This window comes from Podarcis bocagei (genome assembly GCF_964188305.1).
Source record: "Podarcis bocagei genome assembly, chromosome: 2".
Taxonomy (NCBI): Eukaryota; Metazoa; Chordata; class Lepidosauria; order Squamata; family Lacertidae; genus Podarcis; species Podarcis bocagei.
Genome location: NC_138126.1, coordinates 42,107,551 through 42,354,625, shown reverse-complemented (window position 1 = coordinate 42,354,625; position 247,075 = coordinate 42,107,551). Strand labels below are relative to the sequence as shown.

Sequence of the window (247,075 nt, the reverse complement as noted above, 5' to 3'; positions counted from 1 at the left end):
CTTCCCTCCAAATGGTTAATGAATATCCAGTGTGAGAATAGTTCCGTTGGGGGTGGATGACAGGCAGCTAGCTTGTTTTCACTCATTCTGTAAATCCAGTGGCCCATTATTTTTGTTTGCTATATCTTCTCATAGATATATGAATGTAAGGCTGTCATCACACAGAAGAAGGAGAGTTTGGATTTGATATCCCGTTTTATCACTACTCGAAGGAGTCTCAAACCAGCTAACTTTCTCCTTTCCCTTCCTCCCCCACAACAAACACTCTGTGAAGTGAGTGGGGCTGAGAGACTTCAGAGAAGTGTGACTAGCCCAAGGTCACCCAGCAGCTGCATGTGGAGGAGCGGGGAATCGAACCCAGGTCACCAGATTACGAGTCCACCACTCTTAACCACTACACCACAAAAAACCCACACCTCTCCACTCTGGCTCGGAGTGGCTACGTCCATGAGCTCTCCAGGCCACTACTCTGGGCGGCCAGGTGAGACACACAGGCTTATCTTGGTGCCTTGGTGGAGGAATGCAAGGAACATGTTTGTGTGTGCCAGTACAGCTCCTTGCCAAGGGCGCAAGGGAGCCTAGGTATGTCTCTGGTTGAAAATGACTGCGGGCATGAAGAATAGGAGGGGATGGTGGCTTCATAATGAGGCAGAGGGTGAAAAGGGTGCTTGGTATTTGGAATGTATGGGAGGAAAAAGATGCAGGAGGTTAGCAGGAGTTGGTTTGTGTGCAGGGGGTGCCCAAAATGAAGGGATGAAAGTGAATACCTGGGTGCATAGCAGAGCTGCAAAACAGAAGAGAGAAGACATTTCAGAAGTGGGGTTGGGGTGGTGAAAAGCAAGCTTAGTAGCTGCATGGGGTGGGAAGGGGAAACTCTAGGGGGTTAATGTGGTTGGAATGGCAGTGGAGTGTGGGGGCGCAGTCCCTAGCGTATTTATAAAAATGAAAGATAAACATTCATGTGCTGTCACATAAAATTAAATACAACTTGCATTCTGCAGACATATTGTTCCTAGATGGCACTTGGAATGGAATGGGGGAAGTTCTATAAACAAACCACGCACATGCAGACATAAAACGTTTGTACCAAATTTGTATTAATTGAAAACCAGTGTGGATTCTCCCACCTCTCCCACCCCATTCTGGCAGTGTCAGAAAGCTAGATGTTGCCAAAACAATACAAAACAAATTTGAATGAACCATCTGTTATGATTGCTCATATGTCTTTTGTGGTTTGGGGTGGAGAAGGGAGACCAAATTGGGACAGCTTTTTATAGGAATCGAAACAGACACAATGAGCACAAAAAGTCCCTGCTATTGATATACAATGTAGTCTGATTTTATGCAAAGACTTTTAAACAACACTGAAGGATTTGCATCATTTCCCCTAAGTCAAAATGGAGAATGTATTCTCAAATAATGCTCACAATCTGGCTAAGAATGTTTGTGACTAATGTAACTTTTGGCACTCTTATGACCACTGGGCCACGTGGAACGTGACTCATGATTTTTTTAAAAATATGATTTTTATTCAGTACACAAATGTATTTTTCTGGTCAAAAGGCTGACTGATGTCCCTGTTGATTAGTTTTTTGCATTTTAATGTTACCACAAATCTGGGAAAGAAGGATATGAAATTGAGGTTTAGGCCTGGTTTTGGCACTGAAACTGCTTTGGTCGCCCTGCTTTTGGTCTCCTTTGTTGGGAGAGAGATAGGGGAAATATATCCATGTTCATTCTCCTTGACCTATCAGTGGCTTTCAATACCATCAACCACAGTATCCTTCTGGAGTGGCTGTCTGAGTTGGGAGTAGGTGGCACTGCTTTGCAGTTGTTCTGGTCCTAGTTGGATGGTTGTTCCCAGAGGTGATGCTTGGGGAGTTCATTTCAGCCCCATCAAGCCTTCTCTGTGCAGTTCCTCAGGGCTCAATTTTATTTCCTATGCTATTTTAACATCTACATGAAACTGCTGAGTGGGGTCATCAGGAGTTTTGGAGTATGGTGTCAGCAATGTGCTGATGACAAACAACTCTACTTTCCCTTTACATCTGCAGGTGAGGCGGTGGATGTGCTGGACTGTTGTTTTGCTTCAGTAATAGAGTGGATGAGAGCCAACAAACTGAAGCTCAATCCAGATAAGACCGAAGCATTGTTAGTGGGTGGTTATCCAGATAAATGGGAGGTTGCCTGCTCTTGATGGAAGCTGGTATGTAGCTTGTCTGGATCCTTTGTTATCGCTTGAGGCTCAATGCACCTGCTGTGACGTGCACACAGTTTTATCTACGAAACCTCTGTTGCTGTTGAAATCTCTGTACACTTGGATCTTTGTCCTGTTTGCAGAGCAGGACCTTTGGGCACTGCTAAGGAGTCTGTATTACATTTGTTGTTATAGGATGATTATAGCATTGTATACACACTGCTCTTTTGAGTTTATTTCTTTCTTTGTTTTTTCTGCAAAACCACTGTTAGGGCCTATCCACACTTTTGTTCAATGATTTCAAGTGATTTTAAGTCACATCACCTGAGATGGGGTTGTTGTTGTTTTGTCCCATCACTTTCCCCAAGAAAACCCACTGTTTACTGCTGTATACGGCAGGTTTTCCAAGGGAAAGCACTGAGAGAGAGAGAAGAAACACTCCCAGACAACTAACTTGAAATTACAGAAAAAACAAAAGTGTGGATGGCCCATGCTTTTGAGCCATTTTGTGTTTTAATTATTATTTAGAAGTTGTTGTATTGTATGGTTTTATTCTGTAAACTGCTCTGTGATATTTCATGAAGAGCAGTGTATAAATGAAACCACCACCACAACAATATGGAAGTAATAAAAGCTTCCCCTTCATAAGTATTTTATTTATATGCAAATGCATGGATATTTAGCCTATTAAAGCTCACACAATTAGTTAGCTGAAATTTCTTTAATCAGGTAACAGATGTGCATTTATTAAATTATTTCAAGTTCTTTCCTCAGTTCCGTCAGTCTATAATTTAGCTCACATCTCTGCCATGTTAAAGCAACGATGGGGAACTTGTGGCTCTCTAGACGTTTCTGAACTATGCTCTCATCTTCCCTCACTATTGGCCATTATGACTGGGGCTGATAGGAGGTGAAGTATTAATACAACTTTGGGACTTTGGTTCTTGAGAACAATGCCATTTTAAAATATCTTGTTCCTCTGTCGGTCAGAGCAGAAACCAACTTATTTTATATTTATAACCCTTTCTTCCTCTTGCAAATTTCTAGTGGCTTTTCTGGGACCTTTGGCCTTGTTTCTGTGGACTTAATGGGTTAATTGCAGCTCAAAGCCATAACACTAATGTGCTGTTTCTTTTTTCCAGTTGCTACATTAAATATGGATGCTGCAGGAGCTCTTCAGAATTATATGACTATAAGAATGGGAACATTCATTCTATTTGCTTTCTTCCTTGAAACGACAGATTAGATTTCAAGGTCTGGGAGAAAATGTCTCTGTTTATAACGAGATCTTTTCTGTGGTCCTGTTTCTACAGACTTGGCTGTTCTCACCCACTTTTTAGGGGTCATTTTCTACAGTGGGTTGAGTAAGATAGAGCTTTCATGATGATTAGTTCTACGGTTATATTGCATATTATACAGTAGATAAATATATGCATTAGCTTTTATCACGAATCACTGCATTAGCTCTAAACATATCCATGCAAATGGCTGGGGGGACCTTTTTTTGCTGAAGGGCTGCATACCCTTCAGAGGTCCTCTGTGGGCAAGGCCTGAGCCTGTGGTTGGTAGGGCTAGAGCAAAAGTTGGCAAAACACTTCCTTTTCTTCCTTTCTGCCTACCCACCCTCCCAAATCTTTGCCTCTCTTCTCTCTTTCTGCCACTGTGGAGACACCTGGAGATCTTCAAACAGCTCGTTTATTCACATGCTAGAACAGAACTGAACTGAAGGGTTCAGCCAGCCTGCTTATATAGCACTCCACTAGAACGCAACAGTAACCATTTTCTGTAACTATCCAATCACTGAACGTCACTTTCAATCCCTTATTTGCATATGTGGACCTGAACTATCTAAGGTATCCCCCTGCTGGCCCAGGATGAGAACTTCAGTATATAACACCACAGGTGTTCCTCATCCCTGCCGAAGCCCGCTTACCTCATAATAGGTGCAGTGGCAATGCAAGCTGGCTGCCTCCTTCCCTGGTGCTGATCCGACACAGCCTTGACATGGTGGAGGATTTCCAGCAGGCAGAAGGCCAAACGAGCCTCCTCAGCTGCTGGGAAGTTTGACTCCAAGCCAGCTGCCAAATTGGCCAGTGGTGAGCAGGCTTAGGGGCAGGCACTCATCCGGAGGGCTGGCCCAACTGAGCAGCAGGCTTCATTTGGGTCCACTCCTAGAGTATAAAAGGTGGCCTGCCTCTTCCAGTACACATAGTTCCTGATCTCCATTAGTTAGTTAGTTATAATTGCATTTGTCACTTTTTTCACAAAAGCGACTCAAAGCATCTCACAAAATAACAGCAGGTATTAAAATCAGGTGTAAAAATGAAAATAGAATAAGAACTTAAACTGCTCATCCACAATGCACTCTACTCCAGTCTCTGAGAGGTATGGGATTCCAGGGTTATCAGGCACGCTAACCAGAGTACGTGTTTCACTTTGCAACACTGAGGCACAGCAGAGTCTGTGGTGTCTTTATGATATATGGTTTATTTATACATACCTACAACCTGAGCCAGAATGGAGAGAGTGCAGAGCATTCACATCCCCGGAGGGTCCTGTTCCTTCCGTTGCTGCAGCCTCAGATTCCAAGAGACCCCAAATATTGGGTCTGACCCTCTTTACAGCATAAAACAGATAGCCTGGCTTGTACTCTGGTCCTCTGGCTTGCAAAGCTAACACTTTTCCTCTGTTACATCAGGCAAACTGCAGTCCTAAACAGAAACTACTGGTCTTTTGTCTTACTAAATACCCCTCATTTACATCTGGTGCAGCAATGGAATGGTCTCCCTCGGGCGATAATGGACTCTCCTTCCTTGGAGGTTTTTAAGCAGGGGTTAGATGGTGATCTGTCATGGATGCTTTAGCTGAGATTCCTGCATTGCAGGGGGTTGGACTAGATGACCCTTGGGTCTCTTCCAATCTTGATGGGTCATGACTCTGTTTTTGTTTCATAATGGCTTATTTCCAGGTAATTCCCTGGTCAGGAAAATACAAGTTTAGCCTGTATTTTTGCACTGCTAAATTCAATGTCTGGCACATTCTCTTACTACTCCAAGCATTGCTTATATTCTTCTAACATTTACTAAATGTAGGCAGAAGGGTCCATTGCACCCACAAACTCAGGCACTCAAAACCTATAGCAATATATAAAATGGAAGATCCAACTCAAGCCACCCCACTGAAAAGACAAGCAGAAAAAGAGGCCTAAAATACCTAAGTACCTTTCAAATTAAGGGCCAAAAGCCTGGGTGAACTAAAAGGTTTTTTCCAGGTGCTCCAGGGTCTTTAATTCTCATTCTTTTGATTTAAAAAAATCACATTGGAGTAGTTCTGTGAGGGATAAACCTTAGAACCTCTGACAACACTGTCTGGTTGTAAGATACCGCATCTTATCCTATGGTCTTCTCCTTCAATAACAGTTTCCACAATTTTGAATATGATCATTTTTAACAAATTCTGTTGAGCCCAATTTCTCCTAAAGGAATTGTTCCTAACATCATAAACACAACAGCAAGGCTCCACTTGACGCCAACCAAGAGAAGTGTTTCCCAGCAGCCTTTGAATAATATTTTTTTTAATGTGATGCATATATATTGCTGTGCTTTGCTGTAACACCGAGTAGAGGCCGTCCTTTTTAATTTTAGTTTTCTCTTGATATTATGCTAGCTGTAGGTTATTAAGTGAAGACAATACAGCTGGGTTATAAACATACTTTTCATATTATGGATCTTGTTAGGTGCATCATAATAGCCTCTTATTGCATTATGCACTTCAAATGTGATAGTCTTATACACATGATACAACCTGACAGCATGTGGAGAGGGCCAGCTGCTGTTCCCTCTGGTGAAGAAGTGCAGTGGAAAGCAAGACAGGCACTCTCTGTGGGGATCCTAACTGTGAAACACAGAGCACCATTAAAAATGGCTTAGAATAACGCCGAGAGGGTTTTGTTTTGTTTATTTTATTTTATGGTTCTGAGAACCTGATTTACCTGTGACTCAGCACAGTGGGAAAGTTCTCACATCATTGCTATTTGCTAGTTGGCTTTGTGTCGATTCATACGGCTAAGTTTTCTTGCAATCCAGAGCTGGCTCGGATTAAAGATGCATTAATATAAAAAGTAACCTAAATTTGGCCAGCTTAATTTTTGAGATGTGTTGAACTCAGGGTGGCTAACAATCTCAGTGTATTTGGGTTTGCCTCATACTTCAGGCCCACTTGCATTATTTATTTGTCTATCTGTTTATTAATCTCTGATATTTATATCCCACTTTTCCTCCCAGGAGCTCAAGGCGGCCTACACACATCCATTTTCTCCTCACAAAACCTTGTGAGGTAGATCAGGCTGCAAGATAGTGGCTGGCCGAAGGATCACCCAGTGAGTTTAATGGGTGAGTGAGGAACCCTGGGCTCTAAGGTCCTATTTAAACACTCTGACCACGACACCACACTGGTTCATGTCATCACTGCAATGAGACAACTACTACTAAAAGGACTCCACCAAGTTGGATGAGATGAAAAGGCCCAATGCCCCAAATCTTTGCCCACTAGCCCCTTGCAAATCAGCTGATTCATTTCAGGCTCCAATTTGCCATTATTTATTTATTCAAGCCATTTACACAGCACCTTTCCTTGACAGAGCTCAAGGCGGCAGAATTCAAACAATGATAGTACAACTCTAAAAACAGGAGGGAGGGGAGAAGGCAAGCAGCTATTGCAAAGAAGGAAGGTGTCTGTCGGCCATTGATTTAGATGGGGCACTTCTAGGGGAGCCAAGTCCCTTCCTTATGATTATCCTTCAGACATATCCCGCTTTTCTTCTCCATTGATCTGTTGGGTAAGCACAAGAAGAAACAGTTTCCACAGATGCCCCTGGATCCTCAGAGATTTATTCTCTGGGGAGCTAGTCCATCTGCTCTTCCTTTTCAAGGGCTCTGACTTCACTGTTTTAGTTCTTAGTCTTTTATCTAGGCTCCAGGCATTCCACAACACTGGCCTGGCATCGTGATTGCTGACTGTTTTATCAGGAAATCGTGAATGCACCTCTCAGCCAAGGACAACACTTGGATAATGTAATCTTTCCAAGCCAAAGCCGTGTGTCAGCTCACTTCCCTCGGCTTAAATAAATGACAAGAGGAAGCTGCCAAAGGGAGCCTAAAGAATCTGGAGAGGCATCAAGGATTTGTCAGGTACACAAGTAATATCAGGACAACATGGCCTGAGGGTTAACCAGCAAGTTCCAAAGTGCTTCAGATCACAGTGAGCGAGCAGCTCATGCAAAACATGCCTGTGAATTCATGGGTCTACACCAAAGGCTAACCATTTTCAGCTGTCTTTCTGGCCAACAAAATATCTATCTCCTTCCCCCATAACCCCATTCCTCTAAGAGGCAGGTTCTTGACTCTGTGCAGTACCTCTGAAATGTAGCACAAGGTTAGGGGGAAATTGTGGAGATGAGATGGGATGCCTGTACAAAAAAGCAAGCAGCCACCCCACTACATTTCAGAGCTACGCTTTATCACTACCCAAAGGAGTCTCAAAGCGGCTCCTTTCCCTTCCTCCTCCACAACAAACACTCTGTGAGGTGAGTGGGGCTGAGAGACTTCAGAGAAGTGTGACCAGCCCAAGGTCACCCAGCAGCTGCATGCGGAGGAGCGGAGACACAAACCCGGTTCACCAGATTACTAGTCCACCGCTCTTAACCACTACACCACTCTGGCTGAACCTTTTGCATGGAAATAAATGCACATGCTGAAGTCCAAATGTAAGATGTATGGAACAGGCAGGACTTGCCATCAGGGATAGAGAGCCTTCCTCCATTAATAATAATAATAATAATAATAATAATAATAATAATAATAATAATAATAATAAATTACTTATACCCCACCCATCTGGCTGGGTTTCCCCAGTCACTCTGGTAGGCTTCCAACAGGAGATTAAAAATACATTAAAACATCAGTCATTAAAAAGTTCCCTAAGCAGGGCTGCTTTCAGATGTCTTCTAAACGTCAGTTGTTTATTTCTTTGACATCTGATGGGAGGGCGTTCCACAGGGTGGCCGCCACTACCGAGAAGGCCCTCTGCCTGGTTCCCTGTAACTTCGCTTCTTGCAGGGAGGGAACTGCCAGAAGGCCCTCGGAGCTGGACCTCAGTGTCCGAGCAGAATATTGGGGGTGGAGACGCTCCTTCAGGTACACTCCTTCAGGTATGAATAGCTAGAAGCACACTGAATGTCTACAAAGGGCTTTTGTTGCTGTACCAAGTATAGACTAAAAAATTAAGATGATCTGTTGTGGGGCTGAGTGGATAGAAACTGAACTTCAGCAATGACAAATGTAAAGGGAGGGTCATTGTGATGGCCTGGGAATCCAATTCAGAGGATGAACCGGAGGAATCCCAGCCTGCACAGGAGTCGCCGGCTGAACTGGGTCAGGGCCTTGATTCTGAGGCGCCTACACCTGTGCCGGATCCTCAGGAGCAGGCACCAGGTGAATCCATTCTGGCTCCAGAGGTGGTTGAGGACTCAGTGCCTACAGGTGAGTCTCCCCCTGGGCCCAGTAACCCTTCAGCCTCTCCTGAACTGCAGAGGCTCAGGGCAGAGAGGCGAAGGGAACTGGTTTCTCCCAGGAGGAGTGCTCGCCTTAAGGCCAGGAGAGGCGGGTCTTCTGGGGGCTGGGACCGCCCCTGGCCTCAGAGAAGATAAAGGCCAGTCAGCCTGGTCCCAGGTTGCGGAAGCATCGTCGTCGTTGAGTACCTGCTCCTACCTGGACCCAGACCTGACCTTTCAGTGTTCCTGTCCCCGCCCAGCTTCCTGCTTCGGACCTCGCCTTGCTCCTTGTGAACGGTTTCCAGGCTAGTGACTCAGGACTGGACTTTGACTACGACAACGGTAACCTTCCCCCCGGGACTAGCACAGTCATAGTTCAGTGACAGAGCACTTCCCTTGCATGCAGCACGCCCCAGAGTTCAATACTTGACACCTCCACCAGGTTTGAATTATACATGGAAGTGAATGGACCCAATTTGGTTCAATTTCCATTATTATAAAAGAATGCCATGGGTAACATTATCTCTTTTGTCAGTCCTTTAGGGCTGCTGGGGTTTAACTCTTTTAAGAGGCCCCAGTCATGTTTCCCTCCCCCCGAATTTCCCACATAGCATATACTTCTGAGGCATTCTGGGAAAATAATGATGGGCACCAGTAAGGACTACCATTTTTTTCTGTAGAATGTCCCAGAATGATGCAATATCCTGGTCATGACAGGAAAATCAACTTTTGCCTCCTAAAATCCTGATGTCACTGTTACCAGGGGCAGCAAAAAACCCAAACAAATAAAAATATGAATGAAAACTAATGTGATATGAATTAATAACAAAATGAATGAAGTCTTTAAGAAGCAAAATTAAATGAATTACAAAATGAAAACGTTTATTTTGCAGACCCCTGCTTCAATCCAACAAATAAAAGAATGGGTAGACACTTAAGCTTTAGAAAGCAAATAAGGTGTTTAGGGGAATGCAAGCAAGTTTGCTCTCAAAGCAAGACTTGCTTCAGTTTGGCAGTGTAGTGAATAATCTATACCCAGTCTTGCATTCTTCATTTGCAAAAGACTGTCTATGGCTCAAGATGGAATTGTGATTATGGCATACTATTTCACATCTGACTGAATGGGGGGGGGGGGGAGGAATTCAACAGAGCGATGCCTGGCAAATTAAATGCTGAAGCCAAGAACCCCTGGGTGAAACTCAATACTGGCAGTGTCTCTAGTTTGGAGAGAAATCTAATCACATTCTAATCCACAGCATGAAACATTAATGAATAATTCGGCCATTTCAGTTCTTCCAGCTTACCCCCAACTATGAAGCTCTAGGCAGACAACAGTAGTACAGCCACAACTAATTTACAATAATTAAAGCTTTCTATTATTACTAAGTGCAATGCTTTAATTTCAAACATCAGAGATGTGCCGGCCTGATTCTCTACTGATGTATATTTTATGTCAATCACCTAGACTAGGATAGTCAACCAGGTGCCCTCCAGATAGTGTTGGACCACAAGTCCCATAACCCCCAACCATTGGCCATACTGGCCAAGGCCAGTACTCCCCCCCCAAAAAAAAAATGTTTAGGGGTACTCTCATTTTGACTCAAGAAAACCACCATTTTATAGTTCAAATCGGGAAAAATAAATTCAGTAAATGAACAAAAGTACAAAGATTCGCAAAATGTTTAGGGGTATGCATACCCCTGCATCCCCCCAGAAAAAAACACTGGCTGAGGCTGATGGGAGCTGTAGTCCGACAACGTCTGGAGGGTGCCGCATTGGACCCCCCTGACCTAGACTATTCATTTTCATGCTTCTTATCCTCAGGGAACCCTTTCACATTGATTTGTCAGCCAAGAAACCCCCATGTTTTACCAAAAGAATTGGGACATGTTCCAGAATGACGCTTATATCCCTTTGTGAGAAGCTAGAAGTGGAAACTGATGCACAGCTGACTGTTGTGGCAAGCCACCAGAGCTATAGTTTGGAGTATTTCTCCTAGACAGTAGATGGCTCCCAATTACCAGAGTGATTCCACCCACCTAGGTTGAGAGTGGATTTGGGCTACAATAATATTTACTGGGTTTAGCTTCTTCTTGGGTTCTGATCATCTGACTCTCTCTTCAGCTTCTTTCTTTTGACTTATAACTGGTTCCCATTCCACCATGCGGAGAGAGGAAAGAGGAAAGAGGAGGATGTTCCCTTGTAGAAGTGGAACTCATACTAATGGAACAAGTTAGGGCTTATCTGTTAGAAAAAACACTGGGGCCTAATTTGATTAGTAGAATGTCTGGCATCTGGTGGGTGGGGCTTTTGCGTTGTGCTCCAGAATCAGCCCCTCCCCTTGGGTGTTCACTTAAGTTCAGTTAGAGAGGCCAACTGTCATTCTTGCCTCATGATGTTATTTTAGTTTCTCTCAGGCAGTATGTTATTATGTTTCAATTTTCTTTATCATTAAAACTTTGCTTGATATATACGTGAGCCGCTTACTTTGCTGAAAGAAAAGAAACTCTGCTAAAGACTGGTGGAGTATCCTCAACTTGGTTGAGTGAGGGGCTATTCCCAGTCTGACAGGAAAATTGATCTTTTAAAAAATCACTCCTACACTCCACAACATTATCCACACTTACATTTTGTCTTAACCTTTCAGGCATGGTTTGTGATTTAAAGCTCTGTGTCCAAGCACCCTTTTTTGCTCTGGAGTTCTCCCTGTGAAAACCTGCTCTTTAAAGCTTAAACCTGGATTGGTGCGTGATCCATACCAACAAAGCACAAGCAGTGGCTTGACCCACAGAAGTGAATAGACATGACAGACTTAGGTCCATTAATTTCAGTGGTTCTGCTTTGAGTAGGACTTGGTTAAATACAACCCATTATAATTTTCAGAATATTTTTTTTCTATAATGTTTATGGTTTCTCCTCTGCTTATTGACTTTTGCCAGCTCCTCATAACCTGGCAAAATGAAAGAGTTCAACTTATAGCTCCATTACTAACAAAAAATAATAATTATTTTTGTAATTATTGACTGACTAAATTATATTTTTAATATACCAGATGTTAGCATTTCACTCCTCCGTTGCTGGATGTGTGATTGTTACATCACATGTCAGTGTTTACTTTCTAGGCTTGGAAAGTGTGAGAACGGAAGTCAGTCTGTACTGTACTTTTGTACTTTTCTTTACTCTCTCTCTCTCGGAGAAGAACAGAGAGGTTGCCATTATTGCTTTGTCCTATATACAGTGGTGCCTTGCAAGTCGAAATTAATCTGTTCCGCGAGTCTCTTCGTCTAGCGGTTTTTTTGTCTTGCAAAGCAACCCTATTAGTGGCTTAGCGGATTAGCGCTATTAGCGGTTTAGCGGCTATTAAAGGCTTAGCGGCTATTAAAGGATTAGCGGCTAAAAGGCTATTAGCGGCTTAGCGGCTTAGTAAAAGGGGGGGGAGCGAAAAAAAATCGGAACACTTGCAAAGCAAGCCCATAGGGAAAATCGTCTTGCGAAGCAGCTCAAAAACGAAAAACCCTTTCGTCTAGCGGGTTTTCCGTCTTGCGAGGCATTCGTCTTGCGGGGCACCACTGTATATTGCTTAATAAATACTTAGAATGCTACACTCACGTTCCATGATCGTTTCTGCTATACTCTGCTGAATGAGCATGCACATAGTCTTCTGATATGTGTTGCTGGTGCATGCTGGGACTGAAGATTTATGGACGTCCCGGGCTGTGCTGCATCAGGAAGACGCCCAGAGAGGTTTGTTTCATACCAGGGGTTGCGTGTGCCCCCCCCCCCAGGCATGTTCCAGCACCAAGTACAATAATTTAATGGCAAACTAAGTTATACATAATACATTTTTTGTATGGAATAAGGAACTGAAGTGGGACAGGGGAGGCAAGAGAATCCACAGCTCAGTGGCACTGGCTCGTATTAAATCATCCACTATGGATTTAATGTAAGAATAGTTCAGTAGAAGTTTATATTAGTTTCCAGTGGAACATTTTAATAAAGGATGATTTCCTGTGGAGACAGGCAACCTGGATATTATATGGGTTATTAACATAGTTTTGCCATGGATGAGATCTCAGCCAGGTTTTAGGGCAGTCCACAATGAAAGCCATGATTAGAGCAATCTGATAGGAAATCCATTGCAAAAGAAAGGGCCAAGGAGAGATTGGGATTGGGGAAAATAAGCACATAAAATCAAATTACAGGCTTTCTTGCATCACTATTCATTCATTCATTCATTCATTCATTTATTCAATTTATATAGCGCCCTTTTTCTGAAGTTCGCAAGGTGGTGTACAACATTAAAAATTTAACTTACATAGCATGATAATAAAGAACAATAAAAAAGATCACAGAAAAATTTCAGTAACAGTCTGCCCACTTTTAAAAGGCTATTGATTGTTTAATGACCAAAGGCCTGGTTAAAGAGGAATATTTTCACCTGGTACCTAAAGTCATATAATGATGACACCAGGTGAGCCTCTCTGGGGAAAGCATTCCACAAATGGGGAGCGACCACAGAAAAGGCCAATTCTCTTGTCGCTCTCCAAACCTCTCAAGGAGCAGGGCCATAGAGAAGGCCTTTGGATGACAAGTGTTGGTTCGTATGGGGAAAGGCAGTCCTGAGCTGTGTGTGGCTTTATAGGTTAGCACCAGCACTTTGAATTGGGCCCAGAAACGGTCACCAGTGCAGTTGGGCCAGGATCGGCATCATATGCCAATCATCAGCAGAAACCAGCAGTCAAGTAAATGTTTAAGGCAATGGGATAGTGTTTAGGTTACCCAGCGCAGAAAATAGTCTAGTACCATTTTGGAATACAAAGGAGGAAGAGTTCTGACAGCAACAGCTTCTTCCATTGTTAGGCAAATGGGAATTCCTAAGAACATGTAGTCACAAGAACCTCTTCTTGGGTGTGCTATAAGTTATCTGGTAGGTAGAAACACAGCTGCCCCTGCAATATTTTTAATGTGCTTGTTCCACCTTTCTTTTGCAGGCAGATTGTGAAGGTGACACCGCTTGGAAGAGACAAATTGTCAGATTGTAGCAGGCAATCATCTGGAAGTGGCATGTGGCTCATGGCAGAGGAGGTGAAAGTGCAAGTTCACTAGCGAAAGCCAGTGGAATTGCATATAGGAGTGGTGAGTTTGAGGCTGAAACTAGCAGAAATGCACAGCTGGAATCTGACTGATACTGGGTGATGGATTTGGGAGAAGCTGGTGGATGTTAGTGGACAGAAGCTGATGGAGTGTGCATTTGGAAGTTGAAAGATGTCACAAGGTTGAAGCTGGCTGATATTTGTGTATTTAAGGAAGTGGAAGTTTGCCTTTGGAACTGAGCTGATGGAAGCTCATTGAATCTTCATGGATTGAGGTTGGAACACATATGTCAATGGATAGGAGAGTGGCTGATGGAGTGGTTGGTTGCTGCTGAATGTTCTCAGGTGTGTTTGTGTTAATATACGGGAGGCAACATAAGTAGTCAAAGTGAATGTTGGTGTATGTGTGCTTTCAGAGACTGGCAGAGGTGAGCCTCCAGATGCCGAGGGAATGTGGTAGATGGAAGGAAACCAGTGAATATTAGTGAGCAGAAGCCAGTGGAAGTTGGCAGGCAGGAGCTAGAGGATGATATTGCTGGATGGAAGCCAGTGGATATGGTTCGGCAATGCTGGAGGGTGGCAGCAGATGAGCTGTCCCAGTCACCATGTGTGTTTGTGTGTGCCTTCCAGAGTTATCTGAAGCCAGCAATGAAAAGAACCACAACAAGGCTTATTAGGCAATGCGAGGACAGCTCCCTTTCTCCTTGAGGTTGCTAGGCCTTCTTTCTATTCCTTTGCTCTTCCCTAAAAGAACACCGTGGGCAATGGATGTGCTGATCAGCATCGCTTGGTCTTCTTCCTAGTCAAGGATTTCCAAGAATGCTTAAACCATGGGAACCTCTTCTCCATAGGTATGCTGTCTGTTATCCAGATGGCAAAGATAGAGCTACCCCTGCCTTCCTTGATAAGCGTATTATGAGCCACATTGAAATACCCATTCTGCCTATCTCTCTCAGGCAGACTACAGGGATGCTGTAATATGGAGGAGATGATCTGGCACATGTAAGCAGATGATCATTCAACAGGGTGGTGTGTCTCATGCACTGGAGGGGGTGAACAGGCAAGTTTGGTAATGAAAGCTGCTGGAATGTGCATAGGGTAGTGGTCAGCCAATTTGCAGACTGCAGGAAGCAGATATCCATGACTGGAATCTGGCTGACGGACAATGGATCGGGTGGAAGCTGATGGATGTTGGTGGGTGGAAGCCAGTGGAATGTGCATTTGGAAGCTGCCATGTGTTGTGAGATGAAATGGGCTTGTGTCCATACTCTTTTAAGTATCTAGGAACTGCCTTGCATCTCAGCAACTGACCCACCTCACACTCTCTGCAACTCTACCCTCAAACACATACAGTGGTGGACATACATTTTGGGGGCCCTGAAGCTTGAACTGTTAGGGAGGACTCTTCACAACCAGCAACGAAGTCTGGGTAACCACTATTAGCTTCTTCAATTGAGTTGTTCCATGGCAAATATCAGAAACCCACCAAAAGATTGTGGTGATTTGTCATGGAGCAACCCCACTGAAGAAGAGAACAGTGTCTACCCAGAACTTATTGCTGATTTTGAAGGGCCCCCCATAACAGTTCAAACTCCAAGGCCCCCAAAATGTAGTCTACCACTGGGAGTAACTGTTTTGGTTGTACAGTGGTACCTCGGGTTACATACGCTTCAGGTTACATACGCTTCAGGTTACAGACTCCGCTAACCCAGAAATAGTGCTTCAGATTAAGAACTTTCCTTCAGGATAAGAACAGAAATCGTGCTCCAGCGGCGCGGCGGCAGCAGGAGGCCCCATTAGCTAAAGTGGTGCTTCAGGTTAAGAACAGTTTCAGGTTAAGAACGGACCTCCGGAACGAATTAAGTACTTAACCCTAGGTACCACTGTATATTACTGGCCATAGCTCAGTGGTGGAGCAAGTACTTGCATCTAGAAGGTTCAGGTAGGACTGGGAAAGATCTCTTATCTGAAGCCTGTTTAACCATTCTAGAACCACAACATCAGAAATTTGAAGTTACTGAGGTCTGGATGCATTAATGTCAGACATCACAGAATATAGTAATGCAAGAAATAGGATACACAGATTCATTATACTAGTACAGTTGTACCTTGGAAGTCGAATGGAATCCTTTCCGGAAGTCCGTTTGACTTCTAAAGCAGGAAGCTCCTGCGGCCAATCGGAAGCTGTGGAAGCCCTGTCGGATGTTCGGGTTCCAAAGAATGTTCACCAAAACACTCACTTCCGGGTTTGCGGCATTCGGGAGCCAAAACATCCAAGTACCAAGGCGTTCAGGATCCAAGATATGACTGTACAGTATGGAGAACAGGCTATCAAATTTTCAAAAATTTATCTTTATGCTGTTCAGACTCTAACAAAATTAGTTAGCTTAACATTTTTGTGATCTGCCAGGCCAAACCTTTTTCGAACAGTCATCAATTGTGGGTACTTCATTCTATTTCCATTTGGCTGCTTGTAGCTCATATAAAAAATGTGACAAATTTCAGATTGCACTGTTCAATCCTATACTTTAAATAATTTAATGATGACACAATTGGGTTCCTTGTTAATTCATCTCCTAATACTTCTTTAATAAATTCTGTAACTGTCTCTCAATACTGCAGTTATCTTGTTTGTTTTTTGCTATTGCACCTCACACATTGTGCATAGTCTAAGAAAGTAATTCTAACCCTGCTGTAAAGTAGGGATACAAGAAGGCCTCTCATGTCTCAGAGGTACAATTTTCAGAGTGGTTTAACAATCAATTCATCTTCAAGTGCATAAAAAGCTGTCTGTAATACACAGGTAAATGACTTAGTGAATTGGTCATCTACCTTGGCGCTTGCTTCTGCTCTTGCCCATCTCCCACTCACCTGATACAATAGCTAGAAACTTTGTCATTTGTGACAATCCACTTCAAAGCAGGGATATATTTAGGAGACCTCCAAACCTGTCTCCCTTGCAAGGACTTTTGAGGAGTGAAAAGGCTCGGCTATGTCTATGGTTTGGGGGCATTGGAGTCTGACAGGGAACTGAGTGGAGCTTGCAAGGAAGAGCCCCAGTTTGGTTTCGTAATTTGTAGGCTGCTAGAAAGAGAGATGGAACAAAACCAGCTGGAGTTAGCCCTAGCAGCAGGTGTCTTGCAGTATCCCTGTTTCAACTGATGCCAAATGCAGCAGAGATGCACTATCAATACTGGAAAAGGAAAGTGGCAAAACTTTACCCATTTTGATTCTGTATGAACTCTGTGTGGAGGGTGTTAAAGCGAAGGTCTTCTTAATAAAACAGGCATGTTTTACTGGGCGGCTGGGGGGGGGGAGTTTGCATTTTTTGTGTTTCAGGAAATGACATTATCGTGCTTGAATTCACAATGAAGTTGTGAATAGAGTGACTGAAGCTTCTGGGTTTTGCCATGGGAAGGCCCCTTTCACCAGTTTAATTCAGGTCTAATGAGAGTGCAAAATTCTTACTCAATAGCACGTCTTCCATTCAGCCCCCTTTTCATTTTTCAATTGCTGTCACTTTAACAGAAGACCCCTGCATGTAGCTTCCTTTCGTTTTGTGTGCGCCCCATTGGCTGGAGTGAGCAAAGGGTACACTGTGGCCTACTAAAATGAATTGCTGAAGCCCCTGAACAATAGAGCTTTGTAGGATAAAAACAGTGAAGTCACAGTTTCCCAGGCTCCCTTCGTCCCACTCGCTCTCTCTCTCTCTTTCGCCCCGAGATGCCTAGTAATGAGGGGAACCGAGGGAGTGTATTGCAGTGATTTACTGTTAGACAAAAGAGAGAGGCCTTCCAAGAGTTTGAGAGGGCATCCTGAGGTCTTCAGCCAGATTGTAGAATGCTCACCCTCCCACAGCTGCTGGCTTTTGTTGCAGGTTCTTAGAGGCAACAGTTCAGAATCCACCAAAGGTTTATTTTACCATCAAAACAAAACCAGGTTTCCTACAACAAGTTAGAAAATTTTACATTCGCACGTGGCTATTGTTAACCTGGAGACGGTGGCTAGAGCACTGTCGAAATTAATCTGTGCAATTGCAAATAGCTGAGTTTTGAAAGAGATTAACAGTGCAATTCACACACACACACACACACACACACACACACACACACACACACACACGTATGTTCAGAAGTTAAGTAGGGTTTGCTCCCTGGTAATAGGGCATTGGTAAAAGGGACACAGTAAAAGGGACTGGTAAAAGGCACTGGTAAAAGGGACGCAGGTGGCGCTGTGGGTTAAACCACAGAGCCTAGGGCTTGCCAATCAGAAGGTCGGCAGTTCGAATCCCCGTGATGGGGTGAGCTCCTGTTGCTCGGTCCCTGCTCCTGCCAACCTAGCAGTTTGAAAGGGCATCAGAGTGTAAGTAGATAAATAGGTACCGCTCTGGCGGGAAGGTAAATGGTATTTCCGTGTGCTGCTCTGGTTCTCCAGAAGCAGCTTAGCCATGCTGGCCACATGACCCGGAAGCTGTAGGCCGGCTCCCTCGGCCAATAAAGCGGGATGAGCTCCGCAACCCCAGAGTCAGTCATGACTGGACCTAATGGTCAGGGGTCCCTTTACCTTTACCTAATAGGGCATAGGGTTGTAGCCTAAAAGTTAAGACTCTACAGATGTTGGGTGTTTTGACTTGAGTGACTTGTGTTTCAGAAATTTCTGCAGTAAATATCAGTGACAATGTCAAGATTCAAATTTAGAAATATTACATAAAGTTGTTTTAAGGGCAAAATGTTTGAAAAGCTCGCTACATTGAACTCTCTGAGTCTAAAGATTGTGTAGCAAAAGATTTCTGTATAGGAAAATTTATGCAAACCATTTGCAGATGATCACACACACACACACACACACACACACACACACACACAAATGTTAAGTGTGCATTTATGTTTCACGTTGTGTACATAAACTGGTAAACCATAACTGGCTTCTGGGACAGGGGTGTGGTGGCTGTGTTAGTCTGTTGTAGCAAAAATGGCAAAATGTCTTGTAGGATCTTAATGTCTAATAAATTGTGTCTAATAAATTTGAAGAAGTGGGCTGTAGCTCATGAAAACTTATGCAACCATACATTTGTTATGATGCAACAAAGCTCTCTGTAGTTTCAAGAAAGGGTTGTTAATCTCAAAAGAGCAACCCTAGAGGCAGTCCTGACACCACAGATTTCTTTCTGTTATCCTACATTTTGCGTAGGTGAGCTTTTCCTCTGCCAATATTTTCAAGGATATGAAAGAACAAAACAGTAATTCTGTTATTGTTATATGCTTCCATTTTTTCTGACTCTCATGAAGGCTGAAAGGTTCAGTATTTAGTTATTTAATCCGGTTTTGTTTTCCTCACATTTCTTTTTAAAGTTGCTGTGACATTTTATCAAGAGCTCTATCACTGAAAACTTCAGCACTTTGCCTTTCTCTTTCTAACTAGTAGTTTAAAATTTCCTCCTACAAAGGAATATTTTCTTTCGCAGTGCTGATAATGATATAGCACTTTTCAGTACACATTGTAATTTACCCCAGAACAACCCTATAATGTAGGTAATGCAATTGCCCCATTTTGCAGATGTTGAAGAAAGACTGAGAGCTAATGATTTTATCAAAGCAAGAAAGTCCATAGCAATTCAGGGACTTGAAGCTGAAGACTTCCAGTTTTATGGACAATGCTGTAGCCACTTAACATAGTCAGATGCACTTGTTTGGAAACACACACATACAAATCCTTACCAAATCAGGCTGTCTGTGCATCCTAGAAGTCCAATAATATTTTCTGAATTTTTTACAACCTTCATTAAGTCTGGTATGCCTGTATCATACTAAGCCTTAAAGGGAAAAAAAGCATGTAGCTATCTTCTACTCCTAATTGCTCCCTTCCTCCCTCTCAACCTCCAGGACCATCTAGCCAATACCATCTTCCATCATACAATTCTGCCCATCCTTTAAGATAAACTCTTATACTGCTCTTGTATGTGCCATTGCCTTCTGAAGCACAGTCAGTGGCAAACTCTACAGGGTTTTTCCTGCAGTGACTCCCTTGTATTTGGAACCCCCCCCCCCGAAGTTAGGTGAGCTTCCTCTTCATTTGTCTTCCACCAGCAGTTGAAAACATTCCTTTTAAAACTTAATTTTTATTATGTTGCTGTTTCATCTAGTGGGCTGTGAGTGCTGCTCTTTTGTGTTCTTGATAATTTGAGTTTTAACAATCGGATCATTCTTTTAATTTTTGCTTTTATATTTGTAAGCTGCTTTGAACTCGCGTGGAGGGAAAAAGCATGTGTGTAGTCATCTAAAATGTGGCTCTTCCAACATGGACAATTCCAAGTATTCAGTAGCAGTGGGGGCAGAGGTAATGCCAGTTGTTGAGCATGGGAGCTCTCAGGAAACGCACCCTCAATGGACACCCTTAACATGGGTGGAAATTGGCAGAATGGATCCTTTCTTATGCTTTCTGGCCTTCTTGTATGGCTTTTGCACACTGAGAATGGAAGCGGTGTTGGCAGGCCCTTTGTTAGTCCTGACTGATTCCTCAAAAACACTAAAGAGTCTATGGGTTGTATCCAACTAAGTGCTTCTCAGCGGAACCTAAGTTCATCTGGTCCACCAACTTAAATGGGTCCACTCTAAGTAGGACTAGCACTGGATACAAACCCGATAATATCTAGTTTCATTATTCTGCACTTTTAACAGTTTCATTAACACAGACTAAAGTGCATGAAAACACGATTTGTTTCTAATATTGGGTATCAAGACTGGTTGGACAGAACCCCCAAGATATTTGAAGCCGGTGGAGGATTCTGAACAAGGCTCATCTGGTCTAACTGGATTCTAAAGGGAAGAAGGGGAAAGCAGTGCAGGGAATTTGTGCCTCATATTTTCCATTTGCAATCTGTAACGTGATTAGTTGAGTAGGATTCTCTCCTAGGAAGGAAAAAGAAAACCCTCCAGAGAAAATTAAATTGCTACAAAATTTAATAACTTTCTGTCATCTTTTTTTCTTGGTGCATAGTTGCTGTAGCAACAACATACCAAAAAAAGGAACTAGCACTGGAGCAGGAGAAGAAGAGCTCTTGTACTTCACACACCATGCTATTTTAATCATTTCTGAACGACTCTTTATAGGCAATTGATCACCTGCAGGATGATCACTGCCTGCAGATGTTAAGAGGGGTGCTGCTCTCAACCAAGCATATCCTCAAAAGAGATAGATGGTTTTGTCTCTCGCTATGAAAGTACTGTTGCCTGTGGGGTCTCTGCTGTGATCCCATTGGAGGGGTGAATAAGCCTCCCCTCCCATTTGCTGCCATCACAGTGAAAATCAGATGCCTATGTGTGTGCTATTAGTTAAGGTGAAACAGAACATGTAGCTTCATGCTATGTGCTAAGCCTGCATGTAGTTTTCCCCTCAAGAAAGTCCCACTGGGTACCTTACTGTTCAGTCCTAAGTGTGTTTACTCAGAAGTTCAATGGGCTTATTCCTTCTAAGTAAAAATAGGCTTTTGCTTCTAGATTATTTTCTGTTCAAAGTCCCATCTCTAGCTGCTTTTCACAGCTGGGGAAAAGATCCAGGGGCTTGTATCCCTTCCTACGTGGAGCGAAAAGCAATTTGGGAATGTGTACGTGATTTTGATTGGAAAATCAGAAGGGAAAGACTTAAGCAACCACCCCTCTCTACTGCTAAAGTATTGAAGGCCGCTATGGTTCGAAAGCACGCCAAAGTGCAAGTAGATAAATAGGTACCGCTCCGGCGGGAAAGTAAATGGCGTTTCCGTGCGCTGCTCTGGTTCGCCAGAAGCGACTTAGGCATGCTGGCCACATGACCCAGAAGCTGTACACCGGCTCCCTCAGCCAATAAAGCAAGATGAGTGCCACAACCCCAGAGTCATCCACGACTGGACCTAATGGTCCCTTTACCTTTAACTTTTTATGGTTAAAACAAGAAAATGTTAAAAGAAACCTATATGGAGCCTCATGAAACAAGTATTTTGGACAAAGGTTTGCTAGGTTGTACCTAGAATATTCTATCACTTAAGGTGGGATGACATGTTACATGGCATATAGAGGAGACACTTGTCACATCTTCCTAGTAATATGTGGTGTAATTCGGCACATAGGGCTGTATTCAACATTTCTGTTCCACTAGTGCAAGTGTCTTTCACCTGTGGAACAGAACTTTCCCTTCCTCTCCCCTGCAGCCCCCCAGCCCCATGCTCTCAAAATTGGCTCTGAAGGGTTGAAGGACTCTCTGGAGCAGATATTGGGGAATTGGGAGGAGAGTACAAATCTGTTTGTGGAACACTGGATACAGCCTATGGCATTTCCTCACTAGTGCATCAGATAATAGACTGTTGTCTTATTCTGAAGTGGGAAGAAAGAGCTGAGAAAATAGGCAGCATGATATTATGGGGCAGCAATAGTTCTGTTATTTGAAGTGCCTAATTCAGTCTACTGTGATTTCACAGGAAAATGAATGCAGACAGCAGGGGCAGGTTGTTCTCTTCATGCCCTGGCCTTTGTTTTCTGGAACCAACTTGGCTGGACAATGTGGAAGACACAGGTTATTTTTATTTTGTTTAAGAATTTATAAACAACCCCACATTAAAAAAAAATGCCGCAGTGGGTTACAGAAATACTACAAAAATAGAGTTCTGAACTAGATTGACTCTGAATTCTATACAGAGGGTTCTTCTTACAGTTCTGTTGTTGTTTAGTCGAATCCGACTCTTTGTGACCCCATGGACCAGAGCACACCAGGCACTCCTGTCTATCACTGCCTCCTGCAGTTTGGTCAAACTCATGCTGGTAGCTTCGAGAACACTATCCAACCATCTCGTCCTCTATCATCCCCTTCTCCTTGTACCCTCCATCTTTCCCAACATCAGGGTCTTTTCCAGGGAGTCTTCTCTTCTCTTGAGGTGGCCAGAGTACAGGAGCCTCAGCTTCCAATGAACACTCAGGGCTGATTTCCTTCAGAATGGATAGGTTTGATCTTCTTGCAGTTCATGGGACTCTCAAGTGACTCCTCCAGCACCATAATTCAAAAGCATCAATTCTTCGGCGATCAGCCTTCTTTATGGTCCAGCTTTCACTTACAGTTCTACTGCACAATAAAAAAATATGAGATTGATTAGCTTTCAGACCTATCCTGTCAAAAGATTGGCCTTAGAGCAGACTATGGGATTTTTTGAGCCTTCCAGATGGCCAGTGGTCAGGGATGATGGGATGTGTAGTCCAACTTCCAGAGGTTCCCCATCCCTGCATCAGAGGAACAAAATGATGAGGATTTGGGAATATCAGATAGGTGTTCTGTCTAAAATAATAGTTCTGATACACCTGTCTATGGTTTGCTTGCTAATTTTAAATACCTAAATTTAATTTAAAACACCACACTGGTAGATTGCTCAGATTGAGGCAAGAGACACCAAAGTTGTGTGATTAGAAACTAATTTTGAATATTGCTTCTTGGAGATTAAAAGCTATTCCCAGCCTTATAGCGAGATTGTGATTATGACAAAATTTAATATTTCAGGATCAACAAAGAAATATACTTTTCCTGTAGCGGCATAATTGGTCTAGTGAGACATCATATGCAGCTTGCAAGCCGTACAGTGCTTGTCTCTCAATGGAAGCAGAGTTAAAGGCAGCTGAAAATCTCCCTGCCACAAAACTGGGAAAAATACTGAAGGTTGACCTTAGATGCCGACAGCTTCTGTTGTTCCTGAGATCCAATAGCAATGAAATGAACAGACATGACATGCCTGCAGTCTAATAAACAGTTTTTCAACTGGCATGTGGAGCTCAGCATATCTCTCTGAGGAATAAGGTGGAAGCCTTCCAAACACAGACTCAACAGTGAGAAAGATTTTGATACTGACTCACAGTAATTATCTTTGCTAATATTAATGGCACCTCCATCTCTCAGTTCTGGATTAGTTTTCACATAACCATGGTAATTAGTCTTCTGCAATCCTGCCTGTGCAAATTCCTTATGGATTTTTGTCCATTCGATTAATTCATTTCTACAGCACTCTTCAAAGAAAAGAAAAAATACAGTTAGGCAATCACAGAACATTTTGCAAAATCAGATAAACTCAAAAGTTTGTGCCAGGACTGACTGAAGTTTAGCTGGAACCTCTTCCAATGTCAAGTTTTAGCTACCATATTTAGAAGTACAGTGGTACCTCGGGTTAAGTACTTAATTCGTTCCAGAGGTCCATACTTAACCTGAAACTGTTCTTAACCTGAAGCACCACTTTAGCTAATGGGGCCTTCTGCTGCTGCCGCGCCGCCAGAGCACAATTTCTGTTCTCATCCTAAAGCAAACCTGAAGCACTATTTCTGGGTTAACGGAGTCTGTAACCTGAAGCGTATGTAACTTGAAGCATATGTAACCCGAGGTACCACTGTAATAAATAAGAGAGAGATTTTAAATATATTTAGGATAGGTAAAGGTAAAGGGACCCCTAACCATTAGGTCCAGTCGTGGCTGACTTTGGGGTTGCAGCGCTCATCTCGCTTTATTGGCCGAGGGAGCCGGTATACAGCTTATGGGTCATGTGGCCAGCATGACTAAGCCGCTTCTGCTGAACCAGAGCAGCGCATGGAAACACCGTTTACCTTCCCGCCAGAGCGGTACCTATTTATCTACTTGCACTTTGACGTGCTTTCAAACTGCTAGGGTCGCAGGAGCAGGGACCGAGCAACAGGAGCTCACCCTGTCGCGGGGATTCAAACTGCCAACCTTCTGATCGGCAAGTCCTAGGCTCTGTGGTTTAACCCACAGCGCTGCCCGTGTCCCTATATTTAGGATACTTTAGCCTAGCTAATGTGGTACCTGTATACTTTGCCCCATAGAGCAAATAGCGCATTGGATGGTGGTATTGTTTTAATCAGAAAAACATGGGGAAAATGGTTTGCTCCTTTTCAGTGTCACAGCGCCAATCAAATTTCACCCTTGGCCTGCATGATTCCTTATGACTTCTATTGTTTTTAAAAAGCAATATCAGAGATCTTCTAATGTTTTATCCACTTTGGCTTTGAAGAACTGTAATCAGCAAGACAACTTTAGAGAATTGGAGGCTTCCAAAGCAGAGGGTGTGCTTTGCAGAGCTTTTAGAACCCCAGCATCTTATCATTTTAGAAGGTAAGCAGTGGAGTACCTCACAAATGATGCCAGCTCTCCCTTCATGATCTGAAGACATCATCCCTTATTCCATAACATCATAGCCCTGCAAACCACTGTGGATATTATGTTTTCGAGGAGCTTCCCATTTTCCTAAAATTGTATACGTGTGACCTCAGAGTTTTGGAAAGTTCCCTGTTTTGCATTATTGTGTCCACCAGCCAGTTGTCAAACACAAGTAAGTAACCTCTAACTTCTGAATATTAGCAGACTCTCATGAGTAGATGGGACAACTGCAGAGAGTGGGGAGGAATTAAAAAATCAAGCGACTGAGAAGACACAGAGCATAGAACAGACTGCAAACATGATGGGAGAACAATCAAAATAGTGGTCTCTTCTCCAAAGGGGGTAGCATGTTAAGCAGATGCACTTCAGCAGGAAAGGTTTTTAATCACAGAAGTATGCTACAAAACAGAGTATTATTCATTAAATGCCTTTTTATTTGGAGATTGCTGTGCAGTGATTGCAGGGCCTATGGCTAGATGCTTGAATAACTTGAAGTGAACAAGGGGGAGGGAGGAGCACTGGACTTGTTCCTCTTTTCTCCAAGATGATTGAAAGTGGAGAAACGGCAAACTAGCCCTCCATGAATATTGATTGTAATGACTCTGCTGTAGAACAGGGTGGATTCATACGTGCATATTCATATAGGTAGGTTGACTGCTAAGTGATGACTTGTGTGCAGTTGTCTCAAGTAGGAATGGTCAAACCTGTTGTTTTCCGTTTTTCTTGGATTTTTATTTTTCCAGTCTTGTTTGCTTCATCATATTTCTGCATCAGTTGTTTTTTATTTTTTAAAAAGGTCCTCAGAAAGGTCCAGCATAATTTCAATATGCATTTCACTTAACAGACACATTTTATTTGTAGTTTTGCCTAATGCACACATTTTTGCAAGCATTTCCCCACTAATATATGTATGTTATTTTCACAAATATATATGCATTTTAAATATACTGTCCCCTTATATAGGCATTTTATTGACATCATTTGGCAGGAGACCTGCATTGCAAAATTCAGAAAAGTGTGAATTTTAAAATTTCTAAAATTTCACTTTGCATATTGATTCAAAATGTTCATATTAGGTAGGTTCACATTAAAATCCTACGCCCTTGTAAAATATGGGTTTTTTTGCGGGGGGTTAGTGGGTTATTTTTATTTCGTTTATATATTTTGTGGTTTTGTACTTTGATTTTGTTCTGTGAACCACCCTGAGACCTCTGGGTATAGGGTGGTATATAAATTCTAATAATAATAATAATAGTAGTAGTAGTAGTAGTAGTAATAATAATAATAATAATAATAATAATAATAATAATAATATACTGTATGTGAAGCGAATGTCTTCCCCCATCCCTAGTCACAGCTATATATTCCATGTACAGGAACTTTTATATCACCTCAAACATGGTGTGCATTCCCACTGAGTCATTTGGTGCATATATATTCAGTTGCCAGACCAAAAGTGTGCAGTAATCATCCAGGGCAATCAACTGAGATACACACACACACACACACACACACACACATACATATATATATATATATATCAGCCCGTGGAGATGGCAAATCACAATTTGGAGTTAACTCTTTGCAAGACACTGTGAAACATGGTCACACTGGGGGTTTGTGCACTGCCTGAATATTTATGCATGTGAAAGACTGGCCACTTACCTGATTCCAGGTGAGTGGCAGTTGCGGCCCCTTGTGGGGCAGTCACCATCCCCAGCAGCCAGGATGCACGAGCATGGCCTGTTGAGACTCTATCCAGCCAACTGCATTGCAGGACAGAATTCCCCGCCAAAAGTATTAATTTGAAATGGCCAATCAGGGGTCCTCTAGTGGGCAGACTGGTGGGCTGTGGATCGGATGTTTCCACTCTGGTCCACCATTGATGCTTGAAATCCAACTGCAGTGCACCTTCAGCACATTCTAGCCACTGCACAGGGAGGTGGGCGCTGTGACTGGAAACGCAAATCAGGAAAAATCAAGGTTCTTCTGTCCCAGCTTATCATCTTCCGTCAAGTGGGAGCAATAATAATGTCGTCATTAATGCTTGCATTAGAACCTGAATGGATTGATCAAAGATATGTGTCTTTGTCATCTGTTTTATGACGGGGTTCTCCTGTGCGCTTCAGTCTTAGCATACTTTCCTAAGAGAGCCAGTGTGGTGTAGTGGTTAAGAGCGGTGGACTCGTAATCTGGTGAACCAGGTTCGCGTCTCCGCTCCTCCACATGCAGCTGCCGGGTGACCTTGGACTAGTCACACGTCTCTGAAGTCTCTCAGCCCCACTCACCTCACAGAGTGTTTGTTGGAAGGGAAAGGAGAATGTTAGCCGCTTTGAGACACCTTCGGGTAGTGATAAAGCGGGATATCAAATCCAAACTCTTCTCTCTTCTAGTGTCAGGAGATGGAGCGCTTCAGGCATGTGTGGTTATCCACGCAAGTAACTCAAGTAACCTTTGCCTCGTTCTCTAAAGTGTGCATGATCTGTATATCATGAATATTTACTTTCTGAGTACAATCCTTGCCAGCCAGAGCTTCAGGAATTCTCCTTCATTTAGGACTCACTTGGAGCTAGCATTACCTCTGCTTCTTGAGCATAATCAAGGCTACTGCCCTGGAAGTAATCTGTATTAGCCTTACTGGAGTGACCATGTTGCTATAGCTACCATTGGCTTCCTTATACCTTGAAGCTGTAAAGTATTTATTTTTACAACGAGATGCTTTTCTCTCCTCCCACACTCCTTTATTTGAAAATTGTCTGCTTGGTAAGTGATGCAAAGTGTCCCTTTCTTTCCCTTTTCTTTTCAAATACTAATATATTTAGTCAAGACCACTGATTCATGGAGTAACAAGTTTTCCAGATGCTGCTGCTTTATTTTTAGTGATGTCTGAAGAGCAGCCAGGCTCGCCGAGATTATATAACTGCAATGTTATTGCCTTCGTATTGATTTTGCGTTCCTGGTAAAATAGTCACAAATCTTTGAGGAAGTGGATGGGCCTTGGATATTATGCTTCAGATGGGGTGGGGGCGGGGGAGACATGGACTGAGTCTGGCGTCTGGACTGCCAGAAGAAATCAAATTCAGGACGGCAGTAGAGCTTGCTTGTTAGCTGGAGAATCTGATGCAGGTGTCCTCACCTCAGCAAATGCCTTTACAGTGGTACCTCGGGTTAAGTACTTAATTTGTTCCGGAGGTCCGTTCTTAACCTGAAACTGTTCTTAACCTGAAGCACCACTTTAGCTAATGGGGCCTCCTCCTGCTGCTGCGCCGCCGGAGCACGATTTCTGTTCTCATCCTGAAGCAAAGTTCTTAACCTGAGGTAATATTTCTGGGTTAGCGGAGTCTGTAACCTGAAGCGTATGTAACCGGAAGCACCACTGTACATCTTTTTTAGATAGTCAGGCAGAGCAATTCTAAACTCTAAATATGCTGGGGCCGGAAAATGAGATATGCATTTGCTGTGCCTGTGGAACTTGGATATAGGACTCTTCTGTAAAAAGTGTATCGCTATCTCAAAACTCAACAAATGCCTTCAGAGAGAAGAAATTCTTTTGTCTTTTCCAAAACAAAATATAAGATAATTTGATCGACATAACAAACTTCCTTTATATTTTTCTAATTTACTAGGAGCATAGCTCAGTGAAAAACTAATGTACTTGGTACTGCTTCAGTCTGTTTAAGGCAGGGATGGAGAATCTGTGGACCAACTGATGTTGGACTTCAGCTCCCATCAGCCCTAGCCAACATAGCCAATGGTCAGGAATTGTGGGAGTTGTATTCCAACAGCATCTGGAGGACTGAAGTTCCCCATCCCTGGTGTAGAGCCTGTAAGTCAGGATAGCTGGTGCTATCCTAGATGGAAGACTGGTCTGATTTTATATAATAAGCATTCCTTATGTTTATGTTTTGCTTTAAAAAGGGGCTTAAAAACTTCCCTTTGTCCTGTGGCTTTCCACTAAGGGAAATTGCTCTTTAGGGCTCGATTGGAGCAAACAGCAACTCAGGTATTCTGTAGATTGCCATTTGTTCCAACTTATCGCTAAAGAGTGGGTTTTCCCTGGGAAAGGAGCGGGGTAAAAGGAAAACCGTTCAGACCCATGCTTTCTAGGCACAGGACAAGTGGAAGTGTGAACAAGCCCTACTTAAAAGTACTTAATGCACTGCATTTTAGTAATAAATAATAATAAATAAAATTATTACTATTGTTATTATTTATACCACGCCCCTCTGGCTGGGTTTCTCCAGCCACAGTTTAGGCCCCCAAAGGCAATTAAAACCATAAAACAAGTTCTAAAATACAAATATTTTCCATGTAACTAAAGTAAACAAAATAACTAGCTTCATATATTACTTCCACAAAGAACACTTCCTGCCATATGAGTCTATATGCTGTACTCCGTACATTAGAAGAATATTATCTGAAGAAATAGTTTGAAACACTTCCTAAATAATCTTTTTTTCCTTTTTTTCTTGGCAGCCTCTCTGGTTGAAGTCACAGGCTGGCTGTATGAACAGTTAATATGGCCAGCTATCTGGATTGGCCACCTTTTATGGTTGTAGGATCTGGAGGCTCCAGAATGGAGTGTAAAAAGCGCTATAAAGACACACAGAAAGGAAGGTGTCTTCACTGGCCACTTCTGGCCTTAAAAGAGTAGCCAGTCCAATGAGGGAAACAGTTACACAACTTTCAAGAACAGCACTTGTAGAGATTAAATAAAACCACTGTTTTTATGACTCCTATATCTCTCCCCAGAGTCGTCCGCGACTGGACCTAACGGTCAGGGGTCCCTTTACTTTTACCTTTTATACCTCTCTTCTGAGGATGATTCTAGCGTCTTCCAGTGTCCATGGGGAACACTCCAACCACCACTTTTCCTTATTGCTGTATGATAGGTCCATCATGTTGGAGCTTTGATTGATGGACACTGAGAAGGTGATTAAAAAGAAAGTATTCAGTCTCAAAAACAAATGTTGAAAGTTTTAAACTCCCAGTACATTTCTGAGCACAACTCAAAGTGTTGCTGCTGACCTTTAAAGCAGTAAATGGCCGTGACCCAGTATACCTGAAAGAGCGTCTCCACCCCATCGTTCAGCCTGGACACTGAGATCCAGCGCTGAGGGCCTTCTGGCGGTTCCCTTGCTGTGAGAAGTGAAGTTACAGGGCCCCAGGCAGAGGGCCTTCTCGGTAGTGGCGCCCGCCCTGTGGAACTCCCTCCCATCAGATGTCAAGGAAATAAACAAATATGTGACTTATAGAAGACATCTGAAGGTAGCCCTGTTTAGGGATGTTTTGTTTGATATTTTATATTATTATTATTATTATTATTATTATTATTATTATTATTATTATTATTTATTTTGTTGGGAGCCGCCCAGATGGGTGGGGTATAAATAATATATTATTATTATTATTATTATTATTATTATTATTATTATTATTATTATTATTATTATTATTACTGAGCAATTAAGCCAGGGCTAAGTAGTCACACGGGCTTTATTCACTCAACTGAAGACTGCAGTCCTGTGAATTAAATGTCTTAACAGGGCCAATTGACGGTATGTATGTATGTATGTATGGATGGATGGATGTTGTTGTTATTTGTTAGTTTCTATATTAATCACTTTACCCACATATCTCAAGATGATACACAAAATGTAATAAAAGCAACACAGAAAATAGCAACAGATAAATTTAAAAATGATACCGAGTAGACCTGCATGACACAGACCTATTCATACAGCTGGGGAAGCTTGTATATTCCTGAATTTAAAGGATGGCTGCTGGCGAATGGAGGTTTAAGAATCCCACCTAAAGGAGAAGACATAGGGCAGTACCTGTTCCCAGGTACTGTGCTGGGCGATGCTCATTGAGAAGGCAGGGAGGCCAACAATGGGTAGAACCAGAGCCAATTACAAGCAGAGCTAACTAATTCTAGTTTTGTCCCCATTCTCCTCCCTGCTATGTTGTACAAGGACAACGCCAAGACTGAGAAGGAGGCTGGCTCCTGGGACGCACAGACTTTGCTCTGATCTAGTGGGATTCTTTCTATATTCTTACTATCATACTTATTGCCTTTGAATCAAGGTGCTTAGTGCTGTTGTAGAAGCGTGAAGATACAGTTGGGCTACCCATCGACTGACTTAAATCTTATGACGATTCACAATTAAAAGCAATGGAAAAATGAAAGGCTTTAATGCTAGTGTTAGGTGTTCCTGAGTACTCAGACACAATTCTCCTGTTATTTGCATAACTAACCAGCGTTATAGTGGAAGCCCTAACTAAGCCTTCAGCAAGCCTTGACCTAGAAATGACTTGTCAGGCAACATAGCCTTGTGTAGGTGGAAAGAACACAAGGAGCTCCCTTATATGGAGACAGAAAAATGATCTGTTTAACCCAGCATTGTCTACGTGGAGTGGTAGCTTCTCTCTAATGTCTTTGAAAAGATGTCTGCTCTAGTGCTTGTAGTTGAGATCCTTTCATAGAGATTATTTTTTTTTCTTGCAAAGCAGAGCAGGGCTATCCTACAATAGCCTGATCCTTGAGGTCTGATCTGATGAAGGAATGGACAAACAAAACTGGTGAAATAACCAATCTTCATCACAGGACCCAACTTCCTTCCTTTCTGCTATTACTATAGTGTTTTGCAATATCACCGTTGTTCTTTGATTTCCCTATTATATCGCAGAGGCAAAGATTAAGCAAAAATACTATTGAGAATTTACAGACTTAGAGAAGGAGAGAATCAAGTCCATTGCCATCAATGGGATGCATGAGAAGTTGCATCTTAATATCAGTGCTGGAGAGCTAAGGCATTGCAAAAGCATTTATCTTGGATAGGGTCTCCCACATTTTTAACCTGTCCCATCCTGTGCTAATATATTAATTCTGTCTCCCATCCAGTACTGCCTTAGTTGTCACAGTCTGCTGTTCTCTCCATTTCTAAAATTGCTATTTGGCAATGTGAATATGGTGCAGGTAATCTTTACCATATCATAGTTGAGACCCACATAGTGAAGAGTGGGATATAAATTTCTATCCAAAAAATTAAACAAACAAACAAACAAACAAACAAACAAAACTGAATCGGGTTTGTGATCCATTCAGGCCAAGCTATTAACTCTGATTCTCCAGCTCTATAGGGTCTTGCACACAAATATTTCTCATGCCTTAAACCTGGAGTCAGTACATGTGAAATAATCAGGTTGCCAGAGTTCGTCATTCTCTAATTCAGAAAAAGAATTTGTTCAGCTTGTAATGCTTTGTTATATATATTTTGTATTGAGCTATTTCCTCTCAAAGTTATGTTTCATTTTGGTTACATCTGCGCATATGCAGTCAGCATTCATCACATCACTTGCCTAGCCAGTTGATCTGTAGATGTATGTGCAACATTTTATTAAATGGAAACTCCCTTGCTCTTACTGAGGCTATGTACACATCAGTGACTTAAAATGCTGCAAGGTTCTTTCCTCCTGCTACATTTCAAACTGCATTTTTTACATTGCTATACACACCAGCAATGGAACAGGGATGTCTTCACTCAATACGTACTACCTAATTTGTTTCCGTGTGTCTGCAACCTCTTGAAGGCTCAGTGAAGCTGTCATCTACACATGTGCGATGGCTGTCTCAAATGTACACACTTCATCTTAACCATGGGTGAATCTAGGCACAGGTTAAAAACGCTATAAGTAAGTCAGAAATTAAATCGTTACCCCCCCAAAAAAGCCTATGTAAAAATATAATATAAATTCCTTTTTGCTCTCTGACGCCACCTGACATTGCATGTTTTATAATGCGTTCAAAACATATTATTGTGATGAATGTAGCTGAGTCACACGGCTTGTTTTCACATTGGATGAAAGCTGGTTAGTGGGCAAATGCATCAAACAGGAGTATTTCTCAAGAAACTGCAGGCTACAAATGGATTGTAGCTAATGTCATGTGTGTTTTGGCTTCAAATGCCACTGATGGGAGCAGAGTGGAGCCATAGTAAACAGTAAACTGTACACAGCCTCTTTGCTGTGAAACTATGTGAACGTCAAAGTCAGCTGTATTGTAAGAGCATGGACAAAAGTTATTTAATGCTAAACCCCTTGTTCTCACTGAAACTATCTTTGATTGCTATGAAACTATATGAATGAACTACAAAGCCAGCTCCTTTGTAGAACTACAAAGTTCCTTCATGTTTACCATTCTCGATGAAACTCTTATTTATTGTTGTGAACTACGTGACCAGACCACTCAACTAAACAGCCTTTTTGTCTGGTGCGTATGTTCACTGTTGTGGTTAGTTCTTTCAGTTCTTTCTTATACACATTTTTTGTTTCCTATCTACATGTTAAACCCTCTTCAAGTCCTGCCTATGTTTGTTTTTGTTGGCGGTGTGCTGTGTTTGTGTGGAGCTGATTTTCCAAGCATCTCTCTGCCAAAGCTGGTGCTGAGAACTACAATTCCCAGCGAGCAGTATGATAAGGTGAAATGAATGTACTCATGCCAGAATTGCAAGCTGGACGAGAACCTTTAAAAAACAGAAAAGTTTCTGGGTTTGTTTCCCCCCTCCTCCCTCCCAACCCCCTTCCATCTCATTTTCTTATTCAAAGTCTATGCCTAAATGTGCTGATGGTGCTACTTGTTCTTAATTTGGAAGCTACTCTAATTTTTTAAGCTGCCTGGCTTCGATATATTCCCAAATACAGGAAAGTTTTTTCTCTGCCACACCTTAATGCCTTACCTTCAAAAATTTCAAAAGGGTGCATATAACACAATTCCTGTAAATGACAGATACTGCCCTTGTAATAACTAAGAGGTGGAGTCAGTGTCAATTTTTCTTTTTAAAAGCAGTTTATATCAGGAAACATTGATATACAGTGTGATATAACACTGTTATTACACAGTCCCTTCCAGGGCAATCTCCTGAGTCTCTTGTCTATCATTTCATTGGGTGGAGGAGTACAATTTTTAATTATTAAGCAAGTTGCAAAATTTCTTAACAGTGCAGGTTATTGAGAGGAATTAAAGAACCCAACCCTCACCAGCCACAGGCAGGGATGATCTGGTGAGAGGGATGACTCCTGCCCCTGGAAAGAAGCAAAAGGCTTCAGCAGACCATCATCCTCAAGTAGATTAGATGTGTATTCTGTTGTAAGCTGAGAAAAGCAACTTTTATATATATATATTATTGTACACTGCTCTGGAAGCCTTTTTTTTAAAGAGAAGGGTAAAAATACTTCAAATAAAAGAATATCTTTCCCCCCCTGGACACTCACCATGAAAGCTCATAACTGCTGAGTTGATTTGAAGTTCACCCAACATTAAGGGTGCTTCCACACTAGGTGTTAAATGTGGGATTGCCACACTTCCTTCACTCGATACAGTGCATCCACACAGCACTGTTTTCCTATCACTGTGAACCTGTATGTTCTCTGTGGTCCTTCCATCTTTTCTCAGGCTGCATAAATACTTCTAAGAGAAACAGAAGGGTTGTGCAGTCACCACAGTTGTAGATACCTTCAGCATGTTTTTAAAAGGGTGGGCTTTGGACATGGGCACTACAGTGGTACCTCTGGTTACATACGCCTCAGGTTACAGACTCCGCTAACCCAGAAATAGTGCTTCAGGTTAAGAACTTTGCTTCAGGATAAGAACAGAAATTGTGCTCCAGCGGCGTGGCGGCAGCAGGAGACCCCATTAGCTAAAGTGGTGCTTCAGGTTAAGAACAGTTTCAGGTTAAAAATGGACCTCCGGAACGAATTAAGTACTTAACCTGAGGTACCACTGTAATGGACACACATTAATTATGACGTTTGTGGTGAGTGTTGTTTTATTATCCCCTTTTTGTTATTTTAATTAAGAAATGTAATTAACTTTTCCTATTAAACATATGAAGACACAAAATACATTACTCCAGAGTAGATTGCAATATGTGATCAGACTCTTTCACCTGTACACATTTGGTTATTATATTCAGGGTCTATGATTTTCCATGTCTGGCTTAGTTTTTATGAAGCAACATCACTTTCCTGCTCTTTGTAATAATTAAATATTCAGCATACATTATAGTGAGGATGGAGGTGGAAGGAGGAAGATGGCATTGTAATTCAAAATGACCACAAATGCAAACAAACACAGTAGCAATGGATAGCTTATAAATGCATGTCTGCCTGTCTGCCTTCCTGGAATACATTTCACATGTTGGATACCATCCAAAAGAGTTAAGTGTGCATAAGTTTTCCTTTAAAATCAAATGATCATTCGTATGTGCTTCACTGTTTGCTTAATATTTTTAAATCTTTAATAATTATTCAGAATTTCCATTGCACTTTTGAATTTAAAGTGCCTTAAAATGATTTCACTTATCCTGACAGCATAAATAAGTGTAAATCGTAACAGTGCAGAAATAAATTGCCCTGGGGTAGTTGGAAGAACTAAATAGCTGTACATTTAAGGCACATTTAAAGCACATGACTTCTGCCAAAGAATCCTGGGAACTGTAGTTTTTAAAGAGACCTGGGAATTGTAGCTCTTTGAGGGGTAAACTACAATACAGTGGTACCTCGGGTTATGAACTTAATTCATTCCAGAAGTCTCTGTCCTTAACCTGAAGCGTTCTTAACCCAAGGTGCGCCTTCCCTACATAGGCCTCCCGCGGCCCCAAAAACGGATTGTGATCGTATCCTGGGGCAAAGTTCACAACCCGGGACACCTACTTCCGGGTTTGTGGGGTTCATAACCTGAAGTGTTCGTAAGCAGGACTGTTCGTAAACCGAGGTACCACTGTACCCAGGATCATTTGGAGTGTGAATGCACTTTAAATGTATGGTGTGTACACAAAGGTCCTCATGGCTGCAATCCTATGCAGGGAGTAAATTCCATCAAACACAGTGAGATTCACTTCTGTGTATCACTGTGGAAGCACAAGAGTCGCACATGATTAATTTCTGAAAGCGTGTAGTCCCAGTGGAGAGAGGGTTGCCCTTGTATCTGGGTTCAAATGACACTTCTTCCTTGGACTCATTATATGGCCTACAGTTATTCACTGGGTGCTTCCAGATGACCTGCTTAATGAGCATTCTTCCTGATTTATTTGAGGGGAGACTAGATCACATTGGGTCCGAACAAGTCTTATTTCCCCATTTTCCAGTGTATTTTCCCATCACCTTTGTTAAATAGTGGGTAGACATAGCAGAGGACGCAGCGATTTCTCCAGAGCAGCTCTTTATTTGTAAGCTGGACAAAACTGAACAGCAAACAGCTCAGCCGGCCTGCTTTTATAGGCAGCCGGCTGTCAACATTGTAGCAACAACAACCCAGGGTTTCCCGCCTAAAGTAACTGACGTGGACCTGAGTGAAAACTACATACACAATACTCCTTTTGGCCAGGGTAAGAACTTCAATACATAACAGCTTTATTACCAAAAGCCTGTTGGGGAAGTGGTTTTGCTGTGCAAGACCTCCTAATCCAGTATAATTGCAAAACCTCATTATTTACCAGTATGTGACTGAATCCCACCCCAAAATATCAATAGTCTGGAAGCACCCACTGTTTCTTAACTTCAGTTTTCTGTGTGCAATACAGTGGTACCTCAGGTTACATACGCTTCAGGTTACAGACTCCGCTAACCCAGAAATATTACCTCAGGTTAAGAACTTTGCTTCAGGATGAGAACAGAAATCGTGCTCCGGCAGCGCAGTAGCAGCAGGAGGCCCCATTAGCTAAAGTGGTGCTTCAGGTTAAGAACAGTTTCAGGTTAAGAGCGGACCTCTGTAATTAAGTACTTAACCCGAGGTACCACTGTATAGGTATAGCAAGCAAGGCTGCAATCTTATTCACATGGAGGTAAATGGCACTGTATTCCCTGGTGCTTACTTTGAGGATTATACTGTAAGACAGCAATTCTGCTTGTGGGCTTCCTGTGGAATCAAATGGGTCTTTGGCTAGATCCAGCACGGCCCTTTTTGCATTCTTTAGCCTATTTATCAGGGGTGGTAAACTTGTGGTTCACAGGCCAGATCCATCCAGCTGAGGTACGCCAAAGGCCCAGCAGCCCCTCGCTCCGCAAAATCAGGCATTTCTTCGACACCCTCTGGCACGAGATTGGTCAGGTAACACAGGAAATAAGGAAGTCGCACTAAACTTTGCAGGGCTTACTTCTCGGCAACCATGCCCACGTCCGCACTGTGGATCTGCTGCATTGTCAATAACTTACAGCGCCAATAGTGGGCACCCATTGCCAGAATAGGGAAAAGGGCGGGGAAAGGAGTGATGGCGGGGCTGGACAAAAAATGCCAAGAACCGCCCGCAGCAAGCAGTGTGGAAGCTAACGTGCCAAGCGTGCACCCGGAAAAGCTTGCGATCTCAGCTTCCTACCTGGAACCACCTATAGGGCAAAGCAACACAGAATTTGATTTCGCCCTCCCTCCCCTCGCCCTAAACTTTGCACGAAGCTAACTTGGAAACTGTTACGTTGCTCGGTGCTAAAAAAAATAATCCTGTCAAATAGTGAGATCAAGGCAATTCCTTAAAATGTAAATCATTCTAGACTCAATTTGCCTCGAATTTACCCGTCCCTCCAAATCTTTCATTTCCGCAGGAGAGGAGGCCAGGCGCTGCTGTGAGACAGGACTGCTCCCGCAGATCCCCCCCCCCTTTGCATGTTTTTGTTTGTTTGTTTTGCTTTGCTGGCGGGGCTGCTGCCGATTTCCCTGCCCCTTGCAGTGAGCCGAAGCGCCCTGCAGGCTGCAAAGTGCCCGTTGTTACAAAATGCGGGAGGCGGGGCCTTGCCTGTGCGTGACGTGGAGCGAACTTAATTCAAGCCCGCAGTCAAAAGCAGCTCCGTGCACCGGCGCCGCAGAGCGGAGCCAATGCATTCGCAGCAGCCAAACTAACTTCGGGCGCTCGCTTCCCCCCATCCCCACCCCTCGCCGCCTGTCACCTTCCCCGTTCGGCATCGGGAGCCTCGAGCCTGCTTGGAAAGGGGGGGGGGGGGCGTGTATGTCTGTGGGTCGAGGCGGAGGCGGGGATGCGATCCCCGTTTGCAACCTGACCTTCCCTTGGATTACAGCCAGAGAGCTTTTCACGCCGCTCCTCCTTGCTCTGGGTTTGCCTGCATGCTAAGGAAGGAGGAACCTTTGCGTGTGCTGCTGCTGCTGCTGCTTTTTCTTCTCTGATCTGCCCCTCCCCTCCCCTCAGCTGCTTCCAGAGCTTGGCTGTGTATTTATTTATTCATTGATTTATTGGATCGCCGCCTTCTCTTTCTTTTTTTAAAATCGTCCTCTCCAACACAGCACGTCTCTTTGAAGGCTACTTGGGTGCAGGTGACACACCCTCCTCCTCCTCCCTCTCTCCCCCCACCCGCACCCCCGGCGCTTCATTCACTCCTCTTGTTAGTACAAGGGCAATAGCTGTAGATTATTGGATCTGCCCGGTTCTTCTTCTTCCTCTTCTTCTGTGAAGCTGCTGCTGCTTGATCGCCGGTCGCGGAAGGCAAATGCCGGGGAAGGGAGCGAAGAAGAGAAGCTGTGTTGTCTTTGCAGCAAAGTGAAAAACGGAGAAGGCTGCAAAGCTGATCCGGCGGAGCAGACCAAGCCGAGGGAGAGACTTTCTGCTCCTCCTAAAAGAAAAGAGGAGAGGAGAGGAGGGTGGGGGGAAAAAGAATCCTTGGGATCTTGGTAGATCTTCCCGAAGATGTCATCTCAAGCAAAGTTCAAGAAAGACAAAGAGATCATAGCAGAATATGAAACTCAAGTAAAAGGTGAGTGGAAGCTGTACCTCTCTCTCCCTCTCTCTCACTCACTTTCACCCGGTTCCCTTTCCTCCCCTCCCCCAGCCTCCCTCCCCTCCTCCTTTCTCTCCTGCCGCCCTCCCATTTTCATTGTTATAAATCTTATTATGCACCGCTAATCTTATTGTGAAAGCCCTTGCGTTGTCCGAGCAAGCCCTGGTTGCCGATGGCTCGCTTTTGTGGACGGCAGAGGTCGTGCGGTTGGGGGGATGGGGGTGGGAATCGCGGTGGGGGTAGTAAAAGCTGCATTGCAGTTGTGTGAATGGTGGCTTTTTAGCAGTCTCGGTTCAGAGTAAGAGCCTCACTTTAAAAAAAAGAAAAGTAAGAAATCTTCACCACGGCGAGGTCTGGAGCCTTCTCGCGAAATCGCTTGATAAATGGTGCCTTCCTTCGATTAAAGCCCCATTTCGGTGTAGGCGGGGGCACCCATCTGTATATAATAGATATGTATGTGGCTGGCTAGATATGCATTTGCATAGATGGAGTATGTAGGCGTCGATTTATATATATGTGTGTGTATATCTCCCATATGTAGAATGATGCTTCTTGATGTGGTGCCTTTTACACCACATCAAATAGCATTTAAGAGGAAAGCATCTGCATGTCTTCATATGCCTGTGTCTTAAGCCTATCTTTTATTTATTTTTTAAAACTACACAGAGCACACCCCCCCCTTTCGTTGCCTTCCTTAGCTGTTAGGTTACACAACCCAGGGGAATGGGTAGGGCTGAGGACAAGCAATCTCAGCTGATCGGTGCTGGAGGCTCTGCACAGGGAGGAAGGAAGCTTGGGTATCTCTTCTGCTTCCACACCAGTACCTAGGGATGACACACCCTTGGATGAAGGTTCTTCTCTAATCTGGTGGGATCTGGCCTCTTGTTTCTGCCACAGCCTCATCTCTCTCCTCTTGTCCATTAAGCAACACCCCGAAGTGCAACATAAAACCCACGCACCACATTGCATTCTTGGTTTTTATCAAGCATTTAGAAAAACAGAACTCTCTTCCCTCTCATTCATTGATAAAATCAAAGCCCATTAGCAGTATAAACGTGAAACATGGTGCGGACCTCACCCCACACATTGTAGTGTTTACTATGGGACTGACATGACATGAAGTAGCAGTGTTTATGTCTGTTTTGCTAATCCATGGATTACTGATGGACTGATGCTGAAAGGGCAAGTAGTCTGGTTAGCTCTGCATGTGCATGTTCAGTGCTGAATGGTGAGTAGTGCCAGCAAAAGATTTGGGGTGGGGGTGTTTGATGGCAAAGTTAATGGTGAGCTCTACCATCTGCACCAACCATTGGTGCTCCTCCTGTGATTGTGACATAATGTCATAAGACAATATGTATGCTATTTATCAAGTAGTTAGATTTTGTTTTGCTTTTTTGGAAGCCTACATTACATTGTGTGTGTGTGTGTGTAAGGGCTTAATAAAGTACTAGAAAACAACTTTCAAGGTGGTGCGTGTCTATTACGTTATTCGTTCTAGCCCATCCTTCAGTAAATGGCCATTGGGTGGCCTTTGAAAATATTAGTTTCATGCAGTATATGTTCACATAATAAAATAAAACTAAAATATTTTTTTAAAAAAATCCGTAAATAAAATCATATGACACATATAGGCATGGAAGTACCAAAGTAAAACCAAGAGAAGACTATCTGTGTAAGCACCACAGTCCTTGTAATGAATAGTTTTGGATGTTATCCAGCTAAGTCACACATGAAATAGACCCACCCAATCAAATGACTTAAGCGTATTGATTTCAGTGGCTCTAACAGAGCAGATCCACACTCTGATTAACATTGGGTATCACCCTCTGTGATGGGAAGGTTGGCATTAGACTAAACCATTTTACAGATATTTGAGTCTCTAGGGCTGCAGTTTGATATCCCTTGCCAAAATAGACAGGATGATATCTTGGAACTCTTGCATGTTGGTGGAATTTTTCCCATTAACTTCAATAGAGGCAAGATCTGACAGATTAAAATGAAAGAGAACATATTATCCCATATAATTGTTCTTGGATATCCTGTAGTAGTTCCTACAGGAAACTTCTTAATCTGCTGCTGTTGCCATAATGTTGTGTTTTAGTCAGCGGTTATTTCATTGTTAGTAGTCGAGTAGCTTGCAGTGTTCCTTCCTCTGTGTGTGTGTGTGTGTGTGTGTGTGTGTGAGAGAGAGAGAGAGAGAGAGAGAGAGAGAGAGAGAGAGAGAGTTCTAAAAGGGCTACGGAGCTTTAAGACTAGGGATAGCTATGGGGATGTGGTCTTTCCTCTGTTAAATACAGTTAAATTTTATATTGAGAAGAAACGCTTTCAGATTTATTTCCTCTTCCCAGAGCACACTTGGAAAGCTTCTGAATAAAAATAATCAGAATGTACACACTAAGCACAATATTAATTGTAGCACTGAATTAAAACCTGGGAACCCTTTTGAGCAGCAGAATTAAGACTGGTTGAGTCACCTTCAAGGTGAGTTCCACCCCATCATCTCCCAGATGCTTTTAAGCAGGAGAGGGGAACCTTTTCCACCCCAACTCTCTATGCCAGCCATGGGCGTGGTCAGAGGCAGAAGGAGGCGGGGCAGCAGAGGTGATTATTACCTTTCCAGCTCCCAGCCATGCAACAGTCAGACGTGTCTTTACCCCATGTCTCTACTCAGGCAACCAAAGTGTTATCAGAGTTAAAGGGCACATCCTAGCCTGCCAAAGTACTCAAGGTATGAGGATAGTCAGGAATTATGTTGGAGGGGTATCAGGTTTTGTGGTTTTTTTTTGGGGGGGGGAGAACCTCAGTTACCATATTTTTCTGTGTATAAGATGCTCCCATGTATAAGACATCCCCTATTTTTGGGGACTCCAAATTAAGAAAACACCCCTCAACACTACCCGTGTACAAGACGAACTCCAATTTTAAATCTAAGGTTTTGATGAAAAAAACCTAGTCTTATACACAGAAAAATACGGTAGTTATTTTGTATTGATTTACTTGATGGGGTTGGTAGCTGCCCCTCCCTGTCCCCTCTTGGCTACACCCATGACTTGAGGGCATGGACACAGCCTAGGGAAGGCTGGGGGGCAGTTGGTATGACATGGGTCGAATCCTGAGAGCTGAATGGATTCCTGCGTTGCATGAGGTTGGATTAGAAGATCCTTGGGGTCCCTTCCAACGCTATCATTCTATGAACGGAGAGATCTGGAGGGTCTTGTTTCTCCCCTGGCCCTAAGGCTCCCCATCCCTACTTTAAATAGATCCATGCTGCTTCTTGGATCATTGTCAGACCTTCTGAAAAGGGGTATTTTTGGGACTGGGAATTGATCTTTGGTCTTGTGTATCTGTTTGTTGTATTCGGCATTTTCGGTCTTAAGTGCTTCGCTTTGAACAGTGATGCAACTGTCACAACACATGCTGCTGTATGCTAATTGTCAGCCGTTCGTGTATAATTTGGGCAATTTTCATATTATCGTGCCCTGGATTTAAATAGTTGCAGTACATACTAACTCGGGGCTGGTGCTCTGCCGTAAAGCTGGCTCTTGATCTAAATAGCCACTCCCAGTTGAAGACGAGCCAGTTGGCAACCAAAAGGGAGTGCTTACAGTGGTGTTCCCAGGGTACATGAGGCAGGACTTGCTAACTGTGAAGGCAACTTGCTGCTTGAGTCAGGATCACATGATGTACATGGATGGCGTTTTGCTGGTGGGCCTGATGTGAGGGCTTCAGTTCCTGCAGTAAGTTGTCCTAAATCAGAGGTGGCTAACCAGAAGTTGTTGGGAGTCCCAGCCAGTGGGCTGGGATGATGGGTGCTGTAGTCCAGCAACGTCTACAGTTGAGCTATACCTGTCCTACGTTATACAGCATTTGCTATCACCCATGGCAAGTTTTGGACATCTCCTGCTCTATATACCAGTGGGTCTGTAATATGGTTCACAGAATGTGGCCTCGTCCCTTATCCTTCAACCTTTTATTGCTATGGGCTGCTCCAAAAGTCTTTCTGATGTTCACTCATTTTGATCATCCAAGACTTCTCTTTCCTATTTCCTCTTCCAGATAAAAGAATGCATTTCTGCTGTTGGGTCATTGCACTGGGTCTTTTTATTTACTTAATGTGTCTCTCATCTTTGTATCTGAGCTGGCGTTCAGATGACAAGAAAGCCCAAGCATTTTGCTAAGAGAGCTGACTTGGCAGAGTATTTAATTCTTGAACTGAACATAAGAAGATGCCTGCAAGATTAGATCAATGATCCAGCCGTTTACCACAGTGGTTTCCAACAGTGGTCAACGAGATGTCTCTGGAAAGCCCACGAGCAGGATGTGAAGGTGGGAGGGGCTGTGGAACAGCTGAAGTATTTTGTGGCAGGTCCCAAAGATTGTACATGCTTTTGGAATGTGAGAAAAGGGGGCTTCTGTATCTTCAGTTGCCTGTCTGGAAGGAGAATGTTTCTGACAAGTGTGAGAAAATGCTAACTAGATGCCGTCACCTGTAGCACTTGGATTTCACTATTGTGGCTGCTGTTGTTTTGTGAATAACTTTGCTTTATTTTTGTAGTGTTAGTAGAATCTGCCAAGTCCAACTGTTCATCCTAGGGTAATGGGCAGTACAGGTGATATGCTTTGGGGGGAGGCTTGCTCAGAGGGGCTGAATTCTACATGTGCCTTCTGTTTTGTGGCCTTTGGTTTCATTGTGACTAGTGGCTGGAGGTAGGGGGAAGGCAGGTGATAATTTACTTATTTACAAGCCACTTTTCCAGAGTTAAGCCTCCCAAGTTGACTCACAACATTTTAAGATAACATTTCACTATGAAATATTGTAATCCATAAAACTGCCATCTGAAAATATTATGATAGCAGCAGAAAATTGTTTATATCATTAAATATCAGTTTCAGTATAAACAAGGGCATTTTTTCCCCAAGGCAGCCATTGAATACAGAGCATTAAAATGTCAGTTAAAAGCAGTTGGAGGTGGATTTCAAAGTCCATTTTAAAATTTGTCAGTTTGGGGGCACTGTAAAGCTCCAATAAAGAGTGTGGATCATGGTGACTAGGCTGTGAGTCCTGGAATACCTGCTCTGTGCCTTGCAGGCCATTTTCCCCCTGACTCCAGCTGCAAAAGCTGAGGCTGTTGAACAGAATCTGTTGAACAGAGGTATTGGTTGGGGATTTTTGTTGGGGGAGGTTGTTGCTGTTCATTTTTTGTATATTTATTTCGGATTTTAAGATTTGTGTAGAAGTGGTTCAGTTTGGTTGTTTGCTTTTTGATGTCTTGCTTTTTGTTTATGTCTGCTTTTCTGTGTTTGCAGTAATGTAGTTTTTTATATGTTGTTTGTCCACTTTGTATGCTGCCTTTCCAAAGCCAAAACCATGCTCAATTAAAATGATTGATTGATTGAATCATTTCAAGGAATAGGCACTCCTTGCCACTGAGGGTATAGTGACAAAGTGAAACACAGGCTGGAATTCCAGGCTGATCTTTCAGAAGGAGTGCAATCCTCTCCAGAACAGGATGACTACCTAATTCTGGGACATGAGAACCATCATCCACAGCATCTCTATCTTACTGAGATTCAGCTTCAGATTATTGGCTCTCAGCCAGCCTAGTATTGCTTCCAGACATTCGTCAAGCACCTGCACAGCATTTATGGATAGTTGCCTTGGACTGAATCCTAGGAAAGGTATGCTAGTATTGAACTGACAACTGTCAATTAACTCGTAAATAGATATGTGGCTCATAGCTTGGGGTAAGTACAGGTTGTTTTACATGTTACAAAATGGTCACATGGAAGGCATGTGCAGATATTGGTGTATTACCTACATGTCATTGTGTCTTATGACGCTGCATGGGTGTGTGTGAGCTTACTGCGTGCTGTGGTATGAGCTGGGCAAAGTATATTGTGGTTTGTACTAGGTAAAGACAAATTTCTGCAATGGAGCAATGGTTCCATGGTTCCTTAGTGTCAACATGCTCTCCAGTCTTGTACTTTCGGAAAGTAGTGTCTGTTGCACATACATGTGAGGGAACTTTTAAGCTGTGACGATGGGTGATTTCAGTTCACAGCTGCTGTTACTGTGCGCCCGTCTGATCATTATTTTTGCAGTGGGGATTGGCACCCTGTGGCAATTGTGCATTGTTCTAGCCATGTCATGAAGCAGAACTTGCTGCATGAATTGAGGCCATGAGGATTCAATGGGTTTCTTCAGTCCTGGCTGCTACTGATGTAGATCAAGAGCAGGAAATCCACGTAGCATAGTCTGCTGTTTGAATTCGGTCCTTCACAATACGGTTGGGGTGAGAGGAACTTCCCTTGAAGATGTCAGGGTGCAAGTAGTCTAAACTAGCTATAGTCTAAACTTTGTTAAACTGTACAGGTGCCTCTAGCACAAGGTGCCTTGTTTGCCCACACACCCATTCTTTGTTGTTGTTGTGTGGGTGACATTCAGTTTTGGTTACAGCTATACCATACATTTTAATTATTCTAATGGCACTTTTAACAGTCATAAAAATCCTGGAAACTAGTTCATGTTTGTTTGTTTTTAAAAACAAGTTACAGTGGTGCCTCGCAAGACGAAATTAATTTGTTCTGTGAGTTTTTTCGTCTTGCGAATTTTTTGTCTTGCGAAGCACGGTTTCCCGTAGGAATGGCAACACAGCTCCTACCTTCGCAAACCCAAACCGCGTGCTGTGAGTTGCTCCTCAAAGTCAAGTCACAACTGCACCTCTTCAAGCAATGCACCCTGGGTATTAACGGTTTTAAGAAAAAGGAAACAAACTTGCAAGATGTTTTCATCTTGCGAAGCAAGCCCATAGGGAAATTCGTCTTGCGAAGCAACTAAAAAAATGAAAAACTCTTTCGTCTTGCGAGTTTTTCGTCTTGCGAGGCATTCGTCTTGCGAGGTACCATTGTATTTAAGTTTTTCATGCAAACAAGTCTAACACTAACAATAAAAAATAGTCAAGGTACAAAAATATAGGCTGCATGCATTTTCCATTGCATGATAAGCTTGTGTGTAGAATATGTATATTCACAATTGTTTTTCCATCCTAACAAGTCTTTCCAGATTTCACCATTTGTCTGTGGTGTGTTTGTTGTTGTCATCAGGTCTTGTGTCCATCTTATAAATCCATGCCATTGGATGGCGAAATCATTGTTGTTTAAGGGTGCTGGGAGTTATAGCTCTGTAAGGTCAGCACCCTGAACAAACTACAGTCCCTAAGATTCTTGGTGTGTGTGTGTGCCACAATCATTCAAGTGGTATAAGAGTGCTTTAGATGCATGATGCGGATGTAACCTTTCTTGCATGGAGGTGGATGTAGATTAACGCAGAAGGGAACCAGGCTCAGTACAGTGGACTAGATTAGTAGATGATCAGATTCTCACCTGCAGTGTGATTCTAAGCCTGTAAGCATAAAATAGCTAATTGCTCTGTTCCTAATGCTCACAAAGTGGCTTTTAAGATGAAGTGAAATGTAACGGTGCCTGGAAATTGTCAAAGAAATAGTTTGGGGAGGATTGTTTGTGTAATGGCTTTTGATCATGGTGTTATAAAACTCTGCACCAAATTACAGAGTAGCTGATTATTCCAGGCAGTGAGCAATCCAGCATTGAAAACGAAGACCTGGAAAGGAAAGCTTTTAATTGTTCCTTCCTGAAAAGGGCATGTTTTGTGCTTATTTACCTCTTTGCATCAACACAAGATGATATATGTTGCATTAATGAAATGTATAAGCTAATGATAACTTAATGCTGAGGGCCAGGAATGGGCTGTGCATCTAAAATTGCAAGGTGCTTTAGCAGGTCAGCTACTGGGAGCTCAGAGAACGAAGCTTAATTTGGAGATGGCAGGGTTGAGGTTGCCCTGACAATTGCTGATTGGAGGCGAGCCACTATTAAATTGAAGAAGTTGGGAAAGCACTGGAGTATGAGGCTGGGAACATGAGCCAAACGGGAGCCATGGGTCAAGAACTTGAAGAACCAGAGCCAACAGAGGCTGAAACCTAGGATTAATGGGGGCTGTGTGGTGGTGGCTGAAAGCATAAGTGGCATTGCTTGTTCACTTGCCTTCCCCTGCAAGATCAGGCCACCCCAAAATGGATGTGACATTTGCACTGAGGGTTCCTTCCATCTTCTTAATGTGTAGTTCTTTGTAAAGCCTGGAATTGTCACCTGATTGAAAAAAATGCAGTTGGTTGACCAGCAGAGGCATACCCATAGCGTTAGGCCCATAGGTGGGGGAGCAAAAATCACCTATCAGGCGTTGGAGTCACTATGCACCACCTGGAGTGTCCCCTTGGCTTAACACTAGAACGCCTGCTTTGTCTGCAGAAGGAATCCGCCAGGATCTCCAGCAGGAAAAGGCGTTGGGATGGAAAGCGGTCCTTGAAGCAGCTTCCAGGCAGACAGCAACATCATGGGCACCCCATCCAGCCCTGGTGCGTTCCTCTTGTCCAGGCAACCTCATCTGCTTCTCAGTTGTTGTTTTGTGGGCTTGGTCAATGTAGACAATACTGGGCAAGATGGACCAATGGTCTGACTCAATATAAGGCAGCTTCTTATGTTTTAGATTTACTCCTGAATGTGGCTACGTAACCTGGTTCTGAAGCAAGAAGCATTTTTTTTTTTAGATGACTTACAGATGTAGACCAACATTAGAATGGTCATTTCCTTCTGTATGTGAAAGAAGGTGAGATATCTTTAAAGGCGGCACTTGCAGTTTGTGGTTTTGAAAATAAGTACTTCTGTTAATTGGGAAGCAAATTTTTAAAAGTTTAGTAGAATCTATGGGGAAAGTCCCCCAAATACTGTTTTGCAATCTGTTAGACTCATATTAATTTCAAATGTTTCAGTCCTACTAGTTTTGGCTTCAGCCAACTGGAAACAATGGAATGGAATGAGGCAGGGGCTGTAGGCCGAGGTGTGATAAGACAGAACTAGGCCTAGAATAAAATGAGGTCAGATATTAAATAATGGACATGATATGGGGTGCCAAGTTGGACAGTGTCCTTGGACAGCAGCAGTGTTGTAATGGCAGCAGCTCTCTTTTCTGTGTTTTCTGCATGTTTTCTTTCCTCTGAAGGCCTAAACTGAAAATAATAATTTTGCCAAAACTTGACAGCATTATAATCTCTAGTAAATCCTACAAATGCCAGCTCAAGTCTGGGACTCAAACCATCTGGTTCATAGGTGGCGTTCTGTCCTGCAGTTGAAACAGTTTAGGCCAGTTGTGGTTCTGTATTTCTTCTGTTGGCTGCTGTAGTTCATAACAGATCGATAGGTGGGATATAAATATGAACATATTTTTCAAGGCAGGCAGTATTTGGGGAAAAAGCCTTCTCCTTGCAATCTTGAACATTCAGGAAAGGGCCCCAAAAACCTTTAGTTAAAAGCCCTCTTGCCTTTTGAAGTTCTGACAGCAGTGATGGCAGCCTTCCAACCCCATGGTCTAAAATTGATAACCCCCCCCCCACACCCCCACATTATACTTCCCAGCCCTTGTTTCAAAGTACTGCTTTGGCTAAAAGCTCTTTGAAAGCCAGTGTGAGTGGTGTTATGGTGTCTTTTTGTCTGTACCAGATTGTATCTCTAAACTGGGTGTTTCCCTTAAAAATTTGTCATCTTAAACTCCTCAGGGGCCATAGCTCAGTAGTAGAGCATCTCTTTCATATGCAGAATGTCCCAGGTTCCATCATCAGCATCATAGGGCTGGGATAGAAACATGCCTGAAGAGCTGCTCTTGGTATCAACAATACTGAGCTAGATAGGCCAATGGTTTGACTCGGTATAAAGAAGCTTCCTATGTTCACCTCTATGTTAAAAGATAAAGGGTTGGTTGAAGATTATTCTGAAGATTTATATCTAGCACATTTTTTATGAGAAGTGAGGTGCTGGGGCCCATATCTTGATAAAAGTGCTATGGATACCAGCACAAAATGGTTACCATGGGCAGCAAAAAACATGGAGGTACTGTCACACAAAAAATAACTCTCTATACATATCATGCTTAGGTCTCAGTTACAGACTCTCTAAAAAGAATGACTCCTCCAAAATGAAGTAGGCTAGTAAGGAGGAAGGGAGGGGAGAGAAACCTAATAGAAACAGCATGTTGGCAGTAGAACAGCTCACATATGAAAATGATAATGAGAGAAAATTGAAGAGGCATGTCCCCCTGTACTAGGGATGGGGCTCAACATCTGAGCAGAAGGCTGCAATGTCTTGCAGAATGCTAGATCAAAATGAGAGGTTTGGTAAACAGAAGTTTGCACATTATTTCCAGGAGAGAAATATGCCTGGCTGGCTTGAGATAAAGGCAATGTAGATGGAAGGTACCTGCCCCAAAAGGAGAAATCTAGTACAGAGTAGGTGACAGCCAGCATGCATACATTCAAAAACATGCACGCACTCCATGCATTTTATTACAGTGGAAGGCTCCAAGGCATTCAATAGGCTCTGACAAATATTATAGCTATATTAAATGGCAGTTTTCTGATCCATTGTATCAGGAGCTATAAAGAAGGGAGCTCGAGTGTGAATCTGTGCTCTGTAATCCATTAACCATCAAGTGATAAACTAGACTATAAACAGAAAACCCCCACAGAGCGAGTGAAGGCACACTTAGTGCAGCCAGATCCAAACATGAAAAGATACCATTATGAAACAGATGTGGAACATTCTCTGGGGTATTCTGTGAGAGTCCTTTAGCTTTCTCTCCTCCCCAGTTTTTTCTTTTTAACAAGGACATCTGCAAACCCTCAAGTGTGTTACCTGAATACAGAAAGTACACTGAAAATGTACACACATTCCTGTTTTTCTAGAAAATGGGGTGCTGGAACTCTCCATGAATGCCTCCCTTGTTCTCTGATAATGGCAATGGTGCCCACCTGAGAGGTGCCAGAACAGAATTCTGTTGAGTTCTGGCTGGGGAAAAAGCTACACACACACACAGTCAGTACTTAAAGGAGTTCAACTGTTTCTGTGTAGCACATTGCCTAAATTCAGCTGAGGTTCTCCCACAATAAACAATGGGAAATCCTTACCTTCCAACTGCTGGTATGACAAATTAGAAGTCTTTAGCAAATACTGCTTACCTCCAGTTTCAGGAAACAGCATTTGATTTCTGTAGGTTGGGTACTCCTTCCCCTGATCCCATCTTGAATTCAAGATGGCTAACCACAGTAAGAATATGGAAGAGGAGGCCAAAGGTTGTTAAAATGTTCTCTTAGCAGGGTTGGAAGGGGATGGATAGCAGAAAATGAAAGGACAGTCTCCCCTAACCGCTTCTCAATGATCAAAATCTGCAAGAGAGACTTTGAGAAGAACAAAATTGATTCAACCAAAATTTTGTGAAATTATCCCAGTAATTTGAGGACAGATGCTTTCATGAAAAGCCCCCAGATTCTGTTTCTTTGAATGGTTTCACTCATTCGTCGGCAAATTTACTTGGGCTGGGCAAAACCACTGAGTCTAAACCTTGCCGATCAGAAGGTCGGTGGTTCAAATCCCCGCGACAGGGTGAGCTCCCGTTGCTCTGTCCCAGCTCCTGCCAACCTAGCTGTTCGAAAGCACACCAAAAAGTGCAAGTAGATAACTAGGTACCACTCCAGCGGGAAGGTAAATGGCGTTTCTGTGCACTGCTTTGGTTTCGGTGTTCTGTTACGCCAGAAGTGGCTTAGTCACGCTGGCCACATGACCCGGAAAAACTGTCTGCGGACAAATGCTGGCTCCCTCGGCCTGTAAAGCGAAATGAGCGCCGCAACCCCAGTCGTCTGCGACTGGACTTAACTGTCAGGGGTCCTTTACCTTTACCTTTTTAGGGCTGGGCAAATCTGTCACTTAGGGTTTCTCTCTTTCTCATTTTTCCAATTTTGAGTTGAGTTCTCCACATTTCCGCAACAGTTTATGAATTGTTTTATTGAAGTCCTCATAAAAATTGACCAGCATTTTAGTGTGAGTTTCTGTTAATATACATTTTTATATGCAGTTTTGCCTTATGTACATATTTCTGCAAATCATATTTCTATAATATTTATATTTTCCAAAATGTTTATTTGTGTACATGTTCACTAACATACAGTATGCAGCTGTATATGCATTTACCTTAGTACACATTGCTTGTTCTATCACAGAATCACAGAATAACAGAGTTGGAAGAGACCACAAGGGCCATCGAGTCCTGCCCCCTGCTAAGCAGGAAACACCATCAGAGCACTCCTGACATATGGTTGTCAAGCCTCTGCTTAAAGACCTCCAAAGTAGGAGACTCCACCACACTCCTTGGCAGCAAATTCCACTGTCAAACAGCTCTTACTGTCAGGAAGTTCTTCCTAATGTTTAGGTGGAATCTTCTTTCTTGTAGTTTGGATCCATTGCTCCGTGTCCGCTTCTCTGGAGCAGCAGAAAACAACCTTTCTCCCTCCTCTATGTGACATCCTTATATATATTTGAACATGGCTATCATATCACCCCTTAACCTCCTCTTCTCCAAGCTAAACATGCCCAGCTCCCTTAGCCGTTCCTCATAAGGCATCGTTTCCAGGCCTTTGACCATTTTGGTTGCCCTCCTCTGGACACGTTCCAGTTTGTCAGTGTCCTTCTTGAACTGTGGTGCCCAGAACTGGACACAGTACTCCAGGTGAGGTCTGACCAGAGCAGAATACGGTGGCACTATTACTTCCCTTGATCTAGATGCTATACTCCTATTGATGCAGCCCAGAATTGCATTGGCTTTTTTAGCTGCCGCGTCACACTGTTGGCTCATGTCAAGTTTGTGGTCAACCAAGACTCCTAGATCCTTTTCACATGTACTGCTCTCAAGCCAGGTGTCACCCATCTTGTATTTGTGCCTCTCATTTTTTTGCCCAAGTGCAATACTTTACATTTCTCCCTGTTAAAATTCATCTTGTTTGTTTTGGCCCAGTTCTCTAATTTGTCAAGGTCGTTTTGAAGTGTGATCCTGTCCTCTGGGGTGTTAGCCACCCCTCCCAGTTTGGTGTCATCTGCAAATTTGATCAGGATGCCCTTGAGTCCATCATCCAAGTCGTTGATAAAGACTTGGATGGTATCTGAAGAAGTGTGCATGCACACGAAAGCTCATACCAAGAACTAACTTAGTTGGTCTTTAAGGTGCTACTGGAAGGAATTTTTTTATTTTGACTATGGCAGACCAACACGGCTATCTATCTACTGCTGGAACCATGGAAGGCACCACATTGAGCCGTATGAAATGGAAGTCCATCAACAGGTATCTGAAGAAGTGTGCATGCACACGAAAGCTCATACCAAGAACTAACTTAGTTGGTCTTTAAGGTGCTACTGGAAGGAATTTTGTTGATAAAGATGTTGAATAAGACCGGGCCCAAGACAGAACCCTGTGGCACCCCACTAGTCACTAGTCATTCTAGAGAACTGCATTGCATAATTTGGAGACGTCTGCAGTTTGAAGGGTCACGGTGCTTTGCAAAGAGCGAACTGGGTATTTTTGCCTTTAGATACTATCTGAACCCAATCTTTCGCTCCCATCCCTCTTGGCAGTTAGTCACGTAATGTTGGAACCCGGTGAGACTTGCTTCTGATTAATAACAAACCCATGTATGTCTAATCTCTGTTTCTCCTCTACCTGCCATACCACCAAAAAACATGGGACACCTTTTAAACATTTGGACGTGCATTCAAATAAAACATCTTTGGAATTTTTGTAAGACATGCTCATCAAAAAGGAAGGGAAAAAAGAAAGAAATCCATCTGTGAAAACATATTTCTTAGTAGTTGAGGTTTAAAAATAACTGTACTGCAACTCTTGGAAAAAATGAGCTGCCCTAGGGGTCCTGTGCCCACTCTGGCTGTTCTCATTTGCACCTCTCCTGCAGATATTCATTCAGCTGATGCCCACCCTAGCAGTAGCCCCCAGTGTGTGACGAAGGAGGCAGACATTTTTATGGTGGCAGGCATTTTTAATTTTCTAAAATTAAAAAATTACCTCAGAACAGGCTTTGTTTGTTTGTGGAAAAATGAAATTTTGGGACTTGGATCCCTTCCTCCAAAAGAATTTTGTGTCTCCATCAAAAAGAAGAAGTAGGCAATTTTCAATATAGATGAAACTTCTCAGAAATATCATTGTCTGCATGTACTTTTGTAAACATTTGTCCATTTGTCATAGCCCTGGAGTGAGCTTGCCATTTTGTGTACTCAAGTGCTAACGTTCAAACCCTGACCGATCTCCGACTCTCCTCATTCATTAGAAAAGTCGCAGACAGTGAAACACGGCCTCCTTTCAGAGGTGGACAGTGCAGCCACATCATTACTTCTGATGGCTTTAATGGGATTTATGCAGTTCCACTATTAAACACCCACTAAAGCCATTATCCAGGAACTTCTCCCAGGCCGACTAAAGCATTTCTAAGAGAGCTGATATGTAAGAAAGAAAAGAGCACAACTTCCGTCTATATTATATATATATATATATATATATATATATATATATATATATATATATATATTATTAGGTTTTCAAACATAAAATAGAAAATCACATATCAAACACACAAAATCCCTTCACCAAAGAAATAACAAACAGAAAAACAAATACAATTACACCAACAAACAATATAAAAGAAGAAAAAAGAAAAACACAACTGTTCATAACATTTTTTATATAACTAACTGGACTTCCTCACATCTCCCTTACCCTGCGTTCTCTATAATAAAAATACCAGCAAATTATTACCTTGTTTCATTCCTTATTTTGTACAGTGGTACCCCGCAAGACGAACGCCTCGCAAGACGGAAAACCCGCTAGACGAAAGGGTTTTCCGTTTTGGAGGCGCTTCGCAAAACGAATTTCCCTATGGGCTTGCTTCGCAAGACAACAGCCCATAGGGAAATCTCCGGGACAGCGGGGAAGCGCGACCTCCTCCCGCCGCCCGGCATCGGAACGAAGCTCCGAGGCCGGGCGGGGGGGGGAACGCTTCCTCCCGCCGCCCGGCATCGCAACGAAGCTCCGATGCCGGGCGGGGGAGGGGGGAACGCCTCCTCCCGCCGCCTGGCATCGCAACGAAGCTCCGATGCCGGGCGGGGGGGAACGCCTCCTCCCTCCGCCCGGCATCGCAACGAAGCTCCGATGCCGGGCGGGGGGGGGGACCTCCTCCCTCCGCCCGGCATCGCAACGAAGCTCCGATGCCGGGCGGGGGGGGGGGAACGCCTCCTCCCGCCGCCCGGCATCGCAACGAAGCTCCGATGCCGGGCGGGGGGGGGAACGCCTCCTCCCGCCGCCCGGCATCGCAACGAAGCTCCGATGGGCGGGGGGGGGACGCCTCCTCCCACCGCCCGGCATCGCAACGAAGCTCCGATGCCGGGGGGGGGAACGCCTCCTCCCGCCGCCCGGCATCGCAACGAAGCTCCGATGCCGGGCGCGGGGGGGGGGGAACGCCTCCTCCCGCCGCCCGGCATCGCAACGAAGCTACGATGCCGGGCGGGGGGGGGGGAACGCCTCCTCCCTCCGCCCGGCATCGCAACGAAGCTCCGATGCCGGGCGGGGGGGGGAACGCCTCCTCCCGCCGCCCGGCATCGCAACGAAGCTACGATGCGGGGCGGGGGGGGGAACGCCTCCTCCCTCCGCCCGGCATCGCAACGAAGCTCCGATGCCGGGCGGGGGGGGGAACGCCTCCTCCCGCCGCCCGGCATCGCAACGAAGCTCCGATGCCGGGCGGCGGGGGGGGGGGGAACGCCTCCTCCCGCCGCCCGGCATCGCAACGAAGCTCCGATGCCGGGCGGGGGGGGGGACGCCTCCTCCCGCCGCCCGGCATCGCAACGAAGCTCCGATGCCGGGCGGGGGGGGGACGCCTCCTCCCGCCGCCCGGCATCGCAATGAAGCTCCGATGCCGGACGGGGGGGAACGCCTCCTCCCGCCGCCCGGCATCTGAACGAAGCTCCGATGCCGGGCGGGGGGGAACACCTCCTCCCGCCGCCCAGCATCGGAACGAAGCTCCGATGCCGGGCGGGGGGGGGGCGGGACACCTTCTCCCGCCACCCAGCTTCGGATGGCTTTCCTGAAGACTTGGGGTGGGAGGAGGGTTTTCCTTCCCACCGCCAACATTCAGAATGCTGTTCTGAATGTTGGCGGTGGGGAGGAAAAACCCTCCTCCCACGCAAGCCCCGGGAACAGAGGGAAAGCGCTGCGCGCCTTCCCCTCTGTTCCCGTACCTGTCCTGAAGGCTTGCGGTGCGGAGAAAAGCCCTTCTCCGCACCGCCAGCCTGGCAAGCGGTTTCCCTAGGAACGCATTAATTGATTTTCAATGCATTCCTATGGGAAACCGTGCTTCGCAAGACGAAAAACTCGCAAGAAGAAAAAACTTGCGGAACGAATTAATTTCGTCTTGCGAGGCACCACTGTACTTCTCAAATGTTATATTTTTAGACTTAAAGTGATTTTTGTCAATTAATTGTAACTTAGATTAAACATAATATTTCTTTAAGTTTCGATCTTTTCTTACATACTTCTGTCTATTTTTTTAGATGGACCAGGGTGCTTGTCTTTCGTGGGTTTGTGAAGAATAGTTGTGAAGTTTATTTAGTTGCTTGCACTCTGAATAAGAAGAATGGAGGTTGAGTATCAGGGAGCTCAGTTTTTCATGCCACACTGTGCTAAAAGAACTAGAAAGGAGCAAGAACCGGTGTGTTCATGTGGTCCAAATAAGTCATAGTTTGAGTTACCATTATATGTGAACGAGGCCAGTGTAAGTGAGAACACATTGGTCTATTCGGTATGATTTATGGCAGTTCTTACAAAATCCGGTGGTCTAAATCTTTTAGATTACCGTAGTGATTTTCTTAATTGTGTCCATTCATGAGAGGATAGAGTTTTATGAACAGAGAACCATGTGGCAGCCTCATACACTTTTGGACCATGCTTAGGGAGTATAGTCCAACCCTAGATGTTATAAATTTGCAAAACAGGCTGGAATATAGAATAAATGAAACTGTAATAGCACAAAAGTAGACTAGATGGGACCAGATACTTTGGGGGTTCAGTTTTTGCTGATGCAAAAGTGCTAGGGAGGCATTATGAACTATGTTTTATGAACACTGGGGACGGACGGACAGGGAGGATAAGTATACTAACTCTTCCCCCTTAGTTGTTGCCCCCCTAGCTCATGGAGGGTGACCTTGTGGAGTGTTTCCTGTATCTGCAGAATCTCCCTGTGTCTTATCACCCTAAAATCTAAAATGCCCATGGGGTTTTTATGGATACAACCTGATACAAGTCAGTCTCCACAAGAAGGCCAATGGGCTCCCCATCCCCATCGCTCTCCTTCTTTGCATGTTATCTGAACACTGGATTGTAAAACCTGTAAATAGATGCACTAAAATAAATGCTAATGAGAATAAGTGGGGTGGAACATTTTCACTACTGCATTTTTCTGTGGAAAAGGATCCTTATGTGAAAAAGCATTGCTTTATCACAAAATTAACCCGTAGCGTCATGAATGGATATGGTACCAGATTGCGCAGTTTCAAAGTTATAATTAACTTTGTTTTCAGGTGACCTATTTCCTGGAAGCATATAATTGCATAACTATTTGGGCGTGTTAAAATCAGTATATTAACAATTTAGTGCCATTTTCTCTTGTATTTAATTTATATAAAGGAACTGCATGCTGTTGAATTGTAAATATTTTAGGATCACAATTATGTAAGTAAAAACAAAATTAAACTACATTAAAGCTACCATATATGAATAAATGCTGTTGGTTGAGTAGGCTTGTATAGGACTGGGCATTTCATATGTTCTGCTGATTTTTCCCCATAACTGAATATTTCATTTCATATACTTTGGGCAATTAGAGAAAACTGAGGTGTTTATACAGCTTGTAAAAATAACATTGGATAATTCTTTCAATTTTCTCCACTAAGTTAAATCAACATGCTAAATTGGACCCCAATCAATTTAGGCCAATGAATAATTTTCTACAAAACACACATCATTTCAGTGGTGAAGGGATTGGAACTTATTTGATGTAGGCAAATTAAAGTTCATTCCAAAAGACATGGTAGATTCTTGAATTTCTAGCTCTTAAAAATAAGCTTTCAGACATAATACTTTGGGCTGCCATCCTACAACACTTACATGGGAGTAAGCACCACTGACTTTTATGAGTTTGCCTTGTTTGTGTCATACATATGATTGTGTTGTTTTGTCTTGCCAGAACAATAAGTGTATATTCTCAGATCTCTAAAACTTGGTTGAGTTAATATGCTTTAATGGTAGAAAGGTAATTGTTTTTGATACAGCCTTAATAAATATAGCAGGGAAATATGTTCTCTGGTGGTTAGGTAGTTTTTTTTTGTTTTTTGTTTTTTGCTTTTGGCTAAATCTTTCATTAACTGTTGCAAATTCTAGTTTGGTGTTCATCTTTTGGCAACCTCTATATTAGACTGCAAAATATACCCATAATCATATTTCCTCTTTTGCTTTTTTATCAACAGTAGCTGTAAAAGGCCTTGTCTTCTATTAGTACATTTGAGGGGGCCATGAAAATAGTTGTGAATGGAGCACTAGACCCTTCAAGCTTGAATCTTGTGTGGCATGGAAATTTCTTCATAATTGCTCTATGAAATGGGATAAAATTAAGACAAAGTAGTGAGGATCATATCATGAATGTGACTTCTAGAAAAACACGGCATGTAAAAATTTTTCTTGGAGCATAGCTGCATTCTGAGCATAGATTGCCTCTTATGCACTTTGCTATTCTAGTACAGTATTAAAAATCCCCAGTGATGCTGGAATCTGTTTCTCCATGGAGATAAAAGCACTAGGTTGTGCCTAGGATTAAGGATGCTTTAAAAAACATGGTAAACTGGAGTTGCTGAACTGCAGTCTCAAAAATCCTCCTTCAGTTCTCTTGGTGTGTTCTTCCCCATGTCTGTTGCCTACCTCTTCATCCATGCTTGGTGCTACAGGGCAGAAGATAAATTTTGCTTCCTTTAGCAGCCCAGGAGGGCATCTTGGCCAATAGAAGAACCAGGAGATGTGTGCTGTTAATGACTTGGGATGATCCTCACAAAAGTTGCTTAGTCCAAGCAAGGTCCAACTCCCTGACTTCAGCATTCTAAGGTTATAATGGAGAAACTGCAGTCTTTACTCTCTTAACATGCTCAGAATCTTGGCTTAAGTGTTTGGAAGGCAGATTTGTCATATAGAGGTAATGGTAAATCTTTTCAGTCTTTTTCTTACGGTATGTTCCTAAACAGAGCCCTCCTTATGAAATTCTTCATTTAGGGATTCCATACGTGTTAACTGGTTACATTTATATTCTCCCTTTCCATTTAAAAATGCTCCAGGTGGTTATTTTCATAGCATTTTTGGAATCAGTGGAAACCTCTTCATTCTTGAAAACTTTTGTGCTAGATTGGTAAATGCTTATACAGATGCTGTTTTAAAATTGTTCTATTCTGGGGTGGGTTTATTTTATTTATTTATTTTTGCTTTGAGCGATCTCTCCTGCCCTTCATTTATTACAAGATGCTTTGAGGATTGCTGTGAATTAACAGGAATTTAATACAACTGAACAACACTGCCTTTATTTGTTCATTAGGGCAGATTCTGAGTGAGATAGTTAAGAGAAATGAAATAATAATCAAGGAAAAGGCAGACTTTTCCTCTTGGGTGTTGGTTGATATGTAACTATTATACCTTTTTTCATTGTGACTCTGCGTGAACAGCACTGGCACTTAGCACCTGTTTAGAGAACAGACAGACGTGGATAAAAAGGGACTACAGGTGGAATAATTTTGCCTCCATTGAGAGTAATTGAAGCTGCACAAGGACTTTCAGCTGGTGCGTGTTTGTAAGCATGTTTGTAGTTTCTTCAGTGGTGGCTGACAGACTGCTTGACTCTTTAGTTCAGAGTTCTGAGGTAGTTGCACCTGCCTTCTTCCTGCAAAATATATATGAACTGTGGGCATTGGTTTGGAATTGGCCTTGCCACATGAGATCCTGATTCTTCTCCAGTGCCGAGCTCTGAGTTCTGCACATGATGGGAAAGGCACAAGATTGATGGCCAAACTAGTGTTCAGTTTGCTGGCATGCCCTATTTCTGTTCAAATAGCAAAGCTGGAGGAAACACACTGGTTGAAGAACTGACTGTTGACCCCTTTTTCATAATTTACATCTTGGTGTGAAATCAGAATCCTGAATCTTAAGCACGAATAACTGTGATGGATGTCTCTGGAATTGGTTTATACCCTAGGGGTTTATATGTGATGGCAGTTTTCATCCTTTACTCTTTCTGTAAGCATGCATTATTATGGTGCTTGATTCAAATGCAGTCCACTCTGCATGAGGATATTTCACACACGGATTGAGGAGGCTTAATACAGTATACAGAATGAAGCACTAGCCAGGAGGCCACGAGCAAGAGTTGCACTTTTTGCTATTCATAATAAAGATTAATTGATCCTCCCTAATGGAAACAAATTGAATCTATCATAGGTGCTTCCTGTTAAGCTAACATCCAGAACAATTTCTGCATATAGGCCAGTAGAGTTCAACTAAGTCAGCAGGTTCTTGGAAAACTCTGCCTGTCAGAATCCACTTAATCTTTTGGGTTAGCAGATGACTGGATGGCAATTCTTTCATCCGGCAATTGGAAGGCACTGGATAACATGGTTGGTGTCATACAGAAAGCATCCAAAATTGTACTTGTGCCTGTATGCATGCAAGACTGAACTGCAGGAGCAGTGTGTGTGTGTGTGTGTGTTGAAATGTTTTTATTGCTGAACCATTTGTCTTTAGGTTAAGGTTATCAGAAGGAAGGAAGGCAATTTCATGGGTGCCATGGTCCTTCACAGGCACTACATGGCAGCCAGAGCATTAATTCTAAGGTAAGACCATCCCTTCCTTGTGTCAAAGCCTTTACCCATCACTGCTTATTTTAGCAGTGTGGTTTATGATAGTGACTAGAAACAGTTTCTTAAAATTATTTCTTCATTTGTGTGACTGCATCAGATATAGCACTATAGTGCTTTAAAAATACCAGGAAAAGCGGTTTAATGCTTATGGAGAATATATAATGTTTGTTTGTTTGTTATTGTTTTAAAGCAGGCTTCCTCAACATTGGCCCTCCAGATGTTTTGAGACTACAATTCCCATCATCCCTGACCACTGGTCCTGCTAACAAGGGATCATGGGAGTTGTAGGCCAAAAACATCTGGAGGGCCGAGGTTGAGGAAGCCTGTTTTAAAGGAAGATCTATTCGGTGACCTCTGTAACTGCCATGAGGCCTTATGATGTTACGAGCCTGTTTAGCAGTGGTTGCTAGGTGACAGGTTTTGCAGAGATGGAGATTCACAGTACTAGGAGGTTGTAAAGCCTTGTGAGGGAATTGGTGGCAGCAAAGGAATTAAAAATGTAGTTAAGTGAGGCTGAGGGAGTGGGATCCCTGGCATTGTGGCAACAGAGGTAGGAGCTCTCCACACAGCTAATTAAAAATAAACAAATGGGGTTATAAAATGGTGCCCACAGCCAAAGTTGTAACGACTGTGATAGGTTTTTCTGCCCCATGTATCACTTTCCATGTCAAAACTGACCCTTGGAAACAGATGGAAGAGTGGTGCTAAGAATTTCTGCACCTGTGCTGTTCTTCTGTTTGTTGAGCTTTCTTCCTGATTTGCTTGTACCAAGCTTGTGCATCTTTCTGTCAATTGTTGTCCCACACTTTTCAGTGTAGATCTCCATCACCTTTTTAACTGTTAAAAGTTAGGTACTTGGAGGACTTCCGGGTTAGCGCCTCTGGCAATGACGGATTTCCTCTGATCGGGAGGAATCCGTTCCGTGGAAATCAGGGTCTGAACCACCACGGCGAGGCGGAGACCCACTAAAAACCACAGGCGGGAGAAGCCTGTGGACGTGGGATTCGGCTGGCCCCTTTTGCGCCTCCCCTACTCATGGGGAAACCCGGTTTCGGGGATCCGGAGCGACGTGGGGTGAGTGGCGCGGTGCTTCAAATCGACTGCTTCTTTCACGGAGTGAAGCCGCATTGCTGTTGCTGGAGAGCGCTGACTTTTTCCTGTGGACAATTGGACTCTAAATAACTACCCGTGAGTAGAACGGAAAATTGGATCTCTAAATATCTTAATTTGGCATCGAAACGGGAAGGTTCCAAACAGGAAGTCCGCCTTCCTCTTTTGTAAATAGACTGAAGCAAATACGTTGCAAGCTAAAGCCTGGAAAGTCTCTTTGTAAAGGATTAAATCTCCATCGGCTAAAATTAATAAACCCCCCTTGGAAGCAGGAGAAGAGGGGGGGGAATTTTAGATCGTTCAAGCCTGCAGGAGAAAGAGTGAAGAAAGATAAATTACCACCGTTTCGAACCTGGGAACGGACTGCCAGTAAGATTGACGTTTTGGGAAAGTTCATTGACTTTGAATAAAACGTATGTTGACAGATTGTTAAATAAAAGAAATATATTGTTGCCATTGTTTCCTTTTGCACTTAAAAAGGAGTAAAAAAAATAACTGAAAATTGAAACTAACTTTGTTGCTGGATCTGCGCTTAAAAGGATGGATACAAATAGAAATTGTCTCCTCTAGAGGGAGCTTTTGAAACTGTTGCAGGAGTGGAGCTGGGGAATTTTCTAGCTGTAGAGATTAAAGACCGTGAGAATCAGAGATTGACCTTGGACAAGAATGTTGACAGAAGAAGCCTTGGTGATTGCATTTTGCAAGACAAGTGCCGTATTGGAACAGCTTCATGAGAAGACGGACGTGAGGATTATTAAAATTGACAATTTGGGACAAAAAATGACTGATTTGGGACAAAAAGTGAATACCTATGCGGAAACTACTCAGGATTTGATTCAGGAATCTGTTTTGACATGGCAAGCTGTGGAGAAGACGAAGGAGAAAGATGTTGTTGAACCTCAAGTAATTCAAGTGGAGAGAGCTCCAGCCTCACAGAGGCAATTTGATGAACATAAGCTGCTACCTTTTATGATCGAATCTAGAGAAAGCCAGATTTGGTGGGATGGAGCCCTGCTTGGATTGGAGAAGGAAACTTGGATAGATCCTCTTATGCAGGGATGTTCTGGCCTTTGGGATTTGGATTTGGGTCAGGAGGAGATTGGCGCTCTGAAATATTTTTTGGACTTTAGTTCTGACTATGGAGAATGGGTTGACCTGTCGAGAAGGAATAAAGACATTGTTAGGTTGGAGTTTCCCTGAGATCTACTCCTCAGCGCCAAAGGAAGGAAATTAAGAACAAGATCAGCAGAAGACAAAGTAAAGTGCATGTATAAATATGAAGAAGATCTGCAGAAGGGACATGGAAAAGAGTTAAGAGCCTTGGACAGAAGGTCACCAGGTTGATGGACTATATGGAATTGATAGAAAGGACTGACAGAATCCGAGACCAGGGAGAAGAGACGGTGGAGGAAGATTGGAAAAAAGTTTAAAAAATTTATTTAGAGAAATATTGTAAAATTAATGAGTGTTAGAAAAATGTTGGAATGAAATTATACGGCTTTAGTAGAAATGTTATAAGGAGTTAAGTATAAATAAGTTTTAGGGTTTTAATGGTAAGATAAGGTTAAAATAAATTAAGATAATTAAATGACAGAAAACAGTGAAAGATGGAAAGGATTTGCTGAAATAATTAATAACTAGAACACAAAAAGGGAGGTGTGAGGAGGTCGATGAAACAAGTTAATGAAAGATAAAAATATGGAAATATGGGATGTGTTTTTAATTGTTTTTGTTTTTATTTAGATGTATTGTGTCTTTTGCTTTTTTATATGTACTGTAATGTATTGATTTGTATTGTTTATTTTTTCTCTTTTCTCTTTCTTTCTTACTTCTCTCTTTAATTTTTAAACTTTTAATAAATATAATTTTTTTAAAAAATAAAAGTTAGGTACTTGGAAAGCAGACTTGTTTCTGAGTGCTTGAATTGCACAAACCTAAATTTACAGTATACACTTGAATCCCTCCCACAAAACTGACAGTCTGGAGGCAACTTTCTGTGGACTGATAGGATGGGAAGAGCCACAGAGAACATACGACAGGGAACATGGCAATAGTTGGATAACGATATTCTGTGGATACCCTGTAAACTGAGTGAAGGAAGCATGGTAATTCTACACCAGACACCTAATATGGAAGCACTTTGTATTGCAATTTGTTCATTGTACAGTGGTGCCTCGCAAGACGAAATTAATCCGTTCCGCGAGTCTCTTCGTCTAGCGGTTTTTTCGTCTTGCGAAGCAACCCTATTAGCGGCTTAGCGGCTTAGCGCTATTAGCGGTTTAGCGGCTATTAAAGGCTTAGCGGCTATTAAAGGATTAGCGGATTAGCGGCTAAAAGGCTATTAGCGGCTTAGCGGCTTAGAAAAGGGGGGGGAGCGCAAAAAAATTGGAACACTAGCAAGACGTTTTCGTCTTGCAAAGCAAGCCCATAGGGAAAATCGTCTTGCGAAGCAGCTCAAAAACGGAAAACCCTTTCGTCTAGCGGGTTTTCCGTCTTGCGAGGCATTCGTCTTGCGGGGCACCACTGTATTGAAATTTGTATTCTGTAGAATTCAAATTGCAATACAATAACACGCAATATGAGACAAAAAAAAGTAAAAATTGTATAGCATCTAGCACAGTGCATTGCAGCTGCTTCAACAGCAGAAAAATCATTAAGGGATCCAACAAGATCAGCAACAATTTTAAAATGTTCTGTGGGTGGGGAGAATAGTTTAGGAATCACTACTCTAGCCCCTTTCCTCAATACTGTTGCTTTGCACAGGTGAAGTTTTGTAAACAGTAGCTTCCTACAGCCTGATCTGTATAAGAACTGCATTTGTGAGAACGGCCTTGTGAGGAGCCTCTCAAATCCAGGTCTTTATTGTAAAGAAGCAAAAGGTCGAAGCAAAGGTGGTTTGTGCAATCTGTTCAGTTATACACACTGCAGGGATAAGCCCTTGATAACAGGGGTAGAAGCTCCCATCTCACAATAGTTTATTTTCTGCAGAGAAAATGGAGGAAAGAATGACAGACAAACATGATTAAGCCAGTGTATTTGCCATTATGGCTCCACATACCACAACCATGACTGGCTTGAGGGCCCTTTGAGAGTAAGGAATCAGAACAAAGTGTGGTATATAATGGTTGGGACAGAGGCTTAGATTGGAAGGCTTTTTGACTTGCACTCTTGTTTATTTATGTTCCACCTGTTGTTGAATTTCTGGTGAAACAGAAACCTGCAAAGAACAAGAGGGTGATCAAATAAAGTCTACATTTGAAAAGAGGAATGGATATGTTCCTAAATGTAATGAAAGCCCTTTCAGACATTCTCTGTAGTACACAAAGCGCTGGCTGTGGGAGTGTGTGGTGCTAGATCTACAGTGTTGATGACATCATTTTGTGCTCCCATGTTGGCCTGTGATTGACCGATTCTGAAGTGGATTCAGTTCTTGCATAAAGGGTTTCCACTATGGGAATGGTGATTCTGATAAGTGAGGGTTCTCATTCCTATTCACCTGATGAATGAACCTCTGAAGTGGCTTTGAGTGGTTCAGGGCCTTGTGCCTGGTTAAGTTTTTTGTTACGCAACCTGAACGGGACAGCAGAGTGCCAGCCTTCCCAAGGAAGCAGGAAAAAATTGTGAGGGAGACTGTTGTCTATATGTTTACAGATAAGTGTTATGTGTGTTGACTGTTCCTTTCCACAATAATTATGTTTCCTCACCACTCTCTTGGAACTTTGTGTGTATATTTGGTGGGGTGCAGAGATGGAACCATTCATTGTTATGGCAACAGGTGTCTTCCCCTGCTCTTTTGTTTGCTGACAAACTTAATTACATGGATGAGGGCGTTAGTGGTATCTATCTGGAGCAGAGATGCAGAGAAATGGGACACTGCTCCTTAATTTCTTCTTGGAATGTACATCTGCAGTGAACACACTGGTATGCGTGCCCAGCTGTTATCAAGGCTAAGGGCAAACTTGATGTGATGTATTAAATTTGCATGAATGCAATTTACATGCACACTTGGAAAAAATAGTGTAAATAGCTGTGAGTGAGCAAATTAAACTTTTTGTGTTGAGCTGATATCTTAACTTCTTTCATTCTAATTGATATCCTGACAACTGATATCCCCAGACGCTGTTTACACAGGGAAGGAAGCTCCAGTTAGCTCCAATGGAATCCAGTGAACACAGAAGCTGTGTGTGTACACACGTGTTCATGAGGACCATAGTGTGCATGTAACTCCCTGCCTGTGAAGGGATAGACTTGCAATGCATGTGTGTGTGACTGCATTTGTCTCTGTTACCCTTGCTTCTTCTATTCAAGCTTTCCTGTTTGGTCCCGTGTGTGTGTGTGTGTGTGTGTGTGTGTGTGTGTGTGTGTGTAAGAGAAAAGAAACTATGTTGGCTTACATTAAGAATAACTATCAATCCTAATATAGGTTGTCTATGTGCCCACATAGATTTCCAAACAAGATTGACTATTCTAAGATATATGTTCAAATGTAGAAAGGACAGTAAGATCTTTAGATTGCTGAGTAATGGATGGCAAGTGTTTATCCTTCTATCCTTGGAGTAGAAGTCTCTCTGCAACCCTATGGGCTCACAGGATTTGTTTTAGTTGTCCATCTGTTAGTCCCCTTTAAATTTAAGAGACTAAAACCCCTTGGGATAGGGATTTATTGTTTTTTGTTTGCTAACATTGTACATTGATCATGCTGTATAAAGAAGAAGTAAGCAAAGAATTTGAATGGGTGTTTGTGCTATTTTGAGAAAGTATAGATCAGAATCTCAAAACTGAGGCAGGTTTGAAAATGAGTTCATCTGGCTTGGAAAAGCTAGACCAATTATGAGCTGTGCTTAACTACCCTCAGAAGGTCAAGGTAACTTATAATTAGTTTGGCTCACTGCCAGCTGTTCTCTGCCTTTATTAATGCTAGAAATAGGAAACTCTACAGCAGACCTGAGTTGTTTGGTGCCCCCTTTGCTTGGCAAAGGAGCCGTGCTCCAGGACAACAGGCTAACACTCGTATAAATACTGCTGTCTGTTGGGAAGGGTGGCTGTCAGTAAAGATGCTTGGAAAGTGACACTGCTAATCTCTTAAAATAAAGAAATACCCTCCTGCTTGGTTTTGCTGTAGGCTGTATCTCATTCTGGTTCCAAGTGAATAATTTTTAAAGGGCTAAGTTGAGTCCAGCACCAAATTCTTGTAGTTTGTTTAACTGATATATTTATAGGCTCCTGCAAGGGACAGTATATTAATGTGATGGTTTTCACATTTTTCAACCTCTGTCAAGGGACTAGATTTACACATTTCATTCCACGGGCCCATTGAAGAGAACATAGGAGAGAGAAAACCTCCCATACTGTATTTCCTTTCATCTTTCCCCCCTTTGAATGCTGGCTTTGCATCAGTAGCTGTTAGACTGCCGTGCCATCCATGACAGCGACAGCAAGTTACTGTCTGAAATAGATATACTGAGTTTCAGTGTGTTAGTTGAACAACTCATTGCCACCCAGGGCTGGCCTGAGACATTCTGGCACCTGAGGAGAACCGCAAAATTATGTCCCGCTCCCTGCCAGGGAAGAAGGTGTGAGTGAATATCTACACTGGGGACAGGTGGGGAATAAATATCTACATTGGGATCTGTTTTCCCTTTGGATTCTGCTGCCTCAGGTGGTTGCCTCACCTTGCCTCATGGGTGGGCCGGCCTGGTCCCCATCCCAAAAAGTGTACCATGACTTTGGACCAGAGATAGAAGAAGTTGTTCATTGCTTTAGGACATTTTCACTAGAACCTGGAAGTTTACAACTGCCAGCAATCTCTTTGTCGTCAGTTTGTCAGAATCCCAGATTGTGATATTGTTTTTACCTTCCCATGCGATGTGTTGCAGCTGGTACTTAGCTGGTAACTATAATTGACACCTGGTGGTGGCTGCAGTTTTCTGTGCCCATGGTGGCTATTCTTTGCCATTGGAAATGCTCTTGATGTGCACCACAAACAGAAATGACCATTTTGTAAGCCCCTGTTCAACCTGTGTTGAAGCTTGCATTGTATAAAAGTTTAGGTTTTGTTCCTAGGGTTGTATTCAGCCATGTTTTATGCAGAGCAGAACCATTGAAATGATTTAACTTGGATAAGTTAGGTCCATTAATTTTAATGGGTTTACTCTAAGCAAAACACCATTGAATGTCACTCATAGCATCCATTCAGCTGGAAACTTGCTGAGAAGAGCTGTTGTAGGCACAAAAAAGCAGGATGGCTGCCACAAGTGCACACGACCCCAGTTTTGATTTGCTGATAAATTGTTTATTTTATGCTGCTTTAAAAAGATATTTAAAGAGTGGTATAATGTGCACAGCAGGATGCCCCACTTAGCACCCTAACTACTGCATTTTACATTAGTGGTAGTTTTCAGGGCAGCCCCAAATAAAGTGTATTGTACTTATCTAAACTTGCATTGACCAGTGAATGCACCGCAGTAATTAGTCTAGCCCAGTCTACAAGCAGTTGTAGCTGGTGCAGTAGCCAAAGGTGGCAAAAGGCATTGCTGGTCACTGCATCCTTCTGTGCTGCTGTCAGGGAGAAAGATGTACTCTGAGTAATGCCAACTGTGGATCATGGCCTTGTGTGCAGGGCTTTTCTGTGTGTGTGTGTGTGTGTGTGTGTGTGTGTGTGTGTGTGTGTGTGTTTCACAGCTGGATATATGGCCACTGCCCCCTTTTCACACAATAAGAGGATGGTGGAATAGGTAACACTCTTATCCAGTGTGCTTTCAGGGAATACGAAACCTTATTTTGCCGGATCCATGCTTTTTAACATACTTAGCCTAATGGCTAATGTGAGCTCTGCTTAGGATGATTCAGTAGACTGGCAGTGTTTGCATAGAAGGAAGTCGTTGACTCTGTTGCTATGGTCACCAAATTGCTTTATGCTTTTGGATAGCAGTGAAGCAGTGGGTTGTTAACTATCTTAACTAACTGTTGTTGGTAAACAGTGGAAGCATAATCAGAGTTGTGTGTGCAGTGATGACGATGATTAAAAAACCCTCTAAGCATTCCAAATTCTATACTATGAAAAACTAAAATCTGTGACATGTATAAATTAATACAAATTGAACATATTTGCGTAGCTGCTTTGCGTAGTTCGTTCAAGTCTTAGTCATGGGATGGAGGGAAAGTGGTATGCATACCTGAAGCTCTGCCTATCTGTCCTATTCACCCATCTCTTCAAATGTCTGAGACTTTGACTAACATTTGACTTTTCGAGAATCTTTTCCGTTAAAACTGACAGATGGAATTCTGAAGTAGCTGTGTTTTGCACCTGCTGCTATAGCTTGTGCTTTCTCTGCACAATTCTGGCATAAAAATAGCCACTGAATGTGGTGAATGCAAAACTCTTTTGAAAATGTGTGCAATATTTTAAAAAGAGTGGAAAGGGAACAAGATGGGGAGATTCTAGGTTGGACCCAAAATTTATTTTAAGACCTATTGATTTCAGTGGGGCCACTCTAAGCATGGCCTAGGTTGCTTAGGGCTTACTTCTGAGTAGGTATTAATATGATAGCACTGTAAGTCTGGATCCGAGTTGCAAGTTCCATATGAGAAACTGTAGAATAGCCATGGATTATTTTTTAAAAAGTTAAATATACCATTACATTTTTGGAAATATATTGTACAAACTCTGTAGGTGTCCCCTCTGTGTTTTTTTTTCTCCCCTCACCCCTTGATGTTTGGGCAAAACCCAATAACCTTTGGAACAAGGCTTTCACATTTTAATATCTGATAATATTGGCATGCTTTTCATGATTCTGAAGGAAGGACTACTGTAAGGCATCTGTTGGTCATTGGATTCACCCCCGACCCCCTCTTCTGGTTCCTATCTTTCAAGAAGGGCTTTGTCAAACCGGAAATGTTGTACTTATGAAAGTGCCTTACACTGAGTCAGATTACTTGTTTGTCTTGCTTGGTGTTATGTGTACCTCAAGGTCTCTGGCAGTACCTGAAGAGACTAAGGATTGGATCTGGGATATTTTGCATGCATAGCATGTAGCCTGCTACTGAGTTGTGGCCCTTCCCAAAATGTTTAGCAGCCACCAGGGATGGAGTTTGGTAATCTGATGCCCTGAGGACAAAATTTGTCACCCCCATTAAATATTTCTAATTTTCACAACAATTCCCTTTGGTATAATTGCTTTTTTAATGGATTTTCTCAGTAGGTATCCATATAGGCCAGGGGTCAGCAAACTTTTTCAGCAGGGGGCCGGTCCACTGCCCTTCAGACCTTGTGGGGGTCTGGACTATATATTTTTTTTTTGGGGGGGATGAACGAATTCCTATGCCCCACAAATAACCCAGAGATGCATTTTAAATAAAAGGACACATTCTACTCATGTAAAAACACACTGATTCCCGGACCGTCCGCGGGCTGGATTGAGAAGGCGATTGGGCCGCATTTGGCCCCCGGGCCTTAGGTTGCCTACCACTGATATAGGTGGTTGCTGTTTTATATTGAGCCCCCTTGGCTCAGTGCCCTGTGCAGGAGAACCAACCACGCCACCCTCAGTCTGGTACTGCAGCTATGGTGCACTGCATATGTGTGGAAGAGAAGGCTGAATAAACTGTTTAGCTCAGTGAAAAGGAGATCAGTGGGGGCCTCAGCTTGCAAATACTAAAGGAAAAACCATTCTTCACATTCTTCACTGAACGAAGGTTAACAAGCTGTTGAATTTGATTATTGGGAGATGGACTTGGCGGTTGAATCAGTTGCCAAGGGAGGCTGAGGGATCCTCTGGCTGTGTCTCCCGAGAAATGGTATTCTGTGTGAGTGTAACTCTTGCAGTACACCATGCATTATATTAATTTGCTGTGTTCATTCACTTAACATATTAATGTACATGGGCTTATCTGTTCTATGGCCAATTTCTAGTATGATTTCGTAGCAATACCCAGAAACTACTTCAGGCATCACTGAGCATGTAAACAAACCCTTAAGGAATTGATTTAGAATCTGGAAAATTAAATGTAGGGCATTTACATACATAAGCAGGAAGAGTTCTCTGCTTCCATCAGAAGACTGAGAGGGAGTGCATATTAATTGAACCAACAAGGTATAATTTAAATCCTGTGGTGTAATACTGCATCTCAGAAGGCAAATAAGGATCCCTCCCTCCTTTTAGTGGTCAGTTGTTTGGGTTAGATTTGTAATGACATTAATAACATCATAGCAGCTTGGCCAGTGACAACCAGAGGGGCCAAGACACCTTGATCTCTGATATGACAAATAGGTTTCCAAGCTTAGGACTGAATAGCTGGCTTACAGTTTCACTGTGATGGGAGGCAAATCAGAAAATTGCATCTGAGGTGCATTTGCCTATTCATATATTCACAAGTGAGGAGGTTGGATGGGGAAAATATTCAACCATGCCAACAATACTAACAGCCTGTCAAAGTGGATGGTCCCTTAGATAAAACCATTTCTTTTGTGTTCCTTGAAAGGATGTATATGGACTATGTCCAGATGTGGGCTTTATCTTGCAAATGGGTCATTCAGACCCAACTTTTCTGTGTGTGTGATTGGCACATAAGTGTCAACACTCACATTCATCATATTGATAGCTGTTCCACTGCTTGCTGTCCACACCATTGGGTGGAATTTAGCAGAAGATATCCTGGTTATGCTTTTTGTGCTCCGCCCAGTTACTTAACAAATGGATTCAACTGAAAGTGTTTGCTTGTTTGCCCTAATTCTTTTAAAAAATACTTTTGCACAATTCTGATTTAAACAGAATTATGCCGGATTGGTACCAACAAAAAGAAATTGCGACTGCTTAGTGCTCTGAGTAGTGTGTGTCTGTCTGTGGATGCTGTGAGCCATCTGTAAATTAAGATAATTCACCTCTCCCAGCCTTCTCCAACTGACATTCAACTTCAGCTTTAAAGCACCTTAGGATTGATTGTGTTGCTGAGAGCGAGGAAGGAGATCAAATGAGCTGCCTCTTGCTGCTTCCTCCTTTAAAACAATCTCCAAGAGTCTCCTGCAGTATTGGAAAGTTTTGGGGGGAAATAAACAGCATGAGCTGTCAAGTGGGCTTCCTGTTGCATGGAGACTCTTCCCTCTTTCTCTCTTCCCTCATGCCCTCCAACTTCTCCAATAGCTCAATGGAACAGGACTTTCTCTTGTTTCCGTAAGGGTATGGCAGAAAGAGGCTCAGGACTGACTTGATTTTAAAGATATTTAATATTTTAGAACTACGTTTGCTAAAGAGTGACTTGGTTTCTATAGCTTAGAGTGTAAAGGTAGCCAGCAAGAGCAAAATTTAGGAAACGTGGAGCTTGAAATAAAATTACTCTGTGCCATTTCAAGATGGCTGTTGGGTTGGGTTGGGGCATGGCTAATGACAGTACAGTCTGTCTCTGCCCTGATTTTGCAGTGCTACTTCTGAATTTTAGGCCCTAAAAGTTGTTCTTCATACAATGTATTGCAATTCTCCTCAGTAACAATTTTGAAAACAGCTTCTTATTGGGAGAGGGGTAGTGGAAATTTTGCAGGTCACAAAAGCAAAGAACTTCTAAAGTGTCTCAAATGAAGGTTAGAATTTTCATGGAGCTTTATTAGAGAATGCAAATACTTAGATAAGAACAGTGGTCTACCATTTTTTCCTCTCTAGACCCCAGCAGGCTCCCAGTCATCCTGAAAGATATACTTCAGCTTTTTCTACAGATCTTGGCAGGTGGGACTTCCCTTGTCATCTAGAATTAAGATAAATGTCAGCTTTCCCTTCAGTCTTATTTTCAATGTCCTGTATACTTGGGCATCTTTCTCTACATTAAACAGGAGTTATATGAAATCCTTGGGCCTGACTATAACAGTAATACTGAATCATACGTGTATTCCTTCTTATCTCTCTTACCTTTTTTTTAGTAGCAATTGTTTTTTACATATGAAAATGATTTTATTTGCTGCCATTTTTTAAAATGTAAGAAATAGTGAAATTTTCTAACTGACGTTTTTATTGTGAAATTGCTTTGAGATATTTGATGGGAAGTGATTCAAAAATGGAACTAAATAAATGAAACACTGTTGAGTTTAAGCAGAATGCCCCCAAAAAGAAATGCACAATTTAGCAATTCCTGCTTTAGGCAGTCAGCATAGTAACATTTTTATTTCAGAGTCCAAAATTGCATGGATTACTTCTTACCTTTCGAAAGGAAAAACTTGTTGCGTATCTTTGTTCTTTAAACTGACACATTAATTATGGAAGCAGGTTTTTTAAAACAAAACCAAAACATTTTTGTGTTGGAAATGCTTGTTTGGCTTAGTGACTTTTGCCCTGGGTTCTTGTTTGTTGAAGGTTGGGGGGCATCATCCTTAATTCTACACCCTCATCCTTCTTAGTCAAGAACTTGATGCTGTCTATTATGCATATACATTATGAAAACCCTGTTAGCTTCATGGTGGTTTGTTTGAAACCTTGGGCTCTGCTTCTTCTAAAACCAACTAGACTCTGCCAAAACTGATCTTCCTCATTAGTAAAAATATCCATCTGGCTGTAGACTTCCTGGCACTGGAGATGTACATTGGATGAGCATCCGTAGTTACTGATGAGTTATTGAGCAGTTCCTCAGCTGGCTTGTGTGTATGTTGTTTACTTGCAGTTGTGTGCGTATACATTAGTTAAAATGAGAGAGTGTAGATGTTAGAAAGCTGTCTTGACTTGTTTATGTATTGCTGTCACATATCTTGAAGGAACTGTTAAGGACTGCTACTTATCCGGTTGATATGCACAGTGACATACCACTGTGTCTTGGGTGGTGGAGTAACTCCATTCTGCTATTACGTTGGTGACAATTGCATTTGGTCTCTCCCAATTAAGTTACTGATGGAGTTGGTTGGAAGCTCCTTGAGAGAATGATAAATACTGTGCCATGGAGGTGGTTTGTTGGTGTGCTAATCTGGTGCAACTACACCAGTACAGTTTTATAGGATTAATTGCAACACTAACCTGAGGCTGTACATTGTGTTTTCTTGCTGCTTCCATTTTACCTATTATTGTAAATGCATTATTTACCCGGGCAATAGTTATTGTTTCTATACTGCCCTTCATCCGAAGGTCACAGGGTGGTTTACAATATAAAAACAGAAAAATAGTTGATAGGAAATAATTGGGCTACCCACCCCCTGTGGATGAGGTTGCACCCTCCTCCCCAAGCAGAAGCTGCATAGTTTGGGTGTGACAAGAGAGATATCTTTTGTCACTTGATAGATACAGTGGCTAGGAATGCCTTTTGCCTGCTCTGGCTATTGCACCATCTACAGCTATTCATAGTCTGGGATAGCCTTCTTACTGTGGCTCATCCATTGGTGAACCCAAGTTTGGATAACTGTAATACTTTGATGTGGGACTGTTCTGGAAGGTGCCCCAATGTAAAATGCAGAGTGGGGCATCCTGCTGTGCACTTCTTACACAACTCTTTGAAAAGGGTCTGTAGTGGCTGCTAGCGTCCTGCTGGGCCAGGATTAAGACTTTAGTTTTCACCTTGTTGTTTAGTCGTTTCTGACTCTTCGTGACCCCATGGACCAGAGCACGCCAGGCACTTCTGTCCTCCACTGCCTCCCGCAGTTTGGTCAGACTCATGTTTGTAGCTTCGAGAACACCGTCCAACCATCTTGTCCTCTGTCTTCCCCTTCTCCTTGTGCCCTCAATCTTTCCCAACATCAGGGTCTTTTCCAGGGAGTCTTTTCTTCTCATGAGGTGGCCTCAGCTTCACAATCTGTCCTTCCAGTGAGCACTCAGGGCTGATTTCCTTAAGGATGGATAGGTTTGATCTTCTTGCAGTCCATGGGACTCTCAAGAGTCTCCTCCAGCACCATAATTCAAAAGCCTCAATTCTTCGGCGATCAGCCTATTTTATGGTCTAGCTTTCACTTCCATACATGTATGGAATGTAGGGATACTCCAGTATCCCTGCCAAGAAAACTCCATGGACAAAAAAGACAACAGTTTTCACCTACAAGGCCATAAACATTTTGGGACCAACTTACCTGAAATACAGTGCTTTCCACCATATCAGCCTGCTTGGTTATTAAGATAATTCAATGAGGCCCTCCTGGTTGTACTGTGACCTGCTGAGGCTCATTTAGCCGTGCCCACAGGGAGGGCCTTTGCAGTATTGGTGCCCTCTCTGAGGAGCCACTTCCCCTCTGTACTTCGACAGGCACCTACAATGATGCCATTTCAGTGCTTGCTTTATCCCCATTTATGAGGCCTTTGCTTGCCATTAACACCAGCTGGTTTATTTTAAACATTTTTGCCATTGATCTAATGGTTGCCATTTTGTATTCTGAACTGTGATTTTATTTTACTTCTGTTTTAATGTATGCCACCTTTTACTTCATGTGAAAGGCAATATTTTATTGATTAATAACATCCTTCTGGGCACACATACCCAACACTTATCATACTGGCCAGGTTCACACATAATGTTAAGGCATGGGTTACTAAACCGTGGTATATGCATCATCCAGACCTGGTCCAGCTGCTTGACCATGGTTGTCTAACATGAACAAACCACTTAGCCATAGGTGGTACAATGGCCCCACCCAAAAGGTACAGAGCTATGAGTAAGAGAGGTTGGAAAACTCAACAGCTTACAAGGCTCAGTGGCTGCTGCTGATACTTTTCCAGAAGAAGACCTGGTTTCAAACTCTGAATGGCAACCTGAGCACTTCCCTCCCATCTCTGCACAAACGTTATGTAGCTTGGACTCACTGCTGTTGTACCTCAAAGGAAGCTCAAGGGACTGCTGACCACTTTAGACAGCTTTCCTCTATAAAAGGAGTCACAATGTAGGCAAGCCTGAATAACGGAATCTCCTGATGTGTATAAAAAATGATGTGCCGGTACTCACATTGGTGAAAGTGTTGTGGGTTGGGTGCCAGCACAAAATGGCTGCTTTGGGCACCAAGAAAAAGAGGTGATGGTACTCCATATGAGTACTGTTACAAAAAGATCCCTGACTGAATGCAAATGTCATGAACTCCATGTTTTTGAACTGTAATTCTTGTGGTAGCTCTATGCCCAAATTGAGCTGGTGAAGAAAGTGAGATGCTATTCTTATCCTTCAGGAACTCAGATGAGCTGTTTTAAAAAAGACGTTTTTCTGCCAGCACCTGGTTGATCATGTAATAGCCCTCCAAGATTGATTTCAAGATATTTCTATCCCTCAGAGCTGCATACTATATACACAGAACCTTTATACTGAAAACATACCTTGTATACAGTACACAAAGTTTAAGGGAAAACTAAGGTCAAAAGGGCTTGTTTGGGGAGAAATAACTATGAATGGGTTTTGGAATATTATGTACCCTTCTTCTAAATTGGTAATTGCAACGTTTTCTTTCAAAGCTTAGATAGAAATTTCAAGATTCATACTTGCTATGTACTCCATATAGCCCATGGCAGTAAAGGTAAGTATATGTTATGATTATGAGCTCCCTTCCCTCCTTTAAAAAAAACAGTTAAAAACATTTATACCCCTCTTTCCATAAAATGTCTAGGGCAGTTAAGATCATAACTCATAAAACAAAAATATGAAAAAACAGAGCAGCAGATAAAAATTCAAGTAGCTTCAAAACAAAAATATTTGTGATTGAGGAACCCCAATGCAGAAGAAAATTCAAGCGGAATAAAAACCAGTTTTATGAGGACAAAATATATTTCACAGGCCAATAATTGTGTTGCTTGGCAAGTGTCAACTTTCTGGATAGCTTCCTCCCAGGACATAACAAAATATGAGATGCTTATTCCAACACATGCAGACTATAAACCAGGGATAGCAGAGTATGGATGTTCAGATGTTGATGGACTACAACTCCATCATCCTTGACCAATTACCATGTTGACTGGTGGAAGGCACCACACTAGCTATCCCTGCTGTAGTACATAAAAATTGATGACAAATATATTCAAGTACGCTCAAAGCACACAAAAATAAAAGACAAGATACCCATGATTCCAGTGTATTTCTTGGCTGCAAGCATTGTGCCTTTTTGACAGAGGTTGCAAAGCTTAGATGGTAACCTCCCTTGAACCCAGATCCAAAGAGCATTAGACTTTAGTTTGGTGATTAGAGTAATATTGTTGATCTGTGTAGTCTGATGGCGGCTGATGTTTTCCTACTTGTGCATTATTGGTAACTACATGGTTCTCTCTTCTGTTCCTGGCTGGACAACTGATACATCATAAAGAAGGAAACAAGGAGTGCTCATATTTGTAGATGATTCATAGGTGTCATAAACTATATAATATGAGAGTTATATATAATCTACTATATACACACTTCTGTCATCTATGTAGAGTAGGGAAACAACTTATTTTTGCTATGGTTGTGGGGAAGGGATATGAGTCAAGTGGGAAAAAGTCTGAGGGCAAAAAGGATGTGGGCCACCTCTAACTCATTTGTGGCTATAATTATTCTTGCAGAACATCTTGAAAAAGACTTTACTCCTGATTCCTGCTGGCCAACCGTAGTCTGGGGACTGAAGTCAAAAATTGTATTCAAGAAAGGCAAACTAAAACCTAGTGTCTTAGATAATGAACAGCAAGAATATTTTATGTCACTTGCTTGAATTCTGAGTGGATATTTCGAAACATCCCAAGCATAACAGAACAAATAATATTGCATTAGGCTGGTATTTTGACAGTTCTACAGCTTAAGAGAATGCATTGTGAAGCAAATTAGCAATGAATGTTGCACCATATGATTAAAGGTAAAGGACCCCTGGATGGTTAAGTCCAGTCAAAGGCGACTATGAGGTGCAGTGCTCATCTCGCTTCAGGCAGAGGGAGCCGGCATTTATCCGCAGACAGCTTTCTGGGTCATGTGGTCAGTGTGACTAAACCGCTTCTGGTGCAATGGGACACAGTGATGAGTGCCAGAGCACATGGAAACGCTGTTTACCTTCCCGCCGCAGCAGTACCTATTTATCTACTTGTACTGGTATGCTTTCAAACTGCTAGGTTGGCAGGAGCTGGGACAGAGCAACGGGAGCTCACCCCGTTGCACAGATTCGAACCACCAATCTTCCAATCGGCAAGCCCAAGAGGCTCAGTGGTTTAGACCACAGCGCCACCCGCTCCCATCATGTGATTACACTCTCTAACATAATGCCATGAGTTGTTTGTGTGTCACTGTGTATCAGAGTTTTTAAAAAAGGAGTTTTAAGACTAATAGAAATATAAGAGTAGGAAACTAGTGAAATTGGTAATGACTCTAATATATGGAAAATGAAAAAGCAAGCTGAGGTAAAAAACATTATTTATAAATAATAAATGATAGAACTACTAAAAATGAACAGTGTAGATCCATAAGTGTGGCAACTGAAGGAAAATTCTTTTGAAATTGGAATGTTGTATCTATATTTGCAGAAAAAGCATGAACTAAAACAGCTTTTTTTTTTTTACCAACACCTATCCATGTCTGCAGTTTTCAATCCAAATTACTGAGCACTCTCAGTATTTGCAGTACTTGCTAAAATTGCCTCTTACCCTACAAATGCTCCTTGTAGCTATGGACACAGCTCTTCCTCTATCTGTGTTCATGCTGTAGAAACCCTCTTAGTAGGAAGCATATCAAGAACAAGATCTATTAGCAGTGGTAAGACTTAACATTTTGTCCTATTTGCATTTATTAGCATGCACTAATTATTCATAGCGATAATTACCCTTTACCAATTCACATTAATTTAGATTGCTTTTCAAAAGCAATCAAGGGGTGCATGGAGTGATCATACATCAAAGTGAATAAAGATACAGCACGTAAGAAATAGGGTGCCATTTAATGTAACAAACCATGTCAAATAACTGCCAGGTTTCTCTCTGGAGTTGTAATTATTTGAACTCAATCTGATGGTTTATACCCAAGCGCATAAGTCATATGCGTTCCACCTGAAAGCCCATTCATTGTGGAATAGTGGGGAGAAATGTCGTCTTGCTGGAGTGATAATGATGATGGCAGTGGTGAAATGATGACAACTGAAATACCAGTCAGTGTGCTTTTTAAAAAGAGGACTTTCCCTTCCTGTTTGGAATGTGTGCTCTAAAATAAATAAATGCAAACTTAATGTTCCACAGCACTGAAATAAAAACATAGTAGCACTTTGATCAAACCGTGATATTGTGCTAAGAGTATGAGAGTTTTATTTTAAATTCAGTTAGCAGCTGATTAAGTGTTGGCAACTTTCAATCTGTGCGCGTTAGAGGCATGCGCAACTGCGCATATGTGCACAATGTTCAGCACCAGAATGGGGGCGGGTTGATGCATGTGGTGACCTGGAGCATAATCCCCACATAAATTGGAGGAGGGATTGCCTGTACAACATACTGATTCATGTGTAGCCCCAGAAATGAGACAATCTACCCTCTGTTGGACTTGGAACTTGTTTTCCATGACCTGGCTCCTCTATGGAAGATGTAATGTTAATTGTATAGGGAATATAGCTCCCTCAGCATTGAGTACACACCTGACCTGAGAGCTTTGTTACAGTGCAGAGGATGTGGCTTGCTCCCCAACCCACCATTTTAAAAGTCTGAGTGCAGGATCAGTGGTGCGAACTGTGAGAGGGCTAGGTTGAGATGCTTGAGTTGAAACAAGTGCTTCAAATGTGTTCAGACACGCCTCTTAAACTGAAGCGAAGACGTTCTGGCTTCATAAAGAAGAACAGGAAGTCGTGTTTTGAGTATCTGCTGCGGGGGGCATCCATGTGTATGCCTTGTAAGTGTTCCCTTCCGTATAAAATCTGCTGGATAATCCATGATTCTTAAGACCTTTCTGTATACTAGGTTCTCTGCCGTGAGGATTGAGCTAGGTTTGGAGCAATGCTGAAAACTCTGTTCTGGAATCCAAACTCCGTTGGCTGACTCTTCTCATTTAAAAACAGCAATTGAATTATTGGGATCAAATTGCTGACAAAAAAGAATTCTGTATAAGATTAATGGGGGGCACACTTTGCTGCTGCTGTGCCATAAACTTCAACGTGCCTTTCTTCTAGATCGTGATTAACTTTATCAGGACACACAAGAGAAGTACTTATTCAAACAGCACATGGTTTTAACTATGTTATTCGCTCCCACAGGTGGAAAGGATAGCCACCAACTCGTATGGCTTTAAAAGACGATTAGAGAAATTATTTGAGAATAAGCTTCTAAGTATGACTCTGAATACCAGCTTCTGGGAATACCAGCTTCAGGGAGAGGGCTGTTGCACTAGGTTCCTGCTTACAGACTTCTCATGGGCATCTACTTGGCCACCGTGAGAACAGGATACTGGACTGGTTGGGCCTTTGGCCTGGTCCAACAAGACTTTTCTTTTGCTCCTTTGTGCCACTTCAGTTTAACCATTGGTATGTTTGCTGCTCTGTGTCAAAGATGGCCAGCTTCTGTTTCATAGGCTTGTTTACGACTGGTGGTATGCTCTTTGCCATTTGTGAAAGGCAAAATCCTTTGTTGTGGTTCTTAATGGTTCTGCATGCTGGAGTATATATGTGTAGAAAATATATTACTCTTATCCGCCATACCCTAGAAGGAAAGGGCAGATCCTGGCTACCACAATTTTTTGGTCTCCTTGTTTACTGGATCTGGACAGACACTAAATGTGAATAAAGATTTGACATATAGGTTTGGATTCAAAAATTGTTCTCTCTCTCTCTCTCTCTCTCTCTCTCTCTCTCTCTCTCTCTCTCTCTCTGTGTGTGTGTGTGTGTGTGTGTTTTCACCTGTTTCCTCCAATCATCTGCAGCAAACTTGTGAAGTAGGGAAAATGAGTCTTTCCCCTGCAGAAGATGAAGCATGTTCCATTTGTCTAGTGGGATAATTGAATCCAAGTCAGAGAGCTGTGTGCCCTATCCTTTTGCTATTTTTCCCAGATGAAGATTTTTCTCCTGATGTTGAGCTCTGCAGAGATAATTGCAAGAAAGTTAAATGGAATGAGATGGAAGCAGCAAAACCTCTAAACATAAATGCTGGATGAATAGCCTTAGGAAAAGGGCAAGGATCCAATTGAGCAAGCTTATGATTAAGTTAGAAATGACAGTGTAAGCAATAAAAAGAGTTTCAGAACAATAATATTCGCTGCAGTGGCTGTGATCACATTGAAAAAGGAGAACATCAGCAAGATGTACTTAGGTTAGAAGTAAAATAGCTTGGATTGATTTTGTTCAGCTGCATGCAGATCTTCACATGTATTATTCTAAGTGAATAATTGCCGTCTCTAAGGTTTCTGTCAAAGTTCAGTCAGCTAGGGTTAATATAGAAGAACAATCATGTTTTGGAATATTGACCAGTGTTGGCCATTTACAGACAGTCTTAATTAATTTTTATTGTGGCTATTTCAAAAGATAAATGAACCTCTTGCATCATATAAATGCCGCAGGGTTTTATCGAATCTAGATTTTCTAATTAATTTTGCTGGACTTGATGAGATTGTAGGTAAATTAATATCAGACCCCTTTTTAAAAGATGGCTTGAAAGCTCTAGTAATTGTTTTTATTTTTAAAACATGTAGGGAAGTGTTTGAAGGTCTTTGAATGGGAGCTGGTGAAAGAGCTTGAGCTCCTAATGTACTGAAATATACATGTGAGTGTGTTTTATTCTTGGTATGGTATAAGATCAGTGGCCCATTTAATCCCAAGACAGTCTAATCTAGCTAGTCAATGGCACTTCAGAATCTTGGTCAAAAATATCTTCTAGTTCTGTTGATCTCCTTTAACTGGAGATGCCAGCAACTGAAACAGGGATCTTATGCCAGCAGTTTATCATGAACAGATTCTTGGATATATTGGAATAGGAAATTGGATAGATTGGATATGCAAGACTTTGGAATTCTTAATCATGCGGCGTTTTAGTATTGGGCCATGTATATCAGCAAAAGCTCTGGATAACACGACTTCTAAATACAGCCAATCATCCAAACCATGGTTTAGATTGGGAACAAGTTATGTGTGTGCCTTGCCCTTCCCATTCTGAAGGAATAATTCAAACCCATGTGCTGGTTTGAATGCCATGGAGAATTGTCCTCTCTCAAACTAGGAAATGATCTGCTAAGCAGGGTGCATGAAGTAGGGGAGCACACATCAACTTCTTGTTCCCAGTTTCCCAAGCCATGATTTTGGAAGACTGGATGGAGAATGTGATGTCTGAAAGCATCCTGGAAAATAGATGCTGGAAAATCACATAACTCCTGAGCGAATGGCATAACACTGGCCAAACTTGATATGCATAACCTAAGTCCTAAGCAATAAAAACCTGTCTGCAAATGATGGCTGGTTTCCTTCCCCTCACCCCACTTCTCCAGACACCATAGCATAGCAACTAAATATGCTGGTCAGGAACTGAGATGTCAGCATCTCATTACGTGAAATGCGATAGAGATTGACAGCAGCAATGAAAGTATACTGGGCTCCATCTGGACTTTATTACGATATTTTAAAAGATGTCTCCTTCAAACCATTCTTCATTAACAGCCTGGTGAGAGAATCCCACTTAGTAGTGATTCCAGGAATAATTTTTGAAGTGGATAATGCTCTAGTTAAGTGCAATATAAGACTCTTGCATGGAAAGAACATTAAACAGACAAGAGTTGGGAAAAGTCAGCAAGATTAGAAAGGCAGAAGAAGAATTCTTGCAGTTACTGCAAAGGCTGTGGAAGACTGCTGTGGACTAACCTGACATAGGTTCTGTAGTGCCCCAAATTTGTGAGCTGGAACATCATTGCATTGAGGAGCATTTTGCAGTTAATTCAAATTGGGCATTTCAGGCTTGGATTTGGAACTTCAGTTTATCCTGGAATTAGCTGTTCAAAATTGTATAAAAGCCACAGCCATCCCATATTAAAGTTGAGAGTAAATCTGCTAATTGGTTTGCTGGTGGAAAAGAATGTCTGTTGCACTGGTTTCTAATGCACCTAATTATTTGGTGGTGGTATTTGGCTGAATATCCCTCATACCCAAGGTCTCTGGATGCCAGTGGATGAGGTGCTTGAATCCTCCTGCACATATCAGCAGCATGTGGCCTTTGGAGTTCTGCAGTGCAGCCTGCGATATGCTTCTGTGGCCAAGTTCCTGCTGCTGTGTTTTGTTGACACCTCTTATGAATTTCGTTGTGATTTCAACAGGGAAAAATGTGTACAGGGATGTACCTTCCTTCCCAATACTGTTGTAAGCTGTAGTTTCCCCCTCTTACAGTGCAATAGCTAATTACTATAGTGGCTCAGAGTGTCGGTGGTAAAGAAATGTCTTAGCTGGGGGCTTTCTGCTGAGGTTGGGGAGATGACCTACAAAGTGAGAGGCTAGGAAGAAAGGCTTAGTAAAAAGAGCCAGGGACCTGAGGTGGCAGCACTGATAGTCTAGAATACGAGAATTGTATGAAGGAAGGTGAAGGATAGAGTGAGAAATCTAGGTGAGAAAACGGAGAGGAAATTGTGCTTGTGGAGAGGTGAGAAAGCCTGCAATTTCCACATTGACTTGAAATAAACAAAAACTTTGTGTGCAAGCCCTGAACATCTTGGAAAGGTAGTTTGACAAACTAAACCGGACCACTCGATTTATTTTATGGTTCTAGAATGCAGAGCTGGAAATCCTAATAAAACATAAGAATTTTAAATTAAACAAAAGAGTTTACCTTACTTCCCTTGTTTACTTTTGAATAACTTGGGCTGTTCCCATTTTAACAAATGGAGAACCGAAGGCTAATTTTAAAAGTTGAAACCCCGATATGGAGGCAACTGAAAACACCTCCTACATCTTAGTGATTGACAGCACATTAATTAATTTTTGCAGTTATTTATATCCTGTGATTTAGAATACAGCTCCTTCCAAGGCTGCTTACAAGTAACACTAAACTACATTTTCAAAAGAAACACAATCAGTATCAACCTGTAAACTTAACTGGGATCCTTCCCACAGAACAGTTGATGGTAGATAGCCCTGGGGTGAAGGAAGAGGGAAAGGCCAGCTGGAACCGGCTCTAGGATGGTCTTTGCCTGTGTTCCTCTCTTGAATATCAGCACTAACAGCTGAAAGTCTTTTCCACACCAGTTATTTATAGTCTTGGCAGTTGCTGTAGAAAAGGCACATTATGCAATTAAACCCAATGAAAAGCAAGCTTGCAAATTTAACAGTTATTGTCCTACCACGCTCACATTTTCAGCATCCTCTTTGTGGAAGTAGTGTCTGAGGAACTGAGAGTAGGACAATCGCAATAATCAAACCACAGGTTGATGTGAGTTTTGAATGCCAACTTTTAATAGAGTTGGTCTATTGCTTTATCTGCTGGATCATGTTTATGCTAACCCGACTTGCTCCTGGAGCAAGTAGAACCATAAAGAAGGAGAAGATCCTGACAGGTCAACTTCTGAGGAACTTGTGTAGCGAAACATTTCTGCTTAACATTTCTCCTTAATCAAATTAAAAATTTGCAACCTGTGAGTGGCCAGTAGAACTTGATACATGTTGTTGATGATTTTGTGCAATGTAGGTGATCTAGGAAGTTACGTGGGGTAGTCGATCTGGTTCACAGATCACATTAAGCCATAGTTTAGTCAGGATCCAATGAAATAGTTCCATTAGCTCAAGGATGTTTGTCTGCACAATAGAACTTCCCCTCCCTCTGCTCATCTTTGTAGGGTTGGGAGAAAACCCAGAACAGGTTTAGGGAGCACACTGGGAGAGCCGAGGGAGGGGAAGTTCTGCTTCATAGCCAGAAAGCCTTGTGCTAATGGAGCTACTTTGCTGGATACCACCCATTGTGCTTGACTGTGGCTTAATGTGTTGGTGTAGGCTGCTGAAAAGTCCCTATTTTTGTTCTCAACCACTCCTGACCAAACAAACCACAAGCAGCAAACCAAGTTTTTTTTAGTTCTTGGGTCACTACTTGTGGTTTATTTGGATAGAAACAAACCACAAGTCTAGGTTCAGGTGACACAACAAGCATAGACTTATGGCATGGCCAAGAGTGGCAAAGGAGCAAAGTGAGGACCTTACAGCAGTATGAGCCAGTGTGCTGCTCCTTTGGAGAGAGCCAGTGTGGTGTAGTGGTTAAGAGCGGTAGTCACGTAATCTGGGGAACCGGGTTCGCATCTCCGCTCTTCCACATGCAGCTGCTGGGTGACCTTGGGCCAGTCACACTTCCCTGAAGTCTCTCAGCCCCACTCACCTCACAGAGTGTTTGTTGTGGGGGAGGAAGGGAAAGGAGAATGTTAGCCGCTTTGAGACTCCTGAAGGGGGGTGAAAGGCGGGATATCAAATCCAAACTCTTCTTCTTCTTCTTCTTGTGTTAAACCATAGTTACGGTAAACTATAGTTTAATGTGATATGTGAACTAGGAAAATATCAGATTCTTTGGCAATCCCATCATGACATACGGTACAGCAAAACCAATCCATCTTTATGCATTTCTAGCCTTCTTTAAATATTGGTTATATATAGCTCCTGTTCTGAGAATTTCTGAACAGGTGCCAATTTAGGTGCTACTCCTGTAGAAGTAGTGGAAAAGATGCAAGGATGAACTGAAAAATTCCAGTTACATGCAAGAAGAAAATTCTAGATTGCACAATAAAGCAGCTTAACTAGATTTACCTATCAAAATGATAGATAAGGAAATAAATATGCATAAACCAGGAATAGAATTTAAAATTGGCATGGGACAATACTGATTCAGCAGAGAGAAGAGAATCAAACACTGCAGCTGACGTAGCAGATATAACTTGGATACAGCTAAAGGGCACTGAAGATAGCTATACAATTTTTGGCTATTTCTGGTCTTCCAGCTAAGGAGTGATGTCTAAAGCGATGAATGAGCAACCTTACTTTTCCATAAGCATGTTGTGGAAGAAATTGAAATGCATAAGATTGATGTATTCAACAGTCTTGGGGGGAAATGTTGGGTTATGTTGCCCCCAGTAGTCTCAATACTGATTTCTTTGTCTCCACTTCCTACCTCCCACTTCACAATACCTTGCAAATTCCATTTTCCCATTCCTTCAGCTAACTGTTTCATTAGAACGGAGTACCTAACTGGGCATGAGTAGCACTAGCTTCATTGAGGTGCCAACTTCATATCCTTATACTGAACAGAACTTTTCCCTAGAGTCCTTCTGTTGTCTTTTTAGATGATGATGATGATTCCTTCTGTTGTCTTTTTAGATGATGGTGATGATGATGATGATACTATAAAATAAAAAGTGACATTTTAAAAGCATGGGAGAGTTATGCTATCTCCAAGTTTAGACAGTCATATAGCATTAATCACCTGATTTTTCACAGAGAGGTGGTTTTGACATGTGCACTGATGGACCTATCACCACTTTACAAACTTTCTCTATCCTGCTCAAGTGCTCATCACTTCCTGTTCTGTTGGTAAGGAGAAAAGAAGAACCCACCTCCTTCCTTCAGGAAGGTGCCTCACACATAGTCAGACCATGGGTCTATTTAGCTCATCATTGTCTACAGTGACTGGCAGATGCTGTCCCAGCCCCACTGGGGATTGAATCTGGGACTTTCTGCTTGCAAAGAGCAGACATTCTGCCACTAAAATACATCCCCCGTCTTTGCTTGCTGTGTCTCAGCCAACATCCACTTCCCCCCCTCTTTCTTCCCCCCCACTTTCTTCCCTCCCTCCTTCCACCCCTCCCTTGCCTGCCTCAGCTCCTGCCTGTTTCAAGGGAGCTGTCCGTGTTGCACTTTCTCAGGCAAGGCAGAAAGGGCTCCTATCCTTAGAGGAAGAGTCTGAATGGGCTGGGGTGTTGCCATCTGCTTTCCCTATTTCTTATGCAAACCCAGGCACAGCACAACAACAGGTGCTATATGAAACCCTTTCTTATTCTGTAATGCAAGAATTAAGAAGGGCCATTGTTGATTCTGGTCTCAAATCCTCTTATGTGACAGGAATGCTGGATGGAATAGCAACTGCTTCAACTGCAATTGCCCAGGTCATTTTGCTAAACAATGCAGAGCACCTGGCGGCGGGGCGCACAGGAATGGTGATGCCAATAAGGCTAAACCTTCCAAGAAATGCCCAAAGTGCGGTAAAGGCTATCATTGGGCAAATCAGCGCAGGAGTTCGGGAAACTCCTTAGGGGCCCCACTCCCGGGCCAGGACAAATAGGGAGCCCCCCCCCTCCACCTTTAGTCTCCACTATTAAAACCATCTCAAAGGATACACGCTCTGATTTTACCATCGACTTAATTAATCAAAAAACCAAAGACACTGTTTTTACCTGGTGAAATTGTGCTTATGACCACCCAATTACCTCCTAAAGTCGCAGGCTTAATTTTACCCAAATTTTCTGCGGCCAAAGAAGGAATCCAGGTTATTCCTGGTGTTCTGGATCCTTTATCCCACTCTTGATATCGCCGCTCTGTGAAATTGACTAACGATTGTGATGCTTTTGTCTCCTTTTTCAGTAGGTCTGAATATATCTCTTTAGTTGTTTCTCTCCTAGGAGTCCCTGGATTGGCTGTACAGAATCGTATGAACATTAATTCTTTAGCTTGTTCTGCAGAAAAAGCCCTGAATTTTACTTCACAAGCTTCTCACCTTTTGAATAAAGAACAGAGTGAATTTCACTATGGAAGAAAAAGCCCTGAATTTTACTTCACAAGCTTCTCACCTTTTGAATAAATAACAGAGTGAATTTCACTATGGAAGAAAAAGCCCTGAATTTTACTTCACAAGCTTCTCACCTTTGAATAAAGAACAGAGTGAATTTCACTATGGACTTTTACAAAATCGTTCTGCTATCACTATTTGCTGATGTTTCATCATTATGGATGTGAATCATTATGGATTGCAAAATCTTACACACCACATTACACAAGACGTTGAATTTTCTGGCCTCTGGGACTCTTTCACCCAGTGGCTTGCTACCTAATCTTACCTGGCTTCGTAATCTCTTTCAATACGCCCTTGTCATTATATGCATCTTAATTTTGTTATGTTGCTTCCTTCAATGCATTCCTGGCCTCATAAGCCTTTTCTCTCGGCTTCTCTCTCCCCCTCAACCACCTAATAAACTCCTTGCTGCCTACTTTGCGAAATGGCAACACCAACAGTAAACATAAGGTGAGATGTGGACGGGCTTATTTTGGGCATGCGTTGGCAAACCACGTATCCCGAAGTATTCTTGTCCCATCGATCCTGGACGGACTTATTTTGGGCATGCGTTGGCAAACCACGTATCCCGAAATATTTTTGTCCCATCGACCCTGGCGAACTTATTTTGGGCATTTGTTGGCACACCACTAATCCTGAAATATTTTTGCCTTATTTACCCAGAATGCCTCGCAAACAAGAAAAGAAAGGGGGAGATAAAGGGAAGTCTTCTTTCTGCACATAACTGTTAATCTCTTTCTACACAAAACTGCTCCATTTTGGGGAAGTTTTGCTCCTCTTTTCTCTTGCTTCCTGAGAAGTTCTGCTTGTAGGCTTTTCCCTGCTTTTGCAAACATTGTACGAACCTGCTCTTCACGCCTAGCTGACCACATTCACAGAACTTGATTATTACATTGTCTCATGCTATGATCAATCATTAAGTAACAGACATCCCAAGCTCATGGAAAACAAACTGTACCTGCTCTCCATGCCTAGCTGACCGCATATACAGAACCCGATTGTTATATTGTTTGTGCCAATTAATCCCTAGTTACAATTCAATTAGGAGGCTTCATGCCTGTCTAGTTCTGGCTCCGATTCTCAGCATCAATGATAAATGATCACATGTAATCCCCACCTTTCAGATGTAATTCCCGCCTTAGTACTTATGTTAACCAATCACAAGTTTCTGTGTGTATGTATCAACCAATCAACCACAGGCCCACCTGTGGCAATGCTTGCAATATTCAATAAAATAGGCTCTCAGGGTCCGCCCAGACAGACGCCTAGCTACACCTGCCTCTCTCGTCTCCCGTGATTTTTCATTTCTACACTCCTCTCTAAGGAACCTACCCTGAGGACCCTTGCCCTATTGTAGAGCACAGTTGTGCTTTTGAGTGGGGAATTTAATTTAATTAAATCAAGCCTTTACTTCTAGGATGGAGATGTGTGAAAATGTCCTTCTGCCTTCAGACATCTTTGCCTCCCCCCACCCCCAGCAACTGGTTTTCCCAGGTCAATTCAGAGTTTTGACTCTGGTGCAGCAGCTGCCCAATCTAGAAGTTGTTTTGTTCTTTTTAATTAGTTGCAGTAAATTTAACAACACAAGCTATAAAGAATAGTCATAAGGAGTTGGGAGAACTTCTGTTTGCTTTAGTTCTGTATTTTGATGTGGGTTGTGGTCAGAGCTCGGCAGAAGTCCCTCTGAATCTCTGCTTGTTTTGGTATTTGTGCCCCACTATCTTCTGCTCTTGTTCCTGGTTTTCAGGAGCAAAATTGTTCCTCAGCAGGGAGTGCAGAACGAAGGGCATTGCCCGTTGCCCTGAAAGGGGGAAACAAATGCCACAGGTTCAAGAATGTGTTGTGTGTGGAAAAAGTACTTTTGTCTAAACCATGATAGCACTTCCTTTTTCTAAACTTTAAAAGTCATAAACATTTGCGCAGAAGAAAGGTGCTGTAGCCACCTCATCACTTTGGTTATTTTCTGGGTTCTCCGCATCCCTGTTCTACAGTGTCCTTCTTGAGATGCAGTGATCAGAACTGTACAGAAGGGAGATAAGAATGTGTGTTAGCTAGAAATTGATTTGGAGATGATCATTCTGCAGTAGCATGGTAGCTGTAGTAACTTAGTTTTGGAGTAGGGAAATAAATGTAAGCAGCGTTCAGTGATACAGCAAACATAGTCTTCACTTCCCATCTATGCCGTGATTCTCAGTAGAGCAGCAGAAAATGCACAGTGGGGATAATTAACCAAAAGGACATGAAAGCAAAGTATTTTAGCTGATTAGTATACGCTTCAAATGATAAAGACCTGCACAGGCCATTTTTGGTTTGGAGGCATAATTTTTTTTAAGTGGGTCACTCAGTACCATCTATTAAATTTTCCCTCTGCCTCTTCTCTCCTCCGCTCAGTCTCCCTGTTTCCAACTTTAACCATTTGAAGGCATGCCTTCTTTCTCATCCTCATAATTTGTTTACACTGCAGAGCCTCAGCTCGCAAACAGGGATTTTGTACTGGAGATAACCTAATCCTCTTGCAGCGAAAATACCAACCCTGTAATGTACAGTACCCTCTTTCCACTCTCGAAGATTTTCAGTCAATAATGAGGTCCTATTAAAAGTAACTTCTTCGCAGTTTTTACACAGGATTAAGGAAAGCAATCTCAAGGGCTAAAGGAAAGCTTAAGAATGATCAAAGGCGAACACTTTTACATGGGGCTGCAAAGGTGGAAGCACTACTCTTATTCTCAAAGATGAGTTCTCTCGCTATGTTACATACATTTGTTGTCCCATAAATCCTACCTAGCACAAATAAGGCTATACTACTTTTGCTCATTACAGGGCAATATGGATTTTATTTGGTAATGCTTTATTTGCATGGCCTTTAAGTGCTCCTGTCTTTTGGGGGCTCCAGGAGTGCTTAACTTTGCTAGGCCAGCAGAATCTAAATAGAGATGGCTGCATTCTTGTTTTTTGATATCCACATAGGTGCAGCTACAGGTATTCTGTTGCATTAGCCAGATGTCTGAGAGGTGCATACCTACCTAGTTAGCTCAGTGCTCCTGCTGCGTGGATGCCCAGGTTCTACATTAATAAAAGCTTTGTCTCTCATCTCATATAGTCCTTGAGAGAGAATGTAGGATGCATTCAGTGTTTCTCTCTTGGCCACATCTGCACTATATTTAAAGCAGTATCACACCACTTTAACAGTCATGGCTTTGCCCAAAGAATCCTAGGACCTGTACTTTGATAATGGTGCTGAGAGTTGTTAGGAGACCTCTCTCTCCCCCCCCCCCGAACTAAAATTCCCAGAGTTCCCTGGGAAGGGATATTGACGGTTAAACCAGTCAGTCGGGGAACTGTAACTCTGTGAGGGGAATAGGGGTCTCCTAACACCAGAATAGTGACTCAGGGTATGACTTGTATTTTTAAGCAGCTGGCTTAACTTTGACTCTCCCCGACACCCAACGCCCTGCAAGTTTAAATCCATCCTCTCAATTTTGGGATGTTAATAGCCCCCAAACATACAGTTGAAGCTGCATCGCAGTGAGGAGCATTCAGTGTGTTTAAAAACAAAACCTTGCCACATCCAACTACAAGAGCTGACAGTATGTCTGAATTGAAAAGCTCTGTGCTGCTATAATACTGCAGGGAGTGGGAAGATTGGCCCTTAGTAATTGTTGCATTCTGCTGCAGTATAGACTTCCAGCAGAGTGCTTTTCTCTGTGAGGAGCAAGAGCCATGTGTGCCTTTTTCAGGAAAGCTTTTTTAAAAATAAAATAAAACTTTTTAAAGTGTACAGCAAAGTGTTTTTTTTTTTAAAAAAAAGATTCAGAAGAACATAGCTTTTCTTTTTTACAAAAATCCAAAACTAATTCTTGTGAACTGCATGTTCCTCTTTGGGTATTTGAGGCTGATTTCCTAAGATAAAGGACGGAAGAATTCAAAGCTAAAATTGCTTGTTTTTGTAATTCCCTTAGTTTATTAGGATAAATAAACTGAACCTCCCTAACTGCAACTTATGGCATAATGAGGACAGACAGTTGCACCTGGTGGCTCCACCTTTCCAACCTCCTCCTAAATAGCTTGAAAAACCAGTGTCTTAAGACAACATTCAGCCACACTTCTGAAAAAGTGTGTAATATAGGATACTGCTTGGCACTGTGAGATTGTGGGTGCGTGGGGAAATAGGAATACTTAGTTGTCCCTTCATTTCATTATACCAGTTTCAGTAGATTTCTAGATCAACCATGAAAAGTGTCAAGAGACTTTCACTGGCAGTCAGCATATGATGGAGTCCCTGTGATACCGTGACACAATATAGAAAGAAACATTGCTTTAACACCACCCCCTTTTCTAGAGTGGGTGTTCTTTCTGAAAGGCCCTCTGTTCTTTAGAGTCTGCTTAACTTCTGGACAGAGGCTGGAAAAGCTGCTGGTACAATTGCTTCCTCATGCATCCTCTGGCTTTGGCTTTCTTGCTTTTGCTGAAGCCAAGATGCAGAAGCTTTCTACTTCTTTGTTTGGTTGCTTAGTCATTTGATTTGTGCCAGTACTGTGCTATGCTGCTGCTGCTAATGTTTAAAAAGTTACTTCATGGTTTTTAAGTAATGCTTACCCAGAGTATTTGCTTGCTGCCATTCCCCAAGTTGGCACTTCTCTTAAAACTAAAAAACGGGAGCAAATTAGTTTTGATGGATGCTAACACTCAAGAAACCAACATACCGGTAAAAGCAGCCCATAAGTGTCTGGCCAGCATTAGAGAAAGACTGGGTGCAGGGAGGGGGAGAATGGACCTGGTTTTTCCTTGACCCCAAGGCCCTGTTTACAAGAAGTAGCACTGTCATATACCAATATTTGTTGTAATTGCTGTACACTGGTATTGCAGGTGTATATCTGTGAAGAAAAAATCTTGTTATGGGAAGTTGCACTCAAAGTGTGGAACATATATAATGGTTCCATTTTCTTAAGCTGCAGTCCTGTGCAATGGACGTTAGTCCCATTGAACACAATGAGAGTGAAGTGCTGCCAATCATGCTTAAGAGATTGAGGCAGTGCTACAGGTTCACACACACACTCTTCTTTTCTAAACCATAGTTTGCATTAATATGCATATGAATATTGTATCTGGCAAAAAGCTGGTGGGAGAAATCTCGTATTAATGGACTCCTATGGAAACAGGGTAGCAGGGATCATTTTCAACAAGTATTCTGCCTGCCAGTAAGCTTTCAGGTGCAATATGAGGTGTGGGACAGGTAGAGATGTGACTGGATTAGCTGTGTGACTGAGTTACCATTGAGCAACTTGATCGCACAGCTGGTCCCTGAGGAAAGCAGAGGTGATGGGTAGGAACTTCAGCACTGCTGGATCAGTTGCACTACCAAGTTCCCTGTGGGGAACTTGATTGCATAGTTGATCCCTGTATAAAGCATCTTTGCCAGCCCTATGCTCAGTAAAGGGTTACATATAGGGCCAGCAAAGCCCCTTGTGCTGCAGCTCCCAGGAGCCCGACAACCAGCTGATTGTGGGGTGCTTAGGAAGTGCTGCACAAAGTTTGACAGGTGGGACAACCAAAGTGTCACTTGTCTGGTGACTGACAGGTGGCTTGTCGCACCCACCTGTTAAAGTTAGCTTTGGGGGATAGGGACAGGTGATTATTTGGCCCATTAGGCCAAAAAGGTTCCCTACCCCTGAAGCATGTGTTGCTTTTGACTGTCAAAAACCCTGTTAGAGTGCCTCTCCCACCATATATGCCCCCTGGTACTCAATTAAGACCTACTTGGAATTTCCAACTAAATGGTAAAGAGGCAAAACTGGTTAGGGAATGGAAGAGATCTTCCATGGATATGGCACCAACATAGAGAATGCCTTCCTCAGTAAAATGCATTTGAGCCTGTTTCAGTAGATGTTTGGAAAGTTGGACATTCAAAGAAAGTTTAATGAGCTAAGCTTGAAGAAAATGTAAGGGGGTCTTTGTACATCCACCTATCTTTTAAAGAACATGGTTTATTTCCTTTCAAGTCCTGTCCCCCCGCCCCCCCAGAGAGGTTCTGGCTTAGTATGCATGAGTGCATCCTATTCTATATTTTCAGCAACCTTAAGATAGATACTTTACCAGTGACCTTCTTTGCTTATCTTAATGCAAAATTCATTATTTTATTCTGCAGCAGGCTTTGAATGTCAAAGCAGGACAGACATATTTATAACTCTTGGGACTTGAATCCTCAAGCAATTAAAGACTCCTTTTTGAAGCGTTTCAACTTAAATTAGAATTGTTTGGTTTTGCCCATGTAAGTAAGTAAGTAAGTAAGTAAGTAAGTAAGCTTAAGTAAGTAAGGCAATGAAAGAATATATCATATGTTCCTTTTCAGAGTTATTTCTTGTATTTGGGCTGATGTATATGACTTCGCTCCTTTTCCCGACAACTGTCAGATGTTATAGAATGTGCTGCTTGGACAGAGTGACTGAGGCAACCCAGGGTACAAATAAATTTTATTATTATTACAGTGGTACCTCGGGTTACATACGCTTGAGGTTACATACGCTTCAGGTTACAGACTCCGCTAACCCAGAAATAGTACCTTGGGTTAAGAACTTTGCTTCAGGATGAGAACAGAAATCGTGCTCTGGCAGCGCCGCCGCAGCAGCAGCAGGAGGCCCCATTAGCTAAAGTGGTGCTTCAGGTTAAGAACAGTTTCAGGTTAAGAACGGACCTCCAGAACGAATTAAGTACTTAACCAGAGTACTTAACCCGAGGTACCACTGTATTTATTTATTTATTTACTTGCACACAGTGATATAAACAGTTTTGCAAATGACAGCAATCCAACATAGGGCCAATTTTGATGTAACAATTACCTTTCATTGTGGTATTCCCATGCAGAAATGCCTGTGGAAAACATTTTTCTCAAAATGCAAATACAGTAGATCCTGCAAGCAAAAGACTCAATTTGGTGCCAAACCTACCTCTGGAAATTGACACATAAGATTCCAGTCTAACTTGAATGAGTTCTACTGAGGGGGACATTCTGCGCTGGAATCACAACCAACTCTGTTCCCTAACCAATATTTCATCTTGCAGTGCCTGGAGGGATGCTGTGTAGTGTGTGCCTTGCTGCAATTCATAAAGTTTGTATAGGCCTTGCTTGATATTTTAAAATTCTGGAGTTGCATGTTTCTGAGAGACTCTGTTCTCTACTGACTTTGATCTTGTAAACATGGTCTGAAAGGTTAAGATCCATATATAGATTGAATAGATGCAAAGCGGCTCTTCTGCCAACTGTGTGTTTTTCATTTTGAGTCTTTCTGCCCCCTTTGACTAAGACTGAGCTTCAGCTTTAATTGCTTTTTAGTTTTCCTGCAGACATCTCTGTTTGAGGCTCAGCAATAGAGGCCTTTGAGGTTTCTTTGAGTGGCAGTATGTTGAACTTTAAGCCTTTCTGTTTGTATAGCCTTCCTTTAAAGTTGGTTAATACAGAGCTGAGAACTCTTTTGAAATCTAGGAAATAGAAAATTACTTTGGCTACCCAAAGGGGTACCCGGTCCTGTTTTTTGTTCATTTAGAAATGATGCAGTACTCTGTCATTTGCATTTCGGGCAGGGAGGTTAATGTGATTCTAGAATTTGACTCCTGGCAATTAGTTGTGCAAGGTCCTGTGCTCCTGGATAGAAGGGAAAATGCAAAACTGCTGAATTTGGTTATTTGGTCTCTCTTTCTCACTGACAGATGCACAACGTCCTTCACAAAGTTCCAAATTCTCTCAGGGCTTTGCGATGTGTCAGTCATCTCAACAAGCTAGACTCTGGGCTGACTTAGCTCTGGCATATACATTCAGATTCCAGTGGTGTTGCAATTGTGTAGTGGAAGAGCAGTTCCAGTCTCTTTGCTCCATCATGCAGATAACATCCATGAACCTGGCTGCCCTTTCAGTGTCAACTGCATGCAGGCATGATTCTGCTGTTTTAAAACAGCAGGACTCTGTTTTATGCTGGAGAGTTACTGTACTGTATAGTGAATGGGCTTAGGTTGCTCTCCCACCATTCTAATGTAAAGCTACCTTTCAGTGATAGCTGTTTGCAGTAGGCAGAGAGTGCAGCATCCCCTCGTTTGGCCAGAGGCATTCCAGAGCCTGGCCATTCTCCCTGTCCCTGTGCATATAAGTCACTCGCTGCCTCAATCACTTCTTGCTTGTCCCCTGGAATGTGTCCTCACCAGCACAGAGTGAGACCGAATGTGCTGCACACGCATCCTGTCCCTGTGACCCATCCCTACCCCTGTAACTTGGTCTCTTCTCTCCCCCAAAATAATGTTTTGAGCTTGTTAACACAATTCTCATTGAAAAATAACCTTGAAGAAGAGTGCTGGGACCAGTGAGCCCCTCCAGACATTCCTGTCTGCAAAAAAATAATATGAACCACTGCAGGGTCTATTGCAGAGGTGGTGACCTGGATCTAGAATTGGCCCACCCTTTGTGGACCATTTGGATATGTGAGTGAGACTGATCACCCTTCGTTCCGCTAAAAGTTGTGGAAGTCAGGTGATTCAACTTTAAAGCTGCAGCCACAAAGGAACAGTTGGGAGCACACCTAAGAGTTCTTCCTTTGAATTCAAGCCGGGGCTGTAAAGTAGGAATCAGGAACACTTAAAGTGCAATCTGATGTTCCTGAGTGATCTACAACTTCAACAGTGCAGTGCCTGATGTTGTGTGATGTCAGGGTAATGGACAGGAGGCTGTGTGCCTTTCAAATCCACCCCAGTGGGCCAAATGGGAAGAGCTGGCAAACCTAATTAGCTATCTCTCCTCCCCCACCCCCTGCCCTGGGCTCATCATGAGAGAGTCAAAGACACCGTCATAGGTAATGGGATGCACATTTGAAAGTTTCCCCCCTAAATGGGTAATCTTCCTCTTCCATCACAACCAAGTTTCTTCTTCATCACCGTTCTCAAAAACAGAAATAAAGAATCAACACTGCAGAGAGCAAATTTTATTGTCATCTTCAGAACAAAGTTGTTAATTTTAGTGATAGTGAAATGAAAGGAGTAAAGTAACTTAAGCAGAGACAGCAAGTGATCTTGGGCTCCCTCTGCTCCTGCAAGTAGAGGATGAGCATCTGTTCCATCTGAAGCTTTCTATAGTGGTATATTCTTTTTCTTGGCACACAGCTTCCAAACAAAGTGAAATGCTACATAACAATTCCTCTCTTTTTGTCCTGATTCAGGCCATGTTTGACAGAGAAGGGTAGTGTTAGTTCTCTATAGAATCTGGAACCTATGAACCTTCACATGTGATCAGTAGGGCACACATGCTACAAAAATGGAGGGGAGGGTAACATTACATATTCAGGTGTGGTTTGTTTGCTCTCCTGCTTTTTTAAAAATTAGCCCTCCATTGCCTCTCACTGTCTTTTTCGTAACATCTGGCAAGTACATTTTCAAAAAAAGTAGCAATATGTTAATAAAGCCTTGCACAGTTATTTCTTGCATTTTTACACTCCTCCCCCACCCTTTCTAACACTTCATTTCAAGCCAGTGCCAAACAGCATCAGTGTTAAAAATGAGGTTTTGTTCTTGCTTCCGAACTAGGGGAACAGAAGGGAAAGTAGGAATATCATTTAAATCCACCCAACACTATTTGGGTTTCAAAGGATCTTGTATGTGGGGCACCTCACTTAAATGAATATAAGGAACTTAAGAGATAATGAAAGAAAAATAGTTAATGTGATTAAGAGTTTGGCATTTAATGCAGGCTATATTCAGCACAAGTCAGTTCACTGTATGCATGATATATGTGGAACTGTTAAAACTGTTGATTTGCTTGCAGACCTGTAGAATTGAAAATCCAAACAAAGTCTAGAGTAACACAAGCCTGCGACTCAGATGTAATGGGAGCCCCATGTTCACATAGCAAAATATGTGTATGTAGTAGTTGCACACAGGAATCTGCCTAAGTGCTTGCATATAAATCTGACATGTCCTTTATTGTAGGAATTTTGTAGCCTATCAAATGATTATTGGGACAGGGGCAACAGCTCACTGGTGTAGAGCTCGTGCTTTGCATATGCAGTGTCCCAAGTTAAATCCTTGGCTTGTACATTTAAAGGATCACATATAGTTTGCATGGGGCACCATCCCACACTTTCAACATGTGAATGTATGTTTAAAGGGGCTGCAACAATGGACTTCCATTAATCTCTCAAAACTGGGAGCTTGGGCATTTAAATAACAAATGCAATTCAATGTAAGCAAGAGAAAATGGGGGCAAATATATACCGTATTTTTCCGTGTATAAGACACCCCAATGTATAAGACGATCCCTATTTTTTTAACTCAAAATTAAGAAATTAAGTTATTTAGCTTTTTTGGGGTGGGGGAGGTCACTTCTGCCAATTGCTCACCTGCCTGCCTGCCACTGCCGATCGCTTGCCACAGCCGCTGCCAATTGCACAACTCGTCGCAGCCGCCAATTGTCTGCCTGCTCACCGCCACCAACAGCCCACACACACACTTGCCGCAGCTGCCAATCGCCTGCCTGTCTCGCCACAGCTGCCAATCACCTGCCCAATTGCCGCAGCCGCAGCCAATCGCCAGCAGACCTTGCTGCAGCCACCAATCACCGCTGCAAATCTCCTGCTTGCTGCTGCCGTTAATCGCACGTCCCCCCTCTGCATTCACTATCTGTGTATAAGACGACACCCAATTTTTGCCAATTTTTTTAAAGCAAAAAGCACCATCTTATACATGGAAAAAATATGGTATATTTTAATTTTACATATATGTTAGTCAGATCTGAACTGACAGTGACTGATGAGGAGGAAGACCTTGGGGTCACAGTGGATACCTTGATGAAGACGTTGAGACAGTCTGTGAGAGCTGTGAAAAAAGACAAATTACAGGCTGAGGATAATTAAGAGTGAGATGGCAAATAAAACTACCAATAGTATCATGATGCTGTCTGTGGCCTACTGGCCTAATTGATCTTAAAGGCAGGTTCAAAATGAAGGCCTCCAAATCTGAACTTAAAACAATGGCAGGTTCATATAGATACAGTGGTACCTCGAGTGACAAACGCCTCAGGTTACAAATGCTTCAGGTTACAAACTCCGCTAACCTGGAAGAATTACCTTGAGTTGAGAACTTTGCCCCAGGATGAGAACGAAAATCGTGTGCCGGCGGCGCATTGGCAGCAAGAGGTCCCAACGGTGAAAGCACACCTCTAGTTAAGAACAGTTTCAGGTTAAGAACGGACCTCTGGAACAAATTAAGTTTGTAACTAGAGGTACCACTGTATAGGTGTAGGGATCCTTCTTCAACCTGGTGCCCTCCAAATGTTTTTGACTACAACTCGCATCATGATAAGAACAGCCTGCTAGATCAGGCCAATGGCCCATTTAATCCAGCATTCTGTTCTCCCAGTGGCCAACCAGATACCTATAGGAATCCCAGAAGCAGGACCTGAACACAACATCACTTTCCCCAGTTGTGATCTTCAGCAACTGGTACAGTCGTACCTTGGATCTCGAACGCCTTGGCTCCTGAACAAATCAGCTCCTGAACGATCGAAACATGGAAGTGAGTGTTCTGGTTTTCAAACGATTTTGGGAAGCCAGACGTCCGACAGGGCTCCCGCGGCTTCCGATTGGTTGTAGGAGCTTCCTGCAGCCAATCATAAGCCGTGCTTGGGTTTTCGAATGTTTTGGAAGGCGAACGGACTTCCAGAACAGATTCTGTCATGGAACTTGGAGTGTCAGGCATAGCCCTACTGGCTTTAGCCCAAACGTAGCAGAGTTTTCCTGCACAGCGAAGAAGCTAGTTGCGGCAGTAATGACTAGTCAGCTAGACTCAGAATAACTATTTACAGGATTTATTAAAAGGAAAAATAAAACCAGCAGAGTTTCTGCATACAAATAAAAGCAAAATAAATCCTCTTTCTTTCTCTCTCTTTCTCTCTCATAACCATTCACAGCACTTCTAACTCCTAACACACCTCACACCAAACTGTGCTAGCAATCCCTAGATAACAGAGTTGAGTGCTGCTCGTTAACCAATCAGAGTGAGTAGTTTCTAGGTCAAGCAGACCTGGGCTTTCTGCCAAGAGTAAATTGACACCAGCTGGAGTTAATTGGTGAAGCTAGAATCTGCAAGTTTCCCACGAGAACCAATTAACAGAAACTGAAACCGAAACTGAACACCCCCTCACAGATTCTGCTGAACAATTAACACCAAATACACCTATGTAGGAGATCATTTTTCCAGCAAACCTAAACCCTTGCACATTCGCTTGTTCTTTATCTTTGCCAGTGGTTTAGTTAACACATCTGCTACATTTTCTTCACTTGACACATAAGTACAGGTGATTATATTGTCTTGTACACAGCAACGTACATTTTGGTATTTTACAGAGATATGTTTGGAACGCGATTTGAAACCCTCTGTTTTACTTAATGTTATACAAGCTTGATTATCAATGTAAACTTGTACTGGTTCTCCACAATTTACATTTAAATCTGCCATCAAATGCTTGAAATAAATCACCTCGTTGCACAATTCACTCAATGCGGCATACTCTGATTCCGTTGATGACACACTTACAACGTCTTGCTTGCGTGACCACCAGCTGATTAAAGCTCCACCGACCATTATGACTAGTCCTGTGACAGATTTTCTATCTGGCAAATTTCCCCAGTCACTATCACAGTAGCAACTCAACATTTCATCCTCTGAAGAATTTAATTGTAACATATAGCCAATTGTCTGTTTGAGATACCTCAGAACTTGTTTTACCCCTTTCCAGGCATTTAGTGTGGGTTTTGAGACCAATCTACTTAATATGCCTACTGCATAGCTAATATCAGGTCTGGACCACTGTGCTATATACAATAAACTTCCAATTACAGAGTGATATACATCAGGATGTTCAAATTCAGGACTCTCATCTATGTGAAGTGTTTTTATGAAACCTGGATCCATAGGCACCACTGCCCCTTTGCAATCCTGCATCCTGTACGTAGTCAGTAGTTGTTTAACTTTGTTCTGCTGACTAATTAGGCAGCTGCCATCTTGGGCCCAGCACACTTCCAACCCTAGATATGTCCTAACCGGACCTAAGTCCTTCACTTTGAACTTACTGGACAATTGCTTGGCAAACCTTTTAGTTTGTTTATCTGTTTTACAGGCATACAATACATCATCTACATAAATCAGACAAAACTCTTGATCACTGCCTGTACCACGTACATAAACACAATTGTCAGCTGTACTCTGCTTGAAACCAAATGACACTAAGGCCTCATGGAAACATCTGTTCCAAGATCTTGCAGCCTGTTTGAGACCATATAGAGCTTTGTTTAATTTTAACACTCTATTGGAACCTGTCTCATAACCAGGCGGTTCGGCTAGATACAGGTCTTCTGATATTGGTGCATGTAAATATGCAGTCTGAATGTCAGAATGGTTTAACAGGAGTTTTCTCTTTGCTCCAAGCGTTAAAATCAGCCTTACACTGTCCCCCTTAGCAGTAGGGGAAAAAGTCTCGTCATAATCTTTTCCAGGCCTCTGAGAGTATCCTTGAGCCACTAAACGAGCTTTGTATTTGTACTCTCCTGTCACCAGAGGTTTAAGTTTGTACACCCACCTGCAGCCTACAATCTTTGCCCCCTCAGGCGCTGCTACTGGTGTAAAAACCTTGTGCTCATTCAGAGAGGACATCTCTTCCTCCATTGCCTGTTTCCAGCGCTCTGCCTCCTCTTTTGGTAACTTTAACACCTCCTGAAAACTCTTGGGTTCTGCACTTACACTAAACACATTTGCAGTATCAGGAGAAAAACGCACCGGAGGCACTCCTTTGTTTTGTCTTTTAGATCTTCTGGGAGAAAATTTTTCTTCTGACCCACTTTCCTCCTCAGAACTGCGACCTCTCTTTTGTTGCTTAGCAACTGGTCTTTGGCTAACTCCACTTTCTTGAGAGCTCTTATCTGAACTTTCCTCCCCCTCAGACTCTGATTCTCTGTGTCTACCTTCAGAGTCATGAAGCTCCTGGGAAGGTTCAAACCAAACCTCAGTATTGGCATGTAGTCTCTCCCAGCCACTATGTTCACAAAAACTGGCATTCCTGGAGATCACAATGCCATTTGACCCTTCAGCAAAGCGGAAACCTTTTCCCAGCTCCTGGTAACCCACAAACACTAGCTGTTTGGTCTTAGGATCTCCCTTCTTTCTCATTTGTTTCGGAATTAATACCCAGGCTTTTGATCCAAACACATGCAAATGGTCAATTTTGGGTTTTTTCTGAAACAATTTAAAGTACGGGGTTGTACCTATTGTTTGATGAAAGAGCCTGTTTTGGAGATAACACGCGGTGAGCATGCTCTCCCCCCAATAAGACATGGGCAAATCAGCATCCTCAAGCATGGCAAACATCATATCTTGTAAAGATCTGTTTTTCCTCTCTGCAACGCCATTCTCCTCTGGGGAAAAAGCGTTCGTTTTTCTATGCCCAATGCCACGCTTTTGTAACCAATCTTTAAAGGCATTTGACATAAATTCGCCACCTCTGTCCGTCTGAATCCTTTTGAGTTTAATGGACAGAAATCTTTCCACAGATGCCACCCAGCCTTTAAACTTAGTGAACACGTCACCCTTATTCTTCATGGGAAAAACCCAAGAATAACGCGTGGCGTCATCCACAATTGTTAGTGAAAAACGCGATCCACCCCTGCTTACAGCAAATGGACCAATTACGTCCATGTGAACCAGCTGTAGCGGTGACTCACTAACTCTGTCACTTCTGGGGTAAGAGACTCTGTGGGTTTTAACCTTTTTACACACATTACAATCAAGGTACTTGTTACAACTCTTTACATTACCCCCATCAGCCAATTCAGACATTTTTAGTACACTTTTCCAGCAGGCATGCCCCATTTTCCTATGCAATAAGTGCACACAGTTGTCATGTATAGCTTTGTTATTCACTGCAGGCTGAGATTTACTGACTACTGCTGCAACTTGAGATCCTGCTTTAAGCCAAAACAAGCCTCCCTCTGACTTAGCAGTGCCTAAAATCTCACCAGCCTTCTTAAAAATGCAACTGTCTCCTTCAAAATACACTTTAAACCCGGCTTTCAGCAAACAATCTACAGACATCAGATTGCTCCTTAATGAAGGCACACAAAGTACATTTTGCAGGCACTCACGAAGGCAAGGAACAAAAACTGCACCCCCCGAAATCACTTCGGAAGTACTTCCGTCTGCTAGAGCCACCTGGCTGCGCTGTGCTGAGTTCTTGGAAACAAACAATTCATCTGAATTCACGATGTGGCGAGACGCTCCCGAATCGACCACCCAGACCGCTTGTTTCTCATCAGCAATCTTGACCTCGCCGGTCACCAGCTGAGCCGACTGTTTTCGTTTGAAGAATTTCTTTTTACGCTGCTGCTGCTGCTGATCTCGTCTCTGCTCCTGCACCGGCAACTGAGACTTGACCAACTCCGGACATTGTCGTTTTAGATGCGCTGAAGACCCACATCGGAAACAACGCCTAACAGCAAACGCTGACTCCTCACCAGTACGCTGCTTTTGCTTCACCTCTGGCACGGCATGAGAACTCCTTCCAAACCGCCCACCTGTAGAAGCCTCTGCAGCCAACGACCTTTCTTGCCTCTTCTGCCATTCTTCAATCAAACGCCCAGTAACGTAACTGACTGATAAATCACGCTCCTGTATGCCTTCTAGAGACAAAACTAAATTATCCCAGCTTTCCGGGAGAGAACTCAAAATAATAGCCACCTTCTCCTGCTGGTCTAATGCACAGTCTCTTTCCTGTAGCGCAGAAAACTTTAACTGTAAACTGTGTAGGTGTTCCTGCATTGTAACCCCAGGCTGTAACATTGCCTTGTACAATGCCTTGCGAATGAACAGCTTGGAAACCGCTGTCTCACGCACATGGAGTTCTTTAAGTGCTTGCCACACACCTCTAGCTGTCTTGATTCCCCTCACATACGGCAACTGGGAATCTTCCAGCCCCAAGACAATTGTGGCCCTTGCTCTTTGGTCTTTATCGAGGTCTTCATCATCAGGCTTCGTAGGAAACTTACTCACCACTTGCCAGAGACGATCCCTCTGCAGCACTGCCTGCATGCGTTCCGACCACAGCAAGTAATTGGAGTCATTCAGACGCTCAAAAGCCATCTGAACTGGTTGTGAGGCCATCTTGAGAGCGATGTCCCTGGAACCCGGAACCAGCTACTCACGACCACCGAGAGAGAAAACAGGAACCACAGCACCCAGCACTCACACGCTGCAGCTGTTGTCCTTGTGTCCGCTGCGTCACCAGCTCACCACGGTCAGGAACCAGCCAGAGAACAACAACTTCTGGAACTACTGGAACCAACGCCGTTGATGCTGACACCACCGCAACTCAGGCTGGCAGAACAATGCCCATAACCTCATGGAACTTTGAAGTGTCAGGCATAGCCCTACTGGCTTTAGCCCAAACGTAGCAGAGTTTTCCTGCACAGCGAAGAAGCTAGTTGCGGCAGTAATGACTAGTCAGCTAGACTCAGAATAACTATTTACAGGATTTATTAAAAGGAAAAATAAAACCAGCAGAGTTTCTGCATACAAATAAAAGCAAAATAAATCCTCTTTCTTTCTCTCTCTTTCTCTCTCATAACCATTCACAGCACTTCTAACTCCTAACACACCTCACACCAAACTGTGCTAGCAATCCCTAGATAACAGAGTTGAGTGCTGCTCGTTAACCAATCAGAGTGAGTAGTTTCTAGGTCAAGCAGACCTGGGCTTTCTGCCAAGAGTAAATTGACACCAGCTGGAGTTAATTGGTGAAGCTAGAATCTGCAAGTTTCCCACGAGAACCAATTAACAGAAACTGAAACCGAAACTGAACATTCTGTTTGACTTCCAAGGTACGACTGTATTTGGGGGCATACTGCCTCTGAGTGGCTGGGGAAACCCAGCCAGATGGACGGGGCAGAAATAATTTTTTATTATTATGACAGTGGAGGTAGAACATCACCATTGCGATCATTGGCCCTGCTTGTCAGGGCTAGTGGGAGCTGGAGTCCCAACACCATATGGAGGGCCAAGAGTTTCCCATCTTCTTTAGCGTCATAGTTGATCCTGTGGTGGGTGGGCACATACAAAAGCTGTATGTGCTGATGATAATAATAATAATAATAATAATAATAATAATAATAATAATAATAATAATAATAATAAATTTATTTATATCCCGCCCTCCCCAGCCGAAGCCGGACTCAGGGCGGCTAACAACAATCAAATAATCCAACAATCAAATAATCCAACATTCTAAAAACATTTCATTATAAAAATTAATTAAAATCAAATTAATGGCAACCGTTAAACAAAATTCTGTGCAGGTTGCCAGAGGAGGGAGTCAGGCTGTGCCCTGACCAAAGGCCTGGTGGAACAACTCTGTTTTGCAGGCCCTGCAGAAAGATGTCAGGTCCCGCAGGGCCCTAGTCTCTTGTGACAGAGCGTTCCACCAGATTGGAGCCGCAGCCGAGAAAGCCCTGGCTCTAGTTGAGGCCAGCCTAACCTCTCTGTGGCCTGGGACCTTCAGGATGTTTTTATTTGCAGACCGTAGGTTCCTCTGTGGGGCATACCAGGAGAGCCGGTCCCGTAGGTACGAGGGTCCTAGGCCGTATAGGGCTTTAAAGGTACTGTGGACAACCACTCTGTCTCTCAATTGTGAGTGGGGTGGATGTCATTCCATTTCCATGTGAAGCTGCTCTGTGCTCCCATCCTCCCTTGTCTAGAACACTTTGAATTAAAATTGCATGTAAAGGTTTCCAGCAACAGCTGTGGCAGCTCTAATGCAAGCTTCTGCCCAATATTTTATTTTCAGACATTGAACAAAAAGCTAGTGGTGGTCTGGGTGACTGCCAAATCATGGTGAGTAGTGATGAGAGGCAGGTGGGCAGAGCTGGTGGCCCCTTCCCTCCATGACAGCGCAGACCTTTGTGTATATACTGGTTTGGCCTAAGGTATTTTTACCTTCTGTAATTTGAGGTTGTTTAAAGTGTAGGTTCTGCATTGTAATTATCTAATAAAAATGTGTGCCACCCTTCTCTGGGAAGGAGGAAAGCGTGCAAAAGATGGGAAGATAAAACAATGGAGCTGAAATAAAATGCAGCGGTGAGCATTTGTGTGTGAGACAGAGATGACAGTCACCAAATTATACACACACAATGCCATGGACCTTAATTAAATTGGTTATTAATTAGACTGGTTCTCATTTCTGTATGCAGCTTAATTTAAGTAGTATTGACTACATTGGAATCAACTGCATTCACTGGAGATAATAAGTTATGAACTTTAAGACAAATACGTGTGCATCTTTTCCAAAATCTGTGTATCTATTTTGTGTTTTACACTGGGAATGTTGCAGTCCTGTGGTGCCGGCAGGTGGGAGAAGAGAGGGAGAGGAAGTCCCATTATGCATGCGGAAGTCGTTGTGTTAATGGGACAGTGTCATTTTATGCAACCCATAATAACCATCAACACACTGTAATTGCATGCAACAGATCAGCAAATCCAGCGGAGGTATGCCACCCCAATCCACAGATCACTTACAGAGAAACCCGAGTGAATAAGGGCATTCTACATTTTGTAATAAGGCAACTTTGGAAAACTGAGTCAATTTGTACATTTTATTAATTCGTTTGTTTTTTGAGTGTTTTAGAAACATTTAGAGACATTTGCCATAAAAATGTGAGAAAAGTCTGCTGGATCAGGCTGTGATAGCCAATCTCGTCCAGCATCCATTCCCACAATGGCCAGCCAGATGCTACAGGAAGCCTAGAAGCAGGATCTGAGTACAAAAGCACCTAACCTCTCCTGCTGTTTCCAGCAGCTGATATTCAGCAATATGCTGCCTCTGACACTGGAGAACAGAGCATAGCCATTGTGGCTAGTCGCCATTGATAGTCTTTAACTCCATGATTTTTTAAAATCCTCATTTAATGCCTTCCAAGTTGGTGGCCCTAACATCTGAAGTGATTCACTGTGGTTGGCAGATTTTTTAAATATCTGAGCAGAGTGATGTGCCTTTGCCGCTCAATCGCTCTCCATGAGACTTTTGGTGGGGTTGGGAGCGTTTGTCAAATGTTGTGGCTGTTGTTCTTCCTCCCCCTCAGTTATGACAGCCACATTTGTCAGCTTCATGATGTCCAAAGCAGACACCATCTGGTAGGATCCTTTACTGAAGAGTTTCATTTTGCTGCAGTGTTTTTGTTTGTACAGCTAGGAATAATAATTTTGGTACATAGAAAGCAACAGCAGTGAAGTTGGTTGATACGAAAGAGAACTCCAGAATCCAAAGTTGGGCAATACCTTATTAAGACAAATAAAAATGCTGCAGAACAGTGGTGATTTTTTGAGTTCTTCATCAGGCAAGATGTTGCCTAAATTAGCAGCAAGGGTTTGGAGCAAAGTCACTGAAGGCCCACTCTAATGCAGCCGTACTAGCAGTTGACTCCTCTTCTGTTAAAAAGGAAGCTGACGTTTCCTTTTCATTTTGTGTTTATTGTGGCTTTAATAGCTGCAGCTATAATACAGTGTGTGTCTGCATACTTTTCCAAACTCAAATAAATAAAGCGCATTGCTACTTGCATTTTTCTGTCCTTTAAAACAGCTTTAATTTAGATCTACTGGGAGTGCTGGGAACAGGTGAGTCTAAAATCTGTTCCTTTAGCAAAATCCAGAGGATGCATATTGCTTGGACTGCAAGAGAAGGCATTAAAACCCTCATCCTACCTCGTGGCACATGTCCTTCAGCTGAGAGCTTTGTGTTTTAAGATAAGAAGATGAGGTGGTTTAAATGCAGCATGGCTGTTTCCTCTTTATTATCTTTATTTGGAATCTATCTTAAACTCACATCTTGCCTGTACCCTATTTTCAGGTAGGAGAATGGGCGATTTTAAACCCATCCTCATCGTGTTGCTTACAGTTTGTCTTGCAGCTGATGTCTGGTGCCTGAGATCTATTACAAACCCCCTGAGTCATTTCTGTTAGCCCAGACAGTAATTATAGTGGGAGACCTTCAGCAGAAAAGCATTTCCTTAGGCAAACTTTTTCATCCAGATTGTGCAAGGTTCTGATCTTGGTTTTTAAGTATGAGGGACATGGCCTTTCTCTAAGTCTAAGTGTTCCAAAACATGTAAGCTAAAACAGCTCCCGCCTTCATTAAAATTGCCAGCTCCAATGTTAATTGCTGTTCTCATGGGCTCCTTAGTGCATGGTTTGTGAAAATTTTTAAAGTTAAGGTTTCTGAAGTTGAATTGATTCCATCTATGCACTCGTGGTTGCTTCCTTTTGGGAGGTTTTCTGATTTCTTTGAACTTGGGATGCTTTTACGGTTGCCATGGTAACATTAGAAGCAGAGTTGCCCTAGAGGTGTGTAATCTTTTCAGCGCCTAAAGATTAGCTCAGTGTGGTGCAGATCTGGGCCTAAAAAAAAAAAAGTTAGTTTTTAATGTGTGCTATTAGTAACTTTTAGCTGCATTCCTTGAGGAGAGCTATGTTCCTTGAGGATGGGCCAATTTTTTCAGGATCCTTGGAGTTTGTTTCTTCCTTTTCTACATACATAACTTTTTGATGCAAATTGTGTGATTTCTGAAAGTCAGAGAGCAGTTTTTATGGAATAGAATGTAGCAGCAAAGTGTAAGAGGGGGCCAGAGCAGGAGGAATGGAGAGTAGATGAGGACGGCTGCACAACCACTTCAAAGAGGAGGATGGAGGCAGGGCTCTGGCTCTGGTATTGCATATACAGTGGTACCTTGGTTTACAACCACAATCCGTTCCAGAGGTCCGTTTGTAAACCAAAACAGGTTGTAACCCAAAGCAATGGGGCCCCCTCCCCCACAATAAAAATGTTTGTAACCCCCCCCCCCGATGAGTTGTAATCCAAAAAAAGGTTGCATACCAGGACACGCACTTCGGGTTTGACATGTTTGTAATCCAAAACGTATGCAAACCAAGACGCATGCAAACCAAGGTACCACTGTATGGTGCCTTCCCACAGTGGAGATGCTGAGCATGTTGGTAGTGAGGGGCAGAGCTACTTCCATGTAATCCTGTAATCCCCTCAAATCTTAATTTTGGAATGGGGCGGATCAGATTAGCACTCCCTCCCACTATCTTCTGTGGCATTGCTTCGGCTCCTGCCCTGTGGAGCAACACAAAACCTATTTGCTACATCGTCCATCTGACAGTCCCTTTAAGAAGGCGATTGATCCCTATTAACAGGTGTGCTTGAACTCTGCATGCTTTCAGCTATCACTGGAAACCGAATGAGGAAAATGACAGGGAGATCTTACGGAGCAGATGAGAATATCTTGGGCAGTGAATAGACACTACAGATGGCACTCTTTCTCATCTCCCAGTGTTTTGTATCCAAGTTCTTAAGTTTAATCGCTTTAGTTCAGTAGCCAGATATGCAATCAGTTGGTCCAGATGGAATTAATGGGATTGTGTTGGCTGTTTAGTTGTTTAGTCGTGTCTGACTCTTTGTGACCCCATGGACCAGAGCACGCCAGGCACTCCTGTCTTCAATGGGATTGTAGGGATAGGCAAGCAGTTGAAACAACATCTGCAATTGTCTGGAAATCATGATTATTTCAAATACGGTACTTGGGAGTTAAACAACACAAGATTTGTTGGAAATTTTTGCCTGGAATTTCTAGAGATGCGGGTGAGTCGAAATAGCCCCCTTTCCCAGATATACACCGTAATTTCCTCCTTGAACTCAGTGAGCCCTCCATGCTAACGAGTCATCCCTGTGTGCCTGGTGAATAGAAGCATCAGCTTCCCCACTGCAGGCTTCTGGGCATTTGTGAGTCTTAATGAATGACTTACGTTTTGCCCTTCCCAGTGCTGTGTCCAGGGCTCCTTCTGCGTGACAAAATAGTACTAAAGCTTCAGTGAGCAAATAGGATAGGAAAATATTGTCAGCCATCCCCCATGCTGCCTTAAGGCCAAATGAGACATGACATTCCGTGAAAGCAGTTAATATGTACTTTAAAAAAAATGTAAATAATTGCCACGGGTTGTGGGGTGGGGGAGGAGGAATGAAAGCAGGATCAGGACTGCAGAAGTCAGGAACGGGCGTTAATCCTTTGCCTCTATACGCGCTGCAATCCCCATGGTAATCCCCCCCCAATTACTATTACAGCCAGAAAGTAAATTTCAGTTGTGCCAATGGAGCCTATATCCCAGGAATAGCTTTGAGGAGGAATTTAAAGCAGGATAATGCCTCCCCGTCCATGTACCATGGTTCCAGGCCTGCTTCGTGCTGCCACCCCTCCCCGGTGTCTTCTGTTTACACTGGAATAATTGGACATGCTTACTGTATCCATAAAACTAGTGTTACATCTAGCTTGGTCCATATTTCTTACAAATATGGACCATACTTGGTTTTGGAGGTGTTCTCGTAATTAGTAAAATACAACTTGCTGTGTTGTGGTGGGGCATATGAGTGTAAGGATAATTGCAAATATGACATATTTCATATTTCAATATCATGACATATTTTCCCTCTTTGTTTTCCCTTCCAGAAAACTTGACAGAAGCCAGTGCAGCATAGTTCAACTCCGCCCCCCCAGCAACTGAAATGTGATATTATCCCATAGCCAGTCTCTTTTTAATACTATTGATTGCCTCAGATATATCCCAGACCTTGTTTCTCACAACCTAAGCTTCCCATTGTTATTTGGAATTGAGTTTTGGATAGGATGCAAGGAATTTCAAGGAGCCAGATGTGATGTTCCTTGGAGAACTTGAGGGAGGAAAATGATTATTATTTTCCAGGATCCTGTAACATTGGCAGTCCCTGTTAGAAGTTCAGCCAAACCCTTGTTCATGGAGAAACTCCACGTGACAGAAGGAAGTTGCAAGACACTTGCTACTCTAATAATTCTTGCTCTGTGTCTTTTGGAATGTGTTTCATAAGGAACATACCTGGACATTCAGGGTGCCTTGTCATTCTCTCAGGTAAAAGTGGTGTTGCTATTGGGTTACATAGCCAATGGTTTCAATTGGGAAAAGGAATGATTACTTTCATGCCTTTTCCTCATCCTTTCAGCATTTCCTCATTCTTCTAACAGCACCTTTTCAGACACATTGAAACTTATTTGTTTTCCTGATCATTGTACTGAAGTTTAGAAGATTCTTGAAGGTTTGGAGCCCCTCCCCCTTTCAAAAAGTTTCTTTTTCTATAATTGGCGCAGTTGTTTCCGATTGTTCTATTCTTTTGCCAAGTGTGATTAAAATTAGTCTTGGACGGACTCTGTGCCATTTCACATTGGTTTGTAGTCATTTTTGCTTTCCGTTTCATTTTTTCTAGAATGTTTCCCCCCCCCCTGCTGCGGGGTAGCTAGTTTCAGCAGTTACTCCCAGGAGCCACCATTCTTCATCCCCTTCTCTGGAAATGCCCCAGGCGTCTCATCATTTCAGTGGCAGCCATGACTCCCCCTGCCCCCCGTCTGGAAAGAATTGAATGCCTCAATTTCTGAGGCATTCTGGGGAAAAAAATTGGTGGAATCTAGGCAGTGCCTGGCAAAACCAGTTCTGCTGCTGCCGCCGCATGAGAAAGATATCCTTGAAAAGATACCGTTAGAACGTGTATACAAATGTGAGTACCAGAACACACACTAAATGCCAAATGCAATTCTTTGGGAACAGATGAAAATTGAATTTTTGGGACCCCGTGAGGTTCAGTGTGTCACTGGTTCTGAAATGAAGACACATTCCCTAGCAGTTGATAATGTTGGAGTTAGACCAGTGAGAACCTGGTTTAGATCTGTGCTTGGAATTATCGCACTGCGTGACCTTGGACTAGTTACTTTCTCTCTGACCAACATACCTAATGCAGTGTTTTAAAGAAAACGAGGGCTGGTGGAATGAGATACGACCTCATTACCTTGTTTTTCTTGATAGTTGCTTCCCTTTTGCCTTATGATTTGTAGAGACAAATTGGTTTCATCACATGCCCCTGTGGTGTCTCCTGCTTCAGAAACAATGAAGTCTTGGCTTCAAAGGCAAAATACTTCATTGTAATCCACTTGCGCCCCTGTGCCTGGTATGCCTAACATTTTTTGTTCCTTTCTATATTTATTTCCTGATTTTTATTCTGCCTTTAAGGGTGCAGTTGTCCATTCTATCTGACTAATGACATGCATCTAATGTTCTTAACTAATCAGTCTCTCCAGTTGTGGCATGCTGTTCCTTCTCAGCAACTTACTCAATGGCGCTTCAAAACGTTACATGGAAATTCCTGGCCAACCATTTATAGTTTTAGTAGTTCTGTTGCAAATGAATGAGCTTCCTTTTAAGGGTTAGGGCGAACTCTTCCCTCCTCACCCTGTGGGGGATTTTAGGATTTCTGTCAAGGTGTAGGAGAGGGGGTTCCAAGGATGCTTCTAGGCTGCTGGTGGTTTTGAGTGGGATTCAGTCAAATTCGGTAAATTCAGGTTGTGTAATGATAGTTGATGGGGAGGCTTTGAGCAGCTTCCTCAAAAGACTGGACTCTTTGTGATAAGGCAAGTGGCAGGAATCTGCACTGGGAAGTGTGGGATAGCCCTTGCTTACAGCAACATCATTTAACCTCACCATACCACAAACAAATAAGAAAGAATGCTTATTCAACAGTCAACATAGTCTAATCTTTCTGCAAACAAATCAGGCAGAATGCTGAATAAAATGTCATCTGGAAGCGCCCCAAGTCAGATACATAGAAGTGTAGGAACTGGGCCTTCTTGCAACCTGCTTAAATTTGCACGAACCTTCTTGTGTTCACAAGCAAAAAAAATAATGTTGCAGTCAGCCTCTGTCAAGTTTGGCTGGAGAATGGCATCTTGCAGAGCACAGCTTGACCTTCAGCATGCACCAGGAAATGCCACCCAAAAGACAGAGTGCTTGTGTGGTGTTTCTTTTGGCTTTGAAATTTCTATTCTCCCTGAATTATTTAAAACCTCATATGTTGCAGGAGCCTGTGGGAATAATTGACTTTTTTTCAGGGCTGGAGTGAGCATTGCACTGATATACCTAACTGTATCTCTTGGAGGTTTCCTGGGAAGAGGGCCAATATCATGAAATGCTTGCTATGGTCAGGGTGGAGTGTGAGGTGGAAATATATCATCCACTTTTCATCACTGTGGACTTCATTATTTAATTTGTTAAATGGGCTTGCACATGTTGAACTTGCCATATGCAAATAAATGGAAAATTCCAGTATACATTACATAAATAATGACAAATTATTATTATTATTATTATTATTATTATTATTATTATTATTATTATTATTATTAATTATTAATTATTTTATTACCCCACCCATCTGGCTAGGTTTCCCCAGCTATTCTGGGTGGTTTACAGCACAAAAATGGGAACTGGATTTTGAAATGGCAGAGGTTGTTCAGTGTAATTTGGCCTCTGCTTTAAATGACATGCCTGCTTGAAGGCACCTCTCTCATCTGTACCTTCATGCACATTTTGGTGCAACTAGAGTTGCATCAGGGCTTCAGAGGGAAGATTTGTGTGACCTTACTGATGGCATCACTGGACATTGGCAAATTGGAATTGTCTGGTGATGGTTTAAATATCCAACTCCTGGCTGGCTGGGCTCATGTAATGAGATGGCTGGAAGGTGGAAATGGAGCTAGCCAGCAACATGTTAGGGGAACAGTAGCAGCAGGCAGAACTGAGTGGGGAGAAATGGAAGTCAGGGATTTTCTGGGTACTTCTGCATTCCTCAATCACATTTTGTGTTTTTTTGCATTAAAATGCGCCTGAGTGTAACTTGATGAGGTTCTGAAACAGACAAAAATGTTTTGAGCTTTTACTTCTGTAACGCTCAAAATAAGAGTTCTTGTATAATTTTAAAAGCCTCCTTTTTTTAAAGAGACGCAAGCTAACTTTTTTAAAAAAATAGTTCACTTGGCGCACACTTGCAATGATAAACTAATAGGGATGAGCAGGCAGCGTTTGTGCTGACTGCCTGCCACCCTACACTTCCGCCTACTACCAGTACCATTGCTGAGCCCTGGGAAAGAGATGGTGGTGGGATCCCTGGACCTTGATTTTGCATTGGAAAGATGAACACAAGGATGATACACACAGACTTTGGAGCCATCTAAGAAAAGCAACATTAGAAACTGCTATTCTTACTGTATCAGGATATATCTGTAACCTGGTCCTCATTTTGTCTTAAATGGCAAGTTGCCCTTAAGACACAATGGAGACACATTGGTGACCTGGCCAAACTCCAGAAGACATGCACACACAGGGCTGGGGCTGGTTTCTACCATGTCAGACAGTGTGTTCAGCACTTTTTGCTTAAAAGCCTCGGTAGCCCTTCAAGGCAGAAGAGAGAGACAAGCAGAGACACTTATGCAGATTAACATGGCAGTGTGCTGTTTTGTCATTGTCTGGTTGCCAAGAAGAAGTTGTAACTTGCCACTAGCAAAGGAATTAGCCAAAACCCTCTATTTAAAGCTGAAACGGAGCAAACATCAATTTGGGTTTTCTACAGGTTGCCGTTTGGTCTGATTCAGCTTTAAAGAGTGGGGTTTTGTGGGGAAAGCTCCAGGGGGGTGGGGACGGGGCTGCTTGGACACGGAGCTTTAAAGCGCAGATCCTGCCTGGAAAGCGCAGAGGAAAGTTAAGTGGGGGTAAGGCCAGAGACTCTGTGGGGCAAAATCCCTATGCTAGTTGATGCCTAGTTGTTGAAGTAACTTTTCTAAAGATCCGAGAAGTTTTCCACTTGACCTGCTCCTTTCCAAGGGAAAACGCGCTCTTTAGCGATAGTTTGGAACAGTGGCAATCTGGGGGAAACCCAAATTGCTGTTTGCTCCAAATGAGCAGTTTCCCCCGGAACGCAGCGGGATAAGAGGAAGTATGGATAAGCCCTTTGCCAGCTTTGTTACCATATTACAGAATTAACCTTGTGGAAACCTCATGCTGTCTGTACATAGCCTCGGAATTCTTTAGATACCTGCCTATAAGTCGTGGTGAAGAACAGTATGTAAAATTTTAAAAGAACTAAGTATATAACATCTTTTTTCTTTTTTAAAGTAGACAGTATTTATCCATGGTTGTAAACAACTGTCTGACTTTTAGAAGACATCTGAAGGCAGTCCTGTTTAGGGAAGCTTTTAATGTTTGATGTTTTATCGTGTTTTTAATAATCTGTTGGGAACCGCCCCAAGTCACTGGGGAAACCCAGCCAGATGGGTGGAGTATAAACAATAAATAATTATTATTATTTGTTAAAAAGCCCCATCTTCTAAGCCCAACAACAGTACAAGCTTACATTTTGTGTGGCCTGAAGACCTTTGGATTTTGAAGGTGAATTGGCTTCCACTTCTTCTTCTTCTTCTTCTTCTTCTTCTTATTTTATGCATTAAATTACTATCTTTAAATTATGCATTAAAATAATTTGGTAGTTGGCATTAAAAAGCAAGTTATATAAAATAAAATAGCACCAAACAAATGGACTGAACTGAAGATTAACTGAAGGCCAAAAGATGAAGGTGTTGTGTTTTTTTTAAGCCTCTCTGGAAAGCCAATAGAAAAGGTGAAACCTCAGGACTACAGGTAGAAAATTGCCTTGAAATCGTAAACTAAATAGAGGTAAAGGTCCTGCTTCTTATAACATCAGTTTTTACATTCTATAGAGTTAGTCTTCGGAAGAGCTATATCCTGATATGGAATACCCCAAGCTGTGGCCTATTTAAAGCCTTTCCCCCCCTTGCTAGGTTGGCTCAGAGATTTTAAAGAGGAGTGATAACACAAGAAGCATGTCGTTTAAAAAGGGGAATCTTGGGCACATTCCTCTGTGGTTTAAGTACATGCTACATAGCACTGAAAAGCTAGGCATCTCCCTTGGATAGGACACCTTTGTTGATTATTATTATTGTTATTTTTCTTCCTGTGTTTCGGGTCTGTCTGAATCTTGTAGACAAGAGAGAGGCAAACCTGCTCTTGAAGAGCAAGCAAGGCTTTGCTGGAATGAGCGTGATACTTCACTGGCTTTAAAAAGTACATCCTATAATTGGACAGTTTCCTGTTTACAAAGGATAAAGCATGAAACCACAGTCTGGCGAGTAGAATGGGCGTGTAATGCTGTTATCCCTTTCTGAGTGTTCATTGAAGTGTTGAGTTGTTTGCCAAAATATTTGAAGAGAAAGTAGTATAACTTTGAGAATAAAAATAAATCTAGAGTGACCTTCCTGAATGAGTTTATTTTAAAATACTAGACCCCTGTAGTTGTCCCTCTTAAACAGCTGTTTTTTTATTTTCAGCCATGATCAGGTGCTGGTTGTTTTCCCCCTATGCGAAGAGAAGAATGCCCCCGATTATAATGTATGCACACAAGATCCTAAAGAACAGCAACCATTAATATATTTAATAGAGAAGGTTAGTGTGGGGAAATAGGAATTCTCCACTGCCAGGATGCCTTTATTGAATGTCATGACCTGCATATCTAGCATAGACAAGCTCTTGGGGCCTTCTTCACATACCACAGGAAGAAGAAACCTCAAACCAAGATCATGGTTTTAGGTGACACACTAAGCCAAACTGTGGCTTAGCTGTCACGTTGTGCTAAAAAGAACTGGAGAGGATCAAAACAGGTATGAGTTCTTCTCTAGGAGCAGCACACTTCTGTGGTTCTGGGAAGCCACGTCTTGGTTACAGTGATATGCGAATGTGTGGCGAATACCTAAATCCAGTGCATTCTGCATTGTATGCCTATATGGGTAATATCTTGAAGTCAAGTTAAGTGCTTTATGTTTCTTTTTTGTGCAAGGGAAAAAACTAGGATCAAATTTAAAACATATATGAATTATAGCAAGGTGTGTGTTGCGTGTACATATGAGTGAAATAGCAATTCTAAGTAGTAGTTAGACTATTACAGTTGAGTTGCTGCCAAGGTGAGTTGTGGAAAGCAATAAACTTCTGTCCAGCAGATGAATTATTTGAAAGGCAATAAAAACAGTACAGTGAAGGTTTGAATGGCTCTTGGCCTTCCTGCGGTCACCATTGACACTGCCAGACTTTTCTGGGTGTTAGTTATTTTAGGGAATTTGCCAGTATGCCAGAAAGTTTGTGGATTACTTGGGGTGCCCAATTTTCAGAAACACAGCACTGCTATTTAATTTGACCAAGCTGGAGTAGCTTGTTTACACTGCAAGTCTCATTGTTTAGCTTGGAAGACATCCGAAAGGAAAACTAAAAGTGGCGTCTCCCTTTAAAAAAAAACCTTGCTTGGTGTTAGATGCACAGTGTGAAAATGCCAAATGTTAGCTGAATGGAGAGCTTTGTAAACGAGAGCTAAATTCAACAATAAATTGGAATGCGATCTAAAATATGTAGATGTACTTTAGTGAGTATTAGAGCAGCACTATCACATATTTTGGACTCACTAAAAATACCAGTCTCCACTTGTTCAAGCAGTTCACGCTCACAACTTTGAGGCAAGGCAGCTAACCAAATCCATCTGGACTCTGGCCTGGGACTCAAGCCTCTTTATGCTGAGTTGTGTATTTAGGACTTGATGTAGGATAATAAGAAAATGGGGCAATTTGATTCTTTTCAGAAGGGACGTAGAATAAACAAGGGACTGCGTTTTGGAAAGCTGCTTGGTTGGTTAGCAGCAGAAAGGAGTTGATATTTTCTTGACCCTGGTTCCTCAGAGATACTAGCCTACATTTCCAAACCACACAATTACAAGCTGTTTCTCAGGGAATCCTGTGTGTGTCTTGATCCAGGCCTTGAGTCAATATGCTGTTTTTAAAATGAGGACAACAACAAAAGGAATAGTACAGACTCTTTAGAGTTTAACTACAGGTTAACTTATTGGTTTAGACTTGGTTTGTGATACAGTGGTACCTTGAGTTACAGACGCTTCAGGTGACAGACTCCGCTAACCCAGAAATAGTACCTCGGGTTAAGAAATTTGCTTCAGGATGAGAACAGAAATCGCGCAGCAGCGGCAGCGGGAGGCCCCATTAGCTAAAGTGGTGCTTCAGGTTAAGAACAGTTTCAGGATAAGAACGGACCTCTGGAACGAATTAAGTTCTTAACCCGAGGTGCCACTGTACTTCTTTTCAGGCCAAGGAGTAGTCGCATAGTAAAGCTCTAGAGTCAAAATAGGGAGGAATCCTTTTATGTTTCAGAAAGGTCTCTTTCCCTGGTCCTTCATCCTGGCTTTGTTTGGATGTCCTGCTAAGGCATGTATCTTGGGGCTTATCCACACCTCCATCTGCCCTGCTGCTGTAATCAGATTTTCCATGGGTTAACATTCTGATTTAGTACTAAAGAGTGCGTTTTCTAGGAGAAAGCGATGGGTCAAAGGCAAAACCACGCAGACGGGACAAGCAGAAAACCACTTGGACCTGTGCTTTCCAGGCACGGGACAAGCAGAAGTGTGGACTAGTCCTAAGTATGACAAGAATGCACTGCAACAAGCCCCAGGCTCCTCCTATGCTTCCACTCTGCGCCATCATGAACAGGAGTTCAGAAGCTGTTGCTTCTGGTTTAGTTCGATCACAGCTTTCCATTTCACCCAAATCCTAAACGGTGGGTAATATTAACTATGGTTGCTTGAAACAACTCAGCTTTATAAACTGTGATTTGAGGTGGGCTTATAAAGACCATAAAAGTGCCTCTTATCTGAGTTGAGGGAAGCGTAGGCTATTGTCTCCAGCTTTGTTTTGGGCCCTCAGGGACACCCAGAAGCAGGAAACTGCCCTGTTGCTTTCTGGGTGCCTCAAAAGACCCCACACACCTCTAGGTTTGCTCATCACTGGCTAGTATGTTTGTGGATTCTCATTTATCACTTCACACACTTAAACGGCATGTTCAGTTAGGAAAGTGGATGGGATGAACCACATACTGGAAAATCCAAATGCTATAGCTGATTATTCTGAACTGATCCATTTTAGATGGCTATGATGACCCAGTAGGCAATTGTGCAGCAGATTTTTTTATATTAGCCATAACATGTTGAGTTTAAAAACAACAACAATTGGACTGTTCAAGGAAAGAGGCACAAAGCAATTCATTTGCTCATGATTTGACTTAATGTAGTGAATTTAAATTCCAAGAATGAGTCTTTTCTAATCTGGAATTACTATTCATTCTCTCTTCCTAGCTATCTTAAACTGTTTTATGACTTTCCATTCTTGTTAAGGGAGGAGAGATGACCATCTGGCTGGCTTTAGGGCAGGAGACTGCAAGGTTCCTTACTGAGGTGATGCAAGTTTCAATTAAAGCCTCAGCTGGAAAAGAGAAAATCTTTGTGTGATCACTTTGGGTGGCATTTTTTAAGGGCAGCTTTGATAAATAACTGGATAAACTGCTTTTCAGAAGTACTAAGCATCTGGTACATGGCAGGAGGCAGAAAGGTTGGGGAATGGCTTTTATAACTTTGTACTTCCCATTAAAAAAACCAAACCGATTCCCCTTTTAAAAACACTGTTAGCTTCTATGTGAGAGATGGTGTGTTGGAGAAGCTGAGTGTGATGCTGAGCAAGTTCATTGCACCAAGGCACTAAAAAAATTGCTTTCTGTGGGTTGTCCAGCAATTGAGAGAGAGAATCATTTCCAAGCAATTGTTTTCCTAAGGCTCCACTCAGATTATTTTCTTTCAAGTGCAGTCCTGATTATCACAGTTCATTATCTTCATCAATCATCTCAATGTGATGTCTGATTTTTTTCTAAGGCAAAAAACAGTTAAACACACAAACACATATTTAAAGCAAAACATAAACAATGTAAAATAGACACTCATGGAAGCAATCCATTAATCCATCTGGAAAAGCCTGTCAGAACAAAAAATATACAGTGGTACCACAGGTTACAGACTCCACTAACCCAAAAATAGTACCTCGGGTTAAGAACTTTACTTCAGGATGAGAACAGAAATCGCGTGGCGGCAGCGTGGCAGCAGCAGGAGGCCCCATTAGCTAAAGTGGTGCTTCAGGTTAAGAACATTTTCAGGTTAAGAACAGACCTCCAGAACAAATTAAGTTCTTAACCCGAGGTATTCCATTGTTTCCTTAAAGTGTAGATTGTGGGTGCCTGGTGTATCTCAAAAATTAAGCAAAAGAGAGTTTTCCCCCCACCAATATTCTTGTGCCCTTGTTATATTTCTGAAGCTGTAAAGCTTTAGTTACGGTGTGCTGGAAATCATGTTAGGTGGCCATCCAGCCTCTGCTAAAAAATGTAACACAATCAGAAATAGTGGGGTAGTAGATCAGAAATAGTGGGGTAGTAGCTTTGGGAGGAAAGGGTTGAATTAGATGCCTTTTGAGGGTCCTTCCAGTTCTTTGATTCTCCTTGTCATAAGGAATTAAAGGTTCTATAGAAAGTGAGGGCACTAAGCACGGCATTTAAATTTGTTGGCTGTGGTGAAAGGATGCTGGTTCAAATTTACCATTTGGACTTCAGTTGCTTCCATTGCTCCATTGTCAGAATTGTCTTCTCCTCTGGCAGACAAGGCAGAGAACATTGCAGGTGTGCTCTCTGTAAATCAGTACTGACTGATCTAGAAGTGCTACTAGGAACAGGTTGCCCATTATCCAACTCATAAGTTCCTTTTTCGCATCCAAGTTGTACAAAGATTTTGAGTCCCTGAGCATAAAAATCAACTTTTTAAAACTGCAGAGAACGAGTTCGCTTTCAGATTGTTGTTGTTTGGTGGGTGGGATTCAATCACAAACTGGCAAATTCAGATTATGCAAAGTAGATTTGGTGTTCTTGTGCAACAGACCTTCCAAACAAAAATGGATTTTTTTGCAGTAAGGAAAGTGAGGAGAAAATGCACTGGGGAAACCAAGCCAGATGGGCAGGGTATAAATAAATAATTACTACTACTACTATTACTATTACTATTACTATTACTACTACTACTACTACTACTACTACTGGGAAGTGTGAGATAACAATTGCTTGATGCAACCTTGTATAACCTCCTTGCAAACCAATCTGAGTGTGCAAACATGTTGTATAACCTCTGCATAAACTTTGTGCAAACAAATCAGGATGAATGCTAGATAAATAGTTCACCTAGAAGTACAGACTGTGTCCTGCCTTTCTCCAGGTGAACGTGACCTTTGACTTTTTTCACAAATGACCAACTTTGGTAAGGCTGATGAAGTGTCCCAAATAAAGGAGTGTCTCTAAATTCCCCTGGTTTTGGACTATAACTTATACCAGCTTCAGCCAGCATGGCCAGTGATCAGGGAAGATGGGAACCTCACTCCAAAACAATTGGAAGGCACCATACTGTGGAAGGTTGCTCTAAATTGGATGCTATCACTGCAACTGGTTTGGGCAGTCTGGATGTATCTGAGTTTTTACAGGGCTGGGCTTAAAATAGCAAGTTTTGAATATTCTGTAGTCAAGCACTTGAAGTGATCAGGAAAGATGGGAGAATTTGGGGGAGAATGTCCTTGGCTTTTTGACTTGAACGTCCCCCGACGGATTCCTTTGCTCGGGTTATGAGCAGGGAAATTGGAATAAGAGAATTCTCAGTTCCTGGGCCATCTGCTTCTAAAGCTACTGAAAAGACCAGGAAATTGAAGGAGCACAGTGCACATTCAATTGATTCATCCTCTGTTCACCCTCCAACCAACCACCCCTCCCCCCAAAAAAATTCTTTGGCACTTCTGTGTCTAAGTCTCTGTGGGAGTTGTGTGAACACCACTCTGCTGAAAAGAAACCTGAGAAGGGAGGAGGTTCTGAAAGCTTTCATCTGATCCCCGTTGCTAGAGAAACCCCCTTCTTTTGTCTGTCTATGCCAGAAGCAGCTGTCCTTTTCAGAGGCTGGATCTTCTCAGGAGGGTGCAGGGCAAAAAGAACAAACCAGGAAAAAATATATTAAAACAAGCCTTATTTATGGCCTGTGTTAGGGAAGCATTTGAGACGCTCCTGTGTGTAGAGTGTTAGTTACAGGCCTGGACCTGTGAAAAGGCTTGCAGTAACCTCATGAGAACAGTGCAAGGCCAAACAGAGTTCTGTATGTTTAGGACGTTTGGTTGTTCTTTTTCTCTGTGTGTGGACAGCTGGCACTCTGGCACCTTCTGCTTATGTATTCCTTTACACCATCTCTGTGTTTGTCAACAGAGAAAAGTTATTGGTTTAGGACAATCCGTCTTATATATAGGCCTGTTTTACTGAAACCTTCTTCTTTGATATCATTTGTAGCCAAGTAAGATTGGCTTCCATGAAAGAGGCCTTAATAGTGAGTCCGTAAGTGACTGTTGAGGTCAATTCTGGATCCACACTTCCTTCCACAGTGGGAACATAGGTTTCCAGGTGGGAGTTGATCACAGTGAGGGTTTGCCAAATGTCCCTTCCTCTTAGCTCGTTTCTCCTTTTTTTGCTGTGAGTTCGTGCTTCTTCAAAGTCCATGAGACCTATGGCAAAGGCTGTTCCAATGTTAGAAACTGAGATATGAAAGCTAGGAGCTAAATGGCACCTTAAACCGAGGTTATGGGCGCAACAAAGGTCTGTCTAGGTGCTCTTTTTTATAACAAGAATACAAAGCTGAAAATGAATGAACTGCAGCTAAAAGATTACGCTCTTTTTTCACATGGTCTAGTCCTTCCCCTGCCCACCCCCCTAATATTCTTAAGAAGGTCTTCTCCAGTCTTCAGAGAGTATCTGGAAGTGGAGAGGCAGAAAAAGGTCCTCCTTTCCTTCCACTCTGCAGTTTTAATCTGAAATCTTAGGTGCAGTCCTGCACCCAGAGCTCAGGAACTGCTCGCGCTGATGAAATTCCCTGTTGTTAAAATGCTCCTAGAGCAATGGGAGTTTCGAACACTGCGTTGTTCTCCAATTGGAGTGCTCACAAGCCAGTGCTTCCCAGTTATCAGCTTATATTACAATTATTTTACTTGCTTTGAGAGTGTCTTTAAACCTCTTTTGCTGTCCACCAGTATTTTGGTGATCTAGACAACATTGTCCTGCCCCACCCCCTTACAGTGTAGTTCTCTGTATTGAAAGCTCATTCTTGCTCTCTCCTTTTTGTATTTTGGAGCAATTGGACAATTTTCTTGGGACATCTGCTTTGGTTTCTGTTACCCCCCCCTTTAAATCTCTTATGAGAACAGTGTAATGGAATGTGTGCACTTACTCAGAAAATTGTGGAAAATACCTGGATTCATTTAGTGGATAATACCTTTCTGAAGCAGGCAAAGCAGACACAGAAAGGAGACTGTGTTATATATTCCTAGGCTTTCCAGGTCTGTGTCCGAACACTCCCCGCCCCCCCAAACTCTTGGCTGCTGAATCGGAGCAAGCGTCATTCCACAGAAAACCCAAATTGCCGTTATTGTCAATTCAAAGTGATCGTGATTGTAAACCTGAATTTATCATTTTAAGTAAGCTCATTTGGTCATTTCAAATATTTTGAAACTTTTCAATCCCTATAAAAGGCGAGTTGCAGATTTTTCTTGGTTTCCTGGCTATTTTGTATTAGCCCCTTCTTTTATCTTCTGCTTCAATCCTGTTTTCCTTTTTTTTAAAAAAAAAAAAAACTACGGTCCTGTTATTCTAGGCCGCATGGGTAGGCAGACTAAGGCCCGGGAGCCAGATCCGGCCCAATTGCCTTCTAAATCTGGCCTGCGGATGGTCCGGGAATCAGCGTGTTTTTACATGAGTAGAATGTGTGCTTTTATTTAAAATGCATCTCTGGGTTATTTGTGGGGCATAGGAATTCGTTCACCCCCCTCCCAATACATAGTTTGGCCCCCCACAAGATCTGAGGGACAGTGGACCGACCCCCTGCTGAAAAAGTTTGCTGACCCCTGTATCTAGGGTTTGCCAATTGTATCCATTATTTGTATGTCTGCTCACAGCTGAGTGCCTTTTGGATACCAATTAGCTAGCTGTTTGTGTGTCTGTTAGGTTTGACCTTTGTCTTCTCATAACTCAGATGGTGCAGATGTGGGTGAACCTCCGGCATGAACTTTGAAAATGCCAGAGTGGCACATCATTAGCGTAGTGCCCTGTGTGGGGTTGTGGAGCTGAAGGGCTGTCTGTTGATTACGACAGCAACATGTGTGATTGCTTGTTTGTGTGCTTGGCAACAGTGGCGTAGCGTGGGGGGTGCAGGGGGGCCGGCCGCACCGGGCGCAACATCTGGGGGTTAGGGGGCGCAAATCCACAGGTTAGGGGGCGCAAATCCACGGGTTAGGGGGTGCAAATTACTTGCCTTGCCCCGGGTGCTGACAACCCACGCTACGCCACTGCTTGGCAAAGAGGGACTGTTGCCTAGAGATCCTCAGGCCAGTGTGGCAAAAATAGGGAAAAGACAGAGGACTGATTGTGTCAGCTCCACCCCTCACAGAGCGATCTCTTTCTGTAAGAAGGAATCTGCAGCATTCTTGGCATGCAGCCATGATTATTCTGATGTCCCTTTGCTCTTACTGTTCAATTGGGAAAGCTACAAATACAGGGCAGTTGCCAGAAGACAATGTGAATCTTCAGATTCTTCAGAAAGAAGATGTCATGGCCAATTCTGCTTTTCAAAACAAATGTTAAAGCCAATAAATAAATAAATGTGTGTGTTTTCTTTGTGTGCAGCTGCTTCAGCTTGTAATCGATATCTAGGCAATAAACCACTTTAAAAAAATTAGAGCCCATCCCAATCGTCTTCTCCGCAAAATAGCAAATGAGGGATGCTGTGTGAGTGTGCTTAGTAGTTTCTCAGCATAGACCAGGGAGCTACATATGCTGTTTCCCCTCCTCTTTATTGTGTTTTGCCAGTGCATTTACTATCCTTGTTTGCAGCCAATTAAGAGTAGAATTAGACAACTATGCTTGATATCTGATGAATAATAAATAGCATCTCTCTCTGTGCTTCAGATATGCTCTTTGGGAGAAACCACTTCATGGAAAAGGGGGAAAAAAAGATAGTAATAAATAACCAGTAATGGATTTCTGGGAGAAGGCAATAAGCAACCCAAACCTTGAAATATTGCAGCAGTTTGAAATAACAAATACCAAACTGGGATTTGAATACAATGACTGTGTATTGTGCTTTTAGATCTATCTGGAATACAGTGTTGCCTCAGCTTCCCCCACCATTTTTTGAGAATAGGTGTTGTCCTGTCCTGTGCTTTACCTCGGTGGGCTGAGGAAAAACAGCAGGTATGGGGGTGACGGGGGGGGGCGGGGTAGAATGGCTGCTCCTCATGAATACCCTAAAGGCTTTAATAAGGCTGCCTGGAAATTTTATGCTGGAATCTGAGGAGGTAATTTTTTAAAAGTAAAAAGTGATATAAGCATGAATGTGTACATGACTGCAACCTCTGTTCCCTATGCACCATAGCCTTTTTCAGGTGTTGCCTCTTGCACAATTACACTTGTGCGAGGGTGGAAAGTGGGGTGCCAACTTGAATAAAATATTGTGGGGGCCCAGGTATGCCCTGCCCTACATAATCAATCACATGACACAGCGCACACACCATTTTAATGGGAATGGCCATCAATTTTGTGGGGGCCCGGCCCCCTCAAATATTTTATTGTGGGAACTGAAGCTCCTACGGCCCCTAGGAGTTGGCTTCTATGAAGTGGGGTCACACTTTCTGGCCCCGCACCTCTCTCACATCTCCATCCCCATTCCTGCAGCCTTTCATTTGTTGTAGGCTGCAGTTCTGCAGTGGGGAGCTTTCTCTAGTTGTGTAGAGACGCAGCATGATTTAGAATACAGTGGTACCTCGGGTTACATACGCTTCAGGTTACATGCACTTCAGGTTACAGACTCCGCTTACCCAGAAATAGTACCTCGGGTTAAGAACTTTGCTTCAGGATGAGAACAGAAATTGTGCTCTGACAGCGCGGCGGCAGCAGGAGGCCCCATTAGCTAAAGTGGTGCTTCAGGTTAAGAACACTTTTAGGTTAAGAATGGACCTCTGGAATGAATTAAGTACTTAACCCGAGGTACCACTGTACGTATTTTCCAGGTTGTCTATGGAGCCTACTTGAGTAGATTAGTCTCCCTCCTGCACAATTTATCCTTGCAATGAAAGTTGCAAGTCACCCTTGTGTAAGGGGCATGTGGACTGGGTGATGAGGACGGAACAGAAGTGACAGGGCAGGGAAGTTCAACCTCCCTCTCCCTCCTTGCACAATTGTCATCACACGATGGGAAACGTCTGAATAGGGCTTAACTGACAAACCTTCATTTTTCACATGTAAGCAAGCAAGTAGGAGTAGGAAGACGTTCAGCCAAAATCATTTCTTTTGAAAATCATTTCTTTAGAACGAAGGTTTTACCAACTAGTAAAAAGAAAAGAAAATGTCTGGACTTGAATGGGGTAAACATACCCAATCTGCCATGAAACAGTCAATTTTCTGGTTGCCACCCTCCATACCTCCTTCAGCAGATGTACACAGAGAGTCATAGAATTATAGAACTGTAGAGTTGAATAATTTGATGGTGATGGCAGAGTCTGATTAGATTCAAATGGAATCTTATTTTCATCTGAAAGAAGGGATAGCTACTCCTCATATCCCTTAACCATTCAGAAAAAAAACCACATAAGTATTTTCAATATTCAACAGAAAGAGGGGGTGGCAATGTTTTTGTTTCTGTTTGCTGTATCCACACCCATAAATACAGATGGGGGTATTGTTCCTCTAGCAGCCAGAGGCCACTTTTCAAAATAGAGGCTAAGAGTTAAAACATTGTTCTTTCCCAGTTGTGATTGTTTGTCTTCCAAGGATCAATCCTGTTTAAAGAGATTTGCAGACTCTGCTACATTATCTAAGAGGCTTAAAAAGTGAGTTGTGTTTGGGGAAGCTGTTGGTTTTTTGTGGCAGGAGATAAACGTCAAAAGGAAACAATTCTTTTTCTCTTGATATACAAGGTGATATATCATGTAAGAGAGCCTGATTTACTAAAGGGGGCATATTAATCTGACAGATATTACTGAATACAGCTATAACTTGATAAACATCGGCATGGGAAGCAACCAATTTATCTCTATATATTCCATGTAAAGCTGCTGTTGGGTGCATGTAGTCTATAAACTTATCTCTGAAAGTTGTCGGTTCTAGATGCATCTGAGAGTGTGGCAGGAACAGGCCGAACTACAAATGAAGTGAAAATTGCTTTGCATTCGTTCTCTGCTCTTTGCAGCTAAAGTTCCAGGGCAGGGAAGGCAATGTTTTGGGGAATGTTTTTTCCTGAGCACGATGGAGGTGGGTGGGGTACCACTAATTGGTGGTGAGGGAGCCCAACGCCTGAAGGGTCCTATCCCTCTGTTAGGAAGGGTCCTAACACACATCTTTGCATACAAATGATAGCCCCTCTCCCCCGCTGAGCCTTTTCCCTCCTCCCTTGTCACTTGACACACAAACAGGCTCCTTCACCCACTAGCCAGCTTGCTTCCAGCCTGTTGGCCTCCCTCCAGGCCCCCAGCACCAACCCGCAAGCCCCCACTCGCACCCAGCCTGCTCCACTTCTGACATCCTGAGAAACAGAGAAAACTTTGTACCGCTGCTAATGAGAAACCAAGGAACCAGCAGGAAGGCAGCCAGTGTGCACATGACATAATCTATGGCGCTCTGCCATGCTGTGGTCAGATTGTGCGTGCACTTGGTTGGCTGTGACCCAACAGCAGAGTGCATGCGCTGGAGCAGCATAGCAACTATAGTCCTAGTTGGTTCTCTCCTTCCTGCTGGCTATCCTGTTTCTGCCAGATCTTCTTTTGGTCCTGAGAAGGCTGTTGTGAATGTGGCAGTGGAGGTGAGCACATGCAAGGGAAACAGTGAGGGTCATATAGGGCCCACAACTAGGCCACCATACGATATTGGCTATCCTTTTTGCCTGAGAACAAGTCCTCTGACCACTTCAGTGCATTTATTTTTAAAAAATAAAAATCAAGACTATGCTAGGTAAAGGTAAAGGACCCTTGACAGTTAAGTCCAGTCGCAAATGACTCTGGGGTTGTGGCGCTCATCTCGCTTTATTGGCCGAGGGAGCCGGCATACAGCTTCCGGGTCGTGTGGCCAACATGACTAAGCCACTTCTGGAGAACCAGAGCAGCACATGGAAATGCTGTTTACCTTCCCACCGGAGCGGTACCTATTTATCTACTTGCACTTTGACGTTCTTTCTGACTGCTAGGTTGGCAGGAGCTGGGACTGAGCAACGGGAGCTCACCCCGTCGTGGGGATTCAAACCGCTGACCTTCCGATTGGCAAGCCCTAGGCTCTGTGGTTTAACCCACAGCGCCAAAAAACAGACCTTAGGTATCTTGGATTCAAGGTCCTGAGCTTCTATGGAAGTTTGAATTGTTACGAGTATTTACTCCTTAGCAATTGGACGTGATGTTCTGCGTCTAGGAGATTTTGGACAATATCTCTGTTCAACCATTATCCATTACCACACTATTGTATTGCAAAAGCACTTGCATATGTATATGTGTGTATGTGTGTAGTTTCAGATTGGTGAATCGTAACGTTGCTTAATGTCAGTATTTGTTAGCAGTTACCACACAGCAGTAATTTGTCAAATATTTTAGATATCAGAACTATTGGAGGCCCCGCAAATGCAGATGGCATGGCTGTATGCTAGCTATTTATTTATTTATGTTATAACCTGTTGAATCACAAAGGATCAGAAGAGTGGGTTGTAGTAAATAATCACATAACTTGTATGCTTTTAGATCCTTAAATTCCGAATGTACTGCTTAATTCCAGTCAAATTCTGCTTGATATCAGTAAAATGTAATTTTAGTAAGGGTGCTCATTGCTGGACCCCAAATTGTGCATGGAAAAAAGAGAGAGTAAAAAATCTTAATAAATGAATATATGACTAATCTTCTATATGCAACCATCCCCCACTTTTTTTCCAGTTCTTTGAGACACTGAAAATTATTTCTCAACCTAATCTCACCGCTGACACTTCAATTTCAGTCCAGTTTCTTTCCCCCTTACAAGGGTACATAAGAGAGGATTCCCCTTCCCCCAATATTTAAAGGTTTAAAGTCAATCTGTTTATGTATTTATGTACTTATGTGAAGTTAATCCGTTTATGTAGCCTGTTAATCTGTACTTATCTGGGCATGCTCAATATAGTGCTGTCAATGTGAGAGGTCTTTAGTAGGGCAGCAAAATAAATGAGCGCTTACAGGCTCTGTTACCATTTGTTTATAATGCTGTTTCGCTTTCTGTTTTGTGTGTCCAGAAATTCGTACCCAGTTGGTGGAACAGTTCAAATGCCTAGAACAGCAGTCTGAATCCCGGTTGCAGCTCCTGCAGGACCTCCAGGAGTTCTTCCGCAGAAAGGCTGAGATTGAGCTGGAGTATTCTAGGAACTTAGAAAAACTTGCGGAGAGATTTTCTTCCAAGATTCGCAGCTCCAGGGAACACCACCAGTTCAAGTAAGCATATATGTTTCTATTTCTGAAAGGAGGCACAAGAGACCCAGACTTGTTGAATAAATGCAGTCTTCAATGTGATCTCAAAGTGATGGGCCTTTTCAGATGACTGATGGGAGCAGAGGTGGTTGAGGAAATGAAAAAAACGTTAACAGAGATTCAGTTGGTTTCTTGGGTTTGCTGAGCTACTTATTTACAAACTTGTTAGTGTCTTTCCTACTTCTTTCAAAATAGTCTCTTTAAGGGTTGGCTGCTACTGCCAGTCTTTTGACAACGTGTTGGGCATGCCTGACATTCTGGTGGGTAAAGCTTGCATACATTGATATTGCATATTTATTTATAACCACAAAGTAATTCAGTTTGCATATTTAATGTTCCATATTTCAAGCTGGAGTAATGAACATGACTGATCCTTTTTAGTATGTGCCTTTGACGTTCTGAACTCCAAATGAACTAAGTATGTAGAAAAAAAGGAGGATATTAATACTGTCTAGTTTTGTAGCTTCTCAGTGGAATTTTTTACCTTCTTCTTGCCCCTGGCCATATTGGTTGTTTTTAGTTGGTTCCTTTTAATCTTTTTGACAATCATAGCTGCAAAGTACTTCCTGTGTTGTCATTGCCGTTTGTATGTTGGACACAATCCCTTGTGTCATTCATTTCCTGGTGATCTAAAATTTTTGAATGTGCAAGATGAATGGTGATGGTCTCTCACTCCACTGTACTCCACCTCATTCTGAACTGCTGCTTGTACTGCTGAATTACTAAAATCCTATATACTTCATATTGCTAAATTCCCTATACAGTGGTACCTTGGTTCTCAAATGCATTGGTACTCAAACAACTTGGAATCCAAACACTGCAAACCCGGAGGTAAGTGTTGCGGTTTGCAAACTTTTTTCAGAAGCCGAACGTGCTCCGTTTTGAGTGTTACGCTTTTGATTTGAGTGCCACACTTCCGTTTTGAGTGTTACGCGGAGGTCTGTCTATTTTTGCTATTTATTTTGTGGTTTTGTTTTTGCGGCTGTGTGGAACCCAGTTCAGCTACTGATTGATGGATTGTGTGACTGCAGTACATTGTTTATTGCTTTCATTTTATGGATCGATGGTCTTGTTAGATAGCAAAATTCATGTTAAGTTGCTGTTTTAGGAGTTGTTTTTAAAAGTCTGGAACGGATTAATCCATTTTGCACCTTGGTTTTGGAACGCTTTGATTTTGGAACGGAATTCTGGAACGGATTAAGTTTGAGAACCAAGGTACCACTGTAATCTCTTTACAGTACTCTGATTCTCCTAGTGTACAAATATGTCCATATGTACAAATATGTCCATATGTCATTGTTATTGGACTACAACTCCAGTCATCCCTAGACAGCTTAGCAAATGGTCAGAGAGCTGTTGTTCAATAATATCTGGGGACCCAGGCTTGAAGAACATTGGTCTTCTATTATCGTGATTTGGAATAACACAAAAACTTTATGGAGAAACTTGGCCCCTTGTCTTTCAACTTCCTTTTGACCAGTACCCTCATTCTTGAGAAGTTAAGATCTGTAGCAGAGCCACTACCCCACTTGATAGGCCTCCCAACTCTGTTAGGTGGGTGTTGCCTGGAGGGGGAGCCTTCTCATTGTTTGTGGAATGGCCTTCCTCAATAGGTGTCAGGGATGGCAGGGCTTGGATGTAAGTGTGTTGGACACAAGGGGACTGGAAACTGACTTGGAGAGAGGAGAGGGGGCCAGCAATTTATGGGGGTCAGTGCCCCCCAGGAGAAGGGTCAGAGCTATCAGGGATAGAGAGTGCAACACTGGAGGAGGAGAGGATGATCAGGCAAGTGGGCAGCTGATTGAATCCCCACCATCTCCTGCCCCATCTCCTCCTAGAACCAGAAGAGGATTGAAGAGGGAAGAACAGTGCTGGCTGCTGTGCAGGTATCGTCTCAGGCTGCATGTGCATCCTGTGGGGGGAAAGTACAGTGGTGCCCCGCAAGACGAATGCCTCGCAAGACGGACAACCTGCTAGACGAAAGGGTTTTCCGTTTTTGAGCTGCTTCGCATGACGAATTTCCCTATGGGCTTGCTTCGCAAGACGAAAACGTCTTGTGAGTGTTCCGATTTTTTTCCGCTCCCCCCCCTTTTCTAAGCCGCTAATAGCCTTTTAGCCGCTAAGCCGCTAAGCCTTTAATAGCCGCTAATCCGCTAAACCGCTAATAGCGCTAATCCGCTAAGCCGCTAATAGGGTTGCTTCGCAAGACGAAAAAGCCGCTAGACAAAGAGACTCGCGGAACGGATTATTTTCGTCTTGCGAGGCACCACTGTACATAAGTTGATGAAGAGGGGCATGGTTTTCTATTGCTGCAGCTGCTCCAGAGGACACTGACTGGGAACAGCCACTTGGATGCTAGAAGTTGTGTGCAAGTGTATTCAGAGTCCCATAGAAGCTACTGTAAGTGATTGCTTTTGACAATAAAGAATTAACTCCCCGCTGTATGCATTCATTTGACTCAGGTGTGTCTAGGACAATAGGCAAGGCAGACACAAGCACTTTTATCTCTCAGACGATAACAGGGTACGATCTTTCTTTTTGCTGCATTAGGTAGCTGCATTAAAAACATGACTGGGTGCTTATTTACAAAACAGTAGGTCAAAGCTGATCAACTCATTCACTTCCCCATTAAGTTTTTATTATTATTATTATTTAATTTTAGGAGATAAATGGTATAGAGAAAGATTCCAGACAATGTAACACCAAATAAACAAAAATAACAAGTTGCAGCCTCTTTATTTATTAAATGTATATGCTGCCTTTCCTCACAAAGGAGCCCAGGGTAGCAAACAACAAACATGTTGTTGTCTTCCAATCTAGTAATTACCAAAACACAAATGATTGTGGTTATATCATTCCTTCCTAAGAAAAGATATGGTTGGGAAACCAATAAAACCTGATGGAAAGCACACCTAATCACCTGAGCATTCAGAAGCAGCTGCTCAGGATATGAACCTGTGTGTTAAGGAGTGTAAGCTATCCAGTGCAAACTGGATAATTTTTTTATTTTGTTTCGACTACAGCAGACCAACACGGCTACCTACCTGTATCTATCCAGTGCAGGTTGCTCACCTAACTCTGGATAAAATTATCCCCCAACCAGTAATGCTTCCTCCTTTATTCAGCATACACTTTGGGCTTTCCTTCTTTATGTAAACCATCCATAGCTAGTGGTCTAAATAGTGGAGGTGGCAGAGTGAAATGAAAAGAGGGACCGAAACCTAATGGGCTAGAAATCCTTTCGAGACCCTTTAACTCAGTGGTTGTTGTTGCAGATGAAAAGCAAAGACAGCTCATTGTGGCTCCATTCATTTTGGCAGCCAGATGGAGCTAAGAGTAGCATCTGGCGAATGGATTGAACAGGCCCTGGAACATACTGTGAATGTTGAACTAATTATTACTAAGTCCCCAAGCAAAAGCAGCTGGAGGGTGCTGGCTCTTCTATGCTAATGGAAAAATGGGGGCTGCAAGTGAAGGTGTGTGAGCAGGGCAGGGGGAAGACTCAGAACTATTGTTTAGATGTTGAACTTAATTTTGCATTAAGAAAAATGATTACATGTTAGAGAGAGATGGCTTTTTATGTTTTATGCATGTTGCTTACTACTTTTCTCTGATAGCTACTTTACAAGGTTGTTTATAAGACAGATTCGTTCTGAGGTTTATCTAATGAAAGCCTTGTATGTTGTTCTGGTCCCTTACCCTTTTCACCGATAGCTTATGTAAAGAATGATTATCATTTAGTCTAGGAGAAAATGTTCCAAAAGAAGAGCAGCTTGAATACTATGGGACTAGACAAAGCTCAGTTGATTTGCCACATAAGGCATGAGAGGCCTATTTCATATTTTTAAGTCAATGAAAGAAAATCCTGCTTTCAGTGCTGTAAATTTATTTGTAAAGAACCTCCATGTCTGAAAATGCAAAATATAGTTTGAGTGGTCTGTGAGCTGTATCAAAGTGGTTTTAAGGCTGCTTCAGACAGAAAATCTTAAGTATTGTTGGAGTGAATGGAAGATCAGAACAATTTGTTTTTATACAGTCCTTCATTCCATTTGCCAAACAAAGAGGCCTGAGTTCCACAAATGCTGTGAGAGGCCTTGCCTTTGCAAAGCATAGTGGCCTTTGTTAGGAAAATAGTCGTCTTTTAATGCTCTGCAGTGTTGTGGTTTAAATTGCAGAAGCTTTGGGGTGGAGTGTGTTGTGTGCGTCTGATTTCTCCTGTACGTGATTAAAGCCACGCAGAAGATTAGAACAAGGAAGTGTGGTTGTCATAGCAAACAACTATATTTATTTTATTTCAAGCACTTTTATCCTGCCTTTCCATTCCAAAACATTTTCAAGGCAACTTCTCTTTTCCTTCAAAGAAATTGTTTGTTCATCAGCAACATTATCAGGTACAAAGACCACGATATGAGTTTCAAATTCAAGCTCTGTCCTGGAGAGAAATGTGAAAACACCACTATTCCTGTCCTTGTTTTCCAACCTAGTGACATGACACTCCTGGGTTTGCTTCTTTTAAAAGAGCTGCTTTTCATAAGTCTAAACCTGTTGTGGTGCTTCATTTTCTAACCTTCCTTTAGAGGAAACTATAGAAAGCTATATTGCCCTGCAAAGGCAAAGGTGATTAGTATTTCTTCGGATATTAACTTAGTTCATTGTACCTCATATAGTGTCAGTGAGTGGGCTAGCAAAGGTGTGTTATTAATACTATGTGCTTGTCTTTCTTTTCTACTTAAAGAATGGCACTTTTAAAACCTTTGTTTTTGCACCATTCTTTCAGGATTGTAAGAATGTGGGCAAATGCAACAATATGTGTAAATTGAAAATCTGAAGATGACCAGGAAATCTCTTTACTATGCTGTCTCATAATGGAAAGCATTTGGAGCCCCTGTTCTGAGAGCAGTAGTAGTAATAATCATAATAATTTTTATTTATACCCCGCCCTCCCCAGCCAAAACCGGGCTCAGAGCGGCTAACATCAAATGTATAACACATTAACATAGAATCAGGCAATCAATTAAAATGCTTCCTAAAATCAGATCAGGATCAGAATAAAATCCAATCAGATGGCAACCCGTAGATTACGGTTGGGGACCTTAAATGCTCACCAGGCCCAACTAGTAGGATTGCTGCAAACCTTTCTTGCCCTAATGGGAGCATAGGAGCCTACTCCTAGGGGTCAAGGGGGCTTTGGTTCCCCAATAAATGATTTGAGAGGGCTGGGCCCCCCAAAGTTGATGGGCATTGTCATTCAAATGGTGTACGTGACCATGTCATGTGATTGATTATGTGGGGTGGGGCTTACTTGCTTCCCATATTTTATTCAAGTTGACACCCCTAAATAGGAGAGATGTACCCACCACTGTTTAGACCTGCAAAAATCCTTTGTGTAGAAGGCCTTGCATGCCTTTCCTTTTCTTACTCATTTGCTTCTGTGAGTTGAGTCATTAAGTTATCCAGCACACTTCCGTAACAGACCAGGATGTTTACTAAAATCAAGGCCCAGCATATCTGACTGTTGGACCATGAAGGCTCATCTGACAAACTCATACAAAGTATATTAGTCCAGGGTTCCCCAAACTTGGGTTTACAGCTGTTTTTGGACTGCAGTTACCATCATCCCTGACCACTGGTACTACTAGCTAGGGATGATGGGAGTTGTAGTCCAAAAACATCAGGCAACCCAAGTTTGGTAAACCCTGATCGAGTCCAACCTGCCGACAAATCAACTACTATAGCATCTTTCATGGATGGCCATCCAACCTTTGTTTAATAAGTTCTTTAATGAAAATGTGCTCCACCTTCTGAGGCAGTTCATTCCATTGTTAAAACAGCTCATATTATTGGGAAGTTTTCCCTGATATTTAGTCTAAATCCCCTTCCTTACAATTTTAACTTGTTTGGTGGTTTGGATCCATTTCTGGAGCAACAGGAAACAAATTTGCTCCTTCTATGTGAGAGACCTTTGAATATTTGAAGATGTCTTACTGTGTCTAGAGGGTAATAATTGTTTCCACATCTGTTTTCTATCAGCTTGTTTCAAACAGGCACAGCCATAAGAAGCATGTATCAATGTTGTACTTGCCCTGATAGTTCAACATCTTGTGGGCTTAATTTTGTAGTTCAGCGAATATTATCTGCTTTTGAATGCTTCAGTCTTTTTGGGATGCTGGTGAGGCCACAGGTAGTTCTGTTATACTTTGTATCTGCTGTGATGGCTGGCTGCTGCTCATTGAGCTGAAAGGTGTTTTCATGTGTCTAGGAAAGCCTTAATAAGGTCATGAGACTCCCCCTCCTCACTTTTTGGAGGCCTCTAAGATAGTAGATTGGAAGTGAAGAAGCTGCTGAGGCTTATAAAGTGGTTCATCAATTTTAAATAGCAGTAATATATTATTGAACATTATGGTTTCAAAGGGAAAATGGAAAATGAGCTTAACAAAACTGAACCATTTATTTGCTTTATACATTAATAATCTTCAGCACCACCTGGCCTACTATTTTCCCCTGCCCTTTTCGCTATTGCTGGATTACCTTGCAAAACCTTTGGCGGGCAGCCTTGATCCACCTGTTTCTGTACACAGATAATAGCTGACTCCTCACATTTTGGATCTTCACTCTTGGGTATCTTCTATTGTTCCCGAGATTGCTGCGCATGCAGAACAGCTGGATTGTCAAACTCTTCTGTTGGCAAATGACCTATGCAAAGTTTAGTAGCGATGCCTTGAAGGAAGAGGCAATAAACAACTGGTGCACTTCTGGTTCATCGGGGCTCACTTTGTGTAGTCATTGGCTGTTCTGTTATAGGCTGTGGAGAGCTTAAAAAGCAGCATTTCTGTTGGTGTCAGCGTAGCTGAGAACTTCTGTTCAGGCCAAAATGTTTGATGAGCTGGCTAGGAATGGAAGCAATCCTCTGTTCGTGTCTGGAAATGGTGCTTTCTGTAAACGCCTTTGAGCTGAAATCATATCATAGTGTACTTCCTTGCTCTTCTTTTCCATGTGGGAGGGTTACCTAAGCTGTGATAGCAGACTTCAGAGCCATGAAAACGTTTGCTTCCAGTCCTATAGTTAACTGAGGATTCTCCCTCCATGGTCATGTACGCTACTTGATTATTTTTAGTGAGTTTCATTGGTGCCTATTGCCTGGAAAGCACACCCTTTGCGAACTGTAAGGACAGCTAGAAGTTAAAGGCACTAATTAAATATCCACATGTGTTGCTGCACAAAAGAAGGGGGGAAGATTTATGCTGAAGCATAATTACAATCAATAAATTTCCCCTGTTGCTTGTAGGTATATTTTAGTGACACAGATGTCATAGAAAGATTGGGTCACTGCTTGAATGGTCCTTATCTAGGTCATGCATGGCTATTCTTTTTTTTGACCTCAGAGCACCATTTATCCTTGGTCCAGCTTCCCTGGACCATCCTCTACTCTTGCATGTGTCTGTGTCTGTGTGTGTTAACCCTTCATCTCTATTGTCCTTCAGTTAGTTCTTCTAAAGGTCATGAACACTGCTTATTCCATGGTTTTTCATTCCACTTTTTCAACTTACGAACATAGGAAAATATAATAAGCCAATTAATGGTTGGCGGTCGCACATTGAGAGTTGTTTTGAAAATGAATAATAAGTGCTTTGAGATCCTCCTATGTATGGGGTTTCGTTAGTATTTGCAATGTTTTGCATTTTGCAAACATTACCAGCCTGTGCACTGGAAAAATGCTCCTGAAAACATGGCGGTTTTCCTCGGAACCATTAAAATTTCATTAATCATGATGGCTTTGTTTAAAGCCCCATGAAGCCATAAGGTTCAAATATTCAGTTGTGGACATGGCTTCTTTGAACGGATCTTTTTGCCAAGCTCATGCACAACACCAGGTGTGTATGTGTATCTGTGTAGAAGGAATCCAGATGATTATCAGTGTCTCCTCGTTACAGTGGTGCCTCGCAAGACGAAATTAATTCGTTCCGCAATTCTCTTCGTCTTGCGGGTTTTTCGTCTTGCGATGCACGGTTTCCCATAGGAATGCATTGAAAATCAATTAATGCGTTCCTAGGGAAACCGCCTTCAGACCAGGTCCGGGGACAGTCTGTCCCCGGACCTCTTCTGAAGGCTGGGGGGGGGGGACAAGGGCTTTTCTTCCCACCCCCAGCATTTTTAAAAACCCTGGGACAGCGGAGGACTTCTCCGCTGTCCGGGCGATCTTAAAATGCTGGCGGGCGGCATTTTAAAATCGCCCCGGACAGCGGAGGACTTCTCCGCTGTCCGGGGCGATTTAAAAGCCCCTGGGAAGGCAGGCAGGGGGGAGCAAAGACTTTCGCCCCCTGCCCGCCTTCAGAAGGTGTTCCCACCCCCCCGCCCGGCTTCGCAGCAGCGCTACGAAGCCCGGCAGCTGGGGCAGCTGTTCCCGCCCCCCCCCTTCGGAACATCGTTCCGAAGTGGGGCGGCTGGGGCAGCTGTTCCCGCCCCACCTCCCCACTTCGGAACAGCGTTCGGAAGTGGGGCGGATGGGGCAGCTGTTCCCGCCCCACCTCCCCCCTTCGGAACATCGTTCCGAAGTGGGGCGGCTGGGGCAGCTGTTCCCGCCCCCCCTCCCCCCTTCGGAACATCGTTCCGAAGTGGGGCGGATGGGGCAGATGTTCCCGCCCCACCTCCCCCCTTCGGAACATCGTTCCGAAGTGGGGCGGCTGGGGCAGCTGTTCCCGCCCCACCTCCCCCCTTCGGAACATCGTTCCGAAGTGGGGCGGCTGGGGCAGCTGTTCCCGCCCCACCTCCCCCCTTCGGAACATCGTTCCGAAGTGGGGCGGATGGGGCAGCTGTTCCCGCCCCACCTCCCCACTTCGGAACAGCGTTCCGAAGTGGGGCGGATGGGGCAGCTGTTCCCGCCCCACCTCCCCCCTTCGGAACATCGTTCCGAAGTGGGGCGGATGGGGCAGCTGTTCCCGCCCCCCCTCCCCCCTTCGGAACATCGTTCCGAAGTGGGGCGGCTGGGGCAGATGTTCCCGCCCCACCTCCCCACTTCGGAACATCGTTTTAAAATGCTGGGGGTCGGCAGCGAACGCTCCCGACCCCCAGCATTTTAAAACCTCCCCGGGACAGAGACTTCTCTGCTGTCCCTTGGAGATTTTAAAATGCTGGGGGTCGGCAGCGAACGCTTCGCTCCCGCCCGCCAGCATTTTAAGATCGCCCGGGGCAGGTGGGGGGACGGCAGGCGGGGGGGAGCAAAGACTTTTGCCCCCCGCCGGCCTTCAGAAGAGGTCCTCTTCTGAAGGCCGGCTGTGGGCGAAAGTCTTTGCTCCCGACCGCCAGCATTTCCCTATGGGCTTTCGTCTTGCGATGCAAGCCCATAGGGAAATTCGTCTTGCGAAGCGCCTCCAAAACAGAAAACCCTTTCGTCTTGCGGGTTTTCCGTCTTGCGAGGCATTCGTCTTGCGGGGTACCACTGTAGTTAGAAATCCTCTTGAGAAATGGAATGTTTTCCGGCTAATAAGATGGGGAGAGACAGATCAGAACAGTGTGGCGCTACACATTCCTAGCATTTGTCATCCCTTCGCATCTTGGTGTTCATTGTGTTGATAATGAACATCACTGAAACGTGTAAAAATGTTTCTGCTACATCAGGGATGCTGAGATGGATTTGCATTTTTTGCTTGTTGAGAAGCAAGCGGCTGAGCTGCGTTGCCAAGCTTTAGTTAACACTTTGCAAGACATACAACGTATAGGAATGCAGGGCTGTAACTTCAGCCTCTGCTTCTTGACAGTGACGCTAGGAAGGGAAAAGAAGAAACTGCTGGCAGCATAGAATGAACAGTGTGGCCAGTGTTAATCATGCAAACTGCTACAGGGAGAAGAAAGTGGTGTATGTTTACTGCAGCCCAGTATTTTTCTGGCCAGTGGCTACAAGTGAAGTGTGTTGCAACATAAGTATAAACTAAAAAACAACTCCATTTCCTCTGTTTCCTTGGCATGTTATAATACTGCAGAATGGAACGTGCATATTTCCTGATGTCCTTGGACTTGAGCAGGGCTGTGCAACTCGTGGCACATGGTTTGCAATAGTGCCAGTCCTAGTCACAATATTGGTCCAGTCAGGTGTTTGAAAACGTCTCCATTTTTGCTGTCCTGGGTGTAGGCAGCAAAACCAAGTGGCTTATTGAGCTATTAGTGGATTTCCATGCATGTCTGGTTGGTTGTATTTGGCTTGTATTCATCTAGAATTTCGACTAGCTTTCTTGTATAAATGGATACAATAAAATCTGGCTCATGGCCCAATCTTCCACAGTGTCTCCAATCTCTAATTTGTAGCCCTTGTGGAAGCTGCAATATTCTCTGACTCAAAACTATGACTGGCAGTACAGCCAACAATGTCTATAACAAAAGGAGGCCTCTAAATGGTTTGTCAGGATAGCTGGCCTGGGAGATGGAAAAACCCTAATAAGTCACCTAGTCCTTCTCCCCACTAATGCAGAATTGTTCCCTACTGCATAGTTTCTAAGTCTTGCTGCATTGCTTTGTCGGCACATAATATTCTTGACTTGATGAGATGTTCGTTGTGGGTCTTGATTGCTCTCTAGGGACTTGTTGAGATTGCTTAATGGCAAAGAATTGGTCTAATATCGTTCATTGTAATTTTCTTTCCTCAACAAGACAGTGGTTCAGGGTGATTTGGCATCCAGCCTCTTGTTTGGCTTCTGAAGCTGGGAAGAGGAAGCTGAACCGGGAGTGTATTGGATAGGCATTTGGACCAAGGAGCTCAAATTCCAAGGCTGCCTTTTTTGCAGGGGCGGGGGCGGAACATACAGTAGAGTTAAAACAATTTTGCAATATTAAATTGCAAAAAAAGAAGAAAAGAGAAAAGTGCAAGAGCAGTTGTTAATTTTGTCAAATAATACCCTTGTCAGATCTGAAGCCTGACTTTGATGGCTATTTTTCAATGTCAGTCTACTTTACAGGGGATATGTGATAATAATAATAGAATCCTATGTGTGTTATGTGCATAAACAATGGGGTTTTATTTGTGTGTGTTTTTAACAGAGCACTTTGCTGTTGGGGGTATAGTTCTCTTGGTTTGTTTTTAGGTTCACTTCAAGGGGCTGGTGTTTACCCTTTCAACTCCTAAATGCCTTTACACCTCCTCCTACTTGAACCTGGCTATCAATTCACTTCTTATCAAGTCCCCCTCTGGGTGCCTCTACATTCTGTAGCTCCTGGAGAGAGGGCCCTCTCAGTGGTGGCACACAAATGGAGGAATCTCCCTCCTTTGCCATGTTTGCTTGGTGCCTTCATTGCTCTCATAAAGGCACCAGATAAAGTCCATCCTACTATATCGGCCCTTTTATGACATTTGAGGGCCTTTTTTTGATTATTATCGTTTTATCTGCTTTTGTTTTTTGGCTTATTTGTCTTCATTGTCTTTACTCTTTTTATCTATGGTGTTATTGGAAATTTTATTAGCCTTTTTAAGGCAAAGTCTTTTGGCAGTATATAAATAAAAGGTGTGTATGGAGCTGATTGTTTTCCTGTGTGTGGCAAATCAGTTTATGGTTGTGATTTATAGTCAGAGACTTGTGGGAATAGGAATTGTCTGGTCAAAAAAGTGAAACTAACTTGGTTCTCTGTTGACCTTTAACTGTACCCAGCTGAACATGTACAGTATCTGTTTCTTCGATGAGTATTGCTTTGTTGGTGTGGATTGCATTTAAACTATATACTGGGGTATACCTATCAATTTGGCTTAAAAAACATTCAATTTTATTTGGGAACTGAAGTTAAATATATACCTGTGTTCATGGAATTTTGTTTTTATTCTGAAAATGTTAATGCTGGAATGAAGTGTATTTTGAAAAAGAACATTTTCCAATTTGTTTGGAGTATGTTATTAGACTTCATAGTGGAAATGGTTTCCTTTTTACCTTGCTTGCTATCATAAAGCAAACACTTTATTATGGTATACCATTTGCTAATGCACAGATTTTGAAAGTGAGCTACATTGAATAAAACAGGACATAGTTTCAGTGGTGTATGATTGGGCTGTTAGTATAAAAAGGGCATAACTATTGTCCACTCCTAATTCATGAATTTGTTCTTTTTTATTTACAAAATTTTTAATTAGCTGTGAACTGTATCATCATATTGGCTCTAGATTCTTGCAGTGAACTGCTGTAAGCGCATAACTTTTTATAGAAAGTTAATTCAGGCTTTCTTTGCCTGCTCAACCTTTTTGGTAGCAACTTTTAGTCGGTGGAACTCATTATTACTCATAGCAAGAAGACTGCCCTCATGTGTGAGCTAACGTTTTTTAAACCATCAATTTGTATGCTTATAGGAAGGATCAGCACCTTCTTTCTCCCGTGAACTGCTGGTATCTGGTACTGACCCAAACTCGGAGAGAAAGCAGAGACCATGCTACCCTGAATGACATCTTCATGAACAATGTCATTGTCAGACTCTCCCAGATCAGTGAGGATGTCATCCGGCTATTTAAAAAGGTAAACGAATGTTTGTGTCACTTAATTTGATCTGATTTATTGTATGTATAGTACACTCAATAGCCTCCTGAGAGAGTAGGCGCCACATAATGAAGCAGTGCTGAGAGAACTTTGGGGGCAAAATGCCAGAGCATATGAGTCTGAACAGGTTCTCTTATATAAAGACTTGTGGGCCTTTTCAGAAAACTGTATTCTGGGGTTCCCTTGTCATTAACTGTGGAGAAACTGACACTGTACAATTAAAAGTTACATATATAAGGGCTCGTCCACACCTCCCATCTGTCCCACTGCCTTCTCCTGGGAAAAACCTACGGTTAATTGCTGAATTGGACCAAATGGTGGCAGTTGGGTTCCCTGTGGATTGTCATTTGTTCTGATTCAGCAGTAAAGACCATGTTTTCTAGGGAAAAGCTGCGGGGCAAACGCGAAACCACATGGACCTGTGCCTAGGAAGCATAGGACAAGTGGAAAACCGCTCAGACTCGTGCTTTATAAAAAAGGTAAAGGTAACCCTGGACAGTTAAGTCCAGTCAAAGGCGACTCTGGGGTTGTGGCACTCATCTCGCTTTCAGGCCGAAGGAGCCGGTGTTTTTCCACAGACAGCTTTCCCAGTCATGTGGCCATCATGACTAAACCACTTCTGGTGCAACGGAACACCGTGACAGAAATCAGAGCGCACAGAAAACCATTTACCTTCCTGCCACAGCAGTACCTATTTATCTACTTGCACTGACATGCTTTCGAACTGCTAGGTTGAGAGGAGCTAGGACAGAGCAACAAGAGCTCACTCCATTGCGGGGATTCAAACTGCCAACCTTCTGATCGGCAAGCCCAAGAGGCTCAGTGGTTTCGACCACAGTGCCACCCACGTTGTGCTTTATAGGCACGGGACAAGTGTGGACAAACCCTAAATGTTCTGTTATAAAACCATTTGGTTTGTCAGTATTACGAGACTGACTATTTACCAGGACAGTGGTACCTCTGGATGCGAACGGGATGTGTTCCGGAGCCCCGTTCGCATCCTGAGTAGAATGCGACTGCGCGGGTCATGATTCGCCGCTTCTGCGCATGCGTGTGACGTCATTTTGAGTGTCTGCGCGAGCGGCGAAACCCAGAAGTAACACATTCTGTTACTTTCGGGTCGCCACGGAGCGTAACCTGAAAATGCTCAGCCTGAAGCATATTTAACCTGAGGTATGACTGTACTTCTAATTGAGGCCTGGCAGATACAATGTATAGAGGTTCTTCAGGTGGCATTTTGCCAAGAAACTACTAGACTTGTGTTGTTACTAAAGAGGTGACTACACACCCTGTGAGGTTTCCCATTACAGTGGTGCCCCACAAGACGAATGCCTCGCAAGACGGAAAACCCGCTAGACAAAAGGGTTTTCCGTTTTTGAGCTGCTTCGCAAGATGATTTTCCCTATGGACTTGCTTTGCAAGACGAAAACGTCTTGCAAGTGTTCCGATTTTTTTTCGCTCCCCCCTTTTTTCTAAGCCGCTATGCTGCTAATAGCCTTTTAGCCGCTAATCCGCTAATCCTTTAATAGCCGCTAAGCCTTTAATAGCCTCTAATCCGCTAAGACGCTAATAGGGTTGCTTCGCAAGACGAAAAAACCGCTAGACTCGAGTAACGGATTAATTTCGTCTTGCGAGGCACCACTGTATGTCAGTTGGCATTAAAGGCCACATTTTATATGGGTCATTGGAATAAAAAAGATCAAGCTGCGAGGAATTATTTAGTAGGCATTCCGAGAGCAGTGGAACGTTGGATTGCCAGACCCTTTTGACTGAGTCAGGGGTTCTGTCTGGAGTGTAGGCTCAGCCACAGTTCAGCTTGCCCCGTACCTATAAATCACAAATCCAATAAGTTTTGCGTTTGCCCCGCAACTTTCCTGGGAAAACAGGCTCATTGCCACTGAACTGGAACAAACAGCAATCTGTGGAAAAATCTAATTGCCGTTGGCTCCGATTCAGCAGCACACCGTGGCTTTCCCTGAGGGAAGCACCAGGGCGAATGGAAGTGTGGACATCTCCTGAGAGGGAGCTGGAGTCTGTGCTCGTTCAAGCCTTGACAGCTTTAACAGTTTATTTTCTCGGACAGTGGCTCATAGGCAATTCCTTTAGAATGGTAGCTTTCCCTGGCATAACCAATGGGATCTGTGTTTCCATTGTATGCTCAACTAAGTGCCCCTCTGCCATCACCCCAAGCTGATATGTTCCTGGCATGAACCAGAGGTAGCATTAGCTTGATGCCATCCGCAGCTTGCCACACACAGCACCTGCTTTTAATCGGAGCAAAGCAGAGTTATTGTGTTGAGTGTGCATCTGAGATTCTATTCACAACATGTCACTTAAGGCTGAATTCTCAGTACAGCTCACTAGTCTCTGGGAAACAATGATGAGCTAAAACCATTTTTAAACAGCTTATTTCGTGCTGTAATTTTGTCACTGTTGTGTGTGCGTCTTACATTCTGGAACTAGTCCCCTAGGCTTTAATCCATTGTGTATTATTATTAGCCTTTCCTTTCTTATTTGTGTGCTTATTTGTTTGTTATTGTAATATTTGGGAAAGCCAAGGCATGTGTGAAGCCATAATATTACTGACCAGAATAAAGAACACCATCTGGGCCAGGCATTCATAATCAGGCATGATTTGCATACTTTTAAAAGTGATCAGCTCATAAATCAGATTAATAACATGTGTGACAATGTGATTTAAAAACACACACACACTAAAGTCCTTTTCACATGCTAATTTGTCCTGGAAATAGCTATTCTTTTAATATTTTTCAAGACATTTCCTTGCAATGTTGTCACATGATTATTTCCCACTACACTTTTTAAAAATCCTACAGGACATACCCACTGTATCCAGTCTTGCTAGCTCACATCAGCAAACAAAAGAAAACACAAATGCAAAATGGTTTTATTATGCGGACGTTGAGGAGGTAGATAATCTGGCGGCTCTACCTTAAATGGCTAAGTGAATGAGGCGCATCTGCTGCGTCAATGCAAGATTCTTTCCTGGAACTTATTTTTCAGTGTTTTGTTTTGTTTTTGCAGTCCTTCCAACTTTCATACTGTGGAGGCCATGCTGAAGCTCGTTTTAAGAATAATTGTGCAGGCTGGATAGCGCTAGAAGGGTTAAGAACAGCCCCTAATTGTTCTACAGCTGTTGTAGATTGCTCTGATGGTAAATTGGAGCAACATTTTGTTTCAGAGATGTCACTTTTAATTTCCCCCTTTGAGCCATTATTAATTGGTTTTGACATCTTGTGGGGACATACATACAGGAATGGTAATGTGTGGTGAATTTTTCCATTGCAAATGGGTATTTTCATCATGCAAATATGAGGGATATATGAAAACACCCATAATTTATCCTTGCTTTATTAGCCTTTAGCAATCTGCTAGTAGTGTTTATCCTTGGAGCTTTTTCTCCTTTACCTCCCTTAAGACCACCCATTACCTGTTTTTGTCTCTGGAACTGTAAACTCCATTAAGTTCTATATGAGATTTTTGAAGTGGCAGAATTATTCAGAAATAAGTAGACAAAATGGCTATCATTAACTACCCCCCCTCCATTTTAAAGTGCTCCAGTGAATTAACTTGTTTGCATGGAGCTAGAAATTATCAATAAAAGCATGTTACTCATCTTTCAAAGTCATTCTTAACACTCTTCATCCTTGCCACATTTCATTTATTGGTTTAACATATTGATGAGCTAAGGCAAACCATGTTCAGCTGTGTTGTGCTGAACTTTCAAGAAAAAGTCCTCACCCATTCATTTTCCTATGCCCAGGTGCTTCTGGAATCCCCTTGGTAGCTGTGGAACATTGGGTTGCCAACTAACCACAAAACAGCCCAGCCTTCTCTTGTGCCTGTAACTGCAGCTTGATCTGCAGAAATCAGCAGGTAAAGATTTTTAGGGCCTGGAGCCATTATCACCTTCTGATATGAAGAGATCAAGCTGCCTTACACGAGCATGGAAATACATTTTTTAACCCTAGAAGCAGAACTGTCTCAGAGGATCCTGTTATGTTCTTACTCCTTTAAGGTTACATTTCCAAAACTCCAACTAAATGTGTAGAGTTCCCCGCTCCCCTTTTAGAAGTTTGCTATAAATACGCTAACTTTTTGTAAATTTCATATGAAATCTGGCCTACATGATTAGACTCTGTTGTATGTTTGCTCTTTTTAAAACCATGCGTAATCATGTAATAGGATGATTGTGTGCAGTTATTTTGCTATATGTAGCTATGGTGAATGTATGCTTGCCACAGCTTCCAAGAGGATGTACACAGAAATTGGTTTCCTTTTTGAGCTCAGTTCACAGAAGCCCATCTGTGGACCCCACAGGGGTCTATGGACCACAAGTTAAGAACCGTTGAAGTAGCCCTTGGAAATATCCTTACCAAGTATTGATTCTATGCCAATTGATGGTATCACTTAGAGAGAGGAGATATAAAAGAAGGGGCAGCTGATCCAAGGTCTCTTCCTTAAGTTTAAGCCTTTTCTTCATCAGCATTTCATGCCACAGTGTTTAAAGAAGAGAATTTCTTAAACCAAGCTGAAGAAATGCACACCATCACCGTAAACTGTTGGGGAGGAGGAATTAAAGAACCTTTTAATGAGGGTGAAAGAGGAGAGCGCAAAATATGGTCTGAAGCTCAACATCAAAAAAACGAAGATCATGGCCACTGGTCCCATCACCTCCTGGCAAATAGAAGGGGAAGAAATGGAGGCAGTGAGAGATTTTACTTTCTTGGGCTCCATGATCACTGCAGATGGTGACAGCAGTCACGAAGTTAAAAGACGCCTGCTTCTTGGGAGAAAAGCAATGACAAACCTAGACAGCTCTTAAAAAGTAGAGACATCACCTTGCCAACAAAGGTCCATATAGTAAAAGCTATGGTTTTCCCGGTTGTGATGTATGGAAGTGAAAGTTGGACCATAAAGAAGGCTGATCGCCGAAGAATTGATGCTTTTGAATTATGGTGCTGGAGGAGACTCTTGAGAGTCCCATGGACTGCAAGAAGATCAAACCTCTCCAAACTTAAGGAAATCAGCCGAGTGCTCACTGGAAGGACAGATCCTGAAGCTGAGGCTCCAATACTTTGGCCACCTCATGAGAAGAGAAGACTCCCTGGAAAAGACCCTGATGTTGGGAAAGATGGAGGGCACAAGGAGAAGGGGACGTCAGAGGACAAGATGGTTGGACAGTGTTCTCGAAGCTACCAGCATGAGTTTGACCAAACTGCGGGAGGCAGTGGAAGACAGAAGTGCCTGGCGTGCTTTGGTCTGTGGGGTCACGAAGAGTCGGACACGACTAAACAACAACAACCATAAACTGTTAGGTGGTCATGACTCTCTCAGAGATACACAGCTGTTAAAGGATCCTGTTTACTGTAGGTACCATTGTTGCACAACTGCCCTTCCATTTGCTATTCTGTGGGTATGGTTTTGGCAAAGGGAGTTGCAAGGAATAGAAATTCCAGGTGCACCTTTATTCCAATTGTAGACGTAGATCCCAATGATTGATTTAGCAAATAGCCTGCTGCTTCCAACTATCCATGCCTAGGGGTGAGGGCAGGTGAATTTATCGGGCATGCTTGAGGTAAAGGTGTAAGGAACATGGTGCTGCTGGGATGTGTCTCTAGCTACCAAGGTATCTGGGGGTATTTTGCTCTGATATTTGGTTAGTTTTAAATGCACTCTTAATGTAATGATAAGATGTGGTGAGAATAGGTAGGTGGGGGAGAGGAAATCAGTGTAAAAGAAGGAAACAGGAAAAGAAAATGTTATCCTTTGTTCAGTTCTAAAGGCCACTATCCAACCAAAGCACGAAGGAAAGTCGATGGAGTTTTATAGAGGAGCCAAGGAGAAAATTAGGGACAACAAACCTACTAAACAAATAAGGAGTAAAGAGCAACCATTACCTTCAGATACCTAGGAGCTGCCCTGCCTAATCACTGTTGGAGATTTTATGATTCATAATGTTGGTACATTTACTGCTTGCCGGTGATTAGATGGAGACTGAAGACTAAATGGCTAAAATGACCCCAAGGCTTTTATATCAGTAATCTTAGATCTCCACTGTCTGATCATTATCTTGTCCTCTGTTTGTTACATTGATGCATTACAAAATTGGGCCCATGATTGTAATGGGAGTGTTGGAGACAGATTCCACAAAACACTTTTCTTTGCCAGTTTTCTGGTTCTTCAGCAGATAATATAAAAGTATTTTTTTTTTATCATCACTGCGTTTCCCAAAATAGGGATGTTCTCTATTAGTACTATGGTGAAATTATATTGCAAAAGCGATGCTTAAAAAACCCAGCTGTACTTCAGCTTCTTTACAGACTAGTGGGGGAAATGTTTTTTTCATGGTAACCTCCTTACAACTAGTGGTAATGCAGTTACTCCCAGGAATTAAGTAATTTCTAAACAGACAGGTTTTTTTGTAAATCATTTTACAGTGGTACCTCGGGTTAAGTACTTAATTCGTTCCGGAGGTCCGTTCTTAACCTGAAGCACCACTTTAGCTAATGGGGCCTCCTGCTGCTGCCGCGCCGCCGGAGCAGGATTTCTGTTCTCATCCTGAAGCAAAGTTCTTAACCCGAGGTAATATTTCTGGATTAGCAGAGTTTGTAACCTGAAGCGTATGTAACATGAAGCGTATGTAACCCGAGGTACCACTGTATTTGTGCTTATTGCTGACCTCTAAAGGGAGATAATGCACATATATAGGTACTACAATTGCTTGTCTGGTTGTGTGTGGTTATACATCTATCCCATGTACAATGGATTTTTTAAATGGGTTTATTTCCCATTGTATCCATTCCTTGCTAGAAATATCTTTCCTTCCAGGGATGCCTTGATTGCTGTAATCTCATAGCCATTCTGAGATGTACTGTGGTTTGGAGGAAGACCCATCATTACATTGCTGCCTCTCTGGGTTTTATGGTGTCAGAAGACATTGCATCATTGTGTTGTGACATTTGCATAAATAATTAATCACCCACAATCATAGGAGATAGATTTCACTTTGCAAGGGTAAAGGGCTAAAATCTCAAGACGGTGGATTATGTGAGAGTGTCTAATTGTCCAGACAGGTCTCTGTGGTAGGCTGCATAGGAAATATCCTGTGGTGACATGATCTTAACGAGAAATCACTTTGATTGTTGGAAACTCATGTCCCCTAATATTAATGCAAGTGCTTTTGATTCTGTAAAATAAAACAGTGCAAATGATTTTTGCTGAGCAAGTGAAAGTGAATTCCTGGGTATCTGTTTAGCATCTTGCCTTCTTCTTTCTTCTTCTTCTTTGACGATCACTCTTAGCCAAGTAAGATTGTCTTCCATGAACACAATCTTAGCATCTTGATTACTGCTAACAGTCATAGTTGGCTCATACAAAATCAGCTTTAAAAAACCCCATTTGAGTTTCTGTTCTTATTGCTGGGCTTTAAATGGCATGTTATGGTGGCAATGAGGTTCCATTTCAACAGATGTAGTTCTGCTTTTAAGCCAATGTAACAACTTTGCCTACTCCCTGCCCTCCAGGGAGTGGGGGGGGGTGTTTATTGGTTTGTTTTTATTCTTGTTTTTATTATGTATTTTGTTTTTTTATCTTGTATTGTTATGTTGTGAACCACTCTGAGATCTACGGATGAAGGGTGGAATACAGATTTAATAAGTAACAACAACAATTCTCCTATAAGAATGAAAGCTTGTAATCTGTATGTCTATTGATGTGGCATATTGTTCTGATAGTAGTGGTTTAAAATTACAGCTGATGGTAATGTTTCAAACTCACTCCAGTGTTTTTACACTAGTGTTTCTTCTAGCTAGGTGCAATATCATAATTTTCCCTATGATACATGTTTTCTTCAAGTATATAATGTGATAGATTCTTGCCTTGCTTTAACATAACATTGAAAGAAGAAAAAGGGAGTTGCAGAACGAAAAATATTGATACGCTCTCTCGCAAAAGGAAACAAAGCTTCAAAATGATGCTCAACATAGAAAGTTTTAGGAGTTCTATTGATAACAAAGAGTTAATAAAATATTTAAAAATATTTTAGAGGATACAAAGTTACTGCAACCCCCCTAGAGGGGCTTTGGGACATTACAAGTGGCGTATGTGGAAAACTACTCTGGGATGGGTACAGGACTTATCTCCTGGGAAAGCAGCTAAACTGAAATATTGTTTTGTCTACAGAGGTGACAACACAATAGAATTTTTCTATTGAAGCAAGGTAGGAACTGGACGTAAGTTTTTGTTCCTGAATAACAAACCTCTGTAGAGATACTAGATTTCGGAATAAAAATGGTTTTGCAGCTGAACAAGATAGAAACCTGAGGAAGTAAGAAATAAAAGAGCAAAGGACCAACTACGCCACGGAAAGAACAATGGGAGGAGCAACTATGACCAAAGGAAATTAAAGGCCTCTATTAGACTGGATTTTTGAAGTTAAACAGCATCAAAATAAGCAAATTTAAAGAAAACCGGCAAGATGGACTGAGGAAAATTTGGCTGTGGACTTGAGACCTCCAGGCTGACAACATACAGACTGATGGACATGGGGAATCTAAACCGGGGAAGGGAGGGGGAATTCTAGAATCCAAAGGCTATGTAACCAACTTTTTGAATCTTCTTCTATCTTTTATCTTTTATCTTTCTATATAACTTTGGTATTTTGATAGGCACAACATATTAGGTTTAAATTGGGAATGAGAACTTGTGGAACCAACTTAGGGAAAGGGGAATACAGTCGGGAGGGGAAGGAGGGAGTCTCAGAAAGAAGGTTATGAAAATAAGGGTTTAAAATTGGTCTTTCTGTTTCTTTCTTTTCTTTATCTTTTCTATTCTTTCTATTCTGTCATTACTGGAAATTTTAATAAATATGATTAAAAAAAAATAAAATAAAATATTTAAAAATATTATTCAGTATATCTTGTAGACATACACAATTTGAAGTCATTAGTATTTTTTAAAATTCACAAATATTTTTCCAAATGCCCCAGGCAAGGGTGATATGCCAGAACACATTGAGCATAGTAATAATAATAATAATAATAATAATAATAATAATAATAATAATAATAATAATAATGTTATTATTTATACCCAGCCACTCTGGGTGGCTTCCAGCGGAATATGTCAAACATTAAAAACTTTCCTATCCAGGGCTGCCTTCAGATGTCTTCTAAAAATTGTGTAGTTCTTTATCTCCTTGACATCTGATGGGAGGGCGTTCCACAGGGAGGCCGCTACCGCTGAGAAGGCCCTCTGCCTGGTTCCCTGTAACTTCTCCTCTTGCAGTGAGGAAACTGCCAGAAGACCCTCGGAGCTGGACCTCAGTGTCTGGGCTGAATGATGGGAGTGGAGACGTTCCGTGGGCCGAGGCCGTTTAGAGCTTTAAAAGTCAGCACCAACATTTTGAATTGTGCTTGGAAATGTACTGGGAGCCAGTACATGTTACAATGAAGCTTTTCTCTTCGGTGAAGCTGGATGTTGGAAGATACAAGACAGTCATCATAAAGTACTTCACATTAACAACATGTGTGAAGTACTATGTTATGACTGTGTGTGATTCCCACAAGATGTAGTGAGGGCCGCCAACTTTAAAAGAGAATTAGTCAAATTTATGTAGGCTAAGGCTATGTTCTACCCTCACTGCCAGTTCCACTCACATCCTGCTTTAAGGCTTCCCATAGACTTCTGCCTAACTAATGTGAGAGCAGGATGCTGTATTGGATAAGCAATTTGCCTGACCTAGAAGGGTTCTCTTTATGCATAAGGCACAAGAAAGACCATCTCCTGTCAGGTGTTAAGACTTGCAGAGAGACTTCTTGGTAGTTTCACTGCCTTCAGAACTCCAGCAGGGTGGTTTTGGGGAGGTCACTCTGTGGCAGCTCCTAGGTTGTGGAATTCCTTCCCCAACAGAGGTGCATCAGGCCCCTTCCATACGCTGAAGATGTGCCTCTTTACCCTGGCCTTTGACACCTGAAGTGTGTGTTTTCAGGACCCACCCTATTCCCACGACTAGAATTTGTTTTAACTGATTCTAATATTGAGTTTTAAGTGGTTGTAACTCCCACTGGGACCTGCTGGTTCAAGGTGGATGGTGATGATAATGATAGTCAGTAGAACTTGATAGTTTTAACCTCAAGGCTGTGGGTTCAAGCCCCATGCTGGGCAAAAGATTCCTGCATTGCAAGGCGCTGGACTAGATGACTCCTGTGGTCTCTTCTAACTTTATGATTCTTTAACAATGATAATAATTTATAATGGTTTAGACTAGAGTTGCATAGTGGAGCATGGAAGAACATTCTGCTGCCTGAGCTTAGATTTATGATCTAACTTTGGAATCCGCCCCCACTCTTAGGATTGCGTTGCTGATGTGGACCAAACTGTCACATCTTCTCAGGCTAGGCCACTTGTTATAACAACCTTTGCCTGAGAGACATGATCCATTCTCCAGATCCAAGCCCCAAGGCCTCTCATTAGTTTCACTAAGCTTTTATAATCTCATACCAGTGACTTTTCCATTGACAGGCTGGCTTAGGTTGATATTAAACTTGTCTTTCAAGACCTTTATAATACTTAGTAGTAATACTGCTTTGCTTGTTCCAGTGCCTGTTCAAAGTTATAATGACAAAGGGCACTTGTCCTCTAGTGGCTGTGGTTTCTTGCTGCATAAAACCCATAAGTCCTCTGGAGCAAAGTAGTAAATTTTCCTTGGAAAGGTTTATAGCTGAGTACATTGAAAGCTAAACACTGAGGCTGTGGGCCAGCAAAAATCACAAATCCTTGCAATGAAAACATTCCAGGCATATTGCTAGAACTGTCACCTTTCCTGCTAAACATTTTCTTTTAAAAACAAAATATCACTCAGAGGCAATGTGTGGGACATAAAAGCTGAAATAAAAAAATCTTTTCTACTATTCCCCCCCTTGCATCCAGTTGTTTTTACCTGATACCCATTTTTGCATATCAACAGACCAAAAGAAATAATGCTGTTGCTATTTTCGAGGGCTGAAAGAAAATCGCTTGTCTGGGGAACTTCTTGAAGGGTGGTATATAAATCATTTAAATAAACAAAAATGAAAAATACATCCCTATGCAAAAGTATTAGCAAATAGTGGATGCAAGCTCACAAGGGTTATGGCTAATAGGGTCTCTGAAGAATGTTGGGCAAATGATGCTTCAGTGAGGGCAGGCAAAATGGAGAGATTTTGAGCCAGGGTTCTGGGGAAATATTCAAAATGGCAGAGGGATATGCTACCTTAGCAACAAGTGTCAGAGGTGAAGCACAGAATAGCTCAGTCTGATTTGATATTTGAAGGAGAACGGTGCCCTCTCTCCTTGCCCTAGCAATGTGTTTCCTTTCGTGTATTGCACACAGTAGCATGTTTATGCAACTGATGCTTTGTGGAAATGGAAAGCACATAGCAGCACCGGAGTCACCTAATGAATTATGTCCGTGGATGCTCTGCATAAAGGCTTCTTTACGCTTGTGCAACAGGGTTTCCTCCCCACCCCACCCCACCCCCAATTGGATTGGGTGGGTCAGGCAAACCCCTAAAACCTCACATAGCAGGAGGGAAGTGGGGATTCTTCTGTGGTGAGTGGAAATACTTGCACAGATGAAACGTTCGACATATGTTGAACGTTCATCACTTCTGAAAAAGTTTTGTGATTTCTTCATATTTGAATCCTCTGTTGTAATAAGGGGTAAACTTGAATTTGCTGTTAAAGAAATTCTCTCTCTCTCTCTCTCTCTCTCTGTGTGTGTGTGTGTGTGTGTGTGCATCTGTTTGTCTTGTGCCAACTTTTTTTCTGCCTGTGTATGCTCCATACCCAACACCTTATTTTAGTAATGTAGTCTTTGCTAGTGGCAGGAGATGGCTTACCCAGATGTCTTCAATTATAGGACTTCCTGTCAGATGTGGGATCTCTTGGCTCAGACCAACCATGTGATAAAATTCTGGGATATGAAATTATACCAGCTGCTTGTTATGTGCCACCGTTTTAGAAGAAATCTATTTTAAAAGTTTGTTTGAATTATAAAGAACATGTAGGGCCTTGCGACAAAATATTGCAGTGTGTGCTGTTTTTATGGTCAGAATTTCAGGCATATGATTCCTCCCTGTCCCGTCCCCCCACCGCAACAGTCAGCCAGCCAGCGTTCTGTGCCCACTAAGCATATCAGGCTTCTTTCAACTGCTCCCCCCCTTCATTTGCACTCCCTGTTTGTTTTTAGGGATGTGTGTGGAGTGGACACACTTGCCCAAAATTCCAGCTACATTACATTCTTTAACTTTGTAAAAAACTTTAACATTGTTTCCTGCTTGGCAGGGGGTTGGACTCGATGGCCCTTGTGGTCTCTTCCAACTCTATGATTCTATGATTCTATGATTCTAACTTTTCTGCTGAAGTGTATGAGCCACCCCTTTGCATCCCTGGGGAGTTAAAAAAACAAAAAGCTTTATGGTGTGAACCAAAAAGTAACCAATATCATGAGGTGCTTTCCTTATGCTCTTCCATTCATATATATATATATATATATATATATATATATATATATATATATATGCCTATGCTTCTTCTGTGCTCCTTTTTCAGCAATGCCATTCTTCCCCCTCCTTTCCAGTTGTATTTTTTTTTTTTTGTAGATTATCCCCACTTTAACATATTTTAAATTCAGGTTTATTTTGGGGTTACATCAAGTTTGTGGGTGAGGCTACATAGAGTATACAGAAATCCTAAGAGGTAAGTCCATAGGACATACCCTCCTTTAAGCAAATTAAGTTAAGCTTTAACTTAAGACAAAATTTAGCCCCAAGCTTTTTCAGTGCCATGTTTTGCAAATTGTGAGATAAATCAGTGGAAATTTACAGAATACATTTTTCTCATCACTGCATGCAGTTGAGAAGGCTCCTCTTGCTGATTTAGCACACTGGTACCTCCTGTTTTAAACTTCTAAGCCACAGAAGAGAGTGTATCTTGGGAGCAGTGTCAACTTTTCATATATTCACCACTTGCAGCTGAACATAGGGTTTTTCATATATGAACATCTGAAACTGGCTTCGATGGACTCATAACACTGTTCTTTCTAGCCTATAACCATCTCCTCTGTCCTGGAAGTGGCTCTTTAAGATCTCAGGCAGAGGACTCACACAATCCTGCTATCTGACATCCTTTGCTAGCTTCATAAGCAATTGAACCTTGGACTTTAGAACTCTTGGAACAGCTTTCTCCAACCTGGTGACTTTCAGATGCTTTTGGCCTACAAGTCCCATCATCCTTGACCATTGGCCATGCTCACTGACACTGATGGTCCCAATAATAGCTGGAGGGGACCAGTCTGTGGAGTTACATGGCTTGTTACCTCATCTGCTGTTTGTGAGAACTACATTAATGGTTCATGTATTTACTGCCTATTTCAAGATAAAGAACACATGTAATTTGGACTTAACATTTCTGAATGAGAGAAGCAGAGCCTAGATGGTGATTTGCATCCCTTTTGGGATTCTACCAATTCAATTTCTGGACAGAAAGCATTTGTAGCTACATTTATAAATAAAGTACTGAAGGCATTTCTCTAACCCAAGGCAATTTTATTTCCCCAAAATCACATTCATGACTGAAATGCACATACTGCTTAAAAAAGCAACACCACTGCAGAGCAGAACAAGGGCTTTGAAAACCATCTGGATAGCTGTTCAGGAAATTGGCAACACATTCAGAAGCGGGTTTTTTAAAAAATTGAATTACCAGAAACTAACTCTGTTGCAAAAATTCTCCTGCTCTTTTGTAAAATGAGGAAAGCATGAAAAATGTGGCTATAATAAATATGGCACTACATCTGCAGTGGATTAACAATATTCTTTTGTAGACAAATTAAAAAATAAATTTGGAAAACTATAACAGCTTAAATGACCATTTCCCCCTGTATTCCTTGTCAAAATGTCTTCCATTTTTCTTCCCCAGCCATGTAGTACTTTATTGTTCTGACTGCTAAGATGCCTATATCTGATTCTATTAATTGTAGTTCTATTTAACATTTATTTTTTTCTCACAGTATGCTAAGAACATAGAAGTGCCTCTCGTACAGACTTTTTGCAGTGGGCAAGTTCACCTACAGCACTATACAATTCAGTTCAAACACTTTATAGGGCGAAATGTAACAATAACTTGGATGCAGTGCCAAATAAGCTCTGATAACATTTTAGTCCACCCTTCGTGTTCATTTAGTTCTTTCCTTTGCAACAAACTTACCTTTTTTTCAACTTAACGTTTTTGTTTTGTGTTCCAGAGTAAGGAAATTGGACTTCAGATGCACGAAGAACTCCTGAAGGTGACCAATGAACTCTACACTGTGAGTAACATGACTCTTGCACTTCTAAAATGATTTTTTTTGGCCAGACTTTAGTCCAAAATCCGACATTACTAGGGTCTTCTTTTACTTTCCTCCTCCTCCAATAAATCATCCCAGAATTTACTTCCTACTCCCCTGGCGCTAGAGAGAGATGAAAAGTGACTGTAAATACTGGTTATGGTGGGAGTGCTAGAATTGAGAGGTGTAGTTGTATATCTGTTGAGAAATATACATGTTGCTGGTGGCAAACATCTCATTGTAGTGGCAGGTAGTATACCAGTGGAATGTTTATTACTCCATTTCCACAAGATAAACGAAAGGCATTGCAGCTTAGGCATGCTTAACTGAAAATGGGACAGTAGTAAAGGCATCTGGTGAGGTGGGGCAAGATGAAGGAAGAAGATGGTCATGGGGGTTTAGTGACAAGTACATTAAGCAGTTTTGTAATATAAGATATTGCAAGTTTCTGAGATGGTTTATGATGTGATTTGAAAGAGGCATGTATGACACCACTAAACTGGCAATCCCCCTGCCTCTTCAAATGCCTTTGCTTCAATTCTCTCTATATATATTTAATACTAGAAATTACAGAAATGGCTTAAGGTTATGATATTTTGGCATGGCATTTGGAACTCAGTCAAGAGGTCATGTTTTTGGTTAGTTTTGAAACAGACCAGACTATGCACAGCCAAGGTACTTGCTCATAATTAAAACTGGGGAAAAACTCCCCCTTTTTCTGTTTAAATTCACATTGGTATGTGGGATATTTAGTTTAATATATAAACTTTGTTTTTCTCCTAACTATGCCGTGCTCAAATCTCATAATATATAATATTCAGAGAGGTATCCTGAGTGTTCAGAACTGGACATAGTACTACAGATGTGGTCTGACCAGTGCAGAATAGAATGGAACAGTTACCTTTCATGATCTGGACACTGTGCTTTTGTTAATGCAGCTAAGATTGAATTAGGTTTTTTTTTTAAGAGCCTCATTCTATTTAGCTTTTGATCAACTAAATCAGCTAGATGCTCTTCACATATCATGCTGCCAAACCAGGTATTCTATCTCCCTCTCCCACCTCCGTCTCATATTTGTTCCTCTGATCGTTCGTACCTAAATGTGGGACTTTATCTTTATTTTCATTGGAGTTTGTTATGGTGTTTTGGCCCAGCATTTCAACCCGTCAAGATGATTTTGAACCTTGATGCTGTCTTTTTATAGTGTTAGCTACCCCCACCCCAGCGTTTTGTCACATGCAAGTTTGATAAGCATTACTTGTCCTCCGTTCTAATCATTTACAAAGTTGCTGAAAAGTACAGGACCCAAGACACAGCCCTCTGCTCAAGCCCTCACTCCAGGTTAACAGAGAACCATTTAATGAGTTCCAGCTTTTATTTTTCTCTACAACAAAACATTTTTTATGCCAAGAAAGAAGTAAGCTAGGAATGTGGATACGGTTGCCAGGTCACTTGAAAAATAAGCTCTTTTGTGTATTCCTTTGGGGACCAGTGTGGCATAGCCTAAGATCCTTGGTTGACAGGAAGGTTGAAAAAGAACAGTGGTAGTCTGAATGGTGTGCTCCAGATGCTGTTGGAGCCCAGATGTCATCTTCCTTCACAATTAGCCACGGTGACTGGGTGGATGGGAAGGCAGCAACATCTGGAGGGCAGCACTTTGGCTGTCTATGCCCTAGAGTGTCCATGGAGAGTTTGCTACTCTGTGTAAAAGACAAAAACAAAGCAAGTGAAGCAGCATCATGGGTTGATACTGTCTCACGATGTCTTTGAGGCCACACTGTACATTGGATGATATCTTATGCAAAATCAGATCACTCATCCATCTAGCTCAGTATTGCCAATATTGACTAGTAGAGGCTGTCCAGGTTTTCAGACAGGGATCTCTCCCTGGAAATACCAAGATCCAGGGATTGAACCTGGGACGTTTGCCAGGCAAAGCAGATGCTCTGCTGCTGGACAACAGCTCTTCTTAACTGCCTAGAGCAGGTATGGGGAACCTCCAGCTGGTGCTTTACTTATAACTCCCAACAGCCCAGACCATTGACCATTGCTTGCTGGGGCTGATGGATGTTGTTGTTAAGCAGCATCTGGAAGGCAAAATGTTCCCCACCCTGGACTAGAACTAAGGCAGGAACCAATTTGGATATAAGGCAGCTTCATAGGGTATGCTTTTAATGTTCCCTTATTGTACGTGATCATAATAAAGTCTGTGATCCTAAGCATGGTTGAGCAATATGGATACAGGGCACTGGGAATGTCTGATAGGCTGTGCCTCCCCACGTTGTGTAACTGTGTGAAAAAAAATGTTTCCCTGATATCATATGCAAAGACTGGTGGAAGTGGAGGACCGTGTGGAATGCATGTTAACAGGGCCATAAAACCAATTTATTTTTATGCAACATCCAGAATATTTAGAAATAGTTTTATTACTATGCATTGCCTAGAGTACTGTGCAATAAATAGATATTAGTTTTATTTATTGCAGAATACTTTGGGTAATGCAAATTAATGATGCAAAAAGTGACAGACTTTATTGCTATGCCTTGTAAGAATAAGCAATGAGCTTTTTTATATCTACGCTTCCGTGTGTGTGTGTGTGTGACACAGATATATATATATATATATATATATATATATATATATATATATATATGTGTGCATGCATACTTTGCTAATCAATGCAGTAACAGGATCTAGTGACTAACTCTAAAGCAAAAAAAGAAATGTCATAGCAGACAGCAAATGCCAGCTAAGTCACATTCAGCCCAAGTCCTTTAGGACTCTGATTGGATTCTATCTGACATTTGAAGGGACAGTTACATAACAAGGTGTGCTCTAGGCAAATATGTGCCTCTGCAATCCTGAAAAACAGCCGCAGCAGCTTAGAAAGAAACTACATGGAAGACTATTTAAAAATACTTTTAAAAAATAGCCCCAGCAGATTATTAAGAAGCATCACCCCCCCCCAAAAAAAAACAACCCCTGCAAGAAGAGCTGGATAGTAGCTAGGAATGGAAGCAGACAGACCTTCTGTTTTGGGAGGTTGTTTTTAGTCTTCAGTGAGGCCCTGTGTCTTATACCTGCCCTCCATAATTTTGACAGATTGAAGACATAGATCAGAAGCTTAGAATTTGCCATTTTTATCTTGTAGGTTTGGCAGGGAGGAGACAGTTCTTTAGGTATCTGGTCAGGACTTCTTTCTTTCACCACCACCACCTCCTCCTATTTATTAGCTGCTTTTTAAAAAAATGGAAATCAAAGCGACTTACAAAAATAAACATTAAAAATAACCTATAATACATACTATATATTAACAGAAACCTACCCCACTGAAAGATAAGCAGAAATTTAAGAGGCAAAGGCACACCTGTCACCTAAAGACAGATAGTGATGGCGCCAGGTGTGCCTCCCTTAGATGCTTTTAAAAGTTAAAACTAGCACTTTGAATTGAGCCTGGCGGGGAGCCAGTGAAGATGACATAACATTAGAGTTTTGTGATCCAACCTGCAAGTCCCAGTTAACACTTTCTTTCTTTTTTTTAACCAACTGAAGTGTCTTGTCTTACAGGGCAACCCCATGTAGAGTGTGTTACAGTAATTTAATCTGAATGTGACTAGGACATGAATGACTCAGATTAGATCTTACTTTTTCAGGAAATTGGGTCCTCCATTAAAGAGGGCATGTATTGTGGTGAGACCTGGCAAACCGACACCCTGTGTTGTGGGTGGGTACGATTGGTCAGCCACAACACCCGATTGGTAGGTCCCTCGAAGCTGGGTACAATCTGGCCAATGGGACGCAGTCCAAACGGTTCGAGGGACCTATTTATGCCCATGCACATGACCCAGAGCTTCCTCTTTTGGTGCGTGCATTCGGAACACCCGCCCACCTCTCCCTCCTTTTAGGGCTATTCGCTTGACCTTGCTATGCCGTAGTGTGTCGTCTGTCGTTGGGACAGGGGCAAGGCAGGAGTTTTCCCCACTTGGCTGATTGGCTGTTGCCATTTGGGTTGTGCCTGCCGCATAGCAAATTGTCACAACTTGTAAAGTTGCGGATAGGCTCTGGTTCAGGTGATAGGGATGGGGGAACACTCTCGCCATCCCTATGTGAAGGGTATTGCGTTAAAGGAATCCAGGGACTCAGTGGTTTGGTCAATCCCTGAGAGGGGATTGTGCCCGTGCCTGAATCCAGGGGGACATTTGGGTGGCGGACTTAGCCCGTTCCCGGCTTTCCGCTTATCCAGGTGTTCACCTTTGGCTGACCTATGCTGGAACTCTGGGTCAGCGCTACCTGCATGGCAGGCAGCTAGTCGAACCAGAGCCTATGCAACCAGTCACTTTCTGTAATCAATAAAGTTGTGGCCTAAATTCTGCCAAAAACCAAACCAAAATTTTGAGTCATATGTGAATTTATTTTGGGGGGAGGTTTCTGGGTCTGAACATGTGAAAAATCTTTCGCTGGCACTCCAACATTGTACTAAGTTGAGCATTCCATTAGTGCTAGCATTTCAGTTTTCTAAAGGGAACGACCCCCCTATTCTCCCTCCATGCTATTCCAAGGGGTTCTCTTGATCCCCCCCCAGAGGCAATTTCAGGGGACATGGATTCTTGAGATGAATCCCACCCTGAGTTTTCTCTCACCCACCAAACTGTGAGCCTGACATTTAACAGCAGAGCACAAGCCATAAGAATAGTAGACGAGCATGTTGAATCAGAGCAATGGCCCATCTAATCCAGGGTCCTGTTCTCACAGTGGCCAGTCAGATTCCTATGGAAAACCAGCAGAAATGACCTGAGGGCAACAATACTTACCCCTTACCCAGTTGGTATTCAGAGGTATACTACCTCTTGACAGTGGAGGTAGAACACAGACAGCATAACTAGTAGCCATTGATTGCCTTATCCTTCATGAATTTGTCTAACCTTTAAAAGCCATCCAAGTTGATAGCTATCACTGCCAACTATGGAAGCAAATTCCATAGTTTAACTGTGCGCTGTGTGAAGGATTTATTTTTGTCAGTTCTGAATCTTCCAAGCCTATCCAAAGCTGACTGTATACCTGCTCCAAATCAGCAAAACACCCAGTTCCATCTTGTCTGGATTAAATTTTAGATTCTTTGATCTTATCCAATCCAATATGATGTAGCCTTTCTTGTAGGATTTTTTTGGGGGGATGAACAAGATTCTATAAAGTACCTTGCAGACAATCTATATTATTGTCACCTAATGCAGAATAAGTGAAAGGGTTCTCTAAAAGTAAATGGATCCAGATACCTCTCAACCCCACCCCACTACAGGTTTTCAGCTTTCTAGCATGAAATCCCCTTTTCGTCCTCTGTGGCCTATATGATGGTTATGGTCTGGAGTAGATGGGTTCAGAATTCCTCTTCTTCCATAGCCTTGAGCGATTGCACACCCTAGGCTGAAGCAAACCTGAATTTGACACCTAAGAGCTGCAGCCACCCACAGTGCTCTAACTAGTCTATAAGATGCATATCTGTAAACACATGTTCATCACATTCTGGCTTAAAATCTATTTGATGTAATGTATGAAGTGATTGTATGGCCTTTGACAAGTCACAGTCTCTCAGCCTCATAATCCCTCCGGTCAAATGAGAATCCTGGTGGTGCACCATAGAGTTGTTATGAGGATGAAACACAATGTAAAATACGTTGCCTATTAGAAGAGAAGTGAATGATTAGCTGGGGGAGTCTTGAGCTACGTACACACTCTGTGCCTTTAAAGCACATTCATTTTTTCCAAAGAATTCTGGACACTGTAGTTTAGTGTTCACAGAGTTACAAATCCCAGCAACCCTTAACAAACTAAAGTGCCCCAGTTTTTTTGATGCAGGGGAAAGTGCTTTGGGTGTGCTTTAAAGGTACCAACCTTTGCAACCACTGAATTCATTGTTTTTGTTATAAGCTGACTCGCTGAACTTCCTCACCTTTCAGGTGATGAAAACATACCATATGTACCACGCTGAAAGCATCAGTGCCGAAAGCAAACTGAAGGAAGCCGAGAAGCAAGAAGAGAAACAGTTCAACAAAGCAGGGGACATCAGCGTGAACCTGTTGCGGCATGAAGATAGGCCCCAGCGCCGCAGCTCTGTCAAGAAGATTGAGAAGATGAAGGAAAAGGTGAGTGAAGGGTTCTCCATGTGGTTGGGCAGAAGGATGCCAATGCCAACCATGCAGTCGCCAGTGTCATGTCAACTGATGAGCACACATCTACTGAGAGTGCTTCCCAAGTCCAGGGTTTATGGCTGGTGATCATTGGCCGCTTCTGTTACTGAAATATTTCTTTGAATGAATTTGAACTGCTTGGAATGCCTCCTGTTTGCGATAATGTTTGCATGCAATTTCACTGACAAACTGCTTGGGATGGGCATGCAGAAAGCCTTTTCTCTTTATTGCTTGTTAGCTGTGGAGAAATGCCCCAAATACAGCAGGTAGCTAGAGCTCTTAGGCCAGGCTTCCTCAACCTTGGCCCTCCTGATGTTTTGAGACTACAATTCCCATCATCCCTGACCACTGGCCCTGTTAGCTAGGGATCATGGGAGTTGTAGGCCAAAAACATCTGGAGGGCCGAGGTTGAAGAAGCCTGTCTTTGGCAGACAAGCAGGCAGTTTCCCCGCAAGAAGCAGAGCCTGGAGGCACATTGTGGAGCACTTCCAAGGAGAGGGGTGTGTTACATCAGCAGGGTTTAATGTGTTCAACCATTCAATTGCCCAATACTAGGAGAGTTGAAAAGGGCAGCTGGAGGGAGGGAAGGCCTCCAGAGTGATGGCTCAGAAAGCAAACAAAACAAAAGAGACCCAGACATCCAGTACAAAAAGGGCAGGAATTGGAAAAGTCCTACAATAGCTGCTCAGGCAGTGTCTCCTGGATCCAACAGAGACAGTCGTGTTCTGGCTCCAAGAGGCTTGGTTGACTGCAGAGCGAAGGAACCTAGCAGGAAATCTAGTCTGCTACAGTATTGCTTATCTGAATAGATGGAAGGGGCATGCAGTACTAGGTGGCAGTCAGCTCATGTGTGTGTTTAGTGCTCTGTGGAACGTTGCACTGTTTTTACAGGATAGTTCCTATTGCTATAGTCATAACTGGAATATTAAACAGTCAGGAATCAGCACCCATTCACAGTAACATGCTTGTTAGACAAATGTGGGAAGTGTAACGGAAGTAACACTCTGAAAATAACCAGAATTATTTCTGACTGTACAGCTGAATTAACCTTAGTTCTAAGGCCTAGTGCAAGGGTACTGTTCCTGATGTCCTAACCATGGAAATTAGGATATTAGAAATGTGCCACAGTCTTGTGTACTGTGCCCCTCATGTGCAGAATGTCTCTCCCTTCGCCTTTCAGAGGCAGCCATGGTTCGTTGTAAACAGAGTTTGCAACCATGCTTCAAACTCTGGTTGCAGACTCTGGAAATAGAGGGAAATGAAATTACATATCTGCATATCATCCACATGCGATGATGGGGGGGCTTTCTAAATAAATTAATCTACAATTTAGCCTCACTATTTCTCTAATGATAATGGGTTTTCAATCCAGGCTAGGCTGCCCCTGGATCTCCAAGCCCCTGGAAAATTTTATCCATCCTCAGTTTTCCCATGTTTGGGCCCTGCAGTTGGAAAGGACAGTTTGCTATAATGAACAGAGCTAGAGCTGTGTGTCTGCCGCAAAGTATTATGCATAATAGTAGCCTGCCCTTTAATCCAGTATTGCTTGTCTGGGCAGTGAACCTGAATCTGATGACTGAATTAAAAATGGGCCTGAGGAAAATCTACATACAAACAGGAAGTGAAACTGAGAGTTTTTAAATGAGAAAATAGCTCTGAAAAGTGCTATGTGGGAGTGGCTGAGACTGGCTGAATCTCAAGGCAATCAGGTTTGGAAGGGAAGGGAGAGCCAGAGGGTAGCACTCCAACTGTCGTGTTAAATTATACCTGCTAATTCATTCTGCTCCTAAATTGACTCTGGTGCCAATGAACAATAAATACCATAGAATGCACTTGACTGCTGATTTGAAGAAGCTCAGATTTGAAATAGATTTATAACAGATGCTTTCAGAGATGTTGGTTTGAAGGATTATGTGGTTTTTAATTGGACTGCCTTCCTTCACCCTTGCTTTCCTTCCACTGGCAAATGCACAGATATATTTGTTGCTGCTTCTCCTCTTGGAGGGACCTTCCCTATGGTTAGAAAGGCTCCCTGTGCTTCGGGCGGGTGTCCGCAAGGCTTGGGGCTGCAGCCGCGGCTGGGGGGGGAAATAATTTTTTTAAATTCATCCCCCCCCCAAAAAAAACGAGATGCGTCCTATGGGCCGGTGCACCCTATAGGACGAAAAATACGGTATCTCTTATCTCTTCTCCATCATGGAACTCAAGGAAGTATAGAGGTGGTTCCCAGGCAATCTTCCATCCAGGCACTGACTTGATCCAAACCTGCTTAGCTTCAACGCATGTAGACTGCTCTTCAAGTGCAACTTCTTTCACTCATTACTGGGTGTGATTTGAAGATTTGATGGAGCAAATTCCATCCAACACTAATTCACTCTCCATGAGGTCATCTTGCACAGAAGGATGCACTTGGAATGCCTGAATTAATCTTCAGCAAGGATGCAGGGAAAGCAATATATATAGTGGGGCAGCAGTGAATATTAGATCTGTATCATACTTCTTCATTAAAAAGTCTGACATCATTGACTAGGCTACCATATGAATGTGAAATAGTTTATCCTCCCCAGTAACTGATGTGATTGATGCGAAACCGTTCTCCAAGCATGCAAGCTGTTACTGGTGGATGTAGGGTGTTCACTGAAATAGAATGCACTTGCTGTGCTGGGTATGTCTGGAAGAAATTGCTGCAGCTAGATAAATCTGCTGCATTTCTCTCTAATACCATAAGTTTTTTTACATAAACACAGCAATGCTGTGCGGTGCTCCTTATCACAGATTTCATGGAGGAATAAGACCATCAGTGGTTACAAGTCATGATGGCTAGATACTACCTCCACCAGTGGAGGTGGTATGCCTCTGATCATCAGTTGCTGGAAAACGTAAGTGGGAGAGTGCTACCATGCTTATGTCCTGCTTGTGAAAAACAGGGTGTTGGACTAGAGGAGCCTTTAGTCATCAGAGCTGCTTTTATGTTATAAGAGCTTAAAATTTGGTATGCAAATGCAAGAATTGGGATGGCCTATTCACCTTTTTAAAAATGTGTGTACCATTTTGATGTTTTTCAGAGGCAAGCGAAATACTCAGAAAATAAGCTGAAGTGCACTAAAGCTAGGAACGATTATCTGCTGAACCTGGCAGCAACAAATGCAGCAGTCAGTAAATACTACATCCATGATGTCTCAGACCTGATTGATGTGAGTTTGTGAGTTATTTCTCTCTCTTTCGTTAATGCGCAGCTACTCAGCTCTCTTCCCAAGCTGGCAGCTGCACCTGACACCCTGTTTGTGTCTCTGAGCATGTCAGTGCTGTGGAATTGCCTTGCTTCTGCGGTGTTGCATTGTTGATTTAACATTGTTCGCTACCCATTACTCACAGAACCAGGATACAGCATTGCAACATTTGAATCAATATTTTTGAATAATTACTTGTGTCTAGCTCAGTACATTTATACATCCCAGGACTTTGATCTTCTGTAGGACATGTGAGTGGATGTAGAGACTCTCACCGTGTTTATCATACCATATCTCCTTGTAGCTGGGTTTTTGAACTACTGGTGTGTTAGAACTGGGCTGAACTTGGACATGCAATGAGTGCACAACGTAGGGATCTCAGCGGTAGATGCTATTTATTTCTCTGAATACAAGATGAAGTGTATTGGAATAATTCTATAGGGAGAAGACCAGTCAAGGGCTTGAACTGGAATTTGAAATTTGATCAGGTATGACTGTAGCCAGGCAGAAGCAAAAACTAGTGACGCTGTAGCCTAAAGAGGTACAAGAAGAGCTACTCGGTTGGGAGCTGAAAGAGAAAGTGGGAATCTTTTCTCTGGCCATTCATGATCAATTAGATTATTTTATGCAGTGCCTTTTTTGTAGAAAAAAAGGTGTCGGTACTCATTATGACATACCCTTCTTGGCAGCGGCAGAGGGTGGGGCCAGCTGCCTGTGGGGGTGGGACAACCCAGGGCAGGACGCTCCGTGGGGCCTCCAAGGAGTCTGCCTGCCTCCTCCTACTCAGCCACCCTACAGCTGAGGGGAAGGTGGTGGGCGGACCGTTTGGGGTAGCGCGGAGCCTGCGGGTGCCCAACCACCGCGTCACTCCCAGGAGAGATGTGTGGCTCTGGTGAGCTGCAGGCCCCACGGTGAGTACTGTCTGGCATTTTGTCAGCCCCCTCAGTGGTGACACCCAGGGCGACCCGCCCCCACCACCCCCCTTCCTCCACCCCTGCTTCTCGGCCCACTGGCTGTGGCTACTGCTAGGCGGGTCATGCTGCGGGCTGGGCTTGGTGCGGGATGAGTGCCTGGAGCTGGACGCTGCTGCTATGAGATGTGGCTTTCCACCTCTGCACCATCCGCAAGGGCTTTGAGGAAGACTATGTCCTCTTGGTGCTGCCTGGCCACCGCCATGGACCCAGCTCGCCTGCTGCCCACCTTCCACTGGCCTTGGAGCTGGCTCAGTGGCAGGTGAAATGGCAGCCCGGTAGCTTCCTGCCTCTGTGCCTCCACAGGATGAGGATGAGGAGGAAGCACCGCCTCTGGGGCTGGCAGTGCTGAGGGGCCAACTGCTGTGGGCATGAGAGAAAAAGCACACTCTCCCCACATGCTCGCTTTAGAAGCCAAGATATCGCAGTGTACCAGTTTTGAGATTTGAGTACCACCAGAAAAAAACCCACTCCTTTAAGGAAGGCTAGAGAGAGAGATGGCACCTGTTATGCCTAAAAACAGGTATTTCAACTCAGAGGCTCATATGTTGGTGGCTGACCCTTACAGAGGCATCTGCATAAGAATTCATACAATGTGTAGAATAAAATAAGATAAATCTAGTTTATCTTATAGGCTTAGACACTAGGAATCTCTGGGTTTTCATGTACTTTACACTTATTCATTCTACTTCAAAAGAGCCTTGTAAGCACATTAGATACTGGGAATGGCTCAAGATAAGGCTGACCATATGTATTCATGCACTTGTTCTGTCCAATGATGCAAGAAATAAGGTTTCTACAGTTTTATGCTGGGAAATCTGTCTTGCAGTAAGGCATTTCTTCTTGCTAGTGGGATATAAATTGACTTCTGTTTGCTGTAATGGCCATGTAAATAACAGTGGTCTGTGTACGAAGCCTTAGTTTTGGTTTAAATGTCAAGTAAGTGCATCTGGAAGGTAATGTAATTTAATTAATCCTTTAAATCATATTTATTGTTCTATGCTAGAATTAAAAGAGAAACCTGTTGTAGGATTTTGAAGTCTTATGAAGATTTTGAGATATTTTGGTAGACATGTTGGATGGAGCGTGTGAGAGTTTATTGAACAAAATGTTTTGAGCAATTTGTAACCCCACTCCTTCTGTAAAAGGCTTAGCTTATTTTATTCATTCATTTACTTATTTATTAAAATATATACAGGCGGTGACCATTTCGCACAGGGGTACCGTTCCTGGCCCTGTGTGCGTCAACAGAGCACGCATAAGTGCGCCCCTCCCCATTATGTCCACGTTCTGCGTGTCGGCAATTGCGCATCAATTGGACATGCTAAAATGGTCACCACCTGCACCTCTATTCATAAAAACTATGAGTCATGCATAAAATCATGCAATAAAAACTATATAAAAAATTAAAACCAGAGATCAGCTTATTGAAAGACGTATTCTTAATTGCCCGTATAAACCTGGAGGAATAGAAGAGTTTTCAGCAGGTGTTTAAAGGCTGAAACAGAAGCGCCTGCCGAATCTCTATTGGCAGGGTTTTCTATAGTGCTAGGCCAATGATACTAAAGGCTTAGATTCTTGTTGCTGTCAAATGAGCCTTGCCAACTTGGGGAAAAACCAATAATGCTTCTGCCGATGATCTCATTTATCCAACTGGGATGTAAGGATTCAGGCAGTCCCTAAGGTATCCTGGACTTGAGTTGTTCAGGGCTTTGTAGTTCTGCTCCTTCAGAGGGTGTGCAACCCATCCAGAACAGGTAACTTACCTGTCTCCTAGACAGGGAACCACCCACCCAAAGAGCCTCCGAGAGCCTTTGAGATTGATTTGCACCCCAGGTTTCCTACATTTTTATGTACGACGTTTTTATTTTCATGGAGTTGAATCTCTGGTTTCCTGGAGAGCTGCCGAATGCCAGTTTAGCTCTGGCTGTTTTTATGTCATTCCCCTCCAGTATATTTCCTTTCTGATACTTCCATTGGAGTCAGCAGATGGTTTTTATTCCTCACTCCAGGAAATCCCTTTAGGGGACTTAAACCAAAACATCTTTGATTCAGTACAACTAAATTTGCCTAATTATATATTCTTCTTGCCTGAGAAAACAAAGTGTTATTAAGGATGCATGAGCTGTATACGTGTGTCCTAATTTCAAGTTCCCCAAGAGAAGAGCTGTTTGTTTGAACAGACTTTCATACATGTATAGTGTGCTTCAGAAGAGCCTTATAGGGCAGAGTTCAGAATATCCCAATATAAATGGAGTAGACTCATTCCCTCAGTTAGACATCTTCCAGGACTTGTAACATCAAGTTTTGAATTCCATAGTGTCCAATAAACAAGGAATAATATTGGATTTCCTGAGTCAAACAGGAATTATTTACACTTGGGCAGTCCTCATTTTAACCTCTGCTCACTAAATTAAGGGAAGGACCATAGGTCAGCAGAGGAGCACATGTTTTCTATGCAGAAAGTTTGTTTCAATCCTAGACATCTCTAGATTATGAGAAGCAAGACTAAGGCTGTGTACAAACTCCCATTTACTCTGCATCTGGTGTGTTCCCACTGCTGGTTTGAGAAAGGGTGTACACACAATGTTAGCCACAATTTCTATCCCGTTGTTTCTTATGAAATACTGTTTTTACTTCCACTTTTGCAAAATGAATGATTTACTTTCTCCCCATGCCTATCTAGTGAGTTAATTGCTAAATTGGGATTTTCTTTGCCCAGAACTTGACCATATTGATTCAATGTTTTATGCCCCCAAAGAAGTGTGCCGCATCAGGTTTCTGAGTCTCGTCTTGGTTCTAGACCTCCGATTGATCATGCAACTTTGAGATGAGATTTAAAAAGTAAGGAATTTGATACAGTATTAGGATATTAAGTCTTCACAAGATACATCCTAGGCTAAAGCAACTGATACTGGTAATTGCATTTCTTTAATTTAATTCAATTTTTTTTGGGGGGGTAGCTCATACACTTGAATACACAGCACATTTTCACGTAACCCTTAGCCAGAATGGAGTCTAAGGAACTGAGCTAAGTAGTGATAACACAATGTGAAGTCCTAGGCCTTATTGTCAAAATAAAAACTGACAAATAACCAGGTCCAGATGGCATCCACCCCAGAGTTTTTAAAGAACGCTAATGTGAAACTTCTGATCTTCTAACAAAAATATGTAACTTATCCCCAGTATCAGCCTCCATACCTGAGGACTGAAAAATGGCCAAGAAAACACCATTAAAAATAAATAACTTAAGGGATCCAGGGAGGATCCTGGAAATTACATACCAGTTAGCCTACCCTCTTTTCTGGGAAAAGAGTACATCTTATCTCACTAACCTATTATCATTCTTTGAGAATGTCAACAACATGCCACTATGCAGATTGTGCTTTAATCAAACTGTACACTTTGGCTTAGAGTTGCATTCAAATGTGGCCATTATAGTTTAATTTCTACGCAGAAAGCACTTTATACTTCTACTTTCATTGTACATTCAGGCCCTTTGGAACAAATGTTAGAATGCAAAAAGGCTACAGAAGATTAGGTTACCTTTGGATTATTAAAGATGCTTCCCATTAACATGTGTATGATGCTGGCTCATAGTTATTAACACTTCTTTTTTAGGATTAAAGATTAAAGAGCCTCTTAAATATCAATAACAGGGCTGCCAGTGTAGAATGGGAGCTCAGTTAAGTAAGCATCTTAAATGAGAAAGCTGAATGTGCGTCTTAATGCAGTGTTTATTTACACCCACTTTCATGTTGTCCCAGTTACTCAGAGCTTGATTTTAAAGTAGTAAGTTTACTTTTGCAGTGTGTAATATCACTTGTAAGCAATTGTTGAATACTAAGAATAGCTGCATTAACTATACTACCTAATAATAATAATAATAATAATAATAATAATAATAATAATAATAATTTATTTATTTATATCCCACCAATCTGGCTGGGTTTCCCCAGCTACTCTGGGTGGCTTCCAGCAGAATATTAAAATACAATGATTCACCAAATGTTAAAAGCTTCCCTAAACAGGGCTGCCTTCAGATGTCTTCTAAAAGTCAGATAGTTGCTTACAGTGGTGCCTCGCAAGACGAAAAGAATCCGTTCTGTGATTCTCTTCGTCTAGTGGTTTTTTCGTCTTGCGAAGCAAGCCCATTGACGGATTAGCGGATTAGCGCTATTAGTGGCTTTTAGTGGCTTATCTGCTGATCGGATCAGCTGATAAGCGGCTTAGCGGCTTAGAAAAAGGGGGGGAAAGGGAAAAAAAACCAGCAGGAACTCGCAAGACATTGTCGTCTTGCGAAGCAAGCCCATAGGAAATTCATTTTGCGAAGCACCTCCAAAACGGAAAACTCTTTCGTCTAGCGAGTTTTCCGTCTTGCGAGGCATTCGTCTTGCGGGGCACCACTGTATTTCTTTGACATCTGATGGGAGGGCGTTCCACAGGGTGGGCGCCACTACTGAGAAGGCCGTCTGCCTGGTTCCCTGTAACTTCACTTCTTGCAGTGAGGAAACTGCCAGAAGGCCCTGAGTGCTGTTTTGGGTCAGTCAGATATTTTTGGTAAACAATTTTGGAGGACATCAAGAGTTTTTATTGCATGGGGAATAGAATTTTCCCTGTGTAGCAAAGGGTGTGTGTATGTGTGTGGCATTGACCATCTGCACTGGGTAAATGGTAGCTGGAGTGCAACATCCTTTCTAAGGTCGCAGGTTCCCCATCCCTGCCGAAAAAGCGCTTCATGATCAAAAGCACACTTTTAACACAATTGATTTGGATAGGTATAATAGTGACTCTAGAGAAGCCTATAGGGAGCCTGATTCTTCTCTGGCTGCTTATTGTGTCTGTTTCCAGGCCCAATTCAAAATGCTATTTTTAATTTTTAAAGCCCTAAATGGCTTGGGACCAGACTTCCTGAAAGACCACCTTCCTCCCATATGTACCTACCTGAACCATAAGATCCTCTTTGGAGGCCGTACTTTAGGTATCTCTGCCAAATGAAGTTTGGTGGACAACTACCAGGGGAAGGGCCTTTCCAGTAGTGGCATCATGTTTACGGAATATCCTTCCCAGAGTTGAATATTTAACAGTGTTGTGGTCTTTTTGACACCAGGTAAAGATGTTTCTGTTCACCCAGGCCTTTTAATAGCTTATGTAATTTTGGTCTATAAGAGTAAAAAAAAAGGTGTTCTTAATTTTAGGTGAGCTTTGCTGCATTTATGTTGGATTTTTATTTTTTAATGGTTTGATGTTTTACTTTTGTTTCATTGAGTAGCATACATATGTTACAGTAAATATGTATTGGAGCGAATTGATTGATAGGGGATGGAATGGTGGTAGGAAGTTTTAGAGAGAAAACCAAGTGACTGGAGTAGATTTTTTGTGAAAGCCTGTTTTCTCAATTTGAGTTTTTCATGAAGCAGTTTTCCTTTGGTTTAGCAGTGAGTTATAAACACAAATGCAGGAACTGCTGTATTTTGAAAACTGCCATTTAAAAAAAGAAAATGATGGCAAGAAGAGATATTCACTTGCTAATGTGCCCTGCTAGCTTTTAGCTAGAAAAATCTGTATTTGTGCCAAGGCCATGCTTGAGCGCTACTATATGAGGTGCTGGACTTGTGGTACTAGAATTCATAGTGAAGCAATAATCTGACAGCTCAATCATAATTATAAACTACTACTAAGACTGTGATGGCTCTTAAGCACAATAATCTCTTGGACCAAGTTGACTGAATTAAAAAGCACGGAAGCTTTAAAATTGCTGGTTTGAAAAATAGTTGAGAGCCCTTGTTCCTGAAAAAGGGAACTTTGAATAAAGAGAAAGCAAGATAAACTTATTAGTATCATAGTGAAGTTTTGTTTTGCACTTTTAGCTGTACAGTGGTACCTCTGGTTACGAACGCTTCTGGTTACAAATGCTTCAGGTTACGAGCTTTGCTAACATGGAAGTAGCTGCTCCTGGTTGCGAACTTTGCCCCAGGATGCGAACGGAAATCACACTCTGGAGGCCCCGTTAGCGAAAGCGCATCTCAGGATAAGAATGGTTTCAGCTTAAGAACGGACCTCCAGAACGAATTAAGTTTGTAAACGGAGGTACCACTGTACTTACTGTTATCCCTGACTCCACCTACCATTAACTGTTCTGCCTTCTGAACTGAAGGTGGGTGCCTTTGCTTTGGAATAATAATAATAATAATAATAATAATAATAATAATAATAATAATAATAATAATTAATAATAATACCTTTATTGTCAATGTACAACCTGTGTACAATGAAATTAATCGAGCCTACCCCCCCCCAAAACACTCAGTCTCATTGCACTCTGTGTGCTTGTCGCACAGGGAATTGTTCTCCGTTCCCTAGCTTAAGGGTTGTTCAGTCAACAGCCTGGCAATAAAAAAGGAATAAACCTCTTCCATCACGGGAAATTAGTTTCTCTCAAAAGATTCAGTGCAGTTTGAATGCACAGCTTTTACATTCCACTCTTCTCTGCCGCTTCCAGCTTTGGAGGCTATTTTGCAATGCCACTGGTAATTTTAAGCACTTGAACCACTCACTTCCTCTGTAGCTTCTGTGGAGGTTACTCCCCCCCCCCCACCTTTGTACGTGAAACAAAGATGAGAAATACTTCCTGTCAGCAGGAAGTACTGGGCAAAGCTCCTCTGTCTCTTTGGTTATCAGACTCCTAGCTTCAAATAGCAAAATGGCAAAGGCTTGAATGTGGCAGAGGCTTGTGTAATTTTCAGCGTTCTTTTAAACCAGGGATGACTAACCTTTGGCCCTTCAGATGTTGCTGGACTACATTTTGCTTAGTCGTGCTGGTAGGAGCTGATGGAAATTAGAGTCCAGCAACATCAGGAAGGCCACAGGTAAGCCATCCCTGTTTTAGACTGACTATCGCTAAAAAGCGTTAACCATGCTCTGCCCTTGTTATGCAGGTGGCGCTGTGGTCAAAACCACTGAGCTTCTTGAGCTTGCCGATCAGAAGGTCGGCAGTTCGAATACCCATAACGGAATGAGCACCCTTTGCTCTGTCCCAGCTCCTGCCAACCTGGCAGTTTGAAAACACACCAGTGCAAGTAGATAAATAGGTACTGCTGCGGCAGGAAGGTAAATGGTGTTTCCATGCACTCTGGTTTCTGTCATGGTGTTCTGTTGTGCCTGAAGCCGTTTACTCATGCTGGCCACTTGACCCAGAAAGCTGTCTGCGGACAGACACCGACTCCTTCGGCCTAAAGCGAGATGCACCTTGTAGTCAAGTTTTACTGGACTTAACTATCCAGGGGTCCTTTTCCTTTGCCTTTGCCTTGTTATGTACACAAAAAGCAAGAAGTAATTTTGGGATGGGAGGCAAAGGTTGCAGTTGCTCTTTAGGATATCTGGTCCCCCCCCCCCCCCCCGCTTTTAAAGTTGGGAGTTGATTCACATGACTACTTTACTTGGGAAGGGTCATCTTTCACACGGCGGCAGTTTGGTTACTGTAAGCAAATGGCAAGGAACTTCTGGCCTACAGGCCAAATTAGACCAGACTGACCAATTTGGTCCATAAGGCTGTTTTTGGTTGGCCAGACCCACCTGCCAGTCACCCAGTATCATATGATATCAGCCATGGGACTGGTAAAGCCTCTTGATTGCAGCTGGTCTGTTAAGTGCTGTTTAAACTTGGTGCTGAATGCAAGTCCCTGTTGCTTTCAGCAGGGATCAGGTCCACTTGGGAGAATAAGTGTATCAGCATATATTGCCAGTTTGGTCCCATACAGTGTAGGGAAGAAAAAGAGTGTTGAGTTGAATTAAGCTCAAAATGACCCTCACAGTGTTCATCTGTAAATATTTAAAGGTTCAAGAGACCTAAAGGGATCAGAGCAGATGTGCAACTAAATGCCCCACATTTCCCCCCCTTCTGGTAGCTCTTTAAAGCTAAATTTATAGGCAAATCCCACATTGACTTGAAAACTTGACATTTGGTTTGTGGCTTTGAAAATAGCTCAAGACGGAAGCTCATGTGGCTGAAAGAGCATTTCTTGATGTGGGGAGTTTAGTCTACTCCTAGCCTGGCTGTAAGGCAAACACTTTTAATTAGATATTGCTATGCCTCAGATGAGGAAGTATGTGGTTAGGCTGTTCTGTCACTATTTTAAACTGTGGTAGAAATTGACAGCCACACCCACCAGAAGCACAAATATGGGGTGGGAAAGTGTGGGTGCGAGATAAAGCAGATTTTTTGAACTTTTTTTTCCTTTAAATTGATTTATTAAACTTCCAACGTGTATGAACTTTGACCAGCAATCTTCTTAATCCAACCTTTGTTTCACAAGAGGGAAAAAAAGTGAAGGGGGTAGCATTGGAGCCCCAACCTCTGAACACCAAACTGTGTTATATGTGAACCAACCCTATTTTCTTTGTGCTTCTTACTTCTTGTCTCTTGCTTGCCTTTCTTATTTTGTAAAGTTTATTATTGTTATTGTTGTTGTTGTTGTTGTTGTTGTTATTATTATTAAATTTATACAAAACAGAGAGAACAATTATAACAACAGATGAAAATTAAAAGATGAAAAGCAAAACTATTTTAGTTATGTAGAATGAGGACATGAATTAAAATGTTGCTTGCTTTGTAAGAGAAGTGTACTTCGTTGGGATACTGCCAGGGAGATAAAGTCCATCATGGCCCCCAAGCTGGCTGCCGGACGATCCATTGACCTCCCGTAGACACGCAGTATCAGCAATTAGCGACATGAGCTCCGGAACATTCTAGAGCCGATGCACACTCTTTATCAGCAGATAATGCACAGCCAAAAGTTGCACTCAGGAGAGCATTATTTACAAGTTTTATTCAGCGTTGATCAGAACAAAGAAAGACATGACTGCCTGCATCAGTGTCTCCAGACACAGAGAGAGAAACGAAAGCAATAGAAACATAAACATCCTGTGAACAGGAAATACGCAGACTCTGTGACTCACAGCCTGCTCCCTTTTAAGGTGGAACGGAAATATCCTAACATACTTCACCCGATCTTTATTGCATTCCCCCTAAGCATGTATTTCAGGAGGGTGCAGTGTGCTCTGCATTATGACGTGAAATCTGTGACATGAGTGGGACAGTAGCCTTTCTGAGTTTTTCCACAGTAAAACGACCTAATAATCAAAAGTATTGAGATGATTAGCTTGTCTCACTCAGAAGGAGACCATAACAATAAGAAAAGTGGCCCACATTCAGAAAATGCTAAAAATAAAAACCTAAAAATATAGCCAGTTTAGATGGCATGCCTTCACTCAAACCTCACTTGATAGTACAGCCAAGTTATGCACATTGTAGTTTGCCAAAGCTTGCACTTTATAAAGGATTTATTTTCCTCTCGACAAGGCACAAACAAAGGGTGAGTTATTCATTTCTCTCTCTGTGGATCTGTATAGTTATGCACAAGTGTGTGTGTGTGTGTGTGTGTGTGTGTGTGTGTGTGTGTGTGTGCTTTTATAGTCTGAAATGATCCCTGAGCCTGGTAGAAAACAAGTTCCAAAATGCTTGTTAGTTTTAACTGAAAAGCAGCCTAAGTGCCCCTCAGTGATAATGATTGAGTTATTCTTACTGGAACAGCCTATAGGTAATGTTCTTAATACCTGGAAAGAAAGCAGCAGCCTTAAATTTCCCTGGCCCCTTTAAGATATATTCCAACAGTAAATATATCCAGAGGGTGCATTGTATGGTCTACAGAAGAAGAAAAAAGAAGTTTGAATTACTCTTCATTCCCTCCTTCTGTGTAACATATGAAAAGTGTAAAGTGAGGAAAACCAGCAGCTAGAAGAAAAGTACTATGAGGAAGCCCCGGGGAACAGTAGAAAATCTAGGTTAAAAATATTTGCTGAAGATGTTATAAGTACCTGTTATTGTTTTTTTAATATATAAAGTGTGCTTCCCAAGTCCAGTTAACTAACTGTAGCTAAACCTTTGAACAAGATTGGCACTTTATGGGCAATAATATCTATCATTAGGCATACTAAGAGACAATGCTTTAGGACATATATTGCGCAATGCAGAGGTCAGGAGATAACTCCCATCTTGGTTAAACACACTTAGAGAAAAAACTTACTTGCATCCTGTAATGCATAGCCATTTGTCCCACTGTTGATATAGCAGCAAATGGCAAAAGCCAAAGCCAGCATATTATACTGTGGGAGCAATGTCCACAGGAATAGCGCACCTAAATTTTAACTTCAAGGTTGTGACCTTGAAAAATGCTAAAATCCACTGAGTACTTAAAAAACACACTGAGATCAAGTTCTTTGCTTTGTGCAAGTGGTGGTATAAAGTTGAGGCCTGGGTGCAAAGAGGGTAGCCATGTATGCTTCCTCTCTGTTTAATTCGCAGTGCAACCTGGGCTTGTGTTTATGTCACTCTCAGAGAAATGTTTTTACAGTGTTGTAACAGGTGAAGCAGCCGTTTCAAATGGAGTGGTTTGGATGTGAAGCTTCTACACAATTCAGAAATGGACAATCTAATTGTTAGTAATTCTTTTTCACACTTGCTGCAAGTGGTTGTTACTATATGCCACAACATGAACCATCAGGTTAGCAACCTATATGGAAACCCAGCCATTTATAATTTGGCAGTTTCTGGGGTCATCCAACCATTGTGTGCTTAGCTGTCTCTGTGTGTGTTTAGCTGTCTTTTATCCAAGAGAGCAAAGATAGTTCAATAGCTTCATGGTACATCAGAATATGATGATGTACTGTAGAATCCACACTGAGGGGGTAGCACAACTTTTTATAGGGCCCACTTCACTAACCTCCAGGGGTCCACCAGAAAGTTAATTCTTGAAAAACTGAGTGTAATATCAGCTCTTCTAAATTCCTATTTATAATAATATTAGCTTTCACTTTTTTAAAAAACTTTTCTTAAATGGGTATTTTTAAAAATACCTTTTCCTACTTCTTTTCTCCCCTCTTTGCGGCACTGAAGTGTGAAGTGCTAGGCATGGTGCTAATAGCCAGAGACCAAAGGAGCTGTAAAAAATAATGTTAGTCAGGCTACTGCCCTACTTGTCAATAGCAGCTGGGTTATTTGAACTACACTGCACATGCTGGTTTCAGCATGTTTCCAGCAAGGAAAATAAGGAGCAGCATTTCAGAATTCTTCTGTGCAATGCAGGTGAAATGCAAGGGAGTGTGACATTTCCCCGAAAGTCTTGGGAGAAGATTCAGACTGGTTCAAGTTCATCCTAACCCCCAGTGTGAACTGAGAATGTACTATGGCTCAGTGGAAGCCATCAGAGTTTCTGATATTGACTACAGTGAGAACATTTAAACACAATCATTATCCTGGAGATAAGCTGCTGTCCTGTAAGCATAGCATCCTGGTTTTAGTTATTCTTCTACAAGTGTTCCCAGGCTACCTGAGGGATTTATTTAGGCCCCTGTGCATATTGCTTGCTTTCTAATTTCATTCTGTTTCTGTATAGAGTGTTAGGAAGGAATGCTAAAAGCTTTGCCAGATTAAATCTCTTTACACCCCTCAATGGCTGCTTCACATTTTCAGTAAAGTGAGTTTGGGACTTTGAAAGAGGTTCTTACCTTCTCATAGTGGGGTGAAAACTGGCAGCTGTATTAGGAAGCATGTCTTGGCCTCACTGCACCCCACTGCCGTGAAATGGAACTACAGAAGGTCGGGGGAAATTCCCAATAGGAGTCCTTTTGCCCAGATTAGCTAAAAGAAGCACAAGAGACACACCTCCCCCTGCCTTAGTACAACTTATTTTGTCACCTCCTGGAGTCAGAAAGAATTATACTCATGCTGGTCACACATAGGAATTGGGTGGGGGAGAGATTTGGTTCAGTTTGCATTTAAGTGCAAACTTACGGAATTCTCCCTTCGGTGCAAACGTTTTATTTTTATGAGAAGGTTATTAAAGAGTCGTTGCACTGATCTCTCACCGAGTGTTGTTACAACTCTCCTGCCCTCCCTCCCCAGCTCCCTTTCTGTGAGGCAGGCTGCCGTCATGCTGAGGCTGTCCATTTGCAGTTGAGGGCCTCCCATGTCTCACCTTCAGCACTGAGCAGCGTTTCCTCCATCAGGGCCCTGGCGCACAGACTATTTGCAGCTGAAGCCTTGAGCCTTGAGCAGCAGGCTTGGGCAAGAGCTGGCAACAGGATGTGACAGGAAAATGTGGCATCCTGAGTTGCAGGAGTTCACAGTATGCCAGATACAGAGGCGCAGATATAATCACCCAGTATTAATAGAAGCTGTGTGAATGCAAGAGACAGGCTGGACCCTTTCTCTGTGCATTTTCCTAATTAAGCCACTGTCCCTAAATTGCTATGTGCGATGTGTGTGTTAATTGAGAAACAGGTATAGGAGCGCTGATAAGCATCCTCATCCAGTATCTTCATCTGACTCCGCCTTCCCCCTGTGGCTGCAATTAACACTGTATATGAAATGTAGGAGAGCCTGACCCTAGATCTCCCGTGTCATGTCTGGAAAAGCTGGAGGAGGAGAAGACAGAGGGTGAAGAAAGAGCTTTGACTGGAAGGGACCCCCTGGGAAACTCAGCTGTGGACAGCCTGAGGAAGTAGCATCCACCTTGATTTGTGCCCATCAACAGCAAGTCTAGAGTGAGAGACTAGGGTGATGGCCACTGTTTCCAGGACCTCTTCTCTTTTTTTTTTTTTTAATAAATTTTTATTGGTTTTACAGCATTTTTAAGAAAAACAAACAAACAAAAAACAAAACAAACATACAAAATAATTTCAAAGATATTTTCATAAACCTCTTTTCTTGGACTTCCCCATACCCCCCCTCTCTGCATCCCAGTGTCCATATTTGAACTAGCAACTCCCAGTTGTTACTTTCTAATCTCTGTCGTCTTAGTCCTCCTTTATTATCTAACCTTACATCCCTGTACCCTGTTATTTCTAGCAACCACAACATTTTAACATTCGTTGAGTTTATAGTAGTCCTTAAGGTAGCTTTTAAATTTTTTCCATTCTTCTTCCACCATCTCTTTGCGTTGGTCACGGATTCTGCCTGTCATCTCAGCCAGTGTCATATAGTCCATCACTTTCATCTGCCATTCTTCCAGAGTAGGTAAATCTTGTGTCTTCCAATACTTTGCGATGAGTATTCTTGCTGCTGTTGTGGCATACATAAAGAAATTTCTATCTTTCTTTGTCACCAATTGGCCGACAATGCCCAAGAGAAAGGCCTCTGGTTTTTTAGAAAATGTACATTTAAGTACCTTTTTCATTTCATTATAGATCATTTCCCAGAAGGCCTTTATCTTCGGGCATGTCCACCAAAGGTGATAAAAAGTACCTTCAGTCTCTTTACATTTCCAACATTTATTATCGGGCAAATGGTAGATTTTTGCCAGCTTGACTGGGGTCATGTACCACCTGTATACCATTTTCATAATGTTTTCCTTTAAGGCATTACATGCCGTAAATTTGATACCGGTGTTCCATAACCATTCCCAGTCATCTGACATAATGTTGTGTCCAACATCCTGCGCCCACTTAATCATGGCAGATTTAACTGTTTCATCCTGTGTGTTCCATTTCAACAGCAAGTTATACATTCTAGATAAATTCTTAGTATTAGGTTCTAGCAATTCGGTCTCTAGTTTTGATTTCTCCACTTGGAAACCGATTTTCCTATCCTGTTTAAAGAATTCCATTATTTGGCGATATTGAAACCAATTTTCTACTTTGTGCTTCAATTTCTCCTGACTTTGTAATTTAAACTTATCTCCATCCTGTTCTAAAATTTCCCAATACTTCGGCCATCCGACCTCCATATTGAGTTTCTTCACTGCTTTAGCCTCCACTGGTGACACCCATCTAGGGGTTTTATTTTCCAATAAATCTTTGTATCTTATCCAAACATTAATTAATGCTTTTCTAACAATGTGATTTTTAAAGGTACTGTTAACCTTGTCATACCAAAGATATGCATGCCAACCAAAAGCATTATTGAAGCCTTCCAGATCCAAGATGTCCGTGTTCTCGAGGAGCATCCATTCTTTCAGCCAGCAAAACGCTGCTGCCTCATAGTACAATTTTAGGTCCGGCAGGGCAAAACCCCCTCTTTCTTTAGCGTCAGTCAGTATTTTGAATTTAATTCGGGGCTTTTTGCCCTGCCAGACAAATTTCGAAATGTCTTTGTGCCACCTCTTAAAACATTCCATCTTGTCAAGAATCTGCAAGGTCTGAAACAAAAATAACATTCTAGGCAATACATTCATTTTAATTACTGCAATTCGGCCTAACATTGACAATTTCAGATTTGACCATATTTCTAGATCTTTTTTAATCTCTGACCAACATTTTTCATAATTGTCCTTATACAAATTAACATTCTTAGGTGTTAAATAAACCCCTAGGTATTTGACTTTCTTAACCACTGTCAAACCTGTTTCCTCCTGAAATTTCTCCTTTTCCATATCTGTTAGGTTTTTCCCTAAGACTTTAGTTTTTTGCTTATTCAACTTAAATCCAGCCACCTGGCCAAATTGTTGAATTATTTCTAAAACCCTTTTCGTACTAGTGTTTGGCTCTTGCAAAGTCAATACTAGGTCATCTGCATACGCTCTTAACTTGTAATGTTTAGCTCCGACCTGCACACCTTTGACCTGCTGGTCATTTCTTATCATATTCAGCAACACCTCCAGAACCGAAATGAAAAGTAATGGGGAAATTGGGCACCCCTGCCGAGTTCCTTTTTCTATCTTAAGTTCCTCAGTCACAACATTATTTACAATCAGCTTAGCTTTTTGTTCGGAATATATTGCAGCCATACCATTCTCAAAACCCTGGCCTACCCCCATCCCATGAAGATTCTTCCTCATAAAACTCCAAGAGATATTATCAAAGGCTTTCTCCGCGTCCACAAAGATCAATACTGCTTTAGTGTTTATATTCACCTCCAGCTTTTCCAAAATGTCTATTACATTCCTTACATTGTCTGCTAGGTGTCTTTTAGGGAGAAAGCCTGCTTGGTCTTTATGAATCTTCTCCATCAAAACTCTTTTAAATCTTTTTGCCAAAATGTCTGCAAAAATTTTGTAATCCACATTAAGGAGTGATATCGGGCGGTAGTTCTTGAGTTGGGTCTTTTCAGTCTCTGACTTTGGTATGAGTGAGATATATGCCTCTTTCCACGATTCAGGTGCCCTTTTTCCTTCAAGGATCTCATTACAAACTTCTCTTAATGGTTGAATCAACCATTCCTTCAACGATTTGTAGTATCTAGAAGTCAGTCCATCTGGTCCCGGAGATTTGCCCAATTGCATATTCTGAATGGCAGCCTCTATCTCTTGTTCTGAGATTCTCTGGTTCAAGTCCATCTTACTTTGCTGAGAGATATTTTGTAATCCATATCTTCCAAGGAATTTGTCTATATCTTCTTCATTTTGCGGGCCTTGGGTATAAAGTTTTTTGAAATAACTTAAAAAGCAATTTCTAATTTCATTAGGTTTAGATATGCTCTTTCCATCGACCTCTAGGCTTGTAACTGTATTTAGTTTCTGCCTTTTCTTCAATTGCCATGCCAAAAGTTTACCGCATTTATTTGCTGATTCAAAAGTCTTTTGTTTCATTTGCTTTATCTTCCATTCAATCTCTTGGTTCATCAATTCCATATATTGAGTTTGATATAACTTAATCTCTCTTAAAATGTCCTGAGACTTTGGTTTTGTTCTTAGTTTCCTCTCTCCTTCCTTTATCATTTCCAAGATCTTCTCTTTTTTCTCATTTTGTTTTTTCCTCTTTATTGAATTTTGTTGAATCAAAAATCCTCTCATAACAGCTTTACTTGCGTCCCAGATCACTCTTTTCTCCACGTCAGTCCTCAAATTTATTTCAAAATAGTCTTTTAAGGTCTTTTGGGCCTTCGTGAGAATCTCCTTATCTCGAAAGAGGGTGTCATTCATTCTCCATCTAAATTGACCGGTTATTGTGAGTTTCATCTCCATCTTCACGGCGTTATGGTCGGAGCAAGTTTTTGGGCAGATTTCCACTTTCTTAATCTTTGGAGCCAATCCACTAGTAACCCAGATTTGGTCAATTCTGGTCCAGGTCATCATTGCTTGGGAGAAGAAGGTTCCCTCTCTCTCCAGAGGGTTCCTTGTTCTCCAAATGTCTATCAAGTCCATGTTTTCTGTCATTTCAAAAAAAGTCTTAGGGAGTCTCCCTTCTTTAGTGACTGTTAGTCTTTGTGCCTTGTCCATATTAGTGGAGACCACGCCATTCATGTCTCCCATGATTATCATATTATAATCCAGATAGTCCATCAAAGTTTCATGAAGTCCCTTAAAGAAGTCAGATTTGCCTTCATTTGGTGCATAAATTCCAACAACTAAAAGTTTTTCTCCTTGTACTTGTATCTCCACAGCCAGATATCTCCCTTGTTCATCTTTAAATATCATTTTTGGAGCCCATTTCTCCTTCACATATATTACCACTCCTCTCTTCTTAACTTTGTCTGATGAGATGAATTCTTGTCCTAACCTTTTATTTGTGAGTAGTCTCCTGTGGGCTCTAGTTATGTGAGTTTCTTGTAAACATATCAAATCCAATTGTTCTCTGTTCAAAATATGAAATACTTGTCTTCTCTTCAAAGGCCCATTCAGTCCATTACAATTCCAACTAAGGAATTGCAGAGCCATCTTGTTATTTTCTTAAGGCTCCTCCAACAGCTCCAAGTTGTTGCTCTTCTTCTGACGGTGGTGGTTTTTGTCCAAACGAGAGATTCAGGATATCCAGTGCTCTCCTCTGTTCTGCAAGTACGTCCACAGTCCCCTTCTGTAGGTCCTCCTGATATCTTGCCAGAAATTTGTCTTTATCTTGAATTGTCTTTATTTTCACTTTCTTTGCCTTGTAGTCGAATGACAGTCCTTGTGGGAATTCCCACCTGAAGCGGATCTGATTTTTCTTTAACAAAAGCACCAAATCCTTGTAGAAATTTCTTAAGTCCAAGATATATTTTGGTATGTCTTTAAAGATCTGTACAGCTGAATTTCCAATTTGGAGGGCTTTTCCAAAGTGTAGTCCTAAAATTTTATCTCTTTCCTCCTTAGATCTGAGTGTGATCAAACAATCTCTTGGTGTCTTTCTATCTTGCTTTTTGCCGAGTCTAAAGGCAGTTGTGATTTTGAAATCGTCTTCCTCCAGGTCCCAGCAATCCGCAAACTCCCGTGTCAAATATTCCACAAGGTTGTCACTTTCATTCTCCGGAATCAGTCTTAATTTTAAGTTTCTCTCTTTCCTCTGTAACTCCCACAAGGCCAAGGTTGCATCATGCTCATAGACCTTCTTGGCAAGTGGCTCTAATTTCTCCTGCGTCTCTCCAGCTGTGGCTTTGGCCTCTTCGGCAATTTGACGCGTGGTGGCATTTTCCTCGACCAATTTATTTATAGATTCTGTATTCTGATTTAATCTTGTTGATATTTCTGTTAATTTTTGTGTGTTCTCTGAAGTCTGTTTTGTCAAAGACTCCAGAGTCTGGTTTATCTTAAGCAAAGCTTCTGTCACAGCTTCCATAGAAACGGCTGCTCCTTTGTCCTGTCCTGTTGTTCCAGCTAGTCCGGCTGTTACGCCTAAGATCGAACCTCTTCTCTTTGCTTGTTGCAGCTGCAGCTGTTGCTGTTGTTGTTGCTTGGTCTTGGCTCTTGTAGTTATCTCTTCTTGTGGCCCACTCATGTCAAGGTCAATTCCCACGGGATTTACTCTCCCTTGGAAAATTCCACTGTCTTAGGCCGTGCTGGACTTCACTTTATCCTCTAGAGGGAGCAAATCAAAATGGCCATAGAAGGAAATTTTCAAATACATGAACAAAGGAGACCATCCAAGATGTAGAAAGAAAGGAGATTAACCCAGTCAAAATCAATGTTACTAAAGTCTTATAGCTTCCAATTGCCACAGTTGCCCAGTATACTGTTTATACTGTTTCTTCTTAAAATGTACAAAAGTCAGGCACTGTGGAAACTTTGTATCAGGGTGTCACTTCACAGGGAAAAGTCAGCTCAATGTACTAAGAAGGCAGACCGTTTCAGACTTACAAGTAGATGAGATAGCAGAGGTTTTTTCCTTCAAGTAAGTCATGCAGTTAATGGTCAGATTCGCCTCCCCTCTGCCCTGCTTGCTAGAGGGGAGATCAAAGGTTTAAATGTCCGGTTTAGCTGATCAAAAGACGAATTTAAACGGATGCAGGTTTAGAGCTCCGTTGCTTTCACTTTCATGCGGTCGGGGGGAGGCAGACTTCCTTTGTTTAAATCTCCCCCGTTTTTAGCCCAATTTTTAAAGTTAAAAAAAGTCCCAGTTATTTTTCAGTTCTTACTCACGGGGAATCAGTCCGAATTTCTTTTCAGGAAGGAATCGGCGCTCTCCGCTTATGGCGACGCGGCTTCACTTCGCAGGCTGGGTAGCGACTCTCAGCACCGCGCTCACTCCCGATGTCGATCCGTAGCCTTTAAAAAGGCTCTTTCACGGTACCGGGGGGCGCGAAGGTGCCCACCGAGTCTCCTTGTTCTCAGGCTTCAGCGCCTGGGATTTTAAGGGTCCCCCGCTTGCCGTAGCGGGTAAGACCCGAACTTGCGAAGCAGTCCTTCTCCGGAGCTCGGAGGTAGGACCGCCATTAAGCGCTGGCACCGACCGGACCTCTTCTCTTTGTGAGACTTTTGTGGCCTGCTCCTGTTGGAAGAGGGGGAATCGCTGTAGCAGGGAAGATATATGCAATGCCTCACATTCTTTCCTTCTGATTGGTTCTCAACAGTGATCATATGACTAGGTATCATCTTGGCTGTGAGTCCTGGAAGACCTGCTCCCTGTCTTGCAGGCCTTTTCCCACCTGGCTTGGGGAGGTGGGACGCTGACTGACTCCAGCTATAAAAATTGAGGCTGCTGAACAGGCTGTCAGGTTGGGGTATTGTTTAGGGTTTTATGTCTTCATTTTAGCTTTTTTATGATTTATGTGGAAATGGTTGTTTGGTTATGTACTTTTTGATGTGTTTTATTTATGACTACTTTTGTTATGTTTGTGATTATGTAAATCATATTGTAAGTCACCTTGAGCATGGTTTTAACTACGGAAAGCTGACATACAAATAAAATGATGGTGATGTCTAGTTTGGCTGTCACAGTGAGATCTCATTATTCATACTAGAGTGATAACTGATCTGGTCTGCAGCCGCTTCCTATGCTTTTAAGCAATCATAGATTAGATTCTGCTAAGTTGCCTGACATTAAGAACCACAACTGTATGCAGATGGTGACAGCAGTCACGAAATTAAAAGACGCCTGCTCCTTGGGAGAAAGGCGATGGCAAACCTAGACAACATCTTAAAAAGCAGAGACATCACCTTGCCAACAAAGGTCCGTATAGTAAAAGCCATGGTTTTCCCAGTAGTGATGTATGGAAGTGAGAGCTGGACCATAAAGAAGGCTGATCGCCGAAGAATTGATGCTTTTGAATTATGGTGCTGGAGGAGACTCTTGAGAGTCCCATGGACTGCAAGGAGATCAAACCTCTCCATTCTGAAGGTAATCAGCCCTGAGCGCTCACTGGAAAGACAGATCGTGAAGCTGAGGCTCCAATACTTTGGCCACCTCATGAGAAGAGAAGACTCCCTGGAAAAGACCCTGATGTTGGGAAAGATGGAGGGCACAAGGAGAAGGGGACGACAGAGAATGAGATGGTTGGATGGGGTTCTTGAAGCTACCAGCATGAGTTTGATCAAACTACGGGAGGCAGTGGAGGACAGGAGTGCCTGGCGTGCTCTGGTCCATGGGGTCACGAAGAGTCGGACACGACTAAACGACTAAACAACAACAAGAACCACAACAGGGTGCTAGTTCCCTGTACCCTTGTTCCCTGTACCTGAACTGGATTATGCTAAACTCACACTCAGGAGACCCACCATGAAATGATGGAGCCTGTTAAATGCTTATGACCAAGGCGGTAATGTGGATTTTCTAAGACTTCAGTCTTTCTGATACTTGGACTAAAGTAGTCCTGATGTTTCCTATGCCAATTTTGAACTCCAGAGTAACTCTCTTTACCCAGGGAACTGTGGGCACTTGTATATCAATGAGCTCTAGGAGACCCATTAGTTGTTTCGTGTTATTATAGGGAGGCTTGAACAGAGCTGGTCACCTGTTAGATTGGAGTGGGAAGAGACTCCACCACCCCAAGAATTGAGGGGTGCTGTCCAGAACTTTTTGATGAAACGTTGGACAATATGCTGTCATCTGTTAGGAGTCTTAAGGACTGAGAAAGGTGGAAGGAGAGCTTGCCTACACAACCTGTTCATTTGCTTCCAAAGTGTGGCACTGTGAGAGCTTCAACAGAGTATCACAGCTTCTCCTGGAACTATTGTGCCACCTTCCTGAGTTGCTTTTGTTATTGCTGCTGCAGATTCACACACAGATTGTAGTTTGAGCCTTTTAGCCTCAGGTACTAGATTTCAGACATAGCAGTCAACAAATTTCCATTCAGATCGCTGCTCAGCTTGGCTAAAGCAATGGTAATTTGAATATCTTTTGTAGAAACATTTGGATATAATTTTTGACCAGTACTTTTAGAATACACTCTACGAGCATATGTAAACCTTTTGTTTGTTTGGAGGATGCACTTAGTGCTGAACTCTAGTTGCATCTTATTTCCTGAGGTGCTCGGAGAGTAAATTCCACTAGTATGCCAGACTCTGCAATAGCTATATAGGAAAACACAAAGTCCTATAAAATTCCTAAAGGACTTGGACCTTTCAAATGTTTCCTTTGCCTTCCTTGTTAATTGTTGCAACCCATAACTTTGCTCCAGTGCATTAAATTAGTATAGAAAGGCTGCGTTAGGACATGTTCCTGGGGCTCTGTCATATGCAGTGGAACTCCTTTCCTCTGAAAGTTTGCCACTGTTCTGGCCTGAGCATATTTTTGGAGCAGTGGAACACAATGTTGATCTTTGGGAGCAGTGGCTGAATTAAAAATCTCAAATTTAGTAGAATTGCATCAGCTCATATCTAAAATTACTACCTCTGTGCTTTGGTTCATTTTCAAAAAGGAGCCCAATGTTTGGTAACCTGGAGTGGATCATTGGATAATAACATTGTAAAATTGGAAGGGGTGCCAAGGGTCATCTAGTCGAACCCCCTCCAAGGCAGTGGTGATAATCTGGCTTCATGGAGGCTAATTCATAGTTAAACCAAGGGACACCAACTAGATTTTTGCTTGTGTCATAAATTAGTTGTTGAAAGCTTGACTTCTGCTGCCTTTTGAAATCTTCTAGAAGTTGACACCACATCCCTGAGAGTGGGAATTGTATGTGTCTGTGTGAGCGCGCGCACATGCATGAGCTGCTTCTTTTTGCACACAGAGAAATCCATCTCTTTGGTATGATTTAAATTTGAATTGAGGGGTGTCTCTTCACATCAGTAAAGATGAGATCTCGTCTCTGGCTAGAGTTGCTTATGGCAGTAACTGAGCTTTGATATTCACTTTGAGTTAGGAATGCAGAAAATATCCTGCTGTAAAATCCTTTTGTGAACATGCATTGAAAATAACAAGAGATCAGAGGACAGTCAAGAGCTCAGGAAATGCACTCTTGGCAGCTTTCTGCGATATATTTGGGAAACAAAGTGTTGCTTCTCTCTTGTTTCCACCAACCATCTCATTTTTATTATTCAATGTAAGGTCGTGGAATTATATTGCTCTGTCTTTCATGATTCAAGCATTAATGCTAAAACTGCTCAATATTGTACTGAGTAGAAGGATTATTGCAACAAGATGACTTGTCTACTGCCTTCTGAATGGTAAATGGTTGGCAAGCTTGGAGCAAATTCACACATCCCCATACTCAGGGAATGTATGGCATCAAGCGCACCTCAGTACAGGGAGCAGATTCTCTTCTGGCAGGCAATGCAGGCAGCCATAACAGCTGGAAGTTTCTTCCAGCTCTTGCCTTCTCCGATGGAGTTAAAAAAGCAGTTATCTCCAGCTGCAACTTTGCTACCATTTCTTCCTGGATATCTTTCCTGCTCTTCTGGCCACCACTGCTGCTCTTATAGGCAAACTGACCTTCCTCTTCATTCTGAGTCCTAGTCCCACATTGTCCTATGGAAGGTAGAGTGCCCACTTTCAATTTAGGGCACAGAGCTCTCCCAACATTAACTAGATTAGGTGTTCTGTGACTGGTGGTGTTGCTTTGCAATGCTAGGTCAGTTCACTGTAAGTCCTTGCTTATCCACGATTTCATCTTGGATAAGAGAGCTGACTTGGTGTGCATTACTGAGTCTTGGGTAGGTAAGCTGAGTACAGTGAGTCAGACCCAGTTCTACTGGTCTGGGTATAAAGTACAGCACTATTTAATGGATAAGTTGGTTAATAGTTTAAAAGTTGCACGCCCTCTCCATTTCACTAGTGAGTGTCCATCAGTCATTTTACCCACACAGCACTCCCGTAAATACAAAGCAAACAGAAAGGAGGTGGCACCCTTGCCTTTGTCAGAAAATGGTAGTTTGGGGACATACTCCGTCCAAACCTGGAGGTAACATTTAGCCATAATGGCCTGTAGCCATTGATAGACTTGCCACTCTATGATGAATAATGAAAAACCTCTAGATTTCCATATCCATCTTATGGAAGGATTTGCTTTACCTGCTTGAGTGTAAGCCAAGATGTAGCAGGTAACCAAATTACTTAATGTTTGCACTTTTATGTTAAAGTTAGGCACTGCCTGTGTTTATGCATTTGGGACGGGAGGGAGAAATTAGGTTTCTGTGTTAGACATTAAAATTCAGATATCCCTCCAAGGTGAATAATGCAGGAATATTTTATTAATCATGAGGAGCTGCTCAGTCACAAGAGATGTGGCAACAGGGGCATCTTCTGTACTATAGTAAGCTTTTATGATAATAGGAATTTGTTTTGAATCCTGGAGTGTTTTTGAAGTCCATTTATTGATTAGGGATACAGTTCTATGCAAACTTTCATGGGAATTCCACAAAATTCTGCCTAATATATTTATGATCAACTGATGTCATTTCTTTGATTTAAAATGTGGCTAATCAAATATATCAATGCATGTGAGAAGGGAAAACCTAGATCAAGCAATGAGTGATAAAGGGTAAAGTTTTGGGAGGTCGCTTCTACACGAAACCTCTGTTGTGATATTCGTAGGATTGATTCATACCAGAAAGTGGACACTCATTTTTATTATTTACCCATATAAGTGTTTGTATTGTGTCCTTGATTCCATACTTTTACCATTCCCCACAGCTTACCTGCCCTTTTGCCATGTCTTGTATAACCTAGCGTGTAAGCCTGAAGGCAGGGCCTGTGTCTTTCTCTTTGTTTTCTGGACAACACCTCATTTTATATAGGTGCTCTAGAAAGAAGAAATAGATATTGTATGTGGGTTTTCTTCAGGTAAAAGGCCATTATGCCAGAATATAGGAGAAATTACTAGCTTCTGCAGTTGAAGCAAATGACTGTTTCCCCCTTTCCCTTAGTGCTGTGACTTGGGATTCCATGCCAGCCTGGCACGAACGTTCAGAACATATCTTTCTGCTGAATACAATCTAGAAACCTCACGTCACGAGGGCCTGGACATCATTGAGAATGCTGTAGACAACCTGGATGCACGGAGTGACAAGCATACAGTCATGGATATGTGCAACCAAGTCTTCTGTCCTCCACTAAAGTTTGAATACCAGCCTCATATGGGGGATGAGGTAATGCTATCACCATTGTAGAAAATGCTTTCAGTGCGACATATTGCAGTATGTTTCCAGCTCCCCTTCAGATGTAACACTTTGCTCACTCCGGTACTAATAGTGGGAGTTGCCGTAGGTACTACATACATAATGCATTAAGGAGTTACTAATATTTAGGCCTTTTAAGCAGCAATTAAGTCAGATTCTTGCTTTGAGAAATTTCTTTTATAATCCAACACTATAAACAAATAGATTTTGTAACAATAGAGTAGATTTGCTGCATTGCCATAAATAACAACTACGCTCAGTATTCTGTGTCTGAGTGAGGTTATATTTCAAGCCCAATAGAAGGATTATACTACTAGTTAAAAATTAAATACAGTGGTACCTTGGGTTACGAACTTAATTTGTTCTAGAGGTCCATTCTTAACCCATTCTTAACTTGAGGCATGCTTTCCCTAATGTGGCCTCCCGCTGCTGCCGTGCTGCCAGCATGCGATTTCCATTCTCATCCTGGGGCAAAGTTCGCAACCCAAGGTACTACTTCCGGGTTAGCGGAGTTTGTAACCCGAAGTGTTTGTAACCTCAAGCGTTTGTAACCTGAGGTACCACTGTACTCCGTCTTTTGTTTTTAATATCCATCAGTTCAAAGTTTTTGGACATTTTTATCATGAGGATGTGCATTCTTCATTGTGTTAGCTCTTTGATACCTGTCAATATTCTGATCCTTCTTGAATTTGCATAGTCTTATCTGTTGTCCTTTCAGGTATGTCAAGTGAGCGCCCAGCAGCCAGTTCAGACAGAGTTGCTCATGCGATATCACCAGCTGCAGTCTAGACTTGCCACACTCAAAATAGAAAACGAAGAGGTGAGAGCTGTAATTGTCTTTAATCCTTAAGTAAATAAGCTTTATTGATTCATTTATGCGAATAATTCTATGCAAGGTGACTTTTAAACTAACAGAGATGGCTAAAGAATTAAATTGTATTGGACAAGCATACTTTTTTTCAATCCAAGGGCTTGTGATCCCTTGGAGAATGCAGACCAGGTTTGTATTGCGTGCCACACACAAGTCCGATCGCGCATAAGTGGGGGGGGTGTGTGTGTACCTGTAATAGTAAAAGGGGGTAGTGGGTTTTGGTGCCTCAGGGTCTTGCCCCTGCATGAAGCACTCCAACAACATAAATGTACTAAAATGTCTTTGAGTACCGTATTTTTCGCCCTATAGGGCGCACCGGCCCATAGGGCGCACCTAGGTTTTTTTTTTGGGGGGGGGGGAATAAAGAAAAAAAATCCCCCCCAGCTTCCCCGACCCCAGCCCCCAGAACAGGCTGCTATCCACAAGCCTTGGGAGCCCGCGGGAACTCCTGCCGGGCTCCCCAGGCTTGCGGATAGCTTCCTGAAGCCTGGAGAGCGAGAGGGGTCGGTGCACACCGACCCCTCTCGCTCTCCAGGCTTCAGCGAAAGCCTGCATTTGCACACACATTTCCCCTTCATTTTTGGAGGGGAAAAATTGCGTCCTACAGGGCGAAAAATACGGTATATCATAAATATTGTCTGATCATCCATGTGGTCATCCTGCATCCTGTTATATGAATGATATATTTAACCAGAAGAGCACAATAAAACCATGCCAGGTCTATGACTCCGGATAGGAAACAGGCACAGTGGCTTGCTTTGTAATACTTGTTTTGCTACATTGTTTGAAAGCACCAAATCTCTACTATAGATGGGGCACATCACAAAGATGCTCTTTATAGCTGCCACCTGAAAGTGGAAGGCACAGAGTGGTTTGGGTGATGGTGAACACCACCAAACCAGTTCCTGCTAGTTTATACAGACTAGGATGATATGCTTGGGGTGCGGAGCTGTTATGTTATCATTATAGCACTGTAGCTATAAACTCCTGTAACAACTTCATAGTGCTGTGTCCTGTAGTGCTTTCTGGTTGGGTGCTATTGTCATTGTCACTGGCATCTAGAAATCTCTTAAAAAATTCATTTCTAATGTGGTTTCAGGTACAAAACAAATTGCTCAACCATACACAAAAGCATCTAATCCCGGGAACCCTATATTATCTTTTCCTCCCTAGGAAATCTTTCAAGTTCAAAAAATAAGACTAGCTTGGTGTATCGAAGACCATGCACTGACGGTGACCTAACTGTGTCACAGCAATTCACTTTGTCTCGTAATCGCCTGTGCCTTTAATTTCTGCAGGTGCGAAAAACATTGGATGCTACTATGCAGACATTGCAAGACATGCTGACAGTGGAAGATTTTGATGTCTCAGATGCCTTCCAGCATAGTCGCTCCACTGAGTCGGTCAAATCAGCTGCTTCAGAGACTTACATGAGTAAAATAAACATTGCCAAGAGGAGAGCCAACCAACAAGAAACTGAAATGTTCTATTTTACTGTGAGGATAATCTTATGTCTATATTGAGCACAGTGTGGTAAAAAAGCAGTAGATAAGAAGGGTTATCCCCTGTCAGGGAAAAAGGCGGGTATAAACTATATACTGCTAATAAAAGGCTGGCTCTTACAGAGCAGTAGCTTCCCCTCCCCTTCCCATTTTAACTGTAGGGACGTCACATTTTTGTGACAATAGAGTGTGCTGGCATTCCAATAGCTACACCTCTCAATTCCCCACATACACATTCACATTGCTAGCTCTAAGAAAGGCAGTAGGGAGTCTAGGGATGAGGGAGACATCAATTCAGTTCTCATTCAGAGATGAACCTACCTAATTTGTACTTTCTGAAATAATATGTTGACCAAAACATAGCCCTCCTCCAAAATTTCACTGCTCCAGATTTTGCATTGCATTTCTCCAGCCAAGTAACGTGTACAAAAATGCATAGACTTGGGTGAAGTTTATGTAAAAATCCATATTCTGACAAAAAATAACATTAAAATGGATTTTAATAGGGGAAATCGCTTTGCAAAAATGTGCATATTGGGCAACATTACATACAAAAAATTCATATAATAGGGGGAAATGTATTCAAATGCTGTTGGATTTTCATGAGGACTTTTTAAAAAACCACAAACTGATGTAGAGAAATGGAGAACTAACTGATCTTAAGATTGGGAGAAAAATGAGAAACTGAGAGAAACAGAAATTGTCAGAATCACCGAAGTTTGTGTCTCATCTGGAGGAGGAGTGACTTTCACATGATGACACAAGCAGCGCTTCTGTAAAGAACTCCTGCCCTGTAGAAGTGGATGGAGGAGGGGAGTATTCAAGGACCGAGGTGACAAAACCAGACAAGCCAGCCTCTCGCTCTTTTCCAATTTCGGTAAATCAGAGTTCAACTTTCACCTATAGCCTGTCCTGGTCTTTATTTGTAGACGGAAGATCAAGAATGCAGTAAACCAGTTTGTCTGTTCTTATACATTCACAGTAGCTCTTGGTGTTATGTTGAAAACTTGTTTGAAAACTTGGAAAAGTTTAAGTAGGCCGTTTAGATGTGCTGTGCATGGAGTGGGCTTGGCTGATGTTCAGAAAGGAATAAGAAGCCCACCATATGGAGCCACGTAGAGTGGTTGCACTAATGTATGGCTCACCTATAGAAAGGTATCTCTGACCTCACTGGGAGAAACAACAGAACCAGGATTCCCTGAACCACTATCCCTTTAGGATTATTTTTTTTTAAAGTGTTCTAAGACAGGATGTTTTAAAGACCAGCTACTCCCTAGTTTGCCATTCAAGCACTGAGTCCCTCATTTCCCCCTCTATATAGCAATGTGGTACCATTTCACCAGCCTTTCACCTCATCTTGGAAGCCCTTTTACAATGGGACTGCCAGAATTTTGGGTTTTTTTTCAAAAAAAATAAAATGTCAGTTCTTATTTATTTTCACATTTTAGGTATGTGTCTAGACCCCATGGCTGCGAAGAAGATTAAGAAAATAAAGCAACTGAAAATAATTTTTAAACCGCATGGTTTCAAAACTTAGTTGTGAGCTTTGAAGATTAGGAGTCAAGAAAAATGTTTAATCATCCCTTAATTCACATCAGGGAAGATAGATAGATAGATAGATAGATAGATAGAGAAAATGTTTGTGCTACAAAAATAAAGTCAAACCCTTCCTCAGTTTCTACAGTGACTATTTGTTATAGTTCATATGGGAGAACAATGTAAACTCTTCTGGCCCTGTCCTACCCAGTTTCTCCAGCCTAGAACTAGAGATCCATGGTACCCTGAGAGTCATTAATATTCCCTCACAAACTTTTTACAGTCTTCTGTAAAACTTGCACAGAACTTATTCTGTGCACGTCCTGTTAAACCAAAGCGGAACTGTATAGGAGGCGCATATCAGTTCATTTTGTTTATGGTTAAACTAACACAAGAAATGTCTGAATTGTGTTATGTGATATAAATATCTCTTTTCCCCCTAAATACATCCCATTTAACAATGGGTAGTATCCAACTGATACACACATGGAAGGCTAGTTGTGCAACAGTTCTTTCTTCCCCCCTCTTTCTCCCTGTAATCTCATCAGCTCCCCAAACAGTGGAGGCTGTGCCTTACATTATTACAATACAAAGGCTTGGGGGCTTTGTTTGAAGTCAGGCAGAGAACTCTTACTCCAGCAGGAATTCCACTGGCACAAGATCAGTCTTCCATCTCTCACTCTTTAGAGGGCCTGATCCTTTGGATATGCTTTGTGGGTATAGGGGAGAGCAGGGGAAGGAGGAGGAGAAGCTAAGCAGGGGTTGCGCAAGTTGGCCTCTAACCCTTGAATCCAACTTACTGGTCCAGTTCCAAGTACAGCTTGTTTTTAAACTAAGGTTTGATTGGTTAAGACTTTACTGTTCCATGGCAGGGCTTGCTTTTATGGGTAGGCCCAAGGTTGGTGGTATTTTATCAGGCTGCCCACGGCTGTGTCCCAGTCAGCTGTACTCTCCGCACCCAGTTCCAGGTACAGCAGGTTTGTTTGGTTTCCCAGGGGGTCCAAAGGATGGCAAAAGGGGTCCTCTCCAACCACAGTTCTTTCTGCACCCTCTGTCCTCTCCTCCAGCTATGATGTTTGAACCAGCCCATATGCACATTGGTTACTACATAGCTTTATAATACTCAGTATTTTCATAATGCTTTTAATTGTTCAAAGCATGTTATTCCATCAGCTTTACAGCAGCCATCCATTATAATTATCCCTGTATCTTGGAAGAGAGTCTGTGACTGAGGTGGAATCTAGGCACATATAAAAAAAAGTTGCGGAAATGGTTTTTAAAGAAACGTTTGGAAAAAAAGTATATTGAATTTGCCATAGCTCACCATCGCCATCTAGTGTCACATTTGTGTAATGCACTTAAAACATTGCATTTGCAGCTGCATAGCTGAGTATCAAGAGGCTTTCCTAAGGCTGTTTGTTATCTTTAGGACAGCAGTGAGATTTGGACCAGGGAATCCTGATACACTGTCTAGTCTACTCCATTTAAGTAACATTTAAGAAATGTTACTATTTAAACTCAGTGATTTCTGAGATTTGCATCCTGAATCTTCCACTTCCTGTTTCTTTCCTCCAGCCCCATATCTTCCTCCTCTTCTCTTGGCATCTGTGAAGTTACTTGCCTCTAGGATACTATTACTGGGTATGAGGCAATCTCAAAATAAAAGTTGTACTCAGAAAAAATCCATCAGCGCAGCAGAAACTTCTGATCAGCCAAGCCCTCAGACCTCATGCAGTGAGAATCCGTCTTGGCTTTATCACTGTTTGCATGAAAGTAGAACCCTTTCTATAAGAACCCCACTGACACACACCCCACACAAAATTTCTTTTCTTATTGAGGCCATTCCCAGAAGCTGGACAAAAGAAAGCTTTCTTTGAACTGCTGTCTTTGAGCTTCTTGTGATCTGAGGCCTTAACCCCAAGCACATGGCTCAACACAAAGGTTTCTGGCTTAATAAGATCAACAGGACTGATACTGAAATTGTGGAAAAAGAAAAAGCCCAAATGACAACTGAATCCTTGGTCCATCTTTGTATGTACAACTGAAGTCTGGTTCATTAAGGCATACAACACAGCCTTTCCTTCCAGAAAGGTACTTGCAACAGCACCACAGGGAAATAAATGTATGCTTCAAAGTTTATTTTGCTAATATTTTTTGCCCACTATGCTTTTGTGTGTGTGTGTGCAGTGTTTTTGTTTTTGTTTCCTCCCTTCAGAAATTTAAAGAGTATTTGAATGGCAGCAACCTTATTACCAAGCTGCAGGCTAAACACGACTTACTGAAGCAGACTCTGGGAGAAGGTAAGTTCAACTGAGCCTAAACAAAAAGATTGTATTTTAAATCACAACAGGATTTAGAATTGGATCTTAGACTTCTTAAATCTCCCTTGCTATTGTTTTCTTTCTTAGGTCAGCATTTGTGATTAGTGATTCTGTTGTGCTTAATAGAAGAGGGGCAGAAAATCTTTGCTCCTTTCACTTTTAATTTTGGCTGAGAGTGGCATTTGAATGCCCCATTGCGTTGATTTAGTTCCTCAGGGCGTAAGGCAGGCCTCTCAGCATTAGGGGTGAGCCCCATTATCCCTGCTTTGCCTGCTCTTTGTTTAGTGAAAAAGAAAAATGAAAACACCAAGCCCCCGTAGCTGTGTTCTTGTTAACAATTATTCATTTCATTTGGCAAATAAATGATTTGGATAAAGGATTTTTGTGTTTGCAAATACTATCAAGGTGAATGGACTAGGATTCCCCCTACCCCTGCCTCAGAAACTTTGTAAGTTTTTGTTTTTGAAACCCAAAAAGCCCAAAGTAGTGAAATGATAGCACTGGTGCTTAGAGCCATAATCTGGAACAAAGTTTTCCAAAATATTCTCCAGCATCATAACTGAATGGCAATAAAAAAATTAGATGGTCATTTCAATATTTTGCATACTCTATATGTGCAATGGACAGGGTGATTTGTGGCATTCTTCTTTTGATAGCTGTCATGTTGAACTGTGGAATTAAAATAAAAGGCATTGTGTTTTTCACAGCTGAGGATTTTATATCTAGGGGGAATTCTTGTAACTTAACTTGAGTCAAAATGCGCTGGGTCCTCTCTACCAGAATAGGTTTTTTGCTACTAGTGATTTGAAGCATCTTGCCTCAAATCATTTGGCCTCAGTTGGCTTGTGCAAAGGTCCTGCAGGCAAGGGAGGAACATAGGCTATCAGTACAGCTGTGCGTGGTCTCATGTGTGAGAGGCATTCATCTTTTTACCTGACAGCAGAGTTTGGGAAATAATTGGCCTGTTTCAAGGCATGTGTAAGTAGGCCAGACTTTCCACATCTATCAACATAGTGGAGCTGGTGGTTTGGGCCTGCCTGTGGATCACTTTGCTGCCCTTTCCTCTCTCCTCTGGTGATAATTATTGTCCTTGATGCCAAAAAGAATACCTAATGAATGTTTTAATCAACTTTTAAAGGGACGCTGTAGGCTACAATTTATTCTCCTTCTGGTTTGCTATTGAGATTGTTCACTTGGGAATAGGTCTGCCATATTCTGGCCGGAGCATGTTGCTTTCAGCTCTTCGGGACTGAGCTTTTAAGTCAGGTCTGTCAACCTTTAAAGGCCTGTGGGCAGTCCCATTTGCAAACCAAAGAAACTGACATGAGCGCCACATGGTTTCAGAAGAATGCTGCTTTCAGACCTGCTAGGGAAGGTCTCTGTGGGACCACAGAAACTACATTAGCAGCCCATGCTTTAACTCCTGTCCTCACCCAAATGTTGATGAAGAGGACTCTTAGTAACCCACAAAAGCTTACCCCCTTATAAATTTGTAAGCTGCTGCATGACCCTTTGTTTTATTAATGGTTAGTACAAGAAAATACAGCTGTCATTTCCTACCACTGGATCTGCGAGGCTGATGTTTTACCCCTTTTGTATGCTGCCCCCCCAACAATGCCATCTCCTCAAAAAGTCTCTACTTTGCACAAGTGTGTCCTTAAAAATACTTCAAGAAGAGTGGTTGCCTTAAATCATGCATTTAACCTTAGATACCTACTTGAGTTATGTCCTTTCCTGAATATAAATTGGAACCTGGGCTGAACTGGAGCCCATAAGACTTTTTAAAAAGTTTTGCTTGGTGAACAAGGGACTATTTCTCATTTTAGAGATGCCCAGTTTGCAGAAGCTTCTGATGATTTATTGCTATATTTTGCTGTCATACACTAGGAGTGAACGTACTTCTTAAAGTTTGAAATCAGTTGCCTCTGATCTACTTTTAATACCCTTGTAACACAGATATAAACACGTAAAAGTTTAATTGGATTTTGCTGGCTTTAATCCCATAGATATTTGCCTCTCCCAAGTTAATATGATTTTAAGACCTGAGTCATCATAAGAGACAGCATTTGATACACAGTTCTTTAAACTGTTTTTAAAAATTGTGTCAATACTGTCTCTTCTGTCTTAGAAATTTCTCTCTACCGCAGAGCTGGTAAACCTACAAGCATATGCAGCCTTTTTAGAACAATGGCTGCTTCTTTATACCCCCTTCTGTGGATTGGTCTGAGTTTCATGTTAAAATTGGAGTAGGTCTCATTAGGCATAATCAATCACTGCACGCTGCCAGGCTTATCTGAGAGCAGCTGATTCCAAATTCAAGCTTTTTAACATATGAGACAAGGCGGAGCTAGCAGTTAGTTGAAGCCTGACCCATATGGACTCTCCTCTTAGTTCAGACAACAAGCCTCTAAGGTTTTGACAGTGCTAAGACATGTTGCCAGTGGAAGTGTACACAGAGAACTTGCAAGTCTTTTAAGGTTGACCCTTTGGGCACAGGATTGCAAAATCAGAAATGAGCTGCATCCAAAAATGTTTCTTTCGTATATAGCGGTACCTCGGGTTAAGAACTTAATTCGTTTTGGAGGTCTGTTCTTAACCTGAAACTGTTCTTAACCTGAAGCACCACTTTAGCTAATGGGGCCTCCTGCTGCCGCCGCTGCACAATTTCTGTACTCATCCTGAAGCAAAGTTCTTAACGCGAGGTAATATTTCTGGGTTAGCGGAGTCTGTAACCTGAAACGTCTGTAACCTGAAGCGTATGTAACCCGAGGTACCACTGTATTGATTAAGAGAGAGAGGGAGAATACAACTTCTTTTTTTTAAGGCAGTTTTGGTCCTGAAACAAAAACAAATGAAATTCCACAAAGAAAATGAGGGATCTGTTTACAGAGTTATAAATTGAATGGCATACACTTTAACAGTATGTAGTGGCATGCCACCTTTTGTCAAACCCAAATGTTGTAAATATTTTGAAGGGGCAAAGACAGCAAACATGGGAGTCTGTCCGGTTAAAGTCAAATGGGCAGATATCTTGTAGGAAAAAGCTGGTCCGCTAAATACTGCCCTGAATTCTCATGCAGATGGGATAATCTTCAGCATGATTCCCAAGGATAGTGGTCCCCATCAGTACTCGTCCCTATCTCCCTCCCCCCACCCCTTATCCCCCGCTCTTCTAACTGCTAAAAATAAGAGCTATTGAGGCACAGATCTTTTATCTGGTGCAGATTGACTAAACTTCATTGACAGTAGAGCTGTTCGATTTATGCTAGCTGCCTGGATCTTTTAATAATTTATTTAAGCTCTTAACAAACATCATCCCTGAAGGCTCAAGGCAGAAAATGCCTCTATAAGAGAGCTGAAGATAATACTAATCAAAATGCTAAAGCCAGAGATGCAGCTAAAAGATTTGCTCTCCTCACTAACTGTATCCCCAGCTGGCCCCTTAACTCCAGCTAGCTATATTGTATGGCTTTAGCAGTAGGTCTTCAGCAGTTGGATAGCACAGTTGGTAGAGCATGAGACTCTTAACCTCAGGGATGTGGGTTCGAGCCCCACATTGGGCAAAATATTTGTGCATTGCAGGGGGTTGGACTAGATGACCCTTGTGGCCCATTCAAACTCTACAATTCTATGATTCTGTGCAGCCACAAAGATGATCCTCCCTGCGTCTGAATCTTACTATTGGAAAGATGCAAGGAGCAATGCTGAGGCTGACATCTGAGATTATGATTCAAGAAAGAAACATGCTCCGAATGCCTCTGAGCATCATCCTGAGATAATTGATTGGAGTAGGGAAGGGTAGAGAGATGCTCTCAAGTCAACATGGTTCTTGACTTGTAAGATGGCTTTCGGCAGTCAAGGGATTGTATTGAACACTATTCCCTGCTCAGAGTAGAAATGGAATTAATGGAGAAGACCAAATTAAATTTATTAATTTCTGTAGGCCAACTCTGAGTAGAACTTAGTTGGATACACTCCCTAACATGTAAATTAATTGTAAACTGAGGTTTTATGAGTAAAATGTAATATCTTCAGACCCTTGCAATTTCTCACTTGCCATGTATGAGCAGTTAACTTGTTGATTAATGTTAAAACAGTTCCCCCTGCCCCTGATTTTAAAAAAAATACCAAATAGCTGTGACCTTTTATATTATGTAAACAAGGATGGAATTAATGTGTGATTTCTTCCCCACCCCAGGTGAAAGAGCTGAATGCGGTACAACCAGGTAAGTGGAAACTGTATATATAAATTTAATATTGCATTCTGGAGACTAGTTGGTATTGCTACTGCAAGATGGATTTGCTTGGGTTTAAAATGCATCTGCAATAAACAGATTTTTGTGTGATGGGGTGGAATCCTTTAGCCATTGTGCTGTGGAGGGGCAACACCCTGCTCCAGGGGCCTCCTCTTATCTGCATTCCCTAAATGGATTAATTAGAAATATGACAAACAGGCCCTTGTTTTTCCTGCAGTGTAATTTTTAGCTGACTGGCTCTGAAATCATGAGGAATGCTGTGTCAGCTCGGTGCATTGCAGTGTCTCCATGGATATATTGGAGCTTATTTCTAGTCTGTTTATGACACTGACCAGCCATCTTGGCCTAACTGCCAGGACCTCCCTTGCTTGCTGATATTCATTCAGGGGCAGAATATCCATCAATCCATCCAGCTCTAGGATTGATCTCCTCTTACCTTTTGGCATGGAGTGTCTCCTAAATGATCCCTTCTCCGTAACAAAAAATAGGGAAGGATAGGCATTGAGAATAAACGTAAAAATTGGATAATTGTGGTAAGGGAGAGTGAGGAAAAATCTAAGGGCATTTGAAGGGAAAGAAGTCACTTCAGAAGGATAAGCAGAGTCTAGGAAACCGAGAAAAGGAGAGCTGCTGACAGAAATTGGCAAGAGAGCATAACCTGATTCAGTTAAGCAATGAAAAGATCATTCAGCAGCAGCAGGCAGTGGCGATGAAAAGCCACTTGGGGAAGGATTGAATGGGAGAGATGAAGGGAGGGACATATATTGTGTAACAAGGTGAAATACATATATTTAGAAGTGTGCGTGTTTTGTATGATAAGGTTGGCCAAAGTTATTTAGTGTAAGGAGCATTTACAAAAAAAAAAACATTGGGAGGTTTGGAATGCACTGTCCCTGTGTGCTGCCCTGTCTTTCACACCCCCCTCACCATCCTATAATCTCAATTCACTCACTCCTCTCTCTGTCTCTCCCCCTGCCACACTCTCCCCTGCGACTACAATAATCCTTTCCCATTCCAAGAATTTTTACATTACAAACTTCCCTCAGTTTTAAACTGACTTAATTGTTGTAGTTACCTATAAGGGCACCTGGGGGTTGTGGTGGTGTTTTTAACTGAGCTGATACTGGTTTGTCAAGAGATCTCTAGTGCCCCCACCCACGCGCCAGTGCTCTAGTTTTCAAGGATCCTTGAGAGAAGCTGTAGCTGTTAAATCTGTAGAAGCTGGTAGCACTGATGATTCTTGACAGTCCCACACAGGCAGTGTTTTGCTCTTGTTACTTCCTGGCCAGATTAGTGGTACCGGCATTGGAACAGGCAGGTAGTGCTGCTACAGTTCTTGTTTCCTGCCAGGCTCCATTGCTACCAGTGTGGTTCCAAAAGAAAGAGGACTGAGTAATTGCTGCAGTTGTTACCAGCTATTGTCAGGTCTGTTGGGAGCCATGACATCTGTGTCCCCTAAAGGTTTTCCCCCCTAATTTAAAAGTTTCAGTGGAGGACAGGAAGTTTTGCCCCAAATATTTACCTGCTAGGTTCAGTGGTTAGCTTTTCAGATGCCTGCTTCATAAAAGAATGTGTCACTCTGTGACCTGAGTGACGATGGCTCTGTACAGATGACTTCTTCTTCTTTTGTTTCTGTAGAAGAACAAGCTCTGAACCTCTGAAATTCACTTTGCTCAAGGGGCTGCGCAGAGCACAGATTTTTATCCTTGCACCAAAAGGCAGCTTCTGCTCACCCTTCAGCTTTCTTAAGTCTGCACAGCATAGCACCCTGCAGGGCTGAAGCCGGTCATTTTGGCGCAGTCTTGAAGAATCATTAAAATGGTTGCATGCTTTCAGCTGAGGAGGAAGAAGGTAGAGGTCGGAGAGGGAGGTTTTCTCCATTGCTTGAAGAACTCCCAAAGAAATGCTGCAATTGCTTTTCAGCTCAGCTGCAAGAATTTTGTCATGATGCATAACAGTAGGATATAGGACTCTGATATACAGGACAGCTGGGCTGTCAAACTCATTTTTTTAAAATATAGCACTGCCTCAGTGTTTAATAAACTGCAGTACTAGTGAAGAAATCGAGAAAAGAATTTTGCAAATGCTAGCATCGATGGCTGTTAGAGTGTAGCCCCCTTCGCATGAGAAGCTCTTTTTCCAGCCAAGCATGTGAAATACTGGGTTGCATATCATGCTGGTCAGTGCAGACTGTGAGAAAAACAGCCTTTCTAATCGGCTGCAAATGAATTTTAATTTCCAAGCTACTGTAAAGAGGTATAACGCTTTATATTCTCTCAGTGAGACGGTCCTTTTATAGCCAGGGATAACAATGGCACGTATGGGACAGAATTTGCACAATACCTTAAAATACCAGAACCGTGGTAGGCTGTGGGACTGAATCCAAATTCAGAATTTACCCCTAAAAAGAACAGATCTATTTCTGCACTGCAGCATTCCTGGCAATCGTAACTGTATACTCTGTCTCATAGTGTTTTTATCCTGCTTAGAGTTGGTTATGTTTTTAAAATACATGATAAAATATCCAAACTATTTGAACTTCAGGGGCACTAAGGGCACAATAAAACACCTGAAGATGCACAGCTTCCCCATCTTTCTCCAAGGGGTATTCCTTCCACACATATAGAGGCAGCACCCAGTTCAGACCTTTGCACCATCTTCTCCAGCTGTCAAAAGCGGTTCATTTCCACCTTGCTTGTGGCCTCTATCACCAAAGAGGCCTGTCCATTGCTATTATTGTTCCAGTGCCTTCCAACAAGTTTATATAGTTAGAATTTCTGTAAAGTCTTTCAATCAGAGTATTAGGGCCTGCGGCTGCCACCTCCTCCCACTCTTAGGCAAAGCTTACTGAATGCTTCCAAAGTTACACTGGGAGTAAGGAATGTGTCCCTGCCAGGTCAGCAGTTTGTTTTATGCAATGGATTGCTAGGCCATGCCAGTGGTCTCCCCCAGGGAAGTGTTGAAAAGGAAAAGTCAGCCATACTGTGTTCAGAAGGGAGATGTCCGTGGCCCTCCAGATACCGTTGGACTACACCTGACATCATATTTACCCATTGGCCATGCTGTCTGGGACTGCTGAACATCTGAAGGGCCACATGTTGCTGGACTCCCAGCAGTCCCAGCCAGCATGGGTAAGTATGATAATAAATAAATTCTGTGTGCAAAACTGATAATGATCCTTTGGAAATGAAAGATGCTACCTTAAAAGACAAGCTGACAAAGGCTTGGGTCTCTAGAAACTGGGGCACACATAGAATAATAGAATTGTAGAGTTGGAAGGGAAGGGTCATCTAGTACAACCTCTTTCAGTGCAGAAAGCATTTTCCTATTGCTGACCTCAACGCACAGTCCCAAGTGAGTTTTACTACAAGTTATCCATAAAAGTATGGACAAGCTCCTGTGTCTCTACTTCCCCCCACTTCCTTGTCCTGTCTGTCTTCATACCCATTGTTGCTTCTTGGCTCTCTCTTGCCCTGTATCCTCCCCTCTTCTTTCGGTGTGGAGAGTTGGCATTGTACCCATGAGATACAGGTGAGTCCATGTCCTAGGTTCCCCACGTTGATATTTAAAATGACAGATATATGAGGAATATATCAAGGTGGTAATGGTCACCTAATATATATGGTTGGAGCCAATGCACTCGTCCTCACAGTGACCTTTCCCCTTCTAGCTCTTTTTTATTTGCAGTCTTTGAAATCTTTCCCTGCCATTGTATTCAAGTTGATGTTTTGTTGATCTCTTTTGTTCCATTTTTCTCAGGCCCCCATGTCTTCCCCCTAAGCCACAGAAAATGAGGAGACCTAGGCCTCTCTCAGTCTATAATCATAAACTCTTTAACGGCAATATGGAAACATTCATTAAGGTACTTGCTGTCTAACAGTGAGAATCTGTGGACACTGTGGATGTAACGGTAGCATTTTTTCTCTTCTAACTGCTGACCTGTTTCCTTCTCTCGGACCTGGCCTTTCCCACGCACTGCACATCACACCATTAAAGTGGTTAGTATGCCTCTGCCTCAGTGACAATTTCTATTGGTGGCTGTTGCTCCTCCTTACTGCAATAGTGAGGCACATCACTCCTATTTGTGCCAACTGGGAGGGATGAGATAAGTGTAATGACCCTTGTGGAACAGTATGGAAGCGCAACACTCTTTGTGCCTGTCAGCATGCTAATTGCAATCTGCCATATCTTATCACTGCAGGCAGAACTACCGAGGTTTTATAAGCTGCTGTTTATATGAACATCCTGGAATTTAAATGCAGCATGCCTGCCTTCCGTTAAAAGAGATTTGCAGTGGATCAGAGTTAAACAAAAATCCTTAAAAGATTAGGATGCTCAGACTGATATGGCTCTTTGTAATTTAAGAAAGGCAAGATGCTATTAGCAGAAACAAAATGTATAGTCGAGGATTTATTCCACAGGCAGAAAACTCCTGAATGTTTGTTTTGAAGGAAAGTGACAGAGGGGAGAAAGTTTGACCCATGTTGAGGCACCCTTCCTACTTCCTACTTCTGGAAAATTCTGGATGTCCACCTTTAAAGAATAATAAAGTCAGTGCTATTTTCCTAGGAAAAAAAGTGCCAGAATACATCATGAACACCTCCGTTGTTCTCTTAGAATGGCAATGCCGCCCACCTAAGAGATGCTGGAACTGAGTTCCATTGAATTCCGGCTAGAAAAAGCCCTGGATATTAATAATAATAATAATAATAATAATAATAATAATAATAATAATAATAAATATTTCAGCAACTTGTTCTCCAATGGCTGTGAGAAAAAAGAAATAACAAGCTTTGGCTCACAGTTTGTAAGGATTGAGTGGGATGGCGGGAGCTTTCTGCATACCTGTCCTGTGTATGACTAACTGAATGACAAGCTAGGTATTTTCAGTATTTTATTTACATGAGCCTAATATAGTTGTGTTAAAACTGTTCAGCAAAGTTGTGCATGTCTTTAAATAAGCATTTGGCAGGCTCATTTTTACGTCCCCACTCCATCCCATAAAAGATTAATATGCACAACATCCGGGATTGCACTGAGTGCTACAGAAGAAGATGCATTGATCTCGCTGCTATTTGGAAAGAGCTATGGTGTAACAGACATTGAGGAAATAGAAGCTTTGAGTGTGCTGAAGAATTGCTGACATTTTGGAGTCAATCTCCATTCAGCATTCAGTTTTATGCCTTAGGCACAGCTTAAAAATAGGATGCTGATTTAGGAATTTAGAAAGATTTGTATTCTTTAAAGCAGTACTGATTATTGCAAAGAGAAACACATTTTAGCTTTCCCATTACTATTATTCCAGCACAGGAGCAAATTGCTTTTTTAATGGCTCCAGTAGTCTTGACTCCAGTAGTCTTGTCTCTGATTTTGTGTATATACATGGGGAGCGGACAGCTATAAAAGTCTATGGTGCATATTAATCAAGTCAAGTTGAAGAGCTTGTCCTGCTCTCAGGACTTTGCCACCACAGGGTCTAATGTAAATCCCAGAGAGAAGTGTGAAGGCACCCAATGCAATTCTACTAACTAGGTGTGTCCCTTTAAAGCTGTCTGGGTGCAAGGCCACGTGAGGACCCATATATAAGCTGCTCTGAGATCTTTGTGGAATAAGTAAAATCAAGATGTGACATCACAGTTGAGTTTCCCCCACTTCTTTGAGCTACCTTCCTTCTTGATAATGCCTAGCTTTCCCTCTTCCCTGCCCACTTCCTATTTATGGTACCACCTGAACTCAAGGAAGTTCCTTTTGTCATCCCTGTCTCCTCTAGCTTGACTTCAAGCCCTCGTTCTCCACCTACCCTTTTCCATTAATTTCCTATTGTGTGGTCCATTGCCTATGCCATCTTCAGTCACCTTTGAGGGGTTGACACAACCCCTCTCCATGCGCTGAATAAAGCCGTGGAAGGAGCCACATCAGCAGCCGTGCCCAACCCTGCACCTATCACCTCTCTGAGCAAACTGCACCAGAAAGAGTCTTGCCAACTTTGACCATGCTCCCTCCTTGCATGGAAGAGCTCCATGCATAAAGATCAGTGCTGTCACAAAACCTGGACAGGAACTGTGAGGCATGAGTTCCCTGAGCAGTCAAAATGTTCGTGAACGAAGCCATTTTGTGCTAGTTCAGCCATTTGGTGTGAGGGGCTTCACAACTCCCAGAGCAATGTACCGATTAACACGTTGTTACTGCTTGCCCCAATATCTAACACTGCCACCACTTCAAACCAAATGTATAATGTTCAGCCACCAGCCACCCAAAAAGTGAAACTGAGGATACCTTCAAGGGTAGAGTCTCATGATTATTTTTTATATGACGAATGGGTTGACACACAGGACTTTCTGGAACTGGCCCTGTAAGTAGGTGAAGAACTATCATATAACAGGGCCTCCAAGTCATAGAGTGACACCAATAGTATCAAACGCCACTTGAGAGATCAAGAGGAATAAGCAATGTTGCACTCCCCCAGTCTTTCTCCTCATGAAAGTCATCACTTTGGGCAAACAAAAGCCATTCCAGTACAAAAACAAACTCTAGAACCACTATGAAATAGGCCAAGATAATTTGCTTCATCCAACCACACCTGAAACTGACCAGCCACTACTTGTTAGCTGGTTCCTTCTAGTGATTATAAACATGGCAGGGCTATCAAATGTATTTTTAAAAATTATTCCAGTTACATTAAGCTTTATATTTTAATATTAATTAAATCAACATATTCAGTGTTGCGCCAAAGGAACTAATGGCACTAGAAATCTATCTGAAAAGGATTGACCCACTTCCAGTAAAGATATTCCTGAAGGAAACTAGTGGTGGTGAATTTTCAAGCAATAAGATTGCAGTGTCAAACCAAAGGAGCAGCTCTATGTTTTCCTAGAAGCAATGGCTGCTTCAGGGTAAGAAGAAAAAGAAAGCTTGCCTCCATTTAAACTGAGCTTTCTTAATAACTCCAGAGAGAGAAATATTACTCTGAGGTGATAATTCTATTTGTTCTCCTGTGATTATTTCTTATGCCCCAGGTGGCAAAATGGATGGTTAAGTACATCCTAAAATATGCTCCTTTTTAAAAAAGAAAAAGTTGAGATATATTCATTATGGGTCTCAGCCACAGGAAACAACAACAAAGAAATATCTACCCATTATGAAAGGTTTGCTTTATGTATAGATTGATATTAATACTTTACATTGTTTTCCACACAGAAGGCCTTCAAAGAAGCTTACAAAATGTCAAACTAAAATATAAATATAAAACAATGCACATATAAAAATTAAACCAGAGCAGCAAAAAATAATAATCCAAACCACCCACAAAGAGGAAGAAATGTGTCACAGAAACAAACTTCCAAGCGCCAACTAAGGCATGCCCATAACTTGACAGGCAAAATCTTCACTTTCTTGCCAGCAGGGCTGTGAGATAGTCTTGCTGATGCCTGTGAATGTGGAGGTCTGAGGAGGGGGGTCTGTTGGAAGAACTAAATATGGGGATGAGGAGAATGCAATAAATTATTATAAGAGTAATCTGAAAGTTGGTCACTGAGGACAAGAGATTGCATACTAAGCAGTTATATGGGGTGTTGGAGCTTCAACTAGATCCTTCTAAGCTGCCATTGCATTTGAGCTTTCATAGCCTCTGGAAGTTATGCTTACTTTAACTGATCTTATTCTTGCTTAACCTTTTCTTTTTTCCCTACTTTGCTGCTTTGTTTGCTTATCAGAGGAAGAAGGAATGCTCGAACCAGAAACCAGGTATTTACTAGAAGAGGCCCTCCCTTTCTGGGAAAAAAAAATCATATATGTTTATATAATATGAACATAATCTAAATTTAAGGGAAACAATTGTAATCCCTTGCCAAAAATACACTACACTCTTATAGTTCACATTAAGTTTTTAGTGATGGATACAAAAGCCAAAACTCATGCAAGGATAACTTTCCCCCTTGCCTTCCTCTGTGATTCAGGCTAGCATTTCAAAAATGTTTGCCTCTAGGCAACAGTTCTTGGTTTGAAAACATTTGAATGGTACAACCAAGCAATGGTGCATTTTTACAGAAGGCCTGGCTCATAGCTACATTTCTGTAAAGTGATAGTTATGATCCAGCTGCATAATACTCCATACGTTGCTTCAGGCTAAATCAGCTTGATTCCAGGGACCAGCTTCTAATTTATGATTTTTCTCAAAGCTGACAGTATGTAGGATATGTGAAGCGCTGTTTCAAAAACTTGCAGCGATTGTTCTCTTAATTTATTGCTAACTCTTATGATTAAACTAATGGTGCTCTTTTCCCAACCTGAGACTTTTTGTGCAATCTTTGCTAGAATGTGTTTTCTAAAGCATTGACTTCATCAAATCAGTATGCTCAATTTTTCTTTATTTGATTGTTATTTCAAAGGATTCAGGACAGGCTATTCCACTTGTGGTCGAAAGTTGCATTCGGTACATCAACTTATATGGTAAGTTCTTTTGGTAGCCTCCCCGTTGGCTATAGTTTTTCTAAAAAACTCTCTGTTCAAGAATTTCTTCTGTCTGAAATGCAAACAGATATGCCTGTTTTGTTGCTTAATCATATGTGCCTGAGTCTTAATTATTGTTATTTTATATAGCATTGATTTAGCATCCACACAATAACATTTTGTGTGTGATAAATTATTGGGTTGTATGTGCTCTTCCTGGCTTTTGTGGACCTCAGTCCAGACACTTGTGAAAGAAATCAACTAATGCCTTTCCATCTATTGCGGTGTATCCAAGATCATGATAAAGTATCAGTGTTGTTCTAGTGCAGGGTAGGTGATGTAAGGCCCATTAACCATATGCAGCTTATTCAAGGTTTTCTCTGTTGGGAAAAATTCTCTTTCTCCCCCACCAGCTGTCATGGACTAGCTGGATGCAGAGGAATGGTGTGAGCCAGCAGCTGAAGAACCCCCAAGGGAAGAAGGCTCAGAGCCAGAGGATTCGTGGTGGGACGATGATGAGTGGTCAGAGGGAGAAGAGGGAGCAGACTGGGAGGAGGGTGTGTCGTAAGCTGAAGAGATAACAGGACTTAGTGAGCAGGAAGAGGCTGCAGAGAGCAGGCCAGAAGCAGAAGCGGAGGCTGGAGAACAGAGGGGGCCAAGAGGCAGAGATGACACAGGCCGCTGCAGAATCCAGGGAGTCTCCTCCTCCTGCTTCAACCAGCTCCCCTCCCTCCAGTCTCTCCTAACTCACAGGGAAGTGAAGAGAGCAGAGCAGAGACAGACAAGGCATCGGAGTCTCAGATTACTTGGGAAGGACCGGGGGGGGGGGAGGCATAGAGAGCTATGGGAAGGCGGGGACCTTCAGACATTGCAACTGCCTCATTGGGGCAACATATACTGGGCTGTTTTGTTTCTTTGAAGAAAGAATTAATTTCACTGACGCTTTGTGAGTTGTTGCTGATCTGCTCTCAACACCCGCCCTGACACCCGCCAAACAACACCTGTCCAGACCATAGCAGTGCATTCACTGGTTTGTAGGCTGGGTGTAAGCCTTGGTGGACTGCGGATAACATCTGAGCCTTCAGTTGCCTTCCCTAGTACTAGAGCATTTAGAAGTGAAAATCAGTCCTAATTTACATTTTTCTCAATTATATTTTTATTCTTTCAGCATTATTATTATATTATTTGTTGAATTTATATACCGCACCATACCTGGAGCTCTCAGGGCGGTTTGCAGTGGAAATAAATGACTGATATTCTAAATTGAAATAAATGACTGATATTCAAAATACTGCAGTAAGCCTTTCTTTTACCTCTTGTTTTATGTCCAGGTCTACAACAACAGGGTATTTTTAGAGTTCCTGGATCTCAGGTTGAAGTCAATGATATCAAGAACTCATTTGAGAGAGGTATGTGAGAAGTCTGTGTTTCTCACAAAATGATGTGAAGCTGTTCCACCCTGTAGTGCAATACAAAAGCTCTAGTAAAGGGCGATGCAGTCAAGTATCTGTTGTATTCTGTTTCCCACATAGCAGAATGTTCTAGCCCAGATTGCAACATGTGAATACTGTTTCACCTCTGGATCTTTCAAAGCCTAAGACTGAGCTTTTACTGGCTCAAGTTTTTTTAAGCGAAAGCCTCATAAGCTGTTTTCAGTGCCAGAATTCAGCCCAACCAAGAAGACACAAGTCTTGACCCTATACAGAATGTCTTTTCTTCTTCTTATAAAATGAGTGTTATAAATATCTATTCCATTCTAGGAAAGTTTCTTTCAGAAATATAAAATACGACCAGATGTTAACATCCGCAAATGAAAGATAAATACTTCAGTGTGCGTTTTCCTGTCATGTTTTATCCTATGGTACATATTTTTAATGCGTGTTTGGAGCCAAATACTAAAGTCAGAGAAGTTTAAAATCTGATGGATAACTACACTCTAATCCATGTATGTTTAGTTCAGAAGGTACAAATTAACTATCTACAAAAACATTATAAGTTATATGAATGTTGAGAATTTGCTAAGTTCTGGGAAAAATATGCTTCAGTATTGAGATTTGAAAATGATGGAAATTAAGTTATGATTGTGAAAAGTTCAAATTTTAGAATATATAATTAGATGAAAGTACAAAAACGCATGAAACAAGGTATCAATTTGCTGTTTATTCTTTATTGTAAAGAAAACAGGGGATGGAAGATGTGGGGAAGTCCAGTTGATTATGAAAAAAGATCTGGAAAAGTGAATTTTCTTGTATTTAATTTTTTTTCTTTCTTTCTGTAAAACCGCTTTTGTTGTGTTATCGACGATGTATTCTGACCTTGGAAAAAAAGCAAATAAAAATATTATTAAAAAAAAACAAAAACAGAAGGTACAAATTAAGTCAGTTTGCTTAAAAAAAAAGACTGAACTAAGTTATCTTCCATCCCTGTATCTATAATATTTAGCTATGTTATAATCAAGTTATGATGAAATTCTGTTCACAGCAGTTTGTTGTCTATATTGTTTCATAAGACCAAACTCTAAACTATTGGGCATATTACATGCTGAGCAGAGTTACCATATTTTTCTGTGAATAAGACACCCCCATGTATAACAAAACCCTTATTTTTTGGAACCCCAAATTAAGAAATCAGTATTTTAAACATCAAACAGAACAACTTTGATATTTTATTTAAAAATTCAAAGCACTGGCACCATCATGGCAACCCTCAATGGTGCCTGGGGGGAGCAGCAGTGGACCACCAGCACCTGAAAAGTTGTTGAGCTTTTTTGGGGCGATCGCTCAAGCTGGGCACCTGGAAAGGACAGCTGCTACAACTTCTTCACAGCAGTCATGGGAATATAAGTAGTGTTGTTTTTTAAAACTACTATGCATTCACCATTGTGTATAAGATACCCCCCCCAAAAAAATTTTTTTTTGAATAAATAAATATAGCAAAAAGCATTGTCTTATACATGGAAAAATTCAGTACCTTCATGAATCATCCGTAAAATAGGGAGGCTGAAAGAATATCAAATGGCTTAAAATTTTCTCTATGACTCCACATTATCCTGATGTCAGTAACCTCTGATGTGTTATAAGCTAGTGCCATGCCATTTAAAACAATATTGTATTAAATGACTGGATGAAAGAATTACTCTGATCTTTCCCTTTGTTTATTAAGTGCTCTGGATTCTCTGCCTAATCCAGAAGTAGAATTTAATGGCATAAACTTTTTATTTATTCATCCAGGTGAAGATCCCCTTGCTGACGATCAAAATGAACGTGACATTAATTCTGTTGCTGGGGTCTTAAAGCTGTATTTCCGAGGACTGGAAAATCCACTCTTTCCTAAGGAAAGATTTCAAGACTTGATCTCTACTATAAGTAAGTACAAGTCAGTGATTTGTAATGAACCATGCCAGTGAACAGTGCAAGTCATGGTATCTGTTGTTCTCTCATTTACTTCTGTATCAGGAGGTTTTTAATGTTTGATGTTTTACTGTGTTTTTATATGTGTTGGAAGCCACCCAGAGTGGGTGGGACAACCCAGCCAGATGGGTGGGGTATAAATAATAAAATTGTTATTGTTATTAGTATTAGAAAACCATGTTCTAGCAACAATAGTAGGTCCACTTTTCTTCCTTTACATTCTGGTTGCTTTCTCTCCTAACTATTCTCTGCCCCGACTTTTCTACTACATTGCCAGGGAGTATCAAATGGAATCAGTACTGTAGTGCGCTCTCTCTCTCTCTCTCTCTCTCTCATCTAGTAGGGAACTCAGGCGCTGAGTGCCAACAGCAATGTAGCAAAAATGGGTCCTCTGAGAAATGAGAGTGGGGTATTAGCAGGCTTGGGGAAATGCCAAAATTTTCAGAAATACAAAAAGAAAAACCCTTTAGGAAAAAAACAGGAGAACAACTGCCCTTAAGAGCCCAGTTAGGAGGAGCATGCACAGTAGCCATGGAGTGCCTGTTCAGGGAGAAGCAGAAGGTGTGTCTGTGTTAACGGGATATCCTGGAAGAGTGCATGACTGACTCATTGGAAGACTGGCCAGGAGCACTCCACATTGGTTCAGGGCCCTGTGTGTGTGATAATTTCAGTGTAACAGATTTATGCGGTGTATTATATTCTGATACTGTTTTAAATGGAAGAGCGGATATTTCATGTTTGAGAGCTGCTCCCACCCGAACTCCCACCGTCCGGTTTGAACAAAAAATGTAAAAGGTTAGAGCCAAAAAAAATAGAAATAAATACAGCTTATCATCTCGTACGGCTGTGAAGGAAGAGAGGCTTGCAGAGTGCAGAGCAGCCTTTTCTCTGGAGCTTAAACTGCAGACTGCCGCACAACAGAAAGCTGATTTGATTTCCCTTGGCCGGTGCTAACTTAAGCTGAGAGACTTTTGGCAGCATAGAACGTTGTGCATGTCACAGGGCATTTGCATGCCCTGAGAGTCTGCAGTGCCACATAATCCACTGTTTATTATGTGGTTGGGAGGGAAGGCTCCCTCTCGAAACAAACAGGAAGTTCCCTGTCACTTGGGCTGGAATGAAGACTGGAATTTGCATGAAACTCTGATGTGGAGAACAGCAGCAAATATGAATACAAATTCATGCAACCTAATGCCATGCAGTGCCCAGTCAAGATGGACCAATTAAAATTGCATACCAATGTTCAAGCTGCTTTTGAATAAGGGCTCTTTTATATTCATAAAGCCAGCTTGTGAATATTTTTTACATATCATTTATTTATTGTTAGCTGTTTTGATAACCATTATGTTCTAAATGCAGTATGGAAAAAAAGATTTAAATAAAATAAATCATAGCTTGACTTTTTCAAATTAATTTTTCAAATTAAAATTATTCTTTACTTTTTTTGAACCAATATTAATGCAGAAAATGTCTTTTGTTAATGAATCCTAGGGCCTCCTGGGGAAAATATACAGTAGCTGAACTGTATACTTACATTGTATACTTTAAAAGGAAAGGTTGCTGTTTGGCTCCATAGGGGAAAAAATCCACAGTTGGACAGTGTCTTTATTAGGACCAATCAATATGTCACAAAATCCTGCCCCCCTTCCAGAAAAGTTTTTTATTTCTACAAATAACATAACCAAACAAAATAAGAACAGGAAAGTAATGGGAACAAAAATAAAATTCAATAATTCACTTTAGAGCTGTTGATATACATCAGAAAGTCAAAAGAAAACAAAGATACAGTGGTACCTCGGGTTAAGAACTTAATTCGTTCTGGAGGTCCGCTCTTAACCTGAAATTGTTCTTAACCTGAGACACCACTATAGCTAATGGGGCCTCCTGCTGCTGCCGTGCCGCCGCCGCATGATTTCTGTTCTCACCCCGAAGCAAAGTTCTTAACCTGAGGTACTATTTCTGGGTTAGCGGAGTCTGTAACCTGAAGCGTCTGTAACCCAAGGTACCACTGTATATTACAAGAAGGGTCAGAAATTGATTCTAAAATGGAACGCTCAAAATTGGCCGTAGAGTTAATTTACAATCTCTAATGTGGGCAGAACATATTCAGGTATGTTCACAACAAAAGCACTAAGTATCCTGAAGTGATTATTGGATTTTACTCCCATCCCTGCGGAAAACACAAGCTTTGAGGCTGTGCTGTTTCTGCCTCAGCCTCAAACTGCTGAAAAAGCTGGGCTGAACGTTTTGTCCCAAATCTAGTATATACAAGTGGAACCTGCAACAAAAGGTTGCAGTGTGCAGTGCTAAGCCTAAACACAGAATACTCCATTCTATTACCTCCCTCTTTGGTTTTGACCAGGCATAGGCAAACTCGGCCCTCCAGATATTTTGGGACTACAGCTCCCATCATCTCTAGCTAACAGGACCACTGGTCAGGGATGATGAGAATTGTAGTCTCAAAACATCTGGAGGGCCGAGTTTGCCTATGCCTGGTTTTGACCCTCCCCCTGGCAATTGACATGCCTTGCCCATTGCGCATACTTTGTCTCCACCGGATTGTAGTAGGGTGTTTTTTTGGTACTTCTTCAAAAGGGTATTCCCTAACCTGATACTTCCCTCGTGTATGGATGGTGTTTTAACTATATAAGGATAGGAACTTAGAGAATGACTTTACTATTGACACAAGAAATATGGCACTTCAGCAAGATGTAGCAACGAAGAATACTTCTATTCAGAGTCTCAATCCTTCCATTTTACACACACCTGCATTAGTTCTCTATCCCCCCCCCCCCCCAATGATCAGTCAGTGCAACAAAATTGTTGCCTCAGGGAACTTGTTACACAATGTCGTAGGAGGGGGAACACAAGGAAAATGAAAAAGTACAGAAGTCAGATTGAGTGTTGTAGCCACAAGATCAGTTTGTAGTCTCACATTTAAGACTGAGAGTCTGATAGGTGCTGCAGAAACCTGGCTATACACCCAGGACAGATTTTGTGATAGAGAAGCAATAGTTGTTCCTCCCTTTTTAAAAAAAACAACCAACCAACCAAACCAAAACCCGGCTGTTTACCCAGATTTGTCCCATGCCTTAAGCAAAACACACAGGTTCCTTATAAGGCAGAGAACAGAGCAACAACACCAAAGCTAGAAATGAATTTTGCTTGGTGTGTTAGGTAAAAGTATCAATTGAAGCTCAAGTGTCTACAGTGGTACCTCTGGATACGCACGCCTTCGGTTGCGTATCCTTCAGGATGCGAATGTGGCAAACCCAGAAGTATTTTTCCGGGTTTCGCCGCATGCGCAAAAGCGCTCTACTGCACCGCATGCATGCGGTTGTGGAAACCTCATGATCTGACTGGAGCTCTGAAACGGATCCTGTCCACAACCAGAGGTACCACTGTATTCCCTTGTTGCTGGAAATGATAGAACTGTCAAAATACAAAGTCCATCTCCAGGCTGCAAAATTTTTTCCCCCTCTGGTTATAGATTCCACCCCAATACTCAATTTTGCCCTCTTTTGTTAGAAGTCCTCTGGAAAGTAAAGCCAACAGTTGTAGCTGGCCACTGTACTTGTAAATGAGTGAGCCCCACTGATGATAGTTGGGAGTTTTCCTGAAAAAAGCATTTGATAGACTTGTGACACCCAGTATGTACTATTGAGGTATCCTCCCACAGCTTTAAATCATTGTTCTATTCTCCAGGGTAAGCATATATAAGACCTCTTATCGGTCTTGTTATCAGACTTCGGTGCACTTTGTTTGGGTGGAGCCCCAGTAGTGGTTAAGAGTGGTGGACTCGTGATCTGGGGAACCGGGTTCGTGTCTCCGCTCCTCCACATGCAGCTGCTGGGTGACCTTGGGCCAGTCACACTTCTCTGAAGTCTCTCAGCCCCACTCACCTCACAGAGTGTTTGTTGTGGGGGAGGAAGGGAAAGGAGAATATTAGCCGCTTTGAGACTCCTTCGGGTAGTGATAAAGCGGGATATCAAATCCAAACTCCTCCTCCTCCTCCTCCTCCTCCTCTTCTTCTTAAAGTTTATGCCCTCAAATGTGAAAATCAAGTACCTATCTCACAGATAGAGGCAGGTGCAGGAAATAGCTGTTGAGGGCTGAAGTCAACTATCCCTGCTTGCGTCTGTAAGAGAAACATGAGCAACAAAACTCCTTGGAGTTGGTCTGCTAATTGTGTGTGCCTGATTGTGAACCTCAATGGACTGCTGTACGTTCTTATGTTGCAGAAATTGAAAGCGTTGCAGAACGAGTGCACCAGATCCAGCAAATCGTTATTACCTTGCCACGGGCCGTCATCATTGTCATGAGATATCTCTTTGCTTTCCTCAACCAGTGAGTCTTTTCACCCGCTGCTTACTATTTAATGGAGCCGTAAATTCCCTTCCCTTGTAAACTGCCTTCCTTTTCGCTTCTCCTCCTCCTCTCTCTTTCCTGTTCAAACCCAGTCCTTGGGCAGTAAGGGAGGGGCGCCACTTGACCCTTGATACCTGCAATGGCTGCCTTTCACTCATCTGGAGGAAATGCCTATGGAGCTCCTGTTTGTGTTTAATAGTTGATGGCTTGGTGATGCTGCTGTGGGTTGCTTGTCTTTGCAGCTTGTCACAGTACAGTGATGAGAACATGATGGATCCTTACAACCTGGCCATCTGCTTTGGACCAACTTTGATGCATATTCCAGATGGGCAGGATCCAGTGTCCTGCCAGGCTCATGTCAACGAGGTCATCAAAACTATCATAATCAATCATGAAGCCATCTTCCCTAGCCTCAGGGAGCTGGAAGGACCCGTTTATGAAAAATGCATGACAGGTGGCGAAGAGTACTGGTAAGGAGATCAGGATTAAAATGTACATTTGGTATATTGAAAGTATTTTTTTAAAAAAAATATGAATGAATGAATGAATGAATGAATGAATGAATGAATGAATGAATTGGACTTGACCCAATTCGTGCTGTGGCCCTCTATGCCTGCTATTTGTATTGGTGCTAATGACAACTTTTTCTTGGATGCAAATAGCAGGTGCAGGAGGTCTGATCCAGGTTGGGTTTAAAGACCCTTATCCCTGCAGGCAGAATAGAATGTTAATCCAGATAATTTCTCTGTGTCTGCAGTTTACTTTTAAGAAACCAATTGCTATTTGAGCTAGGAGATAGTAATTTATGCTATCAGGAAATGCAGGGGTATTACTTTGACGCACCTGCTTTTAAAAAAATGCAGTACAAAGAATCACTCCTTTTGTTTTTAAGTCTCTTTGACTTCTGTCCTAACCCCACTTACCTGGGAGTGCATCCCATTGAATTCGATGGTACATGCTTCTGAAGAAACATAGTCAGGATTGCACTGCTAGTAGCCAGAACAGATTTGAAATAGTGTTGTATCTGCTAGAAGCTAAATAGGGCTTCTGACTTGCTGTTATTTTGTGAATATATGCTGGATTCCAGAACAAAATTCCATCTAGTCCAGCATCCTACATCCCACAGGGGCTCCAATAAAATGCTTTCTGGAATCTCATAAGCAAAGCAACAAGGCAAGAGCCCTTTCCCACTTTTGTTCCGTATCACATATTCATTGGCATGCTGCCTCTGAATGTGGAGGTCCTATATAACCATCATGGTTAATACCCATTGATAAACCTATTTTCCATTTAACATACCTATTCTATTCCTCTTTGGAGCAGGGGGAATGAGTTCCATGTCTTCAGAAACCTACCAGTCTCTTCATATACTCCTTCAAGTAGGACTAACATTGGATGCAACCTAAGCATATTTTCATTTATTAATATAAATGTTTAAGCTACACTTTCATTAAAAAAACAAACAAACAAGATGGTGTCCAACGTAAAAAGATAACCTTACAATAACATCAATAAAGACTGGGTTTTCTTTTTTAAAAAATCATGTTCCAAGTCTTGTCTGATCCGTAAAAGAAGGCAGGGATGACTCATTCAGATCATCTGGTAGGGAATTCCACAGCACAGGGCCTGCCATGCTAAAGGCTTAGCCCTTGTTAAAGCTGCCCAAACCTCAAGACTTGCCTGCTATTGTGGAGATGTGTTTCCAGGGGCCCTCAGTGTGGCACCATAACATTTGAATTGTTCCTAAACTTGTCTGTGAAAAGGATGAAATTTGCATGTGATGTTATCACAGTTGCTGGTGATAGACCCTCTCTTCCTATTCTCCTTACAGCCCAGTTGGGTCTTAATTGACAACCTCTGGAGCGAAGGGGCAAGTTCTGGGTAGTGACAGTAGTAGCATGTGGTGATAGTCAGAACTTGCATGGCTCTTCCTTTATTTCCTGCTCAGAAGGCAGCTGGTCTTTACAGTGGTTTTTTATGAGGGATTGGAGCAGATGGTGACGATTGTGTTGACAGCTTGCTTGGGCCCTGCTCACCAGTCACTGTTGGCCTCTGTGATGGAAGCAAAGCCCAGGAATGTTTCCACTGGATCAATAAATTCAAATGGGACCAGCTAGTAGAGAGAACATTTCCTGTCATGTGAGCTTAGGGTTTCTAGCAAACACAAATATGTGCTTCCCCGACTTATTCAGGCAGGAATAACAAAATCTGTTCCCGGACATAAACTCATATTAGTTTTGTTTTTTTAATATGATATTTATTGAAAATTTTTGAAATTACAAAGAAAAAACAAAGCAGAAAAAGAAAATAGAAACAACAAAGAAAAAACAAACCACATCAAACAATACAAATTCAAAAAACAAAAATACACCGCAAACAAACAAAAATAAATCCATCATTCTCAAATCCTCAACTCTCATTACCTTCTTTCTTTGACCTCATCCTCCTCCCTTTTTTGTATCCTGGTTAATAATTATGCAGCAAATCCTTTCCATATTTCATAGTATTCTGTCATTACATTAGCTTGATCTATTTTCATCTTATCTTATAGAAAACCTTAAAAACTTAAAACTTAAATCTTATTTTTACCGACTTCTCACAACCATAATATTCTTACCTAATTCTTTAAACATTTTTGCTAGAGCCAAGTAATTTCGTTCCAACATTTTTCTAACATTCATCAATTTTATAAAACAATCCTGATAATAAAAGGAGAAATAAAAACAATCCAATCTTCATCCAGCGTCCCTTCCTCCTGGTCCCGGGTTTTGTCAGTCCTTTTTATCCCATCGATCTAGCGCATTAACCTGGTCATAAACCCATATTAGAGATCCAATGGTGTTTAGTTCCATATACAGTGGTACCTCGGGTTAAGTACTTAATTCGTTCCGGAGGTCTGTCCTTAACCTGAAACTGTTCTTAACCTGAAGCACCACTTTAGCTAATGGGGCCTCCCGCTGCTGCTGCGCTGCTGGAACACGATTTCTGTTCTCATCTTGAAGCAAAGTTCTTAACCCGAGGTACTATTTCTGGGTTAGCGGAGTCTGTAACCTGAAGCGTATGTAACCTGAAGCGTATGTAACCCAAGGTACCACTGTATTTCATTTACTACAAAATTAAGACCTTAGATCTAGGAAATGTGGATTTATGTGTGCATTGAGTAGCAAGGAACTGTCAAGTCTTTCCTCTCTGTTTTAAAACTTATGTGTATTTACTTGACCTATCTTAATTCTAGTGACAGCCCGCACAGTGAGCCAGGCACCATTGATGAAGCAGACCATGACAATGGCACGGAGCCACACACCAGCGACGATGGTGAGTGTAGAAACAAGAGGTAGAAATGAGCCTGAGGAAGGCTATCAAGAGCTGTGTGTGGAGAACAGCAACATGCATTTAGTTCCTAATCAGATTACCCTGGACTAACATATGGCTGCTTCCAGGGGGAGATATGTCTGGGTTTGACAGTGCAAGCGGATACTGATGAAGTGCCTTGATAGATATGTAATCAAAGTAGACCATATGGGAGCATACTAGGTTACCTGTTTTATTTGTGATTTCATTCCAAGGCATTATGGGAGTTGGCCTTTATGCCCTGGTTAACAAGCTAGCCTTTCCTTCTTCCATTTGGCCTGAAAATGGCATCTCTGGATTGTTTGTTGTTCGATATTTGTTGTTCCAGTGCCTTGGGAATAAAAAAATGGAGATGTTGATAACTATTTGAGTGGCCTGTAATCTGTTATGTTCACCACCTAATGTGCTTCTGATATGCTTCCCAGGAAGAACAGTGATAGAACTTAATAGAAATCTATAGTGTTTTTTTAATAAAAATAAGTGATGGCAGCCTTTTGATATTGGTGGAACCTTTCCAAAAGATTTGGTGAGTTTTAAATCAAGCTGTCACCACAGCCCCTCTCATTAATAACTAGTACCTCCTCAGCTTGATACTTTCTCACTATGGAATCTGCTCCTTTCTGTTTACTCTCTGCTGTATTTAAAGTGCTGCAGCAGTTAAAGGAACTGGAGTCTATTCTTGCAAAAGGGTGTTCACATTTTTCGATTTCTAAAACAAGATCCCACTTTTGATTAAATCTGTGCTATCATCAGTACTTGCCATGACCACAGAAAGATTGTTGCATTGATAGATAAGGTTTAGACTGTGGAAACCTGCTTAAAATTATGCATCAGTACTAAGGGCTGCGCTGAAGGTACTCATTTTTAGGGGGACATTTTCAGCAGTGTTGCAAATCTCTCCCCCCCCCCACTTTTGATTATTTTCCAGGGATTGCTTTGAAAATTTTCACTATTAATTTGCATTACTTCTTCTGAATTGACTTTGCCCTTAATGATGCTACCTTCGTAATGAAATATATAGCCTCATAGCATCATAAATTCACTATCTGACCCTTGATGGCTAGAATCATTCATGTGAGTAATCCAATAAACAGTACTCTTACTCTAAATTGCCTTAATTTCCATCAGCACATAGTAAAACCTTATTGGCTATGGAGCACTAGAAGGTAATCACACTCACTACGTGATCTGTGATTGACTGGGATCACCAGAGTGAGGGAAGGAGAAAGGAACGGGGCTGGGGGGACCAATGTCACGGAATAAAAGAATCTGAATATTCTCACAGCTAAAACATTTCTGTAGCTATAATTCACCCCATCCCAAAATCCTTATTTTCAGCTCAGAAATACGAACAGAAGGATATTGGGCAGTAGCCTTAAGGAGCTCAGTTGGATTCCTTCGTTCCATATTAAATTTCACACCTTCAGAATTGGGGGCGGGGGGAGATTTGTATTCTAGCCATGCACACACCTACCCATCCATCCTTATTTTTATTTTTATTTTACAGACTGAACAAGTTTGATTTGGACATCAGTGAGAATTAATAAACCTGGAACCACATGTTGCCATTTCAATTGGCTTATTTTGCAGATTAGAAAACATTGTTACAGAATCCTGCCTGTTGCATGACTCTGCATGCATGTTGTCTGCTTGCTTTGTGGTCTTTGTTCCATTAATATTCTCCCTTCAACACTGCAAATAAAGTCCAGTGCCCTATTGATGCATGTTGTGGGGAAATGGCAGCAGTGGCTCAAAACAGTTGAAATGTACTAAAGGCCCAAGACGGGGAGAAGGGACAAAGAATAATTCCAATAATTGAAGATGGATGTTTAAAGGGAGGAAGGGAGGGAGATGTCAACCTTCATTTTTCACTGTTGGTGACTAACAACCTACCTCAACTGAAAAGGAAAGGCAAGCAAGCTTCCATTTAGGCAATTTTATGCTTGAATGATTATGTTAATAGTTCTGATTGGAGTTTCTGGGTGATTAACCATGACACAAGCATGGAGAAGAAGAGTTGTTTCATTTTATAAATTTACATACTCTCTTCTAGTCTCTTTCCCCTCCCCACCTAACCCACAGCCCTAGTGAGGAACATAGCAATTCTCAGATTCTGTGAGATAACCACATTAGCCACCACAGTTCTCTCCAATTCTGTGAGAGTCCTTTATAGATTCTGCCTGTCACTACCAAATGTCACTTTATTTGGACTGGGTAAAGAGGTAAGATGCCTTTCCCAATATTGCCGAAGACTGGTCTTGAAGTCTGTTCCTAAAACTGTCTCTGACTTCCTGCACACAGGAACGTAAGGACTGATCTGCTAGACCTGCTCAATGTTCTTTGGGTCCAGCATTCTGATTCAAACAATGCCCAAGAAAAAAATCATAATCAAGATGATATGGTGTACTGTGCTTCCAGGTTGTTGTTGCCAACATACCATCTGAATTGCCTGTAATCAGGGGATTTAGCTGCCATGACTAATAGCCACTGATAGGACCCTGCCCTTCATGAGTGCGTCTACTCTTCATTTTTTGAAACCATTTTATTCTGGAAGCAGATTAGACTTCATTTTTGTTTTTGGTTATTTAGAGACAGGTAGATTGAAAGAAGCATTGTGCTCATCCTATTTTTGTCTCTGGTAAACAGATTTTGGCACATTTCACGTTGCTTCGGAAAAACTCTGAAATGTGTCTCATCAGAGACAATGGGGTGTGGGGTGTGTGTCTCTGTGTACATATATCTTATGGGAAATTAAAAACTTTTTCAAGTATCTTTACCAGACCATAGTTTTTATGCTCTGTTCCATGCCAAATCCTTGTCAGATTATTTTATTGTTATCTGGATATTAAGTGAAGCCTTGTTTATCATTAGGTGCTGCCCCAAACAAACAAACAAACAAACAAACTTGTTTCCCCTTAATTAAAATGTTACATACCTAAAGTCTATTTTCCCAATTTAGTTTTGTCTTTGGACCTTTGACATGCTATTCTATGGATGAGAGGGGGTTGAGGATTTTTTTTGTCTTCCAAAAAAGATAACTGAGCATCTAAAAAAAATGAAATTGTTCTAATGAAGTGCTTGATGGCATCTACCGGAAATCTTTTTTTTTAGAGTGGCCCAGGAAGTGACATGTGGTTGTAGAATATTAAGCTGGCACACTGCAGTGAAGATTTGTTTACATAACTTTGTGTTGCAGGGTAGCAGCTTCTTATCCCGCTTCAGCCTCTAATTTTCTTGCATGTTTATGTGAGTCACTCCAAGGGGTAAGACAAGTTAAAAGTGGGAAAGATGGTCTCTCAGGAGACATCCTTAGCTTGATGGTATCCTGTGGGTAATTGGTCCTTTCAGGAGTTTCCTGAAGTGAGCGATTGTCAGTCTGTCACAGGGTGGGCTTATAAAAGGTCTAATAAGTGGCATAATCAGTTGTCTAAGTGAATCAGACATTCCACTTTCTGCATTGTATAGAGGAAACAGAGGTGTATACAGGCATGCCTCTGAACAATTACATCTTTTCTGCCTTACTGATGTTGTTCATGTGGTAGCCTTGGGATAGAAGACTACGAAATCCTTCTGTATAGTCTTACCAAATCTAAGGAAAGCTTGTTGATTTCAGGATAACCATTCTGAACTTGCAGCCTGTGTACCCTGGATCAGGTAAACAAGCTCAAAGGACACTTTCCAGAATTTCTTTCCTCTGCTCATAATTTAAAAATATATGTAAAGAAATGTGCCAAAAAGAGCCATACACTTCTGAATAAGTCGTGGGTGAATTCCTCTGGCTTGCCTCCTAATATGCTTGGTTTTATTTCAAGCTTTCTGGTGTGTGTGAACTTCTCCCAAGAAATAACCCCGACATTTGAACGTAGCTGTTACCTGGGTCACCTAGGAAAATAAAATATTCTTCTCTGAGTTCTGTAGAAGAATGATGGGAGACAAATAGGTATGAAGGAAAAATTCAGTTCATATTTGAAGGTGAACTTAATTTTCCATTTTCTGAAACAATATGCGAAACGAAACACAGCCTGCCCTCCAAATTTGTCCAAATTCTGCAGTGCAGATCTCTAACTATGTAATGTGGGCAAAAATGCATATACCAGGGTAAACATGCAGATATTTTATGCTTGCCTATGGTCATAATAAAGATTCTTCTTCTATTAGTGAAAATAACATACAAAAATGCACTGCACTGAGGAATATTGCTTTGCAAAAATGTGTATTTTAGGTAAAATTGCATACAGAAATCTGTATATGAAGAGAAAATTGCATAAATTCTGATGACTTCATGGTTTTGTTTTTTTAAAAAACCATTGCAAACTGATGTCAAAATTTGGGAAACTGAACTTAAGACTGAAATTGACAGATTTAGTCATCCTAGATACAAATATATTAGAAATATAAATATAATGAAACATACAAAAGGTAAACAGAAATTTTAAAATGGCAAAGTTCAGAAAATGACAAAATACAACAAATTTGGAACAGTATAGGTCAGGGGCAGTACATTGGAACCTGAAGGTTCTCAATAAAGCCTGTTTTTTCAGTTCAGGCAGACTGGGGGTATTGTTATATGTAGAAATCACAGTGAGTTATTAGTTAGAATGGAAGATCTGTACACACTTCCCATAGCAAGGTTTTGGGCACACTTCACCCAACTGTCACTCACATGACATCATATGATGTCAGATGTTGGGATCTCTTTTGTCTTATCTAAGAACCATAGCATTAAGATCAGATATAAGCCTCTACCTCAGGCACCCCCAGCCTTCGGCCCTCCAGATGTTTTGAACTACAATTCCTATCATCCCTGTTAGCTAGGGATCATGGGAGTTGTAGGCCAACATCTGGAGGGCCACAGGTTGGGGATGCCTTCTCTACCTGCTCTTTGATACTAAAAAGGAGCAGTAGATGCTTGTGTCTGATTTAACACTGTAGTACTGGAGACAGGTTTCTTCCTGCTCCTTAAAAGGCAGCCTGCTCTTTAAACAGAGAGTGGCTTATCTTCTATTTTAGCTCCAATCTCCACCAGCTCCCACAGATTGAACTTTGAGTCACCTGATGTCATATGTCAGGCGATTGACAGTTGAGCAGCTGCACCCACCTGTCAAAATGACCTACAGAGTGTGGGCCAGTTCTGGATGGTTCATACAGAGTTGACTCTGACCGCTCCCATACAAAGGCATGCATCCGCAGTGGCTTTATAGCTTATCCCCGAAACATACTTGCAAAAAGCAGATGAAAGCATCAGGAGAGGTGAACAAGTATATGAAGAATATCTGTTGCCATTTGGGGTACATTGTCCTTTGGACAGAATGGGAGGAATTTGCAAAAATGCGTACATTAATTCTTAGATGTGTTGTATGCTGGGGCAGCTCAATTGTGTATCCAGGTGGACTCTTGAGTTTCTTGAAAAGCATATGTAAGATGGTGGCAGAAGTGTGGAGATAACTGCAGTGGTGTCTTCACAATTGATGGTGTGCATCTGCATAATCCTGGCCTAGTATTTCATTCTCTCCCCCACACCACCGCATGAAGAGCTGCTACTTTACTACTAATTCAGATTACTGTAATAACATCAATTTTTAAAAATGAGGCTAAAATCAAAGGCATCTGTGAAGTTTGTCACAACATTAAACTAAATTACGTCGTGAAAAAGGATGGTGTTAGCTGTACTGTGTAAATCACCGAGAGGTTTCAACAATTAAGCAGTATACCAATTTTATTAAGAAAACTAAACATTTCAGTGAAATCTTATCTTACATCACAGAGTGCACTCCATTGCTTTCTTACTGCAGCTTCCTTTTAATTGCCTCTCTTGTCTTCTCCCTCCTGCCTGCTTACAGAGGTGGAACAGATTGAAGCTATTGCCAAGTTTGACTACATTGGGCGGTCCCCACGCGAGTTGTCTTTCAAGAAAGGTGCCTCACTTCTCTTGTACCATCGAGCATCTGAAGACTGGTGGGAAGGTCGCCATAATGGTGTGGATGGCCTCATACCACATCAGTACATAGTGGTGCAAGATATGTAAGTAGGAAGAAGTTTGCTGAACAAGTGAAGTGCGATAGGTTAGCTGTTTGTTTTGGGTGGAAATTGGTCTGTTGTCTTGTGCTTCACACCTAGAGTGAAGGGTGGGTTTATTTTCTTTTAAATCTTATTTGATGCCCTCCTGCACATCCTTTTAATGCCATTAATAATTGCACTTTTGGCAGAGCGCTGTGCCACTCTTCCTAAGCTGTATTCACATAAAAGCATATGTCTACTATGTTCTACAGGTATTGTGTCCAGGATAGTTTGATACAATATGTAAGAGAGTGGTTGTATGTGTGTCAAATCCAGAATATACTGAAATATTGTGATAGATTTGGCTAATAAATCTGGAATTCTTGATCTAGAAAAAGTCAAGCAGAAAACTTTCCCTTTCCACTCATCATGTTCTTTGGATCAAAGTTCAGCTTTCTTGTGCTGTAAAAATGTTTTTACTATCTTTCCTCCTCATATTTGTGCATCATTCCCCATTCCATTGCAGAAGTGGAATATTCTTCCAGATGTTGACAGCTGCAAGCATGAAAATTTCAAAGACTTTGTTCAACAGAAGCCCTTCCCCCAACCCACACACCACCCAAAAAACTATGGGGCATAGAGCCATATAATGCATAGCTTCCTTGATTCTGTTCATTCATCCACACGAAAGAAGGCCTCATCTTCTTTTTTATTTTTTTTAATTAGTTTTCCAATACTATTCCAATAATAGCCCATTACAGCAATCTAATAATAAGTGGCCTCTTTTTAATATGTTTCTTCCCCTCTTACAAAATGTCTTTGTATTGGCTGCTATTCTATTTTGTATGTACTGTACTTTCAGTTAGTACAGCAACCTGTAGATTTAATATACAGTGGTGCCTCGCGAGACGAAATTAATTCGTTCCGCAAGTCTCTTCGTCTTGCGAGTTTTTCGTCTTGCGATGCACGGTTTCCCATAGGAATGCATTGAAAACCAATTAATGCGTTCCTAGGGAAACCGCCTTCAGACCAGGTCCGGGGACAGTCTGTCCCCGGACCTCTTCTGAAGGCTGGGGGGGGGGACAAGGGCTTTTCTTCCCACCCCCAGCATTTTAAAAAACCCCGGGACAGCGGAGGACTTCGCTGTCCGGGGCGATTTAAAAGCCCCTGGGAAGGCAGGCAGGGGGGACAAAGACTTTTGCCCCCCGCCAGCCTTCAGAAGAGGTCCAGGACCTCTTCTGAAGGCGGGCGGGGGGCGAAAGTCTTCCCCCCCCCGCCTGCCTTCAAAAGCCGTCGGCGACAGCGGAGAAAGGCAGCGCCTTTCTCCGCTCTCCCGGGAAGGCAGGCGGGGGGGGGGGAAGACTTTCGCCCCCCGCCGGCCTTCAGAAGAGGTCCAGGGCGAAAGTCTTTGCTCCCCCCGCCTGCCTTCAAAAGCCGTCCGCGATAGCGGGAAGCGCTTCCCTGCTATGCCGGACTGCTTTTAAAATGCTGGCGGTGGGGAGCAAAGCCTTTCAGCCCCCGCCGGCCTTCCTGGACCTCTTCTGAAGGCCGGAGGGGGGGAAAGGCTTTGCTCCCCACCACCAGCATTTAAAACAGGTCCCCGGAGATTTCCCTATGCGAAGCAAGCCCATAGGGAAATTCGTCTTGCGAAGCGCCTCCTTTCGTCTTGCAGGTTTTCCGTCTTGCGAGGCATTCGTCTTGCGGGGTACCACTGTATTAACTCTACAGGTTGCTGTACTAACTGACTTCTATGTGGTAGCAAGCAAAAGGTTTGAGAACAAGCCGAAGACTCTGTTGGTCAGCTGAACCAGAGTTTTGTGTTTCATATCTGTAGGGGCTTTCATAAGGTAAAGAAATAAGTTAGGCAGCGGAGTGGAACTTTGAGCTGCCTCCTTTCAGCTCTGCTTCTCCCCAGACATTATTGCACCCCCCTCCTCCACAATCAAGCAGAGCTTCTCCCTCACGCAGAAGGCATTCAGTTATTCTGTTCTGGCTGACAGAGAGTTTCATTATTCATAGGGACGATGCATTCTCAGACAGCCTGAGTCAGAAGGCAGACAGCGAGGCAAGTAGTGGACCTCTGCTGGATGATAAAGCCTCATCAAAGAATGACATCCAGTCTCCAACAGACCATATTCCAGACTACGGATTTGGAGGAGTAATGGGACGGTAGGAAACTGATTTGTTCTCATCTGGATGCAAGCGTTGTCTTTCTCCTCCTCTTGTGACGGGCACGATAGTCAATGCATGAACCGGAGGAAATTTATGAGCCAATTTGTACGATTTATACTGTGTTTTAAACGGAAGGGGTCTGTAGAGATCCATTTATTAGTCTAGATGACTTTGGAAGCTTGGAGTGGGGATTTCACAAGGCTGCTGCTGTTGTTGTTGTTTTCTTCACAGGGTAAGGTTGAGATCTGACGGGGCAGCAATCCCTCGCCGTCGCAGTGGAGGCGATACACACAGCCCTCCCAGAGGGATTGGTCCTGGGATAGACACCCCTCCTCGAGCAGCAGCTTGTCCCAGCAGTCCCCACATATTACCACTGAACAGAGGCAGGATTGAGAGCCCAGAGAAGCGCAGGATGGCCACTTTTGGCAGTGCTGGCAGCATCAACTATCCAGACAGGAAGGCCTTGATTGACGGCCACCCACTGAGGCCCACCTGCAGCTCAACTCGCCACAGTAGTCTTGGGGATCAGAAGTCACTAGAAGCAGAAGCACTTGCAGAGGTAGGAGAGGCTGCAATTATGAAAAAGTGAGATTCACTGAGTGTTTCAGGGAACAGATTTCAGGGGATCAGCCATGTCTATATTGAGCCATCCAGACTAGATTCTTTAAGATGCATTAGTTTCTAGATTTGCAGTATGTAAATCAACAACCATGCCAACCTTTTGCGGCATTGTACTTCGCAGTGGATCCCGTTTAATTTTTGACTGGACTGAAGCTTACTGACCACTGTGACCCACCAGAAGCCAGCCGCTTTCAAGTTCTTACTCAAGGGGATTGATATGTTGGGCCACTACAGTGTATTTCAATCTTAAAAACGCAAATACTTTTAAAACGCATTAGTGCTTATCCTTCCAGTGCAATATGTGTCCCCCTAGAGAATTTGAGCAGTCTCCAAACTGTGTAAAGTAAGAAGTAAAGTAGCCTGTGACCAGAGAGAGGCAAAAGCTAAGTAATGCTAATTAGAATCTGAACAAAACCAATGTTCTCATAAAAAGGTTCCCTGATTTTTCCCATTTTACAGAATGGGAACTTAGACTAGGATCAGAAATCTTGCATAAAACCAGATGATTTTTAGGTTGTATAGGTCTTTGACCACTATACTGGTCATTGAACTGTGCTGACTGCCAGCTCACAGAACTAAAAAATAAAATATATAGTTTTAACTGGCTTTATGAGCCAATTTTGGCTGGCAGGTGGGACAAGTTTTGTACCAAGTTTGTACCAGTAAATAAACTAGCAGCTAGTGATAAGGGGAAGGTTAATGTTCATACCTCTCTTAGGTCCAAACTTGATGTCAGTCTAAACCAGGTTAGGCCTTTAAAATTTATAGCAGGTCCCTGAGTCAGTTTTGACCAGGATTACAGTGCACGGAGAGGGGAGGTTTAATCTAACAAAAACTGCCACCACCAAGACTTGAACCTGGGGGGGGGGGAATATGTGTGAAGAAAATGTTGATTTGTATGAAATAAAGCATCCAGACATACGATAACAAGGGGATTGGGAGGAGAGACTTCTGGGTTTTTAAAAAATCTGAAGCTGTAAGTGGCATTATTAGCGGGTAGCCTTTAAGGACCAAATGGAGGAACATTTTTCTCTGAACTCTCAGCTGAGCCTCTTTACCTTTTGCTTGCATGGGTTGCTCAAAGGTTGGTGGAGCTGTTTATTTTCAATCTAACACTTATTAGCTTTTGACACCTTTCAACCTTTTCTGTGTGGGCTGTTGATAGATTGATTATGTTGTCACTTTATTGCTTGCTTGCTTGTTCCTGTGCGACTTTTCGCCATAGTAACACTAGTGGCTGGTGGTGTTCAGTTTTTAAAGGCAGTCATCAATATATATATATTTTGCAGTGTGATGATTTAGGTTTAATGCCATTATCCCACACGTCCCTGCTTGAGGATTATGGAGACTTTGTTTTCATTCAAATTGTGTTTTTCTTTTCTTTACTCCGTCTTATTTTTATTCCTCCTTTTTTTGTTTAGTGTTTAATTTGCACAGCAGTAAACCAAATAGAATGACATTACTTCTTTGCCTAGCAGTGGGTGCTCTTTGTCTTATGCTATTAGAATGAATTGGTGTTTCTGTGGGCCATTACTCCTAATCTGGGAGAGCACAGAGGCCAGCAGAGAGGGAACTGCCAAGAGAGCATCTAAAAACTTCTGTAGGCAGTTGATGGTTATCTAGAAGAAAGAAAAAACCTTCCTTAATAATAGACAGAGCAGCCTATTATATTTGCCCTAAAAACAAAATAGGGTGGCGTGATCTCCAGGCCACAAATTCTGTTTCTAGACTATTTTCTTAAAATATCTTCTTCTTTTAACCAGCAGAGACGAAATGCAAGGGAAAAGAAAAGAGCACAAAGAAATTGCTAGTAAAGTCAGAACAAATGGCAACACTTAAGAGAGAAATGCCTCTATGTTTTATCAAAGCACCTTTTCAAATTGGCAAGAAATGTGGCAAATAGCTAATTGTTCACTCAAGGGGACCTAAAAGAGTCCTAGATAGCCAATGAGGCTTATTTAAAATTTGGATTGGACTATATTACTTAATCTTCAAATTAAATGAAAGAATGAACCATGATAATCAAATGAGTACTCCTCAGCAAATAAGCTGGCAGTGGTGTGATTTGGCATTATATGTCCTTTACAGCACTGATGCTTCAATTCCAAACACACTGGAAATACGGTAAGTCCCATTGAACTCTGGAGTAGAGTTCTGAGTAGACAGCCTCACAGCACATCCTGTGTACATTTTCAAATCCACGTTCTGCAAAGATCCTTTCTCAAAACCTATGTGGCATCCAGGGCTATCTTCTTCTTCTCTTCTTCTTCTTCTTCTTCTTCTTCTTCTTCTTCTTCTTCTTTGCAAATGAAAATTACGGAACTTGGAATTCATATGGGTTTCATTGAAGTGTAATAGCTGGAGGGGATTTCAAAGAAAGGCGCTACCTCTTTCCAATCACCTTCTGTCTCCATCCTAAAGTAAATATATGTGACTCTTTTGGTTTCTACATAAAATGACAGTGTTTATGGCCATTGCCATACATACATATGCTAATTTTGCTGTAGTACAATCCAAAAATCAAGGTGGTTCCCCCCCCACGATAGTACACGAGTCAGTTTTATCGGTTGAAGCTGCTAAAATGCATTATTCATATGTAGCTTTCAAAAGTTATATGTCAAGGCTGAGCCTGTCTTTGTGACAAAATGTATATTTCACATTGTTTTTCTACTAGATGGGCCTGAAAGAAGCCGTTTATTTGCTGAGTTCTGAGCAGATTGCTCAAGCACCAGTGTCAGGGGTTAGGTAAAGGGGGTGGGCAATGCAACAGTTTCTTAATTAACATAATTTTAATCGTAATCACATTATTTTTCTTAAATGGCCTAATAGTAGCTATGACGATGGAAAGAATAATTAGTGCCATTTTTTCCTTTCATTTTTACTCTGATCTTTAAAAACGCTAGCTTATTGAGAATTGGAATTGTTTTGTGCTCCTTCTACTGTCAACATGATCAGAATAGGATTTGCATCCTATATCTGTGATGCCTACAGTGTAGGGGGAATTAGTTTAAGAAAAGAGTTATTTTAAAAAAACCAAACCTACGTTCAAGAGGCCTATAACTGTGGAGTTATTAAGTTAAAGGATACAGTAATTGTCAGGGGCTCAGGAACAGAGGCACAGGGGAGAGAGGAAATGGAGAGCGAAGGGGAAGAATCTGAGGGCAGCGTAGGGGAGTATGGCAGTGACCCGAGAGATTCCATGAGCTTCTCCAGCGAATCAGAAGATTCCCAGAAGGAGGCGCCGATGGCCAGGGCAAGGGGGGTCCCAGGGGGGACACACCAGAAACAAGGGGCCAGCGGGGACTCCCAAAGCAGCAGCGGGAGATCAGGACCAGCTTCCCCACCAGAGCGTAGTGGGGGGGAAGAGTCCCATGTGTCAGGGCCAGCGTCTCCTCCAGCAGGGAGAGAAGATGAGTCAGGGCTGACCACGCCTCTATCGGAGAGTGGGGGAACGGAGGGGAGGTCAGGTCCAGCTAGCCTCCCCGAAGGGGGGAGCAGTGACAGGAGCAGTGTAACGGTCAGGAGGAAGGTTGCCGGCTGGGGGCGCGCGCCAAGTTCGAATGTACAGGCGCGTGGGACAGCAGAAAACCCGGATTGGGAACCAGGTCCTAAAGCCCGCCGGAGCCAGGGGAAAACTCAGGGGACTCAGCGTCAGAAGAGTCTAGGAAGGGCAAGACCCCAGCTGACAGGCGGAACCAGAGGAGGAAAGAGCAAAGGAAGAGGTGGAGCAAGGCTAGAGTCTTAAACTGGTGTCTGGGGGGAGGAGATTCAGACGGAGCTTCAGCGGTCTAGAGTTTCAGACGTAGAGCTGCACGCTGCGGCTGTGAAAGCGAAACTGAACTTCAATAAAGACTTTTGTATATAACAACGAACCGGCGTTGGTCCTTTGTGAGCTGGGACCTCGGGCAGCTCTGACAGTAATATTATTGTTTTACTGAACTAACAGTAATATTATTAAAAATAAAAAAATTCCTTCCAGTAGCACCTTAAAGACCAACTAAGTTAGTTCTTGGTATGAGCTTTCGTGTGCATGCACACTTCTTCAGATACACTGAAACAGAAGAGTATCTGAAGAAGTGTGCATGCACACGAAAGCTCATACCAAGAACTAACTTAGTTGGTCTTTAAGGTGCTACTGGAAGGAATTTTTTTATTTTGACTATGGCAGACCAACACGGCTACCTATCAGTAATATTATTGTTTTACTGAACTAGATTCAGTTAAAGATGAATAGTTTCTTGGATCAGTATTGATACCACCTTCCACCCACATTAATTTTGAGTGGGATCTTGCAGATCCCTAATGCCTTAAGGCACAATGCACCTCGGCCACTGCCTGGTGTGGCTGGAGGGGCCAATTGCCACATCCATGGTCCATGAAAGATGAGAGGCAAACTACAGTACCGGCCTGGAGCTGTCACAGTGCCATCATGTAACAGCAGTGGGGCAAGCTCAGGTTCCAGCTTGGGCTCAGCCCTTCCCCTGGCATGCCCTCTTTCGTGGTTTCTAGTGGTAACAATTCCTGCTCACCCACCTACAACATTCAACAGGCCAAACCAGGGACCTCTGCACCACACTTCCCAAGCAAAGGCTGTTGATGGAGGGATACCTTCTTCCAACCCAACCTGCCCCCATCGAGCCAGCACAAAGGACGTTTGTATTGTGCCTGTTCTCATGCACTTTTCAACTCAAAATCTTACAGAGGTTTGAATAAAAAAACAATACTGAATAGGAGGGAAACCCTCCTCTTGGCATAGCTGCTGTGTTCCTAAGTGCTTTGGTATTATTTACAGGGTAGTGTTTCATTTCCCCCATTTCAGTTTAATTGTGCTCTAATTTTGGCTGCAATGGCCTTCTAGTGAAACCTTCATGTCAGCTTATTATCCTTAAATGCATAGGAGGGTAGGTGCCATCCATCCAAAATGGATACACTAACAGATTTCTTGGTAGATACTAAATGACTATGATGGATGACGCTACTCCCTCTCATTACTATAGTGGGGGAAAGAGTTCTTGGCAGCCAGATGCCATCATCTGAGCAGAAACATGAAGGTGGCCAACCGGTATACTTGTACCATAAAGAAAAGGAAAGAGGACTTTGTCCTGCTGGATTGTATGGAAGAGCATTGGAGAATTAATAACCATAACTGAAAACATGGCTGGGAGAACTCACTTCATGTTGAAATCAAGAATACAACCTTCAGTTGCATTAATCATGCGGTGTTTTTTATTTTTATTCTATGTTTCTATTTTGATATGTTTTGAATAATGTTGGAAGCTGAAAGGCAGACTATACATACTTTTAATTAAAAAATAGCCATGGAGAATTGGGCCTGTTAACTTCCATTTGACCAGGACAACATGGGGTTTATTTTCATCTGAAAGTGAACTCCTAATCAAGAAACTTGATTGGTGGGCTCACATTATCCTGAGAGCTGTTGAGGTTCAGCAATTTTGAGGGTTATTTATAGTCCAGAGAGTTGCTCACGGGTTCAACATCTTAAAGTAGAGCAGGGGAATCTTTGGCCCCCCAAATGTTGCTGGTCTGACTCCCATCAGCGCCAGCCAGCATGGCCAAAGGTCAGGATGATGGGAGATGTAGTCCAACAACATTTGGAGGGCCACTACTACTGCAATAGAGCACTGGGAAAGTGAAATGGTCTGATGTTCTTCCACAGCTCTTGGGCAAATGTAAACATGAGAGCTGTTTTAGAACCTACCTAAAATAGTACTAAAAAGACTTCCACCATCACATATGGCAAAATTCTACCAATTGGTCCATTTGTGGTTTTTTGAATCCAGCCCTCTGAATAATGCAAGCAAAGAAGTGACCATGAGAAACAAGTAATGGGCAGGTTTAAGTCATTTAATGCAAGAATGATAACAGTTTATCCCCTCTGCTTCTGTTTGTTGTGTTTACAGGACATTGAGAAGACAATGAGCACAGCATTGAATGAGCTGCGTGAGCTTGAAAGGCAAAATACTGTGAAACAAGCCCCTGACGTTGTCCTGGACACCCTTGAACCAATGAAGAACCCTCAGATAGGTTCTGTCAACTCTGAACCTGCCAGCCCCCTTCACACCATCATGATCAGAGATCCTGATGCTGCCATGAGGCGTAGCAGCAGTTCAACCACGGAGATGATGACTACTTTTAAGCCCGCCCTCTCAGCCCGGCTTGCTGGAGCTCAGCTTAGGCCCCCACCCATGAGACCCATCCGGCCAGTTGTCCAGCATCGATCAAGTAGCAGTAGTAGCTCAGGAATGGGTAGTCCTGCAGTGACACCCACAGAGAAGATCTTCCCAAATAGCTCCTCAGATAAATCTGGCACCATGTAGCTAGCACCATCCCGAGGGAACCTCTGGTGGAAAAATGGGTAACCACCCCTATTTTCATTTCCTGTGTGATTGTACAAAATGATGTCATATACTGAAGGGAAAAGGCAGCGAAAACAACTCTTGGAAAAACAATGGCACTGAGGACAGTAGATGTGGCTTAAGGATTTCATGATATTTTACACACATACTTATCAAGATTGCTGGAAATATTTGGTGTAGCCAAATAAGATGGCTATTTTATGTATTACCACTGGAACATTCTGGTCTGTGTAGAAGTATATATATGACACTGTCCATAGCCCAGTAACATTTTAGTAGATTTACCTCAGAAACTCACCCCTAGACTTCTGCTGGAGAGCGATTTTGTGTGTGTGAGTGAGTGTGCGTGTGTGGATTACACAGCAACCGTGCATTAAGCAATAGAAGATTGGTCAGTCCTTGAACTGAATATTCACACTGGCTTGGCTTGGCGTTAGAGTTGCAGCAAGCAAAAGGAAACACCATGGGGGTTTGGCTCAGCTGTTGTCCTGCAAATACAGAAGTGCATCTGATGGTGATGTTTACCCTGCTAGGTAGATGGATGGATTTCTGCCTGCAAGTTCATCTCTTAAAAGACTGGTTCATTGAAACATGGAAGTTTGTGGTCATTTCCTGGTTGGAAGGAGTATACCACCTGTGGACGCAAAGAAATTAAAAGTAGTACACCTTCCCTTTGCGTGAAGGGGAAACCTAGGATTTTCTGTACGTACTTCATGTTGTAGCACAATGTTATGTGTGTACAAAAGAAACTCAACTCCTGCTGTCTTGAAGTTTTCAAAACAGAAGAGGACTCTGAAGTAACCTGTGGTTGATAACAATAAATAAATAGGCTAACTTATATAGTGTTTGAAATATTTTATTCCCCCATCCTAATGATTCCTTTGGAGAAAATCTGGATTAAAACAGGCAAGGAAGATTTTGGTAAAATCACATTCCCTTTAAAATGACTCAGCAGCACAAGAGGGTCTTGACTCAAACTGTGTCCCCTTGCATGAATAGCATGAGCCATATTTGACCACGTCAGATATATAACTGATCTGATGAGGTGACAATTTGCACTTTCTGTACTGTACTATATAACAATATACAGCCGTTTGGAGTTTATGAAAACAAAGTTACGTTTCTTTCTAAAATTTAACCTAGGCAAAAAAAAATTATGCAGCGAGAGCTCGGGGTTGCATGATAGCTAAAACTTTTCCCTATTTACTGAACTCAAGACTCTTCTTGCTGCAATTTTTTTATTTTGTCTCCTTTTTGTGGACATCTCTGGCTGGACTTTTTCACTTGTAATTTAAACACCATTGTGCTTCTTGGCAAACCTCGTTCAGACTGTGCACTTGATTAACTCTGCACTTTTCTTTGCTTTCTTGGCATCTTTTGGCTTTAATTTTGCAGTGGCCATCATTTAAAAAGAAGCTGGACTCGTTTCCCATTACTCCCTAGAGGTTGGTTTTAATGGCATCTACCATCTTTCAGGATGGTGTACCATATTTAAAGCAGGACCAGAGCTGTCAGGCAATCCTATGGAGGCTTGGCAGCAGCAGGGAGTTCGCGATGGAGGAACCATCACTTCCTAAGCCCTGCAAGGGTTGTACCAGTTTGGATCTGGGTTTGGCTGGGGTGGCGGCGGCGGCGGCAGCTCTTTGCCTCCCCATCCCCGCCATTGGTTTCAATGAGAAGGTGTCCAGGACATGCCTGGAGGGGAGGGGAGATTATTTGCACCAATATATGCCTGGAATTCTCCCATTTTGCCCTCACTGCCCTTGGGGATACTGAGGACTATATTAGCAATGGCCTGCAGGAAGACTCCAGCTATTGGTCTCTCCCACTGAAAACAGAGAGGGAGTACCCAGTTGCCTGCCAGGCAACCTTCCCATGAGTTTAGGATTGTTCCTTTAGTAACTTATCGTTTTATCCTTCTTTATTTGCACAAATACATCCCCAATCCCGTCTGTGTACATAAAATGCATAGAATAGCCAAGTATTGGGTGGGATATCTATTACCCTCTGAAGTAAACACACACAATCATTGTGTGATTCTCCTCTTTTAAAATACCTCATGTGCAAGCATGCTTCATCCATGTTCCCTCTTCTCTTAACTGCCCCTTGCCTGTTTTAGTCTGTTTATATAATGGTGTACCTGCTTAAATGATGAAAAGTAACTGCTACAATGTAACTTTTTTTTAAGGCTAAATTTTAGTTGAGACCCAGTGATACCCAATCTTTGCACTTAGTAGATAATTCAGTGTAACAAAAATGCATCGGTAAAAATGAAAACAACCTCCCCATCCCTAAAACAGTCCTGACCTTCCCATGTATAGTGTGAAGGGAAAATAATGTATGTAGTTTATTATATTATTGTTCCTTAATATAATATTACAAAGAGAAATTGTGTTTACCTACATGTCTGCTAATGTTGTAGGCATTTGTAATTGCCACAATTAGTTAATATAGGAGTGTGTTTTTTTCATTCATCAAATTATTTTCATCTCTCCCTCCCCCCCTCCCTTGCCTTTCCAACTTTAGAGTAACCCAAAGGTCATTATGACAGCAGATGTTAAGTTTGCTGTAGTAAAGAGCAAGAAAGTGAAGTCTTAGGCATTGGGATGGGGGTGGAGGAAAAATCATTTGTCAAACTATTTTATCTCCATTGCCAGTTACGTTTTCCCCACTTTAGCTCACGGGGAACAGTTGCTTTAGCAGCGTTTTTTTTTAAAGCATACTTTTGAAAGTGACTTGAGAACAAAACCATGACTTTATTTGAGGGTTTACTTTGATACACTTCCAGTGTCTTTTTAAAAATAAATTATTTTTTGCATCTTCATCTGTAGGTGGGGTTGTGTTTTTTTTTAAAAAAATCTTTAAGTGCCTTTTGAGCACCGGAACAAACGCTTGGATTAAATGTGCTTGGGAACTAGACATATCAAGATATCTCTTGTACAGTTAATGTTATACTGTGGGTGCATTGCTTTAAAGTTTTCCCCTCTTCTTTCTGTTGTATGAACAAGAAATGTATTTGCATTTTTAAAGAGCTACCCACATACTCACATACAAACCGCATTGTTTGTCAAATTGCAGGCAAGCACTAGGAATTGTAGAAGACCTTCTGCATTTGTGTGTAGTACAAAAATCACAACATTAGCAAAATATGTTGTTGAATCATCAAATCTTGGGTAGAGTTTGCATGTGTCTACAAAGTTCAGTTGTGTAGGTTTGGGGCACAATAATCTACTGGCAACTGTTTCGTTTTGCAAAGTGCCATTTCCTGTGCGGTCTCGCACAAGAGAAATTCCTGGTAGATTTGTCTGTGTCCTCAGACACAACTGGATCTGGCTTGACTCAACACAATAATTTCAAGGGACAATTGAAAATGCATTAAAGTAGTGAATGTGAAGTGCATGAGCTGGATATTGTAAATCATTTGGGGGGGGGGCAGGAGAATGAAGCAAATTCGTCTCTTGCTCACTATGCTAATTATGTCTTGTTCATGCTGATGCGATTCCTAAATCAGTAATGGGAGCATCTGTGTTGAGTTGATCTGAGACCAATATCAGGGCATATATAATTTGGCGTGTGGTGCCAAAATGAAGGGGGGGATTGTAGTGTTGGTTAAATTGGCTGAAGAAAATACCAGATGCAGCCTTTAAATAAAAAAATTAAAAATTCTCAACTTCAAAATGTTCCTAACAATGAAAACTGTTCCTTTTTCTTTATTGGCCTCTGGGCAAATAATGGGAGAGTGTCTCAATGCCACAGTACTGAGGGATACTGCACTCTAAAATGGAGGGGGGGGGTTTCCAATGCAAAGCAAGTAAAATATCATAGAATTGACCTCTGGTCCTCCCCATAAAATCTTCTTCAATCACAGCTACTTTAGCTTGCACCCAGAGATGGCTGACTGTAGATGTTGTCGCCTCTTCTCTTCTTCACCCCCTTGTAACTTGGTGGCAGTATTCCTTTTGTTCAACCAAGTGATGTGTGTTAACGGTGCTGACTTAAAAGCAATTGCACCCACCCTTATATTATTGCTGTACAGAAACTGTCATAAGCAAACAGTGTAAATGTTTAAGACCTTTTAATGATATAAAGACCATGCACTTTTCCTCCCTCTTTGACTAAACAATACAGTACCTGATAGGGTTTTTTTTTCTGTTTGTAACTCCTGGACTATATAATTTCCTAGCAGTGCTGCAGTTTTCACAGTATGGCAATAGGCCTTCTGAATCCAATTTGCTTCTGAGTGGCTGCTTTTTGTTCTTGCCAGAATACCTTAGGAAACTGCTGGTTGGCTGCCCTGTATAATGATTGTCGCCCCTCTTATGGATATTGTCTCTGTAATGTATGATAAAATGCCATTCAGTTAGAGTGTCTGATTGGATCCTATGTTATGTATGCTGATGATGCCATGTAGATCAAACCACTGGTTGGGTGTGGACTCATCCTGTTGAATAAACAGTTTACCTTTTCTCAAACGTTTTTCCAGTGATGATTTAACAGCCCACAATTTTAGATCTTTATAAACAATTGAATCAATTACATGTAATAAAACCAAAAGTGGGTAAAACAATTAGAGCGTGAAGAATGAAACTTGAAGCCTATATCACAGAATAAGCTATAGCAGGAATGAGGACTCTAATTATCTTCCAGAAGTTGATGGACTTCCCTTTGTCATCAGGCATATTTTTCAACTGGAAGAGAGTTCCACAAAATTGGACCCTTGATGCTCGACACAAAGCAACATGGATAGGCGCCATGGGTGATCATTAACTCCCTCAAAGTCCTTGGTGTTTAAGCAGGGATATAAGGGATCAGGCAGTCCCACAGGTATCCTGGACCCAAGTTGTTAAGGGCCTTATAAATTAATATGAGAACCTTGAACCTGGTCCCAGTAGCATATGGGCAGCCAGTGCAAGCTTATGAGCACCAGCGTTATCTGACCACATCAACAATCTAACCACAGCATTTTTGCAACAGTCTAAACCTCAAATAAGTCTTGTGCTTGAGAAGGGGGGGGGCATTTGCAGAAGGGGGAGCCCATAACCCACACATTTTGTGGGAATCTTTACAAGCCCATTTTAAAGCGGGAAGGAAACTGAGGGAAGGTGAGGAAAGCTTGCCCATCACTAGCCAGATAGATCACACAATATCCTTTGTTTTTTAAATATATAATAATGTATTGAACATAATAATGTAGTGAACGTGTCTATGCACTTCCTCTGCTTGTGACCAGTTGCCTTCAACAAGAACCTTTCAAATATTTTAGCATTGGTTATATATATATATATATATACACACACACACACTTTAAACTTGCACTTCTAAATAAAAAAGCTTTATGGGGTGGAGCAACAGACATGACTCTTTCCTTTGGATAGGAAGATACATTCAAGCCATGCACAGTTCAGAGGTTTCAACACACCCCTCTTCATGTAGGCAAAGTAAGTATTAGCAAAGTTCCAGCCCAACAAAAGGATATGAGGACTGAGGAGAGTGAACAGTAAGGCCAGAGAGCAGTGTGACCTAGAAGAGGGCATGGACTAGAGAAGAGTCCCATATCCTCCAACATTTCTCTGATGAAAATAGAGACATCTCATTCCATGATGATAATTTTACTATTTACACCCTACACATCTTACTTGGTTGCCCCAGCCACTCTGGGCAGCTTCCAACGTATATAAAGACAAAAAGTAAACATTTTAAAAACTTCCCTATACAGGATTGCCTTCGTACTGCTTGGGGGTTGGAAATCTCCATACCTTCCAACATTTCTTCAAGGAAAATAGGGACATCCTAAGGAAAAGTGGGACATTCCGGGATCAGAAACTGAGATGGCTTCTCTAAATCAGGGATGTCCCTGGAAAATAGGGACACTTGGAGGGTCTGGAGTCCTGGAGGCCAGATAAGCCCAGAGAACTGCATTTGTCTGAGGTTTCGCATCTGTGCTAAACTTGCCACCTTCCCCTCCTTGGGTCCTCCTCTGCATAGCTATTTGGGATCACAGTCCTTGGGCTGACATGAGGGTCCCATTTACACCACACATTTAAAGCACTAGGATACCACTTTAAACAGTTACGGCTTCTCCCAAAGAATTCTGGGAGCTGTAGTTTGTTATGGGTGCTGAGAGTTGTGAGAGTTATTTTCCCTCACAGTGCTATGATTTCCAGAGTGATTTAACAATCCCTTTTCACAACTCTCAGCATAGAATGCTCCTCCCAGAATTCTTGCGGGGGTCTCTCGAATATGCTTCAGGACAGCACTGTTGAATTTCATCCTGGGCATCATTGCACCATTAGAAATGTTAAATAAATAAACTGGATAGATACATCCAATCCATTCTCTGTCAGCTGCACACACTAAGTAGTCTCTGGCAGCAGCCAAAGGCCTCAGAACCAACCTCTGCCAGTGATCAGGCTGGCTGGCACTTTGCAAAGAGAGCATAGGGGCAGCTAAGCCACCATAGTTTTCAGTATTGTCCCCAGTAAAATTAGTAAAAGGAAGCAAAAAGGTAAAGGGACCCCTGACAATTAGGTCCAGTCGTGGCCGACTCTGGGGTTGCAGCGCTCATCTCGCTTTATTGGCTGAGGGAGCCGGCGTACAGCTTCCGGGTCATGTGGCCAGCATGACTAAGCCACTTCTGGCGAACCAGAGCAGCGCACAGAAACGCCGTTTACCTTCCCACCGGAGCGGTACCTGTTTATCTATTTGCACTTTTGACATGCTTTTGAACTGCTAGGTTGGCAGGAGAAAAAGGAAGCTAGTCTCCCATAAAGGTTTGTAAGCAATCACCAACATAAAATCTGAGGAAAGTCCAGAAGATACTAAATATCCCAGTTTTGAGTTTGTGGCATTACCGTTGAGAGCTTGTTTAAAAACGATAAAAGGAACAAAAATACTGAGGTGAGTACCTTCCACATTTCCAGGTTTGATTATTTAAAGTTCCTTCTTTCATGCTATCAGCACCATTATTACTGATTTATAGCTTTATTCCTCAGAGCTTCTGGACCAAGACCTGGACTGCCTTCCCAGTTATGAATACTGATATTGGATATGTGTCTAGATGTAGCCAAAGGTCCTGCTTAACCTAATTTGGGCTCTTCTAAGCAAATCATTGCTATCACTCAGAGATAAAGAACCTGTGGCCCTCCAGGGATTGCTAGGCTCACAATAACCCACGAAAAACTTCACCAACCAGAATGTGCCCATTCAATAGTCCGTGTCATAATATATCAACTTACTATATTTTATTTACCACATGAAGCAGTATTCTTTTATAAATGGCAAATGTCTATATGTTATATATTGGGGTGCTTACATGAAAGACTTGCATCCTACAAGTTTAAGCAAGCAGTGCAGGAGCTTTCGTGTTGTGCCATCATGCAGAGGAAGAGACTTGGGACTGAAAGACCAAAGGGGTACATAGAGGCAAAAGGTGGGATTCATCTAAAGTGTTGCATGCATGGAACAAAGTTCACCTGTGCAACAAACTCCCCCACCCCCACCCCCGAACACCCACTTGCTACTCCTAAATCTGCTCTAGAGGTTGGGGAAACCCCCAGAACAGGTTTAGGGGTCCTGCAGGTGTGGAAAAGTGCATAAGCAGACCTTGTTCCACACACGCATACCCCACTTAGCGCTACATTGAATTCTTTCACCAAACTGGTCCCCTCCTGATGTTTTCAGAGCGTGAGGCAGGAAGGCAAAGCAGGGCCAGATTCAGGTTTGAGGAGGCCCTAAGCTACTGAAGGTAATGGGGCCCTTTATATGTCCAGCTGTCCTTTGTCAACAACAAATTGTCACTGTTTTTTGTGTTGAATATATGCTATATGGTAATATATGGACCTAATAGGTATCTAAAGCCATTTGCACAGAACAAAATATGTGTTTTATCAAAGTAATTGTTGAACTGAAATACAATTAAGAAGAAGTATATTAATAGTGAAATAATTATTAAGCTATTAAGGAGCCTACACAAAACAAAACAACAAAACAAAACAAAACAAAACACTGTCGCTGTATGTAGGTTTTATTTTATTTGTCTTTTATCTTATATTTTGGAAATGTACATCCAGGGTTTTTTTCCTTTACATTTTTTGGGGGCCCCAAGAGAGTAGGGCCCTAAGCTATAGCTTGTTTAGCTTATACGTAAATCCGGCACTGAGGCAGACAACAGCAGGCTGCGCTCCACTCTGTCACTTCCCCCACCAATAGTCCTCTTGGGGAAGAAAAATGAAGTAAAGGTAAACTTCATTGCCTGCTCCTGTTCTACAGCCTCCTCTCCCTACAGGGTGAACTTCACATTTTATATCATTTATTTGTTTTAGTACAGTGGTACCTCGGGTTACATACGCTTCAGGTTACAGACGCTTCAGGTTACAGACTCCGCTAACCCAGAAATAGTACCTCAGGTTAAGAACTTTGCTTCAGGATGAGAACAGAAATCGTGCTCCGGCGGTGTGGAGGCAGCAGGAGGCCCCATTAGCTAAAGTGGTGCTTCAGGTTAAGAACAGTTTCAGGTTAAGAACGGACCTTCGGAACGAATTAAGCACCTAACCAGAGGTACCACTGTATTTTGAAGTTGCAAACTGCCTTGGGTGCCTTAGCAAACAGACAGTAGATAAATGCAGTTGATCAGTAATGTTTGTGACTACATATCTCATCACACTGTGCTGCTTTGAGGCTGATGGAAATTGTAGTCCAAAATATCTGGCGGGCACCAGCCAGCACTGATGACAACTGCATCAAATGTTATGGAATGGCAGAGAAGTATTCTACTTCAAGTGCACTGATTCACATTTCAACAATTAAAATTTGGCTGCAGAGCTTGCTTAATTGATTTATTAAACCATTTATGTTTCACACACCATGCTATTGGATTTCAGGGCAATGTACAACATAAAACACCCCAGAACATCAATAACGTACTGCGAATATCAATGTATTTGAATAGACAGGAGAACATTGTGTATCTCAATAGGGAGATAATCTGAATTAAAGTACAGGAGATGTAATTAAACTCATATGGGTGTGGTAGAGTCAGATTCTGCTACTCTGGGGCCAGGAGAATGTGAAGTATTTGTATAATAGAGGATTGCTTCAGTGTCTAAGTGGGACGCGTCAGGAGGGAACAGGAAGTCAGATTAGTGGCAAAGACTGCAAGCCTATACAGTGGTACCTCGGGTTAAGTACTTAATTCGTTCTGGAGGTCCGTTCTAACCTGAAACTGTTCTTAACCTGAAGCACCACTTTAGCTAATGGGGCCTCCTGCTGCCGCTGCGCCGCCGGAGCACGATTTCTGTTCTCATCCTGAAGCAAAGTTCTATTTCTGGGTTACTGGAGTCCGTAGCCTGAAGCGAATGTAACCTGAAGCGTATGTAACCCGAGGTACCACTGTACATGTTTATTCAGAAGCATGTCTCACTCAGTTCTGTGAGGCCTTACCTTTCAATCATATGGAGCAGAACCCATTGGATGCAATAGGAAATACTTCTGAATTATGTAGGATTACACTGCAATAGTTGAAATTTGTCTGCTCTCCTTGCTTTTCTGGCATCATAATGGTGATCTTTCTAATCAGCTTTTCATGCTTTAAATGAACAAGAGCCTTTCTTAGACTGCTTCTGTAGCATTCTTGCCTTTTTGCTTCCCCCTTATGCTTTTTTATGAGAGTTTCTAAATGGTTTTCTGCAGTGTATCTGGACTATGAAAAGTGGCTGACCCTCTTTTGGGCTAAATAGATTACATTTTTACATTGTCTCCCTCTAAGTACTTGAAGGCAGAAAGGCTTCTGGATGCACTGCTGATACAGGCCTCAAGCTCAAGTGGGTTTCATGCATTTCTTTCACGCATACTGTTCAGCTTAATTTTCCAAAGCAAAGGTATTCTCATTGCAGTAAACAAAGAAGAATGCTGAACTGAATTCTGCTTGTGCTTTTATGAATGTCACTCACTGGAACACTAGCTTTCTTACAAAGTGCTCCGCTTTGATCTGCTAGTTTCTGTTTTGAATAGTAATAGTAATATGCTTTTCTGAAAATCTGTTTCAAGTTTTGTGTGGCCATTCAGGTTCTTGAACTAGCTGGGAATTTTTTATATATATACTTTGGAATTTGAAGTAATTGCGAAACCTTTTTGCGGGAAGACAATGTTCTGTGGAGAAAAGGACAGCAGGGGCAGAATATATTTGCTTTTTTGGATGGCTTTAAAAGAGGGGTAGGCAAATTCATGGAGGAGAGGGCTATCGATGGCTACTAGCCGTGTTGGATTTGCTCTCCCTCCACAGTTGGAGTCAGTGAGGCTTCTAAATACAAGTTGCTGGAAACCACAGGAGGGGAAAGCGCTTGTGTGCTCTGCTCCCCGGTTTCCCACAGGCATCTGGCTGGGCATGTGAGAACAGGATGCTAAGCTGGATGGGCCATTGGCCTGATCCAGCAGGCTACTTTTATGCTCCTTTAGAGGAGTAACAGCCACACGTGCATTCATTGTGGCTCTGAATGCCTTGTACATCCATATTTCATGGAGGGCAGGGATGAGGAACCCTCTAAATGAGAGCCAGTGTGGTGTAGTGGTTAAGAGTGGTAGTCTCGTAATCTGGGGAACCGGGTTCGCGTCTCCGCTCCTCCACATGCAGCTGCTGGGTGACCTTGGGCCAGTCACACTTCTCTAAAGTCTCTCAGCCTCACTCACCTCACAGAGCGTTTGTTGTGGGGGAGGAAGGGAAAGGAGAATGTTAGCCGCTTTGAGACTCCTTTGGGCAGTGATAAAGCGGGATATCAAATCCAAACTCCTCCTCCTCCTCTTCCTCCTCCTCCTCTTCTTCTTCTTATGTAGCTGGACTCCAACTTCCATCAGCCCTGGCCAGCAAAGTGAATGGCCAGGGAATGATGGGAGTTGCAGTCCAGCAACATCTGGAAGGCCACAGATTCCTCATGCCTACTCTAGGGTGCATAGGAGTCAACTCCTAGGGGCTGAAGTTCCTTCGCCCCCCTCCCCTGCCCAATAAAGTATTCATGGAGGCCAAGCCCCCCAAAGCTGATGGACATTGTCATTCAAATGGTGCACCTGTGCCGCATCTTGTGATTGAATATTCAGGGCAGGGCTTTCCTCCCCCACAGCGATATTTTATTCAAGCTGGCACCCCTGCTAGGGTGAAAGAATGAAAAAGGGAATTAACCAATTGTTTGGGTAATATCTGCAGTTCTCCTTTCTGTAATTTGGTTTGCGTGATTTACCCAAGCTCCTTGGCAACAAAACAAATACCTGGACAATGTCAGTTTCACAGATGGTATTTGTTCCGCATTTAAATGACAAGAACTGAAGATTAAAAACAAGCAAACCGATAGCACAAAATTGCTTAAGTGCAAACACAGATGATACCAAAGCGAAAAGCAACAAGAGACTTCCACCCATACTTGTGCGTGTTGGTGTGCACATTTTCAAAGATGACCATTTTTTATTCCATGCCATTTTATGGTACTAAAGTTTGGCATGCCATGAATTATTCTACAATATCAGTGCTAAGGGATCAATTTCCCACCCCCCGCCCTGGCTGATGCTTTTAGTTTGCTCCATGAAATCCTGCAGGGACCTCACCTTCCCATCACCCCCCATCCGAAAACATGTGATCTTCATCTTGGATGAAACAATACATAACCAAAAACAATGAAAAATTATCTTATGTCCTCAAAATATTTCTTTAGCAGATTGCTAAGAGGGGGGAAAGACCATAGCTTAGTGATAGAGATTTACAACATTGTAGGTTCAACCTCTGGCAGGGTGGAGAAAGGCTGGCATTTGAAACTCGGGAATTGCTAACAGTAGACAGTACTAAGCTACCTAGACCAATGGTATAATATTGTATAAGGCAGCTTCCTGTGTTCCTATCTCTGTATTTACAAAATAAGATGGACTCACCAACCACAGAATCTGTTAACTGCAACTTGGAAATGGATTCCAGGCACTTTTATCCATTCTTTACTTGCACGTACTGGTTATACTTCTAGCTGAGTGAAGCACAGTACAGATTACCCACCATTTTGTACATCTAGGGATCTTCATACACTACAGAAAAGGACAGGAGTTTGTACATTTTGCTGCTGTCTTGCTTTTGGGTTTCTTTCCTTGGAGCCAGCTCTACAGTTAGGCAGGGTGAAGTGGCTGCCTCAGGCATCAGCTGCTGGGGCAGGTGGAGAAGAGGTAATAATAATAATAATAATAATAATAATAATAATAATAATAATAAGCAGCCTTCCATAACTGGGTTGCCCCAGGCAACCTCCAGGGCATTCCTCCTAACCCCTCTTGTAGTGAGGGGAGGGGAAGGGTCATGATTCCTTTCAGTCAACATGCACCGACAGGGGTCCCCGACCTTTTCTGGCCTGGGAGCACACGTGGACATATAAAACACTCTTGTGGACACCACAACACATTAATTTAACAGAGGAAAAGCTAGTGATAATAACAAACCTTCCCCCAAACAACAGACAAAACACTGAGACACCACCCAAAACAAATAAGACGAAGAACCAAAAAATGCAAGCAGTCTCCCCGCAAATAAATAAATAGAATCATTTTTTTCTTTAAAATAGTTGTGTGGTTTTTTTTTTTTAAAAAAAAATGGGAGAGTCAGAAGGCCTTGGTGCGTGCCAAGGCATATGTCTGAGGGTTCTGCAGTGCAGATGTGCATCATGCCAGGGACCCGAAATATATATAACCTTCTAATGACAAAAAGTTAAGTTGTGATATTTAAAAGGCAAGCTGAGTATCTGAACCACTTCAGTGGGAGAGGTGGCTTGTTCAGGGACAGGGTTAATCACTCTCTTTTCGCTAGGCACTTGTCTAGGCGCTTGAGAACTTAGAACAGCATCCTTTTAAAAAGCCCTCTGCTTATGTGGGAGCAGGGGGGGAGGAGGAAAGATTG

The 247,075-nt window shown here is 42.3% G+C and overlaps 1 protein-coding gene and 1 long non-coding RNA gene across 4 annotated transcripts; both read left to right on the top strand.

Moving 5' to 3' along the window:
* The first annotated feature begins 37,836 nt into the window (after window positions 1-37,836).
* SRGAP3 (SLIT-ROBO Rho GTPase activating protein 3) lies at window positions 37,837-238,631 on the top strand. 3 transcript variants are annotated; one of them, XM_081183997.1, is made up of 22 exons: window positions 37,844-38,773; window positions 127,679-127,874; window positions 140,230-140,392; window positions 154,722-154,784; window positions 160,757-160,942; window positions 164,053-164,181; window positions 188,678-188,899; window positions 189,648-189,749; window positions 191,099-191,296; window positions 195,054-195,138; window positions 199,358-199,385; window positions 207,128-207,158; window positions 207,803-207,863; window positions 209,195-209,272; window positions 211,094-211,228; window positions 215,515-215,620; window positions 215,884-216,111; window positions 218,877-218,956; window positions 224,833-225,013; window positions 227,009-227,158; window positions 227,393-227,720; window positions 233,704-238,631. In XM_081183997.1, exons 1-22 carry the CDS (start codon window positions 38,707-38,709, stop codon window positions 234,118-234,120), a joined length of 3,234 nt encoding a protein of 1,077 aa, XP_081040123.1. In that variant the 5' UTR covers window positions 37,844-38,706; the 3' UTR covers window positions 234,121-238,631. The 3 variants fall into 3 exon arrangements, 2 of the variants coding, with proteins under 2 accessions (XP_081040123.1, XP_081040122.1); XM_081183996.1 differs by lacking the exon at window positions 207,128-207,158 and adding an exon at window positions 203,175-203,277; XR_014005099.1 differs by lacking the exons at window positions 207,128-207,158; window positions 227,009-227,158; window positions 227,393-227,720; window positions 233,704-238,631 and adding exons at window positions 203,175-203,277; window positions 220,500-222,646 and having other exon boundaries at window positions 37,837-38,773; window positions 224,833-224,962.
* Window positions 203,285-206,474, top strand: LOC308581750. Its single transcript, XR_014005246.1, has 2 exons — window positions 203,285-204,889; window positions 204,922-206,474. It is a non-coding gene; the product is annotated as an uncharacterized lncRNA (long non-coding RNA).
* Window positions 238,632-247,075: the final 8,444 nt, after the last annotated feature.

What these genes read in the sequence shown, in the direction of transcription:
- SRGAP3 (XM_081183996.1), top strand. Translation starts at nt 38,707, where the DNA reads ATGTCATCTCAAGCAAAGTTCAAGAAAGACAAAGAGATCATAGCAGAA. An exon ending in TCGGTACATCAACTTATATG is followed by an intron (nt 207,864 to 209,194) that starts GTAAGTTCTTTT and finishes TTTTATGTCCAG; the next exon opens with GTCTACAACAACAGGGTATT. An exon ending in TTTGGAGGAGTAATGGGACG is followed by an intron (nt 227,159 to 227,392) that starts GTAGGAAACTGA and finishes TTTTCTTCACAG; the next exon opens with GGTAAGGTTGAGATCTGACG.